Source organism: Pan paniscus, chromosome 9, assembly GCF_029289425.2.
Source record: "Pan paniscus chromosome 9, NHGRI_mPanPan1-v2.0_pri, whole genome shotgun sequence".
NCBI lineage: Eukaryota > Metazoa > Chordata > Mammalia > Primates > Hominidae > Pan > Pan paniscus.
In genome coordinates, this window is record NC_073258.2 from 5,900,957 (window position 1) to 6,109,304 (window position 208,348).

A 208,348-nucleotide genomic window follows, 5' to 3' on the forward strand; every position below is an offset into this window, starting at 1 on the left:
ACAGAGTCTTTCTCTGGCGTCATGCTCTGCCTCCACTGTTGTCTTGTTTGTGGCTTTGGACAAGTTTTCCTCTGTAAAATGAGGGTCTTAGTGATGCTATTAGTATCTTCAGACACCAAGTCTAGTGCTCATTCCCCCTTAGGGTTGGGCAGAGGAGTGTGTTGTAGAGAAGTAAACGGGAACATGAGAGGGAGAGGGAAGGAAATGGATGGGTTAGGGTCTGCAGGCTGGAGAATAGGCTGGGCAGGAACTGGATGTCAGAAAGATGAAAGACAATGGTGGGGAGAGAGGAAACGGGGGACAGGCAGGAGAAATGCGGGTGATAGGGGAGGTGGGAGATAAGTCTGGGGAGAAGAAAGAGGCTGGCTAGGATTATAGGCACACTGGAGAATCAAAGATGTGAGGAGTGGAGAAAAGAGAGACAGTTTGAGTGGGCAGGAGGGCCATGTGCTAAAGGGGTCCTTGCACCACCCCCTGCTGCCTGGCTCCCAGGATGATGCTGACGTGGAGAGGACGTTTGCTCGCTCCAAGCTGTATCTGTTCTACTTCTGAGAGGGCCTGACACTGCCTGTGCCCTTCAACATCCTGCCCTCCTCGAAGGCTGTCTTCTACCTTCTCAGGTGATGACCTCAGAGCTCCCACTCCCACCCCCTAAATCCCCAGCCCCTGCCCCCATTTCCCTGTCCTCTAACCGACCTCTTCCCACCACTGAAATCTCTCAGGAGAATTTGCCAGTTCATTTGCTGTTGCTGTTCCTGCTGCAAAACCAAGAAGCCAGACTATCCCCCGATCCCTACTTTTGTGAGTATCTCCTCGGCTTGTTGCTGGTCGCCCTGGCGTAAGGCTTCACTTGTATTGTCTATACCATCCATTTGTCTGCATACCCCGGGCTTATCTATCTTTCCAGTATGTTCCCCCAGAAAGCCTGCCCCAATTCCTACTCTCTCATGTGGCTTCCCTTTCCCTCTTCCTGGCTCTGGCCATTTCCTGAATTTCCAACCCTGTGTCATGCAGCCTAAACGGAAGTCCTTGCCACCCTCCTCCCAAGCTAGAAATACCCACTAAGCTCCAGACAGACCTTTTTGTCCTAAACTGGTCCAAGACGTAGTTGAACGTTTTTTTAAAAAACATGTTAAGAAGCCAAAGGTAAATGTCCCACAAACTGGGCAGTTAAATGGCTGACAGTGGCCTAAGAGAGGAAGCCAAGAGGCCGGACATCCAAGGAGCTCCCCAGCCCAGTCTGGCCTGGCATGAGGGTGCCTTCCCAATTCAGGTACTGCCAGGTCTGTAGGGGGTTCTCCCCCTCCACACCACCAGCCTCCCAGCCCTCGCCCACCCCTTCCTGGTCCTCTCACCGTCAGCCCTTCCCCAGCTTCTGGCCCCTGTCCTTCTACCTTCCAGCTCCGCACTGTGAGATGGAGGCCAGGGGCTAGGTGGGTCAGGGACAGAAAAGTCTACACAGACTTTTTTTGCCTGGGGGTGGGGGGAAATGGGCAGTGATCAGAGGAAGGCTGGAGGTAGAGAATCTCCCTCACCCTCTTGTCTTCCCATTCCAGGCCAATCCTGGGGCAGGGGCTGTGCCTGGGGAGGGACAGCGTGGATCCTACCGCCTTCACGTCATCAAGGCCCTGGTACAGCGCTACATAGAGACTGCCCGGCGCGAATTCGAGGAGACCCGGCGGAAAGGTTTTTCACCCACCTCCAAGCCCTCCCCATTCCTGTTCCTTGTTCAGCTGTGATAAAGGCCCCATACCCAGCGTCATGTCCTCATTCAGCCTGCATAATATGTGGTCCCATCCTGCCCTGCCCTTGGAAGGGCAACCTGCACAGCATGCCCCTTGCACTCCATTACCCTCTGACCCATCCGGGCATTTATCCCACTCATTTCATGTAAGTGCTCATTCCTGCCTTCAGGTGCGTTCAGTTATTCTCCCATTCACTCCCTTACCCAGTCACTCATTCACCTTTTTCATTCACTCGCTTATTGACTCGTTCCACCAACATTCATCACTATGGCCTCCTTTGTTCCAGGCCCTGTCTTGGAGGGAGAGACGGGGCACTGTAGGGCAGGGACACATGGGAAGCTTTCAGTCTGGTGAGGAAGAGAAACCATCACAGAGGGCATGAAGTGCAGCTAAGAGAGACACGAATCGCCATGGGCACCTGAAGGGAGAAGGAGCACGTCATTCTGAGAGGCTCATGAGAAAGCAGAAGGATAGAGTAGCAGAAGGGACAAAGGGGGTGGGATCTGAACTGGGCCCTGAAGGATGGGGTGAGCTGGCTGGCCGTAGACTCGGGAGAGGGCAGGCAGGTGAACGCACAAATGTCTACCCAGTCCAGTAAGCTTTCCCCGTGGCTTGTCATCTTTCTCTGGCCCCCAGACTTTCCTTCTTTCCAGCACCTCAGCTCCTCCCTCCCACCCCCGATCAGATTCACCTGCCTCAGCTTCACCCACCCACCTGACCCCTAGCCCACAAACCCGTTCCTCACTTCTTCCAGTTCTCCCTCAGGAATCCTGGATAGGGCAACCCCTGGGGTACTGTAAAGGGTAAAAGGGGTATAGGGCAGGCTCACCCTCTGAAAGGCCCCTCGGTACTCCACCTCCTCCAGATCTGGGCAACAGACTCACAGAGCTGACCAAGACCATATCTCGACTGCAAAGCGAGGTAGCCGGTGTGCGGTGAACTCTGGCAGAGGGAGGGACACCCCGGCCTCCCGACGGTGCCAGCGTCCGCAGTCACTACATCACTCGAGTGCGCAACAGCTTCCAGAACCTGGGGCCTCCCATCCCTGAGACCCCAGAGCTGACAGGGCCTGGGATTGTGAGGACCCGGGAATCATCAGGAACCGGGCTTCAGGACACTGGAGGGGTGAGGACTCTGGCTTCTGCAGAGTCTGGCCCCTGCTCCCCAGCTCATGTGCTAGTTCCTAGGGAGCAGGAAGCAGAGGGGGCTGGGGACCTGCCCCAGGGGGAGGATTCGGGGACTGAGAGGAGGTCCTGATACAGTGGAAGAGTCCCTTCTTCTGTTGCTGAGCGTGGTAGCCTAGGAGGGTGAGGGTGGGGGGCCCCTTGGGAGGAGCCTGTGCTGCTTGTCTTGCTTCAATAAAGTTTCTGTTCTGGATGTGAGAGGCCTCCGGGCTGTGTGAGAATCTCTGTCTCTTGATGTTTTGAGGTCCTCCCTCTTCTTTCCCCTGAAATGGACCCTTGTGGGAGCAGGGCAGAGAGAAATGACTTGCTCTGTGTTCCCAAGTATCTTGGGCTTGGGATCCTACTTTGAGTTTCCTCAGATCTTTTATGGACAGAGTTCTGGACCAGGAGGCAGGAGACCGGGGAGGCGGGAGGCCGGGGTTCAATGGGAACCCTCTGACCAGTTGCTTCCTTCCTTGGCTTTGCATTCCTCACCTGACAAGTGGGGCTGAGGAATCACCTGCCTGCTTTCCTGCCTTCATGGTTGTCGTGAGGACCCTCTAGCTGTTCTAGCTTCTGGATTTGCAAGTTAGAGTGTTACACAGGTCTGCACAGGAGACCGTGTTAATAATAACAAGAAGTTATTATTATTGTTATTTTTGAGACGGAGTCTTGCTCTGTTGCCCAGGCTGGAGTGCGGTGGCGCGATCTCGGCTCACTGCAAGCTCCGCCTCCCGGGTTCACATCATTCTCCTGCCTCAGCCTCCCAAGTAGCTGGGACTACAGGTGCCTGCCACCACGCCCGGCTAATTTTTTTGTATTTTTAGTAAAGACGGGGTTTCACCGTGTTAGCCAGGCTGGTCTCGATCTCCTGACCTCGTGATCCGCCCGCCTCGGCCTCCCAAAGTGCTGGGATTACAGGCGTGAGCCACCTGCTCCTGGCCCCAAAAAGTTTTTTTTTAGTCCCTCAGCCTAGCAAGGCCACAGCGGGGCAGAAGGTCTAGTCTCGTGGAATAAACCAATCATAAAATTCCATGTCTCCACACTGCAATACCATTTAATCACGTAGCTACCTCAATAAAACTCCATGTCTCCACATTGCAACACCGTTCAATCAAGTGGCTGCCTCAGTACTTTCCTTGCTTGTCCCAGGAAGTCCCCATCACATAGCAGAGTTCCCTCAGCCCTGCTGTGGCCTCCCCAGGCCAACATCCTGGTTGGGGAGAAGGCTGCTAGGGCTGGGTCCGGAACCATGTTCTTGCTTCTCAAGGCTGCTGGAGGCGCCTCTTCTTCATATGAAGGTCACCCGTTCCCAGGGCTCCTAAGTGGCAGATGTTGGACTTTCAGGGCCCAACCCCTGAGAGCTGGAACTCTCCAGGGGCCAAGAGCAGAGTCTTCCAGGGGGGCAGAGAGGAGGCCCCCTCAGATTGTGACTCTAGCTGCACCCCTGCTGAAGGGAAAAGAGGAGGAAGGGGTCAGCAGGGTGAGGGGGAGTCAAAGCAGCTGAAGGAGGATGGAAGGGCAACTCACCTGGCGCAGACACACAGCCCCGCCTCTTCTCCCCTGCAACACACAGCAGGGTGAGGCCTCCGTGTGGACAGACTCACACCCAAACTGCCTGGCCCACCAGGCCCTGGCAGGGCCATTTCCCTTCTCAATCTATCTTTCCCTTCACCTAAAGGGAAACTTCTGATTTCCCTTCCTCCTCCGTCCTCCAGGAACTCTTTCCAGATTGCCTTTCCATCCCTCTTCCCACCCAAGACCCAGTCACTCTTCCATCTCTCCCTGCCTTAGCACTTGGGAATGGCACATACGTGCCCTGTCAGCCCCATCGAGCCCAGGGCCCCCCTGAGACCTGAAGCAGTCCCCTTGGCTCTTTCTGCTGCTTGCTAATCTCCTTAACCAGGTTCTTTTGGTCTATTACACCATGTAGCAGATGGACCCTTTTGAGGACATACAGAATCATCTAAGAATGTTCACGAATCTGGAAAACACTTATAGGACCCCAAAAAACCTGAGTCACAGAGGACAGCAACTCCAGGTGACTTCCAGCCCTCATTTCCCCTTTAACCAAGTGGGTCTCCCGAAGGCCCCGGGGATTATTGTGTAAGGACATCCTGGCTTATTTCACCCACACTGCCAGTCCTGCTTCCCCCATGCACAGCTTACCACCCAGATAGGCGCAGTTAAAATGGCTACAGGTCTGATTATAGCTCCAGAGAGTCACCAAGCTCTGGGCTCCATCCTGAGAGAATCTGGTAACCAAAAAGACTTCATGGGGGGGAATCAGCACCTCACGCTCCTTGGGAAAGACAGAGAAGGCCTGTATAGGGGCCCCAAAGCAAGTTGTTAGAGAGAAGAGGGTGGCATTACCAAATCTGTGGGCCACTGCCTTATCCAGGGAGCTGGAGGCAAACTGGCCCAAGCGGACAGAGTCCCCCAGCCTCTTGGGTTCAAAGCGAAGGCTGCCCACACCTCGGAACACCACCTCCCCAGGTCCCCTGCTGCAACCCCCACTGCCTCGCAGCAGCTGCAGGGCCCGGATCAGGTAGAAATGCAGGGCCTTGAAGGGAAAGTGCCTCATGTAGAGCTCCCGGGAGCCTCCGCCCGTCCGCACGGCCTGATTCAACTCCCAGTACAAGGTGTTCGATGAGTTGGTGTAGACCATAATGGCTATTCCATTCTGGGCTTTGAAGCCAGGGGGCAAGGTAAGCCCTCGACGCTTGGCCTCCCAGGTCTCCTGGGCTGCCTCCCAGGATTCCCGCAGCAGGGCATGGTGGGCCATTTCCTCCTTTAGCAGGGGGGCTGCCTTCTCCTCCATCTCCTCTGCACAACCCACATAGGTATCGTCAAAGGTGTCTGGAGCCAGGCCCAGGGGCAGGATGGGAACAGCCTGGGCCTGTGGAGCAAAAGAGGTGCCACACCGAAAAGAGCATAAGTTCAGAGCACTGGACATGGGTCCTGGGGGCAAAGCCATCCAGAAACACAGAATCTCATTTCTATCCCTAAATATCAGGTATATGCAATTTGGCAAGGGCCCAATAAGAGGCTTAAATAACACAGGCACTGGAGTCAGACAGACATGGACTGAAATCTTTTTTTTTTTTTTTTTTAGATGGAGTCTTGCTCTGTTGCCCAGGCTGGAGTGCAGTGGTGAGATCTCGGCTCACTGCAAGCGCCACCTCCCAGGTTGGAGTGATTCTCCCACCTCAGCCTCCCAACTAACTGGGATTACCTGTGCATGCCACCATGCCTGGCTAATTTGTTTTTGTTTTTGTTTGAGACGAAGTCTCGCTCTGTTGCCCAGGCCGGAGTACAATGGCACGATCTTGGCTCACTGCAACCTCTGCCTCCCGGGTTCAAGCAATTCTCCTCTCTCAGCCTCCCAAGTAGCTAGGATTACAGGTGCGCGATACCACGCCCAGCTAATTTTTTGTATTTTTAGTAGAGACAGGGTTTCACCATGTTGGTCAGCCTGGTCTCGAACTCCTGACCTCAAGTGATCCACCAGCCTCAGCCTCCCAAAGTGCTGGGATTACAGGAGTGAGCCACCGCGCGCAGGCTGAAATCTTGACTTTACCACCTATTAGCTGTGAGGCCTTGGGCAAGTGTCATAACTTTTCTGGACTTGAGGATACTTCCAACCTCACAGTTATTATGAAGACAGCATAAAGAGCATTACTTCTGTACAACCTAAAAGGGGTCATCCTGTCATTAGAAAGGTTCTTGCAGTCGGTGGGAGGTGGGAGTAGATGACTATCAAGCGCTTTTCTGGCTGTACGATCTGGCAGGCAGGTGATGTGCAAATATTACACACAGCCAGTGTCCAGCTACCTAACCCCCAGCCCCACTCTCCTCAGGCTCTCTTTCCCTCTCATCCAGCAGGAAGCCCTTGCAGGTAGGTGCTCAGCCACCACACCAAATCACTGTGAGCTCCGAGACGCCTGAGTCCTCCCCTGCTCTGTACCCACATTTGGGGTAGGGGTCGTGGGGAGGCCAAGCCTTGGTTGGGACGGGCTGCCGGGACTGCAGCACACAGGTAACCCAAGGAGGCTTTGCCGGGCTGTGCCTGCGCTGGGAGATGAGAGGTGGGGAGGAGAACGTTGGAGGCATCCAGAGAGGGATGGAGATGGGGGTTCTAGGAGACAGAATGGGAACTTGCGGCTCCCTGCAGAGATGGAGGTTCCTGAGAGGAAGAGAGTTAAGAGTGGAATCCTAGGGAAGAGTCCCTGGGAGAGGGATGTGAGGAGTCAGCCCCGAGTCCACTTCCTCAGGGTCTGCCCCTTAATGTCCCCCTTGGGGCTAGGAGATGGTTCCTGGAGTTACCTGCCAGGTGTGGAGGCCGAGGCTGCCGAGGGCGATCATCAACGCCGCCAGCGCCATCCCTGGAGGAGACGTGAGGGCCAGGGGTCCGGGTGAGGGCGGGACCAGAGGTGCTGGAGTCCTGGTTTCCAGGGGCTCGAGGCAGATCTGGACCCTGTCTCCAGGCGCGCGGGATCCCGGGGCCAGGATTAGGGCTCCGGCGGGGCGTGGGCGGGGCCTGGGAGTTTATTGTCCGCCCCCCGCCCCAAGTCCCCGCTCCCGACTCCCTGCACCCCTTCCTCAGAGTCTCCAGTCTGGGGACCTTTCTGAGACTGTAAAGGCGGGGGCCGCACTTTGGCTCCGCCTGAGAGGGGAGGGCCGGGGGCGGAGGACCCACTTGAAGGTTGCGGAGGCCGCGAGCGGGAGGGAGGGAGCGCCGAGGGCTCTGGCGGGCGCTGCGCTGTCCCCGGAGTCCGGCTGAAAGCAAAGGTTCTCGAGGCGAACTATAGTCCCCGCGCCGGTAACCCGACACCCCTTTCCCAGCGCCGCGCGCGGGGCCGGGAGCGGGCGCGCCAGGGCAGGGACTGAGGAGCAATTCCCTTTCTCAAGGACTGCGGGGTCTTTCTGCGGGACCCTCTTTGGCTGTGAGTGAGGGGGAGGAAACTTGTGAGACTGGGCCTCTCCCTCAGGCGGGCCCTGACCCGGTCGACCCCTGGCCCCCGGCCCACCACTCCCTGGAGCACCCCTGGAGCACTCCGATTTGCATAGAGTTTGCATTTGGCCCACACCCTGGGCCACGTGCTCCAGCATTTGAGCAGCGCCCACTCCCTGCCTGCTCTGGGTCCTCTCCCCATTCGCCTTCAGTGGGGTTGGGCCAGAGACAGAGCCCTTGGTCGCAGATCCACAGGGTCCAGTCTCGCCCCTCCCCCAGACCGCTCTCGTGGCCGCTCAGACTCAGGTGACCCATGTTTGTCAACACTGGCCTTTCCCCCACCTCCTCTGGGCTTATCTATAAATAACCTGGCTCTGAGTTTTGGATGCCCCGTCAGAGGTCATGGGAGAAGGGGTCAGCGGAGGAATTGGTAGCTCAGGGAAGAGCTTCCTAGCAGCCTGAGCCAGGAGGAGGTGGGATTGTCACCCCTCCTTCCCCCAGCGGCCGGAGGGTCGCTGAAAGCTAGGATTTCTGAGGGTTCTGAAAGCTAGGATTTGAGAAATGCTGCCTGCTGGGGCTGAGGTAGGCACGAAAGATTAGAGCTACCCAAAGGACTCCATCCTGGTCTGGCTCATTAATTTTCCCCATCCCTGTCCCCCCATCCCCTCAGATTGTCAGCCAAATAAAAAGTTTCCTCCACCTAGAATCCTGCTATCTCCCAGAATCCTTTCTGTAGACCAAACGGGAAGACATACCGTGGGTCCAGGCTTGGAGGAGGGTGGGGAGGGAGGTGCTTCTGAGTGCTTGTTAGAAAAACAGCTCCAGGGCAGGGCGCAGTGGCTCCCGCCTGTAATCCTAGCACTTTGGGAGGCTGAAGTGGGAGGATCACGAGGTCAGGAGTTCGGGACCAGCCTGGCCAACAAAGATTAGCCGGGCGTGGTGGCAGGGGCCTGTAGTCCCAGCTACTTGGGTGGCTGAGGCAGGAGAATCGCCTGAAACCGGAAGGTGGAGATAGCAGTGAGCTGAGATGGAGCCACTGCACTCCAGCCTGGGCAAAAGGGCGAAACTCCATCTCAAAAAAAAAAGAAAAGAAAAAAGAAAGAAAGAAAGAAAAACAGCTCCAGGACAAGTTCTTTTGCCCCCTTCTATGAGTCTAGCCATCCCAAAGCCCTCCCAGATTCTAAAATAAGGAATCATCCTACCGTTCCCCATCATGGTGAAAAGCAGCATTTGCCTATATATCCTGCCTGCCCCACTCTCTGGAGGAAGTTGAGTGTTTGCAGTTGCTTGAAAAGATACCACCTGAGGACAGCTTGGCCTGCTGGGACGGCCCGAGACCAGATGTATTGGAATCACTGCTTTGTCCCTCTCCACCCTCTGGCTTTGGGGGATTGCTTCTCCCATCCCAGGACCTGGAACCCAAAATAAGGCCCCAAGAGATGGATTCAAATCTAGTCATTGGGGGCCGGGTGCGGTGGCTCACACCTGTAATCCCAGCACTTTGGGAGGCTGAGGCAGGCGGATCACGAGGTCAAGAGATCGAGACCATCCTGGCCAACATGGTGAAACCCCATCTCTACTAAAAATACAAAAATTAGCTGGGCGTGGTGGCAGGCGCCTGTAGTCCCAGCTATTCAGGAGGCTGAGGCAGGAGAATCGCTTGAACCCGAGAGGCAGAGGTTACAGTGAGCCAAGATTGCGCCACTGCACTCCAGCCTGGTGACAGAGCGAGACTCCATCTAAAAAAAAAAAACTAATCATTGGGCAGGGATCCTAAGTATAGCATTAAGAAGTCCTGCAAGATCACTGGTAAGTCAGAGCTGGAACTGGGACTCAGAATCCAGCCTCCTTAGTTCGAATCTCTCCTGGCACCTTAGCTAAGTCTCAGTGTTTGTGTGAAAGGTACAAAATGTAAGGAGACGCTCTCTGAGGTCGGGGTGCTGAAGCTTCCTCCTCTCTTCCTCCTCCTTGGCTGACCAGAGTACAGGACCACAGCCAGTGAGGAGGCACTTGTCCCAGCCTGGATCCCCAGTGCTTCAGTCCACCTCCTCTCTGGCTTCAGGGATTCCCTTTTTTGTGGGAAATGTAGCAGGAAGAGCCTCAGACAAAACCCCTCAGATGCTGAGTTAAAGAAGGAAGGGGTTTATTCAGCTGGGAGCATCGGCAAGACTCCTGTCTCAAGAGCCGAGCTCCCTGAGTGAGCAATTCCTGTCCCTTTTAAGGGCTCACAACTCTAAGGGGGTCCGCGTGAGAGCGTCGTGATCGATTGAGCAAGCAGGGGGTACGTGACTGGGGGCTGCACACACCGGTAATTAGAAGGGAACCGAACAGGACAGGGATCTTCACAGTGCTTTTCTTATGCAAATAACCGATTAGGTCAGGGGTCCATCTTTAACTACCAGGCCCAGGGTGTGGCGCCGGGCTGTCTGCTTGTGGATTTCATTTCTGCCTTTTAGTGTTCACTTCTTCTTTCTTTGGAGGCAGAAATCGGACATAAGACAATATGAGGTATGGTTTCCTCCCTTAGAAGAACACTGGGCAGGTCAGACTGGGCAGAGGCTGGTGTTCCTGAGCCCTGAGGAGACATCCAGAAATAGATGGGGGAGTGTCGCGTTTCTGAGCAGCTGTGTGGGGGAGGTTCAAGGGGTGGGGATTAACCATATCAAAAAGAAACTTGTCCTCCCCTCTCCTGGTGGCCATGGTGGAGATCAGCAGCAGCTTCCCCACCCAGGACAAGGCCTAGGTAAGGAGTGCACCACTCTCCTCCTGGGTGCTGGGCAGGAAAAGTGGTTTTGAGGTGAAGTTTGGGAGATGAACGGGGGAATTTTAGGAGTCGTGAGAAAAAGTTTCCAGGAAACTTTGATGAAGTTTGGGATACCTAGGAAGGTTGGGGGCCGTGGGAAGTTTGGGATTCCTGTGGGGAGATTTGGGGTCACATTCCCAGGAGGGTATGTTCAGCAAGGGCCTGGATGAGAAACTGATGACAGAATTGCCCCGAGCAGGATGAGAGGGAGGACAGAAGCGCAGCTCCCTTGGGCTAGAAAAGGAATTGCTCAGCATCCCCAGCTCCTTGGGCCCATGCCCACCCCATCCCTCCGGTTCCCACCACATCTCCCCTGACACTGGTCACCAAGGCCAGCCACCCACCTGCTCTGCAGTGGTCTACACTGTTAGCTGCGCTGAGAAAGTTCCTCAGACTCTCAGCAAACATGCTGGGGCCTCCCCAGTCCCTGGCCTTGGCATACATGGTCCCTGCCCTCAAGGAACTCACTGACCAGAAGAGGAGCCAGGCACATATAAGGGCAGCACAGTGTGATAAGGACAGTGACAGAGGACAGCACAGGGTGATACCAGAGCCCAGAGGAGTCAGAGGGCTTCCTGGAGGAGGTGGCCCTCGGGTTAAGCCTTGAAGAGTAGGTATCCAGGAGAAGGGTGTCCCAAGGAGAGGGGTGATGTGTGCAGAGCCACAGGGAGGGTAACCACGGAGCCGCACCTGCGACGTTGTTCTGCACTACAGAAGCCAAGCAGGAGTGGCAGGTGCGAGCCTGCAGAGGGTGCAGAGGGCCAGGATAAGGACGCTGGCCTCTGTCCTTAGGGTATGGAGGGATGTTTTGTTTGTTTGTTTTGTTTTGTTTTTTCTAGATGTGTTTGTATCTCTTCCCTCATGATTTTCATCTCTGCATTTTTACTCTATATTTTGAGATATTTCTTCCGGTCAGTTTTGGCACAGAGGGCTTTTAAGCATGTAAGGAACATGACCAGAGTTGTGCTTTAGAAACATTGCTCTCCCTGGGCAGGCAGGTTATTGGGGCTGACTGTGGAGGCGGGGAGATCAGCGAGGAGGAAGGGGCAAACCTGAGCCAGGGCAGGGGGTGTGGATGTTGAAGGGAAGGAGAATCTAGGATGGACCCCTATCTCACCCAGCGTTAGTTGGCAACTATGTGAATGTTTGACGAATGATTGACTGAATGGACACCCAGGGGACCATCATGGGTGACTGGGTGAATAATGGGGATGGTTTATCACATGAGACTTGCCATGGCAAATTAACAGGAGCCACCCTGAGCTAGATTAAGCCTAAAGAGGATTTTATCACAAGGATACCAGGGTATCTCACGGAACCCAAGGGCCAGATGCAAAGAGCCTCTAGAAAGCCAAGGAGGAGTGCGGCTCCACCTGACCTCTGGCTTCATCAATCAAGCAGCTCACCCTCTGCCTTTCAGCCTTCTCTTTCCCTTGCTCTGGGGATCTCATCTCTTCCCTGATTTCAATCACCTGTGACTCTCAGATGTCTCCTTCATTGTCCATTCTGCTACCTCTTGGACATCTGCTTCAGGGAGTTCACATTTCCCAAAGTGAACTCACCATTTCCCCTCCAAACCCGATCATTCATTCAATACATTTTTACTGAGCACCTGCTTTGTACTGGGACTACAATAATGAGCAAGATGAGCTTTTCCAGTCTACTCTGGTATAACATTGTGCCTATAGTAACAATAAGGCATTGTGCACTTAAACATGTGTACAGAGGGTACATCTCACATTAAATGTTCTTGCTACAAGAAAACCAAAAACAAAACAAAACAAAATAAAAATAAAAACAGGCCAGGCACGGTGGCTTATGCCTGTAATCCCAGTACTTTAGGAGGCCGAGGCGGGCGGCGGATCACCTGAGGTCAGGAATTTGAGACCAGCCTGACCAACATGGAGAAACCCCATTTCTACTAAAAATATAAAATTAGCCAGGCATGATGGCACATGCCTGTAATCGCAACTACTGGGGAGGCTGAGGCAGAGAATTGCTTGAACCCGGGAGGCAGAGGTTGCAGTGAGTCAAGATTGCACCATTGCACTCCAGCCTGGGCAACGAGCAAAACTCCGTCTCAAAAAAAACAAAAAAACAAAAAAAAACAAAAACAAGGCTGGGTGCGGTGGCTCAGGCCTATAATTCCAGCACTTTGAAAGGCCTGGGCGGGTGGATCACCTGAGGTCAGGAGTTCCAGAACAGCTTGGTCAACATGGCAAAACCCCTTCTCAACTAAATACAAAAATTAGCTGGGCGTGCTTGTGGGCACCTGTAATACCAGCTACTTGGGAAGTTGAGGTGGGAGAATCACTTGAACCCGGGAGGCAGAGGTTGAAGTGAGCCGAGATTGCGCCACTGCACTCCAGCCTGGGCGACAGAGTGAGACCCTGTCTCAAAATAAATAAATAATATATAAATAAAAATAAAAATAAAATGAAAACAAAGGGATACACAGAAACTTGGAAGTGATGAACATGTTTATTCCCTTGATTGTGGGAATGGTAACATGAGTGTATACTTATTTCCAAACTCACCAAATTGTATATATTAATTACGTGCAGTTTTTTGTATACCAATTATACTTCAATGAGGCTGAAAAAAAAAAAGTAAAGTTGCACAGGGCTGTGCTGGAGCAGGACACTCTGCAGTCATGTAAGAATGGTGGAAGAAGATAGAGGGCAATAAAAGAGGGCAATAAAAGAAGATGGGCAATAAAAGAGGTGTCAGGCCTCTGAGCCCAAGCTAAGCCATCATATCCCCTGTGACCTGCATGTACACATCCAGATGGCCGGTTCCTGCCTTAACTGATGACATTGTATTGTGAAATTCCTTCTCCTGCCTCATCCTGGCTCAAAAGCTCCCCTACTGAGCACCTTGTGACCCCCACTCTGCCTGCCAGAGAACAACCCCCCTTTGACTGTAATTTTCCTTTATCTACCCAAATCCTATAAAACGGCCCCACCCTTATCTCCCTTTGCTGACTCTCTTTTCGGACTCGGTCCACCTGCACCCAGGTGATTAAAAGCTTTATTGCTCACACAAAGCCTGTTTGGTGGTCTCTTTACATGGATGCGCATGAAATTTGGTGCCGTGACTCAGATCGGGGGACCTCCCTTAGGAGATCAATCCCCTGTCCTCCTGCTCTTTGCTCTGTGAGAAAGATCCACCTACAACCTCAGGTCCTCAGACCGACCAGCCCAAGAAACATCTCACCAATTTCAAATCCAGTAAGCGGACTCTTTTTACTCACTTCTCCAATCTCCCTCACTATCCCTCAACCTCTTTCCCCTTTCAATCTTGGTGCCACACTTCAATCTCTCCCTTCTCTTAATTTCAATTCCTTTCATTTTCTGGTAGAGACAAAGGAGACACGTTTTATCTGTGGACCCAAAACTCCAGCGCCGGTCACGGACTGGGAAGGCAGCCTTCCCTTGGTGTTTAATCATTGCAGGGACACCTCTCTGATTATTCACCCACGTTTCAGAGGTGTCAGATCATGCAGTGACGCCTGCCTTGGTCCTTCACCCTTAGTGGCAAGTCCCGCTTTTCTGGAGGAGGGGCAAGTACCCCAACCCTTTTCTCTGTGTCTCTACCCCTTCTCTGCTTTTCTGGGGGAGGGGCAAAAACTCCTCAACCCCTTCTCCTTCACCCTTAGCGGCAAGTCCCACTTTTCTAGGAGGAAAGAACCCCCAATCCCTTATTTCCACACCCCAACCTCTTACCTCTGTGCCCCAATCCCTTATTTCTATGCCCTGACCTCTTACCTCTGTGCCCCATCCCTTATTTCCACGCCCCGACCTCTTATCTCTGTGCCCCATTCCTTATTTCTGTGCCCCGACCTCTTATCTCTGTGCCCCAATCCCTTATTTCCATGCCCTGACCTCTTATCTCTGCGCCCCAATCCCTTATTTCCACGCCCTGACCCCTTTCCCGCTTTTCTGGAGGGTAAGAACCCCCGAACCCCTTCCCTCCGTTTCTCTACTCTCTCTTTTCTCTAGGCTTGCCTCCTTCACTACGGGCAACCTTCCACCCTCCATTCCTCCCTCTCCCTTAGCCTGTGCTCTCAAGAACTTAAAACCTCTTCAACTCACACCTGACCTAAAACCTAAATGCCTTATTTTCTTCTGCAAGGCTGCTTGACCCCAATACAAACTCGACAGTGGTTCCAAATAGCCAGAAAATGGCACTTTCAATTTTTCCATCCTGCAAGATCTAAATATTTCTTGTCGTAAAACAGGCAAACGGTCTGAGGTGCCTGACGTCCAGGCATTCTTTTACACATCGGTCCCTCTCTAGTCTCTGCCCAATGCAACTTGTCCCAAATCTTCCTTCTTTCCCTCCCGCCTGTCCCCTCAGTCCCAACCCCAAGCGTCGCTGAGTCTTTCTAATCTTCCTTTTCTACAGATCCGTCTGACGTCTCCCCTCCTCCCCAGGCTGCTCCTCGCCAGGCTGAGCTAGGTCCCAATTCTTCCTCAGCCTCAGCTCCTCCACCCTGTAATCTTTTTATCACCTCCCCTCCTCACACCCGGTCCAGCTTACAGTTTCATTCCGTGAGTAGCCCTCCCCCACTTGCCCAGCAATTTCCTCTTAAAAAGGTGGCTGAAGCTAAAGGCGTAGTCAAGGTTAATGCTCCTTTTTCTTTATCCGACTTCTCCCAAATCAGTGAGCGTTTAGGCTCCTTCATCAAATAAGAAAAACCCCGCCCAGTTCATGGCTCGTTCGGCAGCAACCCTGAGACGCTTTACAGCCCTAGACCCTAAAAGGACAAAAGGCCGTCTTATTCTCAATATACATTTTATTACCCAATCTGCTCCCAACATTAAATAAAACTCCAAAAATTAGAATCTGGTCCTCAAACCCCACAACAGGACTTAATTAACCTCACCTTCAAGGTATACAATAATAGAATAGAGGCAGCCAAGTAGCAATGTATTTCTGAGTTGCAACTACTTGTCTCCACTGTGAGACAAACCCCAGCCACATGTCCAGCACACAAGAACTTCCACACGCCTGAACTGCAGCTGCCAGGGGTTCCTCCAGAACCTCCTCCCCCAGGAGCTTGCTACAAGTGCCGGAAATCTGGCCACTGGGCCAAGGAATGCCCACAGCCCAGGATTCCTCCTAAGCCGTATCCCATCTGTGTGGGACCCCACTGAAAATTGGACTGTTCAACTCACCTGGCAGCCACTCCCAGAGCCCCTGGAACTCTGGCCCAAGGCTCTCTGACGGACTCCTTCCCAGATCTTCTCGGCTTAGCAGCTGAAGACTGACACTCCCCAATTGCCTTGGAAGCCCTCTAGACCATCAGGAACTCCAAGCTTTGAGTAACTCTCACAGTGGAAAGTAAGTCCGTCCCCTTCTTAATCAATATGGAGGCTACCCACTCCACATTACCTTCTTTTCAAGGGCTTGTTTCCCTTGCTTCCATAACTGTTGTGGGTATTGACAGCCAGGCTTCTAAGCCTCTTAAAACTCCCCAACTCTGGTGCTAACTGAGACGATACTCTTTTAAGCACTCCTTTTTAAGTATCCCCACCTGCCCGGTTCCCTTATTAGGCAGAGACACTTTAACTAAATTATCTGCTTCCCTGACTATTCCTGGGCTACAGCCACACCTCATTGCCACCTTTTCCCCCAGTTCAAAGCCTCCTTCACATCCTCCCCTTGTATCTTCCCACCTTAACCCACAAGCATAAGACACCTCTACTCCCTCCTTAGTGACCGATCATGCACCCCTTACCATCCCATTAAAACTTAATCACTCTTACCCCGCTCAATGCCAATATCCCATCCCACAGCACTCTTTGAAAGGATTAAAGCCTGTTATTACTCGCCTGTTACAGCATGGCCTTTTAAAGCCTATAAACTCTCCTTACCATTCCCCCATTTTACCCGTCCTAAAACCAGACAAGGCTTACAGGTTAGTTCAGAATCCACGCCTTATCAACCAAATTGTTTTGCCAATCCACCCCATGGTGCCAAACCCATATACTCTCCTAGCCTCAATACCTCCCTCTACAACCCATTATTCTGTTCTGTATCTCAAACATGCTTTCTTTACTATTCCTTTGCACCCTTCATCCCAGCCTCTCTTCGCTTTCACTTAGACTGACCCTGACACCCATTAGGCTCAGCAAATTAGCTGGGCTGTACTACCGCAAGGCTTCACAGACAGCTTCCATTACTTCAGTCAAGCCCAAATTTCATCCTCATCTGTTACCTATCTTGGCATAATTCTCATAAAAACACACGTGCTCTCCCTGCTGATAGTGTCTGATTAATCTCCCAAACCTCAATCCCTTCTACAAAACAACAACTCCTTTCCTTCCTAGGCATGGTTAGTGCGGTCAGAATTCTTACACAAGAGCCAGGACCGCACCCTGTAGCCTTTCTGTCCAAACAACTTGACCTTACTGTTTTGCCTAGCCCTCATGTCTGCGTGCAGCGGCTGCCGCTGCTTTAATAATTTTAGAGGCCCTCAAAATCACAAACTATGCTTAGCTCACTCTTCACATTTCTCATAACTTCCAAAATCTATTTTCTTCCTCATACCTGATGCATATACTTTCTGATCCCCGGCTCCTTCAGCTATACTCACTCTATGTTAAGTCCCACAATTACCATTGTTCCTGACCCGGACTTCAATCCGGCCTCCCACATTATTCCTGATACCACACCTGACCCCCATGACTGTATGTCTCTGATCCACCTGACATTCACCCCGTTTCCCCATATTTCCTTCTTTCCTGTTCCTCACCCTGATCACGCTTGATTTATTGATGGCAGTTCCACCAGGCCTAATCGCCACACACCAGCAAAGGCAGGCTATGCTATAGTACAAGCCACTAGCCCGCCTCTTAGAACCTCTCATTTCCTTTCCATCGTGGAAATCTATCCTCAAGGAAATCACTTCTCAGTGTTCCATCTGCTATTCTGCTACTCCTCAGGGATCATTCAGGCCCCCTCCCTTCCCTACACATCAAGCTCGAGGATTTGCCCCCACCCAGGACTGGCAAATTAGCTTTACTCAACATGCCCCGAGTCAGATAACTAAAATACCTCTTAGTCTAGGTACACACTTTCACTGGATAAGTAGAGGTCTTTCCTACAGGGTCTGAGAAGGCCACCGCAGTCATTTCTTCCCCTCTGTCAGACATAATTCCTCAGTTTAGCCTTCCCACCTCTATACAGTCTGAAAACAGACCAGCCTTTATTAGTCAAATCAGCCAAGCAGTTTTTCAGGTTCTTAGTATTCAGTGAAACCTTTATATCCCTTACGGTCCTCCGTCTTCAAGAAAAGTAGAACAGACTAAAGGTCTTTTAAAAACACACCTCATCAAGCTCAGCCACCAACTTAAAAAGGACTGGACAATACTTCTACCACTTTCCCTTCTCAGAAGTCAGACCTGTCCTCAGAATGCTACAAGATACAGCCCATTTGAGCTCCTGTATAGATGCTCCTTTTTATTAGGCCCCAGTCTAATTCCAGACACCAGACCAACTTAGACTGTGCCCCAAAAAAACTTGTCATCCCTACTATCTTCTGTGTAGTCATAGTCCTATTCACCGTTCTCAACTACTCATACATGCCCTGCTCTTGTTTACACTGCCAGTTTACACTGTTTCTCCAAGCCATCACAGCTGATATCTCCTGGTGCTATCCCCAAACCGCCACTCTAAACTCTTGAAGTAAATAAATAATCTTTGCTGGCAGGACTATGCTGAATCTCCTTAGGCACTCTCTAATTAGATGTCCTAGGTCGTCCCAATTCTTAGTCCTTTTATACCTGTTTTTCTCCTTCTCTTATTCCATTTAGTTTTTCAATTCGTACAAAACCGTATCCAGGCCATCACCAATAATTCTACACGACAAATGTTTCTTCTAACAACCCCACAATATCACCCCTTACCACAAAATCTTCCTTCAGCTTAATCTCTCCCACTCTAGGTTCCCACGCCGCCCCTAATCCTGCTCGAAGCAGCCCTGAGAAACATCGCCCATTATCTCTCCATACCATCCCCCAAAATTTTCGCTGTCCCAACACTTTACCACTATTTCATTTTATTTTTCTTATTAATATAAGAAGACAGGAATGTCAGGCCTCTGAGCCCAAGCTAAGCCATCATATCCCCTGTGACCTGCACGTACACAACCAGATGACCGGTTCCTGCCTTAACTGATAACATTCCACCACAAAAGAAGTGAAAATAGCCTGTTCCTGCCTTAACTGATGACATTGTCTTGTGAAATTCCTTCTCCTGCCTCATCCTGGCTCAAAAGCTCCCCTACTGAGCACCTTGTGACCCCCGCTCTGACTGCCAGAGAACAACCCCCCTTTGACTGTAATTTTCCTTTATCTACCCAAATCCTATAAAACGGCCCCACCTTTATCTCCCTTCGCTGACTCTCTTTTCAGACTCAGTCCACCTGCACCCAGGTGATTAAAAGCTTTATTGCTCACACAAAGCCTGTTTGGTGGTCTCTTCACACGGACGCGCATGAAAAGAGGAGCTTCATATTTTTTTAAAATCTACTCTGCGTGTTTCTAGTTTAAAGAATGGAAACCTGGGTGTCATCCTTGATTTTTCCCTCTCTCACGTCCCCTATAGCCCATCAGACATCAAGTCTTGTAAATTCCACCTCCTAACTCTGTCTATCCTCACTGCCATTCTCTTAGTCAGGTCCACTAATTCCATGTCCTCAGTCTGCCTTCAAGCCTCTCCTCCCCTCAAGCCTCTGATCTATCTTGTTTACTGTAGAGCAGATGCAGACAGAAACAGAGCTGTGGAGACACAATGAGAGATACAGCTGGCCCAGTGGGCTTTTGCTGCATAACCATTTTGCCATGTGCCACAAAATCTCAGTGGCAAACAAACATTTACTCCCAGGCTCATGGTCTCTGGGTTGACGGCAAGTGGCTTATCTAAACTGGACTTGGTTGGGCAGCTCTGCTCAGGCCGCCGGTCTGGCTCAGCTGGGGTCTTCCTTGCTCTGGGCTGGGCTCAGGTCTGTTCCTCATGTGTTCATTCTGGGGGTCCAGACTAAAGAAGAATCTTCCAAAGAAAAGACTCTCAGTGTCCTTCCCCCAAAAGCAGACCCACAGAAAAGTACATGGGTGCAGTGAGCTTCTTTGTAAAGTGATCCCAAGAAATACAAGTCGGGGAGTGGCAAAGTCAGACAGAGAAGAGAAAAGCAGCCAATTAAAAGCCTGTTACCACTGTGATCAACTAGTCCCACTGGGGACCCTCTATGGGACAGGAAGTCTGACTTCCAGCCCTCATTGGTTGAAGGCTGTCCTTGGGAATATTAAATCCCTTACACTTTTGGCCTGCCCTGTGCTCACAAAAAACAGGCTCCCAGGGTGATGGAGAATGCTTCAGACACAGAAAAATGTGAGCCCTAGAAGTGGGAGGCTGACAGCCTGCATGAGAACTATCCACTGCACCTGCATGTGGACTCGAAGACAGTCTCCGGGAATATGGGCTGAGGAATCCACAGTGTCAGGTACACTCTCTTTTACCCTGCATCCATAGATCAACTCGCAGGAAGGCCTCTGATTGGCCTTCTTGGGTCATGTGCCCATCCATGAGCCAGTCACAATGGTCAAAGCCTTAGGGCACCAGTCCTGGGGCATGTGTTCCTCTCATGGGGTGCATAGAATGAGAAAAGCCCCACCTGAGCCCATGACTGGATTCTACACAGGAAAGTGAGGAACTAGTAACAGCAGCTCTAGCCTCCTTGCTGGACTTCAAGAGACCACAGACAAGAGCTCAAGTCTTTTTTTTTTTTTTTTTTTTTTTTTTTGAGACAGAGTTTCACTCTTGTCGCCCAGGCTAGAGAGCAATGGTGCGATCTCGGATCACTGCAATCTCCACCTCCCAGGTTCAAGAGATTCTTCTGCCTCAGCTTCCCGAGTAGTTGGGATTACAGGCGCACACCACCACCCCCAGCTAATTTTTTGTATTTTTAGTAGAGATGGGGTTTCACCATGTTGGCCAGCCTGGTTTCAAACTCCTGACCTCAGGTGATCCACCCGCCCTGGCCTCCCAGAGTGCTGGGATTACAAGCGTGAGCCACCGCGCCCGGCCCAGGGAAGTGGGTTTTCATAGCTCACTGCAGACTCAACCTCCTGGTCTCAAGCAATCCTCCTACCTTCAGCCTGCCGAGTTGTTGGGACTACAGATATGCACCACCACACCTGTAGCCTGGCTTATTTATTTATTTATTTATTTATTTTTTTTTTAAATTTTTGAGACGGAGTCTCGCTCTGTCGCCCAGGCTCGAGTGCAATGGCACAATCTTGGCTCACTGCAACCTCCGCTTCCTGGGTTCAAGCTATTCTCCTGCCTCAGCCTCCCGAGTAGCTGGGATTATAGGCACCTGCCATCATGCCCAGCTAATTTTTGTATTTTTGTGGAGATGGGGTTTCACCACATTGGCCAGGCTGGTCTTGAACTCCTGACTTCAGGTGATCCGCCCACCTCAGCCTCCCGGAGTTGTCCGGATGTATTTTTTTATTTTTAGTAGCAATGGTGTCTCACAATGTTGCCCAGGCTGGTTTCAAACTCCTGGGCTCAAGTAATCCTCCCGCCTCAGTCTCCCAAAGTGCTGGGATTACAGGCTGGAGCCACCATGGCTGGCTGTTGTTCATAATTTTATCCTTAATGCCTGACATGCTACAGATGCTAAACAACAATAACAAAAAAAATTGTTGAATAAATGAGTAAGCAGCTTTTGAGGGGGAGAAGATAATTAGCTCCATTTTGGACATGTGGAATTTGGTAAAAACTACTGCTAACCCCATTGTCCAGAGAAGCTCATACTTCACATTTAAATTGTGTATTGGCAATTATAGGATCTTAGATTTGAAGATTAATGAAATTATAGACACATAGAATCCCAGTGTCTTAGAGTCACTGAACTATCCAAACTTAGGTCTCCCCAGAGCCAGAGGAGATGATAAAGCAGCGATGCTTAACCTAAATGAGATTGGGGGCAGAGGCATAACCACCTTGATATTTATGTAACATTTGTGTGAAGGCGCATATATTCATTTTCTGAAGGGAGGTTTCAGCTTTTATCAGATTCCAAAACATAGAGACCCATTGACTATATTACCATTTGTGTACAGAAAGAAAACAGAGGCTGGGAGCTGTGGCTCACGCCTGTAATCCCAGCACTTTGGGAGGCCAAGGTGGGTAGAATGCTTGAGCCCAGGAATTCGAGATCAGCCTGGGCAACATGGCAAAACCCCACCTCTACAAAAAATATAAAAATAAGCCAGGCATCGTGATGTGTGCCTGTACTCCCAGCTACTCGGGAGGCTGAGGCAGGAGGATCGATTGAGCTCAGGAGGTCAAGGCTGCAGTAAGCTATGATTGTGCCACTGCACTCCAGCCTGGCCAACAGAGCAAGACCCTGCCTCAAACAAACAAACAAAGTAGATACCATTTTTCCTACCAGTTAAATGGAAATTAAAAAGAGATCAATCATATTCAGCACTGGCAAAGATGTGGAATAAAGGGCACTCTCATCCATTGTTGGTGGGGTGGCAGTTTCTGTCAAAATAAAAAATATTCATATTCTTTAAATCTCATTTTACTTCTCAAAATCTTTCCTATAAAAACATGCACACACATAAGACAAGGATTTATATACCTAAATATTCACTGTAGTATTATGTATAATATTTTAAAATTAGGAAAGAAACCTAAGTGTTCATAAGTATGAAATGGTTAATTATGGTTTATACCATGAGATAAACCAAGCTGCCATTATGTGAGCAGGGTGATATTTATGTACTGACATGGAAGGAAGTTAATATTTTTTTCCTGAGGAAAAAAGGTAATAAAATGTGTATGTGTAAGCATGTTTCCTTTCAGTTCTTAAAAAAATGACAATAAGGCCGGCATGGTGGCTCACACCTGTAATCCCAACATTTTGGGAGGCTGAGGCGGGCGGATCACCTGAGTTCAGGAGTTCGAGACCATCCTGGCCAGCATGGTGAAACCCCATCTTTACTAAAAATACAAAAACTAGCTGGGTGTGGAGGCGGGCACCTCTAGTCCCAGCTACTCCGGAGGCCGAGGCAAAAGAATCACTTGAACTCAGGAGGTGGAGGTTGCAGTGCGCGGAGATCACGCCACTGCACTCCAGCCTGGGCAACAGAGTGAGACTTGGTCTCAGGAAAAAAAAAAAAAAGACAGAAAGAAAAGAAAGGAAACTGCCTGCTCCAATCCAGACCCAATGCCTGGAGACCCTCTTCCTGGAACCACTTTGGGCACTCCACCTGTCCCCCAACAGAGAGGGTGTGGAAGGCTTGTGGTTCCTGCTGCTTCTCTTAGGGAAACTGGTATCCTCTGTCCTCTCCTGCTCTTCTGATCCCCTCTTCCCCCAGCACCCAGGGTTTATATCTGTCCCTCCCTGGAAGCACCGAAGGCTCATTCCACAAGAGGACTGCAGGGAGTGGGGGCAACTGGTGGACCAAGCCCTGCTCTAAGTCTGTCCCTGGAGATCCTGCTAAGGCCCCACCAGCTGAACACTCCTGGATCTGCCCCTGTCCCAAAACCCACAACCCCTGCGAGGTGAAGCCCAGGTCTCTCACTGTGGCTGTCAAGTCCTTTCATGACTGGCCCATCTTCCCAACGTTCCTACCCCGCAAGCTCTGCCAGCCTAGATGACATGTCTTTCTCTCTTTACATCCTCAGTTCCCACCTCCAATACCTTTGCTTTTTCCATTCCTGCTGCACAAAAGTCCTTTCCCACCCCAAACACCAGTCTTTTCTCTCCCAGTCTCCACTTGCTGACATCTTAGTCTCCTGTTCATCCTACAAGACCCTGTTCACGTCACTCCTCCAGGAAGTCACTCATGTTCCTTTCAGCAAGAAGGGTCCTCTCTCTTCTGAGCCTCCAAGTCTGTCTTATGACTCTCAGTGCCAAGCACTAGGAATGGCACAGACTAAGTGTCGATTCATGTTTATTAAACTATACAGATTAACACTGCAATTTTCCAGATGAGGAAACTGAGACCCAAAAAGAGACAGCAACTGGCCCAGGGTCACCAGCATGCAGATGCCTGCTATGATGTCTCTGCTTCTTGTGTCTGTGGGCCTCATGGAAGCACTTCAGGTATGGGCATCCCCCACTGTTCCCACCCCAGCAGGGAACTGAGCCATCGGCTTCTTCTGAACCCTGGAGGGAGAAAGAGAGAGAGGAAAGAATGCCTGACGCTTTCCCTGGGGATCACTCAGCCCAAGGGGACAGCTCCAGATGCTAGTCTTGGGGAAATTACAGCCAGAGGTTCCCAATCCCCTTCCCCACCAGGTGTGTTTGGGGCCCTTCCTGCCTTTCTCAGTGGAGGCGAGAGCTGGATGGCAGGGGACTCATTCTCCCAGGGGCCTATCCTCTCAGTCCCTGCTATTCCTGTCCCCTCAGGCCCAGAGCCACCCCATCACACGACGAGACCTCTTCTCTCAAGAGATTCAGCTGGACATGGCCCTGGCCTCCTTTGACGACCAGTACGCTGGCTGTGCTGCTGCCATGACAGCTGCTCTCCCGGATCTCAACCACACGGAGTTCCAGGCCAACCAGGTATATGCAGACAGCTGGACACTGGCAAGCAGCCAATGGCAGGAGCGCCAGGCCAGGTGGCCGGAGTGGAGTCTCAGCCCCACCCGTCCATCCCCGCCACCCCTGGGCTTCCGCGATGAGCACGGGGTGGCCCTCCTGGCCTACACGGCCAACAGCCCCCTGCACAAGGAGTTCAATGCAGCCGTGCGTGAGGCAGGCCGCTCCCGGGCCCACTACCTCCACCACTTCTCCTTCAAGACACTCCATTTCCTGCTGACTGAGGCCCTGCAGCTCCTGGGCAGCGGCCAGCGTCCACCCCGGTGCCACCAGGTGTTCCGAGGTGTGCGCGGCCTGCGCTTCCGGCCAGCAGGGCCCCGGGCCGCCGTGAGGCTGGGGGGCTTTGCTTCTGCCTCCCTGAAGAATGTTGCAGCCCAGCAGTTTGGTGAGGACACCTTCTTTGGCATCTGGACCTGCCTTGGGGCCCCTATCAAGGGCTACTCCTTCTTCCCTGGAGAGGAAGAGGTGCTGATCCCCCCCTTTGAGACCTTCCAAGTGATCAATGCCAGCAGACCGGCCCAGGGCCCCGCCCGCATCTACCTCCGAGCCCTGGGCAAGCACAGCACCTACAACTGCGAGTACATCAAAGGTAGGAGGGCGAGCGCTGGTCACCACCTGTGCGGAAGGTGGGCCTTCCACATCCACCAGGGACTTTGGCAAACCCAAGCCCCTATCTCCTGTGTCCCAGGGATACATAAATACAAGTCATATCCACCAGCTCCCAACCCCTTCCATCTAAGGGTGCACTTACCGCCCCTGAAGGGATCTAAGCCATAGTTCGCCACTTGCCTGCTGGGAGGCTGAAGAGGTTTCCCGGCCAACGCAGCGGTCTCTGGCCATTTGAGTGGGCAAGCAGACCCGGTCGGGCTTTTCTCCTGGTCAGAGGCTGGAAGGGAATTATTTTCCAGCCAGATTATTGACACCTAGATAGCTGTTGCCAGAAATGAGTAGGAGTCCCACCCTCAGTTTCTGAGAACAGTGCATTTATGAGATGGAAGAGGAATTATGTGCTGAAGGGTGTGCTGGCTGGGGTGGTGGGGGCAAGGAGACAGCAGTTGGGTGCTGTGCCCCTAAGGTCCAGCTCAGGCTGTGGTCAGGAAGTGGTGGATGCTCCTCCTGTTCATGTCCCCAGCACAGGCCAGAAGAAGAACCATGAGGATGGGCCCAGGTTCTTAATTTCTGAAGGGCTATGGGCTTTACTTCCTATCTTGGACAACATCAGGAGCATGCATGAGTTGACAGAAGGTAAGGAGGGCATGCAAAGAAAACAAACCAGGCTGGGGCGAGGCATGGAAGAGGGAGAGGTGAGTGTGGCAGGGAGGCAAAGTTATAGGCCCAGGGAGCAGGAGTGCCCCAGGGTAGACCCTGGCTTTGATGGCCCACTCCCCTCTGGCCCTGCTGCTCATGGGTCGAGGCGAACCTAGTCAAGGGAGCTTCCACCATGAAAGAGCAGAATTAGGGGGAAATGCACCAACTTCTCCTAGAACAAGTCAGGGATGGACCACCAGGGCTCTGAGGTCCCTTTCCATCCTGACAGCTCCTGAGCCTTTCATTCTTTACTGTTTCTTTTCTATAGACAAGAAGTGCAAGTCTGGGCCTTGCCATCTGGATAATTCAGGTAAGGGCTGCGGGCACCTGTGGGACTCAGTTCAGGGATGAGCGGGCTGCTCTGGGGTTGGCCCCATCACCTCGATCTTTTTTTTTTTTTTTTTTTTTTTGAGACAGAGTTTCACTCTTGTTGCCCAGGCTGGAGTGCAATGGCACAATCTCGGCTCACTGCAACCTCCACTTCCCGGGTTCAAGCCATTCTCCTGCCTCAGCCTCTTGATTACAGCTGGGATTACAGGCGCATGCCACCAAGCCCGGCTAATTTTTTGTATTTTTAGTAGAGATGGGGTTTCACCATGTTGGCCAGGCTGGTCTTGAACTCCTGACCTCAGGTGATCCATCCACCTCGGCCTCCCAAAGTGCTGGGATTACAGGCATCAGCCACCGTGCCCGGCCCACCTGAATCTTTTATAAGGAAACAACTTCATTAATAATAATAATAATAAAAGTGCACTAGCTGAAGTGGCACCTTGGGGTTGCCAGCCTTAGCCAGGAGATGAGTGTGTGGGAGAGCAGATGGTTGGGGGAGCAGGGACACCTGCTCTCCAGCCTGGATCTGCCTATCCCTTGCAGGAAAAGGCCACTGATCAGGCCCCTGAGAGATTCAGGCTGCACTGAGGTGAGGGACGGAAGGGCTGCTCCCCACAAAGTCCTCCTTTGGTCCTTCTCTGCCTCCCAGTGCAGAACCCACTATCTCTGTTACTGCCCTCAGGGCTCCCTCAAACCCACCTTTGAAGGCCATGAGGCCAGGCTTTTGGTGCTGGAGGCCTGGGCTCTAGTCCAGGCTCTGCTCTAACTTTCTCTACAACCAACCCATTCTTTCTCTGTGCCTCAGTTTCTCTGTGTGTATAATAAGCAAATTGGACCAGATGATCCCCAGCTATGACTCTTCTCTTCCCTCGGACACTTGGTGTGCCAAGGCCTACCCAGGCCACCATGTTTCTAGGTGGGAATGGGCCATTTCCAGGGAAGAAACAGCAGCTCCTCCCCAAGCCTTCAGAACTCCTTTGTCCTTCAGAACTCTGTGAGTGGGCAGGAAGGACCCCCCAGCTTCCTCTGATCCACTCCAGGCACATCATGCCATTCATCCTCACCACACCCCAATGGTACTGTCATCACCTCTGTTCTGCAGATGAAAGTACCAAAGCACAAAGGGGCAAAGAGAGGCCGGGCGTGGTGGCTCATGCCTGTAATCCCAGCACTTTGGGAGGCCAAGATGGGCAGATCACCTGAGGTCAGGAGTTCGAGACCAGCCTGATCAACATGGAGAAACCCCGTCTCTACTAAAAATACAAAATTAGCCGGGCGTGGTGGCGCATGCCTGTAATCCCAGCTACTCGGGAGACTGAGGCAGAAGAATCTCTTGAACCTGGGAGGCGGAGGTTGCTGTGAGCCATGATTGTGCCATTGCACTCCAGCCTGGGCAACAAGAGCGAAACTGTCTCAAAACAAAACAAAACAAAAACAAAAAAAATCAAAGGTGCAGAGGAGAAGCAACTGGCCCTGTGCCACCCAGCTACTAAGAAGTGGAGTCCAGAGAGCCTGGCTCAAGAGCCAAACTCTGAACCACCACACCAGGATAGTTCCCACCCCTCCCCAGACATCATCTCATCTCATCATCTCATCTCATCTCATCATCTCATCCCATCTCATCTCATCTCATCTCATCTCATCGTCATCTCATCTCATCTTTACTGCACAGTAATCTATGGGAAGGAGGCAGAACAGGAGGCATTACCCCTCTTATATGGTCAAGTGAGACCCAGAGACAAATTATTTGCTCAAGGTGACAGTGAGTTTATGGCAGAGCCAGGACAAGAAGCCAGGTTTCCAGCTTCCAACCCAGGCATCTTTGGGTTCTGATTATGTAATTCCAGACACTGGAAAAGTTTAGGATTTCTCCTTCTAGTCCACTCCGCACCTCTCCTACCAGGGTTTGGGTAGAGGAGCCAAGTTCAGCCACAGCAGATCCCACTCTGATCTTAAATCCATGTTTCATCCCACTCTGCAGCACCTTATTTGTGGCAATAGAAGGCAGTTAAGTTAGACCCAATGACCTCTGGAAGAGAAACTGGGACTCTCATTGGTCTCATCTCTGTCTACCTTCCTGAATTCTTTATTAAAAAAAATTTTTTTTGAGACGTGGTCTCAGTCTGTCACCCAGGTTGGAGTGCAGTGGCACTACTACAGCTCACTGTAGCCTCAAACTCTTGGGCTCAAGTGATCCTCCCACCTCAGCCTCCCAAGTAGCTTGGACTACAGATATATGCCACTACGCCTGGCTACTTTTTGTATTTTTTGTAGAGAAGGGTTCTCCCTATGTTGCCCAGGTTGCCTAAAATTTTTTAAGCCAGTCAAATTTAGCAGTGGGGGGACTGTACATCAACTTTAGTGACACTGGTGTTAATAAGTTCTGATAACCCATTACCATTGGACCAGCTCCTCCCTAAACTTGATCTTCATCTCTGTTGCCCGTGGCAATTTTGTGTATCAGTCTGTCCGGCTCACTCTGCCAATCTCTCCACCTTGTATCTGCATGTCCCCACTTTTGCTCCTGTGCTCCTAAATACCTCTCTTTTTCTCTCTCTCTCCCCCAACCTCTCTGCCTGTTTTCCCTGCAGCCATGGGTCAGAGCCCCCTCTCTGCAGTCTGGTCTTTGCTGCTGCTGCTCTGGTTCCTCGTGGTGAGGGCCTTTCCAGACGGTCCAGGCCTCCTTTGATGCATGAGACACGGGACAGCCTCGCCTGCTGCCTCTGCCCATCCTGAGGATGTTGGCCATGTGTGCTTTCAGTGTAACCAAGATTCCTGGCAACCCCATCTGCAGGGAACTCTGGGACCTTCTCTGGTAGCTGCCAGACCGGCTGGTGGAGAAACAGGAGACAATTTGTGGACTGAACCTTACCCAGGGCTGTAGGAGTGAGACTCTGAATAAAGGGTTGGGCCGGCGGTGTGGGGGGTACTTCAAGACAGGCAGCAACTAACCTGGCGATGGAAGGGCTTCAGCTGATTTGGGGGGTGACTGGAGAGGAAAGCGCTTGGCCGTGATACCTGCTAGTGTTACTCAGATGCCTCACGTGTTCATCTGGAAAGCTTCTGTTCACTCCTCCAGGAAGCCTTCTGTGACCTCTCCCACCTGGCTGGGGTAGTGACCCTGTCTCTACGCTCCCACAGAGCCCTGGATGCTTCCCTATACCACCACATGTCCATGTCTGTCTGCCACATCAGACCATGAGCTTCCTGAGGGAAGGGACTGGGTCGGAGGCACAGAGATGGTGCCAGGAAACGTGTGAAACTCAGAAAGGAACAAATACCTGTGAATGGCTGGTCCCTGCACTGCCCCTGCCTTGGACACTGTCAAGCTCTCAACGTCCGTGTGTGGGAATGGGGTGGACGGTGCCTAAGTCCAGCACACAGAGAGAAGGAGAGACGGGAGAGAGAGCGCTAGTCCTCCATCGGCACCTCGGTCAAATTCCATTCTCTTGTCAGCACAGATGTAACTTCTGCTCTAATCCATGAGTCCTGAGGCTCCTCTCATCACGGCTCACTGTAGCCTCAAACTCCTGGTTTCAAGAGATCCTCCCACCTCAGCCTCCCAAGTAGCTGGGACTACAGATATGTGCCACCACACCTGACTAATTTTCGTGTTTTTTGTAGAGACAGGGTCTCCCTAGGTTGCCTAAGTTCTTTTTTTTTTTTAAGCTAATCAAATTTAGCAGTGGGGGGTTATATACCAACTTTAGTGACAGTGACATTAATAAGTTCTGATAACCCACCACCATGGACACCAGCAATACCCAGACAGCTGGGAAAGCATTATTTCTGGATGTGTCTGTGAGGGTTTGCAGCAGGAGATTGGCGTGTGAGTTGGTGGACTCAGTGGCAAGTTCCACGCTCAATGTGGGAGGGCATGGAGAGGACAAAAAAGTAAGGGAAAGGCAAATTCACACTCTTTCCTGGAGCTGGGACATCCTTCTCTTACCATTGGACATTAGAACTTCAGGTTCTCAGGCTTTGAACTTGGACTTGCGCCAGCGGCCATGAGACCTGAAGTACAGACAGACCTGGACCCCCAGCTTCCACTACCACAGACCTCATGGGTAACACAGGGCATCGAGGAGGTGCTAGGTACACGCTTACTTTATTGAGTCAGGGATTTGGGGCCAAATGTCTGTAGGGCCTCCTGCTCTGGAAACTCGACTGAGAATCCCCGACCCTTTTCCCTGAGCCCCTCAGCAGGGAAAGGTAAGAGCCAAAGCCCTCCAAAGCAGCCACCTAGGAAGGAAGACAGGAAACGCAGCAGTTCAGTTCAGTTTCTCATTATAACCCATGTGCTCCCCACTGAGAGCTCTAATACCCAGCACAAACAATTCTGTCCCTCCAAGACTGTACTCTGTGATCTTGGCCTTTGTAGAGTTCTTCTTTTTTTTGGAATTAGGGGAGTGGCAGGCTCTGGACTTCCTTTAGTTAGGGTGTGTAGACAATGAGTGCTCCCTTGTGGATTGTGAAGTCAAGTGTCCCAGGATCTTAGGAGCAGTGGGGAGAGACTGGCTGGCCCAAAGACCAGCAACCACTTGGCCGTGGCTGTCCCTTTCTGGAGGAGCTGTGGCTGCAGCAGATCCCTGTGACTTAGTCCCGGCCCTCACAGGGCCTGCACCAGCACCAGGAGGCTCATGACCAGGGCCATGGAGAAGAAGATGCCCAGGAAGAAGCGGTCCATCACACGGGCCAGGCGCTTCCAGTCCTCATGGCAGCGCTGGGCAGCTCGGTGGCTGCGGAAGGTATTGGCAATGGTGGCTACGTGGTGCAGTAGGGCTTCCTGGCGGCACAGACATCGTGGCTCGTGGCAAGGGCCCGCTGGGGGGCCAGCCCCTCCTTCAGGCGACTGGGGGCTAGGAGATAACTCAGGTGGCCTGGACTGCCCACAGGGCTCCCCTCTTTCCCGCACGCACAGGCCCCGTGCCAGGTGTCCCAGCAGGAGGGCCCTAGCCCAGGCTGGCACTGGGCGGGCACTGGGACCACAGTAATGCAGGTTCATGATAAGGATGGTGAGTGCTGTTGAGAATGTGACCATGGTCATAGTGGCCATGTAGTACTTCCCTGCGAGAGAGAGAGAAAGCCAACTGGCTCAAAACAAAAGCCTGTGGATCCTGAGCTTCCCAGCCACCTCTGCACAAATGGAAATAAGCCCACCATGAAGCTCTCCAGACCCTCCAAGCCCCATGGATGGAAGCAGGAAGGAGGTAAGGGCCGAGTTCTCCCCATCCTTCATTCCTACACGTGGGTCATCAGAAGCTACTGCTCTCTAATTGCTCCCGTCACTGCTGGAGGCTGCACTCATACACAATCCAGGACAGTCCCGCTCTCAAATAACGACGGGCATGAGCTGGGGCAAGATGCGAATCCTTTTTGTACAAATTGGATACCCAGAGGACCTACTTCCTAGGTTTGTGGTGATGCTTACCTGAGTTAATAAAGGTCAAGTGCTTAGGGGAGTGCCTGGCACGCAGCAAGCAGTCGACAGATTTTGCCTATCATTAGGATCTGGGGATACTGATGTTCCATCATCAAGGGCCAAGTCGTGAGGGGTGTTCTCCCTGGAAGGAGCTAATCCTTTCCCCTCAGTCTTAAAATGAGGGCACGTTCCCAGGACGCCCCCCTCTCACTTTCTGCAGTGGGGCCGTTCCGCAGACCCGAGCCCTGTCGCGGCCCCGCCCTGGGGGGACCCCAGCGCATCGTCAGGTCCCCCCGCGCCCCCGCTGCTCACCGATGAGCGGCACGCTCTCGGCCGGTGGCATGCTCTCGGCCAGCAGCAACTGGAAGACGGTGAGCGCCAGCAGCACGGTGACGCCCAGCGACACCTTCTCGCCTGAGTCGGCAGGCAGGTGGAAGGCGAGCGGCGCAAGCAGCGAGATGAGCACGCAGGGCAGCAGCAGGTTGCACACGTAGGCGGCGGCGCGGCGGCGCAGCAGCAGCGTGAAGGTGACGTCGGGGTAGGGCTCGGAGCAGCAGCCGTAGGTGAGCACGCGCCGCCGCGCCGGCATGCCCAGCACGCGCCACTCCACGTTCTCCACGAAGTCCGCCAGGCTGGCTGCAGCGCCGCGCGGCCGCACATCCAGTTGGTGCCCGCCGTGAGTCCAGGAGCCGAACGTCAGGCCGCAGTGCTGGGCGTCGAACGGGAAGGCTGCTACATCCACGCGGCACGAGCTGCGCGTGATGGCCGGCGCGTCCCAGCGCACGGCGCCATCGTGGCGCAGGACCACGTTGGTGCTGGCGGAACCTGGAGGCTGCGCGTCGGCCCTGGGGGCAGGCGGGACAGGGCTCAACTAGGCTGTCCAGCCTGAGGAGCAGCCCCGGAGGCCGGGAGCCCAGGGCAGACCCCCAGGGGCTGAAAGAAACCAAAACTTCTCCCCAGAATATTGAGGCTCGTTAAGTTCGAGACACTCACGACGCAGGGGAGCACCTGGCCCCAGCGTCTGCTGGCCTGATGGCAGGACATCAGCCCTTCCTTGCTGGAGTCAGCACTTGCTTATCCAAAGGGCACCAGTAGGTGCCAGAGGAATCTGGAAACAGATTTTACCCTCTTTCCACGTTTTCCCGCCTTTTAAAGGTGGCTGTCCTTTGTCTTGCCACTATTTATAACTTACTGGCTCTTTCTTGAATTTCTATTTAAGCAAGGCCCCTAAGTCACTGCCTTCAGAGAGAAATACTTTTGAACTAAGGCCTCTCCCATGATGGGTACAGCAGATTAATAAACTTCTGCTTGTGGCCGGGTGCGGTGGCTCACGCCTGTAATCCCAGCACTTTGGGAGGCTGAGGTGGGCGGATCACGAGGTCAGGAGATCGAGACCACCCTGGCTAACACGGTGAAACCTCGTCTCTACTAAAAATACAAAAAACTAGCTGGGCGTGGTGGCGGGCGCCTGCAGTCCCAGTTACTTGGGAGGTTGAGGCAGGAGAATTGCGTGAACCAGGGAGGCGGAGCTTGCAGTGAGCCGAGATAGCGCCACTGCACTCCAGCCTGGGCGACAGAGCGAGACTGTGTCTCAAATAAATAAATAAACTTGTGCTTTTTTTTCGTTAATTTGATTCTTGTTTTCAGAACAAAGCAACACAGAGGGTGGAGTGCACCTAGAGAGACCCGCTGCCTTTCAAGGCCTGGAAGGGGTGGCGCCTGAAGGGCCCAGAAGGGACACAGACGTAGCCAGAGGATGTATAAAAAGGCCTCTGCAGAACCCAGAGGTAGCTCCGGGACACACAGTGACTTCCCTTGGGGGACATCTGCAAAACTTGTAGAAGGGCCCCAGAGAAAATATGCAGAGCTATGTGCTGGCTGGGAGACACGGAACTGGTCAAGGAGACATAAAGCAGTGTTCCAGAGGGCTATGTCCTGGAGGAAAGAGACCCTTAGACAGGCTCTTGGGGGAGCCCTGAGAGACTTAGAGCTAAAAGTGTGCCCTAGAGAGGCCCTTGTGATTCAGACATCTGCCCTGGACCACACAGTAGGTTCCGAGGAGACATTCAGCCTGGGCTGGCCTGGGATAGCCTAAAGTGGGGGTGCCATGGAGGGGCTGAGTGCCTGGCAGCTTAGAAGGGTCCTGGGGAAAAGCTTCCAGGGCAGCGTGGCAACCAGGTTATGTGGTAGGGAGAGGGGATCACTACACCCCCACGGCTAAGGGCAAGTCTAGAGAGGGATAAGAGAGAGGAGGGGCCCAGATAGGCAGTACTTGTTATAGAGTACGATGTCTGGCCGCCACACAAGACTGCTGGGGATGCGGATGGCATCCAGGCCACCATAGGCATTGGGGTCCCATCGTAGGTAGGCATCTGTCCACTCCTGCCGTATCCACAGATACAGGGTCAGCACCTGGTTCCGTTCATCCTAGTGGGGGCGGGGAATGGCAGAGATGTGGACATGTATATGCATATCCTGCCCTGTCTGTGCACACTCCCCTGCAGGGCTCTGGTCAGCACCCACAAACCTGACTTGTCCATACCGTCCAGTTCCCACCCAGACCTGACCTTGCCATGTGACCTTAGTGGGCTCTTCTCTTTTCTGCCCCGGTTTCCTCAGCAGTAATATGGGGTGAGAATCCCTGCTTAGCAGGGATTCAGTAAGTTCAGGTGAACAAAATGTTGGGCACAAGGTAGGCACCCAATACTCAGTACCCAACAGTCAGTACCCAACAGTTTGTAACTGCTACCTTTGTTAATATTAACATTTACAGAAAAGGAATTCCATGGAGAATAACCCCAGTGTCTCACCCCTTCATTTCTTGACACTGTGACAGGTAAGACTCCACAGCTGTACCACCACCACAACGCACCATGTCGATGATCTGGGACAGTGTCACCTCCAGGGTCACATTCAGAGTCTGGTCTGTGTCTGCCACAGGTCTCAGGGCACTTGTGTAGTTGGCAAAGAGGTCATGGAACAGCTTGAGAGCCAGCCGGCCCTCAGCTCCCAGGCACTCTGGAGGGTCAGTAAGGAGGGTTGTCCATCCCAGGCCCTAGTCCCAGGGCCTCTGCTCACACCCTCCACTCCCAGGGCTGGGGCCCTGTCCTTATGAGTGTCCTCCTGGTGTCTGCCTTCTCTTGCTCTAGCTGTGGCTCTAGTTCCTCCCTGGCCTGCCTGCAGGGACACATGAGGTAAAGGCCATGGAGTGAACTGGTACTATCTTCTGGCGCCAGGCTGACAAATTTCTCCTCCACCCTTCCCTTTTCAAGGACCTGGAGTCTGCCTGCCTCTCCACAAATGCTAGAGAGGCCCAAATAAGCCACAAGAGTCCAGACTTTCACCCAGGGATTCTGAACCCCACTGCTCTGCCCCCTCCAGTATCTCTCAAACCTGTTTCCACTTCTCCATCTCAAGCTGGTTTCTTCAAAACTTCTGATGCGATGGAACACTCCCTCACTCTGAAAACACACTTCCCCAGGCTTTACTGACACACATTTTCCTCAATCCCTGACCTAAACATTGTTCCCATGAATCCTGTCCTTGGCTCCTGTCTTTTTCTTCATCCCAGATTTTTCTCCTGAGCTCCAGACCCCAATAGAGTACAGTCCACTCCTGAGTTTCCCACAGGCACCTTCAACTCTGAGGGTCCAAAATATGAACTCGCTTCCTCCCTCCATGCTCTGAAACCTGCTTCCTATCCCATGTTCCCTATCTCAGCAAATAGCATGCCCTCAGCTGCAACAGTGACCTCAGTTGGAAATCTGGGAATTATCCCTCCCTTCTCCCTCTGCTGCCTCCTCCTTGGGGAATCCAGTTAATCTCCAGATCCTGTCAGATCATTCAAATCCTCCAGATTTTGCGAAACATCGTCTTGAGTCTACCCTCTCCCCTCCAGGTCAGGGCCCTCCCTTCACTGTCTCCCTTTCCCCAAAGGCTCACCTTCTTCTACCCCTCCCATGCCCATAGACCACGCTTTTAAGCATGCACATCTGACCAGGCTAGTATGCTGCTGAAACCTTTCAGTGCTTCCCATCATCTGCAGGAGAAAGACCTGGCCTGGCCGGCAGGCCCTTCAACATCTGGCCCCTCTGATTTTCCCAGCCCTGTCTCTGGAAGCTCCCCGCTCACTGTTTCCACCCTAGCCAGGCAAGTCTCCTCTCACGCACTTCAGCACCCCTCTCCTCCACACTCCCCGAATAGAGAGCTTGTTCTCAGAACAGGTACTGAGGAGAAACACAAGAGAGACTACATGGAAAGGGATTTTGGGAGAACAGGAATAGTAGCACCACCAGGAGAGGCCAGGGCTGGTGTACTGAGCTTCATACCTGCAGGGAGTAGAAACAGAAGCAGAAGGCCCAGGCTGAGGTGGTGGCTCCGGAGCCCCATGGCCCTGGCACTGCAAGAGGCGGGGCAGGTCTCTGGATGTGAGGCCTCCTGGCCAGACCTAGGGCAAAATTAGGACCAGCTGGCAAGGATGGTGTGGACAGTACCTAGAAGTCAGAAGTAAGACAGATCTCTGGTGGGTCCAGCCACCCTCCGGGGAGCCCTGCAGCCCCTCCAGTCTTCTGACCCTCCAATTTGTGCCTGCCCCTGGATTTTAGTACTTGGTCTTTCTTCTTCTCTGCTGGTCCTTGCCTCTTCTGGCCTCTGCCTCTGCCCTTTCCTATGCTCCCCACCTGCTTTGCCTTTCACTCTGTTTCTGCTTCCTTCTCTTTCCGTCTGTAACTTTCTTGGTCTCTCTGCCTCCCTGACTCTGATCGTCCCCTGCCCGCCTCTTTCCACTCTCTCTCCCTTTCTCCTACTTCTGTTTCACCCCTCATTCCTTCCTTCTTCCATTCCCCACACCTGGACTCTAGATGGGCCTGCTGCTCTCTCAGCACAACAGGGACCAGGGACTCCTCCCTTGATCAGCCCAAAGTCGTCCGAGGCACAGGACCGCAGCCCCTCCCTGTTTGCCCTTTCATTAGCTTAATTACACCGTGCCTATGACAACCGAGCAACGGAAACTGATACCTCGGGCCTCTGGGGCTTGAATTATTCAAACTCTGTAAAGCAGCACACAGACTCAGCTCAGGCCCATCCTCGGGTGTTGGAGAGTACAGGTATGCTGGGTCAGGGTATGTGGAAGACCAGGGCTTAAGAGTGTGAGGGGCCAGGGTCAGTGGATGGATAACTGTCCTCTCATCTTAGCCACCATTGCCTGAATTCTGGAGGTGGAGGTTCGCCTTAGACCTGCAGCTCTCCTTGCAGTGCGGGACTAGACACTCCAGGCTAGGCACTTTGGGTCAAGCAAGCCCTTCCCTCCTGGTGGGAGTAGTGCTGAGCCTCAGGCCACTCCAGATGACCCAGTGGAGCAGAAGATGGAGCCCACATCCTCTCCTCAGACTCCCTGCAGTCATTCCCATCTGAGCCTGTTTTTTCACCTTGCCCAAACACTGTGGGCAGTGTGGGAGAGGAGGGCAAGCATTCAGTCACTTTCGGCCCTGTCTTATGAGCGCCCTCACTTGGGTAAGATATTTAAACTCTCTGGGTTTCTGTTCTCTCAATCTGGTAATGGGATTAACAGTACTCATCTTGAAAACTGCAAGGATTTAAATGAGATAACCTGATAGTGCAAGGCACTGTCTAGCACGGTGCCTAAGGTACAGCAGGTCATCAACAATATTTACACTGTGGTCCCAGTAAAGTAGCCAGGCTATCCTCAGGTCACGGGTATTTATCATGCACAGAGTTTTGATTATTTTTGTTCAAGCTGACCAGTTGCCTGACCAACAGCAGCACATACTTCCCTGGCAATCACATCCATAGCCATGACTTTGGGCATCGTGGATATGCCAGTGATTCCCTGCACTTTCTCTACCCGTCCCCTCTCCCAGGTACTCTGCTTATCTCCAACCACCTTCCTAACACACAAGCGTTTCACATCATTTCAAATTGAAGCCTCAGAAATCCAACATTCGCTTATTCAAGCTAGTAGAGGGAAACCGTCCTTAACTTGTTAAAGAACAACTACCAAAATACCCTACAGCCATTCTGCCACCTCAGCCTCCTGAATAGCTGGAACTAAAGGTGCACACCACCCAGCTAATTTTTGTTCATTTTTTAAGAGACAAGGTCTCCCTATGTTGCCTAGGCTGGTCTTAAACTCCTGGGCTCAAGGGATTCTCCCTCCTCAGCCTCCCGAGGTGCTGGGATTACAGGCGTGAGCCATCGTGCCCAACCAATACAAGGTTTAACAAATCCTTAGGAAAGCCTAAGAAATGAACATTTAAAGCAGAAATTAAGATTATACAGAACTCCAGTAAAATTGATTAATACGTCTAAGGACTGGTTATTTGAATAACAAAAAATCTGGAACAATTTTCTGGAAATACAAATTAACAAAACTGAGCTAAAGATGAAACATCTAAAAAGAGCAGATACTCTGCAGGCCTTTGCTTAATTATTCCAATATTTAATTCTCCAGACCTCTGTTAACTTTGGGTTCTGTTGAGAAAATAAGTTATTTGAATGTTGTAGATTCCACAGATCTATCGAATGTTGAGGTAACTGGTTCCTGTTTTATGTTTTTGAGAATTTTTTTTGAAATTAAAACATTTTTTACTATTTCAACGGGATTTTGGGATGTGGAAGAGATTGTTCAGGCCTGGCGCGGTGGCTCACGTCTGTAATCCCAGCACTTTGGGAGGCCGAGGCAGGCTTATCACGAGGTCAGGAGATCGAGACCATCCTGGCTAACACGGTGAAACCCCGTCTCTACTGAAAATACAAAAAAAAATTAGTCGGGCATGGTGGCGGGTGCCTGTGGTCCTAGCTACTTGGGAGGCTGAGGAAGGAGAATGGCATGAACCTGGGAGGTGGAGCTTGCAGATCGTGCCCCACTGCACTCCAGCCTGGGGGACAGAGCGAGACTCTGTCTCAAAAAAAAAAAAAAAAAGAAGAGATTGTTCATCACCCTTATCTTGAACTGGAAGTTGATATTCTCTTTTATGCACAACATGGCTTCTATGATAAACCTTTGATTGAGAACCTTTTTTTTCTTGCTCTGTTGCCCAGGCTGGAGTGCAGTGGCACAATCATGGCTCGCTGCAGCCTTCAGCTCCTAGGCTCAAGCGATCCTCTTGCTTAGGCCTCTTGAGTAGCTGGGACTATGCACACACACCACCATGCCCAACTAATTTTATTTTTTTTAGAGACAGAGTCTTGTCATGTAGCCTGGGGTGGTCTTGAACTCCTGGCCTCAAACGATCCTCCCACCTTGGTCTCCCAAAGTGCTGGGATTACAGGTGTGAGCCACCACTCCTGGCCCACAATTCCGAACACTGCTAAGAGCTAACCATTTCTATAGCATACTCACTTTCTGAAACATTCCTCTGGTAAGGAAACCAGGTCAGGTGTTCTTTGCTGGAAGTCCAACTATGTTTTGTGACTCACTCAGGTTCACATAGCGAGTCAGTAGTGGAGGGGATTCCAGCTGAGTAACCCCTGTCCTGAGGCATCTAAGTTAAATGGAAGTTCCAGACAACAGAGCTGACCCACTCTGCTTTCTCATCCCTGAATTCCTGAAAGTCTCAGAAGTCTTTGGTCTAATCTTAATTGGAATTTGCTCACATCTTCAGCTTGACAGATCAAAATAAGATCTGGAATAGTACTCATGCTACTCAATTGATTCCTCTTGAAAATAGCCCTGTGTGAAGTAACATCAGCAATCATTATCCCCTTTACAAAAGGGAATCTGATTTAGAAAGGTGAAGCGTCACTCAAGGTTTAAAAACAAAACCACTATAGTAGAAGAGCGAGGAGGCTTTGAATGGTATATTCTATTGGGCAATTTGAGACCCGGGAATCTATGTGCATAAATATATGTACAGCAATCAGTATTAATCAATAATCAACTCCCTTGCCCCTAAATTTCCCCTTATAAATCTAGCCTTTGGGCTAATCTATCTTTCAGTTTAGCACCAAATTGTTCTCTTTAGCCCATGGCCTGTCTCCATTTAGAAGGCAAATTCAAAAACAGGCTAAATCAAACAAGGCCACCATAAAGATCCTCAGGGTAAGAAGGCTCAAAAATACAAAGGGAAAGCCAATACCAGGAATGCTATAAACATTTTATTTATTTTTTAAGAAAGTAGCTTCAGAAAAAGAGGAAAATATCTAGATCATTTATTTATACATATATATATTTTTTAATAAAAACCTTTACATAATCTTCATGCATAAAGACCCAGGTGTGGCCACATTGCCTGAGATAGCCCTAACACCAGCTATCTCATGCCATTACCTGGGGCTCCCTATAGCTGTCAGCAGTGTAGCAAAGGCCCTCTGCCTGCCCCTAACGCCCAACTCCATGCCTGCCTCAGTCATGGTTTGTTTTTGCTTCCGGAAGGGGTAGATGGAGGGTGGGAAATGCTTTGGAGCTAACATGGGATGAACAGGGAGGGTTGCCCAACCTGCCATTTTTTATCCAAACTCTGCAGGCAAATCCAGACAGTCTCAGCAAGACTGAAAACCAGGGACCAAACCAAACTCTGGGAGCTTCCCACAGACATGTCACATGTGACCAGGGGTTCCTGCACATAGTAGTAGCAAAGGTATGGTGTTCATGGAACACTAAAGGCAGGAACAAAAACAGCCCTGAAGATCAATCCCTCCGTGACAGGCATTCACTTCTGCCCTAAGTGTGTCAGAAAGATCCCGTTTTGTTTCCTAACTCAGGCCAACCCTCCTTTGCCTCCAAAATTCAGTGTTAACTAACCAATTACTTAAGAGACGGATTCCTCTTCCTTCTGTGGATAGTTCATCTGTTAAGGATCCATTATCACCTGTCTCACTCCTCCTAAGGAGTCCTAGTATAAAAGGGCCAGGGTAGGAGTAGGGTAGCTGGTTGGCATGGAGGGTCACAAGATCCAGAATGGCTAGGGATGAAAAAAGAATACCCTGGTTCTTTGGGGGATTCTGCCAAAGGAGCTTTATTGACCATTTTTTTAAAGGAAAAACACTGAATGATCTTGAGGATGGTAAACTGTCTCCTCTTCTGGGTTCCAGAAGCCCTTATGCTACATTCAGCATTAAGAAAAGCCCTGAACAAGTGGAGGATGCTGCTTCTGGCGGCAGGGAACCTCTGCGTGGTGAGTGTGAATGGGCATGTGACTGTGATGCAGAGTGCCTGGGGCTCACAGGCTCCCAACAGCCAGTTCTCGCAGATAGGACTGGGTAAGGCTGCGCAATTCGTCCATGGCATAGTCCTCAGGCATGGGAAGCCGGCCAATGTGGGGCGCCAAGAGGCGCAAAGGGACTCGCTGAGGGTCTGGTGTTGAGTCGGAGGTTCTATCAGGAGGATGATGCAGACTCAGCACCACGCGCAGCAGGTTGGCTACACGTTTGGCCATGTCTAGAGAGAAAAACTAGAGTTACGCACTGAGCATGGGTCTGGAGAAGGGTGGTAGGCACTGAGGGTGGGGTGTAATAATCATAGAAACAGGAAGCAAGAAGGCAGAAAGAGTGAGGAGGTTAGAGGCTTACCTGACTGAGCCAGGCGATCTTTAGCACTGTAACACTGAATCTGCTCTATCCGACCGCACAGTGAAGTCACTTTGATGTGTAACTGCTCCAGGTCATGACCTGAGCAATCCACCTACAAAGAAGCAGAGAAGCCAATTAATCCAAGGGGAGTTCCTATCACTCCAATCCCACCTATAGACTCTACACAAAACCGTGAAACAACAGTGAGGTGAGGGAGGGGAAAATCCAAGATGATGACACAGGGCCAAGCCACCACCATCTAGTGGAGGAGAAGGCACTAATTATGCAGTAATAGCCAAGAGGAGGGTAACACAGTTACCTAGCCTTGGACTAGGAAAAGTCTTCAGATCCCGAACTATACAGCAAGCTTTAATAACACAGCACCAAAAATCAAGATAAATTGGGTTCAGAGAGATGGTATGACTTCTAAAGAGCACACAAGGAAGTAAAAAATGCAGCCAGAACCAACATTTAATTTAGGTCCCCTGACTCCAAGTTTATAGCCTTTTCTAAAACACCAAAAAAGCTGTGTGCAGGGGGCAGGAGGATCAAGAGCAAGACAGGTTATTTGCTCTCATGAAACTGATAGAAAATAAATAAGAAAACACAAAACAGTAATAAATCCTGAAAAATCACAAGCCATGTAGATAATTTAAACAGGTGGATGTGACAGAGAGAAACTGGATAGCTACTTGAGACTGGAGGACCAAGAGAGGCTTCTTTAAGGAGGTCATACTTAAATTGAGACCTGAATAACAAGGAGAGAGCTCAGCTTTCCAGGCAAAGAGAAGACAGCTAAAACTCCCAAAGGTGGGAATTCAAAGGAGATTTACATGGTGACATGTAGGGTAAGGAGAAGAAGAAGAAGCAGAACAAGATAATACTAGAGAGTTTTTATGTAACATAGGTCTTTTTTTTTTTTTTTTTGGGAGAAGGGGGGTCTCGCTATGTTGCTCAGGCTGGTCTCAAGCAATTCTCCTGCCTCAGCCTCCCAAAGTACTAGGATTACAGTCATGCACCACCACATCCAGCTATGTGCTGGCACATTGATAGTACCCTTTGCTTAATCCCTATACTTATTAAGCTATAGTAATTGCTGCTTTACTTGTATATATCTCCCCCACAAAATCATTATCTTGGTAAGGGCAGAACACATACTGTTTACCTTTATATTCCCCAAACCCACTACAGTGCTTGGCATACAGTGAGTTCTCCATAATAGGTTGTGTGAATGAATTACTCAATATTCAACGAGAAAGTGGTTTCTTCAAGTGATTATTTAGAAATGATGCTCTTGATTCATACTAAAAGTACAGCAAACATTGAATTATGTCTATTATGTGCCAGGCACTGTACTAGGAGTTGGAACTTTGATGAGGATAATAATAGATAACAATTATTAAGCATTTAGTAGAGGCCAAGGTCAGGAGTTTGAGACCAGCCTGGCCAACATGGTGAAACCCCGTCTCTACTAAAATACACACACACACACACACACACAAAGCTGGGTGTGGTGGCACACGCCTGTAATCCCAGCTACTGGGGAGGCTGAGGCAGGAGAATTGTTTGAAGCTGGGAGATGCAGTGAGCTGAGATTGTGCCACTGCCCTCCAGCCTGGGTGACAGAGTAAAACTCTGCCTAAAAAAAAAAAAAAAAAAAAAAAAAAGGCATTTAGTACATGAAAGGTACTATGTAAAACACTTCATGTAGATTTTGTTTAATCTTTGTGAAAATCTGTCAGATATGAGCTATAATCTGTACTACTGTCTACCCCACCCACCTTTTTCTTTCAGACGAGAGACAAAGGAGGTAGTTAACTTGCTCAAGATTACATAGCCAGTGAATTTGGAAGCCACGAATTCAATCTATAAGTCTGCTTCCCGAACTTGAGCTGTTAACCTCTACACTCTATTGCCTGTAACCGTAAAAGACCTTCCCAAAAGGGGCTTATAGCAACCTGGAAATATGAATAAGTAACTACAATATGGTCTGACAGGTGCACTAGTAGAATAATGTACTAAGTATCTTGGTAGTAAGAAAGTGCAATTAATTATCTCTGGGGAAAAGCAGGGAGAAGTAGGGGTAACAGCAACCTAGATCTTAAAAGGATAAGTTTAAGTGTGCTAGGTAGTGTGGAACATAATATGGTTTGTTAGAAACACCAGAAGTAATTTAGTGTGAGTACAGCAGGCTAGCAAGGCTGGAACGTGGAATAAGAGTGGTAGGAGTAAGGCAGGAAAGGTAAAAGCCTCTAAAAGGACTTGAATCCTATATTTATTATAATGAGTTTGGTTTTTGCACCATAAGCAAGCAGTGGAGACTCATTTTACGACTACAAAGACTGACCTTAAGGCTGCGTGCAGGCGTGCGGTAGCTCATGCCTGTAATCCCAGCAATTTGGGAGGCCAAGGTGGGCCGATCACTTGAGGCCAGGAATTCAAGACCAGCCTGGCCAATGTGGTGAAACACTATCTCTACTAAAAATACAAAAGTTAGCTGGGTGTGGTGGCACACACCCTATACTCCCAGCTACTTGGGAGGCTGGGGCATGAGACTCACTTAAGACTGGGAGGCAGAGGTTGCAGTGAGCCACGATCACACCACTGCACTCCAGCCTGGATGACAGAGCAAGACTCTGTTTCAAAAAAAAAAAAAAAAAAAAAAACTGACTGAAGACATTGACTTTAAAACCCATATTTGCAATTTTAAAACATGCCAAATGATGTGTAAAACAGCTATCCTCACCAAATCTCCATTCTTATTTTATCTCTCATCTTTGGGCTTCTCACTCAAACTAGGACTGAACAAGGGGAAGAGACTGTCTATGGACAAGCCTCAGGAATGTCTATTGCACATACTAGTTGGTAATCAACATAAAATAGCATTTTTAAGTTTCGATATAGCTGTCAGAAACGGTTATATCAAATGAGCCTCAGCAAGATGCCTGCTTTGACAGTGCTATCTCTGTCAGTGCGTTCTCAAGTGTATATACTAAGGCCTTGTGAGGTATCTGAAGATTTAAGGGCCTGAGAAAAGGAAAATCAGGCAGCAGTTTCAGGATCTCAGGTACCTGCTGTATATGGCGGAGCATTTCAATGACTCTAATATAGTCCAGGTAAACAAGCCCAGATGTTTCCCAATCCTGAATTAGGCTGCTGCGCTCTGGAGGTGCCAGGTCTTCCAAGAACCCCTTCAGGTAGTCATAGTTCTCATTAATGATGGCATCTGAAGAAACAAAGTATTGAGCACAATGTCTGCACAAGTGCATAGTTTCCAAAAGTACAGAAGACATGGCAGGAAGACAGAAAGGAAGGAGAAATCATGTTGGCTGGACTTCAGAATTAAAAGCACATACAGGCATACCTCAGAGATACTGTGGGTTTCATTTCAGACCACCACAATAAAGCAGGTATCACAATAAAATCACAAATTTTTTGGTTTTCCAGTGCATATAAAAGTTATGTTTACACTATACCACTGTCACTTATTAAGTGTGCAACAGCATTATGTCTAAAAAACCAATATACATACCTTAATTTAAAAATATTTTATTGCTAAAAATGTTAATCACTTGAGCCTTCAGCAAGTCATCTTTCTGGTGGTGGAGGGTCTTTCCTTGATGCTGATGGCTGCTGGCTGATCAGGGTGTTGCCTGCTGAAGGTTGTGATGGCTATGCTAATTTCTTAAAATAAGATAACTGAAGTCAGTTCTCTCAAACCCAGCTGCCGCTTTATCAACTAAGCTTAGGTAATATTCCATATCCTTTGCTGGCATTTCAACCATGTTCACAGCATCTTCACCAGCAGTAGATTCCATCTCAAGAAACCGCTTTCTTTGCTTGTCTATAAAGCAAACTCCTCATGAGTGACACCAGTTCAGTCACATCTTCAGGCTCCATTTCTAATTCTAGTTATCTTGCTGTTTCCATCACATCTGCAAGTACTTCCCCCACTAAAGTCTTGAACCCTTCAAACTCATCCATGGGGGCTGGATTCAATGCCTTCCATACTCCTGTTATTTAATGTTGATATTTTGACCTCCTTCCATGAATCACAAATGTTTTCTGTGTTTTTTAGTTGGGGTCTCACTCTCTCACTCAGGCTGGAGCACAGTGGCACGATCTTGGCTCACTGCAACCTCTGCCTCGCAGGCTCAAGTGATCCTCCCTCCAACCTCAGCCTCCCGAATAGCTGGGACCACAGGTGTGTGCCACCAGGCCCGACTAATTTTTTTGTACTTTTGGTACAGATGGGGTTTCACCATGTTGCCCAACCTAATCTCGAACTACTGAGCTCAAGAGATCCACTCATCTTGGCCCCCCAAAGTGCTGGGATTACAGGTGCAAGCCACCATGCCCGGACCCAAATGTTCTTTTTTTTTTTTCTTTTCTTTAAGACAGGATCTCCCTCTGTCACCCAGGCTGGAGTGCAGTGGTGTGATCATGGCTCACTGCAACCTCAACCTCCTGGGCTCAAGCAGTACTCCTGCCTCAGCCTCCTGAGTAACTGAAATTACAGGAACATAACACCATGCCTGGCCAATCACAAATGTTCCTCTCCCACCATCCGCCCCAGACAGGGTCTCACGGTGTTGCCCAGGAAGGATGCACTGGCATGGTCATGGCTCACTACAGCCTCAACCTCCCTAGGCTCAGGTGATCTGCCAATCTCAGCCTCCCAAATAGCTGGGAATATAGGCACGCACCACCATGCTCAGCTAATTTTTGTATTTTTTGTAGAGATTGGGTTTCACCATGTTGCCCAGGCTGGTCTCGAACTCCTGGGGCTCAAGCAATCTGCCGCTTTGGCCTCCCAAAGTGCTGGGATTACAGGTACGAGCCACCGTGCCTGGCCTACAAATACATCTACAATGGTGAATCCTTTCCAGAAGGTTTTCATTTACTTTCCCAGATCCATCAGAGGAATCGCTATCTATATGGCAGCTATAGTCTTATGAAATGTATTTCTTAAATAATAAGGCTTGAAAGCTGAATTACTCCTTTGCCCATGGGTTGCAGAGTAGATGTGTTAGCAGGCATAAAAACATTAACCTCCTTGTACATCTTCATCAGAACTCTTGGCTGACTAGGTGCATCATCAATGAGCAGTAATATTTTGAAAGAAATTTTTTTTTTTTCTGAGCAGGTTTCAACAGTGGGCTTAAAGTATTCAGTAAACTGAGCTATAAACAGATATGCTGTCATCCAGGCTTTGTTTTTCCGTTTATAGAGCACAGGCAGAGTAGATTCAGCATAATTCTTAAGGGCCCTAGGATTTTTAGAATGGTAAATGAGCTTCTACTTACCATCACCAGCTGAATTAGCCCTAAAGGGAGAGTTAACTTGTCCTTTGCAGCTTTGAAGCCAGGCATTGACTTCTCTTCTCTAGCTACGAAAGTCCTTGGTGGCATCTTCTTTCAATAGAAGGCAGTTTCATCTACACTGAAAATCTGTTGTTTAGTGTAACCATCTTCATCAATGATCTTAGCTAGATCTTCTGGGTAACTTGCTGTACCTTCTCCATCAGCACTTCCTGCTTCACCTTGCACTTTAATGGGATGGAAAGACAGCTTCTTTCCTTAAACTTCATGAAGCAACTTCTGCTAGCTTCAAACGTTTCTTCTGTAGCTTCCTCACCTCTCTCAGCCTTCACAGAACTGAAGGGAGGTTAGGCTTTTGCTTAAGGGAATGTTGTCGCTGGTTTCATCTATCCAGACCACAAAAACTTTCTCCGCATCAGCCAGAAAGCTGTTTCACTTTCATATCATTTATATGTTCACTGGAGTAGCACTTTAAATTTCCTTCAAGAACTTTCCTTTAACACAACTTGGCTGTTTGGCAAAGAGGCTTATCTTTTGTCCTATCTTGGCTTTCAACATGCTTCTCTCTGTACACCTAATCACTTCAAGCTTTTGTTTAAAGTTAGAGTTGTGCTACTCTTCCTTTCACTTGAACATATTTAGAGGCCATTGTAGGGTTATTAACTGGCCTAATTTCGTGATTATTGGGTCTTAGGAAATAGGAAGGCCCAAAGAGAGGGAAAGAGATGGGGATGACCAGCTGATGGAGCAGCCAGAATATGCACATTTATCAACTGACCATCTTATATGGATGCAGTTGGTGGCACCCCAAAACAAAACAGCAACATCAAAGATTGCTAATCACAGATCACCATAACAGATATAGTAATGAAAAAGTCTGAAATAATGTGAGAACCACCAAAATGTGAAACAGAGACAGACATGAAGTAAACATGTTGGAAAAATGGTGCTAATATACTTGCTCTGTGCAGTTTTCCAAACCTTTAATTTGTAAAAAATGTAGTAACTGCAAAGTACAACAAAATGAGGTATGCCTGTATTCTGAAATTTTCCAATGGAAAATGTGAAGAATTTCTAGTTTCAGGCCTTAAGGAGATTATTTCTGGTGTTGCTGGAGAAAATTCCCATCAGTAAACAAATTAAAATAATAATAATATTAGCACACATCAAGAATATTTCTGGGAAATGATAACAATATTGCTATCTACCCCTGCTCCTCTAGCGCCTCATCCTGGCTAAGCCTCTTCTGCAGAGAGCTTTTGCAAAGTATGATTTGATTCAAGATGGCCATGTCCTACGTTGAGTCTTATTTCCAGTCTGACCCCATCATGGAGGTTCAGAGGTTGGAGGAATTTGGGGTGATTCCAGGAGATGTGGAACCCAGCACTCACCAGAAGCTAAGTGTCGGATGATGAGCTTGTGGCAGCGGTTCCAGTGCTCAGCCTTAAATAAGCAAAGGGCCTCTAAGTGCTTGTCAGATTCCACGTGTGCTCGCACAGCTTTGGCCTCGTGGATCCATTTGGCAGGTACACGGAGCTTCTGGGTAAGGAAAGTCTCTTTAGCCCAAGATTCAGGGGTCTCCAACAGCTGGCAGTGCCGGGTAAGCAGCTCTCGAACAGCCTTCTCACGTATGCTACAGGGAGAGATAAGCTAGAATAAATCCCATCCTCATTCATGGAGAAGGCTGCCCCAGGCAGCTTAGAGTGGCCCTTGGGGCAGTCTCTTAAACTGCGGGTCTTTTTTTTTTTGATGGAGTTTCACTCTTGTTGCCCAGGCTGGAGTGCAATGGTGTCATCTTGGCTCACGGCAAATTCCACCTCCCAGGTTCAAGTGATTCTCCTGCCTCAGCCTCACAAGTAGCTGGGATTACAGGCATGTGCCACCACACCCCGCTAATTTTGTAATTTTAGTAGAGGCAGGGTTTCTCCATGTTGGTTGGGCTGGTCTGGAACTCCCAACCTCAGGTGATCCACCTGCCTCAGCTTCCCAAAGTGCTAGGATTACAGGCGTGAGCCACCACACCTGGCCTAAACTATGGGTCTTGATCACTTTAAGCTTCACTAAAAAAATCAAAGGTGATCTCACACCGGTATTAATTTTTAAAAATGACAGCACTGGCCAGGCACAGTGCCTCACGCCTGTAATCCCAGCACTTTGGGAGGTCAAGGTGGGTGGATTACATGAGGTCAGGAGTTCAAGACCAGCCTGGCCGACATGGTGAAACCCCGTCTCTGCAAAAAAAAAAAAAATTAGCTGGGTGTGGTGGCAGGTGTCTGTAATCCCAGCTACTCAAGAAGCTGAGGCAGGAGAATTGCTTGAACCCGGGAGGCAGAGGTTGCAGTGAGCCGAGATCGCGCCATTGCACTCCAGCCTGGGCAACAAGAGCGAAACTCCATCTCAAAAACAAAACAAACAAAAAAAAACACATAGCATTAATTTTTAAAAATAAAATAAAGTATTTTCATGTTCAAAAAGTTGGGGCTTGGCTGGGCGCAGTGGCTCACGCCTGTAATCCCAGCACTTTGGCAGGCCGAGGCGGACAGATCACGAGGTCAAGTCATTTACTTTCACATCAAAACTATTCTCATTATGGACTCTTTTCTGAATTCCTAAGCTTTTCAATGACTTCCACTGTCATCACAACCGCCTCCTTTTTAATATTCTTTTTCAGGAAACAAGATCTGCTTCTCCATAGTCAACTCCGAAACATTAGCCATCCTATCAAGCCAGTCTTTTACCATGTGAAATCCTTTATGACTGTGTTTAAATAAACTTAAAAAAATAGCCTGGGGTCATTTCATTCCCTGTTACAGGGGAAGAAGAAAGAGAAACTGCTTAAAGAAAGAGAAATTGCTTAAGTCTTAATAAGACTATGCTAGATGCTTTATACTTTTACTCTTTTTAATTTCACAATCACCTTTAAATAGAAACTAATGTTATGCTTTCACAGGCCAAAAAAAAAAAAAAAAAAAAAAAAAGGCTTAGGTTTAGAGAGTTAAGATAGTATCTTTATCCAAAGTCAAAAGTAAGCTTTCCCCTAGGCCAAAGTGAGCACGTGGTAGATCTAGAATTTAGACCCTGTTTCCTTCCATACCACGCAACACAACAGTGCAGCATAATGATAAGGGCACAGACTCTGGACGCAAGTTGGAAACCTCACTCTGCCATTTACTAGCTGTGTGACCCTGGACAAAAGTTAAGCTCTGTGTCTTGGGTTACTGACCTGTAAAACAGAGATAATAACAGTGTCTATCTCACAGGTCATAATGAACATAAAACAGTTAATATATATGGTATACAATATAAACATGTGTAAAAGCACTTCAAGTACTACATAAATGTTCATTTTGTGTAATTACTGAAATACCATACTGCTATCATTAACAAAAATCTCCAGCCTTATCTTGTTCAAACCGCAGTGAAAAGGCATTTCTCCAGTTCTCTTTAAGGACAGAGAATCAAGACACATATACCTAAGCACAAGGCTGTGTTAATAAATACAGTACTATCAAGCTTAAGGAATGGGTCGGTGACAAGGGATGACCAGAGAAAAAGCAAGCCAGTGGACACAGAAAAAGCAAGGACCTTTTTGCTAACCCATTACTTCCCTGCCGTGGAGTCACTGAGGCAGCTCAGACAGCACTATTTCTGTGTAATTCCTAAACATGCCACATTCACCTGAATCTGGGATTCAGAAAAGAGCCCACTATGAGGAGAATAGTTCTGATCTGAAATTAAATGACTAGTTTTTTGGCCCAGGCATAATGCTATTGTCCCATCTGGGCATATCCTCTCATTTCCACTTCATTATTTCCTATTCCAATTTTACAGGTTCTTCGACTCTTACCTCTATGAAGAATTTCTCTGATCAATGCAGTTCACAGAGATCTTTTTTTCTCAGACTGCTGAGAGACTTTGTGATAAATATTATAATTTGGCACTTAATCAAAGGAAGTCTCAGTTTTAACTGGTTTACATGAATACAGAAACAGTCTAGGCTAAGGGTTTAACTATCTTGAGGTTTATCACAACGCTGGATCTAACACACATTCTACACAATTACTTGCTAAACTGAACCCTGAAAGACTGTGATTCCTTTGGAATTGCCCTGTAGTGCTAGATGCCAGTGGGTTTCAACGGCTTCTCACTCACCATGTGTTGTCAATGTGCAGGAGGACAAAGATGGCCCACTCCCAGAGCCCCTCACTTTCAAGCTGGCCAGCGTAACTGGCCTGTAGCACACCTTCACACTGCGCTGAGAGATGGGTGTAGTTAAGAGCCCTCAGCACTTCCCACAAGTGCCAGCTTAGGCGGTAGTCCAAAGGATCTGCTGTTATGCTTCGAGGCTCCAGCAGCTGGTTGAGATCATAATGTCTGCAAAGAACGTGTTGAGAGTCAACATACACAGCCAGGAGACGGCCTGGACTGATATGTCAACTGTTCTGCTTATGTCTAAGACAATAAAAGAACCTGCGAGTGAAAGCATTATAGGCCTTCTCTCCCTCTGAGCCTATGTTTTATCAATCTATCTCTGGGTTCAGCCAGACTTTAGATCCTACAAAGAAACAAGGCACCTTCTCTTCTAAGGTTGTGTGATCTAACAGGTTTGCTGGTAATGGTTTGGCGTATGTATTTTACCATTCTGATACAGGGAGTCTTCACAGTTCTCACCCTTCCATTCCTTCATTATAATGTCATTACTTTTTTCTTTTTTTTTGAGACAGAGTCTCGCTCTGTTGCCCATTTCTGGTATTTTGAAGTATCCTTTTCTTTCTTTCTCTGACATATTTAAAACTGCACGTATCTAGAGTACACAATTTTAATGAGCTTTAACATATGTAGACACCTGTAAAACCACCATCACGATCAAGAAAATAAATAGAGCAAGGCGCGGTGGCTCACGCCTGTAATCCCAACACATTGGAAGGCTGAGGTGGGCGGATCACTTGAGGTCAGGAGAGTTTGAGACCAGCCTGGCCAAGATGGTGAAACTCTTGTCTCTACTAAAAATACAAAAATTAGCCAGGTGTGGTAGTGCATGCCTGTATTCCTGGCTACTCAGGAGGCTGAGGCACAAGAACTGCTGGAACCCAGGAGGCGGAGGTTGTGGTGAGGTGAGATCATACCATTGCACTCTGACAGGGTGAGACTCCAACTCAAAATAATAATAATAATGATGACTCAATTGTAACCTCAACCTCCTGGGCTCATGCGATCCTCTCACTTCAGCCTCCTAAGTAGCTGGGACTACAGATGCATGCCACCATGCCCACCCAATTTAAGAAATTTATTTTCGTAGAGATGGGGTCTCATTATATTGCCCAGGTTGGTCTTGAGCTCCTGGGTTCAAGTGATCGTCCCACTTCAGCGTCACAAACTGCTGGGATTATAGGCATGACGCACCATACCTGGCCTGTTTTCTTATTACTGAATTTTCAGAGTTCTTGATGTATTCCTGGATACAAGTTCTCTATCAGATCTACGAATTGCAAGTATTTTCTCCCAATCTATGGTTTACCTTTTCATTCTCTTAATAGTCTTTCTATGAGCAGTAGTTTTGAAATTTTGTTGAAGTCCAATTTACCAATTTTTTTCTCTTATGAATTGTGTTATTTAGTGTCCACCTAAGAAATCTTCTGCCTAACCTACAGTTGCAAAAATTTTCTGCTTTGTTTTCTTCTAGAAGGTTTATAGTTAAGTTGAAATTTAGGTTTGTAATCCATTATGAGCTGGATAAACAATAGACACAACTAATGAGGCCAGAAGGTGGTTCTTTGAAAAGGTCAATATGATTGCTAAACTCTAGGTACACCAACCAAGAAAAAAAGAGGACGCAATTATTGAACACAAATGACCAGTATCAAAAAGAAAGAGATGTTGTTAAAGATCCGACAGATATTTAAAATGGTTAACAAGGAAATGTTATTAATAACTTGATGCTAATAAATTTTGTGACTTTAGGCCGGGTGCGGTGGCTCACGCCTGTAATCCCAGCACTTTGGGAAGCCAAGGCGGGTGGATCACGAGGTCAGGAGATCGAGACTATCTTGGCTAACAAAACAAGGCTGGGTGCAGTGGCTCATGCCTGTAATAGACATTTTAGCAAAGATGTACAGATGGTAAATAAGCACATGACAAAGTGCTCAACATCATTAGACATTAGGGAAATGCAAATGAAACAATGAGAATTTCCAGTATGGGAAGATGAAAAAGTTCTGGAGAGGGTGGTGATGATTGTATAGCAATGTGAATGGACTTAATGCCACTGAACAGTATGCTTAAAATGGTTAAAACAGTAAATTTGGCCGGGCGCGGTGGCTCACGCCTGTAATCCCAGCACTCTGGGAGGCTGAGGTGAGCGGATCATGAGGTCAGGAGATCCAGACCATCCTGGCTAACATGGTGAAACCATGGTGAAACCCCGTCTCTACTAAAAATTAGCCGGGCGTGGTGGTGGGTGCCTGTAGTCCCAGCTACTCGGGAGGCTGAGGCAGGAGAATGGTGTGAACCCAGGAGGCAGAGCTTGCAGCGAGCCGAGTTCGCGCCACTGCACTCCAGCCTGGGCGACAGAGCAAGACTCCATCTCAAAAAATAATAATAATAATAAAATAAATAAATAAAAACCAGTAAATTTTAGTTACATTTTACTACAATAAAAAGCTACATTCTATATAATTAATATAGTTAAATACTGGCCAGGCACAGTGGCTCACACCTATAATCCCAGCACTTTGGGAGGCCGAAGCAGGAGGATTACTTGAGGTCAGGAGTTCGAGACCAGCCTGGCCAACATGGCAAAACCCCATTTCTACTAAAAATACAAAAATTAGCTGGGCTTTGTGGCGCATGCCTGTAACCCCAGCTACTCAGGAGGCTGAGGCAGGAGAATCCCTTGAACCTGGAAGGCAGAGGTTGCAGTGAGGCAAGATCACGCCACTGCACTCTAGACTGGGCGACAGAGAGAGACTCTGTCTCGAAAATATATATATGTATTTAAATATACATATATATTTATATATATATTTAAATATACATATATATTTATATATATATTTAAATATACATATATATTTATATATATATTTATAAGAAATCACTTTGAAGATTTGAAATGAGATGAGCTATTTGTGTGACTAGAGAAAAAAAAAACAAAAACTATAAGTATTTCTAAGGTAATGTAAGAAGACATCTCTGCTGCGTGCAGTGGCTGACACCTGTAATCCCAGTACTTTAGGAGGCCAGCGCAAGTGGATCACTTGAGCTCAGGAGCTTGAGAACAGCCTGGGCAATGTGGCAAAATCTTGTCTACAAAAAATACAAGAATTAGCTGAGTATGGTGGTGCACTCCTGCAGCGCTCAGCTACTCAGGAGGCTGAGGTGAAAGGATCGCCTGAACCCGGGTGGTTGAGACTGCAATGAGCCAAGATCATTCCACTGCACACCTGCCTGGGTGACAGAGCAAAACCCTGTCTAAAAACAAAACAAGGCTAGGTGCAGTGGCTCGCGCCTGTAATCCCAGCACTTTGGGAGGCTGAGGTGGGCAGATCACGAGGTCAGGAGATCGAGACCATCTTGGCTAACACGGTGAAACCCTGTCTCTACTAAAAATACAAAAAAGTTAGCTGGGCGTAGTGGTGGGTGCCTCTAGTCCCAGCTACTTGGGAGGCTGAGGCAGGAGAATGGCGTGAACCTGGAAGGCGGAGCTTGCAGTGAGCCGAGATTGCACCACTGCACTCCAGCCTGGGCAACTGAGCGAGAGAGTCTGTCTCAAAAAAAAACCAAAAAACAAAACACCAACACTGAGATAGTTCTAATTACATGGTTAGAAATAATAGCATGTGTTAATATATTATTGTTGGACACATAAACCACTCTGCATTTCTTTCTTTTTTGGAGACAGGGTCTCTCTCACTCCTATTGCCCAGGCTGGAGTACAGTGATGCAATCATGTCTCACTGCAGGCTCGACTTCCCAGGCTCAGGTGATCCTCCACCCTCAGCCTCCTGAGTAGCTGGGACTACACACTACCACACATGGCTAATTTTTTTTTACTTTTAGTAGAAACAGGGTTTTGCCATATTGCCCAGGCTGGCCTCGAACTCCTGGGCTCAAGTGATCTGCTGGCCTTGGCCTTCCAAAGTGTTGGGATTACAGGTGTGAGCCACCATGGCTGGCCTACATTTTTTTTTTTTTTTTTGAGACAAAGAGTCTTGTTTCATCACCCAGGCTGGACTGCAGTGGCACAATCTTGGCTCACTGCAACCTCCAACTCCCAGGTTCAAGTGATTCTCCTGCCTCAGTTTCCTAGGTAACTGAGATTACAGGTGCCTACCACAACACCCGGCTAATTTTCGTATTTTTAGTAGAGATGGGGTTTCACCATGTTGGCCAGGCTGGTCTCAAACTCCCTGACATCAAGTGATCCACCCACCTCAGCCTCCCAAAGTGCTGGGATTACAGGTGTGAGCCACCGCGCCCGGCTGTCTGCATTTTTTTTTTTTTATTTTTGAGAAAGAGTCTTGCTGTGTCGCCCAGGCTGGAGTGCAGTGGCATGATCTCTGCTCACTGCAAGCTCTGCCTCCCGGGTTCACGCCATTCCCCTGCCTCAGCCTCCTGAGTCGCTGGGACTACGGGCGCCCGCCACCACGTCCAGATAATTTTTTTGTATTTTTAGTAGAGACAGGGTTTCACTGTGTTAGCCAGGATGGTCTCGATCTCCTGACCTCGTGATCCGCACACCTTGGCCTCCAAAAGTGCTGGGATTACAGGCGTGAGCCACCACACCCGGCCGCCTGCATTTTTTAATAAACATGTACACACAGATTCACATATACACACACAAACCAAGATACTACATGCCCAATAAAATGGTAAAATTTAAACAACTAATAATATCAAATTTTAAAGAGGATTTGGAGCAACTAGAGATATTACACATTATTGGTGGGAATATAAAAATGATATAATCACTTCTGGATACGTTCATAGCAGATTTATCAATAATGGCCAAAAATAAGAAAACCTAACTGTCCATCAACAAATGAATAGATACATAAATCATGTACCCCCGCTAAAAAAAACCCAAAACTAACTTTTGATACATATAAACATGAAAAAAAATCTCACAATTATTATGCAGAATCAAAAAAGCTAGGCACAAGGAACATACAGTATGATCTCCACATAAAATTCTAGACCAGCAAAACTAACTTATAGTAACAAAAAACTAGTCAATAGGTATCTGACTGATTGCAAAGGGGCACACAGGCGTTTTTCAATGGTAGTGGAAATATCAGCTTAGCTGTAATGGTAGTTACAATGCGATAGTTACTATAAAACTTATCACACTGCATACTTTATTATATGTAAACTATACTCATTAAAGTTGATTAAAATAATTTTTAGACTTCTAATTCTAGTTCTAATGCTCTTTCCATTCAACTACTTTAAGTTATATTTGGTAGTTTATATGGACTTACAGCAATCTGGGGACATATAAAAGGGAAAGGACGCAGCAAAGGACTCCCCTGGGGCTCATGGAGCACTCAAGTGACAATAAAGCCTGGCTCTCATTTACCTGTCACTGTAGAGTTTTAGAAGGTGAAAGCAGACATCTCGAAGTGGTGTCTGTGAGTTTTGCTCCTCCGCTATCACACAGTCAGAACCCTCCAGATACGAAGGAAGTGGGGAGCAGGCATATCTGTCACTGTCAGAGGTATTCTGAAGGAATAATTTGATAAAACAATACATTAGCTCCTAATCAGTTTTACTAGATGCCATTATGTTTCTTTTTTTTTTGAGAGGCAGTCTCATTCTGTCACCCAGGCTGGAGTGCAGTGGGACAATCTCGGCTCACTGCAACCTCCGCTTCCCAGGTTCAAACAATTCTCCTGCCTCAGCCTCCCAAGTAGCTGGGATTACAGCTGCACACCACCACACCCGGCTAATTTTTGTATTTTTAGTAGTGACAGTATTTTGCCATGTTGGCCAGGCTGGTCTTGAACTCCTGACATCAGGTGATACGCCTGCCTTGGCCTCCCAAAGTGCTGGGATTAGAGGTGTGAATGACCGTACCCGGCCTAGATGCCATATGTTTCAAATTCTTAAGACACCTGTATTAAGAATGAATAGACAGCCATGTGCAGTGGCTTGAGCCTATAATCCCAGCACTTTGAAAGTGGGAGGACTGCTTGAGCCAAGTAGTTCAAGACCTGCCAGGGCAACAAAGCAAGACCCCATCTCTACAAATAAAAAAATAAAATTATATATTTTGTAGTTCATGAGCATGATGATTGGGTGTTCATGCATGCGTGTAAGATGTGCCACCCTCGAACCTTGTGAAGATACTGGCATATTACCCGTCTGACATAAAAAGATAAGAAAAAAAAAATTTTTTTTTAAATTAGCCAGGCATGGTGGTATGCACCTGTGGTCCCAGCTACTCAGGAGGCTGGGGCCCAGGAGGTCAAGGCTGCAGTGAGCTATAATTGCCCCACTGCATGCCACTCAAGTTTTGGGTGACAGACTGAGACCTGATCTCGATTGAAAAAAAAAAAAAAAAACCTGGGCACGGTGGCTCATGCCTGTAATCCTAGCACTTAGGGAGGCCGAGGCAGGCAGATCATGAGGTCAGGAGATCGAGACCATCCTGGCTAACATGGTGAAACCACGTCTCTACTAAAAATACAAAAAATTAGCCAGGCGTAGTGTCACATGCCTGTAGTCCCAGCTACCCGGGAGACAGAGGTTGCAGTGAGCCGAGATCGCGCTACTGCACTCCAGCCTGGGCTATACAGCGAGACTCCATCTCAAAAAAAAAAAAAGTAAACAGACAACCCAAAGGATCTATCAGGGATTTTAAACATTTTTTGGTCAATGATGTATTTCATCTGTCTTCAATGGACTGGTAAAGATTTCAGGTAGCTATCACTAACCCCCCATACTTATCTTGCCACAATTCTTAATATACTCAAGTTTCAAGTGTTCTCTTACTCCTGACAAATAATTCTGAGAGAACAATATGAAAGACAAGTATAAAATATGAACAGTAAGATAATTCAAGAACTGATGGCATAAAAGTAACAATACATTAACCTCAAAACTGACAAGGAATATAAAATATTATATTTAGAGGCAAATTTCAGAACTAAGTTTGAAGATAAACCAAATCTGAGGTCAGGCTGTATAACAGGGAATTCCCAAAGAAGTAAGACAGCATTAGAAATGAAGAAGAACCCTCTGATTTAGAGGCAGGAAAACAGCAGTGAGAAAGTCAACTGTGGAATCTCATGATATTAAATAAAATAAAAACAGACACTTGGGGAAGTAGCCTTGTCCAGAGGAAGGAGTAAAGGATAGTTTCCCATCAGATTTCCTGGCTCCACTTCAATTTGACAATACTTTAACACCCAGCAAGATTTTTGCTTGGCTCTATTGGCCACATATACCTGAAATGCTTCTTCATACATGCTGAGCGCCCTAGAAATGGAGGCTGTTGGTGGAAGCAAATACCAAAGATGGATAGCCAGGGAGCGTTTCCAATCCAACTGGGAGCACACGTTTATTTGCTTCTTTTCTGAGAGCTGCCACACCTGTGCGAAACAAAATCATCACCATGGCTATATTCTACCTTGTTATTACCTGTGTGTGCAATAACACTGAAGTGAATATTCACTTATTCAAGGAACATTTTAAATGATTCAGATATAAAATATACAAATATAATAAAATCTCACAGCTAGTGAGAGGGAATATTATTTACTTATTTTTATTGACCAACTGATTGATCGATTGATACAGAGTTGCACTGTGTGGCCCAGGCTGGTCTTGAATTCCTGGTGTCAAGCAATCCTCCCTCCTCAGCCTCCCAAAGCATTGTGATTACAGGAATCAGACACTGTGCCTGGTCCCAGGATTTAATCAATCAATCAGTACTCAAATGAGTTGAGAGCCATTGAGAGCAGAAAGATCTTCTCACTGTCTATGGTTGTCAATGTATAAAGCTTTAAAATGAGCATAAGTTCTGACCAGCTACATTTTTATTTCTGAAAATACTTTAAGATAATAATATAAGAGGTAGGCAGTGATAAGAGAAATGGCTTAAAATAATTATAACCCAACAGCCATAAAATGGAACATAAGTGGCTATAAAAACGAATAATGCCAGCCAGGCACTGTGGCTCACACCTGTAATCCCAGCACTTTGGCAGGCCGAGGTGGTCGGATTACCTGAGGTCAGGAGTTCCAGACCAGCCTGGCCAACATGGTGAAACCCCGTTTCTATTAAAAATACAAAAAAAAAAAAAAAAAAAAAAGGCCGGGTGCAGTGGATCATGCCTGTAATACCAGCACTTTGGGAGGCCGAGGTGGGTGGATCACCTGAGGTCGGGAGTTTGGGACTGGCCTGGCCAACATGGGGAAACCCGTCTCTACTAAAAATACAAAAATTAGCCAGGCGTGGTGGCAGGCACCTGTAATCCCAGCTACTTGGGAGGCTGAGGCAGGAGAATCGCCTGATCCTGGGACACAGAGGTTGCAGTGAGCCAAGATTGTGCCACTCACTCCAGCCTGGACAATAAGAGCGAAACTCCATCTCAAAAAACAACAACAACAACAAAAAAAACGCTTCATGACATGAAAAAATATTCACATACAGTAGGTTAAAAAAAAAAAAGCTGCAGGGGGCCGGGCGTGGTGGCTCACGCTTGTAATCCCAGCACTTCAGGAGGCTGAGGCGGGCGGATCATGAGGTCAGGAGACCGAGACCATCCTGGCTAACATGGTGAAACCCTGTCTCTACTTAAAATACAAAAAATTAGCCCAGCGTGGTGGCAGGTGCCTGTAGTCTCAGCTACTCAGGAGGCTGAGGCAGAAGAATGACGTGAACTTGGGAGGCGGAGCTTGCACTAAGCCCAGATCGTGCCACTGCACTCCAACCTGGGCAACAGAGCGAGACTCTGTCTCAAGAAAAAAAAAAAAATGCTGCAGGGCTGATGCAGTGGCTCATGCCTGTAATCTCAACACTTTGGGAGACCTATAGGTGACAGGATCCCTTTAGGCCAGGAGTTCAAGACAAGCCTAGGCAACATACTGAGACCCTATTGCTATAAATTCTTTTTTAAATGAACAAAATATAAATTAAAAAAATCACAGAACTCCTATGTCTAATTTATTTCATTTGTATATACAAACATGCAAATAGGAACAACATATATGTGGATGTAGACTTAAAAACTAGCTGTGTATGGTAGCGTGTGCCTGTAGTCCCAGCTACTTGGGAGGCTCAGGTGAGAGGATCACTTGAACTTAGGAGATGGAGGATGCAGTGAGCCAAGATCACCCCACTGTACTCCTGCCTAGGCAACAGAGCCAGACCCTGTCTCAAAAAAATTAATTAACTAAACTAGAATATTTCTGTGAAGATAAAATTATTTATATTGTTTACCACTATATGATATGGGATATGATACATTTTAACATTTTAATTTCTATACAACTAGATTTTTAAAAGTGTGCATGCCTGCCTTTATAATTTGAAAATTGTCCAATGTGTAAAACATTTTGTGTAACTGTGCACAATTTACAAAGATCACTCCTTGCCTCAACCTCAAACCAGCTTCAATTTATGAAAAAACCAATGTGAGATATTATGGTAAAAGTAGAAGATACCGGTTTTCCAGCCAACAGAGCAAAGATGCGCAGTCTCTCATCCTGGATGAAGGAGTCTGCTTGGAGCTGATGCCAGTCCACCAACTGCATGGTGAGCAGCTCCCGGACTGACTGGCTACCCACAAACTGAGATAAAAGAAGAGCAAGACGATGATCACCTATAAGAGAAATGGAAGTTTTTTGGTTATTACTAAGGGTTTATGGACTTCATCAAACACTTGGGGGCATTATCTTCATTTCTTCCAGCCTTCAGAAGGGAGGATTTAACATCGTTAACTGCTTTCTGCAGTAGTGCCAAAATATTGATCAAAAACTTACCATTTTCTGCTTGGATAGAAAATTTGCAAAGTAGTTTAACCTATATTACCTATAGACTGAATAGCATATAGACATCAACAACAGATCTACCACTACTTCTGTGATACTAGGCAAGACACCTCAGCTACAAAATGGAGGAAAACAGCCCGGCATGGTGGCTAATGCCTGTAATCCCAGCACTGTGGCAGGCCAAGGCAGGTGGATTACTTGAAGTCAGGAGTTCGAGACCAGCCTGACCAACATGGTGAAACCCCGTCCCTACTAAAAATACAAAAATCACTGGGCGTGCTGGTGCACACCTGTAATTCCAGCTACTTGGAAGGCTAAGGCAGGAAAATCACCTGAACCCATGAGTTGGAGGCTGCAGTGAGCCAAGATCGCACCATTGCACTCCAGCCTGGGCAACAAGAGCGAGACTCTATCTTAAACATAAAAAGGAAAAATGGAGGAAAACACTGGGCACGGTGGCTCACACCTGTAACCCCAGTGCTCTGGGAAGCCAAGGCGGGCAAATCACTTGGGGTCAGGAGTTCGAGACCAACCTCGCCAACATGATGAAACTTTGTCTCTACTAAAAATACAAAAATTAGCCTGGCGTGGTGGCACGTGACTGGAGTCCCAGCTACTCAAGAGGCTGAGACACGAGAACCACTTGAACCCAGAAGGCAGAAGTTGCAGTAAACAGAGATTGCACTACTGCACTCCAGCCTGGGTGACAGACCAAGACTCTGTCTTGGTGCGGGGGGAGGGAAAAAAAAAGGCCGGAGGCAGTGGTTCACGCCTGTAATCCTAGCACTTTGGAAGGCTGAGGCAGGCGGATCACCTGAGGTCAGGAGTTCGAGACCAGCCTGGCCAACATGAAGAAATGGCATCTCTACTAAATATACAAAAGTTAGCCGAGTGTGGTGGCACGTTACCTGTAATCCCAGCTACTCAGGAGGCTGAGGCAGGAGAATCGCTTGAACCCAGGAGGCAAACGTTGTAGTGAGCCGAGATTATGCCACTGCACTCCATCCTGGGGTACAGAGCGAGACTCTGTCTCGAAAACAAAAACAAAAACAAAACAAAAAACAAAAAACAAAAAAAAAGGGGGGGAGTAGTAAAGCAAAAGCTTTTAGTAACCTAAAAGGCAGTACCTTTACCAGAGGTTTAGCCTTACAGTCAAAATAAACAGGAAGAAAGTGGAGTTTATGAATCAACAGCCCTAAGAATCTGACTCTGGCATACCTTAAGATCCTCTCCTACTACATGTTGGTGTCCTGGTGAGCATAACCTTTTTTTAATGATTCGTAAGTTCATACAAGATCAATCCCAAAGATAAATTCTCACTGTACAAATGCACACAGACCATAAATAGTACCAGACTGAGGCTGGATGTGGTGGCTCACGCCTCTAATCCCAGCACTTTGGGAGGCTGAGGCAGGAGGGCTGCTTGACGCCAGGAGTTTGAGACCAGCCTGGTCAACATACAGACCCCATCTCTATTTAAAAAATAAAAATAAAAGAAAACAAGAAGCTACCAGGCTAAATGTGTAGTGACAATGGAATGCAACAAGCCCTTTATATAGCTTACTGATTCTGGCTTTTCCTGTGATTTGTTCCTTATAATCCCAAAAGTGGCAAAACTCTTCAAAATAAATCCAGTCGATGGCTCCAATTAATTGGCTTTGGATAAATTAGGTTCCAACAATCAAGGTTTGAATAAGGATCTGATCATATTAGATTAAGCTGAACTATGCCATCCTGTATTCTTATCAAGACTTTATGGCCAGGCACGGTGGCTCATGCCTGTAATCCCAGCACTTGGGAGGCCAAAGTGGGTGGATCACTGGAAGTCACGAGTTTGAGACCACCCTGGCCAACATGGCGAAACCCTGTCTCTACTAAAAATACAAAAAAAAAAAAAAAAAAAAAAGACAACTAGCTGGGCATGGTGGCAGGCACCTGTAATCCCAGCTACTCAGGAGGCTGAGGCAGGAGAATCGCTTGAACCCAGGAAGTAAAGGTTGCAGTGAGCTGAGATCGTTCCACTGCACTCCAGCAGTCTGGTAAACACACAGACAGACTCTGTCTTAAAAAAAAAAAAAAAAAAAAAAAGATTTATATCTAGGCAGTCATTAAGTACTTGCTGAATTGCCTCATTAGTGAAAGGGAACTTAAAAAAGTAAATATATGCATATAAATTCCTTTTAAAAAGCCAGTGAGTACCTCAACCCAGAAATTCAACTTCTATATATTTATTTGAATGAATTGATATAGAACATATTTTATAGCAATTCAGAGTACTGTTTATAGTTTAAAAAAAAGTCTCAATGTGAAGGAAGAAATTTACTAATATGTTACATTTATACATAAAAGAATGCTAAGAAGTATTTGATAATTATCTGTATTACAGGGCATTTGTAATGTGCCACATGAAAAGAACAGAATATAATACACAGCAGGATATCACCTTTGAAAAGTTCACAAGCATATGTCACAGTGTCTGGACATATTTGTATGTATTACAAAGTAAAGAATTAAGTACAAATTGCACATTAAAATGTTTGCAGTGAGTAGCAGTCACAGGATTTGGGTGATTTTGATTGATAGCTTATCTATGCTTTCTAGTTTTATTACAAATGTAATATAAAATTTAAATTTTAATCAAGTAAACAATGTTTAAGGTCCTAAAAAAAGAATTAGAAGACATAGTTTGGCTGGGTGCAGTGGCTCACACCTGTAATTCCAGCACTTTGGGAGGCCAAGGTGGGTGGATCACCTGAGGTCAGGAGTTCGAGACCAGCCTCACCAACATGGTGAAACCCTGTCTCTACTAAAATACAAAAATTAGCCAGGTGTGGTAGCGGGCACCTGTAATCTCAGCTACTTGGGAGACTGAGGCAAGAGAATCGCTTGAACCCAGGAGGAGGAGGTTGCAGTGAGCCGAGATCGCACCATTGTACTCCAGCCTAGGCAACAAGAGTGAAACTGTCTCAAAAAAAAAAAAAAAAAAAAAAAAAAAAAAAGTCATGGTTCCCATTCTATAGGAATAGGTGGGTGTGATCTACCCCCCTTGGCCTCCCACAGTGCTGGAATTACAGGCATGAGCCACTGAGCCCAGCTGCACTATGTCTTCTAATTCTCTGTTTAGGACCTTAAACATTGTTTACTTGATTAAAAGTTAAATTTTATGTTATATTACATATTCCACGGGAACCAGCAATCTTTCTGGGAAGTCCACAATTAATACTCATAGGCTAGAAGCCAAAGGGAAATGCACAATTAGCGGGGAGCGGTAGGAGGCAGTGAGTAGGAAGGCGACAGAGGCGCAGAGAAGGACCATATGCCTTCCCCACCTGACTGCTGGGCCAGAGAGCAGGCCTCACTGATCCTTTTGCCTGTGAGGTAGCTGAATACAGCCTCCACAGGGCTGTTTTTTTGGGTTAAGGAGACTTCCTCTTCAATCTGAGGTGTGGCAGTACAGGATAGCCAGCGGGAGAAAGCTCTTCTTCGCTCCAGAATTTGAATGTATTCACGGGGTTCATTTAGCTGGCTGTCAAGCTCCTTCAGGTGGCCCCATAGGGCTTCACATAGTGTCCATGTCAGGCTCCAGTGCTTCACAACTAAGGCAGGAAGAGAAAAACAATGTTACGAGACAAAGTCTTACAACAACTTCACAGAGGGCATCCTTCTAACTGTGATGTTAAAAATACATAAATTAATAGACATCTCAAACAACCACTCAAGCTGATTACCCTGAATCTGTCTCTACCTCACTTAACTTCGTCTTACAATTTCCAGAAGTACATAGTATAAATAAATGCTTGCTCATATCATGTTTCTGTGGTACTTACATAACAAATGTAACCGTTAAACAGGTTCCCCAAGCCTAATTATGGCTAGTGTCATCTCAGATGATATCTACTTTGATCAAATTCTGTCTACAAAAATCAATCTACAAAAGTACTGTTTATCATTTAAGCCACTTACAAGTATGCACTGGTAAAATAACTTACACATTTGAAAAGACAATGAGACGATTAAGTAAATACAAAGAACTGAAGGAACATAAACAAATCTCAAAACGTGTGGCATAGGACATTCTAAAACAGCCCATTTTTCAATAAACGTGATTTGCTAAACAAAATGATTTTTCTACTGTTTGAAATATTAATAAATTAGATAACCCCTTTATCAAAGTATTGATTCAGAAAAACATGGTCATGATAGATGAGAAAGGTAATCTTGAGAGAAGCCAGGAAGAGGAATTACAACAAAGCTGTTGAGAAGACCAACAGTACTTGAGCTGGATATGGAAGAATGGATAGGATTTAGAAAAGCAAGAAGGGGCCGGGCGCGGTGGCTCACGCCTGTAATCCCAGCACTTTGGAAGGTCGAGGCAGGCAGATCACGAGGTCAAGAGATCGAGACAATCCTGGCCAATATGGTGAAACCCTGTCTCTACTAAGAATACAAAAATTAGCTGGGTGTGGTGGCGCGCGCCTGTAGTCCCGGCTACAGTGACAGAGTGAGACTCCGTCTCAAAAAAAAAAAAAAAAAAAAGTAAAGCAAGAAGGAATGTATTTCTCTCCCTATGTTCTCTGGATTAGGTAAGAAATTCAATTTTATAAATCCAAGGATTTGACTTGCTACAGTTCTTTGTGGAAGAATTTGTACATTAATGGGTAAAAGAACAAAGTGACAAGAACATAGTGACAATTTCTTCTTGCTTGGGAATCTGCTTAGTTAAACTCAACCTCAGAAAATGACAAGCACAGGCATTTACCTACTAGACTGGTGTCAGGAAATTCATCCTCCCGTGAACACACGCTACCACCACTATTATTGGGACATCAAACATTAGAAACATAGTGTGTACTCACTTTGTGCTTCTGGTAAGTCTCCTGATGCTTCTTTAACCCAATCTGCATAGTCATGAATGACAGCAACTCCCAGATTGGGGACAATGAGAGGACACAGTTCATCCACATGGACAGTGCTGTGTTTTAATTTGAGCTCCAGAGGTGTCTGATATAATTTCATGTCTTCATCTGGCTTTCTTTGTCTCAAACTGAGTTTTTCTAAGTGAACTTTGAATGGGGACTCGGTTAGGCTACAAGAGCAAATGAGGAATAGAATAGAAAATGAACCTAAGACAGAAGCTAGGATTTTTACTTCAACCAAACCACTGTTTCTTTTTATGATTACAAACGGAATGCAAACATTTCACTGTAGTTTTAAAGAAATTTTGTTTCTTAAACTATACTGAACTTATCTGCATATACTGGGGAAAAAAAATCATCTGATCAGTGCATTCAGAACACAAAGGCTTCTTAGGCCAGGTTATAACAAGCATGAGAATCCTAACAGATTTAGAACTGGCTAAAACTCAAGGGCCAAAAGCTATTGTGGGATACCTGTTTCTCAAATTATACTTGGGTATCAAAAGTCATGAGGCTAAGCTTCTAGATACTAAAGAACTGATTCTAAATTACAATGAGCATATAGCTAAGCTAGCCTTGTTCCAATTTTTTTTTTTTTTTTTTTTTGAGATGGAGTTTCACACTGTCGCTGAGGTTGGAATGCAGTAGCGTGATCTTGGCTTACTGCAACCTCTGCCTCCTGGGTTCAAGGGCGATTCTCCTGCCTCAGTCTCCTAAGTAGCTGGGATTACAAACATGCACCACCACGCTGGGCTAATTTTTGTAATTTTAGTAGAGACAGGGTTTTACCATGTTGGCCAGGCTGGTCTCGAACTCCTGACCTCAAGTGATCCTCCCGCCTTGGCCTCCCAAAGTGCTGGGATGACAGGCGTGAGCCACCGTACCCGGCCCCTTGATCTAATTTTTAAGATTGATATTAATAACCTTCAAAATTCACAAGATAATGCTTAACCTAGAATAACTAAGTTTAGGATCAGTATTCTTAATTGTGAGGTTCAAGAGACATTGTTGTTTTTTTCTTTTTCTTTTCTCTTTTTTTTTTTGAGACTGAGTCTCATTCAGTTGCCCAGGCTAGAGTGCAATGGCGCGATCTCAGCTCACTGCAAGCTCCGCCTCCCGGGTTCACACCATTCTCCTGCCTCAGCCTCCTGACTAGCTGGGTCTACAGGCGCCTGCCACAACGCCAGCTAATTTTTTTTGTATTTTTAGTAGAGACGGAGTTTCACCGTGTTAGCCAGGATGATCTCAATCTCCTGACCTCGTGATCCGCGCATCTTGGCCTCCCAAAGTGCTGGGATTACAGGTTGTTTTTTATTTTTTCAAAGTCAACTTTAAAAATGAAGGATAGGCTGGGCAAGGTGGCTCATGACTGTAATCCCAGCACTTTGGGAGGCCAAGGTAGGACAATCACTTGAGCTCAGGAAACATTAGCTGGGTGTGGTGGCGTGTGCATGTAATCCCAGCTTATCAGGAGGCTGAGGCAGGAGAAGAGCCTCAGACTGAGAGGCAGAGGTTGCAGCAAGCTGAGATCGTGCCACCGCACCCCAGCCTGGGAAACAGAGCAAAACTGAGACTCAAAAACACACACACACACACCTGGGAAACAGAGCAAAACTGAGACACACACACACACACACACTCTCTCTCTCTCTCTAGAAAGATGACAAAGCAGGGCCCTATCCTCCTGATTAGTTTTTTTCACCTATCATGTTGCCTTTCTCAAAAAGCATCAAGAAATGTGACTCACGGTTTAACAGCTACTGGATTGGGCAGGAATCCAAACTCCATGGAATCGGCAATCTGATGATTTTCTAGTTCATGAGAGCCATTCAGCTGTTCTCCACTATTAGCAAGAGTCCAGTTGGGGCCCCAACCAACACGAAATGAGCGTCCCATGAATAGGGCCATGTCCATCAAGAGTTTTCCCTTGCCATAGGTGACAGACTTTTCACGAGGGACTAGGCCTAGTTGCCTACGTGTACCCACTGTTTTCAACGGAACCTCAGGGGCTGGGCTGGGCATTGTGAACACAGAAGTCAGGGGTGGAGGGACAGACCAAGAGGATGTGGATGGGATATTCATTAAAGATGCTGTTCTGGGAGTACGACATTCTTGCACAGAGGCACTTGGTGAAAGAAAAGCTCCACTTGTAAATTTTGATTGTAGTAACCCACCAACTGAAATGAAGAGGGAATGAAGGGGAGAAAGACTATTACAAAACACAAGCTATTGTTTCTTGAACAATAACAAAAATCAGTAAGGCTGAAATCATTCAATGTTTAATCAAACTACTTATATCAGATGTGGATGACCAGAAGCAGGCTAAGTCAGATTTTGCAGAAATTACTCTTTGAACTAGGAAATCAGGACAAGATTCTAATGATGATGATGATATCTACAACAATAATAAAAGCAACAACACTATTAATATTATTTAAAAATATGCAGCAGACTCTGTATAAGTCATTTGTATATGTTATTTCATTTCACTCTTCAAAAACTTTTTTTTTTTTTTGGAGACAGAGTCTCGCCCTGTAGCCCAGGCTAGAGTGCAGTGGCATGATCTTGGCTCACTGCAACCTCTGCCTCCTGGGTTCAAGCAATTCTCTGCCTCAGCCTCCCGAGTAGCTGGGATTACAGGTGCCTGCCACCATGCCTGGCTAATTTTTCTGTATTTTTAGTAGAGACAGAGTTTCACCATGTTGGCCAGGCTGGTCTTGAACTCCTGACCTCGTGATCCACCTGCCTCAGCCTCCTAGAGTGCTGGAATCACAGGCATGAGCCACTGCACTTGGCCTCAAAAACTTTTAAATGATTAGCATTATTATCATTCCTATTGTATATATGAGAAAACTGAGCTCAGATAAGTGACTTGTCCAAATCTGCAAAGTGACAGGACCAGGAGACAAGCCAAGGTTAAGTCTGGCACCACTCCTCATGCCCTTATCAGAATCCTAAAGGTAACGATTTCTTAGCACATATAAAAGTAAGATCAAAACTCAAATTCCTATTCTACTCTAAACAATGCTACAGTTAATGAAATAAAAACACACTAGGTATCTTACAATTGTACATGTGACCTTCTGAAGGACAGTTCTTTAAAAAAAATTTTTTTAACATTTAAATTTTTATCTAGCTAGCTAGCTATTATAGGGATGGAGTCTTGCTATGTTGCCCAGGCTGCTCTCCAAATCCTAGCCTCAAGCCATCCTCCCTCCTCAGTCTCCTAAAGTGCTATGATTATAGGCATGAGCCACTATGCCCGGCTGAAGGACAGTGCTTATTACCAGTGCCTGTTTCCCAATTTTACATGGCTTTTGTCTAAAGCATGGAGTTAAATATTATTGAAGTACCAGATTTTCATGTAGTATCCATTATGGAAAAGGTTATTAAGAATGTTTAACTGATACTTTATTGGTTAATATATTTTCTTTCTTTCCTCTATACCAAAGGGAAGTTAAAAATATTTTTAAAAAGCAAAGTTGATAATAAGGGAACTCAAAAGAATTGAAAAATATTTAGTTTTTAAAGCAATATAAACAAATGTCTCTCTGCCAGTTCCTCTGGCTTTCAAAATATGTTGAAACTACATCTGCTTAAGTTCTTTGCTGATATTAAAACTTTATTTCCAATCCCACATAGTTACAAGCCCACTAGAAAAGAGAAAACTTTAAAATCAAATATGTAATCACTTCCCTGGGAATTTAAAAAGGTTTAATGAAAAGTAGAAATCTGATGTGCTCTGTGCATTACGAGAAGCAATACTTGTCCCTAGAAGACAATAAGACAGTGCTGTAAGGACTGCACAAAACGAGTATAGTGCAGAACAACTTGCTGAACTAAGTAATGTTATAAAAATTGGGAAGTCAGAGCTTACTATCTAATCCACATTCATAAGCAAACAAAAACATGAACCTAAACAAAGCACAAATGCTTTTTTTCTCCATACACTTCTGCATCTGCACAAACAGAGGTAATTCTAGTTCTTAAAAACCGGCCACTCCTGCCAGGTGCAATGACGCATACCTGTAATCTCAGCACTTTGGGAAGCTGAGGCAGGATGATCAGTTGAGGCCAGAAGTTCAAGACCAGCCTGGGGCAAGATAGCAAGATCCATCTCTATAAACATTTAAAAAAATTATTAGTTGAGTAGTGGTATATGCCCATAGTCCTAGCTACTCAGGAGGCTGAGACAGGAGGACTGCTTGAGCCCAAGAGTTCAAGGCTGTAGTAAGTGCGACTGCATGACTGCACTCCAGTCTGTGCAACAGAGAGAGACCCTGTCTCTAAAAACAAAAAACCTGGCTACTCTTAATGAATACTTATGAGTACAATTTCTCTTAGCACCCTTATGTCACAGGTATAGTTGTTTGGCAGACACTTGCTAGAGAAGTCCACTTGGGTTAGAAGAAGAAAAGTGAAAAGCAGGACTTGATGACTGTACAGCTTTCTTGTAAAATAGCATCTTTTATACTGTACCTAGTGAACGAGTTTTCGACGAGTGGGATGCTGAAATGGGGAGTCTGGGAGAACAGATTTCTTGAGAAGTATCTGCTTTGGAAGGCAGGCGACTGAAGCGTTGATCCAGTGCCATATCTACATCTTCTTCATCAGTAAGCAATGATGCTTTCATGATCTAAAAAGGCAATATCTATAGAATGAATGTGCTTCCCAGAATCAAAAGGCCATACCAAAAAAAAATGCAGTTTACAACAACCAAAAATATTGTTCCTCCTCAAGGCTGTGTACAGAGCTAGTATATTTGTGTGATGGATGGACCCCATTACACTGTGTGTGCCTGAAAGGCAGAATTCATATAATACTTCTCTTCTTTCTATCTATAGCGTCTCACCAGGGCCTGGCACACAGCAGTTGCTATGTTTGCTGATAAAATAATTTTAAAGTCAAACATAAGCCAAAGGTTAAACACATAACACACCAAAAGGCACTGGGATAAAGGGAAGTAAAGACATAGCTTAAAGAAACCTGTGCTACTAGGCACTAAAATTTTTAAATTTTGTGGAGCACATACAGAGTCTTAAAAGTACCCTGTGATGTAGACAAAGTAATATTTTATAGAGAAAAATCAGTACTCACAGCTATTATATGACTTGCACAAAGTAATAAAGTTATAAAATTGGGATTGAGGCCGGGCTCAGTGGCTCATGCCTATAATCCTAGCACTCTGGAAGGCCAACGCGGGCAGATCACCTGAGGTCAGGAGTTTGAGACCAGACTGACCAACATGGAGAAACCCCTGTCTCTACTAAAAATACAAAAAAAAAAAAAAAAAAAAAAAAGTAGCCAGGTGTGGTGGTGGTACACGCCTGTAATCTCACCTACACAGGAGGTTGGGGCAGGGGAATCACTTGAACCCAGGAGGTGGAGGTTGCAGTGAACCGAGATCACACCACTCCACTCCAGCCTGGGCGACAGAGCAAAGAAACTCTGCCTCAAAAACAAAACACAACAAAATTGGGATTGGAACTAGGACTCTGGATTCTAATGCAGTTAAAACCAGAAACCCTATCTACTAGTTCTCAATATAACCTTATCTCCTTGAATAAGAGAATGAGGCCCAGACATTGGCCATATTCTTGTATTTTTTTTCCCCATTACAGTGAGCACTCAATGATCTTAATAACCAAGGAAGAGACCTGATCCTATGCAATGGAGATAAAATATTAGTTTGGCTTTCTGTTATAAAAAAGGTGGGTTAGAACTTCACCTGTAAGACATGTGGATTAATTCCCAGTGAAGATGCAATATGTGTTGAGGCAGACACAGGTTCCTGATCCTCAGGCATGCTCTCTTCTAACATGGTATCCAAAACTGGCTCCTGGGTGATATCTATCATGTCACTGTCCAGTTCCACAACCCTCCCTAACTGCTCCACCTCTGGGCTCTGGCTCTGTAGACAGCAGAAAGATCAGGAAAGCAGCATTAAATTATACCAAACAGAAATAGATTCTAAATCAGATTTACTTTATTCAGAATATGATATAACAATTATTAGATTCAGCCCATTCTATGGTGAGGTAAGGTAGCAGATTTGCTAGAGTGATTTAAAATCAATTACCCCAAGATAAACCAGTACTTTGATCCAAATAAGGATTCATGTAGTCATCCCATTCTAATATTATGACCTGGTGTCTGGGACCTAAACCAGCACCCATGGTGAAACAAATGGTGGTCTTCAGAGACAAAGATTATGCTTTACTTGATCTAGCTAGCAACTACAATTTTCTGATTTACACAGGGTCACCTTTTCCTAACACTGCCAGAAGCCATTGGAAAAAAAGAACAAAAGGTACAAATATCAAAGTCTCCAGTAACTTTGCTTTTTCTTAAAAACATTTAGAAATAAATTTCTAGTCAACACAATCTTGGGTCTGGAATTTAACTTTTGGGTTACTGAATCCTAAGGTTAGCTGGTCTCTACTTGTGCAGTACCACATAAGATACGAGCACTATCTACTCTTCCAAAAAACAAAGTAATAATATTAGGAACAATTTTAATCTGGGAAGAATCCCTTTATGTTTAAAAATGTCAAGAGTTATATTTACATTTATTAAGCAGTTTTAAAGACAACTATGACTAACAGTCTATGATTTAAAAGGGTAAACACTCAAAGCTGAAACACACTGTAAATTAATTGGTACAGTACAAATTCAATTACCTATATCCTAAAATGTTAGCAAATGACTAAGCCAATATTTGAAATATTTTCAAACCAAAAAAAAATTCTAGACTGGGTTTGATGGCTCAAGCTTGTAATCTCAGCACTTTGGGAGGCCGAGGTGGGCAGATCACTTGAGGTCAGGAGTTCAAGACTAGTCTGGTCAACATGGTGGTGAAACTGTCTCTACTAAAAATATAAAAATTAGCCGATGTAGTGGCATGTGCCTGGGATTACAGGCACATGCCTATAATCCCAGCTACTCGGGAGGCAATGGAGGTTGTAGTGAGCCAAGACTGGGCCACTGCATTCCAGCATGGGCAACAGAATGAGACTCTGTCTCAAAAAAAAAAAAAAAAAAAAAAAAATCCGGAAGGAGGAAAAAGCCCTGGTGATGATACCCAGGGCTCCCACTTAAATTTTAAGAACAGTGGCTGGTCATGGTGGCTCACACCCATAATCCCAGCACTTTGGGAGACTGAGGTGAGTGGATCACCTAAGGTCAGGAGTTCGAGACCAGCCTGGTCAACATGAAGAAACCCTGTCTCTACTAAAAATACAAAAATTAGCCAGGTGTGGTGGCGTGTGCCTGTACTCCCAGTTACTTAGGAGGCTGAGGCAGGAAAATTGCTTGAACCTGAGAGGTGGAGGCTGCAGTGAGCCAAGATTGTGCCACTGCACTCCAGCCTGGGTGAGAGTTAAACTCCCATCTCAAAAAGAAAAATAAATAAAATAGGCCAGGTCGTGAAGGCTTGATAAAATGGTTTATGGCTGTTTTCTGTGTCTAGCACATCACTAAGTTCAACACTTATTTATTTCGTTATTTCTATTACCTAATGCAGTGCTTGACACATGGTAGAGAAAGCAGTAAACTATAAAAAGATAAGGAGAGTGAGTGGGAGGAAAGAAAAAATGGGGAGGGGGAGAGTGGTTCCAATTTACTACACTACTCAACAAAGGAACACTGCTAATAGCAAGAGATGCTTACCTTGAACACTGTTTCAGATAACATGAGAGGATTTCATTAAATAACCAGATTAGAGACCTAAGGGACTCGTCGTATGTTTACGAAGAATGCTAAGGATCAAGGTTTTATTTATTCTATTCACACAAACAGACTTCAAACCTGTAAGATATCATCTAGTAAGTGGACAAGGGGGAAGGGAATTACTATGAAACTATGGTTAAGTGCCTAGAAGGCCCTATATGTAAATTTTGTTGAAGTATATCTAAGTAACTGCAACATACTCCCCAAAGCTGTCTGTGTACTTATTTTCCTGGATATCTTGGCAGATCAGGTACCCTTTTTAGGCCAGTCCTGAAAAAAAAAGTGTACTTAAAAAAAAAAAAAAAGATGGCTCAGAAGTAACTGAGGAAAGGGAAGAGAAAGCCTACTGGGAGGTCGATGGAAAAGAACGGCACGTATAGGAAGCAGCAGCCAACGAGGACACCATTTTAACTCTCCCTTTCCTACAGTATAATCTCTTGAAGGCAGCATCATATTTATTTCCAAATAATGGCATGGCCCATTACAAATACTAACTACACAGATTATATCTGTAAAATGATTGTCTAAATATATGGAGGGTAACGTTTCACAACTGAAACCTTCAATGACTTCAGATCTCTCAAAAGACTGTTCCTCATTGAAACAAGGCTGCCAATACCTAATGATACAGCATTGCTTAATTCAGTAGGAAAAGTAAGATATATCAAGACACCCTCATTCAACAGAGTGAATGACAAGTCCAAGGTCAAACAGATATTTAAATAATTCATACTGTCCTCTCAGGCAAACAGTTTGATCCAATATAACTACTATTGTTGCCTGTCTCAAAAAGAACTAGTTTTCTAACTGTAAAGAATGTTTTTGGCTGGACGTGGTGGCTTATACCTGTAATTCCAGCACTTTGGGAGGCTGAGGCGGATCACTTGAGCCTAGAAGTTCGAGACCAGCATGGGCAACATACTGAGGAGGCCCCATCTCCACAAAAAATAATCACTTTTTTCCTTTAAAAAAGTTTAAAACTTATTTAGGCAGGGCGCTGTGGCTCCCGGCCTATAATCCCAGCACATTGGGAGGCCAAGGCAGGATACTCATTTGGCCAAGAATCTGAGACCAGCCTGGGCAACACAGCAAGATCCTGTCTCTAAAACAATAAATAAATAAATTAGCTGGCATGATGGCATGCACCTGCAGTCCCAGCTACTTGGGAGGTTGAGGTGGGAAGGATTGCTTGATCCCAAGAGTTCAACCAGCCTGAGGAACATAGGAAAACTTTGCCTCAGAAAAAAAAAAAAAGTCATTAACTTATTTGAATGGATTCACTTAGTGAACAATGCTAAGTTTCTGAGCAAGCCAATTAGCCTGCCTTGATGTTACTGAACACAAGTTACACTTCAGTTATAAGGCTGAGGTACACTCTGGGGACTGTTGTGGGGTGGGGGGAGAGATAGCTTTAGGAGATATACCTAATGCTAAATGACGAGTTAATGGGTGCAGCACACCAGCATGGCACATGTATACATATGTAACTAACCTGCACACTGTGCACATGTACCCTAAAACTTAAAGTACAATAATAATTTTTTAAAAAAAGTTTACAAAAAAAAAAAAAAAAAAAAAGGCTGAGGTAAAAACCTACACGTATCTCTACTTGAGTGCCAAAGGCCTGAGGTCTTTCAACATAGTTTTGAAACCTGATTGCACATTTCAACCACCTGGGGAGAAGCATTAAAATATAAATATGCCTGAGCCCCATGCCAAATCTGTGGAATCTAAGTCAAGCTTACCAGGGCATTGATGCAGCCAGCTGGAAATTGGATCCCAGACCAGGATTTTGAAACTAATGTTCTAACCACAGAACAAAATACTCTGCAACTACCTTAATTCATCTCTGTGACTAAGGTTTATCTGCCAACCAACATTTTCTCTAACCTAAAAGGTACAGGAGAGAAGATCACATGAAAATTTAGTTACCTTTATGTTTTCTGGTTGCTTAGATTTACTTGCTTTTTTTAAGAGCAAAAGCGAGGCTTAAGAACCAACTGGAAACAGGGGACTGACGATATTATATAAAAGGTAATGGAACAAATGTGATCATTAAAGAAAAATACACATCTTCCTAAATACCTAAAGAAACAGGCCTCTCTCCCCCAAGAAAAAAAGAAGCTGAAGTTTTGCAATCAACCTCTTTAAGGGGTGAGGTGATGGTATGCAGTCATCTTGACACAGAGATGAGAAGACTGCTATTTCCAGTATAGTCAAACGGCACAAGTAGTTTCCCCATGCAAAGTAAAATGTAGGGTCTTTGGTGCTAATAACAAACCACTGGCATTTCCCATCAGCTTCACTTGGGTCAGTGAGCAATAAATATGAAAGAATTCTCTAGAGTCCTACATTTCTGCTCCAACATACCAAGCTCAAGGCCTTCGAAAATAATGCAAGTAAACAAAACCTAAAGTCTGGACATTTAAATACCTCTATCCATTTCTCTCATTTCTGCTCTTCCCAACCAAAAGGTCAAAGACCATTTCCACTTCCTCAGTCAAAGCTACTTGCCCATTTTAGGCTAGCCATGGTGACTCACGCCTGTAGTCCCAGCACTTTGGGAGGCCAAGGTGGGAGGATCACTTGAGGCCAGGAGTTCAAGACAACATGAGTTGAGGCCAACATGGCAAAATCCCCTCTCTACTAAAAATACAAAAAATTAGATGAGTGTGGTGGTACGCCCTGTAGTCCCAGCTGCTTGGGAGGCTGAGGAATGAGGCTGCTTGAACCTGGGAGGCAGAGGCCACAGAGAGCCGAGACTGCACCAGTGCACTACAGCCTGGGCGACAACTCTTTCTCAAGGAAAAAAAAGGCTACTTGCCCATTTTAAATCCTTACTACCTCTTTTCGCTAGAACCTTGATCTGAAATTTTTGGGTGCTCAATTTTTCAAAAAGCTCTCACAAACACAAGTGTCAATATAGGAGTTTATAGTTATTTTTCTACTATTTCTATTCTGGCAATTAAAGAACCTGGAAACTACTGTCAACATTACAAACATTTTCCTGTCTGTCCATAAATGAAGCTTTTCTTTTTCAGCTGGGCCAACTGGAAAGAGGTTATCTTTAAGATCCTACATATTACTTTTATTACAGAAAATAAGGCCATCTCACTCTTTCCCTCAGAAATATATATATTTATAATAAATATATATATAAGATTATAAAAAATTAGGAAAGAAGGAGATGATACAAAGCAGATGACAGACAAAATGAATATGGACAACTGGAAAACCAAGTCTATAGCATTTCATTTGTCAATGGAGATTTCTTAGGGGCATTCTAAATGCTACAAAGATTATAAACATAAAAGTCAATATATTTCCAGTTTCCCACATTTATCATACCCTCCCCTCACCCTGTACGCGCAAACATGTATATACACACATTCTCCAGAAATGCCTAAGAGACTATTTAATAAATCATAAAAACCACACATTTCAGCAGCCATAAGAATTATAGCATGGAAAATACCAAATGTCTAGCTTTCAGCAGCTGAGAGGTAGAGGATGCTTTACAAAGAAATCCCGTATCAATGATACAAGTAATTGCGATAAACAATGTAGGCCCTAATCTCCCCAAGCCAAATAATAATTCATTTACATTCCAAAACTATTTTTCATAAAGATTATGTACTATTAAAATACAAATATCAAGGTTACCCGAAGTATAAGCAAACAACTTAAAAAAAATGGAGATTAAAAACCCTTTCAGAAAGCTAATTTAACTTTTAAAAAACCATGGAGGTAAAGAAAAAAGATTAAACTGCACATCAGGTAGTCAATAAAGGCAGAATTTACTGTGCATGAACCCACATGAGCAAATCTTAAGTTAATCACTGAGCAGAGAATTCAGCAAGTCCAAATGAGAGAGAACAAAGGGTTTAAAAATGACAATCTGTAGAGGAATAATCCAAACAGCAAGAGAATTCTTTAAATCTCTCCAGTAAAAAGACAGATGCCTGCAAGACCTCACGCCCTCCCTTGTACTTGTTTCAACGTGACTGCCAATGTTTGTACTCTTCAAAGTTCCAAGGGTCATAAAACAGCTTTGTATTAGCTGAATGACTTGCTTTCAACTTCGGTATCACGGATTCCATTCAAATTCACTGTCCTTTTTTCTCTACCTGAGGTGGAGGTGCAGGTTTGCCATTAAGAGCCATCTGCAAGGGCGTAGTCTGGCTTGCAGGAGGCAAAGGGGCAGTCTTCAACTTCTTTGTACTAGTTTTAGACGGATGCTCCTCCTCCTCTTCATCAGAATCCTGAAGGCCATACTTAGAAAAATGGGAGACCTAAGGAAGAGAAGAACCCCACAAAACAACTTAAACATTATGCTTTCCCAATACCTGCCTTTGCAATCTTGCAGCATTACCTTAAGAAAAAAGAAAGAAAAGGGGAGAAATATCTAAGTATTAAAAGCAAAATATATCACCTATCACACTTTTATCTACGATTTAGAAGACGTGTGATGTATGCTCTAGTTGCTCATACTAGTAAATTAATAAAGATTACATAATATACATTAAAATGTCATTTAAACTGTAATCATTAATATAGGAAACTTAATCCAAAGACTTGTTATTATTTTCACAGACATATATTGCCTGTTATCCTCTATCTACCCAAGGGCCTTTAACAAGTTAAATAATTCAACCAGCCTAGAATGGGAGGAAATCATTGGATTAAACTATTACGGACACTCAACCTCTTCATCTCCAAAAATCTTTAAAAGTAGGAATGACAATTACATAGGAAGAGTTGATCCAATAGACACCTGCCTGATGAATTACTGAAGTCCCTAATGATGACAAACATTAGAAAAACTACACCTTAGAAATGTATTTATAAATCCTCATAGGAGTTGGGCAGAGGACTTGAATCACGAGCCCACAGAGTTTGTAAGAACTCATTACTGCTGAATTTTAACTAGGTTTGTAGTTTGGAGTGAATCATAATGTATCTGTACATCTCTTTCCAAATTTCTAAAAATAAAGAGATCTATTTGGCTGGGTGTAGTGGCTTACACCTGTAATCACAGTACTTTTGGGAGGCCAAGGAGGGAAGACTGCTTGATCCCAGGAGTTGGAGACCAGCCTGGTCAACACTGAGAAACTCGATCTTTACAAACATTTTAAAAAGTAGCCAGGCATGGTAGTGCATGCCTGTAATCCCAGCTACTTGGGAGGCGGAGGCAGAAGGATTGCTTGAGCCCAGGAATTTGAGGCTGCAGGGAGCTATGATCCCACCATTGTACTCCAGCCTGAGCAACAGAGCAAGACCCCCATCAATCAATCAATAGAATTTAGCAAAGGATCCCTTCCAACATAAACGTTTTGTGACTCCAAATATAGTTTATAAAAGTCTGAACTGGGTTAAATGACTATACCTTAAACACCCAAGAACCAGTTTCAGGCCGGTATTCTTTGAATTGAGCTCCCTGTTTCCTTGAAACTGCTTCCAATCTTCCTTCATAGTTGATATCAGCAAGGCGATCTGGGCTCTTTATTAAACAACGAGATGTTTTATCTGTTGGCCAAACTCCATCCAATGTAACTTCAGCCTTCCTGTAAAACATAACCAATTAAAGTAACCAATTAAAGTAAAAGCGCTTCATATATAAGACCAGAAAGCCACCTAACACATAAATAGTGAATAATGGTAACTATGCTGCCTTGGAATTATTCTGCATGTGTCATAAACTTGAGTTTTGCCCCATAAGCTTAAGAGCAAGGAGTCACTCCTACATTGACAACTCAATATCTGGTTCTAGAGTCAGACTGCATTTATTTAAATTACCATGGTACATCAATTATTTCCAATCTAATTTTCACACTTAAGCTAGGAATCACTAACTTATTTAAGTTACAGTCCAGTGGTACGAACCAAGTCTTATGCAGATCTTAAAGGACTACTGTACTAAATAATAATAAAAAACAGCTACTACCCATTTACTAAAAACAAATGCTTAGAAAATGAAGTATCAGGAATATCGGTATGAAGATGACTACAAGAGTGGTAGTGTACCACTTCTAATATTAATACCAGAGTTCAAGTGTTGTATCCTATTCATTTTGTATGCCTTACATCTAAACACAGTGACTACTAGGATGTAATAGGTAGATGCTGCTCTCCATTTCCTGCTTCCCGGAGCCCCTGGCAAATACTACTCTACTTTGTTTCTATAAAGTTGACTTATCCCAGATACATCACAATATAGTACTTGTCTTTTTGTGACTGGCTTACTTCACTTAGCATGTCCTCAAGGTTCATCCATGTTATAGCATATATCAGAATTTTCTTCCTGAGGCTGAATAACATATATTTTTTAATTTTTAAAATAAAAAATATGGAATGCTTCATGTATTTGTGTGTTATCCTTGTGAGGGACCATGCTAATCTTCTCTGTAGGCTGAATAGTGTTTTATTGCATGTATATACCACATTTTGTGTACCCATTCACTTATCAATGAACATTTGGGTGACTTTTACCTACTGGCTGTTGTGAATAGTGTTGCTATGAACATGGGTATACAAGTGCTTGAGATCCTGCTTTCAATTTTGTATATATACCCAGAAGTGGAGCTGCTGGATCAGACAGCAATTCTATTTTTAACTCTTCCGGGAACCACCATACTGTCTTCCATAGTGGCTGCACTGTTACACATTCCCACCAATGGTGCACAAAGGTTCCAATTTCTCCACATTGGCAGACACATGGCAATTTGTTTCTTATTAGACTGAGTCTCGCTCTGTCACCCAGGCTGGAGCGCAGTGGCACATTCTTAGCTCACTTCAACCTCTGCCTACCGGGTTCAAGTGAGTCTCGAACCTCAGCCTCCCAAGTAGCTGGGAGTACAGGCGCCCGCCACAACACCCGGCTAATTTTTGTACTTTTAGTAGAGACGGGGTTTTGCCATGTTGGTCAGACTGGGCTCAAGCTATCCACCTGCCTCGGCCTCCCAAAGTGTTGGGATTATAGCCGTGAGCCACCACGCCCGGCCATTTTTTTTTTTTCTAGTAACCATCCTAATGCGTATGGTATCTCATTGTGGTTTGATTTGCATTTCTCTAATGATTAGTGATGTTGGGCATCTTTTCATGTACTCCTTGGTCATTTGTATATCTTTGGAGAAACGTCGATTCAAGTCCTTTGCCAATATTTTCTTCTTTTTTGAGAGACAGGGTCTCCCTCTCCCGCTCAGGCAGGACAGAAGTGGCATGATCACAGCTCACTGTAACCTCTGTTCGAGACCAGCCTGGCCAACATGGTGAAACTCCTGAGTTCAGCTGAACCTCCTGCCTCAGCCTCCTGAGCAGCTAGGACTACAGGTGTGTGCAACCATGCTTGACTACTTAAAAATTTTTTTTTGTAGATACAGGGTCTTCCTATTTTCTTGAACTCCTGGCCTCAAGCAATCCTCACTTCTCTGCCTCCCAAAGTGCTGGGATTACAGGCATAAGCCACTGCACCCATCTTCTTTGCTCATTTTTTAAATGGGTTATTATTTTTGTTGTTGCTGTTGAATTGCAGGATTCTTTATATTCTGGCTATGAACCCCTTATCAAATATGATTGGCATATATTTTCTCCTATTCTTATAGGTTGCCTTTTCACTTGTCTTTTGCTGTGCAGAAGGTTTTCAGTTTGATATAGTGTCATTTGTCTATTTTTGCTTTTGGTGCTTATACTTTTTGATGTTATAGCTGAGAAATCATCGCCAAAACCAATGTTATGAAGCTTTTCCTCTGTGTTTTCTTCTAAGAGTTGTACATTTTTGGATCTCACACTTAGGTATTTTATCCATTTTGGGTTAATCTTTGTATATGGCGTAACTTCACTCTTTTGTATGTGGATATCCAGTTTGCCAGCATCCTTTGTTGAAGAGACTGTCTTCTCCCGATCAAATAATTTTTTTTTTTTTTAGTTTTTTTATGTGTGCCCCACACCACCCTGCCCCCAAGTAATTTTTATACCTTACTGAAAATCATTTAAGACTGGGTGTGGTGGGTTACACCTCTAATCCCAACACTTTGGGAGGCCAAGGCAGGCCAAACACTTCACCTCAGGAGTTTGAGACCAGCTGGGCAGGCAACAAAGCAAAACCTCATCTCTACAAAAAATACAAAAATTAGCCGGGCGTGGTGGTGCATCTCTGTGGTCCCAGCTATTTAGGAGGCTGAGGCAGGAGAATAGCTTGAACCTGGGGGCAGAGGTTGCAGAGAGTCATGATCACACCACTACACTCAAGCCTGGGTGACACAGCAAGACCCTATCTCGAAAATCATTCGACTATATAGATGAAGTTTTATTTCTGGGCTCTCTATTACATTCCATTGGTATTTATGTCTGTATGCCACTACCATACTGTTTTGATTATTATAGATTTATAATAAGTTTTGAAATTTGGACATGTGAGACCTCCAAATTGTTCTTTTTTGAGAGTGTTTGGCTATTTGGAGATTTCTGAAATTCTATATGGATTTTTCTATTTCTACAAATCATGCCACTGGGATTTTGATAGGGACTGCATTAAATTTATGCTTCACTGTAGGCAGTATTGACATTTTAACAATATTAGGTTTTTTTCTTTGACACGTGGTCTCGCTTTGTCACACAGGCTGGAGTGCAGTGGTGTAATCTGCAACCTCCGCCTCCCACGTTCAAGCCATTCTCTAGCCTCAGCCTCCGGAGTAGCTGGGATTACAGGTATGCGCCACCACGTCTGGCGAATTTTTGTATTTTTAGTAGAGGTGGGGTTTCACCATGTTGGCCAGGCTCACTTGTCTCAACTCCTGACCTCAAGTGATCTGCCCGCCTAGGCCTCCCGAAGTGCTGGGATTACAGGCATGAGCCACTGCACCTAGCTGAACAATACGAAGTTTTCTAACTCATGAGTATGGTCTGTCTTCCATTTATCTGTGTCTGGTGTACTTTCTTTCAACAATGTTTTGCAGTTTTATATAAACAAGTCATTTACCTCCCTGGTTAAGTTTATTTGTGTATATTTTATTCTTTTTGATGCTACTATATATATGAAATGTTTTCTTAATTTTTGTTGTTAGTGTATAGCAGTGCAACTGATTTTTCCATGTTGATTCTGTATCCTGTAACTTTGTTGAATTTGTTTATAACTAGTAAGTTTTTTTGTGTGGCATCTTTAGGGATTTCTACACAAGATGTCATCAAAGAACAGAGATAATTTTACTACTTTTCAAAACTGTATTAACTTTTATTTTTCTTGCCTAATTGCTCTGACCAGGACTTGCAGTCGTATATTTGGGAAAAGTGGCAAAAGCAGGCATCCTTGTGTTGCCTTGTCTCACAGGAAAAGCCTTCTGTATTTGAGTGCCTTTATTATGAAAGAGTGTTGGATTTTGGTAAATACTTTTTCTGTATTATGATGATGATGATGATGATGTGGTGTATTCCTTTATCTTGTTAAAGTGGTATGTTTCACTGACTTTTGTATGTTGAGCCATCCATGCATTCCAGAATAAATCTTTTGGCCATGATGTGTAATCCTCTCAATATGCTGTTAAATTCTGCTTCCTAGGGCTCTGTTGATGACTTTTTCATCAATATACTCATCAAGTGGTCTGTAGTTTTCTTTCCTTGCAGTGTCTTTGGTTACTGAATAAGGTAACGCTTGCCTCATAGAATGAGTGTGGAAGTATTCCCTTCTCTTCAATTTTCTGGAAGAGTCTGAGTAGGACTGGTGTTATTTCTTTAAATGCTTAGTAGAATTCACCAATGAGGCCATCTGATTCTAGGTTTTTCTTTTTTGACAAGTTTGTGATTACTGAGTCAATGTCTTTACTAATTATTGGCCTGGCAGGGTGGCTCATGCTTGTAATCCCAGCACTTTGGGAGGGTGAAGTGGGCAGATCACCTGAGGTCAGGAGTTCAAGACCAGCCTGGTCAACATGGCAAAACCCTGTCTCTACTAAAAATACAAAAATTAGCTGTGCATGGTGGCGGGCACCTATAATCCCAGCTACTCTGGAGGCTGAGGCAGGAGAATCGCTTGAACCCAGGGGGCAGAGGTTGCAGTAAGCTGAGACTATACCACTGCACTCCAGCTTGGGCAAAAGAGTGAAACTCTGTCTCAAAAGAAGAAAGAAAGAAAAGAAAGAAAGAAGAGAAAGGGAAAAGAAAAGAAGCGGAAGGGGAAAGGAAAGGAAAGGATCGATTGATCTGCTCAGATTTTCTATTTCTTCCTGATTCAGGGTTGGTAGGTTATGAAGATAAATAATTTTCACTATAGCCCTTTCACTTGACTAAAGAGATATTAGAAGCTAGGATCTCACACTAAAATAGAGAGTTAAGTATAGCCACAGCAGAAACAGGAATAAAGCAAAATACTATTAAAAAGAGTTTTTGAAATTAGCAGTTGGACCCAATAAAATCAGGGAGGCTGGGCAGCGTGGCTCACACCTGTAATCCCAGCACTTTGGGAGGCCGAGGTGGGAGGATCACTTGAAATCAGGAGCTCAAGATCAGCCTGGCCAACATGGTGAAACTCTGTCTCTACTAAAAATACAAAAATTAGCCAGGCATGGTGGCGGGCGCCTACAATCCCAGCTACTTGGGAGGATGAGGCAGGAAAATCACTTGAACCCAGGAGTCAGAGGTTGCAGTGAACTGACATCATTCCACTGCGCTCCAGCCTGGGCAACAAGAGCAAAACTCCATCTCAAAAAAAATAATAATAATAGTAAAATGAAATGAAATGAAATAAAATAGAATAGAATCCAAGGAATGTAAAAAAATGAATTAAAAAATAAAATCAGGGAAAAGGAGTTCAAAATCACAGTATAGCATTTCTTTGCCATTTATACTTTTAAATCAAAGTAGAGACAATAAATGTACTCTATAGTAAGGAAAGCAAGCTACAGAAGCATACATCTAAACACATTTATGTTTACAGAAAAAAAAATTGTGATTTAGCTGACAATTTTCTGTATGTACATAAACTCTTACCTATTTAGCCCTTCACCCACAGGTGGTTTTTGGTTATCATCTAAGTAGACAACTACTTCTTTCCTCCGGATATGCACAATATCATCCAAATTTAGATTTGTCAAATTCACATCTCCTTCAAAATAGATTGAACCATAACCTATAAATCAGAGCAAATAGTTAAAAATTCATTCTGTATGAAGGCAAATACCTACTTTACAACTATAGTGATTAAACAATCACAAGGAGAAAGCAGTTTTAAGTATTAGTATTTTAAATAATTCAGCAAGTCCTAGACTGGTAAGAATGGGGACTTAGGGAGTAACTTCAATTACACTGTTATCTGATTTAAAATCTGCATTTTTCTTTTCTTTTTTTTTTTTTGGCAAGGTCTTGTTCTGTTGACCAGACTGAAGTGCAGTGGTCCTGGCTCACTGCAGCCTGAACCTCCTAAACTGAAACAATCCTCCCACCTCAGCCTCCCAAGTAGCTGAGACTACGAGCACATATCACCAGGCCTGGCTCATTTTCTTTACTTTTTGGTAAAGGTGAGGTCTCACTATGCTGCCCAGGCTGGTCTAGAACTCCTGAGCTCAAGTGATCCTCTCACCTCAGCCTCCCAAAGCGCTAGAATTACAGGTGTGAGTCACTGCGACAGGCCTAACATCTGCATTTTTATAAAACTCCCATTAGCCTCAAAACAACCTTCTTAAATCTCTTCCCATTTATCTATAATGACGCTATATAAACAAACCTTCGCACTTGGCCTGGCATATGGGTTAAAATGCCTGAGCTCTTTTTAATACAATATACCACAGTGGCATTTCCCACAAGAAAATTATCAGTAATAATAACATGAAGTTCATGCTAAGTGTTATACATCTCTTGCCTATTATTCAATTTTCTCAGAAGTTCTTGGTATTTCCAGTATTTTCTTTAATTACAGAAAATTAAAATGACCCAAATAGTTACTAGCACCAAACAGGTATACCTAAGCCCAAAGAATATTATATGGTTCTGTGCTTCTCAGGAGGCTGAGGCAGGAGAAATGCGTGAGCCCAGGAGTTGAGATCTGCCAGGCAATGTAGCAAGACCCCATCTCAACAGAAAAAATAAAATAAATAAAAATAAAAAAATTTACATGGTTCCAGTCTTTCTTGTTTTGTTACTTATCAATCAAAGTATTTAAGATTCAGGCCAAGGTGGGCCCAAATGTAGGAAAATGAAGATTCAGCTATCAAAAGCTTCCCCTAATTACAAAAATAAGGTGCAACTCTCTGGCTTAATCACTAAGTGCTAAACTCACACTTACCTTTCCGACCAATAGTGAAGTCAGAGACAATGCACTCTCCTTTTTCATTAGTAATTTTAGCAAGGTCATCCATAGATGGAATAGTATAGTAACCAACCTTAGTGAGAATAATACCTGTGACAAAAAAAAAAAAAAAAAAAAAAAAACCAGAAAAAAAAATAACCTGAAATAATCAGCAACTAAATCATCATATAAAGAGAAAATATATCAGAATGAAGAATTTTCCAAACTACTTTTCTACGAAACATGATTCCTAGGAGAAGGGGTGTGTGAGTGTGTGTGTGTGTGTGTGTGTGTGTGTGTGTGTGTGTGTGAAAAGCTTCATGGTCAAATAGGTTTGAAGAACATATATATGATACATCAAAGAGTCTAAAACTTACAGTAAATAGCCTATAAAACTCTGCTTAACCTCATGTTTTTCCAGATTTAACCACAGAACATTATTTTCAAAGCACACCCATTAACATCCCGGACTATAAAAGGTATCCCATAAAATACTCTGAGAAAAGCTTAATCAGCTTTTTATTTTATATTACACACAAGGATACCAAAATCTACAGTGGAAATAACTTGCGTTGGCTTATACTGTAATTTAACAATAGAAGTAGATATAAAACTCCAAACCCAATTCTTGTTTCATTGCCTGTTTTGCATAAACCTCTTTTATTTTTCAAATTTACACTCCCAAATAAAGAGCTAAAAGAAAGATGAAAAATCCAGCCAGGCAAGGTGGCTCACGCCTGTAATCCAAGGACTTTGGGAGGCCGGGGTGAGTAAATCACTTGAGGCCAGGAGTCCAAGACAAGCCTGGCTAACATGGCAAAAATCCATTATCTACCAAAAATACAAAAATTAGCTGGGCATGGTGGCGGGTGCTTGTAATCCCAGCTACTCAGGAGGTTGAGGAAGGAGAATCGCTTGAACCTGGGAGGCAGAGGATGCAGTGAGCTGAGATCACACCACTGCACTCCAGCCTGGGCAACAAAGAGCGAAACTCGGAAGGAAGGGAGGGAGGGAGGAAGGAAGAAAAGAAGAAAGAAAGAAAAAATTAAAATAGAAAAAAAAAAAACCAAAATAAAAAAAGCAGAGCGCTGAAAAACTCAAGGAAAGTAGTGGAACACTGGTGTGCTTGCTTGCTCTATTCACTCCTTGTCCTACTTGTAGTCAGATATAAGGCTAACTTGCTCTCTGAGAGAAAAGTATTTCAGGCCAACATCAGACCAAACTCCAGCCTCCAGCAACACCCACTTGTATACTTGCTTCTTGGGAAGGGAACTCTAAATTGGGTGGCAGCAAACAAGGTAAATGAAAAAACTAGAATATAAAACTTCCTATTAAAAAGATATATAGTAGCATAATAAATTCATGTAGATATACATACACAAATACAGATTAAGCACCTGGAATTCTTTTTTTTTTTTTTTTTAGGAGACAGGATCTTGGTCTGTCAACCCAGGCTGGAGTTCAGTGGCATAATCATAGCTCACTGCAACCTTGAATCCTGGGTTCAAGTGATCCTCCCACCTCAGCTTCCGTAGTAGCTGCAACTACAGGTACATGCCACCACACTTGGCTAATTACTTTTAAGTTTATTGTAGATATCAGGTCTTGCTATGTTGCCCGGACTGATTTCAAACTTCTGGGTTCAAACGATCCTCCCACCTAAGCCTGCCAAAGTGCTGAGCCACCACACCCAGGCTACCTGGGATTCTTACTGTCAAAGTATAAAGTTCTTTCCTTATGATACTAAGTAACCAAATATATATATATATATATATATAATGGCAATAAGAAAACTAAATATAAATTTTGGAGACACTTCAAGAATACCACAAAACACCCAAAATGGGCTGGGCATGGTGGCTCATGCCTGTAATCCTAGCACTTTGGGAGGCCAAGATAGGAGGATCGCTTGAGCCCAGGATTTTGAGACCAGTCCAGGAAACATGGCAAAACAAAAGATGCAAAAATTAACGGGGTGTGGTATCATGTGCCTGTAGTGCCAGCTACTCGGGTGGCTGAGATGAGAGGTCCTGATCCCTGGAGGTTGAGCCAAGACTGCGACACTGCACTCCAGCCTGGGCGACAGAGAGACACTGTCTCAAGAAAAAACAAACAAACAAACAAACAAACAAACAAACAAAAAAAAACAATAAGCAATCTATCTGAGTTTACAAAGCCAGGAAAAATATCAGGATAGCCTCTTTGGCTATAAAATTTGGGTTCTTTAGACTACACCAGGATAATTAAAGATGTATCAATTTTCATACTCTAAGGTCCAAAGAGTATGCGAACTCTGAATCAACTAAAGCATAAAACTGCTTAAATATTAAGCTCTCCTATGTGGGATCACATAAAATAATACTTAAAATGCCAAACAGCTGACTTCCATATGTTGAATATCTGCAACAAGCAAGTCATCTCGAATGACTGGTAAGAGACTAAACATGCATCAATCTGAACCTGACCTGCTGGGTGCATATGGTAAGAATTATTTTCTATTTCTTCTCGGTCATCCTGAAGTGACTCATCATGAAAAGAGGTTTCTTCACTGCTTCCTTCCAGCCCATTTCGCAAAGCAGCACGCATGTTTAACGCAACAATGGTATCATCCACACTGTTGCTGTTGCTGTGTTTATTTCCAGCACTTTCTGGGGTTTGAGGAATAGGTTTGGCAATAGGGTTAGTATAAAAATGTGACACAAGGGAATCTTCTTCTCCATCCTGCTGGTGATTCTCATCAACAGGTTTGCTTAGGAAACTAAATCTGAAAAGGAAAAGAAATAATACCTTAGCCTCTTGTAGTAGTAATAACAATGATAATAGCTAACTAATACCGAGCCTTTACTAAGTGCCTGGCACTGTTCTGGATAGTTCCATGTATTAAAAATTCACTTAATACTTACTACAGCAGTACTGTGAAACAGATAATTACTATCTCTATTGTATACTCTCCTATGTGGAATCAAATAATTGGTTAATTTTAAGATTAAAAACTGAAAAAAATGTTAGATTTTTAAGATTACAATCAACAAAATGTTTAAAAATGCTTTATAAATAATAATTTAAAAAAACACTAGAATTTTATCCAAAAGAAAAAAAAACAGGAGTGCAAAGGTGTCTATACAAAGGGTTTCTTTTTTTTTTTTCTTTTTCGTGATACAGCCCTCAGGAGGCCCTGAGAACTTGTGCCAGTATATAAAGATTTTTACTGAAGCACTATTTTGAGTAGAGGAATACCGGATAATCTAAATGTCCACTAACAAGGAACTGGTCAAGTTATCTTACATTCACAATAATGACTTATGCAATCATTAAAAAAGAAAAGACAAATATATTCATACAGATAATGGAAAGGCATTTCTAATAAAATAAATGGAAATAAGCAGGTTACAGAATATATCATTCATGCATAATCTTTATATAATAAAATATATTTATAAAGAAATAAATTTCGGCTGGGTGTGGTGGATAACGCTTGTAATCCCAGCACTTTGTGAGGCCAAGGCGGGTGGATCGCTTGAGGTCAGGAGTTCAAGACCAGCCTGACCAACATGGCGAAACCCTGTTTCTACTAAAAATACAAAAAAAATTAGCTGGGCGTGGAGGTGCATGCCTGTAATCCCAGCTACTCAGGAGGCTGAGGCAGGAGAATTGCTTGAACCATTCACATCAGAGGATGCAGTGAGCCGAGATCGTGCCACTGCACTCCAGCCTGGGTAATAAGAGCAAAACTCCATCTCAAAAATAAATAAATAAATAAATTTCTGATATGAAAGAATATATACCTAACTATTAAGAATCACTGTACAAGGCTGGGCACGGTGGCTCACGCATGTAATACCAACGTTTTAGGAGGCCAAGGCGGGCAGATCACTTGAGGTCAGGAGCTCGAGACCATCCTTGGCTAACAAGGTGAAACCCCGTCTCTACTAAAAATACAAAAATTAATCAGGCATGGTGGCGGGTGCCTGTATTCCCAGCTACATGGGAGGGTGAGGCAGGAGAATCGCTTGAGCATGGGAGGTGATCTTGGCTCATGCCACTGCACTCCACCCTGGGCGACAGAGTGAGACTCTGTCTCAAAAAAAAAAAAAAAGAAAGAAAATCATCACAGACAAAATATCCCTTAAAGGGCTGAAGGGTGTCAAATACATGCTAACTCTGTCCAAAACAAGATACACAAATACCAAAATAGTTCTGAAGCACTAAATCAGAACTCCAATAATTTTAAGGTTTAATGAATTCAAAAGACAAAAACATGATTTGATTTCCAGGTGCTCATAAGCTGTAATACTTCTATGTAATATTCACCAAACTTCATAAATTTTCATAAATTCCTAAGAATGTCTTAAAAATGAGACTATGACTCTCTACTAAGAAGAATTCAAAACAGAATTCAGTGTACCTCTCTCCATTTTCTGGATATTCAGATGGTGAAGCTAGATTTTCTGAATCACGATTAACAGGAGAAAAGAGATTGCTATTATTAAGGTTCTTCAAAACCAACTTCTTAATGCTCTTCCTATAAACAAGAAACCAAAAGAAGAAGAAAAAAATTACTCAGGCATACAGATATGTCCCAGACATTATCTTAAAAACTGGAGTCCAGTGGTGCACTTCTGCTCAACTCTTGTACACCTAAGAATAACCTAACAAGTTTCATTTATAAACGCTTCCTAGGATTGTATAGCCAAAACACAAGGTGTCAAATACCTTGCACTATGGTGTTTGGAAGAATAAAGCTAAACACCTTCAAGTCAAAGTGGAAAATCCCCTTGAAAACTGTCCTCCTCCCAGCTCTGAGCACTTTATCCAGACACTTCGTTCACTCATCACATTATGTTTGTGTTTCAATCATCTGTATACTCTCTAAATGCTTTCTCTCTCTTTTGGCAGTACAAACGTATGGCTGTCTCACCATAGAACTCATAGTGCTGTCTTGAATGAAAAAGGTAAATAGACATTTGCTGACTAAAAAGTTTTTTCTTTTTACTTTCTTTGGTTTGCCCAAAGAGAGAGAATTTTTTAAAAACATGACAAGAAAGTATTGAAGTAAAAAATCCTGTTATCAAATAATGCAAATGATCGATCACAAATACCTAAAAAGTTCAGGTTTTTCTCTTTTTTCTTTTTTTTTTTAGACAGAGTCTCGCTGTGTCACCCACGCTGGTGTGTAGTGGTACAATCGCTGATCATGGCTCACTACAGCCTTGACTTACTTCCCAGACTCAGGCTATTCTCCCACCTCAGCTTCCCGAGTAGCTGGGACGATAGGCACCCACCACCATGCCTGGCCACTATTTTGTTGAAACAAGGTTTCGCCAGGTTGCCCAGGCTGGTCTAACTTAGCCTAATGTAAGAGCACTGTACTCATTCACTACAGAGTACACACTCTTTTCAAGTACACATGGAACATTTATAAACTAACAATATACTGGGCCATTAAAGGAACTCTCAAATTTCTAAGAATTGCTATTGCTATCGCCTTTTACTTTTCATCTAGAAGTTAATAACAAAAACATAAAAAAAACAGAGTTGAACTAAAAGGAAAATTTACATATTTAAATGCATATATTTGAAAGAAGGAAAGCTGAAAATCAAAGGGGAGAGGAGAAAGGAACAAGATAATAATTAAATATTAATAAGATATAATAAATTAAAAACTGATGAAATAGGAAACAGTCACAGGAGCGAGAACATCAATAATGCCATAAGTTAGTTCTTTGAAGTTACCAGTAATACTGGGAGATCCCTGGTCAAACAGAAAAAGAGGGCCGGGCGCGGTGGCTCACGCCTGTAATCCCAGCACTTTGGGAGGCCGAGGCGGGCGGATCACGAGGTCAGGAGATCGAGACCATCCTGGCTAACACGGTGAAACCCCGTCTCTACTAAAAATACAAAAAATTAGCCGGGCGTGGTAGCGGGCGCCTGTAGTCCCAGCTACTCGGGAGGCTGAGGCAGGAGAATGGCGTGAACCTGGGAGGCGGAGCTTGCAGTGAGCCGAGATCGCGCCACTGCACTCCAGCCTGGGCGACAGAGCGAGACTCCGTCTCAAAAAAAAAAAAAAAAAAAAAAAAAAAAAAAAAAAAAAAAAAAGAAAAAGAAAAAGAGAAGGCACAATAAAAGTCAATGTTGGGAATGAAAAAGTAGGTGTCCCTATAGACGCCACTGACATTAAAAAAAAAAAAAAGACAAGGGTATTTTTAAACAACTTTATGCCAATAAATTTGAAATTGTAGTTATTGAAATGAATACATATTACAAAAATATAACATCAAAAGTCACTCAAAATATAAAATAAAAAGCTGAATAATCCTCTAACTCTTAAATACTTTTTCCCCCAAACAGTCTTACAAATACTACTTCAGACCCATCTATCATTACCAGTACCAAACATCTGATGTTACCATCAGATTAGATTACCAACTTTTCTTTCTTTTTTTTTTTTTTTTGAGACAGGCTGGAGTGCAGTGGTGGTATCATAGCTCACTGCAACCTTGAATTCCTGGGCTCCTGTGATGCTCCCACCTCAGCCTCCCAAATAGCTGGGACTATCGGCATGTGCCATCATGTCTGGCTAATTAAAAAAATTTTTTTTTTTTAGAGACAAGGTCTCATTTTGTTGCCAAGGTTGGTCTCACTGGCCTCTCTAGTGATCCTCCTGCTTTGGTCTCTCAAAGTGCTGAGATTACAGATGTGAGCCATTGTACTCAGCTAGAAATTATTACCTTATACAAACTTTTCTAGAAAATAGAAAGAGGAAATACTCTCCAGTTTGTTCATGAGGTCAGCATAATCTTTATACCAAAACTGGGTAGGGACGCTGTAAGAAAAAAACGTTAGCTGAACACAGTTGTGCACACACACCTATAGTCCCACGTACTTGAGAGGCTGAGCAGGATCACTTAAGGCCAGCCCGGGCAACACAGGAAGACCTCATCTCAAAACAAAAACAAAAACAAAAACAAAAACAAAAACAAAAACAAAAAACCCAGGTGAGGGTGGGGGGCAGTGTGTGGAATTTAATTAATGAACACAGAGGGCAGAACTCCTGAACAAAATTTTACAAAGTTAATCCTACAAGCAAGAAAGTTACCAAGCACTACTGAGGCATGTGGAAAGGACTTACGAGCCAATCTGAAAGGGCTCCTTGCTGCCCAAATATGAGACAATTTGAACATCACAGAAAACAATAACTGCATTGGACTGAAACATAGCAACTGGGGTTGGGGGTAGAAAGAGAGAGTAAATAAAGGTGGCATGGTGGATTGCGCTGTAATTTCAGCACTTCAGGAGGCCAAGGTGGGGGGATTGCTTGAGCCCAGGAGTTCAAGACAAGCCTGAGTAACACAGTGAAACACCATCTCTACTATAAAGTAGGAACACAACTCTACGAAAAAATTTTTTAAAAATCAGCCAGGGACAATGGCGTGCACTTATAGTCCCAGCTACTTAGGAAACTGAGGTGGGAGGATCACTTGAAGCTAGGAGTTTGAGACCAGCCTGGGCAACACAGCAAGATCCTGTCTCTACAAAATAAAAAAAATTACCCAGGTGTGGTGGCACGCACCTGTAGTCCCAGCTACTCGGGAGGCCAAGTCAGAATAATCCCGAGCCCAGGAATTCAAGGGTGCAGTGAGCTATGACAGCGCCACCGCACTCCAGCCTGGGTGACAGAGTAAGACCCCGTCTCAAAAACAAAAAAAAAACCAAAAATAGTGTCGCAAGAGTAGTCTTCATTGATGTGACATGTGAGTACAGAGTGTCAGGGTTAACTATATGGATATATGAGGAGAAGTGTTTCAAAGGGAACAATTTGGGCAAAGGCCCAAATAAATAGCATGCCTATCCTGTCCTAACAGGAGCAAGGAAGCAGTAAGTTTAGAGTGGAGTAAGCAATGGAGAGAATCGTAGATGTGTTCAGAGCAGTAATGGGAAATCCTATCTTCGAGGACTTTATATGCCAATGTAAGCACTTTGGTCCTTACTCTGAGTAAAAAAATGTGAACTACCTTAGGCTTTTGAGGAGAAAAGGGAAATGATCTGACTTATGCTTCAAAATGACCACTGTGGTAGCAATGTTTAGAATCAGATGCAAAAGAGTAAGAGTAAAAACAGAAGAGTGGGGCTGGGTGCGGCGGCTCACGCCTGTAATCCCAGCACTTTGGAAGGCCGAGGCAGGCAGATCTTGAGGTCAGGAGATCAAGACCATCCTGGCTAACACAGTGAAACCCTGTCTCTACTAAAAAAAAATGCAAAAAAATTAGCTGGGCGTGGTGGTGGGCGCCTGTAGTCCCAGCTACTTGGGAGTCTGAAGCAGGAGAATGGAGTGAACCCAGGAGGCAGAGCTTGCAGTGAGCCGAGATCGGGCCACTGCACTCCAGCCTGGGCGACACAGCAAGACTCCATCTCAAAATAAATAAATAAATAAAAATAAAAACAATAAGAACTGAAGAGTATATTGTGGTAATTCAGGCAACAGATAGTGGTGGCTTGCACTAGGGTAATAGCAATGAATGTGGTGAGAACTATACAGATTCTAAGTAATTTACAGGGTAGAACCAAGAGGATTTGCTGATAACTTAGATGAGGAATGTGTGACAAAGTCAAGGAAGATTCCAAAATTTCTGACCTGAGCAACTAGAATGATAGTAATGCAATCATCTGAGACAGGTTTTGGGTAGAACAGGTTTGAGAAAGAAAACATGGACATGTTAATTTTAAATCAATTTCTTTTAGACATCGAAGTGAAGATGTAGAGTAGGGTAAGATACAAGAATCTTGAGTTTGGTAAAGAGGTCTGGGTTGGAGATAAAAATTTGGGAATCACCAGACTATAGATGATATTTAAAGCCATGAGAATAAATTGAAGCACTTTGGAAATAAGCATAGATAAAACGTGATCAACAACTGAGCCAAGGGCACTCTAATTTACAGACAGTGGAATGAAGAGGAACCAGTAAAGGGGACTGAGAAGCAGCAACCAGCAAGGCAGGAAGAAAACTAGGAAATTGTGGGGTCCTGGAAGACAATTATGAAAGTGAATCAAGGAGGAGGGACAAGATCAACTGTGTAAAATGCTTCTGTTACATTAAGACGGTTGATAGGTAGCTGGGCGTGGTAGCTCATGCCTGTAATCCTAACACCTTGGGAGGCTGAGGCTTGAGCCCAGGAGTTCGAGACCACCGTGGGCAACACAGAAAGACCCTGTATCTCCAAAAAAAAAAAAAAAAAAAAAATTACTGGGCATGGTGGTGTGGGCCTGTGGTCTCAGCTACTTGGGAACTGAGGTGGGAGGATCACCTGAGCCCAGGGGTCGAAGGTGCAGTGATGTATGATTGCACCACTGCACTCCAGCCTGGGCAATGGCATAAGACTCTTGCCTCAAAAAAAAAAAAAAAAAAAAAAAAAAAGGATGACGTTTGACAGCAACACCACAGAAGTGAAGCCAAGGAGGTCAGATGGTATTAACAACAAAATGCATGTCCTCCCACTCTAATCCTTTCTACTCGTATATTTGAAAATCCTAAGCCCTGGTGAAACTGATCTCGAGCTACTGACCTGATGACTGGACTACTGTAAACCTTTTTACCTACTCTGCGCAAAAACAGTGTATAAAATGCTAGGACAAGGCGGGGCACAGTGGCTCACACCAGTAATCCCAGCACTTTGGGAGTCTGAGGCAGGTGAATTATCTGAGGTCAGCAGTTCAAGACCAGCCTGGCCAACATGGCGAAACCCCATCTCTACACAAAAATTAGCCAGGCATGGTGGCACGTGCCTGTAGTCCCAGCTACTTGGGAAGCTGAGGAAGAAGAATCGCTTGAACCTAGGAGATGGAGGTTGCAGTGAGCCGAGATCGTGCCACTGCACTCCAGCCTGGGTGACAGAGCGACTGTATCAAAAAAAAAATAAATAAAATGCTAGGACAGACATAAATAATACACAGTCCCTGCCTTCAAAATAATTTACTGATATTCTAAGAAACACATAAAATTAGACTTTCCATCTTTGGTGAAGCAGTTACATTTTCTTTTTTTTTTTTGGAGGCCGAGTCTCACTCTGTCACCCAGGCTGGAGTACAGTGGTGGGATCCCAGCTCACTGCAACCTCTGCCTCCCCAGTTCAAGAGATTCTCCTGCCTCAGCCTCCCAAGCAGCTGGGATTACAGAATTACAGACGCACGCAGCCATGCCCAGCTAATTTTGTATATTCAGTAAAGACGGGGTTTCACCATGTTAGCCAGGCTGATCTCAAACTCCTGACCTCCAGTGATCCACCCACCTCAGCCAGCCAAAGTGCTGGGATTACAGGTGTGAGCCACCATGCCCGGCCGGATTACCGTATTTTTAGGGAAAGAAAGTTGTGTGTAATGTTTTTAACGTATCACTTGAGCTGCGGAGGTTGAGGCTGCAGTGAGCAGTAATTGCACCACTGCATTCCAGCCTGGGTGACAGAGCGAGACCTGAACTTTTAAAAGCAACAACAAAAAAACCTAATTATTCAAAAACAAAACAAAATCATGCATATGTAAAATAAGAGGCATATTTATCAAAATATTTTTATGCTAACTATAAGTTATCCCTGGGAGTGATCGGGTGACTTTTATTCTTCTTTGTGATGTTCTGTATTTTTCAAATTATAAAAAAGTGGACTGGCTGGGCACAGCGGCTCACACCTGCAATCCCAGCACTTTGGGAGGCCAGGCGGCAGATCATATGCGGTCAGGGGTTCAAGACCAGCCTGGCCAACATGGTGAAACCCCATTTCTACTAAAAATACAAAATTAGCTGGGCTTGATGGCACACGCCTGTAATCCCAGCTACTCAGGAGGCTGAGGCAAGAGAATCGTTTGAACCTGGGAGGCAAAGGTTGCAGTGAGCAAAGATCATGCCATTGCACTCCAGCCTGGGCGACAGAGTAAGACTCTGTCTCAAAAACAAAAACAAAAACAAAAACAAAGTGGACTGTATCACATCTATAATATATTTAAATAATTGTATATTATTTCATATTTAGTTTATATCAGTATTTTACACTTAATTTCTGTTAAAAATAAACTCACTTGGGCATGAATGCTCCATTGGCTAGGGATGGTTCATCGTCATCCAGCCCATCAAAGAGATGTGACTTGGCTGTGCCTGTTGTTTGTAAAGCCTTTGGCCGGACTCTAGTGGCAGGGCGGGGTGTCAGTTTATAATGAGTAGGTGTAGTAAGAGCCTTCTGGGCTGCTGGATTTGTTGGTTTCAATCTCTGAAAAACAAAAGCATCAAGGAAATTTTTGGTTTACTTTAAATGTATTGCACTGGCCTTAAAAATCACAAGACCAGATTTCAATCCTCATCTTTGTCATTCACCTGCTAGATACCTGTTGAAGTCTCTGTTCCCATAAAACAAGGATGTTAACACCCAACTTTGTACATGTTGAGTATCCCTCATCCAAAATGCTTGGGTCCAGAAGTATTTTGGATTTTTTTGTATTTTGAAATATTTGCATTATACTTACCAGTTGAGTATCCCAAATGTGAAAATCCAAAATCCAAAATGTCCCAATGAGCATTTCTTTTGAATGTCATATCAGTGCAAAGTTTTGGATTTTGGAGCATTTTGGATTTTCAATTTTTGGATTTGGGAGGCGCTATCTGTATGTATGTGTGAATACTAACCGAACTGTCTTTATTGTTCTAGAACTGATTTTTACTTATCTTTCCAGCCCCCATTTAAAATTATTGGTCTGACATCTTTTAAAATGTAATCAAGATAATGAATCTGTTAGCTGGACAGTGGAGGCGTGCACCTGTAATCCCAGCTACTGGGGAGGCTAAGGCATGGGAATCGCTTGAACCCAGGAGGCGGAGGTTGCAGTAAGCCGAGATCGCACCACTGCACTCCAGCCTGGGTGACAGAGCGAGACTCTTTCCCCAAAAAAATCCAAAGATGATGAATCTGAAAAAAGTTCTGTAAATTAAAATGTACTAACACAACATATTAATATATCTTGTCCATTCTCTTCATCCTATGAGAGTTTAGCTTGCAATCATTCTGCTTTGAAAAACAGTATTTATGTTCATTTGATGAAAACATGATACCAAAAAAATCCTAAGCCATAGACATTACTTTTCAATTAAACCCAAAATCTTATACTTCAAGAAAAACTGAGATTCTGTCATGAATTAATATTCAACTTCTATGTAATGCAAGTTGCTCTGGGGAAAAAAAGGGCAGATACTAGCTTGTATTTATCCATCTTTTAGTAAACATTAATAATTAAACATTAAGTCAAACTCTGGGTACCAGAAATAAAAATAAAGTTACTTCCTCTGATTACTGAGGAAACGACAAGTTAGTGGAGGACACACAACTAAATTTCAGGGTGCTTCAGATGGCACCTCTACAATATCCTGAGGTTGTTCTATATTTGTTTTCCTAACAGCATAAATGAGATTACATAACCACTTCAAATAACAATGTCTAGCATATCTAGTCTGTCAGAATTTATTCTTCTCTTCCCAGTGCAAGCTGTTTACACTTAACAATGAATCTTTGTTATTCCCAGATTGTTGTGATCTTTCACAATTCTTTGGTTGGAATGCTTGACCTAGACTCGCCAAGCCCTACATATCCATACAAAAAAGTTAAATGTTCCTCTTCTGAAAACAAAGCCTTATCAAATTCATCCAAGCATCTATGATCTTTTCACTAGTATATTTTAAATTTTGTATTAAGATAAACCTCATGTGACATAGAATTCACCGTTTTAACGCACCTACTTCAATAGTTTTTAGTATATTTACAAGGTTGTGCAACAATCACCACTATCTGATTCCTGAAAACTTTGATGACTTCAAAAAGAAACTCAGTTCCTCTCAATTTCTTCCCTCTTCCCTTTGCAACTATGAAGCTGCTTTCTTTCTTATGGATTTGCCTATTCTGGGTATATCATATAAATGAAATCATGTGACTTTTTGTGTCTGGCTCCTTTCACTTAACGTTTTCTTTCTTTTTGTTTTGAGACGGAGTTTCGCTCTTGTCATCTGGGCTGGAGTGCAATGGTGCGATCTCGGCTCACTGCAATCTCCACCTCCCAGGTTCAAGTGATTCGCCTGCCTCAGCCTCACGAATAGCTGGGATTATGGGCACGCACCACCATGCCTGGCTAATTTTTTTTTATTTAGTATAGATGGGGTTTCACCATGTTGGTCAGGCTGGTCTTGAACTCCTGAACTCAGGTGATCTCCCCACCTCGGCCTCCCAAAGTGCTGGGATTAAAGGCATGAGCCACCATGCCCACTGTGCCCGGCCTTCACTTATGTTTTCAAGGTTTCATCTATGTTATAGCATGTATCAGTACTTTACTCCTATTTATGGCTAAATGATATTCCATTATAGACGTATAAAACATTTTGTTTATCCATTCGTCATTGATAGACACTCTTCTATTACCACATACACTCTACTGAACCAGTGTAAACTTAAGTGCTTGTATGTCTGATGTTTGTCACTGGATAGCAACCTTAATAAATTCTTGTTTATTTTCATTTTGTATCCTCAGCACTTAACAACACAATGCCTTGCACATATTCGGCTACCTAAAATTAGGCTGCATAAATAATTGTCTAATCATTTACACATCACTTTAAAAGGTACTTTCATATTCATATCTTGCTTCTAGTATCTAGTTTACAGGATTAAATTTAAGAACATAGTAAGATCCCATTTCTCTTTTTTTTTTTGAGACGTAGTTTCGCTCTTGTTGCCCAGGCTGGAGTGCAATGGCGCAATCTCGGCTCACTGCAACCTCTGCCTCCCAGGTACAAGCAATTCTCCTGCCTCAGCCTCCCAAGTAGCTGTGATTACAGGTGCCCACCACCATGCCCAGCTAATTTTTGTATATTTCGTAGAGACGGGGTTTCACCGTGTTGACCAGGCTGGTCGTGAACTGAACTCAGGTGATCCACCCGCCTCGGACTCCCAAAGCGCTAGGATTACAGGCCTGAGCCACTGCGCCGGGCAGATCCCATTTCTTAAAACAACAAAACAAAACAACAAAATAAAAAGCTGAGGGATACATGTAATCACATAAGTGATTGAATAGTAGTTTCTGTATATTGAGCAATTTACTATGATCCTGGTATGCATGATCTCATTTAGCCCTCAACATTGAACACTATTACTCTTCCGATTTTACAGAAGAAACAAATTTAGGGAAGCAAAATGACTTTCTCATTTTCCAATGTCTCACAGATTATAAGCGGTAAAACAAGGATCAAACAGACCAAAGACTACACTTTTAACATCATGTGAGTAAAAGATCATGTTTTTACACTAGAGTTATAAGAGATTAAAGACAAAGCTATGTAAAAATCAAGAGGTTAAGATTTTGGTTATGCCACTTAAGAGCATTATGATTTGAGGAAAGTCAGCCTCTCTAAGCCTTAGTTTGCTTAATTATAAAATGAGAATAGGGCTGGGCATGGTGGCTTACACCTGTAATCCCAGCACGTTGGGAGACCGAGGCGGGAGGATTCCTTCCAGGAGTTCGATACCAGCAAGACATCATCTCAAAAAGAAAAGAAAAAAACTTTAAAAAAGTTGTTTTAATTAAAAATGAGAACATTAATATCTGCCTTATTTCAGGACTGTTGAAAACCCTCAGCATTGATCTTCAGTGTAGTGGTCATTTCACTGTCCCAACACCTTCCAGATACAGCAAAAATAATTTACCCCCGGCTGAGTGAAATAATATCTTAAAAAATTAATTACACCTAGCTTTGCTTAATCCCTTAGTATATACAGGCAAAAAATTACATTCTGCACATTCAGTTTCTCTTTCTTTGATATGATATTTTACAGAAGTATCCTTAAATTTACCTCTTCCTTCTTCTTAGGGTCTGACATCGGATTCCGGAAGAGAGGAGAGTCTCCAAAAGGTGAGTATGTTAGACTATTGATGTGCTGCTGGAGAACAGCCTGCTGGGCAGCAGAAGCATTTGGATCTGTCAAAGCTTTTAAAAAAAAAGAAAACAAAAAATATATATATATATAAATGCAAGGATACAATGCATTTGTAACACAGAGCTCAGTATTCTTTTTGAAGAAGTGGTCTTCAAAATGCTCAGATCAATGGTATCATTGGGGCAGAATGTGTGTAGAGCAAACTGTAAAGAAAATCAAGAATCAAATAAGCTAATAGGTCAAATTTAGGAAGAGACATTTCATAAGATACAATACTCATATAAATTCACTTACACAGTGTTCACTGTCACTACTAATCAAAGAAAGGAAAATTTAAACCCTGATGAAATATTTTATGCATACCTATCACTGAAATAGCTGCATAAAAAGCCATAGTCTTTGACTTCTAGAAACATTATAGACTGGTTTGTCTAAAGGAAATAATACGACAGTATACAGGGCAAGTAGTGTGTGTGTCTGTGTGTGTGTGTGTGTAATTGTCTAAAGGAAATAATATGACAGTATACAGGGCAAATACTGTGTGTGTGTGTGTGTGTGCGTGTGCGTGTGTGTGTGCGCGTGCGTGTGTGTATGTAATTGTCCAAAGGAAATAATGACAATATACAACAGGACAAGTACTGTGTGTTTGTGTGTGTACACACACACACACCCAGGCTGGAGTGTAGTGGCATGATCTTGGCTTGCTGCAACCTCTGCCTCCAGGCTCAAGTGATCCTCTAACCTCAGACTCCCAAGCAGCTGGGACTACAGGGGTGAGTCACCACACCAACAACAGCTAATTTTGTGTGTGTGTGTGTGTGTTTTTTTTTTTCAGAGATGGGGTTTCGCCATGTTGCCCAGGCTGGTCTTGAACTCCTGAAATTGAACTATCTGCCCACCTTGGCCTCCCAAAATGCCAGGATTACAGGAGTCAGCTACCATGCCTGGCCTCTATTTTTTAACCTCATAATTTTAATCATGAAAATTTAACTCGAACTAGAAAGAAAATAAATTCCTAAGCATTCACTGCATAGTATATATACAGTCAAGATATGGAAACAACCTATGTGTCCAATATTAAGTTAATAGTTGTAGGCGGGGTGCAGTGGCTCACGCCTGTAATCCCAGCACTGGGAGGCCGTGGCGAGCAGATCACTTGAGGTGAGGAGTTTGAGACCAACCTGGCCAATACAGTGAAACCCCACCTCTACTAAAAATACAAAAAATTAGCTGGGCGTGGGGGCGCACACCTATAACCCCAGCTGGAACCCAGGAAGTGGAGGTTTCAGTGAGCCAAGATCGCGCCACTGCACTCCAGCCTGGGTGAAAGAGCGAGACTCTGCCTCAAACAAACAAACAAAAAAGTTGTAAACATCACGATACATCAACATAGGTTATGTAGTTATTAAAAATAATAATTTGTTTCATTGTGGAAATATGAAATTATCTTTGATTTATTAAGTAAAATTTCCAGAATAAAAATATTATGTACATTAAGGCTACAGAGGAAGGCAGCATACAAACAAAAATGTGGTTTTTTCTTTTCCCCCAAATCCAGGTGTCTTCCTGAAGAAAATGCTTAGGCTATCCTTATAAGTTTATTATTTACATTTATTTAACATTCAAATAATATAAACTGAAAGAAAAAAGAAATCACTAAGCCTAATTTTTTCTCAAAGTGTAAGAACATCTGTTATCAATTGCAGAGAATTTAGGGAACAGACGTAAGTAACAATGAAGACTATTCATGATCTACCATTGTACCAAGTAAAACATTAAGAAAAAAGCAAAACCACTACAGTATACCCTGACTGAAGAAGAAACCTCTTTGCAAGATAAAAGCTCTTTCCAAAAATACTGATCAAAACCCAAAACATAATAAAGTCATTTTACAGACAAAAATACTACCTTTTTCCCTTATAAACATTTACAAATAAAGTTACTGCCAAAATATAATACAATAATCCACAGTAAAGGAGTGACATAAAACTTTCTGAAAAGTCTCACAATGTTGTGGGGAGTGGGTGGAGAACAAAAGCAGTAATAACAAAAACAAAAAAAAGAGGCTGGGCGTGGTGGCTCATGCCTGTAATCCCAGCACTTTGGGAGGCCGAGGCGGGCGGATCACAAGGTCAGGAGATCGAGACTATCCTGGCTAACATGGTGAAACCCTGTCTCTACTAACAAAATAGAAAAAATTAGCCAGGCGTGGTGGTGGGCACCTGTAGTCCCAGCTACTCGGGAGGCTGAGGCAGGAGAATGGCGTGAACCCAGGATACGGAGATGGCAGTGAGCCAAGGTCGTGCCACTTCACTCTAGCCTGGGCGACAGAGCGAGATTCCGTCTCAAAAACAAACAAACAAACAAAAACAGAACAGGCTGCTATAGCTAAATTAATGAAAAAGAAGAGTCAAAGATTTCTTAAAATCAATGTATTCAATAAATACTAAAACACCGTACATTCATGTTGATATTTAACTAGACAGGACAAGTTTGCTCAGGATCTCAAACCAAGAGATGTCAATTTTAAGAGCACAGAGTAAATCATCTGTATTCAGAAAGTTCCTAAATCCAATTTAAGAGCAAAAAATAAAGAAAAGTTTTTTTTTTTTTGGTACACAGTACTACAGATTAACAGCATACTGCTATTTTGGGGACTATGCAAGGAGACTCAAGAAAAATTTTAGAGAACTCCAAACCTCACTGGTCATTTTGTTACTGGACAGGCAATTACTCATTTAGAAAACTGACCTGTCTTAGTTGATCCCATCGTTTAACAAGCACAAATCATTCTACCTGGGCGTCCTCAAAAAAAAAAAAAAAAAAACCAAAAACTTCCTTTCACAAATCCAAACACAAGAAAGTGCATGAGCATGATTTTATATCTGTATGAATAAATATAAACTTTGTGTTAACTGTAGTATTTAAAGACACAGGTAAGAGAGTATCTTGATAGATTAGCAAAAACAAGAAAACAAACAAGCACTAGTTAAGCAACTACTGGTATTACATTCAATCTTGGTCAAAATAATTTGAAAACTTTCCAAAGAACAAATTCCAAAGAAATTTCAAAATAAAAGATTCCAAAAAACTAAATCATAACCAAATGATTAAAGGGATAGGGAAAAGTACAAAAACCAAGTCTTCTGATGAAACACAAGAATCTGATGATACTTTATCCAGAAGAAAGTCAGTGGGTTACCACAAATATACTATGGCAAGGCATGGTGGCTCATGCCAGTAATCCCAGCACTTTGGGAAGCTGAGCAAGCAGATTACTTCAGGTCAGGACTTCAAGAATAGCCTGGCCAAAATGGTGAACCTCTATCTCTACTAAAAAATACAAGAATTAGCCGGGCATGGTGACACATACCTGTAGTCCCAGCTACGCAGGAGGCTGAGACAGGAGAATTGTTTGAACCCAGAGGCGGAGGCTGCAGTGAGCCAAGATGGTGCCACAGCACTCCAGCCTGGGTGACAGAGTAAGACTCCTCTCGAAAAAAAAAAAAAAAAAAAGGAAAGAAAGAAAAGAAACCACACATACTAGACTGGTTTTGCTTAGCTTTAGGAAATAAAAGTAGAACCACTGGGTGGAAACTCTCTGGAGGAAGGATTTGGTTTCCACACAACCAGAACAGAACAACAGACTGTACTGCCTGTAAGGAAGTCACCATACCTGAGGTTTTTTTAAGACAAGGCACACTCACATAGTTCTAAAGTACCTTCAACTAAGATTCCATAGTATAAAGATGTACATTCTAAAAGTAAATACAATTACCTTTAAATGGGCAGTAATGTTAAGGCACACAAATTTAATATTAACTAAATTCTTGTGTCAGGAACTTTGGAAAAAGAGATGGATTATTAAAAACCAGTCAAAAAGCTATACAAGTACAAATGGCATATTACAATAATTTATGCTACCACCTTCTACTAAAACCAATAAAAAATGAGAAAAAAATAAAATTAAAACAATTTTTTTTTTGAGACAGAGTCTTGCTGTGTCACTCAGGCTGGAGTGCAGTAGCGCGATCTCGGCTCACTGCAACCTCTGCCTCCCAGACTAGGCAATCCTCCTGCCTCGGCCTTGCGAGTAGGTGGGATTACAGGTGCCTGCCGCCACGCCCGGCTAATTTTTGTATTTTTAGTAGAGACGGGGTTTCACCATGTTGGCCTGGATGGTCGAACTCCCGACCTCAGGTGATCCACCCGCCTCGGCCTCCCAAAGTGCTGAGATTACAGGCGTGAGGCACCGCACCAGGCCTATTTTTAATGATAAAGCTAAGTATAAAATCCGCACAGAGATCAATGAAAACTCGAATTCACCTCCGCTCTCTCCAAGACCTTATTAAATCTTTGGCTAAAAAATATTAACATTTATATATATAAACCCACAATGACAAATAATGGGAAGGTGGCAAATGAACACATGAGAAAATCTAACAAATTTCTAGGGGAAAGATGTGGACAGAGGACTGATCAAGCAGGATACAGAAAACTATAGCTTAGAGTACACTCAACAGCAGTTACAGCTGACCTTTGAACAACACAAGTTTGAACTGTGCGGATCCACTTATGTGTGGATTTCCTCCTCTGCCACCCCTGAGAGAGCAAGACCAACCCCTTCCTCCACCTTATGATTTTCCTAATAATATATTCTTTTCTTTAGCTTACTTTATAGTAAGAATATAGTACGTACTACATATAATATACATAATGTGTACTGTTTATGTTGTCAGTAAAGCTTGGGAATCAAAGATTATTTGCAAATTATCAACTGTGTGGGGGTCAGCACCCCTAACCCTCATGTTGTCCAAGGGTCTACTAGTATGATCAAATGACGCGTATCTACCTTGGAGAATCCCAGAAGTCTAGGGACTTCGGAATACCAGGTTTGATGAAGTAGAATTGAAAACAGGAAGAGGAAAGAATTAATGGAAAGTCTAAGCCAGGCGCGGTGGCTCACACCTGTAACCCCAGCACTTTGGGAGGCCGAAGCGAGAGGATTGCTTGAGGTCAGGAGTTCGTGACCAGCCTAGCCAATATGGTGAAACCCAATACCTACTAAAAATACAAAAATTAGCCGGGCGTGGTGACATGGGCCTGCAATCCCAGCTACTCAAGAGGCTGAGGAAAGAGAATCACTTGAACCTGGGAGGCGAAGGTTGCAGTGAGCCAAGATCGAGATCACACCACTACACTCCAGTCTTGGGGAGAGAGCAAGACTCTGTCTCAAAAAAAAAAAGAAATGAAGTTTATATAGAAAACTACATATTGCCATCCTCCTAATCACTGATGCTCAATACACAGGTCAAAGTATGCCTTTCTCTAAGTAAACACATAAAAAGGAGAAGGGCAACTACTGTGGTTACTGCAATCATCCCAGAGCTAAGAATGTGACATTCTAACATTTAGAGGACCCTCTGATAAGAGCCAGTTTCTAGATTACTTACTCTAAAGTAAAACATACTGGTAAAAAAGCCCTACTCACATACAAAAAGTTGCCAGTGAGCTTTTAAATATAAATATATATATATATATATATTTTTTGGAGACAGAGTCTCGCACTTTCGCCCAGGCTGGAGTGTAGCGGCGTGACGTCGGCTCAGTGCAACTTCCGCCTCCCAGGTTCAAGCGATTCTCCCGCCTCAGCCTCCAGAGTAGCTGGGATTACAGGCATGTGCCACCATACCTGGCTAGTTTTTCTATTTGTGGTAGACATCATGGGGTTTTGCCATGTTGGCCAGGCTGGTCTCGAACGCTTGACCTCAAGCAATCCGCCTGCCTCAGCCTCCCAAAGTGCTGGGATTACAGTCATGAGCCACCATGCCCAGCCTATTTTTAATCTTAAATAGGAATGAAAAGGACCACCAAGCACTAAAGATTACTATCAAAACAAAAATCATCCTGAAAATCCAAGGAACAGAAGAACGCTAAAAAAATTTTATCCCAACTGAGTTTTAAGCAAAAAAACTGTATCTAACAAATAGGTGTTGTGGTTAAAAAAAAACTTTCAGAGAACAAGAATGAATTCTTCCAAATTAAAAACAAAAATCTGGCCAGGAGCGGTGGCTCATGCCTGTAATCCCAGCACTTTGGGAGGCTGAGGCAGGTGGATCACCTGAGGTCAGGAGTTCGAAACCAGCCTGGCCAACATGGTGAAACCCCATCTCTACTTAAACTACAAAAATTAGCTGGGCGTGTGGCAGGCACCTGTAATCCCAGCTATTTATGAGACTGAGGAAGGAGAATCGCTTCAACCCAGGAGGCGGAGATAGAAGTGAGCCGAGATCGCGCCATTGCACTCCAGCTTGGGTGACAGTGTGAAACTCCGTCTCAAAAAAAAAGGAAATCCAAAAAGACTGAGAAGACAACAAAAAAATCTCCCAGAAAGCAGAAACACAGGTCAAAGACACAACTGTTAAGATAGAAAGGATCTAAGCAAAATGTAGTAAAATGTCAGGACAAAAGGACAATCCTAAATGCTTTTGAGGATAGAGGGCACAGGTCACAAGAAGCATAAGAGCATTAGACCATCAGTAATGGTTACTGCAAGAAGGAAGACAGTCGATGTTCTGAGAATAAATTATTTTCACACAAGTCCCTAATATTAAATTGTGTGGAATGAATGAAGGTATTTTCAGACCTCTAAGTATTCAAAGGTTAGCCTTCATATTACAATTCACTTGAAGACACATTCCAGAAAATTCAGAAAATAAATAAAGAGAAAAACCCTATATGCAGGACATAGCAGTTCTCACTGAGCAGACTTGACGAGAATATCTTGAAGCAATGCTGAAGGCCTAGAGAATAATCAGAGTCCACACTGCTGCAGGAGGACAGAGGTAGCAGAGAATGAAGTAACTGGGGTAAATGAAATGTTCTGATACCATCCTTCAGAATTTGGAACAGTTCTATGGAAGTCAGTAAGCAGTGGTAATACCAGGGAAAATAGGAATCAGAAACTCCAAGGGGAAAAAATCTGGGCAGCACTACTTTCGTAAGTTATAATAACAGAATCATTTGCAACAGTTCATTTGCAACTATTAAATTATTCTTCAAAGAACAGAAGACAGTAACAGTTACAGGACAGAAAATATTATCAACTTTATCAATATAAAAATAAAGATGGGGCCAGGTGTGGTGGCTCACACTTGTAATCTCAGAACTTTGGGAGGCCAAGGTAGACGGATCACCTGAGGTCAGGTGTTCGAGACCAGCCTGGCCAACGTGGTAAAACCCCATCTGTACTAAAATTACAAAAATTATATGCGTGGTGGCAGGCACCTGTAATCCCAGCTACTCAGGAAGCTGAGGCAGCAGAATTGCTTGAACCTGGGAGGCAGAGGTTGCAGTGAGCCGAGATTACATCACTGCACTCCAGCCTAGGAGATAGAGCAAGACTCTGTCTCCAAAAAAAAAAAAAAAAAAAAAAAAGATGAGAAAAGAAATAAGGGTAATAAAAACATAGGGAAAGGTACTAATATCCTCATCTGACAAAGAAGACTCAAGAAATACTACCACCTTGTTGACAGAATAAGAAAAATATGTAAGTATGCAGCTTAAATTTGCAAAGGTTTCTCAAAACCTGACACATGTATCATGATAGTATGGGAGATTAATTTGGTGGTATAGAAAGATCTGACTATTCATTCTATTTATCTCAGTTACTCTGTTTATGCCAGGTGATAACCAGTTTTTCACTTCCTGTGGAATATAATTTTCTTTTCTTTTACTTTTTTCTTTTTTTTGTTGAGACGGACTGCCACTCTGTCACCCAGGCTGGAATGTAGTGGCGCGATCTTGGCTCACTGTAACCTCCACCTACCGGGTCCAAGCGATTCTCCTGCCTCAGCCTCCTGAGTACCTAGGATTACATGCACATGCCATCATGCCCAGCTAATTTTTGCATTTTTAATACAGATGGGGTTTCACCGTGTTGGCCAGGCTGGTCTCAAACTCCTGACCTCGTGATCCACCCGCCTCGGCCTCCCAAAGTGCTGGGATTATAGGCGTGGGCCACCAGGTCCAGCACATAATTTTCTTTAAAAAGCTATTTAAATTAAAAAGTAAGTTAATTTCAGCCTGGCGTGGTGGCTCACGCCTCTAATCCCAGCACTTTGGGAGGCCGAGGCGGGCGGATCATGAGGTCAGGAGATCGAGACCATCCTGGCTAACATGGTGAAACCCCGTCTCTACTGAAAATACAAAAAAATTAGCTGGGCATGGTGGCGGGCACCTGTAGTCCCAGCTACTCAAGAGGCTGAGGCGGGAGAATGGCGTGAATCTGGGAGGTAGAGCTTGCAGTAAGCCAAGATCGCACCACTGTACTCCAGCCTGGGCAACAGAGTGAAACTCCATCTCAAAGAAAAAAAAAAAAAAAGTAAGTTAATTTCCTTAAGTTCAAAATACATAATAAAGTGGTAGGTGGACCCTGGCAAAGTCTGGAAGGTGGTATTCAAATGAATGAAGTATGAAAAACACCTCAGGCTGTGCGCGGTGGCTTACACCTGTAATCCTAGCACTTTGGGAGGCCGAGGTGGGCGGATCACGAGGTCAGGAATTCGAGATCAGCCTGGCCAACATGGTGAAACCCTGTCTCTGCTCAAGATACCAAAAAAAAAAAAAATTAGCTGGGTGTGGTAGCATGCACCTGTAATCCCAGCTACTCAGGAAGCTGAGGCAGAAGAATCACTTGAACCCAGGAGGTGGAGGTTGCAGTGAGCTGAGATCACATCACTGCACTCCAGCTTGGGCAACAGCGCGAGACTCCTTTTCAAAAAAATAAAATAAAGAAAAACACTTCAATAGATAAAACTAAATTTAGGAAATATAGTAAATTTAGTAAACATAATTATATTGGAAGAAGTAAATAAAGTAGAGGTGATACATGAGCTAAATTCTCATCTACCGTAACAGGTTACATTTACTTAGATTTAATAAACCAAAACACAGTAATATAAGCACATTTAGCGATATGAACTAAATTATATATCAGATGAATTAAAAATAGTAACAAAAGTGGTTTCTTTGACAGAGGAGGCCTAGGAGCAGGGAAAGCAGAGTAGGCCAGGATCTATTAATAAGTCCTTCTTTACTACCCAATTGTTTAATGACATGCATGTATGCAATGCCTTGGTAGGAATGGGACAGGTGTAGGATGGAAAATCAGGTCAGCAAGTATTAGCAAAAAATTAAGAAAAGCCTTGTAAAGTGACTGACACTTACCTACTGGGGCCTGGGGGGCTCCAAAGCCCAAAGTGGCTGTCGTAGTATTAAATCCAGGGGCCCCAAAGGCTCCTGTACCAAGAGGCCCTCCAATCTTAGGTTGGTTGTTCCCAAACAAAGATGCCTGTCCAGCACCAAGAGCTACGGAGACAAGAGGAAAGAAAAAAGCACCACAGAAGATCCTTTCAATGTTGTGCCAGAGGTCAGTTACTTAAAAATATAATACATTTGGAAACTTCATAATGACCACTCATTTCAACAAAGGGGTGAATATGGTAAGTGTTACTACAGGTCAAGTACTGGGCTCAGTATATTATATACATCATAGGTAAAATACTTAAATCTCTCTGTGCTTCAGTTTCCTCAATTATAACATGAAGTAACATATAGCTTAGATATTAATCCTAAAATTAAAATGAATAAACATTCATAAAGCATTTAGAAGACATCGGGTACATACTACATGCTCATCAAAATGTCTGGTGTAGAAACTATTATTCCCTTTTAACAGAGGAGAAAACTTAGGGTTTAGTAATTAGCACGATGTCACAATGTTATAAATGATAGAAATGGGGTTCAAACCTAGGTGTATTTGACAACCAGGGCTCTTAACTGCCTGCCACCTATAATAAAACAGGTTTCCAAAGAATTTTTAAAAATTAATTATTCTTAAAATTCAATACTTGCAAATCAAAATACTCAACTAACACAATCATGTCATCTTTCTTACAGACAACTATAGGAAAACTAAAGCCAACATATCGTCTTTCACTAACACAACACTTTCAATTATACCATCTCATGAAAACTGGTTTATCTAGACAAACTTGTTTTACAAAAAGCTCAATGTCTTCTGGTGAGGTTACTAAACAGACTCAAATTTCAGCACGAACCAGAGTGGTTGGACTAAGAACTCATTTTCACCAGAGGAAAACCCATTGCAGAAACTGGTATTGTTGAATTTTGCTTAGGGACCTTGTTGTCGGTGGTGATTTTAGAAGTGTAAAACGGGGAAGAATATGGTGAATACAAGTTATTGGCATTATTTAAAAAAATTCCATTCAATTTCCCACCATATTTCCCCAAAATTATTGGCAATTGATAAGATTTAAAGTTCCATTAAAAAGAGAGAGAGAGAGACAGGATCTCATTATGTTACCCAGGCTGAGTCCTGGGCGAAAGTAATCCTCCCACCTTAGCCTCTGAGTAGCTGGAACTACAGGCATGCATCACCATGCATGGCTTCTGAAGTTCTTTTTAACATATCAACTGCATCTTGAAACAAATACCGTTTACCAGGAAAATCACTTCAAAGATATAATACTTGCAGGTCAAAAATATTGTATGGGAACTGCTTTGAGATCACAATCAAAAAAGAACAGAAAGTTTATACCAAGACAACCCACACAATATAAATCAGTAAGGATGACTACTGAACAAATTACTGACTGTCCAACCTCATTAAAAATAAGACAACAGGGCCGGGCACGGTGCCTCACGCCTGTAATCCCAGCACTTTGGGAGGCCGAGGCGGGTGGATCACCTGAAGTTAGGAGTTCAAGACCAGCCTGACCAACATGGAGAAACCCTGTCTCTACTAAAAATACAAAAATTAGCTGGGTGTGGTGGCACATGCCTGTAACCCAGCTACTCGGGAGGCTGAGGCAGGAGAATCGCTTGAACCCGGGAGGTGGAGGTTGCGGTGAGCCGAGATCACGCCATTGCACTCCAGCCTGGGCAACAAGAGCGAAACTCTATCTCAAAAAAAAAAAAAAAAAAAGGACAGCTTTGGGACAAAGAATAAGACTTCTTTTAAAGTTCTAAACCATTAGTAATTAACGCAAGCTCCAAGAAATACTAAAATTATATTACTTCATCAAAGGAAATAGTTTACAGCACAAACTACAGGATTGTTTATTTTCTGGTAGTCTAATACCTCCTTGCCTCCAAACAAAAACTTAGGTGAAACTCAAATATATAAAATAGATGAAAAATTCTACTCTAAATGTGTATTGCCCTCACCTTTACAGCATCCCTGGATGATGACCCATGAATCATTCTAAAATCACTGTACTGTATTTCAGTAACCCACAGAAGAATTTAAAAAAGGTACTGTGGGCTGGGCGCGGTGGCTCACGCCTGTAATCCTAGCACTTTGGGAAGCCGAGGAGGGCAGATCACCTGAGGTCAGAAGTTCGAGACCAGCCTGACAAACATGGAGAAACCCTGTCTCCACTAAAAATACAAAATTAGCTGGGCGTGGTGGCACATGCCTGTAATCCCAGCTACTCAGGAAGGCTGAAGCAGGACAATCGCTTGAGCCCGGGAGGCGGAGGTTGCAGTGAGCCGAGATCATGCCATTGCACTCCAGCCTGGGCAAGAAGAGCAAAACTCCGTCTCAAAAAAAAAAAAAAAAAAGTACTGTGAGGTTGGAGTTGTCTGTAAAGGGATTATCATAAAATGACTTGACTACTGACTGTTGCAATGGAAAAATAGGTATTTTTATCCAGATCTGCCTTGTTTTATGCACAAATGGCTTTTTATGTTTAATGAAAGAACTAATGGTCCACAATTTGAGAGACATTCTGAGTGTGATGTTGTGTGATACAATAAAGTTCTGGTAATTTGTCAAGATAGGAAAAATGTGCTATATTTATGATTAGCTGTAGCAGTTATAAAGAAGCTATATGGGGGGCAAAATGGTAATAGTGGCCTTAGAAACTCCAAAGAAAATCAAGAAAAAATTGAAAATGGTTATTTTCCTTTTGAGATATTCCAAAATTGTTAGAATTTAAATTTATCTGAGGCATCTATTAGCACCAGAAAGATTTTTCTATTTCTCTCTTAGTATTACAATCAACCTTCCTATATGTAGCCATTACTTCAAGGAAAACCTGTAGAACGAAGGTTTATTATTATTACTAAGTAACCAAGGCAGTGGTGTGCAATTGATAGTGCTAATGATGCTATAGTGCTATCACTATAAAACAAGAAATTGTTATGTCCATGAGTTAATGAATGTTTCTTAGTCTCAACACATGGGGCGGGAGAAAATCACATGCCAAGGGTCAGTATAAAACCTTATATACTAAGATTGGTTTCTTACATCGAAGCATACAAAAATATCTTACGTATCTGTACATTTAACATTTGTGTAACAACTACTCATTAAGTACCCAAACGCCCACATTACAGGAGGCTTGAGTTTGAATCACCATCACTGAAAATAAGAAGCCGCAGAGAAACACCCACTTAGCTATTGCCTCCCAAAAATACAGCCTGAAGCTATAGTGCTAGTCTACCTGTTAAACCATGAAATGCAGAGTTCAGGAACGTGGGTGTTTATATGCAAGTCTCAGGAAAGGTTCCTCCCAAACCCAAGGGCCTGCTTCAGCAGATGTGATCATCAGGGAATTGCAACAGTGTGTGTGCTTGCTGACTCACAATTCTCATTTCCCTACATGATATGCTGCTGCTAAGGTTGGGGGTGTAAAATTCTTAATTGATTGTATTCATCTTTTAGTTTATAGGAGAGGCATGTATAAGGAATATACAACAGCAACACAATGCAGTTTGTTTACTGTGAGAGAGAACTGTTGAAGAAAAACAGAATATATTAAAATAAAATGTTAGGATATTACATTATTGTGGAATGAGAGACAAAAGCATCAGAAAAAGAGTTATAGAGTCTTGGAATATGGGGGAAGACATTGCTAATCATAACCTACAAGATCCAGGAGCCAAAGTAATTCTGATCACATAAAAATAAAACTTGTGGCTGGGCGCAGTGGCTCATGCCTGTAATCCCAGTACTTTGGAAGGCCGAGGCAGGAGGATCACGAGGTCAGGAGTTCCAGACTAGCCTGGCCAAAATGGTGAAACCCCATTTCTACTAAAAATACAAAAATTAGGTTGAGGCACAAGAATTGCTTGAGCCTGGGAGGCAGAGGTTGCAGTGAGCCGAGATCACACCACTACACTCCAGCCTGGGCAACAGAGCAAGAGTCCATCTTGGAAAAAAATAAAACTTGTGGCCCAGCGCAGTGGCTTATGCCGGGAGGCTGAGGCAGGCGGATCACCTGAGGTCAGTCGTCCAAGACCAGCCTGGCCAACATGGTGAAACCCCATCTCTATTAAAATTACAAAAATTATTAAAAACAAAAAAAGAAAAGCCTTCCTGAATTTGAATTTGAGCAAAAAAAAAAAAAAAAGAAAAAGAAAAAAGAAAAAAAGAAAAGAAAAGCCTTCCTTAATTTGCCCGTACCAAAGCTATTTTTTCCTACAGGGTTGGAAGAAAACATTTGATTTCAGATGATACATTCTGAATATGTTTAGGGATCACACTGTACAACAAAATGAGAGCTTTTGTTTTTATTTCTTGCAAAATTTATGTGGTAGAAGTTGGATAAGTTGAAAAGCTCAAATGAAATGCTTTCTGGGGTATAATGAGGAATTTTCATTAAAAAAAAAAAAACCAATTATATAACCAAAAAGAGTTAATATCCCCAATACACAAAGAATCCTTAAAAATAAATTAAGAGGCCGGGCACAGAGGCTCACGCCTGTAATCCCAGCACTTTGGGAGGCCGAGGCTGGTGGATCACTTGAGGTCAGGAGTTCGACACCAGCCTGGCCAACATGGTGAAACCCCATCTCTAACTAAAAAAATACAAAGTTAGCCGGGTGCAGTGGCACATGCCTGCAATCCCAGCTACATGGGAGGCTGAGGCAGGAGAATCACTTGAACCCAGGAGGTGGAGGTTGCCATGAGCTGAGATCACACCATTGTACTCCAGCCTGGCAAAGAGAGAAACTCGGTCTCTAAATAAATAAATAAATAAAATATAAATTAACAAGAATCTCAAGTTAGTGGTTGGTGCAGAAAAAAAGAAACAATAATCCAACACTATGAACAGAGAACTGACTTAAATGGCAAATAAAAAAAAAAACAAAGATATTCACCTTTGCCAGTAATCAGTGAGGTGCAAACTGGAATGTACCAATTTCTACTGTCATGTATGAAAAGACAAAAAAGCCCAGTATGGAAAATACAGAAAAATGGGCATTGTATATAATGTGAGCAACACAAACTGGTATTTTTGAAAGGCAAATTAGCAAATTCAACCAAAATCTAAAATATGCGTATATTCCAACACTGCAATTCCAATTTGATGTATCAATCCTACAATAAACTAACACCTGCAAAATTATGTAACAAAAAATGTTCACTGAGGGTTTTGCCAACATCATCAAATAAATGTCCATCAATAGGTGAAATGTTAAATAATGGTATATGTATGATGTGTGTAAATTGTGTGTATTTAATGGAATACTAAATAATTTTTTTTAGGAATGAGACTTTTCTCTGGAGTGCAGTGGAATGATCACCGCTCACTACAGTCTCAACCTCCAAAGCTCAGGTGATTCTCCCACCTCAGCCTCCCGAGTAGCTCGGACTACAGGCACATGCCACCAAGCCCAGCTAACTTTTTGCATTTTTAGTACAGAGAGGGTCTCCCTACATTGCCCAAGTAATCCGCCCACCTCAGCCTCCCAAAGACCTGGCATTACAGGCATGAGCCACCTCATCCAGCTCTAAATAGGGTTTTTCAAAATGAGATCGATATGTATGTACTGACCAAAAGAAAAACTGGTATTATGTGAAATGAAAACACAAGTCACAGAACACTACGTAAGACAGTGCTTTCAAACATTTTCAACTACAGCACATGCAATGAAAAACACTGAGATCCGAAACACATAAACACAAACACAACTGAGACAAAGTTTCATAAAAGGATACTAACCTTAATATTTTAAATGTTTTTTTTTTGTTTTTTGTTTTTTGTTTTAGGACAGCTTCTCATTCTGTTACCCAGGCTGGAGTGCAGTGATACTATCGTAACCCAGTGCAGCATCTACCTCCCAGGCTCAAGCGATCCTCCCACAGCACATCTCATTCAGCTGCTTGAGTAGCTAGGACTACAGGCACATGCCACCATGCGTATCTATTTTATTTTATTTTTTTGATAGCATCTTACTATGTTGCTCAAGATGATGTTAAACTCCTGACGTCAAGCAATCCTCCTGCCTAGGCCTCCCAAAGTGCTGGGATTAGAAGCATAACCCATTAGGCCCAGCCTACTGATTTTTAATTCTACTTCATTTTCTTCAAATGCTGATTGCAGGCAACTATATTAATTATAACCAACTAATGCATCTCAGTCTCTGGCTTAAAAGTCACTCATACAGGGTGTAGTTTCCATATAAAAATATAATCCCAGGCCGGGCACGATGGCTCACACCTGTAATCCCAGCACTTTGGGAGGCCGAGGCGGGCAGATCACCTGAGGTCAGGGGTTTGAGACCAGCCTGACCAACATGGAGAAACCCCGTCTCTACTAAAAATACAAAATTAGCTGGGCATGTGGGCACATGCCAGTAATCCCAGCTACTCGGGAGGCTGAGGCAGGAGAATCGCTTGAACCCAGGAGGCGGAGGCTGCGGTGAGCCGAGATTGTGCCATTGCACTCCAGCCTGGGTAACAAGAGCAAAACTCCGACTCAAAAAACAAACAAGAATATAATCCTAAACCCTAAATATAAAAGACATGTATGTACAGACGTGTGTGTGTGTAAACATGTCCGAAAAATGCACAGAAACGGGTCTGACAAGATACATGCCAAACAAACCTAATCATTTCACAGCTGAAAAAGACTGGACTTTTCATGAAATTTCTGAATTGTTAAAAACTTTTTACCAGCACTTACATCTTTTATCTTAAGCAGAGAGCACTGACTCATGCCTATATTCCCAGCACTTTAAGAGCTCAAGGCAGGAGGATGGCTTCAGCCCAGGGGTTCGAGACCAGCCTGGGCAAAACAGGCCGACCTCATCTCTCCAAAATATTAAAAAACTAGCCAAGCATGGTGGCTTGCACCTGTTGTCCCAGTTACTAGGGAGGCTGAGGTGGGAGGATGGTTTGAGCCTGGGAGGTAGAGGTTGCAGTGAGCTGTGATCATGCCAATGCACTCCAGCCTGGGTAACAGAGCAAGAACCTGTCTCAAAATAAAACACCTTTTATCTTAAAAAGAAGACTGAAGGCTGGGCGCGGTGGCTCATGTCTGTAATCCCAGCACTTAGGGAGGTTGAGGTGGGAGGATCACGACGTCAGGAGTTCGAGACCAGCCTGGCCAACATGGTGAAACCCTGTCTCTACTAAAAATACAAAAATTAGCTGGGTACGGTGGCATGCGACTGTAGTCCCAGCTACTCGGGAAGTGGAGGTTGCAGTGAGCCGAGATTATGCCACTGCACTCCAGCCTGGGGGACGGAGCAAGACTCCATCTCAAAAAAAAAAAAGGAAAATTGGAAAAAATAAAAATAAAAACCACAAAAGCAGATCATAGTACAAAATGAGGTTCCATTAAGAAGGAAATGACAGCCAGGCACGGTGGCTCACACCTGTAATCCCAGCACTTTGGAGGCCAAGGAGGGAGGATCACCTGAGGTCAGGAGTTCAAGACCAGCCTGACCAACATAGTGACACCCCATCTCTACTAAAAATACAATAATTAGCCAAGGATGGTGATACACACCTGTAATCCCAGCTACTAGGAAGGCTGAGGGAGAATTGCTTCAACCTGGGAGGCGGAGATTGCAGTGAGCTGAGACTGCACCACTGCACTCCAGCCTGAACGACAGAGTGAGACTCCATCTCCAAAATAAAAAAATAAATAACTAAAAAAGAAGGAAATGACACATGAATGCTCAGATGATAGAAGGGGAAAAAAAAAAAAACAGATTAACTGGACAGTGGAAGCAGACTATGGAAATGGTTTGCAACTAAATGACCACACCTGCAGTCAAACGAATTGAAAAAGTAGGCAAAACTCTATGTTTAATTAAACAACCTAGTTTTACTGTACATGCTAAAACACTTATATATTTTATGACCATCATCACGCTCCAGCTGTTTAAAAACAGCTGGGCAGGTAGAAGGGTCAGTATCTTCAAAGGCACTGAAAAACAGTTGTTAACAGTAGGAATCAGGGAAAAGGGGTGACACTGGTCTAGATGACAATGGAACTAAATGAAATTCTCCTTGCAAAGCAGAATTACATCAGCATGTGCTCTTATTGCTCTGCCTTTCTATTAGGGCTTACTTTGATGAACAGTTTAAGGTCTCAAATCCCTGTTACAAAAGTAACATGGGGAAACTGAAAGTTAATGTCCTCATGACAATTCTCACATTAAATACTAAAAATCCCAAAAAGACCAGGACTATCAGAGGACATTTTGTAGAAAAGGGAGCATACAGCTTCTAACACAAACATGCCAATATTTTAAAGCCTGGTAAAGCATAACTGCTGGGAATGTCTTATAAACGCAACTGGAAAAACGAAAAGGTAGACTTCTTAATTCCAGTAATATAATCAAACAGATCTCTCAAGTTCCAGAAACTAGAAAGTCAAGCTGTGTCACTTCCTAGATCTAATGGTAGCAGTTTCTTACCTGTTCCAAATCCTGCACCAAGCCCAGTTCCAAGAGTCCCCGGTGCTGGTTTACTTCCAAAAATACTATTCCCACTGGTATTTGTGCCAAAACCTAGGAAGACAAAAGAATGAGTGGACTGCACTTTTAATATAACTCTCAATTTCCTCTATAAGGGAGTTTAACACAAAGCAGTCTGACTTTAAGTTGTGAACCTTTCAGTTAATATTTAGGACTCCTAACTTGTAGGATAACTTAAAAAAAAAATTTCACATATGCAAACAAGTCTTCATATTTACTTAATTACATTTCAGCCTTGAAATATCAATTCAAAGGCCACGCGCGGTGGCTCACGCCTGTAATCCCAGCACTTTGGGAGGCCGAGGCTGACAGATCACCTGAAGTCAGGAGTTCAAAACAAGCCTGGCCAAGATGGTGAAACCCCGTCTCTATAAAAATACAAAAAAAAAAAAAAAAAAAAAAAAAAAGGCCAGGTATGACGGTGCGTGCCTGTAATCCCAGCTACTCGGGAGGCTAAGGTGGGAAAATCGTTTCAACCCAGGAGGCAAAGGTTGCAGTGAGCCTAGATTGCGCCACTGCACTCCAGACTGGGCAACAGAGCAGGACTCTGTCTCGAAAACAAATAAAAATAAATAAATAAATAAAATAAAATAAAGAAATATCAATTCAATATAGGATAATATCAATATTCAAGCAAAGTGAACACACTTGAGCTTTGGGAACATTGCCTTTGTAAGGCCCAAAGCTTTCAATGCAAGTTTCAAGTTTATTTAGAAGAGAAACTAATTCCCCCTAACTTGTACTAAAAAAAAATGAAACAACTGGCCAGGTGTGGTGGCTTACGCCTGTAATCCCAACACTTTGGGAGGCCAAGGTGGGAGGATCATGAGGTCAAGAGTTCGAGAACAGCCTGGGGAACATGGTGAAACTCTGTCTCTACAAAATATACAAAATTAGCCGGGCATGGTGGCGCATGCCTATAAACCCAGCTACTTGGGAGGCTGAGGCAGGAGTATCACTTGAACCCGGGAGACGGGGGTTGCAGTGAGCCAAGATCGTGCCACTGCACTCTAGCATGGATAGAGTGAGACTCTGTTTCAAAAAAAATACAATAAAATAAAATAAAAATAAAACAATCAACAAAGACACTTTAACTGAACCTAAAGGTCCTTGCTAAGAAAAAAATTACTTACAAAACTTTCCACAGTAGCTTTTATTTTGAATAGATGAACCTAGCCGGGATAGTAACGTGTAGCTGATTACACGTGAGAAGTCTTCTTCACTATGACCCACCATTTAAACAAAATCCTATAATTTCCCTTTAAAATCCACAGGTATCAGCCAGGCACGGTGGCTCACAACTGTAATCCCAGCACTCTGGGAGGCCAAGGTGGGCAGGTCACTGGAGGTCACAAGTTCAACACCAGTCTGGCCAACATGGAGAAACCCCACCTCTACTAAAAATACACAAATTAGCTGGGTGTGGTGGTGCACACCCAGAATCCCAACTACTTGGGAGGCTGAAGCAGGAGAATTGCTTAAACCCAGGAGGCAGAGGCTGCAGTAAGTCGAGATCGCACCACTGCACTCCAGCCTAGACGACATAGCAAGACACTATCTCAAAAAAAAAAAAAAAAAAAATCCGTAGGTATCAAAGATCCTATTCTGTACTGCTGCCATTACTTTTCTTTTGTTCATCTATGCCCACAAAGTTTCATTATTCTTTTTATAAATAAATATCAACAAAACAATTAATGAATATGTCATTAATTTCTCATGAGAGAAAAGAAATCATTAGCCAGAAAACCCTGTTTGTAAAACATATGAAGTCATTTAAAAGTCATAAAGCACTGGGCATGATGGCTCACACCTGTAATCCCAACACATTGGGAGGCAGAGGCAGGTGGATCACTTGAGGAAAGGAGTTTAAGACTAGCCTGGCCAACATGTGAAACCTCTTCTCTACTACCACGAAAAAAAAAAAAAAAATTAGCTGGCTGTGGTGGTGCACGCTTGTAATCCCAGCAATTTGGGAGGCTGACGCAGGAAGATCGCTTGAACCAAGGAGGCAGAGGGTTACAGTGAGCTGAGATCACACCACTGCACTCCAGCCTGGGCAACAGAGCAAGACTCCGTCTCCAAAAGAAAAAAAAAAATCATGGAGGAAAAAGTAGCCCAAAAAGATAACAAACAGAGTAAAGAGACTATTTTAGAACAGATGAAAGTATCACTAATATTATACTTTGTCGTGCCAGTATTTGGATTACTATCTCAATGAAAAAAATCAAGAAGAAAGCTGAAGAATATAAAAGTTTAAAAACAATCGTATTTCATGTCATTTTAAAATTCAAGCAAGCAGGCCGGGCGCAGTGGCTCACGCCTGTAATCCCGCCACTTTGGGAGGCCAAGGCAGGTGGATCACAAGGTCAGGAGTTCAAGACCAGCCTGGCCAAGATGGTGAAACCCCGTATCTACCAAAAAATACAAAAATTAGCCGGGTGTGGTGGCAGGCGCCTATAATCCCAACTACTTGGGAGGCTGAGGCAGAGAGCTGCTTGAACCTGGGAGGCGATGGTTGCAGTGAGCCCAAATCACACCACTGCACTCCAGCCTGGGTGACAGAGAGAGACTCCATCTCGAAAAAAATAAATACATGAAATAAAATCCAATCAAGTAACCTGACTTAATCGCAATATATTCGACTTAGACATTCACTGAATCTCTTCTTTAATTCTTCTAATAGCTATGCCACAAAAATGGGGTGCTGCCTACTCAAGCATCATCAATTTTCCTTGATGAAAACACAAAAAAACGTACTTGGAGATATTCTTTTCCTTTTTGAATAAAAATTTAATCAAAAGGGATCTTACAGTCCCATAAGCAGCAGAAAACAAGACACTCGTGAACTATCTCAAACCCACAGAAGGGAAATAAATCCCAACTTACACTGTTTATACCACACATTTCCTCCGATTCTCACTGACAAGTTTATCGACTTGTAAAATTCAATTTTACAAATTACAATTAAAAAGACAATTCAAATTCGGCACACAAGTTGGTGAGACAACTCAGATAAAGATGACACCTTTCATTTTCATATCACTGAAGATGACTGTAAATATATTCACACACCAAAAAAAAACCTCTAAGTAAATCAGAAATCTGCAACCATCACTGCAACTTCTGCCTCCTGGGTTCAAGTGATTCTTCTGCCTCAGCCTCCCGAGTAGCTGGGATTACAGGCATGCACCACCATGCCCAGCTAATTTTTGTGTTTTTAGTAGAAATGGGGTTTTACCATGCTGGCCAGTCTAGTCTCGAACTCCTGACCTCAGGTGATCTGCCAGCCTCGGTCTCCCAAAGTGCTGGGATTACAGGCGTGAATCACCACACTCGGCTTGTTTTTGTTTTTTGGAGAGACATCATATATATCTTAATATACATCACATATAACATCAAATATATCTTTAAAAAAATTTTATCGGCTGGGCGCAGTGGCTCACGCCTGTAATCCCAAACTTTTGGGAGGCCGAGGTGAGCGGATCACGAGGTCAGGAGATCGAGACCATCCCGGCTAACATGGTGAAACCTCGTCTCTATTAAGAATACAAAAAAATTAGCCAGACGTGGCAGCATGCGCCTACAGTCCCAGCTACTTGGGAGGCCGAGGCAGTAGAATGGTGTGAACCCGGGAAACGGAGCTTGCAGCAAACCGAGATCGTGCCGCTGCACTCCAGCCCGGGCGACAGAGTGAGACTCCATCTCAAAAAAAAAATATATATATATATGTATAAATATATATATATTTATACATATATATACATTTTATCAAGTGTAGCCTATACAAACACCCTTATAGTGTTCAGATAAAAATAACGGGCTGGGCGCAGTGGCTCATGCCTGTAATCCCAGCACTTTGGGAAGCCAAGACAGGCAGATCACCTGAGCTCAGGAGTTCGAGGCCAGCCTGGGTGACATGGCAAACCCTGTCTCTACAAAAACACAAAAATTAGCCAGGTGTGGTGGTGCATGCCTGTAGTCCCAGCTACTCAGGAGGCTGAGGTGGGAGGATCACTTGAGCCCAGGAGGCGGAGGTTGCAGTGAGCTGAGATCACACCACTACACTCGAGCCTGGGAGACAGAGATCCTGTCTCCCCAAAAAACAAACAAAACAAAACAAAACAAAAAAGCCGAGCGTGGTGGTTCACGCCTGTAATCCCAGCACTTTGGGAGACCGAGGCGGGCAGATCACCTGAGGTCAGGAGTTCCAGACTAGACTGGCCAACATGGTAAAACCCTGTTTCTACTAAAAATACAAAAATTAGCTGGGCGTGGTGGTGCATGCCTGTAATCCCAGCTACTTGGGAGGCTGAGGCAGAAGAATCGCTTGAACCCAGGAGGCAGAGGTTGCAGTGAGCTGAAATCGCGCCACTGTACTCCAGCCTGGGTGACAAGAGCGAAACTCCGTCTCAGAAAGAAAAGAAATAATATTTAATTTTGAACATGAAGCATGCTACAAAAAAAAGAGCTTTATTAAACACACACATTTTCAAAGGGAGTGGAAATTGGTTCTTGACGGACTAAAATATCACAGATTATGATAGTTTGTGGCCCTCCAGAGAGTCACACAACATAAACAGATACACAGTATATGCGTGGTATGAAAATCTCAGGGGAAGGGAGATGATGATTAAGAAAAAACAGGCCAGGCGTGGTGGCTCACGCCTGTAATCCCAGCACTTTGGGAGGCCAATGCCGGCAGACCATGAGGTCACAACATCGAGACCATCCTGGCTAACACGGTGAAACCCCGTCTCTACTAAAAATACAAAGAAAAAATTAGCCGGGGGTGGTGGTGGGTGCCCGTAGTCCCAGATACTCGGGAGGCTGAGGCAGGAGAATGGCGTGAACCCAGGAGGCAGGGCTTGCAGTGAGCCCATATCTGGCCACTGCACTCCCGCCTGGGAGACAGAGCGAGACTCCGTCTCAAAAAAAAAAAGAAAAAAGAAAAAAGAAAAAACAGGCCCATTACAGCAGGTACAACTTAAAAATGAAAAAATAGTCTACAAACGGTCCATGGGGAAGGGTAAGTGATAATAGAAAAGGTTGAGAAACGCTAATTGACCCTTAACTATCTTTCCATTTTAATTTTATAGGAAAGAAATAAGTAGGGATGGGTGCAGTGGCTCACGCCTGTAATCCCAGCACTTTGGGAGGCCGAGGAGGGCAGATCGCCTGAGGTCAGGAGTTCAAAACCAGCCTCGCCAACACGGTGAAACCCCATCTCTACTTTAAATACAAAAATTAGCTGGGCATGGTGGCAGGCGCCTGTAATCCCACCTACTCAGGAGGCCGAGGCAGGAAAATCACTCCAACCAGGGAGGTGGAGGCTGCAGTGAGCCAAGATTGTGCCATTGCACTCCAGCCTGGGAGGGAGGGGAGAGAGACAGAGACAGAGAGAGACAGACACCAAGAATCTTACCCATGGTAACCAAGTCCACTGCCTCAAAATGGTTGTTTCAAACAGAGTTTATAGGAACTATAATCATTTCTGGCAGTGAATGAGCAAAATGACTAAAAGGGATTATAAAAATCAAACCAAACACATCAATTTAGGAATTGGTACCTATCAATGACCTATCTACCTTCTTCCTGTAGTTGATAAACATATTAATCTTCCAATAGATGTTTAATATGATCTCTTTCTCCAGTACAGGATCGTTCAAAAGCTCATTAAAAAACTGTTAACTGCTGACCTACACCAAATAACCATGTCTTTGTACTCAACTCCTAAAAAGAATCTATCAGTGCCTAGTGATGTATCTGGCACACAAAATCCTCAAGAAATATTTGAACCACTATTTCCCTCGACAAACAGAATAAACTTCCCATATCTGATCTGACAGATGCTGAATTTTGAAAACATAATTAGGTAGTTATAAGATATATTGAAAATATTGACTGGGTGTGGTGGCTCATGCCTATAATCCCAGCACTTTGGGAGGCCGAGGCAGGCAGATCATTTGAGCTCAGGAGTTTAAGACGAGCCTGGCCAACATGGTGAAACCTTGTCTCTACTAAAAACACAAAAATTAGCCAGGCACAGTGGTGCGTGCCTGTATTCCCAGCGACTCGGGAGGCTGAGGCAGGAGAATCGCTTGAGCCCGGGAGGCAGAGTTTGCAGTGAGCCGAGATCGAGATCATGCCACTGCACTCCAGCCTGGGTGACAGAGACTACACCTCAAAAATAAATAAATAAATAAATAAAATAATAATATCATCATGTTCCATAAAACTGGTTTACATTTTTCCAGCGTATCTCCGAGACAGTAGGTTAAGGTTTTGAAAATTATTGTTCAATCTTTTCTGTATTTTCCAGATTTTCAACAACGAATATGCATACTATGAACATGCATTCAAAATTTTTGAAACCGTAAAAAATAAACTACTGAATAATCCCCCAAATCAGAAAGGTTTCAACTTTCTTCTATTATTTTTCTTATTTTATTTTATTTTTTTAGAGACCTACTTTCACTATGTTGCCTAGGCTGGAATGCAGTGGCAATTCACAAGTGTGATCATAGCACACTGCAGCCTTGAACTCCTAAGTGATAGTCCTGACTCAGCCTCCATAATGGCTGGGACTACAGGTGCTCACCATGATGCCTGGCACATTTCGACTTTCACTAAGAATAACCAGGCCAGGTGCAATGGCTCACACCTGTAATCTCAGCACTTTGGGAGGCTAAGGCGATATAAAGACCCTGTTCTCCACCAAAAAAAAAAAAAACAAAAACAAAACAACACAACAAACCAACAACGACAAAAATAAGAATAACCAATTATCTCCTGTATGCTACCACAGGTTTGAAACCTGGCCTCATACAATGTGTTACTTAACCAAATGTGTTTCCTTTATGGTTTCTCAGCTATTGCTGAAGTAATCCAAAGTAAATGAAAGGCAATTTACATGCCTACTAATTATCTCAAGCCATATCCAGGACTTTAAACCTTTCCCTCTGGTACTTCACATCAAGCTACCGCTTACCTGAGAACTTTTAAATATTTCCAATCATACGAATCAGGAGAATAACGTGTGGTATAGTCAGTGTAACTTTAAGAGAGCCAAACCTGCTTTTTATATGTACCAAAATTAGAAGTGTTTGTATTGGTTCCTAAAGTCAGGGTTGGTTTGTTACCAAAGAGCCCGCCACTGGTTGTACCAAATGAAGGTGCACTGGTTGTGCTGCTTCCAAATGCAGTAAGCTTGTTATTGCCAAACAGGGTCTAAAAAGAATAGAATACAGGAAAATTTAAAATAATATTAAGACACACACCAAACTAAATACAGGTTACCTCAGGTATACTGGATTGGGTATGGGGTGGGAGAAAGATGCCCTAACATTCATAAAAAAGGTAGAAAAAGATGAATAAAGGCTATCAAAAAATAATCTGAGCAAGATTAACTTTATAAACACGGAATGCTTCTGGCCTGAAAAGTTAATGGTAACCCCTAAGGATTACCACTGAAACACAATGAATCCAATGAAACCAGATTTCAGTGAGGCAAAGAAAAAAATAACAAGGCCATCAAATATCTTTTTACCTGTTAAGAGGAATGTAGCAAATACTTGCTTTGCCAGAAGAAATCACTACAAGAAAAACTTTGAACATGCTACATGGATGTTCCTTGAAAACGCTATGCTAAGTGAAAGACATCAATCACAAAAGACCACATATTATGATTCCATTTACATGAAGTGTTCAAAATAGTCAAATCCATAGAGAGAAAGTAGGCTTAAGATGATTACAGGAAAATCAGGAGTGACTGCCAATGACTATGGCATTTCTTTTTGGCATAATGAGTATGTTCTAAAATTAAATATGGTGATAGTTGCACACTTTGTTGATATACTAAAAATCACCTAGTTATACACTTTAAAGAGACAAATTGTATGGCATGTGGACTAAACATCAATAAATCTGTCACTAGAAAGTACTAGAAGCCGGGCACAGTAGCTCATGCCTGTAATCCCAGCACTCTGAAAGGCCAAGGCGGAAGGATCCTTGAGGCCAGGAGTTACCAGCCTGGCCAACATGGCAAAATCCCACCTCTACTAAAAAATACAAAAGTTAAGGCCAGGAGTGGTGGCTCACGTCTGTAATCCCAGCACTTTCGGAGTCCAAGGCAGGTGGATCACGAGGTCAGGAGTTCGAGACCAGCCTGGCCACCATGGTGAAACCCCATTCTCTACTAAAAATACAAAAATCAGCTGGGCGCGGTGGCGGGCGCCTGTAATCCCAGCTACTCGAGAGGCTGAGGCAGAGAACTGCTTGAACCCGGGAGGCAGAGGTTGCAGTGAGCCGAGATCGCACGCCACTGTACTCCAGCCTGGGCAACAGAGCGAGACTCCGTCTCAAAAAAACAAAACAAAACAAAACAAAAAACAAAACAAAAGCCTGGCATGGTGTCACACGCCTGTAATCCCAGCTACTTGGGAGGCTGAGGCACGAGAATCGCTTGAGCCTGGGAGGGAGAGGTTGCAGTGAGCCGAGATCATGCCACTGCAGTACAGCCTGGACAACAGAACGAGACTCGGTTTCAAAAACAACAACAACAACAACAACAACAACAAAAGTACTAGAATGTCTTGAAGCATTATATAATTTTCTCAATTTCTTACCTCAATTATCTGTCCAAAGTTTAAAAAAAGAAAAGAGAAATTTCAATCTCCATGAAAACAGGACCATATGTTTTAGGGACTTTGTGTTCCTTTTTTATTTTTTAAGACAGAGTTTTGCTCTTGTTGCCCAGGCTAGAGTGCAATAGCGCGATCTCGGGTCACTGCAACCTCCACTTCCTGGGTTCAAGTGATTCTCTTGCCTCAGCATCTCAAGTAGCTGGTATTACAGGCACCCACCACCACACCCAGCTAGTGTTTTTTTTTTTTTTTTGTATTTTTAGGAGAGACGGGGTTTCACCATGCTGGCCAGATTGGTCTCAAATTCCTGACCTCAGGTGATCCACCCACCTCGGCCTCCCAAAGTGCTGGGATTACAGGCGTGAGCCACCGCGCCTGGCTCTTTTTAAATTTTTTTAACCTACTCACAATAGCAAGTTCAAAGTTTCTTCCATGAGTACCTCAACAATTTCAACAATTTGATCAACCCCAAAAACATTTCATTTCCAAACATCATACCAATTTATCACGTACAAAAGAGGGAAGAACTAGGAGTTAAAAATTATCTGATTCAAATAAAGCAAAAGAATTTCAATTTAGACTCAACAATTTAACCAATGCTATCAGAAGTATGATGCACATAAGCACTGAGTCAAAGAAATTTTAAAAGGGAAAGAATTTACTAATTGAAAACAAACCTGAAGTTAACCTGAAATTTCATTTTATATCAAATAATTTTTTGTTCTCAGAATCAAATCATATTAGGCTGGTGTAATAATACACCCAATAAAAATACTTGCAAGACAGTCAAATCCTTAGAAGAAAATTCCTTTTAACAAATTTACACACATCTTCAAATTACAGTCAACTGCAGAAACCTACCGAACCAACAGCACCAAATCCAGTATTGGTCTGCCCAAAGAGACCTGTTCCTGTTCCAAATGCTGTCCCAGTGCTGGTGTTTGTAGCTGTCCCAAAAAGACCTCCAGGCTGTGAGGCTTGGGTTACTCCAAATAATCCCTGCAAAGAAGTTTATATAGATTAAAAGATATCCTGTAATAGTTTCCGTAACGAATCTCAGAGTAATAAAAAAAAAGTTACCATTTTTTCAAGCTTATATGACAGATATATTAGGCTAAATAACTTATATAGATTATTTCCTTCAAAACAACCTTGAAAAGCAGGGAGTATATTTTTCAAAAAGCTCAGAGCATTTTAAAACTTGCCCAAGGTGCCACAGCTCCTGAGTGGTAGGACCAGAAGTTCAAACCTATATTTAAGCCCCTGTTCTTCCCAGGATGATGAACTCCAAGGTCTTAGGCGTCTATTAAATAATAAGACTTTAACTCTTGTGCTCTAAGAGATGTCAGGGTTGCAACACTGAAAAGCAAAATAGTATGTCTGGGTCCTTCATTTTCAACGATTTAGGTGAAAAGAACTAATCAGTATCAAGCTGGGGAGTGAACTTAGAATCAAGTAACCAAAAATAATCAGCGAAAATAAATCAACACGGACCGAGGTACGAGTGTTACGTTAAAGAGCCTTAATTCCTTTTTTTGATACGGAGTTTCGTTCTGTTGCCCAGGCTGAAATACAGTGGCACAATCTTGGCTCACTGCAGCCTCTGTTCAAGTGATTCTCTCGTCTCAGCCTCCCAAGTAGCTGGGACTACAAGGGCACGCCACCAGGCCTGGCTAATTTTTGCATTTTTAGTAGAGATGGGGTTTCACAATGTGCCCAGGCTGGTCACGAACTCCTGACCTCAGGGGATCCACCCGCCTCAGCCTCCCAAAATGCTGGCATGAGCCACTGCACCCAGCCAAAAGCCTTAATTCTAAATGAGAAACTATACTCATTTCCAATGAGCAGTCTGCATCATCCTATGTTTAACAATGTATTTTACTTATGCATTAATAAAGGAAAAATATTGTGCTAATAGACTTGCTGAATAGGGAATTCACTTTTTAAAGTTTTATTGAGACACAATTCAAACATCATAAAATTCACTCATTTACAGTGGACTATTCCGTGATGTTCTGCAACCATCCCTACTGTCTAAATTCTTACACCCCCCAAAGAAATCCCAGACCCATCAGTGATTACTCCCCATCCCTAGGGAACCATTCATCTTTTTCTATGGATTTTTTTTTATTCTGAACATTTAATGTGAATGGAGTCATAAAAAATGTGGTCTTTTGTGACGGGCTTCTTTCAGTTAGCACATTTTCAAGGTTCATCTGTGTTGCAGCATATATTAGTACTTCATTCCAATTTATGGTTGAACAATATTCCATTGTATGCATATACCACAATTGGTTACCCATTCATTGTTAATAGATCTTTAGGTTATTTCTACATTTTAGTCATTATGAATAATGCTGTTATGTTCACTTTTGTACAAGTCTATGTCTTATTTTTCTTCGGTAAATCCCAAGATGTGCAATTGCTGGGTCATATCGTAACTCTGTTTAACATTTTGAGGAACCACCAAACTGTTTTCTAAAGGGGCTGTACCAGCAATGTATGAGGGTTCCAACTTCTCCAGGTTCAATACTTACTACTGTATTTTTTTGTTGTTTTTGTTGAGTCTCACACTGTCACCCAGGCTGGAGTGCAGTAGCACAATCTCGGCTCACCACAACCTCCGCCTCCTGGGTTCAAGAGATTCTCCTGCCTCAGCCCCCCGAGTAGCTGGAACTACAGGTGGGCACCACCATGCCCGGCTAATTTTTTGTATTTTTAGTAGAGACGGGGTTTCACCATGTTGTCCAGGCTAATCTCGAACTCCTGACCTCGTGATCTGCCTGCCTCGGCTTCCCAAAGTGCTGGGATTAAAGGCGTGAGCCACCGCGCCCAGCCTGTTAGTCTTTTTTTATTGTATCTTTCAAATAGGTATAAAGTGGTTATCTCATTTTGGTTTTCATTTGCCTTTCCCTGATGACTTATGATGTTAAGCATATTATCACACCACTTACATATCTTCTCTGGAGAAATGTCAATTCAAATCCTTGGCCCTTTTTAAATGAGTTATTGTCTTACTACTGAATTATAAGAGTTATTTATACATCCTGGATACAAGTCCTACATCACATGTATGATTTTCAAGTATTTTCTTCCACTTACAGGTCTTTTCACTTTGATGATATCCCTTTGATATATAAATGTTCTTCTGCCATCTTTTTTTGTTTAGAGATAGGGTCTCATTATGTCGCTCAGGCTAGAGTGCAGTGGCCTATTCATAGCCACGATCATAGTGCACCGCAGCTTCTAACTCATGACCTCAATGATTCCCCGACCTCAGCCTCCTGAGTAGCTGGGATGACAAGCATGTACTAAAAGGCCTGGCTAAAAGGTTTTAATTTTGAAAAAGCCCAATTTATCTATTTTTTCTTTTTCTGCTTTTGCTGTCCTATCTAAGATATTACTGTCTAACTAGGTTTCTTCTAACAGTTTTATAATTTTAGCTCTTGCACTTAGAAATCTGATCAATTTGTGGCCAGGCATAGTGGCTCACACCTGTAATCCCAGCACTTTGAGAGGCTGAGGCAGTCGGATCATTTGAGGTCAGGTGTTCAAGATCAGCCTGCCTAACATGGTGAAACCCTGTCTCCACTAAAATATAAAAAAATTAGCCGGGCACGGTGGCGCACACCTGTAATCCCAGTTACTCAGGAGACCAAGGCAGGAGAATCACTTGAACCCAGGAGGCAGAGGTTGCAGTGAGCCAAGATCTTGCCACTGCACTCTCGTCTGGGCAATAGAACAAGACTCTGTCTCAAAAAAAAAAAAAAAAAATTGATCAATTTTAACTTTTGCAGTTAAAAAATGCTGTGAAGAGTCCAACCTCATTATTTTGCATGTGAATAATCAGTTGTCCCAGCAACATATGTTGAAAAGACTATTCTTTCCTCACTGAATTGTTTTGGTATCCTTGTTGAAAATCAATTGTCTACAAATGTGAGGGTTTATTTCTGGACTCTCACTTCTATTCAATTGGTCTATGTCTCTCCTTGTGCCAGTAACACAATTACTATTGCTTTATAGTAAGTTTTAAAATTGAGAAGTAAAGCCAGGTACAGCTGCTCACACCTGTAATCTCAGCACTTTGGGAGTCCAAGGAGAGCAGATTGTTTGAGCCCAGAAGCTCGAGACCAGCCTGGATAACTCGATGAAAACCCATCTCTACAAAAACTACAAAAATTAGCTGGACATGGTGGTGCACGCCTGTAGTCCCAGCTACTTGGGAGGTGAGGTGAGAGGATCGCTTAGCCCAGGAGGCGGAGGACACAGTGAACTGAGATCATGCCACTGCACTCCAGCCTGGGTGACTGCAGCGAGGCCTGGCTCAAAAAAATTAATAAAATAAAATTGAGAAACATGAAGGCCAGGCGCAGTGGCTCATGCCTGTAAACCCAGCACTTTGTGAGGCAGAGGCGGGTGGATCACCTGAGGTCAGGAGTTTGAGACCAGCCTGACCAACATAGTGAAACCCCGGCTCTACTAAAAATACAAAATTAGCTGGGTATGGTGGTGCATGCCTGCAATCCCAGCTATGTGGGAGGCTAACGCCGGAGAATCCCTTGAACCCAGGAGGCAGAGGCTGCAGTGAGCTGAGATCGTGCCATTGCACTCCAGCCTGGGCAACAACAGTGAAACTCCGTCTCAAAAAAAAAAGAAAAAAAAAAAGAAGAGAGAGAAGCCTGAGGGTTCTCCAACTTGTTGTTTTTCAAGATTGTTTTAGCTATTCCGGGTTCCTTCTTATTCTTTCTTCAGTGTTTTTATCATGAAAAAGTGTCAAATGTTTTTTCTGTATTTACAAAGGTGATCATGTGGTTTTCTGTTGTTTAAATTATATTACCACAGTGTATTACAATGATTAATCATCATATGTTGAACCAACCTTCCTCGGATAAATCCCACTTAGTCATGGATTATGATCCTTTTTTGTTTGTTTGTTTGTTTTGAGACAGAGTCCCGCTCTGTCACCTAGGCTGGAGTACAGTGGCAAAATCTCGGCTCACCGCAACTTCTGCCTACTGGGTTTAAGCAATTCTCCTGCCTCAGCCTCCTGCATAGCTTGGATTAGTCACCCGCCACCCAGCCCAGCTAATTTTTGTATTTTTGGTAGAGACGGGGTTTCACCATGTTTGCCAGGCTGGTCTCGAACTCCTGACCTCATGATCCGCCCACCTCAGCCTCCCAAAGTGCTGGGATTACAGGCAGGAGCCAGCACGCCCGGCTGATCCTTTTCATATGTTACTGAAATCAGTCATCTAGTATTTTGAAGACTTGGGGGTACAAGCATACTTTTTTTTAAAATTTTTTTGGGATGAAGTCTCGCTTCGTCGCCCAGGTTGGAGTGCCATGGAGCAATCTCAGCTCACTGCAACCTCTGCCTCCCCCTGGGTTCAAGCTATTCTTGTGCCTCAGCCTCCCAAGTAGTCAGGATTACAGGCACCAACCTCTGTGCTTGGCTAAGTTTTGTATTTTTAGCAGAGACGGGGTTTCACCATGTTGGCCAGGCTAGTCTCGAACTCCTGATCTCAAGTGATCTGCCCACCTCGGCCTCCCAAAGTGCTGGGATTACAGGCATAAGCTACTGTGCCCAGCCCATACTTGTTTTTTAATCAGTAAAAGTATCTCTAATTTTAAGACGAGGTAAATTCCAAGTCCTGATCAATTACTCATACATCACTTCCTTCTTTAATTTCATACTTCCCTAAAAAATGTCCCTAGAAATAAACTAGTAATGACCATGAGGACCTTTTCTTTGGACACAGTATGGCTCTAAGTCGTAGGTCTCCCTTTAAAAAAAAAAAAAAAAAACAACTTATTTGTATGATTCCCAAGGGAACTAGCTGAACGTTCCCTTAGTTCCTGTTGTTGGCTATATTCTGAAATATAGTCAGTAATGAATAAGTATTTTCTCCTATACCCTATAGAATGGCTGTAGTCAATTTTCCAAGGTATAGCTTTAAGAGGGCCAAGTCCAGCCCACTAAGCAGTTCCTACTTAGTAATGAGAAAAATACTTTCAGAAAGGATAAGTGATCGCCTCAATAGCATCTCAACAAGTAAAGAGTAGAGCCCAGGCTAGAATCTAGGTCTTAATTATTCTAAGACTTTGTTCTCGGCCGGGCACGGTGGCTCATGCCTATAATCCCAGCACTCTGGGAGGCCGAGGTGGGCGGATCACGAGGTCAGGAGATCGAGACCATCCTGGCAAACACGGTGAAACCCCATCTGTACTAAAAACACAAAAAATTAGCTGGACATGGTGGTGGACACCTGTAGTCCCAGCTACTCGGGAGGCTGAGGCAGGAGAATGGCATGAACCTGGGAGGCGGAGCTTGCAGTGAGCTGAGACTGGGCCACTGCACTACAGCCTGGGTGACAGAGTGAGACTCCATCTCAAAAAAAAAAAAAAAACTTTGTTCTCTTCCCTTCATTAAATACCCTCAACTCTTAAGATTTGCAGTACAGGCAGAATTTGCTAGTTTGACATGATTAGAATCCTCATTACTTAACTCTACAAATAAGACATGGAGGTAAGTAAGGGTCTGTTTCCTTACCATGGTGTTGGTGCTTGGCTGCCCTATGGTGCTGGTATTACCAAAGGAAAAGCCAGTGTTCTGGGTGGTTGTAGCCTGGCCAAATGGTTTGCTGAAGAGGCTGGTAGTCTGCTGATTCTGTTGGCCAAAGAGACCACCTGGATTTGTTCCAAATCCAGTTGTACCTTTTAGGAAAAAGAAAAAAAAAAGAAAAAAGAAATAATAAAAAAAATGTAAACACCCAAAAATACAAAACCTTCCATTATCCAGTTGTTGTAATAGTCTTTATGTTATCTACTACCCTTCATTCACTACTTGATAATCTTTTTGTTTTCCATCCTTCACTTAACTCTAGATTTAAACTTTAACTTCTGTAATAACATCCTTACCCCAAGAAGCTTAACTAGGCTAAATGATCTTCCCTTGTAAGTCCACAGCTTCCTTCTGTTTTACAAGATAATACACTAGAAGTCAGCATGTGTATTTTAACCTTGCTAGTCTAGGTTAATGAGAACAAAGGCTTCTTCTTTACATGAATATATCCAGCCCACAGTCTGATATGTAATATTCAATAATGAATATGGGCCAGGCACAGTGGCTCACATCTGTAATAACAACATTTTGGGAGGCCAAGGCAGGAGGATCACTTGAGGACAGGAGTTCCTGAACAGCCTAGGCAACACAATGGGACCCCATCTCTACAAAAAAATTTTAAAAATTAGTCAGGCTTAAAGGCACTTGCTTGTGGTCTTAGCTACTTGGGAGACTGAGGTGGGTATATGGCTTGAGCCTGGGAGTTTGAGGCTGCGGGGAGCTGTGATGGAGCCACTGCACGACAGCCTGGGTGACAGAGCTAGACAGTGTCCTCCAACCCCCACCAAAAAACAGAAAAAATTATGAAACATTAGCCAGGCAGAATGGTGGGAATATTACTTGGGCCCAAGAGTTCAAGGCTGCAGTGAGCTATGATTGCTCCACTGCACTCCAGCCTGGTCAACAAAGTGGGATTCTGTCTCAAAAAAAAAAAAAAAAAAAAAGCATACTAAACTAAATCATGGAATATCAAGATTGAAAAGTACGTTAGGCTGGACATGGTGGTTCACACTGGGAGGCTGAGACGGGTGATCACCTGAGATCAGGAGTTCGAGACCAGCATGGCCAATATGGTGAAATCCCGTCCCTGCTAAAAATTAGGGCTGGACGGCCAGCCATGGTGGCTCATGCCTGTAATCCCAGCACTTTGAGAGGCCGAGGCGGGTGGATCATGAGGTCTGGAGTTCAGATCAGCCTGGCCAAGATGGTAAAACCCCATCTGTACTAAAAATACAAAAAAATCAGCCAGGCATGGTGGTGGGCATCTGTAATCCCAGCTACTTCAGAAGCTGAGGCAGAGAATCGCTTGAACCCAGGAGGTGGAGGATGCAGTGAGCCGAGATCACACCACTGCACTCCAGCCTGGGTGACAGAGCGAAACTCCATCTCAAAAAAAAAAAAAAAAAAATTAGGGCTGGCACCATGGCTCACGCCTATAATCCCAGCGCTTTGGGAGGCCGAGGCTGGTTAATAGCCTGAGGTCAGGGGTTCGAGACCAGCCTGGCCAACATGGTGAAACCCCAACTCTATTAAAAATATAAAAAATTGGCCAGGCATGGTGGCGGGTGCCTGTAATCCCAACTCCTTGGGAGGCTGAGGCAGAAGAATCGCTTGAACCTGGGAATTGGAGGTTGCACTGCACTCCAGCTTGGGCAACAGTGAGACTCCATCTCAAAAAAATAAAATAAAATTAGTCGGGTGTGGTGGCACATGCCTGTAGGGTGGCTGAGGTAGGAGAATCACCTGAGCCCAGGAAATCAGGGCTGCAGTGAGCCCTGATCACACCACTGCACTCCAGCATGAGCGACAGTAGTAAGACCCTAAAACCCTGTCTCAAGAAAAAAGAAAAGAAAAGAAAAAGTAGGTTAAATATAACTTAAATACGTATTTGTGTGTGTGTGTGTGTGTGTGTATGTACATCTCTTTAGAAGGCTATGAAAAGCTGTAATTTTTGCTTTTCTCTACAGAGGCAAACTGGTGGCTGGGGAAAGTGTATAAGGCAAGTATATAACCTCTGGTTATTTAGTTTTCTGTATTTTGTGAACTTTGTATCATATATGTGCATTACTTTTGCAAAAGTAGTATTTTTGTAAAGTAAATTAATCATCATCTTTAACTCCTCTTTCACATCCCACATTAAACCAATGCATTGGCAAATTCCATCAGTTCTATAATCAAACTGGGTCCAGAACCTCATCTTTTTTCTATTCCATCCTTTTTATTTAGAGATGGAGTCTTGCTGTCACCCAGGCTGGAGTGCAATGGTGTGATCTCAGATCACTGCAACCTCTGCCTCCCAGGTTCAAGCAATTCTCCTGCCTCAGCCTCCCAAGTAGTTGGGATTACAGGTGCTTGTCACCACGCCTGGCTAATTTTCATATTTTTAGTACAGGCAGGGTTTTACCATGTTGGCCAGGCTAGTCTTGAACTCCTGACCTCAAGCAACCCACCTGCCTTGGCCTCCCAAAGTGCTAGGATTGCAGGCGTGAGCCACCACACTTGGCCTCTTTTCCATCCTTGTCCAAGACACTAACACCTCTTATGTTGATAATAGCTTTCTAAGTAATTTGTTTCTACTCTTACAATCTACTGTCAATATAGGAGACTTCAGAATCATCCTTCACTCACAATCACATGACTTCTCTTTCAAAACAACTTTCAGGATTTCCTAAATCAAATAAAAATACAAGTCTTGATATTGGCCTACAAAGTCATATAAAATATGGCCCCTATATCCCCCAGTATTTTCCCTTGCCCTCTCTTCAAATGGCAAAAACTCAGAGTTTTTAGACTCAGTTTCCACTAGCTGGAATGTTCTTCCCCCAGAAATCTGTACAACTTGCTCCTTCATCTTCTTCAGATACGTCACTGCTCAAACATCACCTTCTCCTCTGAAGCATTCCTTAGTCGTCTTCATCTTAAACTGTCTTTCTCCCTTTCCCCACATACATCCAGGCATTCCTCGCTATTCCTATGGTATCCCTGAATTATTATTTTTCTCCATAGCACTTATCCCAAAATGGCAATTATGTTTTAGTTTTAGTTATCTGTCTCTCCTCAGTATAATCTAACATGATATCAAGTGCTTACTAGTTCCAAAGGCAGTTTTGTTCTGACCATATGCAAAGCCTGAATTAGTGGTGGAGGAGCTGAAGAGTCCTGTTGCACTGGAAGTGGCTGGAGAAGACCCAAACAAGCCAGTTGTGGTACCTGCTCCCACCTGGTTCTGTGGGCCCTTCCTGTTAGCCTGATAATCCTCTAAACGAAGTTCCTGAAGGGAGGGAAAACATATTTCTAATCTTAACATGCAGCTAAAAATAATTATTTAGGAGGCTAAATACTTGAATTTAGTATTCAAGTTCTATGTTCACATAGGAACCATAACTAAAAAAGAGAAAACTAAGGAATGACATTATATCATTACAGAAAAACATTTCCAATAGACACTAAAATCCATACCATAATTATCATAAAACTACAAGCCAAAGAGTCAATATCTTAATCTCAGTTTTCTTTCACAAACAATACACTCTTTTGGTAAAATGTCATAAAATAATCCTAACTCTCCCCAGCCCTAAAATATAAAAATAAAATAAAAATAAAAATTATAGTGAATTAACATATGTAGATTCTGTGGGGCAAAAAATTTAGAAAAAGAATAAAGTTTATCAATTTTGTCTCAAGTCCGGATGTTCCTGGCACAGCCCAATAAAGTAAGCATAGTTTGGTATGTAGAAAGAAGCAATCACTATAATCATGAATGACTATCAAAATGTACAACAACCTACTACATAAGCAATAAGAATGAACAAACTGACTTCATGCAACAACATGGATGACTATCTCAATGTTCAAAGACAGCCATTAAAAAGTACATAATGTGCCTGGGCGCTGCAGCTCATGCCTGTAATCCCAGCACTTTGGGAGGCTGAGGTGGACGGATCACAAGGCCAGGGTTCAAGAACAGCCCGGCCAACGTAGCAAAATCCCATCTCTACTAAAAATACAAAAATTAGCTGGGCATAGTGGCGTGCAGCTGCAATCCCAGCTACTCAGGAGGCTGAGGCAGGAGACTGCTTAAATCCAGGAGGCAGAGATTGTAGTGAGCTGAGATCACGCCACTGCACTCCAGCCTAGGCAACAGAGCAAGACTCGTCTCAAAAAAAAAAAAAAAATTAGCTGTGTGTGGTGGCCCACACCTGTAATCCAAGCTACTAGGGAGGCTGAGGCACGAGAATTGCTTGAACCTGGGAGGTGGAGGTTGTAGTGAGCCAAGATGTGCCACTGCACACCAGCCTGGGTGACGGAGTGAGATGCTGTCTCAAAAACAAAACAAAAAAAAAACAAAAAAAACCCAACTTTTATTAAGCTGTACTTTGCATAATTTTACTAAAAACACCTTCATATGCATGCATACACATTGCCCAGTGTAACAGAAGCAACATCCAATCAGAACAGATGATTAGACTGGGCTCAGTGGCTCATGCCTGTTATCCCAGCAAATTGGGAGGCTGAGGAAGAAAAATCGCTTGAGCTCAGGAGTCTGAGACCGGCCTGAGCCACATAGTGAGACCTCACCTCTACAAAAAAATTTTTAAAAATTAGCTGGGCGTGGGGCACATGCCAGTGGTCCCACCTACTTCGGAGGCTAAGGACGTGAAGCCTGGGAAGCTGAGACTGCAGTGAGCTGTGATTGTGTCACTGCATTCCAGCCTGGGCAAAAAAGCCCATCTCAAAAAAAAAAAAGACCATTAGGGGTGCTAGACCTTCACATACCCCTGAATATTACCCTGCCTAAACAAGTAGATATCTATAAATAATACTTGATTTTTAAAAATAATTTGGTTAATGTTAATTTTTTACATAAACCCAAACTGAACCGCTCTATCCTAAAGAAAATCAAAACCATTTTTAAAAGCTGCATTCCAATAAAATCAAAAGGTTAGACTGACATTCTGTATTGTATTTTACTGACCTCTAGTGACTTGCTTTCATATTCTTTCATAGCAGTAATACACTGGTGCTTGGTACTTATGTTAGTGCTAACTCCAGCTTTGACCATAGTATCTGTACCAGTTGGAGGCTGCAAAGTTAAATAAAGGCAAATTTGTAGGTCCAAGTTTTACATTCCTACTCTCTCAGATACAATTTCTCAACCACTGAACTCTAAAACTAGTCCCCCCAGGTCTTTTATACTGAGATGGTTTCAAGGGTGCTTGATTAAATATACTGCCATTTCTGATCTCTCCCTACATCAAGGTTATCTGAATAAATCAATCTTAGTAACAAAGTAATCACAAACGCAGGGATTAATCCCATAACCCAAGCCATCCAATTACATGCTAAAATACATGTAATATTATGCATAAAGAAAGCTTTACCCAATATATACCTTTAAACCTCTATATCTAAGTTCTCCTTTCTACTCCGCCCTGTAATGCTGCATTAAAAAAATACGGAGGGCCAGGCGCGGTGGCTCACGCCTGTAATCCTAGCACTCTGGGAGGCCGAGGCGGGTGGATCATGAGGTCAGGAGTTCGAGACCAGCCTGGCTAATAAGGTGAAACCCCGTCTCTACTAAAAAATAAAAAAATAAAAAATAAAAATGAGCCAGGCATGGTAGCGTGCACCTGTAGTCCCAGCTACTCAGGAGGCTGAGGCAGGAGAATCGCTTGAATCCGAGAAGCGGAGGTTGCAGTGAGCCAAGACCGTGCCACTGCACTCTGGCCTGGGCGACAGAGTGAGACTCCATCTCAAAAAACAACAACAACAACAACAAAACAGAAACTGGCCAGGCGCAGTGGCTCACACCTGCAGTCCCAGCACTTTGGGAGGCCGAGGCGGGTGGATCACTTGAGGTCAGGAGTTCAAGACCAGCCTGGCCAACATGGTGAAACCCCATCTCTACTACAAATACAAAAATTAGCTTGGGTGGGTGCCTGTAATCCCAGCTACTTGGGAGGTTGAGGCAGCAGAATCGCTTGAACCAGGAGGCAGAGGTTGCGGTGAGCCAAGATTGCACCACTGCGCTCCCGTCTGGCTGACTCTGTCTCCAAAAAAAAAAAAGAAAAAAAAGAAATATGGAAACCTTTTCCCCGATAACCTTACAAGGAAAAAGGCACAATAAGTAAAACTAACGATTCCTGCTGGTATTGCCAGTTTTCTCAACTACTGCACTTTCCAAGGGGCATCACACAGTATTCTTCACTATCATTTTATGTTTTAACTTCAAATTCGGGGTTGTAAATTTAGTACTATGAATTAACCAATTTACCTGACAAATTCTTCATTTTCTGGAGTATATTTTAACAAGTTTTATTTCTGCCAAAGATTTCCATTAGGCTAACTGCACCTCCAGCATACCCTAAGAATCCCCCAAATATTTACATCAAGTGGCATTCCACATGTTTCTGTAAACAAAATCCTCCACTCTAGCCCTCCACCCAATCCCTCTCAAAAAAAGAACACATACACAATAAACTTTACAGCCCCATTTAGCCATTTCATCAACAAAACCTGTATTTTTCATTGGGTACAGAATGCTGATGAGTTACTCTTATTTGCCCCCTATTCTTTATTCCCATAAAGATTAGTTGACCAGGCCGGGCATGGTGGCTCATGCCTGTAATCCCAACACTTTGGGAGGCAGAGGTGGGCAGATCACCTGAGGTCAGCAGTTCGAGACCAGCCTGGCCACCATGGTGAAACGCCATCTCTACTACAAAAAACTACAAAAAAATTAGCTGGGTATGGTGGTGGACTCTTGTAATCACAGCTACTCAGGAGGCGTAGGCAGGAGAATCACTTGAACCCAGGAGGTAGAGGTTGCAGTGAGCTGAGATTGCACCACCACACTCCAGCCTGGGCAACAAGAGCGAAACTCCATCTTAAAAACACAAAATAACAAAAAAAAAAAAAAAGAAAATTCAACAGTTGACCATTCAGAAGCAAATTCTTAACACAGTAAATTCAAATTCTACCTTACACCAGATTATAATAAAGTTTTATAAATACAAATTTTATTGGGATGAGCCTAATTCAAATATACATCATAATCTAGATTTACATTTCACAAGTTTTCCTGTCTACTATACAACTATTTATAGATTTTGTCTTTAACACATCGTTCAGGCAGTGTCAAGCTAAGCTGGAAAGAGAAGCAATTTTACAGTTCATCCTGCAAAGAAATATACATGCGGGAAAAAACATTCCACAAAGATTGGAAGAAAATACATACGTTAAATTTAATAGTAGTCCCAGTAGGAGCAGCTGTAAAACTACTTGGCCCAAAGAGGGAGCCAGATGTGCTGCCAAAAGGATTAGAGGTGGTATTTGTGGTTCCAAAGAGTCCTCCACTGCTAGTACTGGTTCCAAAATCTAAAAATAAGAAAGAAAAATGAGATGGTAACAGTAAGAAATTTAAGAATGTATAAGATGCATTGGAATTGGGCTGTGGCACTAGCGTCACAGTACTTCACTTCCTCATTTTTTTTTTTTTTTTTTTTTTGAGACAGGGTCTTGCTCTGTCTCCTAGGATGGAGTGCAGTGGTGCAATCACAGCTCACTGCAGCCTTGACCTCACAGGCTCAAGCAATACTCCTGCCTCAGCCTCCCAAGTAGCTGGGACCACAGGCATGCGCCACCACACCCAGCTAATTTTTTTTTTTAATTTTTGTAGAGACTGCCTTTTGCCATGTTGCTCAGGCTAGTCTCAAACTCCTGGGCTCAAGCAATCCTCCTACCTCGAAATCCTAAAGTGTTGGGATTACAGGTGTGAGCCACTGCACCTGATCTCATATCCTGAAATTTTTTACCTTTCAAATCTCCCAAGCAAATATATTCAAATAGAAATTTCTTTTTTTTTTTTTTTTTTTTTGAGACGGAGTCTCGCTGTGTAGCCCAGGCTAGAGTGCAGTGGCGCGATCTCAGCTCACTGCAACCTCCACCTCCCAGGTTGACGCCATTCTCCTGCCTCAGCCTCCTGAGTAGCTGGGACTACAGGTGCCCGCCACCAAACCCGGCTAATTTTTTGTATTTTTTTTTTTTTTAAGTAGAGATGGGATTTCACTGTGTTAGCCAGGATGGTCTTGATCTCCTGACCTCGTGATCCATCCACCTATGCCTCCCAAAGTGCTGGGATTACAGGTGTGAGCCACAGTGCCCGGCCCAAATAGAAATTTCATACAGAAAGATACGTACTTCCAGGCTCACAACTTTCAAGTGAAACAAAGTCTGAATCCTTTGGTCAGCTAAGTGTCCATAAAGCCCTAAGGTCACACTTGGAAGACAACTTAAAAGAAATACTTTGTTTCATCATAAATTTTATCTCATTTCTCCCTTTCTCATTTAACTACATGCTGAATGAACTTGTCTTTCTGAAAACATCTTGTCACAGACTTCAAGAGTGGTCACAGTACATTTTATTTACATACATTATAACATATACCTACACATAACCAAAAACTTTAGAATATACAAGTGGTCCTATTAGAGAAATCAAATATACGTTAATGTAAAATTTCACCCCCCAAAATTTCAGAAAAATTAGCAGCCACTGTCAATTACTTTACAGAAACTAATAAAGAAATAGCAAATCCTTGGATTACTTTACTTTTCCAAAAAGCTGAGTTTAAAAAAAAATTACTCATAAATGAATTTAATTGCTGCTAAGGAATATATTGCTGAAAGTATGAGAGACACTACTTCTAAAGAAGTTATGCCAGGCACGGTGGCTCACTCCTGTAATCCCAGCACTTTGGGAGGCCAAGGCGGGTGGATCACAAGGTCAGGAGTTCGAGACCAGCCTGGCCAATATGGTGAAACCCCATCTCTACTAAAAATACAAAAATTAGCCAGGCATGATGGCGGGCGCCTGTAGGCCCAACTACTCGGGAGGCTGAGGCAGGAGACTCGCTTAAACTGGGGAGGCGGAGGTTGCAGTGAGCAGAGATTGCGCCACTGCACTCCAGCCCGGGTAACAGATCAAGACTCCGTCTCAAAAAAAAAAAAAAAAAGAAGTTATACATATGGTGCCAGAAATGTCGCTAAGCAAAGAAATTTATATGCCAATATTTAGAATTAGTAACATCCTAATTACCAGGTTAAACAGTACTATGATTTCTCACTGGCAAACTGCTATTACTTCTTTCTAAAACATGTCTTAATATATAGTTTAAAGCAAATAGGCATATTTCTTTTGAATTAGTACTTCAAACTGCATTATATATTGTTATGGCTAAATATTTCAATGTTATACCAACAACTTTCCCTCTGGAAAATACTGATGGCAGGCCAGGCGCGGTGGCTCACACCTGTAATCCTAGCACTTTGGGAGGCTGAGGCAGATGGAACACGAGGTCAGGAGATTGAGACCATCCTGGCTAACACGGTGAAACCCCGTCTCCACAAAAAATACAAAAAAATTAGCCGCGCATGGTGGCAGGCGCCTGTAGTCCCAGCTACTCGGGAGGCTGAGGCAGGAGAATGGCATGAACCCAGGAGGCACAGCTCACAATGAGCCGAGATTGCGCCACTGCACTCCAGCCTGGGTGACAGAGCGAGACTCCATCTCAAAAAAAAAAAAAAAAAGAAAGAAAGAAAATACTGATGGCTGGCTAACTATTCATTCTTCCATACTCTTGTGCCAGGAATGGCATCACTTGATAAAGCATACCTGATGAACTAGCAGTGGTTGGCTCAAAGTACAGTGCTGTGTGGAGAAGTATCCCCAAGTCATGTTTGGACTTAAAGTGAAAAAAGTCATCAACTAAAAACATCTGCCATAGACAAAGAATGGAGGAGTAACCATGTCACGTCCATTATGTCATTCCTGCTCTAGTCTCTTCATACCAAATATAAAACAGAGACAAGAAGAAGGTGCCTCTGCAGCACAATACGGCTGACTATAACACATTCCTCCTTGAAATTCTCCCATCTTAACATGAACTACACTACTCTGACCTGGCTTTTCATCCTTTCTCTAGCCATTTTGCATCAGGAAGCTCTTCCTCTGCATATCCCTTAAATAACAGTGCTTCAAATTTCTATCCTTATAGAAATGTACATACTCTCTTCCTTTCCAGCCTATTAACCTTTTCAGTACATATTGAAGTTTTCCTCTTCCCATATTTTTGCCATTTAGTAGGAAAAGAAGGTAGATGAACATAGAAAAACGGAGAAAAGACAACACATTCAATAAGCAAACCAAATTATTAGATGCAGAACTCCAGTGATGTCCTACTTACTGCCAAAGCCAGTTGGTTTATTTTGTGCAAAGGCATTGTTTTGGGATGAGAAAAGACTGGTCCCTGTGCTTGCAGTTCCAAACAAGGTATTTGCTGTTCCTGTTGATGTACCAAACCCAAAGCCAGTGCTTGTGGAGGTAGCTGGCTGGCTAAATGAACTGGTTCCAAACAATCCTCCTGAGGAGATGGAGAAGGAGGGAAAAAGTTAAGTACATCAGAGCCACTAAGTCGATTCCTATACTAGCTACAAACAAACCAGTTATATCACAAATAAAGCCCCTACCTGGTTTAGTCTGTGAATTTCCAAAGAGGCCTCCAGTATTGTTGCTAGAACCAAATGCAGATGTTCCAAATGCCCCTCCACTAGTAGTGCCAAAGCCAGTATCTGAAAAAGCAAAATCCAGAGTAAATTAGAATTTAGAATAAAATCTACATAAGATGACCAAATGAAAAGGTATTTTAATATTTCTTAAAATTCTGCATTTGAGGCTGTGCATGGTGGCTCACGCCTGTAATCCCAGCACTTTGGGAGGCTGAGGCGGGCGGATCACCTGAGGTCGGGAGTTCAAGACCAGCCTGACCAACATGGAGAAACCCCGTTTCTACTAAAAATACAAAATTAGAAGGGCGTGGTGGCACATGCCTATAATCCCAGCTACTAGGGAGGCTGAGGCAGGAGAATTGCTTGAATCTGGGAGGCAGAGGTTTTGGTGAGCCAAGATCGTGCCACTGCACTCCAGCCTGGGCAACAAGTGTGAAACGCCGTCTCAAAAAAAAAAAAAAATTCTGCATTTGAACTACTAGTCTAATTAAAAACATTTTTTCAAAATCTCATCAAGAGTATGAATTACAGAGTAAAAACCAAGCCACAGACATTTTATTCAATGTCCCCAGGGGAAGTATGAAAATTTAAAGTCAAAAGGAGTGACTTTTCAATAAAAGTTACAGATGTTCATAGGTTAAAAAAAAAGTGCTGGCCGGGCACGGTGGCTCACACCTGTAATCCCAGCACTTTGGGAGGCCGAGGCAGGCGAATCATTTGAGGTCAGGAGTTCAAGACCAGCCTAACCAACATGGTGAAATCCCGCCTTTACTAAAAATTCAAAAAAATTAGTGACACTCCGTAGTCACTGAGATAAATGGTCTTTCACTAGTGGAACACATCAGAACAACCTGGGAAGCTTTTTCAAAATATACACGTTCAGGTTTCAACTCCAGAGATTCTAATTCCATAGTTTTTGATGAGAGATACATATTTTGAATAAAAACTTCCAAAGGCGACTGTGATGGGCACTTTTAGTTAAAAACCACAGACATGGACGTAGAATTCTTTAAAAAGGAGATCAGGAGCCACTTAAGAAAACTTCCCTGCCAGGTGCGGTGGCTCACGCCTGTAACCCCAGCACTGTGGGAGGCCGAGGCGAGCAGATCATGAGGTCAGGAGATCAAGACCATCCTGGCTAACACGGTGAAACCCCATCTCCACTTAAAATACAAAAAAAAAAAAAAAATTAGCCGGGCCTGGTGGCGGGTGCCTGTAGTCCCAGCTACCGGGGAGGCTGAGGCAGGAGAATTGCTTGAACCCAGGAGGCGGAAGTCGCAGTGAGCCGAGATCGCACCACCGCACTCCATCCTGGGTGACAGAGCGAGACTCCATCTCAAAAAAAAAAAAAAAAAAGAAAAAGAAAAAGAAAAACTTCCTCTATTATTAATTTTATTAGGTATGATAGAGGCTTGTTAGTCATGCTTCTTAAAGAATCCTTAGCCCAGTGCCGTGGCTTATGCTTGTAATCCCCTCGCTTTGGCAGGCTTAGGTGGGAGAACTGCTTGAGCTCTGGAGATGGAGACTAGCCTGGGCAACACGGCAAGATCTCACCTCTACAAAAAATTTTAAACATGAGCCAGGAGGCCAGGCGCAGTGGCTCACACCTGTAATCCCAGCACTTTGGGAGGCCGAGGCGGGCAGATTGCTTGAGGTCAGGAGTTTGAGACCACCCTGGCCAACATGGTGAAACCCCATCTCTATTAAAAATATAAAAATTAGCCGGGCATGGTGCCATGCACCTGTCATCCCAGCTACTCGGGAGGCTGAGGCAGGAGAACTGCTTGAACCCAGGAGGCAGACATTACAGCGAGCTGAGAAAAATGAGCCAGGCGTGGTGGTGTGCAACTGTGGTCCTAGCTACTTAGGAGGCTGAGGTATGAGGAGTGCTTGGGTGTGGGAGGTTGAGGCTGTAGTGAACCATAACAGAGCCAATGCACTCCAGCCTCGGTGACAGTGCAGGATCCTATCTCAAAAAAAAAAAAAAAAAAAAAAATTTCATCAATGAGAGAAAAGTTTCTGGGATTTAATTTATTCTGTTAAGATGCTCTCCTCCTCCTGGAAAGAAAGAGATAAAAACAAGTCTGGGAAAATGCTGATTGTTAAAGTTGGGATATAAGTACATGAGAGTTCATTATACCATTCTTTCCAGACTTGGATGAGTATAAACATTTTTAACAAAGTGTCACAGCTCTTTTAGAATTTGTCTTGCAGGGTTTCTGGCTTTCAACGGGAAACAAAATTTTTTTTTTGCAGGGGGGTGGACTTTCTGGTAAAAAAAAAAAAAACCTCCAAAAAAATTTTTAACAAAAAGTTTAAATGTAAATAAGGATTGCTTCAGGCAATTAGTCATACACGATACTGGGTAGGAAGGGAGGTAGATCTCCGGAGGTTGATGGGAATTAGACACTTCCACATTTTAACATTTCTGTGACATATGAATGTCACATCATGTTCACAGGGTAAATTCCAGGGCAGTTATTTCATAACTGCATTTTAGACTTCAACATTAAGAGAATTATTTTCTGGTCTGAAAATTAGTAACAAATTATAACTTTCTGTCAACCAAAATAATATAAATATTTTAAGTATCTTCTACTGACAATCAGCAGAAGGCCATGAAAACTTAGAATTTATTTCTACTTTCTTAAAAACTGTTAAAGAGATCTTATCCTAGTTATTTTTTCAAGACGACTTTGTTATAAATATGAAAGTAAAAATAAAATTCCCACCTAAAGCTTATCAGAGTGGATTTGTTCTTAGTAAGAGGAGATTAAGGTTTCTCCCTCTTTTGTCCTTTTTAAAAACTTACTCTGTCCAAATGTTGAAGTTGTGCCAAAGCCACCTGTGCCACCCCCAAAGGGTGTTCCAAATGATTTGTTAAACATCTTCAAAATGAGTCTTTGTTTCAGAAAGCTGGGAAAAAGAAAACATTATCACTCTCTTAAAGACCACAAAATGGAATATAATTGTTTTAGAAAATCTATCATTCCACAAACTTAGGCCTATTCGAACTATAGTATATACTCTCATTCAAAATCCTCAAACTGTATGATAAAATAAACCTTGTAAAATGATCTTTAATCTACAATGTTCCTGAGCTGAACAGTAAGGTTAAACTTCATAATGTGAGGTTAAACTTCAGATCCCAACATTAACCATCCATTTAAAACAATGTTTTCAATCTTTTTTTTTTTAACCTAAGTCCCCTTTTTAATCAATAAATATTTCAGGTCTACAAGGCAAGATGTTTATATGATCCTCGTAGGAGGTTATGAATCATATCCATCAAAAATTATAACCACAGTCTGCTAACCCAACCACCTAAAAAGCTAACATTTTTGTCAGGTTTTCTTTTTCTTTCTTTTTTTTTTTTTTTTGAGACAGAAGGACGTGCAGTGGCTCACTGCAACCTCCTCCTCCTTGGTTCAAGTTATTCTCCTGCCTCAGTCTCAGAGTACCTGGGATTACAAGCGTGTGTCACCATGCCTGTCTAATTATTTGTATTTTTAGTAGAGACAGGGTTTCACCATGTTGGCCAGGCTGGTCTTAAAAAAACTCCTGATCGAGTGATCCACCCACCTGGGTGCTGGGATTACACCACCAAAGTGCTGGGATTACAGGCGCAAACCACCGCACCCGGCCAAGGCTTTATTTTCCATAGTTTGCATTATAAAGTTTCTTTCTCCCCTACCTTCGAGGGATATAAAACATGGTAATAGTAAATGTTTTTCAAATTATGCATGCCCCGCCTTCTATCTCTAAATCCCAGAGATTCTGGTGCCCTGACATTCTCTTTGAGATTACGTTTTAAGACTATTCTCTATGGTCCCCTACTTATCTATCTTCTACTTCTAAGATTACAGAAAGCCTTTGATGAAAATCCCTCACCTCTGGCCAGGCACAGTGGGCTCACATCTCTAATCCTGACAGCGTGGGAGGCTGAAGCGGGCTGACTGCTTGAGCCCAGGAGTTCAAGACCAGCCTGGGCAACATGGTGAAACCCTGTCTACAAAAAATCAAAGTTGGACTGGTGTGGTGACACGGGACTGTAGTCCCAGCTACTCTGTTGGCTGAGGTGGCAGGAGCACTTGAGCCCAGAAGGTGGAGGTTGCTGTGAGCCATTATCATGCCACTTCCCTCCAGCAAAGGTGATAGGGTGAGACCCTGTCTCAAAAACAAATAAAAAAAACGCTCACCTTGGCTGGGCGTGGTGGCTCACGCCTGTAATCCCAGCACTTTGGGAGGCCAAGGCGGGTGGATCACCTGAGCTCAGGAATTCAAGACCAGCCTGGCCAACACGGTGAAACCCTGTCTCTACTAAAAATACAAAATTTAGCCAGGCGTGGTGGTGCATGCCTGTAATCTCAGCTATTTGGGAGGCTGAGGCAGGAGAACTGCTTGAACCTGGGAGGCAGAGGTTGCAGTGAGCTGAGATTGCACCATTGTACTCCAGCATGGGTGACAAGAATGAAACTCTGTCTCAAAAACAAAAACAAAAACCCTCACCTCACATAAATTATTTTACTCCTGTATCCAAACTATGCACCCGGTCATTTAAGGAACTGGACCAAACTGTTCCAAGAACGCCTACAAAGAAAAGTTTGGTTCCCCCCGTCTGAATAAAAATAGCTTCATAGTGAAACACCCAAGAATGATCAATAAAAAAAAAATAAATAAATAAAAAATAAAAAAATAGCTTCATAGTTTACTCAGAGCTTTCCCCCTCCACAAATTTTCCTTAAATTTAGATGCCTGCTACCTCTTATCTGCTAGCAGACAATAAATTAATAAGTAAACTACTTTCAGTATAAAAACTCTGAAAACAGTCAATCATGCTCATCTGGATTTTGTGACAGATATGATGATTTTTCTATTATAGCCACACAATGTATGTAAAGAGTAGTCTTTTCTTCTAGGAAACTCAGGCCGTGTTCACATAATAGAATTAAATATTGCATTTTGAGGTCTTCCCCAAATTCTAGTGTCCCACTAACACTTCCAGTCATTCTAATAACCAAACATTTTGTGCAACACTGAAAAAGATAAGGCTGTCCCTTAAATAAATGCTTTACAGAAATATTCTCTCTCCTGAAATTTCCTAGGAAAAAAAATTAAATACTTAAGTTCTTTATCTCAATATCCAAAAACTGAGTAACTCCTTTGATTAAACAAAGCTCACTAAAACCAGTGGTTCTAGAGGGCCACATCAGAATTAAGTGGCAAGCTTTTCAAAATACAAACTCTGGCTGGTTACACTGGCTCACATCTGTAGATCCCAATGCTTTGGGAAGCTGAGGCAGGATGATCTGCTTAAAGCCAGACAAGCTTGGACAACACAGCAAGACTCTGTCTCTACTAAAAAACAAAAAAAAAACAAAAAAAAAAACAAAAAACATGGTGCACACCTGTATGAAGCTCCAGCTACTAGTGAGGTTGAAGCTAGAGAATCACTTTAGCCCAGGAGTTCAGGCCTGCAGCAAGCTACAATGGTGCCACTGCACTCCAGCAAGCAAGCAAACAAACAAAAATACAAACCCCCAGGCTCCATTCTAGAAATATTGAACAAAAATGTCTAGGGCTGGGGTATAGACATTTGCATTCAGAAAAAGTTCAAGTTACTCTAAAGCACACCCTTGGCTGGGCGCGGTGGCTCACACCTGTAATTCCAACACTTTGGGAGGCAGAGGCGGGCAGATCACCTGAGACCAGAAGTTCGAGACCAGCCTGGCCAACATGGTGAAACCCCCGTCTCTACTAAAAATACAAAAATTAGCCGGGTGTGGTGGCAGGCGCCTGTCGTCCCAGCTACTCAGGAGGCTCAGACAGGAGAATTGCTTGAACCCCAGAGGTGGAGCCTGCAGTGAACTGAGATCATGCCACTGCACTCCAGCCTGGGCAACACAGCGAGACTCTGTCTCAAAAAATATAAATGAATAAAAAAAAAAAATACGGTTATGGCAAAAACAAACAAACAAAAAAACAACCAAAAAACCAACGGATTTTTGGCTTCTCATGAAGAACCTGATAATTAACCAAACTATGACTGTAATCACTTCACGGCAATGACAGGCTGAAGCTTAGTAGCAATTCCCTCTATCTACCTCTCTTCTGTGAGAGCATGCACTCTCCAAAGTGCCACAATACCCACCCACTATCACTCATTTACATCAACTGTCTGGTTCCTGTGGGTTTTCAGTTTGTGACTACTGACATAATCAGAGAAAGAACATGTAACACTTTACTTCCTCTATTAACAATAACAAGGCTGGATGCGGTGGCTCATGCCTGTAATCCCAGCACTTTGGGAGGCCAAGGTGGGCAGATCACTTGAGGCCAAGAGTTTGAGACCAGCTTGGCCAACATGGCAAAACCCCGCCTCTACTAAAAAAACACAAATCAGCTGATAGTGGTGGTGCACACCTGTGATTCCAGCTACTCGGGTGGCTGAGGCAGGAGAATCGCTTGAACTCAGGAAGCAGACGTTGCAGTTAGTTGAGATCATGCCACTGCACTCCAGTCTGGGCAACACAGTGATGAGACTCTGTCTCAACAAACAAATAACAAAAGATCTAGATAATGCAGATATTTGCATTAACTATTTTCCATTCCATTTGGATTTTACTCCAAAAATATAGTAAAATCCATTTAAAAAAAAGTAATCCTAGAGACAGAACATAAACCCATTAAAGTTTAAAGGCATATCACACTTGAGCCTTTATCCTTTCAAATATGTTAAACTGGCCCAAGCTGAAACCCCCACCAAGAATACAAGATAACATTTGAGTTTTTACTATGTCCCAGGCACTGTTCTAATGCTGCTTATGAATTATCTCATGTAAACCTCCCAAGAATCCAACGATGTAGGTATTTTTATCTCTATTTTACAAGGAACAAATTAAGGCACAAGAATCTATTTTGCCCAAGACAAAGCTATTGTTGACCCCAGCGGCCAATGCTTCTAGAGTCTAGAGCCTAGAGCTCCTAGAGAAAGAACATTGCCAATTAAAGGGAAATGACCTTGCATTCACTATAAATGGGGAACCTACAAAACCAACAATTGGTACTACAGATCCAGCACTATCAGGGAAAGACACTTCTCTGGCAAATATGGGAGTTCTAGTCACCAGAAATAATCTCTTTTATGGAGTAAGGATAATTTATAAGGTATACCCATGGCAAAGATGAAATTTACAACAAAGATTAACCTTTCTCCTTTTTTTCTTTATGAATGGACTTATTTATACCCACTGCAGGTTTTTCTTTTTGATATATTTAAAAAGAAAAATGAAATAGTGTTACATAGAAAAGAAACCTTTATCCTTAATTTTACTCTGTCCTCTATGCTCAAAAATCTCCTAATTAATAATTCAGATTCTCAGATACAAGAAGTAGCCTTATAATACACCCAGTAGTCCAATGAATGGACAGACATATATTCTGACACTGTCCAAACTGAAGTTCTATACACTGATATACTGTTTTACATATCTAACTTTTGTGATCTCTGTGAACTCTGGGTACAATGACAAAACTTAGTTTTCTACCCAGAAAAGTAGTGGATATCCTGAAATGTGGTCAAAACGTTTACAACTCCAGGCAACTGTCAACTTTAAGACTATCTGAAAGACTATGCAAGCTTCCCAAGACATTTCCAATTTGCTGCTAACTCCAGACATAAATGGGAAGTAGTTTCTTCCTTTCCACTTCATTAAACTCCTTTGTATCAAAGCCAGCAAACAGCAAAAACAATAAATATTTGTTAGATGAATGGACTGTATAGTACTTCCTACTTTACAAAGCATTTTTTCATACATCCTCTCATCTAATCTTCACAAAAATACTAGAAGAGCCAGGGATTATCACACACAGTTAAACTGAATGAAAATTTTTGCCCTAGATAAGAAAAGAGGGCTGGGAAAGGAGGCTGGGTGGAATTCCAGGAAGAAGAGATTAATTAGCCTAGTGTAACCTAATAACATATCCCAACAAAACTATCTGGAACCTTCTGTTTTACAGTATCCTCCCTAGGATAGATCTTTGATCAAGCCATTCCCTTGGTTAGAACATCATATCCTCTCTAAGGCCGGGCACGGTGGCTCAAGGTCTATAATCCCGGCACTTTGCAAGGCCAAGGTGGGCAGATCACCTAAGGTCAGGAGTTCGAGACCAGACTGGCCAATAGGGTGAAACCCCCGTCTCTACTAAAAATACAAACATTAGCCAGAAGCGGTGGCGCATGCCTGTAATCCCAGCTACTCGAGAGACTGAGGCAGGAGAGTCGCTCGAACCCGGAAGGCGGAGGTTGCAGTGAGCCAAGATCATTCCAGCCTGGGTAACAGAGCAAGACGCTGTCTCAAACAAAAAAAAAGAACATCATACCCTCTCTAAAAATCGTATCTCCTTTTCTTCCTAAAAATTGTTGCTCAAGCCTCACCTGCTTTCACAAGACTGCCGCACACCCTTAAACTCTTTATTAGTATAAAAACACTTTAAAAGCCGGGCACGGTGGCTCATGTCTGTAATCCCAGCACTCCGGGAAGCAGAGGCGGGCAGATCACGAGGTCAAGAGATCGAGACCATCCTGGCCAACATGGTGAAACCCCGTCTCTACTGAAAATACAAAAATTAGCTGGGCATGGTGGTGTGTGCCTCTAGTCCCAGCTACTTGGGAGGCTGAGGCAGGAGAATCACTTGAATCCAGGAGGCGGAGGTTGCAGTGAGCCGAGATCGGGCCACTGCACTCCAGCCTGGCGACAGAGCCAGAGTCCGTCTCAAAAAAATAAAACACTTTACTTCCCCTCTTCCTTTCCAACCCCGATTACGTAAACTAGTGTCTCTCAGCTGCTTTTAGTTATGCAATATATTTGTTATTATACCTGCCACCTGAGTGTTTTACCTGTTTGCTGCTCTGGGTAAAAAAAAATGTCTTGACTTTGCTCACTGGGTGTAAATTAATTTTAAATAGTCCATAGCATCTTACATAAGCTCCTTCCTAATAGCACTGAGCAGCATTTTTTTCATCCCCTTAACATAACCCTAATCATTTTAGAGTGAAGAGTATATTAGCTTTGGTGTGAGACATCTGCGTTTAAAACTGTCACTTGGCTAGGCGCAGTGGCTCACACCTGCAATCCCAACACTTTGGGAGGCCAAGGCTGGTGGATCACCTGAGCTCAGGAGTTCGAGCCCAGCCTGGCCTTCATGGTGAAACCCCCGTCTCTACTAACAATACAAAAATTAGCCTACATGCCTGTAATCCCAGCTACTCAGGAGGCTGAGGCAGGAGAACTGCTTGAACCTGGGAGGTGGAGGTTGCTGTGAGCCCAGATTGCGCCACTGCACTGCAGCCTGGGTGACAAGAGTGAAATTCTGTCTCCAAAAATAAATAAATAAATAAATTTCTAAAATGAAAGAATATATACCTAACTATTAAGAATCACTGTATAAGGCTGGGCACGGTGGCTCACGCATGTAATCGCACCATTTTGGGAGGCCCAAAGTGGGCGGATCACCTGAGGTCGGGAGTTCAAGACCAGCCTGAGAAGCACGGAGAAACCCCGTCTCTACTAAAAATACATAATTAGCCAGTTGTCGTGACGCATGCCTGTCATCCCAGCTACTCAGGAGGCTGAGGCAGGAGAATCGCTTGAACCCAGGAGGCAGAGATTGCAGTGAGCCGAGATCGTGCCACTGCACTCCAGCCTGGATAACAACAGCAAAACTCCATCTCAAAAAAACAACCAAAAAAAAAACCTGTCAGTTACCATCGTTGACTCTTAAAATCTAAAGTTAATTCAAAATAAAAAGTTAAAAAAATAAAAAATTCCTCTGCCACTTGCTACTGTAAGTCATAAGATTCAATCTCTCAGACCTCAATTTCTACATCTGAACAATAGGGATTGTACAGCCCACACCAAAAGACTGGTAGGAGGACAAAGCTGCCTCAAACTAGAGCTCCTCAAAAGCAGCATTTTGTTTATTTTTCAACAGGTGTTTTACAGGTATTTATAATTTAAAAAGTATAATAAATGTCCCCTCACTCTAAACTTTGGTTCAATGGCTAGCTAGAATGCCATAATTTCTTATTTCTCAATGCTTAAGTGTCATCCACTGATCACTTAGCACAAGCATAAAGCACCACTGCAAACAAAAACAAATCCCATCCCTGCACAAACACAATATATTGAGATTACTATGATCACTCAACCTCTTCCATCTATCTCACATCTCTGTCTTTATTCCCAACTATCCATCTTTTTAACTGACAAATTCATTTACCTATTTCTTTTTTTTTTTTTGGTTTTGGTTTTGGGACAAGGTCTCACTCTGTTGCCCAGGCTGGAATGCAGTGGCATGATCATGGCTCACTGCAGCCTGGACCTCCTGGGTTCAACTGATCCTCCCACTTTAGCCTCCCAAAAAGCTGAGACCACAGGCATGTGCCACTATGTTGCCCAGGCTGGTCTCTAACTCCTGGACTCAAGCCATCTTCCTGCTTTGGCCTCCTAAAGTGCAGGGATTATAGGTGAGCCCCTGTGCCAGGCCCATTTACTTATTTTTTTTTTATTTATTTATTTTGAGACAGTCTTGCTCTGTTGCCAGGCTGGAGTGCAGTGCAGTGGCATGATCTCAGCTCACTGCAACCTCTGCCTCCTGGGTTCAAGCGATTTCCCTGCCTCAGCCTCCCGAGAAGATGGGACTACAGGCACCCACCACTATACCGGGTTAATTTTTTGTATTTTAGTAGACATGGGGTTTCACCAAGTCGGCCAGGATGGTCTCGATCTTCCGACCTCGTGATCCGCCCACCTCAGCCTCCCAAAGTGCTAGCATTACAGGTGTGAGCCACGGCACACAGCCCCATTTACCTATCAAGAAGGTTGAGTGTGCAAATACTAGTAAGCTCTGTGTCAAACGAAGTAAAATTAAAGATGTGAAGTGATGAGTCACTGTAACATTTACTGAGGATGAACTGTTCCCTTCATGAACAGACCAGCCCTAATTCAGGTGCTCAATTCTTTTCCCCTTGACTAATGATTTTCAAATATTTTTTAGCCATGAAACCCGACATATAAAACAGACATAAGCAGAAGCTGCTCTGGCTGAAGTGAAGAGGGAGTAGGTACAGTAGAACCCCACCAGCTCTGCCCTATGAAGCAGCTTAGGGCTCTATGAACCAATGTGAAATATTGTTCTAGATTAGTGGTTCTCAAAGTGTGACCCAAAGACCCCTAAAAGTCCCCAACACTTCTTCCAGGGGTTCAATGAAATCAAAACCATTTTCAGAATAAAACTAAGACACTTTGCCCTTTTTCTTTACTGTTCTGACCTCTGTGCTGAGGTGCAAAATCAATGGTGTGCAAAAATGCTGGGAACTCAGCATGAATCAAAACAACAACCCCAAATGGTGCTGAACTAACACTCACCGAATTCTTCACTGTCACCCATTTACAATATAAAAAATTCCACTTTCACTTAAAAGGGTCCTTAATGAAGCAGCAAAAATTATTAGTTGTATTATTTCTCAACACTACAGCACAATTCTTTTTAATTCGGTATTGGGAAATACTCAAAAACTTCTGCTTACTGAAATACAAAGGATATCAAGGTGCAAACCACCTGTAATTACTTTTGAAAGCTAAATGTAGTTGTTTTTCTCATGGAACACCATTTTAATTTTTTTTTTTTTTTTGAGACAGAGTCTGGCTCTGTTGCCCAGGCTGGAGTGAAGTGACGCAATCTCGGCTCACTGCAAGCTCTGCCTCCCAGGTTCACGACATTCTCCTGCGTCAGCCTTCCGAGTAACTGGGATTACAGGTGCCCGCCACCACGCCCGGCTAATTTTTTGTATTTTTAGTAGAGACGGGTTTTCACCGTGTTAGCCAGGATGGTCTTGATCTCCTGACCTTGTGATCCGCCCCCCTCAGCCTCCCAAAGTGCTGGGATTACAGGCGTGAGCCACTGCGCCCAGCCCACCATTTTAATTTCAAAGAATGATTGACAAACTATGGTTATTAAGATTTGGTACTGGCTGGGCATGGTGGCTCACACCTGTAATCCTAGCAGTTTGGGAGGCCGAGGCAGGTGGATCACTTGAAGTCAGCAGTTCAAAACCAGCCTGGCCAACATGGTGAAACCTCATCTCTACTAAAAATACAAAAAATTAGCCAGGCATGGTGGTGGACGCCTGTAATCCCAGCTACTTGGGAGGCGGAGACAGGAGAATCAGTGGAACCCAGAAGGCGGAGGTTGCAGTGAGTTGAGATCCCACCATTGTACTCCAGCCTTGGGGGAAAGACCGAGACTTCGTCTCAAAAAAAAAAAAAAAAAAAAAAAAAAGAAAGGCTGGGCATGGTGGCTCATGCCTATAATCCCAGCATTTCGGGAGACCGAGGCAGACAGATCACGAGGTCAGGAGTTGAAGACCAGCCTGACCAACATGATGAAACCCTGTCTCTGCTAAAAATACAAAAATTAGCCAGCTGTGGTGGCACCTGCCTGTAATCCCAGCTACTCAGGAGACTGAGGCAGGAGAATTGCTTGAACCCAGGAGGCAAGGTTACAGTGAGCCGAGATCACGACACTGCACTCCAGCCTAGGCGACAGAGTGAGACTACATCCAAAAAAAAAAAAAAATTTGATACAAAAATTACAACTACAAAAACATGTACTCGGCTGGGCGCAGCGGCTCATGCCTGTAATCCCAGGACTTTGGGAGGCGGAGGTGAGCGGATCACGAGGTCAGGAGATCGAGACCTTTCTGGCTAACACGGTGAAACCCCATCTCTACTAAAAATACAAAAAATTAGCCGGGCATGGTGGCACGCCCCTGTATTCCCAGCTACTCGGGAGGATGAGGCAGGAGAATGGCGTGAACCCGGGAAGTGGAGCTTGCAATGAGCCGAGATCGTGCCACTGCACTCCAGCCCAGGTGACAGAGCGAAACTCCATCTCAAAAAAAAAACAAAAACAAAAAAACAAAAAAAAAACATGTATTCACCACTATCAGGTCATAAGCTTCTCAATTCTTAAAAAGACTTATCTGACGAGATGGGTGGAAACAGAAACAACTGTATAATTAAATTTGTCAACATCTGGAATATCCGGGCCTGGCCGATGGGGCTCATGCCTGTAATGCCAGCTCTTTAGGAGGCCGAGACGGGAAGATCACTTGAGGTCAGAAGTTCCAGACCAGCCATGGTCAACATGTTGAAACCCCATCTCTACAAAAAATACAAAAATTAGCCAGATGTGGTGGTACACACCTGTAGTCCCAGCTACTCAGGAGGCTGAGGCATGAGAATCACCTGAACCCGGAATGCAGAGGTTACAGTGAGCCAAGATTGTGCCACGACACTCCAGCCTGGGTGACAAAGCAAGACTCTGTCTCAAAAACAAAGAAACAAACAAACAAAAAAACAACAAAAAAAGATCTGCATAACTCAGTAAATCAATAATTTCAAAATCAACATGCATCATGTTATAAAATCACAGAAGTGTAATAAAGGTCCATTCAAAGTACAACACAGACCAATGGTTTTTAATACAACAGAGTACAAAAGTTCAATGACACAGTTTCAGATTCTATACTGTAATGAACCTTTAAAAAGGTTTGAGGCCGGGCACGGTGGCTCACGTCTGAAATCCCAGCACTTTGGGAGGCCAAGGCGGGCGGATCACTTGAGGCCAGGAGTTCAAACCCAACATGGCGAAACCCCGTCTCTACTAAAAATACAAAAAATTAGCCCAGCGTGGTGATGTGCACCTGTAGTCCCAGCAACTCAGGAGGCTGAGGCAGGAGAATTGCTTGAACCTGGGAGGCGGAGGTTGGAGTACGCTGAGATAGCGCCACTGCACTCCGACTTGGGCGACAGAGCACGACTCCGTCTCAAAAAAACAAACAAATAAAAAGGTTTGACTGTAGTGTCAAAGAGCAGTTAGAATTATCTGAAAAGGCCATTAAAATACTCCTCTCTTTTCCAACTATGTATCTGTATGAGGCTAGATTTTCTTCACATACTTCAAACAAAACAACATAACATGTGTCAGAATGCAAAGACTGGTACATTTAGAGGTCTTCTTTTTATGATATGGAGTCTTGCTCTGTCACCCGGGATGAAGCACAGTGGTGCAATCTGCGCTCACTGCAACCTCTGCCTCCTGGGTTCAAGCGATTCTCTGCCTCAGCCTCCCAGTAGCTGGGACTACAGGTGCGTGTCACTGTGCCCAACTAATTTTTGTATTTTTAGTAGATTCAGGGTTTCACCATATTAGCCAGGATGGTCTCAAAACTCCTAACCTTGTGATCCACCCACTTCAGCCTCCCAAAGTGCTGGGATTACAGGTGTGAGCCACCACGCCCAGCCAGCTACCACTATATTTTTAAGAATTTTTCTTTCCTTACTAAAACAAACTGCAAGTATTTCCCATTACACTGAATTAAGTACAAATTCCTCAATGTGGTAATTATGGCTGGGCATGGTGGCTCATGCCTGTAATCCCAGCACTTTGGGAGGCCAAAGCGGGTGGATTGCTTGAGGTCACGAGTTCCAGATCAGCCTGGCCAACATGGTGAAAGCCTGTCTCTACTAAAAATACAAAATTAGCTGGGTGTGGTGGCACGCACCTGTAATCCAGCTACTCGGGAGGCTGAGGCAAGAGAATTGCTTGAACCCACGAGGCGGAGGTTGCGGTGAGCCAAGATCACGTCATTGCACTCCAGCCTGGGCAACAAGAGCGAAACTCTGTCTCAAAAAATAAATAAATAAATAAATACATGTGAAATATTTTCACTAAAGTAGTAGTCTCAATCAAGGGCAATTCTGACAATGTCTTCAGACATTCCTGATCGTTACAACCTGCAGAGGATGTGTTATGGGTATCTAATGGGTAGAGGTAGGAATGTTGCTAAATATCCCACAATATACAACAGAGCCCCCACGATAATTATCTGGCCCAAAGTCTCAAAAGTTCCAAAGCTGAGAAACCTTTCTCTAGAGCCATACTGTGCCAAATACTTAGGGTCAATTTCAAACAAAAAGAATGCACCAAGTTCTCAGGAAATGTTTACCTACCTTGCCTCTAATATGTACTGTTTTGTTTTGTTTCTTTTCTTTTTTTCTTGAGTCAGAGTCTCGCTGTCGCCCAGACTGGAGTGCAGTGGCACAATCTTGGCTCACTGCAACCTCCGCCTCCCGAGTTCAAGCGATTCTCCTCCCTCAGCCTCCCGAGTAGCTGGGGCAATGGGCGCGTGCTGCCGCGCCCAGCTAATTTTTCATATTTTTTTTAAAGTACAGATGGGGTTTCACCATGTTGCCCAGGCTGGTCTCAAACTCCTGAGCTCAGGCAATCCACCCGCCTCGGCCTCCCAAAGTGCTAGGATTACAGGCGTGAACCACCACACCACGCCTTTGTTTTGTTTTAAGACAGGGCCTCACGCGGTTTCCCAGGCTGGAACGCAGTGGTGCAATCACAGCACTGCAGTCTCAATCTTCCGGGCTCTGATGTTTCTTTGATTTCAGCCTCCTAAGTAGCTGGAGTACAGGTGCATGCCACCATACCTGCCTAATTTTTGTATTTTTCGTAGAGACAGGGTTTCCCCATGTTGCCCAGGCTAGTCTTGAACTTCTGGGCTCAGGAAATCCACCTGCCTTGACCTTTGAAGTGCTGGGATTACAGGAGTGAGTCACCATGCTCAGCCAATACTTATCCTTAAATCTCTGAGTTTCTTAGTTCCCTAACCTTTCAACAAATTCCATAACTGCATAGTCTCATTATTGGAAATTAAACATTAGTACCATCATTCTTTACTTTCCAGGTTAACTACCACCACATAAATCATATTACAAGAAAATAATATAATTTTTTCAAAGCCGTAAATTTAGTTCCTTAAAAATTCTACTTGCTCTTAGTTATCTAGGACCTAGTAGACATAAAGTCAGGTACTGGCTGGGCACAGTGGCTCATACCTGTAATCCCAGCACTTTGGGAGGCCGAGGTGGGGGATGGCTTGAGCCCAGGAATTCGATACCAGCCTGGGCAACATAGCGAAACCCTGTCTCTACCCAAAAAATACAAAAAAATATTAGCTGGGTATGGTGGTGCACACCTGTGGTCTCAGCTACTTGGGAGGCTGAGGTGGGAAGATTGCTTGAGCCCAGGAGGTAGAGGCTACTGTGAACCGAGATTGCGCCACTGCACTCTAGCCTGGGTGATGGAGTGAGACCCTATCTCATAAATAAATAAACAAATAAATGTCAGGGACCAAAGTATCACATAACATATAAACAGCAGGAACCATCTTATCTGGGCCCCATATTTCAGGAGCCTCTCTATCGACTACTGTTAAGTATAACTCCTCCATATTTGTCTATTCATTCAAGTAAACACACTTACTGAGGGCCTACTATGTGGCAAGCAACTGGACAACAAAGATAAGATGAAAATATTTTACCAGCCTAATTAAAAAAACAGCTAAAATAAAAATGGTATGTGCTATAAATAGAAATATCAAATAAGTGTTATGGAAGCTTGCAGAGAAGAGAATGCCAAGAAAAGCTTCCCAGAAGAGGGTGATGCTTGAACTGAGAAAATGTCACGGAAAACATACCCTGTTCACGCTTTACTATTTAGACTACGGTTCTCTTCTGCACTACTAGTTCTGAGTTTATGCTTTGTCATCTATACAAGAACAAAGTAACAATCTTACTGATGTGAACAGAACCAAGTGTCAACTAATTCAATTTCATCAAATCTGAAGAGTCAAAAATAATAATTTTACCCAAGTATTTCCCAGTACCTTTATCCTGTCCAACCTCTAGTTTTGGTTTTTAAATACCCTAACTTCCTCCACCAGGTTAACATACTGTAACCCAGTTAACTCGAGTTTCTTTCTGAATTTGTAAGACCGTCACAGGGAATGATCACTGCTCTCTTTTTGCTCTTTATTCCAGTAAGCTTCTTCCTCCAAAACGGAGTTTTATTTCCTCACCTTATTCTACTATGATACTTCACTTTGAATTCTGTACCTGAAAGGAGCCATGAGTTCCGAGGTACAACTACTACAAACGGACTCCTGCCTGGCTTTCTAAGTCTTATCAATATTTCCTGCTTTCTATTCCAGTACTGTTATAAATCCCTAACTGACTCCGAGTCCTCATCAGCTGACACAAGTCAAAAAATTCAGATTTAGAAAGGGAAACAATGGCTTGTAGTTTTATCGATTTGTTTCCGATACATAACAACGCTGACGTTCTTTAACCATCTTCTAAGTTTAGTTCTCAAGCTCTAGGTTAGGGTACCACTAACGAAGCTTCCACCTTACCCGTGAACAGAGCTGGTAGCAACTAAACGGAAAACGCTGTGAAGACTACATCTACGTTTAGCTACCTAATGTCCATGCCGCACCGACCTCCTAAAGGGAATTCTTAATAATGGGAGACTGAAATACCCAGGGAGGGTGAGGTAGTAGAAAAATGTTTAGACTGTCAAAAATCTGGCATTGGCTAATCCTGCCTGTTACTCCGGGCCTCGGTTTCCCCATCTACAAAACTGATGTAAGGTAGGGGGATTGACTTAAACAATTTCTAAAGTCCTTATGGCTATAGTAATCCAGAAACTCAATCTTTCTCCTCATCTGGCTTTACACTGAACACGTGGGAAAATAGAAAAGAACCTTTTGCTCCACCGAACCGACTCCTATTCTCAGATATTATCTTAAAAATCTCCCAAACTTCGGACTCACCCTAATCCTCGGGGTGCCCACTTCCCTTATGGAGAAGCCAAGGCAAATAAAGCCCAGCCCCACATGACGGTCAAGGAAGTGCGGGGCAGACCGTATTCAGGGTCTCAAGGCGCTGACCCCGGAAAGGCCAGCCCACCGTGGGGTCCTTACACCACTGAATGAATGAGTACAACCAGACAGACACCCACTCGCGTGGGCAGCAACTGGAGACCTCCAGGCCTAGACCACACTGATGTCCATTCTCTCCGAGGGCCTCCAAAGCCGGGCCTCCCGGGCTCCGGGCCCCCGGGTCCTCAGCACCGCCCCTCTCTCAGGCCAGAAGGTGCGCGCAGCGGCGCTAGACTTCGAAGCGGAGAGGCCCTGAGACGCCCCGCGCGTCCGCCCGCCCGGAAGGGGGGAGAAACCTGCCGGTCTCGGCCGCTGCAGCTCGGGCTCCCGACTTACCGCTGTTCGGTGGGGAAGGGGAAGTCTCAGGAGTCCGGGCCCAGGCCCGTCTGCCACCCGCCGCTCACAGAGCAGCGCGCGGCCCCCACGAAACCGTCGCCGCCGCCGCTACCACCCCTGCCACCGACCGCCGCTTCGGGCGCAGCGCGCAGAGGGCCCGACTGCGTCACACGCAGCCCGGCGTCAGAGGCTCGTTGAGGACGCTCCGCCCTCGCCGTCCGCGAATTGGTGGACGCGGCCGCCACTCTGGGTCGACCCTGCTATTCATTGGGCAACGCGTCTTTTCAAAGCGAACTGAAGGGGGAAGGGGCGAGAGGGAAGAGGAGGGGCATAAGGAGTTCGGGGAGGCACAGGGTAGGAGCGGTGAGAGGGCCGTGGAGTCCCGCTCCTCTCCGCCGCGGTTGGCGGGAGCGTGTAGTGACGTCACACAGGGCCTCTCGAAGTGGGCTTGTGAATGGCTAGATTGGGAAGCACCGGAGGGGTGTCGGGAAGAGTGGTGACGCAACATAGAGACTCCGCCCCCTTCCTTGGAGCGCTGCGACTCGGGCTGAGGGAGCTCGGGCCAATCAGAGGGACGGCCCCAGAATGGCATGGTAACTATTCGACCCTTTCCTTGCCCCGGTCCGCCGGCGCTGCTGGGAAGGCTTCCTAGTCTCTCTGCCCGCACTTCCTGCCCAGACCACGTGCGGAGCCTGAGGGCCCTCTTGGAAGGTCTGTTTGTCCAAAGAGTTTGCCCGAGGCTTCTTCAGGGCCCTAAATCCTGACCCTATTCTCTCCTGACCCATGCTTGCCCCAGCACATTCTTTCCCTCTCTGAATTTCTAGGATGGACATTAGGAGCATTAGAGATGCCCTAAGGGACTGGCCCACCAAAGGGCCTGGTACAAATGAGGATTGTTGGAACGTCTTTCCCAGCTGCACGTGGAGAACCCCTAATTCTTTTTTTTCTTTTTCTTTTGAGATGAAGTCTCGCGTTGTCGCCTAGGGTGGAGTGCATTGGCGCAATCTCGGCCCACTGCAACCTCTGCCTCTCGGGTTCAAGCGATTCTCCTGCCTTAGCCTCCCAAGTAGCTGGGATTACAGGCGTCCGCCACCAGGCCCAGCTAATTTTTGTATTTATAGTAGAGACGGGGATTTCACTGTGTTGGTCAGGCTGGTCTCGAACTCCTGATCTCAAGTGATCCACCCGCCTCGGCCTCTCAAAGTGCTGGGATTACAGACGTGAGCCACCTCGCCCATGGACTACTTTTTTTTTTTTTTTTTTTTTGAGATGGAGTCTTGCTCTGTCTCCTCTTTCTCCCAGGCTGGAGGGCAGTGGCACGATCTCGGCTCACTGCAATCTCCGCCTCCCAGGTACAAGAGATTCTCCTGCCGTAGCCTCCCGAGTAGCTGGGATTACAGGCACTCGCCGCCGCGCCCGGCTGATTTTGTATTTTTAGTAGAGATGGGGTTTCGCCATGTTGGCCAGGCTGGTCTCGAACTCTGGAACTCAGGTGATCCGCCCGCCTCGGCCTCCCACAGTGCTGGCCTTACAGGCGTGAGCCACCGCGCCCAGCCGAACCCCTACTTATTCTTAAAGGACGGGTATTTCAAATGTTCCCATCTTCTCAGTGATACATTTGCCAAGCTTTCACAGCGAGTTGAGCTAATGCTTGGGCAGGCCTCTGTTAAAGCCTTGTCACTTTGTATCCTATTATTTACCCTCGGTTTTCTGTGCCTTGGGCTCTTGGAAGTCCTTCTGGGGCCTAGCCCATAGCAGAAGACTGATATTACAAGAGTGAAAGGTGGGCATTTTCTAGAAACTAGACCTGCTTAGTGACTGAGAGTCTCATAGCAGGAACTGTGCGCAGAAAGCAAAGCGTATACTGGCCGGGCTGGTGGCTCACGCCTGTAATCCCAACACTTTGGGAGGCTGAGGCGGGCAGATTATTTGAGGCCAGGAGTTCGAGACCAGCCTGGCCAACATGATGAAACCCTGTCTCTACTAAGAATACAAAAATTGGTCAGGCATGGTGGTGGGCACCTATAATCCCAGCTGCTTCTCGGTTTGCTGAGGCACGAGAATGGCTTGAACCAGGGAGGCGGAGATTACAGTGAGCGGAGATCCTGCCACTGCGCTCCAGAGTGATCTCAAAAAAAATTTTAAAAAAACCTCCACCACTACTTCTTTGTGAGACATGAATGCAAAATTCAACTGGGCTTTTACCTAAAATGTAAATGAGTTTAAAGCCATCTGGGTTTTCGGTGATGGCAAGGGATTAGAGATAATTGATTTATTTGTTTGTTTAAAAAATGGGAGACTGGGAGTGGTGGCTCACGCCTGTAATCCCAGCACTGGGGAGTTCAAGGTAGGAGGATCACTTGAACCCAGGAGTTCGAGACCAGCTCGGGCAACATAGTGAGTCCCCACCTATACAAAAAATTAACCAAGGCCAGGTGTGGTGGCAAGCGCCTGTGGTCCCAGCTACTAGGGAGGCTGAAGTAGGAGGATCGTTTGAGCCCAAGAGGTTAAAGCTACAGTGAACTGTGATTACAGTCATGCCACTCCCGCCTGGGCAACAGAGGGAGCCTCCGACTAGGGGGAAAAAAAGGTGGTGGGTTGTAAAGATGGAATAAGATAGTGGATGGAAGAAACACGGTACATTGTAGGTGCTCAGTAGATACTTGACGGAAGAAGAAAATCAATATATGGTTGGCCAAATAGTAAAGTTACTTTAAACAACTGACTGCAGCCCTCTTCCCCCAACTCCTCCATCCAAAACACCCCTACTTTACAACCACACTCCCTTGCCTTTGCTGGACTTTAGAAAGTCATTAACTCTCCCTAGATAGTTACAGTAGCTTCATAACTGCCCTCTAGAACATTTGATTTCTTGCCCTTTAATCTCCAAGCCCAATTATTTTTAAGCCTCTCTTCTACTGACTTATTTTGGTGTCCCTAAGGCAGGGCACATAGTAGGTACACATTAGATATTTGATGCACAAATGAGTGAATTATTTTCTTCAGTTGGGGATTAGTAGAGGTGTTGGACTTTGAGTCAGAGAACCCTGGTTTAAATTTGGATGCAGATTTAATTTAATTCAGTTTAAATTTATTTATTAATTTAATTTAATTGAGTTTAATTTAATTAAGAAATTTGGGCCAGGCGGGATGGCTCACGCCTGTAATCCCAGCACTTTGGGAGGCCGAGGTGGGCGGATCACGAGGTCAGGAGATCGAGACCAGCCTGGCTAACAGAAGGAAAGCCCATCTCTACTAAAAATACAAAAAAATTAGCCGGGCGTGGTGGCACATACCTGTAGTCCCAGCTACTCGGGAGGCTGAGGCAGGAGAATTGCTTGAACCTGGGAGGCGGAGGTTGCAGTGAGCTGAGATCGAGCCACTGCACTCCATCCTGGGCTACAGAGTGAGACTCCGTCTCAAAAAAAAAAAAAAAAAAGAAAAGAAATTTAGGCAAATTTCCTGCTGGGAATGGTGGCTCACGCCTATAATCCCAGCACTTTTGGAGGCTGAAGCAGGTGGATCACCTGAGGTCAGGAGTTCGAAACCCGCCTGGCCAACATGGTGAAACCCTGTCTCTACTAAATATACAAAAAATTAGCTGGGTGTGGTGGCTCATGCCTGTAATCCCAGCTACTTGGGAGGCTGAGGCAGGAGAATTGCTTGAACCGGGGAGGCAGAGGTTGCAGTGAGCTGAGGTGGCACCATTGCACTCCAGCGTGGGCAACAAGAGTGAAAGTCTGTCTTCAAAAAAAAAAAGAAAAGAAATGCAAGAAAAAGAAATTTGGGCAAATTTCCTAATCCCTCTGAACCTCAATTTTCTTTTGTATAAAATGGGGATAACAACCACATTTGCCTTACAGGGTCGTAGTGAGAATTAAAAGAGAGAATACATTTAAAGCACTTAGCATAGTACCTGGCACACATAAGGCCTCAATAAATGGTATTGTTTGCATTATTTAAAAATGTATCCCAGCCGGGCATGGTGGCTCAAGCCTGTAATCCCAGCACTTTGGGAGGCCGAGGCGGGCGGATCACGAGGTCAGGAGATCGAGACCATCCTGGCTAACATGGTGAAAACCCGTCTGTACTAAAAATACAAAAAATTAGCCGGCTGTGGTGGCGGGCGCCTGTAGTCCCAGCTATTCGGGAGGCTGAGGCAGGAGAATGGTGTGAACCCAGGAGGCGGAGCTTGCAGTGAGCAGAGATCGCGCCACTGCACTCTCCAGCCTGGGTGACAGAGCAAGACTCCATCTCAAAAAAAAAAAAAAAAAATGTTTCCGGGCACGGTGGCTCACTCCTGTAATCCCAGCACTTTGGGAGGCTGAGGCGGGCAGATCACCTGAGATCAGGAGTTCAAGACCAGCCTGGCCAACACGGCGAAACCTCATCTCTACTAAAAATAAAAAAATTAGCCAGGCATAGTTGCCCACGCCTGTAATCCCAGCTAGTCGGGAGGCTGAGGCAGGAGAATCACTTGAACCCGGGAGGTGGAGGTTGCAGTGAGCCAAGATTGCACCACCATACTCCAGCCTCAGCCTGTGTGACAGAGGGAGATTCTGTCTCTAAATAAATAAATAAATACATACATACATAAATAAAAATGTTGAGTTCCCATTCTAAATATTCTAAGACATGGATTCTGACACTGAAAGAGGACTCAGAAATGTCTTTTTTTCTTTTATTTCTTTTCCTTTTCCTTTTTTTTTTTTTTTTTTTTTTGCTATAAAATGGTTCTGAAAGAGATGTCTTGAATGAGTAAGCAAATGAGTACATTCAGTCCAAAGTACAAGTAGATGTGCAGGGAAATAGTGCATACTTGTGGAAAGACTGGAGGAATACGTACTGGATGAGGAATACTCCAAGGAAGAATTTCCTGTGACTTTGGTGATTTCTAAAGATACGTTGTTGGGTACTTTGGTAGGCAAGTGGCCCATGGCTCATCATTCCCAGAATTCCTGGCTGGGGAAGGACATCTTTGTGAAGACAGGGGTTCCTTCCCACACTCCTACTCTGTCTAAATTCTGATGACACCTCTTTTAGGTATCATCATCTTCCTTCTTCCGTTCTAAAGACAAGGAGTTTGATGCATGCTTACAAACCCTTTTGGAGCCAAGCCTTGTCCTGGACATCATGAGCCCAGAGATGTCCACAGCTCAACACTATTCTGGCCAAGGAAAGTCCAGCTTTGTCCTAGGAGCCCCAGTATCATACACATGGCTTGAGAAGTCACCGTATGCAGCTGTGAAGGATTGGTGGTTAGGGAGGAGACAGATCTGTAAGGACTGCAGAATTGTGGAAGGATGAGACTTCTTTCCAGAGAAGCAGCAGAATTGGAGTCAGAGCTAAGTTCAAGTTGTAGATCTGCTACTTTTTATATCTCGCCTAAGTTATTTAACCCTTCTCTGCCCCAATTCCTTGTCTATGACATGGGCAGAATACTTTGTATTTTGTTTTGTTTCTTTTTTCTTTTTTTTTTTTTTTGATATGGAGACTGGCTCTTTCGCCCAGGCTGGAGTGCAGTGGCACCATCTCGGCTCACTGCAAGCTCCGCCTCCCGGGTTCACGCCATTCTCCTGCCTCAGCCTCCCGAGTAGCTGGGACTACAGGCGCCTGCCACCACGCCCGGCTAATTTTTTTTTTTTTTTTTTGGAGACAGAGTCTCACTCTGTCACCCAGGCTGGAGTGCAGTGGTGTGATCCCAGCTCACTGCAACCTCCGCCTCCTGGGTTCAAGTGATTCCCCTGCCTCAGCCTCCCGAGTAGCTGGGACTGCAGGCATGCGCCACCATGCCCAGTTAATTTTGTATATTTAGTAGAGACAGGGTTTCACCATGTTACCCAGGCTGATCTTGAACTCCCGACCTCAGGTGATCCACCCACCTCGGCCTCCCAAAGTGCTGGGATTACAGGCGTGAGCCACCACACCCGGCCCTGTATTTTTTTTTTAGTAGAGACGGGGTTTCACCATGTTAGCCAGGATGGTCGATCTCCTGACCTCATGATCCACCCGCCTCGGCCTCCCAAAGTGCTGGGATTACAGGCGTGAGCCACCGCGCCCGGCCATTTTTGTTTTGTTTTTTTGAGATGGAGTCTCACTCTGTCACCCAGGCTGGAGTGCAGCGGCGCAGTCTCGGCTCACTGCAACCTCCGCCTCCTGGGTTCAAGCAATTCTCGTTCCTCAGCCTCCCAAGTAGCTGGGATTACAGGCTTCCACCACCACGCCAGGCTAATTTTTATATTTTTAGTAGAGATGAGGTTTCACCATGTGGGCCAGGCTGGTCTCAAGCTCCTGACATTAAATGTTCCACCTGCCTTGGCCTCCCAAAGTGTTGGGATTATGGGCCTGAGCCACCGTGCCCAGCCAATGCTTTGGCTTTTAACCAGAACATTTAGTCTAATGCATTTAACGAATTTACTGCTATATTCTTTTTTTTTTTTTTTTTTTTTTTTTGAGACACAGTCTCATTGTGTCGCCCAGGCTGGAGTGCAGTGGTGCGATCATGACTCACTGCAGCCTCTGCCTCCCAGGTTCAAGTGATTCTTGTGCCTCAGCCTTCCTGGTAGCTGGGACTTTCAGGCGCGTGCCACCACGCCTGGCTAATTTTTGCATTTTTAGTAGAAAGAAGATTTTATCATGTTGGCCAGACTGGACTCAAACTCCAGACCTCAGGCGATCCGCCTGCCTCAGCCTCCCAAAGTGCTGGGATTACAGGCATGAGCCACCATGCCCGGCCCATTTTTCCCACTATACTAGTTTGAAAGTTAAATTCTCTTTTCCTATTAGTATTATTTTAGTGCTCTCCCTAGAAATTACCACATGCATTCTTTACTTACCAAAGTGTCATGCTCATAAATACCTTTACGGAAGGATAGAGTTTCCTGAGATGGAGGCAGGAAGAGAGAACATTCCAAGCTAGATGAACAGGGAAGCAAGCAGATGAACAGGGGAAGATTTAATTGCTATCTGAGTCAGAGTGAGGCTAGAGCAAGATGAGTGAGCTGGGGGTGGGTGGTTTAAAGCCATCCAGGAAGGATGTCTTGGTCATGAAAAAGGTCTTTGAGAAGAACAAGAATAACTCCTCCTCAACCCAGGAAGGACACTGATTTTCCTGAGGCTTCCCAGGAGGCAGTGGCAGAGCTTGGTCTAAAGCTGGATGTCTTTAGCAGTCTATGTCCCTGCCTCTATACCTACCCCAGCCATGCTCACTGTGTCCCCTTTCTAGCAATTCCTCAATCTCTGCTTATCTGTCTAAATACTGCCCATTCTTCAAAACCCAGTTCCATTAAATCAACCCAACAAATATTTTCTTTCTTTTTATTTTTGTATTTTGTATTTTTATTTTTAATTTGTATTTATTTTTTTGAGGTGGAGTCTCGCTCTCTCACCCAGGCTGGAGTGCAGTGGCGCAATCTTGGCTCACTGCAACCTCCGCCTCCTGGGTGCAAGCGATTCTCCTGCTTTAGCCTCCCAAGTAGCTGGGATTATAGGCGCCCGCCACCAGGCCTGGCTAATTTTTGTATTTTTAGTAGAGATGTGGTTTTGTCACGTTGGCAAGACTGGTCTTGAACTCCTGACCTCAGGTGATCTGCTCACCTCAGCCTCCCAAAGTGCTGGGATTACAGGTGTAAGCCACCACACCCAGTGTGGATATTCCTAAATCAATTTTACAGGCTGGGCACGGTGGCTCATGCCTGTAATCCCAGCACTTTGGGAGGCCAAGGAAGGAGGATCGCTTGAGCCTAGGAGTTCAAGACCAGCCTGGGCAAGACAGTGAGACCTTTTTTTTTTTTGAGACACGGTCTTGCTCTGTCTTCAGGTTGGAGTGCAGTGGCGCGATCTCGGCTCACTGCAACCTCTGCCTCCCAGGTTCAGGTGATTCTCCTGCCTCAGCCTCCCAAGTAGCTGGGACTACAGGTGCACGCCATCACGCCTAGCTAATTTTTATATTTTTAGTAGAGACAGGGTTTCACCATGTTGGCTAGGATTGTCTCAATCTCTTGACCTTGTGATCCGCCCACCTTGGCCTCCCAAAGTGCTGGGATTACAGATGTGAGCCACCACGCCCCGCGAGTGGCTATAAAATAAATAAATAAAACCATTTTATAGACGAGGAAACAGAGGCTCAGGGCTATATGGAGAATTGCCCATATTTCCCAAATCACCAGAGAATTAAAGAATTAATCTAAATTAGAGCACCTCAAGGTTTGGGCATTGGGGGTAGTCTAGAGGCAGGGAGAGGGGACCCAGCCTCAGGGAATGGTACTTAGGGCCAAGAGAACAGACAAGGTGTCAAGATAGGGAACAATAGCCAGGAGCAGACACCCCTGGTTGGAGCTAGACAAAGAGGATGACATGAAGCCCCAAGGCAGAAAACCTGAATCTAGTTGCCAAATTTGGAGAGAGGTAGTTCTTTTTGTAAAGTTTTGCTAGTCCATTTGTCCTGGGACCTTAAAGAACAGGATAGGGGAGAACTCAAAATCAAGAAAAGTAGTTTTTAGAACAAGACACTCTGAGTGCGCACTCTCTCCAGACTTCGGAGCCCCTCAGAGTGTGTCTGAGGTATCTCTGGGTCCTCCACCATTGCTCCACATGAGGCCTGTCAAAGAGAGGGCCTAGACTGGGTGAATGAACAAAAGTGAACACATGAAAAAGAGCTCTGGCAAATTAATCAACAAATGCTAAGTGGCATTAACAGCATATAGTGGATTATGTGAATTATCTCAGGTACCAGACTTGAGTCCTGGTTCTGGCATTTATTAGCTGTGTAAGTAGGTAACTTGGTTTCCCTGTTTTCCATTGTAAAATGAGGATATTAAATAGTATCTACTGGCGGGCACTCATGCCTGTAATCTCAGCACTTTGGGAGGCCAAGGCAGGTGGATCACCTGAGGTCAGGAATTCGAGACCAGCCTGACCAATATGGCGAAACCCCATCTCTACTAAAAGTACAAAAATTAGCCGGGCATGGTGGTGCCGCCTGTATTCCCAGCTACCCGGGAGGCTGAGATAGGAGAATTGCTTGAACCCGGGAGGTGGAGGTTGCAGTGAGCCGAGATCGTGGCACTGCACTCTAGCCTGGGTGACAGAGTGAGACTCTGTCTCCAAAAAAAAAGAGAGAAAGAAAAAAAAAAAAAAAGGCCAGGCACGGTGGCTTACACCTGTAATCCCAGCTCTTTGGGAAGCCGAGGCGGGGGCAGATCACAAGGTCAGGAGTTTGACACCAGCCTGGCCAAAATGGCAAAACCTCGCCTCTACTAAAAACTACAAAAATTAGCCGGGCGCAGTAGCGGGCGCCTGTTAATTCCAGCTACTCGGGCGGCTGAGGCAGGAGAATCGCTTGAACCGTGGAAGCGGAGGTTGCAGTGAGCCGAGATCGTATCTATTTTCACAGGTTTTTTTTTTTTTTTTTTTTAATGGAGTTTCGCTCTTGTCGCCCATGCTTGAGTGCAGTGGTACGATCTCAGCTCACTGCAACCTCCGCCTCCCGGGTTCAAGCGATTCTCCTGCCTCAGCCTTCCAAGTAGCTGGGATTACGGGCGCCCGCCACCGTGCCCGGCTAATTTTTGTATTTTTAGTAGAGACGGGGTTTCGCCATGTTGGCCAGGCTGGTGTCAAACTCCTGACCTCAGGTGATCCGCCCGCCTCGGCCTCCTGAAGTGCTGGGATTACAGGCGTGAGCTACCGCGCCTGGCCCTCACAGGGTTTTTATGAGGATTAAATAAATGAGATAAGAAGTAAGAGTGCCTGGGATATACTGGGTGTTCAGAATGTGTTACTGCTGTGAGGATTTAAGTGGAAAAGTGCGATGTTAGCTATGGCTAGCCTAGAGGTCCTCCACCCGCTGCAGATGCTCTGACTACCCACCAGTGTGCTTGCAGGAGGGACTCTTGGTCCCTTCACCCTCCTTCCCTGTTGGGGTAGGATGGTCTTTGCAAAGGGAGCCAGGGGTCCCCCTCAAGTTCTTTCATGGGTCAGTCATGGTCAGGGTAGGGAGGGAACTCTGGCAGCTGGTTTTGGGGGATCAATCCTCTCATTGTGGGGAGACCCAAGGCTGGTGGCTGGAAATCCTTTCTGCGCTAGGTAGGACAGGGCGCCCTCTCCTGAACAAAGGCGGGAACAGCACTAGGCCAGAGTTTCTGGGATGTGCCTCACCGGGTCTCACTGCCTGCAAAGGTGCTCTTCCCATTGCTGAAATGTCCCCAACCGCCCTGAAGAGCAAAGTTTGGGGGAGGGGCGCCAGGGCTGGGAGGAAACTGGCTTAATGTTTCAGAAGGGCGAGGCTGGATAGCTCGGTTAGAATGGAGGTGCGAGGCAGGAGAGACGGGCGGACGAGAAGGAAATCCGGCCCCTGTTCAATTAATTTTGTGTTCTTTCAACAGGTGATGGAACGCAGCTGAGAGGTAAGGCGACAAGGTGGCTTATCCAACATGCTCAAACTCAGGTATCCAGAGCTCTTCCGGCTGCCCTCACGCAGCCGAAATTAGTGGGGGCAGACCCGGGCTGTAAAGCAGGGTTTGAGGACACGCCAGATTGAGGAGGAGAGCCAGGGGTCGGGGTCTCCAGAAGCGGGGAGGAGCCAGCGGAGGATCTGGGCGCAGTTTCCTCTCTAAGTTCCGCCCCGAGAGCGCCGGCCCCGCCCCCGCCGTTCGCGCTCTGACCAGCCCGCAGAGCCAGCCCCCGACCCCGGGCCACCGGGGCCCCCGGGTTCCGCCGGCAGTCTCGCCACCACCGCGTGGGTGAGTATGGGCATGGATGTGCTGGGCTGCCGGGCAGCCCCGCTCGGGAGCTTGGCCGCGCGGTCTGGCCTCTGCAGGGCCGGGCCCCACGCTGTGGGAGTCCTGGTACCTGCCGTCCTATCGCACACACTCTGTTTCCCAGGAACTGCTGCTGTCTGGACTTGCCGAGCTGGCCCCCTTCTTCTCCCTCCCCAGCATGGGGCCGGGTGTGCAGGGGTTGAGCTCTCCCTTCATTCCGCGGGGCCTCCTAGTCAGGAGTCCTAGGTGGGGAGGATGGGGCCCCGGGGTTGGAACCCCATAGACTAGTTTTGAATGGCAGCTGTGCCATTTATTAGCCTTGGCCTTGAGTAAGTGTTTTGAACCTCCCTGAGCCTCAGTTTCCTCATCTGTAAAATGGAAATATACAGGCCGTAGCACCTACCTCATAGAATTATGGTGAGATTAAAAGAGACAATGTATATCAAGTACAGAGCAGGGGGCCTAGTATTCCGTAGGCACTCAGTAAATGTGGGTTCAGACTCGAGGCTGAGAAGATCTCTAGGGACTTTGGAGCTGAGGTAGCTCCAAAGAAAGCAATTTTCAGCTAAGTAGTACCTGTGAGGAATGTAGAACTATCTGCAGGCTGAACAGTTGCCCTTCAGCTCCACCCTGAGGTGTGGAGTAGAATGACCAAGTTGGAAGGACCTTAGAGGTAATCTAAACCATGTGATTCCCATGTTGCAGAACTGTGGAAACAGATCTAGAGTGCTTAAGTGGCTTGCCAAAGGTCACACAGCTAAATGGGAGGCCAGGCATACCTCCAAGAATTGGAATGGACTATCCCTTGAACCTCCTCATCAACTCCTGATTTGGGCAGTGCCTCTTCGTTCCCTGAAGATCTAGTCTTCAATTTGGGAATCCTAGTGGTTCCTCAGGGATCTAGAGCTGCAGGCTTCAGGGAGGGATACTGGGAGGGAAGACTAGTGCTACTGCAACTGCAGAGTCTAGGTTTGGGCTGAGTGAGGAAAATGTTCCCCATCTAGGGCCCTAAGGGACTTAGAGTCCATTTAGGGATGATCCAGGGAGTGTGTTTTTTTTCTGGGAGGGTCACCAGAGCCACTTCCAGCTCCCTGGGATCCCTGATGCTCCTAAAAGGGAGAGAGGAACTTGAGCAATTGGAGCAGCCTGCCTGATCAGGCCTGGCAGCTGGGGGAAAATGGGTGAGAATGTGGAGGCGTAGCCACCTGGCTTGTTCTGGAATGCCAGGATGGCAACCTAACTGAGATCAGGTTCTTTTTGAGGGTGGGACTAAAGGGAGAGTCTTGTGGGTGGGGTCAGGAAGAGTTGGGACTTGATTTGACAAGGCCTTTGAGCCCAGAAGGGTATATTCTTTATGTGTCTGGAGCCAGCCCTAGCTTGGCAACAACAAGCCAACGTTCCAGGGATGGCTTTCCCTTCAGCTCAGCATAGGGCTTTGAGCAAGAGCCAGCCCTTCTCTCTCTCTGAGTGTCTTGGTTTCTCTATCTTTACAATGGGAATAGGGCTAACTGCCTCATCTATGTAGAATTTGGTTTTTCCTTTTCTTCCTCCTGTGAACAGATGCCTCTTCTGCCTCTCTCACTCCAGTCCTAACCTGACCTTTCTCAAGTTCAGACACAGAGAGGAAGGGGTCAAGGAAGGCCAGAGTTGCAGTGTGTAACTCTTTGTGGGTCCCACATGTATCTCTTTGTTATGTGATCCTGAGCAGATTCCTGCTCCAACTTTCCCTTCTGTATACTGTGCGGAGCTGGGCTAGGATTGTTGGTATACACTTATTTGTTATAGTTCCTGACCTTAGCTACCCTTATCTAAGGGGGAAATCACAGCCCCCAGGAACCCTCAGCTGTTCACAGGAGGGTGATATGGACAGCCCCCTGGGCACTGGGAAGCCTCCAGAAGCTGACCAAGCAGCTCTCTCCAGCAAACAGCAAGCCCAGGCTAGCACTAGGCCTGATTCTGCAAAGCCTTTCACCCTGGGGGCACGTGAGGGAGCAGGCTGGGACAAGCAGGGGGCTTGGGGTTCTGTCAGCTTCCATGGAATCCCTGCCACTGTGGACTGCGGTGCAGGCACACAGAGCACACAGAGCCTGGGAAGGGACTGAAGGTGCAGGAGGGCCCTGGGCCAGTGGGGAAGCAATGAGAGCTGATGAGAGGCCTTGAAGCCTAGAGGCTGGGCCTGAGGCTCAAAGGCCTGGGGGAGGAGATGGGCCATTCCATCCACTGGTAGGTTTTAGGGTTGGTTCTTGAAATAGAGACACTTATTTAAAGCAGCTTCTCTAGTCCTAGGCCTGTCAAGCTAGGCAGAGAGGAGTGAGGAGAAGCTCTCCCAGTCCATTCAAGCTTTATCCTAGCACAGATTTGGTTCATTGTCTTCCCTCTGAAATTGAGGTGGAATGTTGTCTTGGGATTCTGAGTCAGTCTTCCTCATCCAGGGCAAGAACTATCCAAGTTTAGGTGACTTCCTCCTCAGACTCCCCACCCCACAACACACAGCTAATTTTAGGACTGAGCACAAGGGCTGACTTTATCACTGAGTCCCAGCCTTGCTGCCTGGGCCCCTGACAGCATGCCACTCCATCCCCAGGTCTGACAAGATGTACCAGGTCCCACTGCCACTGGATCGGGATGGGACCCTGGTACGGCTCCGCTTCACCATGGTGGCCCTGGTCACGGTCTGCTGTCCACTTGTCGCCTTCCTCTTCTGCATCCTCTGGTCCCTGCTCTTCCACTTCAAGGAGACAACGGCCACACACTGTGGGGTAGGGCATGGGGACACTGATACCTCATATTCAGGCCGATCTGGATCTTCTTTAGATCTTGAATATCTTTTAACAAGATTAGCCAGCTCTCCACTGGGGCCCATCAAACATACGGGGCTGCTGGGGGGATGCCTGCAAATTGAAATCTCAAGGGTTAGTCTCCCTCTGCCTTCTGTGAGGTTCTGGAGGCTGGAGTCACTGAAGTGTAATATAGAGTCAGTAAATGAATTACAAGTATAACAGAGTTTGACACATGTCCCACCCCATTTACTTTGATATCCTAGAGAAAGTAGTCTTACATCTTTCTTCCTGGCCCCGCGCCCCATATCCCTGTCCAGAGGGCAGACCTAGAGCCAAGTCCTTACTTCATAGAAGAGCAGATTCTGGAACCCCAGGGTTTTCTGGGAAGTGGAGAGAGAACAGGATTGGGCTAGAGGGTATTTTGGGCCTCTTAATGTAGCACTATGGGCTTGTGCCTGTCTCTGTAGGAATGTGATTCAGTATATGTGTGTGTGATTGTGAGGGTCATGACTGTATATAATGGGTTTGAGTAGGTCGTGTGTGACAGAGACTATATCTGTGCCTGTCAGTATGGAGATCTGATTATGGACGTGTGTATGTGTCCTGGGGTGAGTCCCATGGCCTCTAAGATTCCATAGATGTCTGTGTACCCTCTGGACAGGGATATGGGGTGCGGGGCCAGGAAGAAAGATGTAAGACCACTTTCTCTAGGATATCAAAGTAAGTGGGGTGGGACATGTGTCAAACTCTGTTATACTTGTAATTCATTTACTGACTCTATATTACCTGAGACAGAGACCCAGCCTCAGTTTCCTCATGTCTGAAATAGAATTGATTAGCTGGGCATGGGGGTATGCACCTGTAGTCCTAGCTCCTCAGGAGCCTGAGGTGGGAGGATTGCTTGAGCCTAGAAGTCTGAGGCTGGAGTGAGCTATGGTTTTCTCACTGTACTTCAGCCTGATGACATAGTGAGACCCCCATTTCTGAAAAATAAAATAGGGTTGATAATTCCTGTCCTGCTCCTTCCCAGGGCTAGTGTAGAGCTCTAGGTAGAAGAAGGATAGGAAGGTAGTTTAGGGAGGATGATGAAATGTGAGGAGCAGAAGGAGGAGGAGGAAGAGACTGTCAGGTTGGAAGGCAGGGCAGGAAATGAACTTAGCCTAGGGGCTTTAGGTGGAGAAGAGGCAGATTCTGCACATGGACCATTGGGGTCCCTCAGAGTTCTGAAGGCCCCAGCCAGCTGGATCCCCGCTTCATGTAAAGAGCATCTGCTTCAGAGAAATGGCTAGGATTAGCAGTGGGGTCTAGCTGTGAGTATGGGGTGGAGCCCCACTTCTTTACTTCATGTGACTGGAGTTTCCTCTCCTCCTGATTTGTCAGTGGGTAGACATGGGTGTTGAGGCGTGGACACCCAATCTGATGAGACCTGGGGCTGGGAGCTATTAGAAAGAACTGGACGAAAAGGGCGAACAGGCGATCTGAAGGGAAGGATTACCCTTTTGTGACCTAGTACATGACCTAGTACCTATTATCTCAGATAAGGCATCAGATATTCCTGTTACGCTAGCCGCTCCTGATCATCCCGCAAAACCCTGCCCCGCTAGCTCTAAAATGTCTTCCCTATCCTCCTTGGGGCTAACGTAATCACTCCCTCCTCTGGGTGCCCACAGTTCCCTGTGTTATCTATCACATCATATTTGTGTCTGTCTTCCCTACCAGATGGGGATCTCCTTGAAGGCAGGCACTGCATTTGAGTGAGAAAGTATTTGGGGTTTTTTTATTTGTTTTAGAGGCAGGGTCTCATTTCCGTCGCCTAGGCCAGAGTGCAGTGGCATGATCATAGCTCACTGCAGCCTCAAACTCCTGGGATCAAGCAGTCTTCCTAACCTCAGACTCCTGAGTAGTTAGGACTACAGATGTGAGCCACTACACCCAGCTTAATAAAAAAAAAATTGTGGAGATGGGGTCTCGCCATGTTGCCTAGGCTGGAGTGCAGTGGCATGATCATAGCTCACTGCAGCCTCAACCACCAGGGCAAAAGTAATCCTCCTGCCTCAGCCTCCTGAGTAGCTAGGACAATAGGTATGCACAACCATGCCCAGCTAATTTTTGTGTATGTGTGTGGAGGCGGGGTCTCACACTGTTGCCCAGGCTGGTCTTGAACTCCTGACCTCAAGTGATCCTCCCACCTCGACTCCCAAAGCACTGGGATTATAGGCGTGAGCCACTGTGCCTGGCCAGAAAGTGTTGGTTGAATAAATGATTAGGACTCCCTAGCCCAGTGCCCTGGGGAAAGGAAGGCATGGTATAAGTCAATCATAGTCCAAGCAAAATTATAATATTTGTATGGCATATGGAGTTAAACAGACTAGGCTGTTTGCTCTGCCCCTTGTGGCTGACCCCAAGGGCTGATGGCATCAATACCCTATTAGCTAGGTTATTGCATACCTTGCATACCTATTACCTGTTCTGGGCATACCAGTTAGGGAATTAAGATATAGATAGTTGCTGGAGTACTCGGTCCCTCTGGAGCAGTACTAGGTCTGTGACCCTGAGGGTATGTTGTCCCCACTGCCTGAGCCTACGGTGTTGGTTCCACCTTGGAATTTTTATATTTGCTCTGAATTTCCCACTCAGTATCCCAGAAATGGCCAGCCCTAGGAATAAAAGAAGCAAGCTAGTCCATCATATCTGTAATTGATTACTTTGCCTCTGCTCGCATATCCCCATTGATGGGGAGCTTCCTTCCTCCCCAGGTAGCCTGTTCTAAGGAAGCTTAATAACTAATAATTAGCCTTTTTCTTTTATTTTCTTTCTTTATTTTTATTGAGACAGAGTCTTACTCTGTTGCCCAGGCTTGAGTGCAGCGGCATGATCTCAGCTCACTGCAACCTCCGCCTCTTGGGTTCAAGCAATTCTCCTGCCTCAGCCTCCTGAGTAGCTGGGATTACAGGTGCCCGCCACCATACCCGGCTAATTTTTGTATTTTTGGTATTGACGGGGTTTCGTCATGTTGGCCAGGCTCGTCTCGAACTCCTGACCTCAGGTGATCCACCTGCCTTGGCCTCCCAAAGTGCTAGGATTAAAGGCGTGAGCCACCATGCCCAGCCTCTTTTTTTTTTTTTCTTCTTCTTTTTTTTCTTTTAACAGAGATAGGTTCTCACTGTGTTGCCCAGGCTGGTCTTCAACTCCTGAGCTCAAGTGATCCTCCTGCCTCAGCCTTCCAGAGTGCTAGGATTACAGGCTTGAGCCACTGTGCCTAGCCCAAGCTTTTTCTTTCCTTCTTTCCTTCTTTCCTTTCTTTTTCTTTCTTTCTTTCCTTCCTTCTTTCTTTTCTTTCTTTTCTTCCTTTCCTTCCCTTTCCCTTTCCCTTTCCCTTTCCTTTCCTTTCCTTTCCTTTCCTTTCCTTTCTTTTCTTTTCTTTTTGAGGCAGGGTCTTGCTCTGTTGCCCAGGCTGGAGTGCAGTGGCACAATCTTGGCTCACTGCGACCTCTGCCTCCTGGGTTCAAGCCATTCTTATGCCTCAGCCTCCCGAGTAGCTGAGATTACAGGCATGCACCACCATGCCTGGCTCATTTTTTGTATTTTTAGGAGAGATGGGGTTTCACTATGCTGGCCAGGCTGAAGCTTTTACTTATAGTGAGTATGTACTTACTTTCCGGTGAGTCTCTGCCTTGGCCCTGGCTCTGCTTTGCCGTAGAACTATTCTCTCCTCGTGGCTTCAGGTCAGCCCTATAGAGACAAGAAGACAGTAATGAGGGGCCTTGAGTCTGTCTTCTTCTTTTTTTTTTTTTCTTGAGATGGAATCTCGCTTTGTCATCCAGGCTGGAGTGCAATGGCACGATCTCGGCTTACTGCAACCTCCGCCTCCCAGGTTCAAGCGATTCTCCTGTCTCAGCCTCCCGAGTAGCTGGGATTACAGGCACACGCCACCATGACTGGCTAACTTTTTGTATTTTAGTAGTGACGGGGTTTCACTGTGTTACCCAGGCTGGTCTCGAACTCCTGACCTCAGGCAATCCAGTTCCTTCAGGCAACCTTCCCAGGAAATGGTTTCCAGGCTCTTCCCTATCCTGAATGTACCGTTGAACTTGGCCCAGTTTGTCACTATTCTCTGCTGGGCCTTGATTTGGGTATAGAACTCCAGGTGGCCTAGGCAGTACAGGCAAAAGCAGGACTATTCATTCTTATTCCTGGCTGTTAGACCTCTGTTGAGGCAGCCTGAGCTGCTATTAGCTGTTTCTGCACAGGTACAGGCTGAACATCGATATCTCATATTCAGGCTTGTTGAGATCTCTTTTGTATCCTGCTTCTGTCATTATAGGATTTAGCCATTTCTCCAGTGAGGCCCAACAAGCCCTCTCAGTCCTGCTCTAACAAAAAACGGCCAGACCCCTTTTTGCTTTCTCTCTTTCCCTTATTGGAAACCTGCCTATGACCCTGGATACAACTCTCAGAAAGGTCGCCGCCCCCATCACTGGCAAAGAAGCTACTGCCAGCTGACCTCAGCCACTATCACTTCTTACCTTTGCAGAGTGTTCTAGGATTATGACATATACTTGTTGATCCTGGGAAGGATGTGTGCCTGGGCAGGCGTGGAGAATTGGGTACTGTGGGCGGGAGGGCAGGCCCTGAGGAGCACGGGGTGGGACCCTCCAGTCTTAGAATAGTCCCAGTCTGGCTACAACCTTCAACCCAAGACCCGGATTCTTCAGCACCGAGCGTGAGTGTTGCTTCATGAGGCCCCCACCCCATTCCTGGGTCTCCTTAGTGGAGGGAAGTATGAGTGCCGAGGGGAGACAGGGTCCTAGGCCTTTTAATATCAGGCCATCTCTGTCTGCCTCAGCTTGATCCAGAGGGAAGCCCAGCTTGAGGGGTCAAGGTGTTTGGGCAGTGGGGTTGTGAGGGGGAGTTGTCTGCCAGGAGGGAGAAGAGACTGGAAGAAGCTCAGTTCCCTGGGTCTGGGTCTGACCTGGACAGAGATCTCCTGGGTCTGGCCCAGGACAGCAGGCTCAAGCTCAGTGGAGAAGGTTTCCATGACCCTCAGATTCCCCCAAACCTTGGATTGGGTGACATTGCATCTCCTCAGAGAGGGAGGAGATGTAGGTCTGGGCTTCCACAGGGACCTGGTATTTTAGGATCAGGGTACCCCGGGCCTGAGGCTTGGATCATTCAGAGCCTGGGGGTGGAATGGCTGGCAGCCTGTGGCCCCATTGAAATAGGCTCTGGGGCACTCCCTCTGTTCCTAGTTGAACTTGGGTAAGGAGCAGGAATGTGGTCAGACAGGGTCAGTGGGAGGGCTTTGGCCATTCTGAGCCAACGGTCCTTTGTTAGTTGGCCTGAAAGAAGCCGTGACTTAGAACCTGAAGCTGTCAGGTGGCAAGAGGCCTTAGTCCTGGTGTTTGATCCTGGCATAGTTCTGGGCCTCGGTCTCCCCTTCTGTGAAATGGGAATAATAACCTTTCTACCTCTGACCCTTCTCCTGAGTGGCTATGAGGGTTGTGAGAGTGAGGTGGGCCACCAGAGCTCCCTGTCCAAGCCACCGGGAGCCTCTCTTCTGTAGGCTCTTCAAGAGGTGGACCTAGAGTATCACTGTGCCAAGGGGATTCCTAAGCTCTGACCCTGCCTGTCTCTGCTGCTCCTGTCCCATCTCCCTCTGATCCTTCTCCTCTGCACTGTCTTCCTTTTCCCCTTATGCCTTTTCTACCCTTTCTGCTCTGGCTTTTCCTTATACTCTGAGGAGCCATCTCTGGAAAAGGCCCCACTTGCCCAGACCCAGGTGTCCTACCAGGCCCCAAGTTGTATCCCTCGTGCTGCTTAGGCCACGCCCTGCAGGATGTTCTCTGCGGCCTCCCAGCCTTTGGACCCCGATGGGACCTTGTTCCGGCTTCGCTTCACAGCCATGGTCTGGTGGGTCATCACTTTCCCTGTGTTCGGCTTCTTCTTCTGCATCATCTGGTCCCTGGTGTTCCACTTTGAGTACACGGTGGCCACTGACTGTGGGGTGAGTGCCAGCTCCCCAGCCCCTGGGTCAGGGCCAGGTCAGGAGGTGGCAGTTAGGGTAGAATTAGATAGTGGAGAGGAAGTGGAGGATCAGAGAGAGGGAAAGGGACAAGGGGATGGGGGAAGGGTAGGTAAGTCAGAGTCAGAGATAATTCATGGGGGGAGACTCAGAGAGAATAGAATCACAGTCCTCCCTGAGTTGGAAGATGATGATAGAAATGCAAGGGAGATGACGGGCGCAGTGGCTCATACCTGTAATCTCAGCACCTTGGGAGGGCGAAGCCAGTGGATCACTCGAGTTCAGTTCGAGACCAGCCTGGGCAACATGGTGAAACCCCGTCTGTACAAAAAATGCAAAAAAATTAGCTGGGTGCCCTGGCATGCCCCTGTAGTCCCAGCTACTTGGGAGGCTAAGGCAGGAGAATTGCTTGAGGCTGGGAGGTGGACATTTCAGTGAGCTGAGTTCACACCATTATACTCCAGCCTGGGTGACAGGAGTAAAACTCTGTCTCAAAAACAAAACAAAATAAAAAAAAAATAGCAGGCTCTACACTGTGGCTCATGCCTGTAATCCCAGCACTTTGAGAGGCCGAGGTGGGAGGATCACCTGAGGTCAGGAGTTTGAGACCAGCCTGGCCAACATGGTAAAACCCTGTCTCTACTAAAAAATACAAAAAAATTAGCTGGGCGTGGTGATGTGTGCCTGTAATCCCAGCTACTCAGGAGGCTTGAGGCAAGAGAATTGCTTGAACCCGGGAGGCGGAGGTTGCAGTGAGCCAAGATCGTGCCAAAAAAAAAAAAAAACAATAACAGTGCAAGGGAGTTGGGGGTTAGAGGGGGGTGATAGGGGGAGAGGGATTGGAATGGGCAGGAGAGATCATGAGAGGAAGGAGGCAGATTGGAAAGGAAGCCAGGACCGAGGAGGTAAAATGAGGCCAGAAGATGGGAGATGTAACAAGTGGCTTTGGCCCAGACTCGGGGACTGACCTTGGAGGATCCATCCTCAGCTCTGATCTGGATCCTCAAGCTTTGTTTCTCCTACTGGCAGCCCCAGGCCCCACAACCTGTGTCCACTCAGGGATCTGCCAGCCAGAAACCTGGATGGACTTCTATCTCCCACAGTCAGTCCACTAGGCCTTTCCTGGGGGCCCAGGGATAAAGGTTCCGTTGTGCTAGGGGCATGGAATTAGATATGGACTTGCCCTTAATATCTCAATGTTACAAGAGTCAGTCCTTAGACACAGACTGTCACAACACAGTGGTCTGGGGTTCCTATCATGATTAAAAAAAGAGTACAGTGACTGTGGGGCTCAGAGGAGGCACTTCACGCAGCTTGGACATTGGGGATCACTTTCTTCTCGGAGGAGGGGACATTGTTGCTCTGTGGTAAAGAAGGCTCTTTGTGAATGCCAGGCCGGCAACTTTTGATATTATCCAGAGGGCAATTTTTATCAAGAGCTTTGGAAAGATTTTAGGCAGGAAAGGGACATGATCAGATTTGTGCTTTACGTATTTATTTATTTAGAGACAGGATCTCACTCTGTCTTCCAGGCGGGAGTACAGTGACCTGATCTTGGCTCATTGCAGCCTTGACCTCCTGGGCTCAGGTGATTCCTCGCCTCAGCCTCAGCCTTGGGTGGCTGGGACTACAGGTGCATGCCACCATGCCTGGCTAATTCTTCTATTTTTTTTGTAGAGATGGGGTTTTGCCATGTTGTGTAGGCTGGAGATTTGTGCTTCAGAAGACCATTCTAGCTTCTGAGTGGAGAACAGCTTTAAGGTCAGGGGCAAGAGTAGGGTATAAGGAGGCTAGTGCAGTAGCTCATGCTACTGGGGGAACCAGAGCCAAGATGCGGACTGTGAGGGTAGAGAGGAGGGATGGAGTCTAGAGAGGTGTAGAAAGTGGGATTGACAGCAATTGGAGTTTTTGTGCAGTTGGCATGGGGCGGGGGACAGTAGGGTAGCTAGAGAAGGCATCTATAATATGGGGGGACTTTTACCTGAGGCCAAAGGAATGAATCTTATGGTGAAATCTGAGGTGCTGTGAAAGGGGATTTTGGGGAACCCTGCTTTATACCATACGAGTTTCTGATCTACTGTCCTATCAGAAAGGGCTTATCTTCCCGTCTCTCAGTACTCTTAGGTCTGGGCACATGGGGAAGTTTGGGGTGAGCTGTGTACCCAGTTTCTCATAGCTCCTGATGTTGCTTATTGCTGGTGCAGTCGGTGAGTGGGGAACTTGTGTGCTGGGAATGGGGCTGGCGGTAGGAGTACATGTACCTGATTATGTGTATGTGTCTGTGTATATGTGCGTGTGTGTGTACATGATGGAAGAGACAGTCCCTGCTCTTAGAATCCCACCCCCATCCCTAATCTGAGAGAAGCTCATGAAGACGGGACCAGCAGCCACAATGCCCTAACTCTCTCTTCCTCCTGAGGCCTTCCCCAAACTCTGTATCGTTTCTCCCCAGTACCTGTTCCCAACAGTGGTCAGGGTTCAGGGCCCTTGAATCCTTTAGGCTCTCCCAGTCAAGCTTTAGATGGTGGTCCTGTTTTCCTTAAAGTAGCTGAGACTGGGGAGTAGTTTTCAGATTGAATATTCCAGGAAGCAGAGGCAATGCTCTGACTAACTCAACTCAGAGTAACAGCAAGGCAGAAAAATCAAGTAAGGAGACTTGGAGGTTCCTGCGTCTCTCCCATAAGCAGACCTTCCCATGCTCTGTGGCCATGTAGCTCACAGCGTTTTTGCATTCTTTACAGGAAATTTTGTCTTCTGAAAGCCATCACTTATTGTACTTAACTGCATGCCAGATACTGCAGATGTTTTATACATGTTATATTTAGAATTCATATGGCTTGGCATGTTGGCTCACGCCTGTAATCCCAGCACTTTGGCAGGTGAATCACTTAAGGTCAGGAGTTCAAGACCAGCCTGGCCAACATGGTGAAACCCCATCTCTACTAAAAATACAAAAATTAGAGGCCAGGCGCCTGTAATCCCAGCTACTCGGGAGACTGAGGCAGGAGAATTGCTTGAACCTGGGAGGTGGAGTTTGCAATGAGTTGAGACCGCACCATTGCACTCCAGCCTAGGCAACAAGAGTGAAACTCCATCTCAAAAAAAAAAAAGAAAAATTAGCTGCGTGTGGTGGCACCTCTAGTCCCAGCTACTCAGCAGGCTGAAGCACGAGAATCACTTGAACCTGGGAGGAGGAGGTTGCAATGAGCCAAGATTATGCCACTGTACTCCAGCCTGGGTGACAGAGCGAGACCCTGTCTCAAAAAAATAAATAAATAGAATTCATAAACACCCTGCAAGGTAGGTGGTGTTATACCCATTTTACCAATGAAGAAATTGGAGCTCAGAGAGGTGAAGTGACTTGCTCAAGGTCACCCAGCTAATAAAGGCAGAGCTGGGATGCAGACTCAGCTTTGTGCAGTTCCTGAGCCTCTATGCTGCCCCTTCACATTACTCAGAGTGCATGTCTGAGCCTGGTCTCAAGCTATGATATCTCAAGCTATGGTATCTCAAGCTATGGCTTTGAGACCAGCATCTTCTCTCTCAGAGCTCTACATTTAGCTTCCTCTGACAGTGCAGAGGGGAATCCATCTCCTTTTTTGTGGAGGCTGTGAAGCCCCATGGCTAGTCTTGCCCCAGGCCTACCTGTGGGCTGCCCTATGAGCCGCCTGCAGCATTGCTCACCTTCTCAGCAGTCTGGCATCTCATTGAAAGAAAGGAATGATGGTCCTTAAGAACTCCACTTCCGAAGACTGTCCCTCCATAGTTAGAGCAAATTCATTCCCTTGCTGGGTTGCTGGGCTCTGGCACTGTGCTGGCCCTCGTTGGAGGTCTGCAGAAGTGCACAGAAAGTGTGGGCAATGGACTGGCCATTTCCACAGTTTTGGAAACTTTTAAAAATCCATATTCTTGCTGGGGGTGGTGGCTCATGCCTGTAATCCCAGCACTTTGGGAGGCCGAGGCAGGCAGATCACCAGAGGTCAGGAGTCCCGAGACGAGCCTGCCCAACATGGTGAAACCCCATCTCTACTAAAAATACAAAATTAGCTGGGCGTGGCAGCAGGCGCCTGTAATCCCAGTTACTTGGGAGGCTGAGGCAGGAGAATTGCTTGACCGCAGGAAGCGGAGGTTGCAGTGAGCCAAAATTGCGCCACTGCACTCCAACCTGAGCAACACAGCGAGACTCCATCTCAAAAAAAAAAAATGCATATTCTGGCTTGGCGTGGTGGCTTATGCCTGTAATCCCAGCAGTTTGAGAGGCCGAGGGGGTGGATTGTTTGAGTCCAGGAGTTCTAGACCAGCCTGGGCAACATGGCAAAACCCTGTTGCTACTAAAAAAAAAAAAAAAAAAAAAAAAAAAAAAAAAAATCCAAAAAATTAGCCAGGCATGGTGGTGGCTACTTGGGAGGCTAAGGTGGGAGAATCACCTGAGCCCAGAAAGTAGAGGCTGCAGTGAGCTGAGATCGTGCTATGGCACTCCAGCCTGGGCAACCGAAGTGAGACCCAGTCTCCAAAAACAAAAGCAAAAACAAAACGGCCGGGCGCAGTGGCTCACGTCTGTAATCCCAGCACTTTGGGAGGCCGAGGCGGGCAGATCACAAGGTCAGGAGATTGAGACCATCCTGGCTAACATGGTGAAACCCCGTCTCTACTAAAAATACAAAAAATTAGCTGGGCGTGGTGACGGGCGCCTATAGTCCCAGCTACTCGGGAGGCTGAGGCAGGAGAATGGCATGAACCCTGGAGGCGGAGGTTGCAGTGAGCAGAGATTGCGCCACTGCACTCCAGCCTAGGCGACAGTGTGAGACTCCGTCTCAAAAAGAGAAAAAAGAGCAGATTCTGGCCAAGCGAGGTGGCTCATGCCTGTAGTGCCAGCACTTTGGGAAGCCAAGGCAGATGGATAGCTTAAACCCAGGAGTTTGAGACCAGCATGGGACACATGACGAAACCCTGTCTCTACAAAAATTAGCCTGCTACTCAGGAGGCTGAAGTGAGAGGATCACCTGAGCCCAGGAGGTCAAGGCTGCAGTGAGTCATGATCATGCTACTGCACTCCAGCCTAGGCGACAGAGTGAGACCCTGTCTCAAAAAGGGGGAAAACAAAATTAAAAAATTAAAAAATGCAGATCCTCAGGTTCCAAGCCTTCTGCATTTTCAAACAATTCCCCCAGTGAGTCGTATGGGTAATTAAAGTTTGTGAAGCACTGCTCTAGGCCCTGGAGTCTAAGAGAGCCTTTTCCCATCTTTGGCTTTCCTGTCCCCATCTAAACCATTGTTCAGTCATCCCCCATCCTTTCACCTCTCAAAACAAGCAAGACACCAGTCCCCGCAGCTGTGTATTATCTTCTTTTTCCTTAAGGACTGAGGCTTCAATAGGAGTTCCAGGCATTAAGATGGATGGTGGAGATGCACAAGAACATGGTCATTTCCTTAGACTACCCCAGGTTAGGAGCACCCACTTTCTTTTTTCTTTTCTTTTTTTTTTTGAGACAGAGTCTCACTCTGTTGCCCAGGCTGGAGTGCAGTGGCACAATCTCGGCTCACTGCAAGCTCCGCTTCCCAGGTTCACGCAGTTCTTCTGATCAGCCTCCTGAGTAGCTGGGACTACAGGCGCTGGCCACCACGCCTGGCTAATTTTTTTTTTTTTAGTAGGGACAGAGTTTTGCCATGTTGGCCAGGCTGGTCTTTAACTCCTGACCTCGGGTGATCCACCCACCTCGGCCTCCCAAAGTGCTGGGATTACAGGTGTGAGCCATCGTGCCCAGCCCACCCACTTTCTTAATCATGATCAGAGCAGGGGTGCCGTTCTACCACCTTGGCACACCTGCCTAGAGGAATGAGTGGCGCTGGGAGCAGACTGAGGAACATCTTAGCTGAGCGGTGAATCCAGCACTGTTCTAAGGAAGCTCAGATGGTCTGTGACTCATCCCTGTCCTCTGGACTGAATCTGAGGCCTTGGAACTCACCCAGGGTCTTAGCGGAGGCACAGCTCTGAGCTATGGGTGTAGAGCATCTGAACCCATCTACACATTGACCAAACACAGGCAGGTTCCAGTCTGCGGGGGAGATGGAGAAGGTGCCACCATGCTGCTGCACAAATCCCAGGATAGCTGGGGAATGAGAATCCAGCACTTTGGGCCTAGGACGTGGAAGGAGAGGTCTTTTGGGAGAGGTATGGGGACATCTGAAGGAGGACTTCTTGGAAGGGGAGGGGCTGGAGCAGAGGCAAGAGTGATTTTGTCAGATGGAGAGAAGGTTCTCCACATGGGCGGGGCTGGCAGAGGCAGATGCCCAGACAGGTCACAACTCTCTAGGTGCCCAATTACCTGCCCTCGGTGAGCTCAGCCATCGGCGGGGAGGTGCCCCAGCGCTACGTGTGGCGTTTCTGCATCGGCCTGCACTCGGCGCCTCGCTTCTTGGTGGCCTTCGCCTACTGGAACCACTACCTCAGCTGCACCTCCCCGTGTTCCTGCTATCGCCCGCTCTGCCGCCTCAACTTCGGCCTCAATGTCGTGGAGAACCTCGCGTTGCTAGTGCTCACTTATGTCTCCTCCTCCGAGGACTTCAGTGGGTGCCTGGATGAGGGAGGAGTGGGGAAGTGTTCCCTGAGGGGACGGGCCCGCCCCTACCACATTCGGACCTTCCTACTTCGTGGTGTGGGCACTCCCTGCAATGTGGCTCCCAATCCTCTTTCCCTCCAGCCGTCCACGAAAATGCTTTCATTGTGTTCATTGCCTCATCCCTCGGGCACATGCTCCTCACCTGCATTCTCTGGCGGTTGACCAAGAAGCACACAGTAAGTCAGGAGGTACGGTCTATCCCTAGCGGGGGCTCCAAGGCAGCCCGGAAGAAAATCAAGGACATCTGTCCTCAGGATTCGGGTAATGGTGAGGTGGGAACTGAGTTCTAATGGGAACCCTGGCAGAGGGGTGCTGGGGTTGGGGCTGGGGCTTGGGAACAAACTGAGGGTGGTTGGTCAGAATCTAGGACGTAGCACTGTGTTTGGGTAGCGTGGGAGACCGGAGAATAGAAGAGATGGAGGCTGCAAATGGGGATAGCATGAGGAGTCGCATCTAGGCGGCAGTGAGTTAGGAACAGTGTCAGAGGACTGGCCTGTCATAATTCCAGCGCCCCACCCATGTACATGGGTTTCTTTTCCCCCACAGTATTTGGAGGTGGGGTTGGTGGGTGACTCCATGTAACTTTCATACTCCATCCCCCTGAAGTGGAAGCGGCAGGAATACCACTGCTCCTGGGCCCATCACTCCCCCAGAGGCAGGGATGTGAACACGTTCGTCATTCTTGCTGCCCCTGCCTGTGCTCCCTGCCATGACCGCTAGTGGGAGCCAAGGGAGATAAGGCCCAGCCCTTAGGAGTTAGGGCTGAGAGGGGAGCCCAGGCTCTCATACCCAGCAAGCTGCAGAGTGATCAGACAGCCCATTCCCTAGGATCGCAAGTCCTACAGCTGGAAACAGCGGCTCTTCATCATCAACTTCATCTCCTTCTTCTCGGCGCTGGCTGTCTACTTTCGGCACAACATGTATTGTGAGGCTGGAGGTGAGGCCAGGATAGGATCCACAGGCGGTCATGAGTGGCTGCGGGGCAGCAATGATGTTTTTGATAATGGGCAATGGTCTTGGGGACTGGCTGCCATTGTGTTCTCTGTGGCAGACTAATGGTGGTGTGATTTATCAAGAGGCCTCTGAGCGGGTAGCTGGAAGTTCACCATGTCCTGTTCCTTGTGTCCTCACAACAGTGTACACCATCTTTGCCATCCTGGAGTACACTGTTGTCTTAACCAACATGGCGTTCCACATGACGGCCTGGTGGGACTTCGGGAACAAGGAGCTGCTCATAACCTCTCAGCCTGAGGAAAAGCGATTCTGAACCCTTCAGTCCTGCTTGGGAGGACGCAGCCCACTGCCCAGAAACAAGAAACACGATACCATTCTGGCCTTCCCCACCCCACATCCTCTCTTGGCCTTACTGAAGATGGGGGAAGGGTAAGAAGGAAGGGTGTAGGCCAAGGCTCACCCCAGTGCTGCTGGCTTCTCCTCTCCACCCCTCATATGGGCGTGGGGTCCTCAAACATCACCTTTACCTGAGAGGCCCCAAGAAGCTGAGCTGGCAGAGAGCTCCACCATTTGGTGCTAAAAAAAAACGTCCTGAGGTTCATGACCACCATCCAGTTTCTGGCCTTTACACAGTCACCTTTCACTGAGGTCAGGAGCCCCTGAGCAGTGGCTGCTCCCTGACAACCACAGCCATTTCTCTGCACGGGGGTCATTCATAGGACTAATGTATTTCATGATCTACTGTGCACATCCAGGCCTGTGGCCACAGTCCCCTGCTAAAGTTGCTCAGGCGTTCTAGTCCTGACTTCACCTTTTTGATTTGGTGTGTGCCCTAGGGTATGTACCCTTCCCCATCTGAGCCTCGGTGTGTCCATGTGTCTGGTGGGGGATGGGCGGACTGTATGATTTCCAAGGGCTCTGCCAGTCAGTGGTTCTGATGTCATCGGGTGGAGGTGGTGGTCTATACCTGAAGGACGACCTGCTCCCGAAACAGCACCAGCACAGCATGTATTTTCTTCTCTTCTGAAAGTTCTGGCGTATAGACCCCTCCCCTCCTTTGCAAAGGTATGGGCTAGAGGAGTCAGATGCAGATCTCTACTGTAAAATGGGCTCCCTGGTATCTCCTGTCTTCCCTACTGCTCCAAACCCTAAATTTTGGTTGTACATTTTATTTGAAAGGAAAATAAATTTTTTTTTTGGGCCAACAGTTGCCTAGGCTTGCTAGTCTTGGGGCTCATCTTGTTTGATAGGAACTGAGAGAGAAACAGGCTCAAGAATGGGGAGGGAGTAAGTCCACGGCAGGGTATGATTCCTAGCAGCACCCCCCAGTCCCCCTTAGGTCTGGAGTCTCCTAAGGCTGGTCTAAGCCTTTATTTTGGTGAGCAGGAGTGAGTGAGCTATCTGTAATGACTCTAGGACTGCAAGCTAGGATACCTGGAAGTCTTCAGTTGAGACAGAGACCTGGGTTCAAATTCCAACTCTTGTTGTTAAAGCTGTCCGCTTGGGGATGTGAGGTACAGCTGTCACATGCATGACTGTGGGAGCATCTGCCTTTAGACTAATGGCTCTGAACCTCTCCCTTTCTGAGCCCTAAGATCAAGAAGTCTTTCCTCAGGTTTTGTGTCTGAGTCCACTACAGCATCTGTGACTGGGCCCCAGAGCAAGACTGCCCCCTCCAAGGGAGCCTAGAGCTTTGTTAGGGAAATTGGGGGGTGAGGGGACCACAATGAAGCCTATTGTCTACTAGAAGAAACAAAAGGCTCCCAGTCTCTGGGGAGCCCTAGCCCATGCCCACCCGCTAATGCCCAGCACACAGGGAGGAGCCGGGGCCACTGGAGACAGGAGGTTTTATTGATGCTGATGGGGGTAGGAAAGGTCCCCAGAAGCATGGGGGCTGAGTCAGTCAGCAAATGCCTAAGGCCTGGGCACAGAGCAGCAGGTTAGGGCACATTCACCTTCTCAGGATTCTGTGGCTCCCTCATTGGAGAAGGGAGAGAGCATCTTGGGGGCGCAATTCCAAGAGCAGCGAGGGCAGAGGTTAGAGATGGCTGAGAGCCCCTAACCTGAGGCGGCACCACAATAGGCAGCAACAACTGTATGGAAAGCTGGATGAACTGGTCAGTAGCGGAAAATGGGAGGGGGCACTGGGTTGGCCTCTTGGGGAGGGGTCCAACCTTGGCTTGGATGAGCTCATGAGAATACCCAGTGTTCCCAAGCAGAGGGGGGCAGAGCCCAAAGCCCCTTTCTCTGCAGGCCTCCTTAAGGAGAAAAAGGCACTCAGAGAAAAAGGCATTCAGGGAGCCCCCTGGAAAGGGGTGCCAGAATTAGTCCTTAAGGCACAGCTGAGGCGGACAAGGCACCAAGGCACAACTGGTGGGGGGAGGGCAGGGGCAGCCTCCAAGCCAAGTGCCAGGGTCACAAGAGGATGCAGGACCGCCCACGCTTGATCGGCGTGGGGTTGAGCACAGCCCGGACAGCCTCGGCGAACACTTCCTTGACACCATCCTGTTGCAGGGCTGAGCATTCGAGGTAGCGCACAGCGTGGATCTGCTTGGCCAGTGCCTGGCCCTGCTGCGGTGTGATGGGTGCCTGGCCCTGCTCCTTGAGGCGCCGTAGGGTGTCAGGCTGGGCTCTCAGGTCCTTCTTGGTGCCCACCAGCAGGATGGGCACATCAGGGCAGTGGTGGCACACCTCTGGATGCCACTTGTGCCGCACGTTCTCATAGGACGGCGGACTGGCAATGGAGAAACAGATGACGAAAACGTTGGTCTGAGGGTAGGAGAGTGTACGGAGGCGGTCATACTCCTCCTGGCCCGCAGTGTCCCACAGGTTCAGGTTCACTGTGCGCCCGTCAACTGCGCTCTGCGCGCTGTAATTGTCGAACACGGTGGGGATGTACTCTTTGGGGAAAGCGTTAGTTGTGTAGCAGATGAGCAGGCACGTCTTGCCCACGGCCCCATCACCCACCACCACGCACTTGATGCTCTGCATCGTGGGTGCAGTTGCTGTAGTGGAGGCAGGGCCTCCTCTCTCTTCTGGACCCCTCTGGCTGCAGTGACCTGAGGACAGATGAAAGGGGACATTCTTGGTTAGGGAGGCCTCTGCCTATTGGGAAGAAAAGATGGGGGCACACAAAGGGAAACCGGCTCCCGTTCCCTTAACCTGACACTATCCCAAAGTCCCATCAAGACGGTCATCAGAAAGACACACAATGAAAGGCCCTGAGGCCAAGCAAAGATGCAGTATAATGTGGTAGAAAGCACATAAACTCTGGCGCCAGACAAACTAAGGTCAAATCCTGATTTTGCTATTTCCTAGCTGTGTAACCCTGAACAAATTGCTTAACCTCTTTATGCCTAAGTTTTCTTACCAGTAAAATGAGGATAAAATAGTATCTACCTCACTGGGTCATTGTGAGCATTATATAATACATGTAATGCATTTAAAACAGTGCCTCGTCCATAAGTATTAGCTATTTTTTTTTTTTTTTTTTTTTGAGACAGAGTCTCACTCTGTCACCCAGGCTGGAGTGCAGTGGCGTGATCTTGGCTTACTGTAAGCTCCGCCTCCTGGGTTCACGCCATTCTGCCTCAGCCTCTCGAGTAGCTGGGACTACAGGCACCCACCACCACGCCCGGCTAATTTTTTGTATTTTTAGTAGAGACGGGGTTTCACCGTGTTAGCCAGGATGATCTTGATCTCCTGACCTCGTGATCCGCTCGCCTTGGCCTCCTAAAGTGCTGGGATTACAGGCGTGAGCCACTGCGCCTGGCCAGTATTCGCTATTTTTTTTTCCAGGCTATACAGACACAAAAGGAGAGTGCACAAATTTAGGGATCTACTAGATCCTCTAGTAAATATGGACCCTTTCCACCAGGAGACTGGAAAGGGTTCTGGCACAGGACAGCTGTCCCAGGTCACTCTGTGATGCAGCCATAAGTAGAACCTCTCTCAACTCAGGGCCCACCCTGCCCTCTCCAAACCTGGTATCTTGGCTACTGAGTACAAACCCAAAGGCACAGTTAAGAAACCTGCTGAGTAAGGGGCTCAATTCTTTAGAGAGCTGCCCTATCCCAATCCAGGGTATTCTGGCAATGGGGAAATTTTTTTTTTTTTTTGAGATGGAGTCTCACTCTGTCGCCCAGGCTGGAGCGCAGTGGCGTGATCTCAGCTCACTGCAACCTCCGCCTCCTGGGTTCAAGTGTCTCCTGCGTGGCTGGGACTACAGGCACGCGCCACTGCATCCGGCTAATTTTTATATTTTTAGTAGAGATGGAGTTTCGCCGTGTTAGCCATGCTGGTCTCAAGCTCCTGACCTCAGGTGATCTACCTGCCTCAGCCTTCCAAAGTGCTGGGATTACAGGCGTGAGCCACCACACCTGGCCACCCCATCATTCTTGTAAGTACTGAAACCCTATCTGGCCATGTACACTCAGGTTGCCAATTCAATGCAGGGGAATACTGGAGATTCAGTTGGACCTGGGATTTGGACTGGGGTCTGGGTATGTTATGATGAATGAGGTAGAGGCTGAGGCTCCCAGACATTAGTATCTTCTCTCAAGGCCCTTGGTGGGGTGGAGCAAATTTTTTTTTTTTTTGAGACGGAGTCTTGCTCTGCCGCCCAGGCTGGAGTGTAGTGGCGCAATCTTGACTCACTGCAACCTCCACCTCCCGGGTTCAAGCGATTCTCCTGCCTCACCCTCCCGAGTGGCTGGGATTACAGGCACATGCCACCACGTCCAGCTAATTTTTGTATTTTTAGTAGAGACGGGGTTTCACCATGTTAGGCTAGTCTTGAACTCCTGACCTTGTGATCTGCCCGCCTTGGCCTCCCAAAAAGTGCTGGGATTACAGGCATGAGCCACCATGCCCGGCCTGGAGCAAATCTTTCAGGCCCAACTAGGAAGGATGAAGTCAAGAGTCAGACAAAAACTTGACTTTCCCCTCAATCTTCTGTCCATTTCCTGAGATCCTGGCATGTGCCTCTGAAAGATTTTAGAGACTTCCAGACTCTTGGATAGAAAATACCATCATTAGGAACATAGATGCTAGAGTAAGACTCGCAGGTATTCTAATCACAGCTCCACCAACTAGTTATATGTGATCCTGGCAATATATTTGTTCCCTGAGCCTCAATTTTCTCATCTGTAAAATGGGGATAATCTTGCCTATTGCATTACAATTGCTCAGAATATGAAATGAGGCCAGGCACGGTGACTCATGCCTGTAATCTTAGCACTTTGGGAGAATGAGGCAGGTAGATCGCTTGAGCCCAGGAGTTTGAGACTAGCCTGGGCAACATGGCAAAACCCTGACTCTACAAAAAATGAAAAAATTACCAGGGTGTGGTGGTACACACCTGTAGTCCCAGCTACTCGGGAGGCTGAGGTGGGAGCATCACTTGATGCCAGGGTGGTCAAGGCTGCAGCGGGCTATGATCACACCACTGCACTCCAGCCTGGGCGACAGAGCAAGACCCTGTCTCAAAGAAAAAAAAAAAAGTAAGAGTTAATAATGTATAGAAGATGTCCAGCATGAGGTATGGCACCTAGCAAGTGCCCAATAAATGGACTGCTGTATTTATGAGTGGGGTAAGTATGAGGAGTCCCAGCTCCAGCCAACATCTGGTTCCCTCTGCAGGTCACAGGGCCTCGGGGAGATGAACTGCTTTTCTGAGTTCTGGAACACAGCTTCCAGAAACCCTGTGATTATTTACACTGCTATGGCAAGGGTCCTTCTCTCATCAGCTACTTCCTCTTGGCCATGGGGGACTCTTGGTGGTCAATATGTGACTTCCTTTCCCTGACTGTCTCCCACAACCAGGGCCTGCTCCCTGAGAGGGGGCAGCCCTGTTTTAAACACAACCAAATCCCTGAGTATTCCTTATCCCTGGCTCCACCCAAGCACCATCAACACGAGCCCATTTTCTCCATTTCACTTGCTATACTGCAAGGCTGCACCCTGGTCTGGGAACCCCTTACCCCCCCAGCCTGGGCTCTCACCACTGGTTCAGAAGCTTCAAAAATCAATGACAAGTGGGGAAGAAAATCCCCACTGGGAAGTGGAAAAGAAACTTTCATCATGTGGGGGCTGCAAAGGACCCAGGGCTTGGTCCCACCTCCCTCCCAGGCTACAGTTTGCCTTGGAATCAGCTGGGAGAGGAATGGTTTCAATCTATGAAGTTGTGTCTCTGGTTCACATTAAAAAATATTTCCATCCTATTTGCATGAATGAGAGAGTGTGTGTGTGTGTGTGTGCGCGCGTGCGTGTGTGCATGCAACGTCAGGACATTCAGATAGAGAACCTCAGACAGTGGGTCAGGGAAGGGCATAAGGACCCTCTAGGCCAGTGGAGAGTCAAATAGAGACCTCAGACTGGAAGTTGAGAGACCTAAGTTCTAACCCCAGCTCTGCTGACTCACTATAACCAAGCATGAGGCATTTACGCTTGCTGGGCCTCAGTTTTCCTATCCAGGAATTAGAGATTAAAATGGTTGTTACAAGAGCACTAGGTGGATGAACTAAGACTTAAAGCTCCTTGGAGGCAGGTGGCATTATTTGTGCCCAGTGGATTACGTGGGAAGCCTTGACATTCAAAGCAGAACTCCTGGGCCTGTAATCTTCAGTTCCACACAGAGCAGGAGAGTGGGTGTTGACAGTATGACTGAAAAGCCCAGCACTGGGCTGGCCCAGGCAGGAAGGCAAGGAGGGAACTCTGGCTGGCTGTCACAAGGCCCAAGAGACTGGAAATACAGCTCTCTAAGGAGGTGGTTATCAACTAGCAATCAGTAAATCAGCTCTCAAAGGAGAGGGGAAGGACAGGGTAGCTTCCGGGCTGGGAAGGGAACAAGGACTGACACTGGAAAAGGACGATGAGTATGGTAGTGTCCAAAAACAAGCAGAGCAAAGGCAGTGTGGTATAGGGCCAAGAGTACTGGATACCTGACTCTGATGTCTTGAGTTTATCTGCCGACCTTGACCCTTGATAAAAAAGCCCTCATATGGTATAAGCCTTTATAGGTCACATGTTATTATGTCATTTGACCTTTATAACAACCTGTTAGTACTATTCCTATTCTACAGATGAGGAAACAAATTCAGAGCAGTAAAAGTAACTCAACATCACACAGCTAGTTAGTGTGGGAGCCAGAACACAAACCCAGTTTTGTGACCCAAAGTCCTGTGTTTTCCTTGGTGCATCATACAGTCTTCAAGTTACCCCTTACCAGCTAACTGTGTGACCTTGATCAGGTAAGTTACTGCCCTTCCTGGAGCCTCTGTTTCTTTATCTATGCAGTAGAAGTAATAATAGTACCCCTCCCAGCCTCAAGGGCAGCATCAAGGAACCTGACCATGGGAATGAATACGCTTTGTAAACTGAAGTGCTGTACACACAGGAGGTGACAGGAGCAAAGCCTTTCATCCCAGAAGGCAGGAAGCACTGAGCATGCCTGTATCTGTGGTAGGGGATCAGCCCAGTCCTCCCTACTCAGGTCTAGTTCAGACCTTTATCCTCTCTCCCAAAACAACTCTTCTTTCTGAAATCCTCTGGCCTGAACTGGGTTGAATAAGTTACCATAGCCCATTTCAGGAGGGCATATAGAGTCTAAACTGTGCCAAACAGGAAGAAGGGATGTCAGTGCTGCAGGACACCAAACCAGGAGTGTGACCTATCTGGAGCGGGGTTCAACAATGACTTATTCACTAAGTGGCTTTTTCAAAAGAATCATTAAGCCCAGCTCAGTGGTGCACCTGCAGTCCCAGCTACTAGGGAGGCTGGGCCCAGGAGTGAAGGGTTGTAGTGTGTACACTAGTCAAGGTTATCGTCCCTGTGAGTAGCCACTGCACTCCAGCCTGAGCAACACAGCAAGACCCCATGTCTCAAAAAAAAAGAAAAGTTATTTAGTAAATCAATGGTTGCCAATCTGTTTTGTTTTGTTTTTTCTTTTGGAGCAAGGTCTTGTTCTGTTGCCCAGGCTGAAATGCAGTGGTGCCATCCCAGCTCACTGTAGTCTCAACCTCCCAGGCTCAAGGCATCCAACCTCAGCCTCCTGAGTAGCTGGGACTACAGGCAGGCACCACCACACCTGGCTGATTTTTGTATTTTTAATGCATCTTTTTGTTTGTTTGTAGAGACAGGGTCTTGCCATGTTGCCCAGGCTGGTCTTGAACTCCTGGTCTCAAGTGATCCTCCTGACTAGCCCTCCCAAAGTGCTGGGATTATGGGCGTGGGCCACCATGCCCGGCCACATCTGTATGTTATTAGACACATTACAATCACTTACTCTGGGTTTTTAGTTCCATTTCAGATCCCTGGTCCCTCATACTGGCATTCAGAGTTCTTCACAATTTGATAAGGGGTATTACAGTTACATAGACTTGGGTTTGAATCCTAGTTCTGCCTCTTACCAGCTGTGTGACCCTGAGCTTATGATGATTTGCCTCTCTAAGCTTCAATTTCCTTATCTTTCAAATGCAGTGGCAACGTATAGTACCTACCACATAGCACTGTCATAAGGACTAAGTGCATTAATGTATAATATGTGCACAATGTAGGTACTTTGCAAGTGTGAGTTCCCAGCTCCCTGTTCCAGAGGGATTTTCAATGTCCTCTGCAGACAAGCCAGGATCATTCTTGCCTCTGAACTTTTACTCTTTGTTTTTCCCTCTGCTGCCATTCCCTCTCCCTTCTCTAATCTTCCTTACTCCTTAAGGCCTAACTTAAGTCTCACAGTTCCATAAGGTTACTGAATTCTTCTTTGGATATCCATTGCATGGCTACCTGTCGCCCAGGTTAGAGTGCAGTGTCGCGATCTCAGCTCACTGCAATCTCCACCTCCCGGGTTCAAGTGATTCTCCTGCCTCAGCCTCCTGAGTTACTGGGATTACATGCATGTGCCATCATGCCCAGCTAATTTTTGTATTTTTAGTAGAGACAGGATTTCATCATGTTGGCCAGGCTGGTCTTGAACACCTGGCCTCAAGTGATCCACCTGCCTTGGCCTCTGAAAGTGCTGGGATTACAGGAGTAAGCCACTGCACCCATGGCCGCCCCTTTTAACCCTGCTTTGGCTCTGTGTGATTCTCCTTTTCCAACAGTCATACATAAGTTTCCCAGCTGTAGATGCCCTTCAGTACTGAAGCCTTGGCTTCTCTGGACTAAATGACAAAAAAAAACCTCTAAGTATAGGGCTAGGCACACAGGACTGTACAACCATTGCCTTTTGATCTGCTTGTACCAGCCCTCATCACTGAGATATGGAGAGACTTCTCTGAAGCCTAGTATCGGACACTCCCTGCCCAACCCCCAACAGACAAGACTGCAATGCTGAATCTTACCGGACAGCAATGACAGGCAAAAGCTATGCCTGAAATAGGCAAAAATCTCTCTTCCCAGTACCAGGCTGACCTGGCTCCGGCAGGAAGTATAGCCCATGGGGGTCTAACCCTATCTGAATGTGGTCCCTGGAGCCCGGCTTGTACCCAGTGGGGCCTGGCCTTGGGGTGTGGCCCAGGCAGGCCCAGAATGGGGGAGGGAAAGGAAGCAGCCTGATTGCCAGATCTCTGTGGCTGTTACAGCAGGGGAAGTGTCCCAACTGGGAGTGGGGGAGGGGAGGAACGGACTCTTAAGAGATAGGCGAGTATGGAGGTGATGGGAACTTACCTCAGCCTTCTATAACCTGCCTCCCTAACATGGGGCTCCCTTTCTGCAGCCCTCCCTGAACCTCATTATAACTACAATCCATCTCTGGCCATTCCAATCCTGATCCTCTACAAAGGGGCCTCCATATTCTCTTCCCTAAAATACACCAAGTAGTAATATGGAACCATGCACCACTGCCGCCTCTTCCAGGAAAGCGTAAATTATCCAAGTCAGAAGTGACTTATCCTATCCAAAGTCTGGTCCCTGTCTCTCTCACAGGCTTGGAGAGGCTGATGTGAATCTTATCTCTTGTTATTAGAATGGGAGTGTCTAGAGGGCAAGGTCCTGGTTGACTGGACCTTGCTGAGCACCCTAAGCTGAGCACAGCATGTAGTAGCTGTCAGTAAATGACTGAATGAAGTCGATGCAATCATGTCTTTGCATATGGGAGTTCCTCTTCCTGGAATGCGACTCACCCCCCTTCAGATCCTTCCTGTCCTTCAGGCCCAGTACTGTTCCCCAGCTTCTCCAGGACATCACAGCAACCCCCTCTTCTGCCTTACCTTTCCCAGCATTGACCATACTTTTCATTGTGCTGAACTAACTGGATGGTTCAGGGGGAGGGTAGTCTGACCCTCTGTTTATTTCCAGAAGCCCAGGGAAGGGCTGAGCAAAAGCTGTAGAATGACATACCCCTCCTCCCCCATCAATCCACAGACTCTGATGCTGGGAACAAGGAAGAACCTCTATGACCAGACGACACAAGACATAAGTAACCAACTTCTTTCTCATTCACCCTGAAGAGCCCAAAGTTGGGGTAATAAACACATAAGCTATACTGTCTTGTCTTCAACTGGAAGGGTGAGAGGTGAAGCTGGCAGATCTAGCTCAGAGATGATGAGGAAGATGGGAAGGAAAAGTGGTCCCGACAGGCTACAGACTGGGAATATCCGAGGACCCTTGGTCAAAGACATGGCAAGGGACAGGGGCACTGTTGGAAAGACTTCCAAAGCTCTACAAGTTTGTTTGTTTGTTTGTTTTGAAGGGAGGAGTAGAGGAGAGGTGATATAAAGAGGCTCAAAGGGGCTGCAGCTGGCTGCAGCTGGGCTGGGAGGAGGAAGCTGGGGGAGACATGAGGTCAGTGTGGGACTGGGACCAGGCCAAGGGCTGAGTCTCTTTCTTCCCTTTCTCCCCATCAGCAGGGAAGAACCCAAGAGAGCCCAGTTCCTAGCCTTAAAAAAAAAAAAAAAAATCCCCCGGGTGCCGTGGCTCACGTCTGTAATCCCAGCACTTTGGGAGGCCAAGGCAGGCAGACCACTTGAGATCAGGAGTTCGAAACCAGCCTGGCCAACATGGTGAAACCCCGTCTCTACTAAAAATACAAAAATTAGCTGGGCGTAGTGGTGGGATTACGCCTGTAATCCCAGCTACTCAGGAGGCTGAGGGAGGACAATCACTTGAACCCAGGAGGCAGAGGTTGCAGTGAGCAGAGATCATGCTACTGCATTCCAGCCTGGGCCACAGAGCAAGACTCCATCTCCAAAAAAAAAAAGAAAGGAAAAAAAAAATCCATGCTGGAGGACTCTCCACCTCTTGTCATTCATCCTTCAGCCCCTGGAGAGGATCCTACATTGCAGCAGCAGGTAGGAAAAGAGAAGAGTTGATGCCACCCACTAGGAAACGAGACAGTGGTAGCTGGGAAGGCTGGGGGCAGTCTAGGACCCTTTCACTGAGTCCTAGTTCCCAACCTTCTTCCCTCACTGTCCCAGCACCCCAAGTGTTCCATAAAAGGTGAGCCTCAGCTGGGCATGGTGGCTCACATCTGTAATCCCAGCACTTTGGGAGGCTGAGGCTGGCAGATCACTTGAGGTCAGGAATTCGAGACCAGCCTGGCCAGCATGGTGAAACCCCATCTCTACTAAAAAATACAAAAAAAATTAGCTGGGCCTGGTGGTGCATGCCGGTAGTCCCCGCTACCTGGGAGGCTGACACAGGAGAATGGCTTGAACCCGGGAGGTGGAGGTTGTAGTGAGCTGAGATCGCGCCATTGCACTCCAGCCTGGGTGACAGAGCAAGACTCCATCTCAAAAAAAAAAAAAAAAAAAAAAAAAAAGCTGAGCCTCAGGACCAGGACAGCTCTGGCTGGGGAGCCAAGGAAGCTGCCCCCTCCCCCACGCAGCACAGGGGAAGGGTGCACACTGGCTTCCTCCCCCCGCCTAGCAGCAGCTCAGCAGTCCCTGGGCCCCACCAAAGGCCTGTGAAGTGGCACTTCCTTTGCCTTTGCTAATTTCACATGAGGCTGTACAGAAGTGCCATCCTCCAAATCCTGGCACCCCCACCTGAAAATACCCACAGAGAGACCCAGGGCTGCCCAGTCCCTTTAGCCCCGCCCGAGGCCTGAGGGGGTTTCCACAAGGGAAAATAACACCAGGGAGGAAACTCCGGCATCTATTTTCCACTGTCAGTGAGGCAGAGCTGGAGCAGGAGACAGGGTACTCCCCCATCTTACTACCCCCTGGCAAAATCCCCAACATTCTCTGCCTTCTTATCTCTCAAGCTCTAACAATCCTTGTGCTTGGGGAAAGGGCAGTACTATCCCTGGACAGATATGTATGTACAGACTACTTGGACCTGTCAAATTGAGGCTGGGAAGACACAAGGGCCCAGAGTGAGGGGCACTGCTATGAGCAGTCTCTTGGGGGAGGAAGAGTCAGAGCCATGATGTTCACTGTTGCCTTTGGAGGTACTGATATGCAACTCCTTAATGCTGAAATAGAGCCAAGAGAAACCAAGTTGACCAGGTAGCAAATCTACGACAAGGATCCGGATCTTCTAACCTCCACCCTTATGCTACTTCTACAAAGGAGAGAAGGTGAGGATTCTAACTCTGGCCTGAGAATGGACCATCTCTCTAACCTCATTCAGGAGAACCCTACCATGGTTTATTCCTTCAGAAAATGGGCCGAAGGGTGGGTTGACTTACATCTGAGCCTTTTTGCTTCCAAGTTCCCAGGCTCTCATGCCTAGCCCATCCTGGTGCATTCATGATTTAGCACTGACATTACTCAACAGCCAGCCACTCTGGCCCTGCCCCAGCTGAGAAGCTCCTCCTCTGGCCTCTAGCTCCTGGAGAGATGCCCTCCCCCCATATGAGATGAGGACAAAAGAGGAAGCTGGACCCTGGACAGGAAAACCAGTCTGATCTGGGGAGGTGGCCCAGGCTTTGTCTTTGGTTTCCCTCCTCAGCTCTTCTCACGGACCCCTACTGACCTCACCGCTAATGGGTCTACAATATATAGAAGGAGTCTTCAGTGTGGGCCTGAGCCCCCTTCTTCATGTCACAACCTTGACCATACTTGTTTAGCCAAGACTTCAGCGGCAGCCTCCTAGGTTGTAGCCACCACCTCCCTTTACCCCTCAATATTTTCCCATTAAAATCTCTCCCGCCCTGGTCACATTTTTTCCAATGATGCCTTTTTTGCAATTAGCTCAAACTTCCAATGGGGCCAGATCTCACCTGGGAGAATCCCTGTCTCACCCATCTTGTCTTTACCATCAGAGCCCTGTGGGTTTGCTCAGTTACGCAGAATACTAAAGTAACTACTGGTTTGCCAGCCTAGGAATTGGGACTCCTGGGGTTGTTATTAAGCTGTGATGCTGGGAAAGTGCCTTGTATGCACATCCTTCTCTAACCTGGGCTCTCATGTAGGTCCCTGGGATTTCCTCCCGTACCCAAACTTCTGTACCTCCAAGAAATGGGAAGAGACACAAGTGGTTGGAAGGGCAGGACTGGAAGAAGAACAATTCATGGGAGAGGGACGAGTGTGACATGGGAAGATGACAGAATGGGGAACAGGGAGAGCCCTTAAATGTAGCTGTAGCACTTACTCCCCTCTACTTCTCTTTTTTTCTAGTGGAGAGAAATGAATACAGATGACTAGAGGAGGTAGACAGAAGCAAGATCCTCAGATGCACCCCAAAAGCTTGAGGATGGAGCTCTAGAGTGGAAACAAGAGCCTCCATGGCCAGGATGGACTGAAGTTAAATTTGGGAGGAATTCCTGAGAAGGAGTAGGGTCCTAGGTGAGATGGGGAGTATTAAGGATGCCTGAAGGCAGAGGGGTCAGTAGAACTCCAGAGGGCTTCCTGGTCACTAAGGCCCTGATGCAGATCAGGGCATGTGGGTACCCAGCCTAGGCAGGCCCCAGAAGGTAGCAGGAAAGGAGCAGACACTTTTGCCTCAGCCGCTTCTTAATTCAAAACTAAAACCGTTAAGTCCGAAGTTAGACCAGCTGCAGTCTTTCCTCCAGAATCCTGCATTTGCCTCCTCCCTGTATTTCCATCACACCCAAGCTGGTCCCATTCTTTCCACCAGGTGATGCGGGAACTAGTAGGTAATGGAGTCAGGGACCTTCAGGCTGTCTTCCGGCTTCCAGGCCTGGCCTCTTGGTCAAGCACCACGGGTTGGGGTGATTTTGATTTCCCACGGCCTCTCTTACAAGTCTTATTCCTGTGTCACCCTACCCTGACTGCTACAAACTGCTTCCTCCTGCCTAACCACAACCTCACTCACTGCAGGTTCCCTTCATTCTGCTGGCTTCCCTTGCTCTGGGCCCTCTCAAGGCTGAGGGCAGTTATTTTGTCTGTAAGAGATAAAGATGTAGTTACACAGACACACGCGCACGCGCACACACACGCACACACACACACACACACACACACACACACACACACACAGGCTTTCCAGCTCTTTAATCCATCTCTAAGAGATGAAGATGTAGATACACAGACACACGCGCGCGCGAACACACACACACACACACACATACAGGCTTTCCAGCTCTTTAATCCATCTCTAAGAGATGTAGATACACAGGCACACGCGCGCGTGAACACACACACACACACACACGGAGGCTTTCCAGCTCTTTAATCCATCTCTAAGAGATGAAGATGTAGATACACAGACACACGCGCGCGCGAACACACACACACACACACACACACACAGAGGCTTTCCAGCTCTTTAATCCTCTCTATCACTGGGAGGCTGCAGACTGCCTCTCCAAGCTAGGGAGGTTTGAAAAGACTCTAGGACTCACTAAGTCTTCAACAACAGATCCTGATTCCAAAGCTGGAGATAAGTGGGTGGGAGGGAAGGATACAGAAAGGGTGACAGGCTGAGGGTTCAAAAGGAATGAGGGGTGATGGAAGAAACAAGGAGGTGTATGTGTGTGGGTGCCAGAGCTGGGAAGGGAAGGGATGGGGCAGGTTGCAGAGGACCAAGACAAACATGGGGCAGGGTAGGTGAAGACAGGTCAACGCCTAGGTATGACCGTATGTTTGGAGGAAAAGAGACTGGAAGGGATGAGAAGAGAGTGATGGCGGATTTGTGGGTAGAAAGTAAAGAAGGTGTGGAGGGAGACCTAGGAGCATGTGTATAATTCAGGGACTAAGAATGAAGAGGAACACTAGGAGATGGTTCTCAATTGTCCCCAAAAGACGCAACAAAAACTTGTCAGGGACTATCAGTACCTCTGAATCAGAGAGTCCTTCCACTTCCAGTTACAGGGCAAGACCAAGTTACTCCCAAAAGAGCAAGGCCAGGCTCTGGTCAGCTAGGAACAGCGTTTGCTCACTAAATACCTACTGCTTGGCTCCAGGTAAGGTCGGGACTCAGGAAAGCAGACACACAGACAACGACTGGGGTCGGCGGGGCTCCCCCACCCAACCCCGGTCCTCCTGAGTGCAGAGGGCCTTGGGGCTGCAGACCGAGTGTGGGTCTGTATTAGCATCCATCTGACAGGGAGAGAGCTTTCGGAGGCCCCCGACACCGCCCCCTCACCCCAAGTGTCACAACTGCCAGAGCAGAGGGAGCGCCTTTTCCAGCCCAGAAGCCCTCTCCCCTCACGCACTTCTCAACACCCCCCCCACCAACTTCTGAGGACACCCCACCTGCGTCCTATCTCCCAGCTCTGAGCTCTTCCACTTCAGAGACACTTATCTTGGAGCCCGGGACCCTCCGACCTCAGGGGTCCCTCTCGGCTCCCTAGAGGCGGTACAGCCGCCGGGAAGCCACCCTCGCCGAGCCTCCGCCGGCTCGCAGTGGCCCCGTTCCCGCCCCGCCCGGCCGGCCGCGCCCGCCCTACTTGGACTGAACCGAGAAGCTCCCGCCCGCGGCCTCCGCCAGCAAACTCATGAGCCGGCGCCCGCGCCGAGTCCTGGGCCGGCCGGGCTCTCCTCCCCCGGACCCCTACCCGCCAGCCCCGGCCGGGCCTCACCTGGTGCCCTCCCCGAGGCGGGGGAGCTGGGGGCGGCGGCAGCGGCTCCGGGCTCGAGAAGGAAGTGAGAGCGGGAGGCCGGAGGAAGTGGGGGGGGCGGGCCGGCGAGGCGGGGCGGGCCGGGGCGGGGCCCGACCAGGAAGTCCGAGGGCCGATCTCCCCCTCTCCAGCCCCGGCCCGCCCCCAGCCTCGCCCCCGGCCCAGTCCCGGGCTTGCCACTTTCCCCTCCCAGTCCGCTGCCCCTGCGGTCAGTAAGTCAGGCCTCCCAAGGTCAAGTCTCTCCGCCTCCTCCTGGCCACCCTACCCCTGGAGGCCCTACCCTAGGCGCTAGGCGTTCGTCCTCTTCCCCCATCCCGCCCCCACCAGCCTCCGCGGGAAGATGCTGAGAAAGGCGCCCCTGGGCCCGGTGCCTTCAGTCAACCCCAGGGATAGAGTGGTGGCCGAGGCTGGGGCAGTCCCCGCCCCTGCCCTGAGCCCCGGGGGAGTGCGGGGTGGTGGTGATTCAGCAGTGGGAAGGCCCCAGACCCCTGGGGAGGGTGGGGAGACTCGGGGGGAAGAGGAGCTGGCGTCAGCACCCAAGGGAAAGACAAGATCAGCAGAGGCGCAGGCGGAGCCGCGGGCCCCAAAAACAGGATGTCGAGTCGTCATTCAGCACCGTGCAGCTCTGCGAGGCCTGGTTCTGGGGAGGGGGCGGGGCGGACGGAGGACTTGGGGCTTCCCTCGCCCCCTCGCCCCCTGTTCTGCTGGGGCGCGCAGCTGCTTGGGGCTGAAGAGCCGCACCCAGGCCTGAGGTCCAGCTTGGGCCCCGGCGACCCGCGGGTGGGCGGGCTCATGGGCGCCCTCTGGTGCTTCGCTCCCTGGCTTTGCGCTCGGAGCTTTGACTTGAGAATCCATATCCTTCGTTCAGCACAAAGTTTCTGAGCGCCTACCACGTGGAGAGAGCTAAGTGCTAGGTGCTGTGAAGAAACACAGCGTTTAAGACAGGATCCCTGTCTTCCAGAAGCTTTTCAAATAAACGGATTGATTCCAGGAATAAATAGCTTAACCTTTCTGAGCCTCAAATCTGTCTTTGGTAAAATAGAATAATTATATTTCACCCCGTAGTTTTGAAGATAACATGAGAATGGGTGTAAAAGACCTGTTGTCAATGCGTATCTCAAACACTAAACAAATATCTTTTAAAAATATCATACTCTAAGAGTCTGGCGCGGTGGCGTCTGCCTGTAATTACAGAGATGGTGAAACCTTGTCTCTATAAACACAAACACACACATATATTTTTTGACAGTCTCACGATGTCACCCAGGCTGGGGTGCAGTGGCACGATCTCGGCTCACTGCAATCTCTGCCTCCCAGGTTCATGCAATTATCCTGCCTCAGTCTCTCGAGTAGCTGGGGTTACAGGTGCATGTCACCACACCCGGCTAATTTTCGTATTTTTAGTAGGGACGGGGTTTCACCCTGTTGGCCAGGCTGGTCTCGAACTACTGATCTCAGTTGATCCACCTGCCTTGGCCTCCCAAAGTGCTGAGATTACAGGCGTCAGCCACCACACCCAGCCTACTTATATTTTTTAAAAAATAAATTTAATAGGAACCACATAAGTAATTTAAAACTGTCTATTAATGACATTTCAAAAAAGTAAAAAGAAACGAAATGAATTTTAACTATATTTGACTTAGCCATAGCCAAAGTATTATCTTTTTTTTTTTTTTTTTTTTTTTGGAGATGGAGTCTCGCTCTGTCACCAGGCTGGAGTGCAGTGGCGCGGTCTCTGCTCACTGCAACCTCCGCCTCCTGGGTTCAAATGATTCTCCTGCCTCAGTCTCCCAAGTAGCTGGGATTACAGGCACGTGCCGCCATGCCTGGCTTATATTTGTATTTTTAATGGAGATAGGATTTCACCATGTTGGCCAGGCTGGTCTTGAACTCCTCACCTCGTGATCTGCCCCCCTCAACCTCCCAAAGTGCTGGGATTACAGGCATGAGCCACTGCGCCCGGCCTCAAAATATTATCTTTTAGCATGGTAATCAACATAAAAATTATCGGTTATAAAAATTAACTGGATATTTTGCATTCTTTTCTTGTACCAAGTCTTTGAAATGTGGTGTGTATTTTATACTTACAATATGTCTCAATTTGGCTGGAAACATTTCAAGTGGTCAATAGCATGTGTAGCTGGTGGCTACTGTATCATCCTCAAAAACAGAGGCTTTATCAGATTCAGGCTGGTGAATGACTGTGTGGATGAAGTCTTTCTCAAAGATCCTTCTCTAGAAGCCTCCCCTGACCTGCCAGGCAGTGTTTGGGTCTCTTATCTCCTCTTCGGTCTGGTCCCTGTAGCCCTTCAGACAAACTCCTCTTTGTGGAGGACGTGAGAGCAGGAGGCACAAGGGGAAATTCTCATTCCCATCCATACACCATTGGGACCACTTGACATTGGGGTGCTTGGTATCTCATGAATAAAGAAAGGATTGTGAGCCCCATAAATGACAGGGTTCAGAGGACACCATACGCTAAAGCAGCTTCTATGACGCCATTAAAGATTACGTCCCAGCACAAAAGTTTTTTTTGGTTTGTTTGTTGTTTTTTTTTTAGATGGGAATCTCACTATGTTGCCTAGGCTGTCCTGGATCTCCTGGGCTCGAGTCATCCTCCCACCTCAGCCTTTCAAGTAGCTAGGACTACAGGCACACACCACCACATCCAGCTCCAGAAGAAATGTTTCTGATATGCGTTCCTAGAATTCCCTTCCCAGGACTTAAGAACAGGAAAAACAGTGGAGCTATGGACTCTCTCCCCTTCAACCAGAGAAGGTTCGCTTTTTATCTGATTTATTTACTAGTATTCTGCATTAAGAGTTTAATTTTGTTTTTAAGTTTCCTGCAAAAAATATTTGAAAATCAATTTAAGGACATAGTGATAAGAGTAGGGAGCACATTAGGTGCTGCAGATTGAAAGACTGGATTGGCAGCCTGGGATCAGATTGCATTTCCTGAGCCTGTAAGTGTCTTGGGCTTGCCTAGCCCTGGTTTAGGAGGGAGAACCTGATCCAGCCTCAAAGATCTCATGGTCTGATGAAGTATAGGACTTTGCATATGAAGCTATCAGAGGAGGAGGAAAAAGTCCAAGCCTGGGCTTTAGAAAACCTTCAAGTCTGGCCTGGCACAATGGCTCACGCCTGTAATCTTAGCACTTTGGGAGGCTGAGGCAGGCGGATCATGGGGTCAGAAGATCGAGACTATCCTGGCCAACATGGTGAAACCCCGTCTCTACTAAAAATACAAAAATTAGCTGGGTGTGATGGCGCATGGCTGTAACCCCAGCTACTCGGGAGGCTGAGGCAGGAGAATCACTTGAACCCAGGAGGCGGAGGTTGCAGTGAGCCGAAATCGCGC

General features: G+C 45.6%; 7 protein-coding genes and 3 non-coding genes across 35 annotated transcripts; 5 read left to right on the forward strand and 5 right to left on the reverse strand.

The window, feature by feature from the left end:
- Positions 1–3,945: 3,945 nt before the first annotated feature.
- ART5 (ADP-ribosyltransferase 5) lies at positions 3,946–9,870 on the reverse strand. Of its 4 annotated transcripts, none has more exons than XM_057299065.2 (5): positions 7,608–9,870; positions 7,235–7,293; positions 5,078–5,807; positions 4,439–4,471; positions 3,946–4,229 (listed from the first exon to the last, which is right to left on the reverse strand). In XM_057299065.2, the coding sequence occupies exons 2-5, from the start codon at positions 7,289–7,291 to the stop codon at positions 4,174–4,176; spliced, it is 876 nt and encodes a 291-aa protein (XP_057155048.2). In that variant the 5' UTR covers positions 7,292–7,293; positions 7,608–9,870; the 3' UTR covers positions 3,946–4,173. The 4 variants fall into 4 exon arrangements, with proteins under 4 accessions (XP_057155048.2, XP_054949979.2, XP_034787892.3 ...); XM_055094004.2 differs by having other exon boundaries at positions 3,946–4,355; XM_034932001.3 differs by lacking the exons at positions 7,235–7,293; positions 7,608–9,870 and having other exon boundaries at positions 5,078–7,222.
- Positions 9,871–10,553: 683 nt separating this feature from the next.
- Positions 10,554–28,849, forward strand: ART1 (ADP-ribosyltransferase 1). Its single transcript, XM_003804606.4, has 5 exons — positions 10,554–10,605; positions 23,683–23,797; positions 24,104–24,884; positions 25,872–25,913; positions 28,525–28,849. The coding sequence occupies exons 2-5, from the start codon at positions 23,735–23,737 to the stop codon at positions 28,620–28,622; spliced, it is 984 nt and encodes a 327-aa protein (XP_003804654.1). The 5' UTR covers positions 10,554–10,605; positions 23,683–23,734; the 3' UTR covers positions 28,623–28,849.
- Positions 28,850–28,855: 6 nt separating this feature from the next.
- CHRNA10 (cholinergic receptor nicotinic alpha 10 subunit) lies at positions 28,856–39,067 on the reverse strand. 3 transcript variants are annotated; one of them, XM_003804608.5, is made up of 5 exons: positions 35,684–39,067; positions 34,228–34,373; positions 33,628–33,782; positions 31,668–32,200; positions 28,856–31,000 (listed from the first exon to the last, which is right to left on the reverse strand). In XM_003804608.5, the coding sequence occupies exons 1-5, from the start codon at positions 35,742–35,744 to the stop codon at positions 30,543–30,545; spliced, it is 1,353 nt and encodes a 450-aa protein (XP_003804656.3). In that variant the 5' UTR covers positions 35,745–39,067; the 3' UTR covers positions 28,856–30,542. The 3 variants fall into 3 exon arrangements, with proteins under 3 accessions (XP_003804656.3, XP_063464134.1, XP_057155049.1); XM_063608064.1 differs by lacking the exon at positions 34,228–34,373 and having other exon boundaries at positions 35,684–35,837; XM_057299066.2 differs by lacking the exon at positions 35,684–39,067 and having other exon boundaries at positions 34,166–34,324.
- Positions 39,068–39,457: 390 nt separating this feature from the next.
- NUP98 (nucleoporin 98 and 96 precursor) lies at positions 39,458–162,350 on the reverse strand. 12 transcript variants are annotated; one of them, XM_055094009.2, is made up of 34 exons: positions 161,895–162,350; positions 146,517–146,620; positions 143,666–143,767; positions 143,383–143,559; positions 140,376–140,515; positions 138,114–138,221; positions 136,229–136,409; positions 133,067–133,230; positions 127,378–127,515; positions 125,014–125,101; positions 117,815–117,907; positions 109,301–109,441; positions 99,989–100,122; positions 96,183–96,370; positions 89,523–89,639; positions 87,583–87,881; positions 85,115–85,228; positions 83,824–83,962; positions 78,230–78,407; positions 76,971–77,135; positions 70,844–71,026; positions 69,595–69,751; positions 69,142–69,234; positions 66,863–67,292; positions 65,056–65,285; positions 63,529–63,795; positions 59,873–60,030; positions 57,652–57,795; positions 55,782–55,924; positions 50,357–50,578; positions 47,596–47,837; positions 43,955–44,109; positions 40,884–40,995; positions 39,458–40,752 (listed from the first exon to the last, which is right to left on the reverse strand). In XM_055094009.2, exons 2-34 carry the CDS (start codon positions 146,590–146,592, stop codon positions 40,535–40,537), a joined length of 5,496 nt encoding a protein of 1,831 aa, XP_054949984.2. In that variant the 5' UTR covers positions 146,593–146,620; positions 161,895–162,350; the 3' UTR covers positions 39,458–40,534. The 12 variants fall into 12 exon arrangements, with proteins under 12 accessions (XP_054949984.2, XP_054949988.2, XP_054949987.2 ...); XM_055094013.2 differs by lacking the exon at positions 69,142–69,234 and adding an exon at positions 150,128–150,248 and having other exon boundaries at positions 161,895–162,062; XM_055094012.2 differs by lacking the exon at positions 69,142–69,234 and adding an exon at positions 150,128–150,248 and having other exon boundaries at positions 124,963–125,101; positions 161,895–162,062.
- Positions 56,470–56,572, forward strand: LOC112441313 (small nucleolar RNA U13). The gene has a single exon (XR_003029247.1). It is a non-coding gene; the product is annotated as a small nucleolar RNA U13 (small nucleolar RNA).
- On the reverse strand, positions 79,184–79,287 carry LOC112441243 (U6 spliceosomal RNA). The gene has a single exon (XR_003029185.1). It is a non-coding gene; the product is annotated as a U6 spliceosomal RNA (small nuclear RNA).
- LOC112441256 (U7 small nuclear RNA) lies at positions 145,885–145,945 on the forward strand. The gene has a single exon (XR_003029195.1). It is a non-coding gene; the product is annotated as a U7 small nuclear RNA (small nuclear RNA).
- Positions 158,481–162,285, forward strand: LOC134731185 (basic proline-rich protein-like). The gene is made up of 2 exons (XM_063608077.1): positions 158,481–158,866; positions 160,117–162,285. The coding sequence occupies exon 2, from the start codon at positions 161,613–161,615 to the stop codon at positions 162,090–162,092; it is 480 nt and encodes a 159-aa protein (XP_063464147.1). The 5' UTR covers positions 158,481–158,866; positions 160,117–161,612; the 3' UTR covers positions 162,093–162,285.
- PGAP2 (post-GPI attachment to proteins 2) lies at positions 162,227–190,232 on the forward strand. 9 transcript variants are annotated; one of them, XM_003804610.5, is made up of 8 exons: positions 162,339–162,490; positions 172,279–172,297; positions 175,236–175,410; positions 181,253–181,435; positions 187,768–188,020; positions 188,155–188,261; positions 188,902–189,010; positions 189,210–190,232. In XM_003804610.5, the coding sequence occupies exons 1-8, from the start codon at positions 162,349–162,351 to the stop codon at positions 189,338–189,340; spliced, it is 1,119 nt and encodes a 372-aa protein (XP_003804658.3). In that variant the 5' UTR covers positions 162,339–162,348; the 3' UTR covers positions 189,341–190,232. The 9 variants fall into 9 exon arrangements, with proteins under 9 accessions (XP_063464139.1, XP_003804658.3, XP_008960117.3 ...); XM_008961869.4 differs by lacking the exon at positions 181,253–181,435; XM_008961875.4 differs by lacking the exon at positions 181,253–181,435 and having other exon boundaries at positions 188,155–188,249.
- A 625-nt stretch (positions 190,233–190,857) lies between these two features.
- On the reverse strand, positions 190,858–205,103 carry RHOG (ras homolog family member G). 2 transcript variants are annotated; one of them, XM_055094025.2, is made up of 3 exons: positions 204,950–205,016; positions 194,387–194,505; positions 190,858–192,086 (listed from the first exon to the last, which is right to left on the reverse strand). In XM_055094025.2, exon 3 carries the CDS (start codon positions 192,016–192,018, stop codon positions 191,443–191,445), a length of 576 nt encoding a protein of 191 aa, XP_054950000.1. In that variant the 5' UTR covers positions 192,019–192,086; positions 194,387–194,505; positions 204,950–205,016; the 3' UTR covers positions 190,858–191,442. The 2 variants fall into 2 exon arrangements, with proteins under 2 accessions (XP_054950000.1, XP_034787908.1); XM_034932017.3 differs by lacking the exon at positions 194,387–194,505 and having other exon boundaries at positions 204,950–205,103.
- Positions 205,104–208,348: the final 3,245 nt, after the last annotated feature.

Coding starts and splice junctions, on each gene's coding strand:
- PGAP2 (XM_003804610.5), top strand. CDS start 162,349: ATGGCTAGATTGGGAAGCACCGGAGGGGTGTCGGGAAGAGTGGTGACG. Junction 175,411..181,252: donor CAACGGCCACACACTGTGGG/GTAGGGCATGGG, acceptor CGTGCTGCTTAG/GCCACGCCCTGCAGGATGTT. Junction 188,021..188,154: donor CTCCTCCTCCGAGGACTTCA/GTGGGTGCCTGG, acceptor CTTTCCCTCCAG/CCGTCCACGAAAATGCTTTC.
- CHRNA10 (XM_003804608.5), bottom strand. CDS start 35,744: ATGGGGCTCCGGAGCCACCACCTCAGCCTGGGCCTTCTGCTTCTGTTT. Junction 33,783..34,227: donor TGTCCCAGATCATCGACATG/GTGCGTTGTGGT, acceptor CGCCCCCACTAG/GATGAACGGAACCAGGTGCT. Junction 31,001..31,667: donor CGAGAGCGTGCCGCTCATCG/GTGAGCAGCGGG, acceptor TCTCTCTCGCAG/GGAAGTACTACATGGCCACT.
- RHOG (XM_034932017.3), bottom strand. CDS start 192,018: ATGCAGAGCATCAAGTGCGTGGTGGTGGGTGATGGGGCCGTGGGCAAG.
- ART1 (XM_003804606.4), top strand. CDS start 23,735: ATGCAGATGCCTGCTATGATGTCTCTGCTTCTTGTGTCTGTGGGCCTC. Junction 23,798..24,103: donor GCCTCATGGAAGCACTTCAG/GTATGGGCATCC, acceptor CTGTCCCCTCAG/GCCCAGAGCCACCCCATCAC. Junction 24,885..25,871: donor CAACTGCGAGTACATCAAAG/GTAGGAGGGCGA, acceptor TCTTTTCTATAG/ACAAGAAGTGCAAGTCTGGG.
- NUP98 (XM_055094009.2), bottom strand. CDS start 146,592: ATGTTTAACAAATCATTTGGAACACCCTTTGGGGGTGGCACAGGTGGC. Junction 77,136..78,229: donor CTGGTTCTTGGGTGTTTAAG/GTATAGTCATTT, acceptor TCTCTTCCTTAG/GTCTCCCATTTTTCTAAGTA. Junction 71,027..76,970: donor AACCTGCACCTCCACCTCAG/GTAGAGAAAAAA, acceptor TGCTGTCTACAG/AGCCAGAGCCCAGAGGTGGA.
- ART5 (XM_034932000.3), bottom strand. CDS start 5,885: ATGGCTTTGCCCCCAGGACCCATGTCCAGTGCTCTGAACTTATGCTCT. Junction 4,472..5,077: donor TAACTGCGCCTATCTGGGTG/GTAAGCTGTGCA, acceptor TGTGTGTTGCAG/GGGAGAAGAGGCGGGGCTGT. Junction 4,356..4,438: donor GGGCTGTGTGTCTGCGCCAG/GTGAGTTGCCCT, acceptor TCCCTTCAGCAG/GGGTGCAGCTAGAGTCACAA.
- LOC134731185 (XM_063608077.1), top strand. CDS start 161,613: ATGAGTACAACCAGACAGACACCCACTCGCGTGGGCAGCAACTGGAGA.